This window comes from Cheilinus undulatus, linkage group 21, assembly GCF_018320785.1.
Source record: "Cheilinus undulatus linkage group 21, ASM1832078v1, whole genome shotgun sequence".
In the NCBI taxonomy this organism is placed as follows: Eukaryota; Metazoa; Chordata; class Actinopteri; order Labriformes; family Labridae; genus Cheilinus; species Cheilinus undulatus.
Genome location: NC_054885.1, coordinates 30,424,543 through 30,684,515, shown reverse-complemented (window position 1 = coordinate 30,684,515; position 259,973 = coordinate 30,424,543). Strand labels below are relative to the sequence as shown.

General features: G+C 39.3%; 9 protein-coding genes and 1 non-coding gene across 15 annotated transcripts; 9 read left to right on the top strand and 1 right to left on the bottom strand.

Moving 5' to 3' along the window:
• The first annotated feature begins 75,476 nt into the window (after positions 1 to 75,476).
• On the top strand, positions 75,477 to 87,489 carry notum1a (notum, palmitoleoyl-protein carboxylesterase a). The gene is made up of 11 exons (XM_041817022.1): positions 75,477 to 76,081; positions 78,670 to 78,722; positions 78,825 to 78,920; positions 79,264 to 79,324; positions 79,409 to 79,467; positions 79,558 to 79,660; positions 82,734 to 82,925; positions 83,007 to 83,104; positions 83,252 to 83,399; positions 83,491 to 83,538; positions 84,069 to 87,489. The coding sequence occupies exons 1-11, from the start codon at positions 75,753 to 75,755 to the stop codon at positions 84,370 to 84,372; spliced, it is 1,491 nt and encodes a 496-aa protein (XP_041672956.1). The 5' UTR covers positions 75,477 to 75,752; the 3' UTR covers positions 84,373 to 87,489.
• A 6,915-nt stretch (positions 87,490 to 94,404) lies between these two features.
• On the top strand, positions 94,405 to 96,787 carry LOC121503639 (myeloid-associated differentiation marker-like protein 2). The gene has a single exon (XM_041778144.1). It carries the CDS (start codon positions 95,115 to 95,117, stop codon positions 96,024 to 96,026), a length of 912 nt encoding a protein of 303 aa, XP_041634078.1. The 5' UTR covers positions 94,405 to 95,114; the 3' UTR covers positions 96,027 to 96,787.
• Positions 96,788 to 99,150: 2,363 nt separating this feature from the next.
• pycr1a (pyrroline-5-carboxylate reductase 1a) lies at positions 99,151 to 106,623 on the top strand. Of its 2 annotated transcripts, none has more exons than XM_041816970.1 (8): positions 99,151 to 99,271; positions 99,483 to 99,554; positions 99,684 to 99,754; positions 99,908 to 100,087; positions 101,819 to 102,040; positions 102,157 to 102,249; positions 104,690 to 104,853; positions 105,143 to 106,623. In XM_041816970.1, exons 2-8 carry the CDS (start codon positions 99,488 to 99,490, stop codon positions 105,309 to 105,311), a joined length of 966 nt encoding a protein of 321 aa, XP_041672904.1. In that variant the 5' UTR covers positions 99,151 to 99,271; positions 99,483 to 99,487; the 3' UTR covers positions 105,312 to 106,623. The 2 variants fall into 2 exon arrangements, with proteins under 2 accessions (XP_041672904.1, XP_041672905.1); XM_041816971.1 differs by having other exon boundaries at positions 99,167 to 99,263.
• Positions 106,624 to 106,840: 217 nt separating this feature from the next.
• Positions 106,841 to 138,378, top strand: LOC121503455 (transcription factor MafG). Of its 2 annotated transcripts, none has more exons than XM_041777876.1 (3): positions 106,841 to 106,979; positions 128,331 to 128,403; positions 131,428 to 138,378. In XM_041777876.1, the coding sequence occupies exons 2-3, from the start codon at positions 128,368 to 128,370 to the stop codon at positions 131,878 to 131,880; spliced, it is 489 nt and encodes a 162-aa protein (XP_041633810.1). In that variant the 5' UTR covers positions 106,841 to 106,979; positions 128,331 to 128,367; the 3' UTR covers positions 131,881 to 138,378. The 2 variants fall into 2 exon arrangements, with proteins under 2 accessions (XP_041633810.1, XP_041633811.1); XM_041777877.1 differs by lacking the exon at positions 106,841 to 106,979 and adding an exon at positions 128,043 to 128,117.
• Positions 127,249 to 127,322, top strand: trnat-agu. The gene has a single exon. It is a non-coding gene; the product is annotated as a tRNA-Thr (tRNA).
• Positions 138,379 to 142,996: 4,618 nt separating the features above from the next.
• On the top strand, positions 142,997 to 164,873 carry LOC121529153 (ethanolamine-phosphate cytidylyltransferase-like). 2 transcript variants are annotated; one of them, XM_041816878.1, is made up of 13 exons: positions 142,997 to 143,273; positions 152,857 to 152,945; positions 153,417 to 153,578; positions 154,028 to 154,094; positions 156,371 to 156,455; positions 158,280 to 158,321; positions 158,815 to 158,944; positions 159,102 to 159,184; positions 159,509 to 159,586; positions 159,954 to 160,019; positions 160,109 to 160,174; positions 163,228 to 163,316; positions 163,523 to 164,873. In XM_041816878.1, the coding sequence occupies exons 1-13, from the start codon at positions 143,137 to 143,139 to the stop codon at positions 163,665 to 163,667; spliced, it is 1,239 nt and encodes a 412-aa protein (XP_041672812.1). In that variant the 5' UTR covers positions 142,997 to 143,136; the 3' UTR covers positions 163,668 to 164,873. The 2 variants fall into 2 exon arrangements, with proteins under 2 accessions (XP_041672812.1, XP_041672811.1); XM_041816877.1 differs by having other exon boundaries at positions 158,812 to 158,944.
• Positions 164,874 to 166,363: 1,490 nt separating this feature from the next.
• Positions 166,364 to 181,085, top strand: LOC121529170 (guanine nucleotide-binding protein G(o) subunit alpha-like). Its single transcript, XM_041816903.1, has 10 exons — positions 166,364 to 166,524; positions 166,693 to 166,828; positions 166,908 to 166,999; positions 167,075 to 167,167; positions 169,545 to 169,705; positions 173,379 to 173,507; positions 179,354 to 179,483; positions 179,576 to 179,647; positions 179,898 to 179,985; positions 180,764 to 181,085. The coding sequence occupies exons 1-10, from the start codon at positions 166,486 to 166,488 to the stop codon at positions 180,952 to 180,954; spliced, it is 1,131 nt and encodes a 376-aa protein (XP_041672837.1). The 5' UTR covers positions 166,364 to 166,485; the 3' UTR covers positions 180,955 to 181,085.
• A 134-nt stretch (positions 181,086 to 181,219) lies between these two features.
• Positions 181,220 to 182,611, bottom strand: LOC121529171 (neuropeptide B-like). Its single transcript, XM_041816904.1, has 2 exons — positions 182,318 to 182,611; positions 181,220 to 181,723 (listed from the first exon to the last, which is right to left on the bottom strand). The coding sequence occupies exons 1-2, from the start codon at positions 182,579 to 182,581 to the stop codon at positions 181,598 to 181,600; spliced, it is 390 nt and encodes a 129-aa protein (XP_041672838.1). The 5' UTR covers positions 182,582 to 182,611; the 3' UTR covers positions 181,220 to 181,597.
• Positions 182,612 to 183,906: 1,295 nt separating this feature from the next.
• LOC121503646 (B-cell receptor CD22-like) lies at positions 183,907 to 189,034 on the top strand. Its single transcript, XM_041778152.1, has 7 exons — positions 183,907 to 184,094; positions 184,175 to 184,513; positions 185,809 to 186,066; positions 186,181 to 186,432; positions 186,527 to 186,614; positions 187,056 to 187,110; positions 187,794 to 189,034. The coding sequence occupies exons 1-7, from the start codon at positions 184,040 to 184,042 to the stop codon at positions 187,905 to 187,907; spliced, it is 1,161 nt and encodes a 386-aa protein (XP_041634086.1). The 5' UTR covers positions 183,907 to 184,039; the 3' UTR covers positions 187,908 to 189,034.
• A 4,317-nt stretch (positions 189,035 to 193,351) lies between these two features.
• Positions 193,352 to 241,935, top strand: rnf213a (ring finger protein 213a). 3 transcript variants are annotated; one of them, XM_041777698.1, is made up of 68 exons: positions 193,352 to 193,552; positions 195,749 to 195,857; positions 196,089 to 196,207; positions 197,449 to 197,603; positions 200,114 to 200,779; positions 200,922 to 201,094; positions 201,192 to 201,359; positions 201,955 to 202,160; positions 202,241 to 202,530; positions 202,628 to 202,887; positions 203,027 to 203,239; positions 203,345 to 203,537; positions 204,358 to 204,413; positions 205,562 to 205,736; positions 205,818 to 205,979; positions 206,066 to 206,164; positions 206,243 to 206,365; positions 206,532 to 206,715; positions 207,987 to 208,160; positions 208,271 to 208,423; positions 209,494 to 210,113; positions 210,288 to 210,447; positions 211,496 to 211,713; positions 213,325 to 213,462; positions 213,558 to 213,722; positions 213,896 to 215,180; positions 215,287 to 215,468; positions 215,585 to 215,728; positions 215,813 to 219,442; positions 219,544 to 219,668; positions 220,238 to 220,351; positions 220,434 to 220,558; positions 220,666 to 220,788; positions 220,956 to 221,032; positions 221,201 to 221,354; positions 221,427 to 221,568; positions 223,709 to 223,900; positions 223,993 to 224,123; positions 224,210 to 224,367; positions 224,451 to 224,657; positions 224,799 to 224,986; positions 225,090 to 225,210; positions 225,780 to 225,880; positions 225,981 to 226,163; positions 226,642 to 226,808; positions 227,552 to 227,654; positions 227,751 to 227,865; positions 228,041 to 228,248; positions 228,374 to 228,570; positions 228,676 to 228,798; positions 228,898 to 229,008; positions 230,449 to 230,691; positions 230,780 to 230,855; positions 230,965 to 230,999; positions 231,093 to 231,193; positions 231,297 to 231,453; positions 231,582 to 231,744; positions 233,312 to 233,406; positions 233,636 to 233,887; positions 236,575 to 236,707; positions 236,895 to 236,978; positions 237,067 to 237,247; positions 237,509 to 237,710; positions 237,798 to 237,875; positions 237,974 to 238,171; positions 238,404 to 238,493; positions 240,170 to 240,348; positions 241,154 to 241,935. In XM_041777698.1, exons 3-68 carry the CDS (start codon positions 196,108 to 196,110, stop codon positions 241,308 to 241,310), a joined length of 15,681 nt encoding a protein of 5,226 aa, XP_041633632.1. In that variant the 5' UTR covers positions 193,352 to 193,552; positions 195,749 to 195,857; positions 196,089 to 196,107; the 3' UTR covers positions 241,311 to 241,935. The 3 variants fall into 3 exon arrangements, with proteins under 3 accessions (XP_041633632.1, XP_041633631.1, XP_041633633.1); XM_041777697.1 differs by lacking the exon at positions 195,749 to 195,857; XM_041777699.1 differs by lacking the exons at positions 195,749 to 195,857; positions 196,089 to 196,207.
• Positions 241,936 to 259,973: the final 18,038 nt, after the last annotated feature.

Here is a 259,973-nt window from a genome sequence, read left to right as displayed (position 1 = left end):
CCCCTGCAGCTACAATGATGTAAGTGTATGTCTCCTTTTAATTTAAAAACAGCTCAAAATTCATCTGCACCTTATGATACCAAACATTTATCTTTTTTTCTGTCCTATTATTTCCTTTCCAATCCATAGCAAGCTCCCTTTTCCATGCTTAAGTTCATGTTATAAGCTTCAATCTACCCAGAAGTTTATTTTTTCCTTTAAAATAAAAGAAGGAATTTCATTACCCCAATTTAAGATGGTAAAAAAAAAAACTTAAATGGAACAAAAACAAGGACCTTGAGGAAAAAATGAGAGACAAATTCGGATTTATAAACGTAATCATTTTATGTGATTTCAGTCCTAATCTTTACACAAAAGTGCTTTAGAGTCAGATAAGGTTTTGTGGGTAAAGTTCCAGTATTTGCGGTTTAGATTGAGTCTAGTCTGTGATGGAGTCGTCTGACATTTTTTTGAGTGTATGTTAGGATTATGTCTGCTTTCAGCCCTCCTTTTTCACTTGTCTGTTTTTTTCTGTTACACAGATTCCTCCATCTCTCCAACTTTCTGTCATCTTAAAACTCCTTTCTTCTCGAGCCCAAACAAGGGTTCTGTCTAAGACGAGTGATGATAATATATCCATTTCCCTGTCTGCTGGGTTTTCTGAGATTACCATTGAAACGTCCCAGCAGAAAAAAACAGTGAATGCGCTCTACAAATTTATAGTTTTGTAGGTCACATAAAGCATACAGGTGCATCTAAAAAAAATCATACAAAGTGAAACTTTTAAAGCCTTTTTTATTTTAATCTTGATGGCTTACTGCTCATGAAAATCAAAAACACACTGTCTCAAAATATTAGAATATTGTGGAAAAGTCTGATTTGCAAAGATTTCCTGAGCCTTCATTCTCTCACTCTGGTTCAGTTCACACAGCCACAATCATGCGGAAGACTGCTGATGTGATAAATGTCCAGAAGTCCCCTAACCCTAATTGACATCCTTCACAAGGAGGGTAAGCCACAGGAGGTCACTGCTGAAAGGACAGGCTGTCCTCAGAGGCTGTATCAAAGCATTTTCATGGAAAGTTGACTGGAAGGGATGAAAAGGACCAGGATGAGATCAGCCTTCAGAGGATTGTCAAACAAAGCAGATTCAAGAACTTAGGGGAGCTTAGGAGTGGACTGAGGCTGGAGTCAAGGGGATCAAGAGACAACACACACAGACAGGTCCAGGAAATGGACAAGAGTCATGTTCCCAGTGTCAAGCCAATCCTGAACCACAAACAACATTACAAGTTTCTCACCCGGGCAAGGTAGAAAAAGAGCTGGACTGTTGTGCAGTGGTCCAAAGTCCTTTTTCAGATTAAAGTAAATTTTGCATTTCATTTGGAAATCAAGGTCTAAGAGAGGAAGATTAGAGAGGACCAGAATCCAATGTGCTTGAAGTCCATAGTTTTCAGTTTCCGCAGTCAGTGATGGTTTGAGGTGGACGTTGGTCCACTGTGCTTTATCAAGTCCAGAGTCAACGCTGTCAGCTGTCTACCTACCAGAAGATTTTAAAGCACCTCATGCTTCCATCTGATGAGAAGTTTTATGAAGATACTGGTTTCCCAGCAGGAATTAATGAAGCCAAAACCCCCAGAAACTCATCTACTGATCATGGTGTTACTGTTTTTAATTGGACAGCCATCTGATCTGACCTGAACCCTCTAGAGAATCTTTGGGAAAATGTCAAGAGGAAGATGAGGGACACCGGTCAACAGTACAGACAAGCTGATGGCTGCCATCAGGGCAACCAGGGCTACAACACTCCAGCAGTGCCACGGACTGATCGCCTCCATGCAATTTACATAGATGTAGTTTGTTTTAAAGAAGCTTCATCCAATTACTGAGTGCATAAAAGAGCAGAATTTTCCAGATGGTCAACATTTCTGTATTATAAATCTTTTCTTGGACTGATGTTTTATCATATTCTAATATTTTGAGATAGTAGATTTTTGATTTTAGTGAGCTGTAAGCCATAAACATCAAGATTAAAACAAATAAAAACACAGAATATTTCACTTTGCATTGATCAATCGTGATATCCTACTGTTTTTAAGATGCACCTGTACACTTTTTATCACCATAAAAGCATTTGTACTACAATATATAACATTTTTCACTGCCTGTGCTGCAGGTGTCTGCTCTAACTGACAGCATAGAAAGAAAATTTGGTTAAAGATAGGATCTGCAGTCATGCAGGCACTTTTATAATTCCTGCAAAGAAGAGACAGGAAATCTTAGTCCACAAAGAAGCCACAAGTGCCGTTTTCCATAAGTGTCATGTTTACCCCCATCGCTTCAATTACACATGTTAGTGAGTGCTTCCATAATAAATATGTGATGGCATGCTTCTCCCCTCAGATGTTTGTGAGCATGTATGTGCTTGCATGCATGGGCTTGATCTGGGGCTGCGATGCATTAGCGCTCAGGAGACAGGAGGCCCTTGTGGCCCCCTCATGGGCACGGAGCTGTCTAACCATAGAGGAATGCTGCAGGGTACGCAGAGCAAATGCATTCCTCTTAGATGCTCCACACGCAACTCACACACATGAAAAGTTACAAACATTTACAGCCCTGTCGAGAAAACACAAACAAAACGCCGTTGTGGGCATTTGGTGTCCATGCGTTTTGCAGAAAGCTTGCGTGAGTGAAGAGAATGCAAATACAGCGGCAGCATCCTTGTTGACTGTATACGCTGCTGTGACATGGAGGCCCCTTGCCTCCCAGAGGGGCCCTGGGGTCCTCAGGCTAAGCTTTGTTAAGGAGCCACGGGGCCCACGCCGGTGATGATTAGAACATACCTGGCAGTTTGAGCCACTTGGGCGCTCCGCTGGGATCACTCCTAACTGGTTGTGGCGCTTGGCTGTTAGTCCGAGGCTGAAGATGGTCTGCTGCTGTGCTCTGAGTATCGGCCGGGGCTTTGGTAGCCGCAGGGGGCGGAAAGGATTCTTCCGGAACCAGTGAGGTGGATGATAAGGTCAAAGACCTTGGCATGCAGCTGAAAAGGGAAAAGGGTGCAAGAGAGATGTACAATTAGGCCCACAGCTGGGTTATTTCTGGAGCTCTGTACTACTACCTTAACTGCATTACCCTCCTCTTCCACCCCAAGTCTGCTCCACTTTGCCTCCCCCTCCCTCCTCTGTGTGGTGGCCTACATGGTCAGGGAATAGGCAATAACAACACAGTAATCCCCTTACATAACACAGCAACGAAACAAGACCATTCAATTAATTTCTTGTCTAAAAATAAAGAGGCAGTTTGTTCCTGGTGACGTCAAAATGGACTGTGTGTGTGTGTGTGGGGGGGGGTAGCTTGTACACCTAAATGAGCTGCCGAGACCTGGAGGTCAGCAGCGCTCTATTTTTAGGTCAGATCAAAAGCAATGATATAAAAATACTCCAGCAACGACCCACACAAGATCTGTCAGTGAGGCTTAGAGAGGCTGTGAACCTGCAGGTCACGCACTCCAAATGATGAAAGGCCTGATGTTTGATTATGTTTAAAAAGGAGCAAGTAATGACCAAAATCTCTTTAGCTGGTGGCAGGTGGCACAGTGTGAGGTTGGCCTTTGTTAGACTTCATTGGCAGGCATGTGAAGCTCGCAGCGGCTGGCTAATATTCACTGCATGCAGATCGTGTGGATAAAAGCGACAAACCGGAAAACCTCTGACAAACTGAGGACATGATTAAGATCAGGCTCTGGATTGTCAGGCATCAGATTGACAATATTTGCAGATTTAAAATGAAAGCACTCAAGTGGAAGGAAGAAAATGTAAACAAGAGTTCAAGGTACGTTCACTTAAGTCTCTTCAAAGTCTCCTCCACGAGTCCAGAGGCCGGCGTGTTGACTGTCCTCACAGTGGTCGGGGGCACCGGAACTCTAAATTAGCCCTGGTGAGTAAACAGGACAGCTTTCATGTGGACAAGGGTTCATGTCAGATTGCAGGAGAGGTCAGGATGTGAGGCTCAGAGGTCAGGAGGCAGTGTTGGTCCTTGTCTTTAACTGCTTCCTGTCTGCTGTGTTGTGAGAACCTGAGCGGTAATCCCTTGTGATGATGGTTCAAAGCAGAAAGATTGCCTCACTCTGTGCTACAGGTATGGGACTCTTCACTCAGCTTGTACTCAGTCACATTGATCTATTGGTACTTAGTGGGAAATATTGACTTAACTGACCATTGGACCAATGCTTTGTGTGGCCTAACCTACAACTGAAGAAATTCAACTACTCATGGCTTATTTTGGCTTTGATAGATTATTGGCTGATAATGATATTTAAATGTAGTTCCAGATCTAAAACTTTAGTCCTTAAAACACACTTTTAAGTGTAAGAAATGATAAACAAACAAGACTTCAGCTGGCAAAGATCTATTGCTGCAGCCTGGAACTCACTTATTTGTTTGTACAGTCAATATTCACAGCTGATATAAGCAGGGTTTTTATTTAAGGCAAAATAACAGCCTTAAGTATTGAAATGTTCCTATCTGCACATTTCAATAATTCATTTTTTAGGCCAATATCTGCTGATGCAACATCATACTGACAATAGCAGCCCTCAAGTAAATTAAAAAAGAAAAAAAACGAGACAAGAAAGAAAAGCGTTACAGTACTCAACTCTACAAGTTAGAAAAGCATGAATTAATGTCTCTGCATTGGCTTGAGAGAAAAAGCTGTGTAATATCCCCACTATGTGGCTCAAAACTAAGGTCTGAATCAAATAAGATAATGCTTAGAGTTTGCTGACTAGTTTTTCTCTCTGGGCCTCTGTACCAATAGCTAAAATCTGAGATTTGTCCTATGCTGTAAGGAGTTATCTGCCATCCATGTTTTAATATCTAAAATACAGTTAAAAAGGTCATCAAGTGACCCTGTGTCATCAGGAGACAAAGCATTGTAGAGTTGAATGTAGAGACAGATATGGGATTACTGGGGCCGATGCCGATACCGATATTGGGGGCTATAAAAAGACAATATCCGATATATCGGCTGATATCCGATATATATGCTGATAACCGATATTTTGGCATATATGAAATAAAAACATTGATATACATAGGATATATACTGTACATGAACACAAATGTGGACATGTAAATAACCAGTTGCATTTATCTTTTTATTTCACAAAGATGCAAATTAGATGACATTAAAACGCTGTATAATAGTCTTATACTGTGGCTGTGGACCATATTAGACAGGAAAATGATAAATAGAGAGCCATATTTACATTATTGTGGCAAATATGCACAAAGAATATGTTTACAATATGTTTCTTTATAACCCTGAGGAAGGCCACAAGCTTAAATGTGCCTGTTTTATAAAGTTGTTCTCTAAAGATCTACTATTAGTGAAACTTTCTGTCTCCACACTGGTAGAATATGTCACAGGAAAGATAAACACTGTATGGATGCTTTTCTGGTTTGTGCTTTTCAAAGTTAAAGCCTGGTTTAGGCTGAATCAAGTCGTTTTAAGCACAGGGCTTTGAGAGCAGGGAGATGTGGCTAACATGCAGAAAACTCGCGTCCCATGTGAAAGCCGCACCAGCAGGAACCGGAGCTGACACGCGCGGCACACGCAAGCAGCAAAACACGATCCCAGTCTGAAATGAGCGTTAGTCCTCTACTCTGCTGCAGTCGAACTGCGCGAGGATGGGGCTGCCTGTGAGTGCTTAGGGATGGGGAGGGGCCCACGGCTGCACCTGCTGCTCCTTGAGAAGAGCAACAACGATATGTGCTTTCATGTCAGAGTCTCCAAAAGTCTCCAGTAACACCAGAAAAAGTTGCTAGATATATCGCTAGTCGCTTTTTTGAAAAAGAGTCACTAGAGGGGTCTGAAAACTCGCTAAACATAGCGACAAAGTTGCTAAGTTGGCAACACTGAGTGAGGGAGAGCTGCTGCTGCACGCTGCGGGTGAGGGGACAGGCACTTAGGCTGAGTTCAGCATGGAGACATAGCGACAGGAGCAGAGACATTCCCCTCGCAGCCAAAAGCTTAATATATTGGCTACATATTGGCAGATGTTGATTAATCGGTGAAACGCTATAATCCCGATAAATCGGTCAGGCTCTAGTTGAGTGTCATCCTCATTGAAGATTTGTCGTGTAAAGACTGGCTTTTGCAGTTTAGTTGACTTTTATTTGACACAATGTGACATTTACACTACATGGACACTAGTAAACATTTGGCTACACCTGTTAATTATTGAATTCAGGTGTTTCAGTCAGACCCGTTGTCAAAGTGTAAAAACACTTGTGATACAAAATGGGTTGTTTTGAGCAGCTCATTGACCTCAAGTGTACTGTGATGGATGCCACCTTGCAATTAGGTGGTTTTTGAAATTGCATCCCTGCTGGATATTCCACAGTCAGCTGTGAGTGATACTATAGAAAGTGGAAGCGTTCAGGAACAACAGCAACTCATCCATGAAGCGGAAGACCACATAAAATCCCAGAGCGGGGTCTACAACTGCTAAGGAGCATTAAAGTGGCCACCACTCTGATGATTCCATGACTGAAGGGTTCTGAACTTCCACTGATATTAATGTAAGCACAAAAACTGTGCAGCAGGAGCTGTGTGGAATGGTCAAGCAGCTGCATGCAAGCCTCACACCACCAAGTCAAAAAGCATCACTGGAGTGATGTAAAACATGCAGACACTGGACTCTGGAGTGACGAATCACGTTTCTCTGTCGGTCTGATGGGCAAATCTGGGGTTTTTCTGGAGGAGGGATAAAGGTATGGGGCTGTATTCAGAGTCTGGGCTAGGCCCCTTATCTCCAGTGAAGGCCTGTCTTAATGCTTCAGCATACCAGGACATTTTGGGCAATGCTATGCCTCCAACTTTGTTGCAGCAGTTTGGGGAAGGCCCTTTTCTTTTCCAGCATGACTGTGCCCCAGTGCACAAAGCAAGGACTATAAAGACATGGTGAGCTTGGCCTTCTCATCCAACATCAGTGCCTGACTTCATAAGTGCTCTACAGAAGGACTTCCCACAGAAACACTCCAAAATCTTTTGGAAAGCCTTCAAATAAGAGCAGAGGCTGTTATAGCTGCAAAAGGAGGCCAATTCCATATTAAAGTACATGTATTTGAATGCAATAGCATTACACTCCCTGCTGGTGTAATGGTCAGGTGGCTGAATACTTTTTTCCATACAGTGTATGTCACATTTCAAAATGAGTGCACCTGCTCTTGCACGTGAAACCCTTTAGAGGACAGATAAAACTAAAGGGATATAGGAGACACAGCAGGGTGCTCCACTGCAAGGTGTCTCCTTAAGCCTTTAACTGGGCGACCATGAGAGGTGATTTAAAATCCTGTCTGTCTGAGTATAAAGCTAGAATAAACCAGAGCAGCTGGGAACACACTGGAGAAGCAAAGAAGAGACGGAGTTGATGCACAAGTTTTCATCATGATCATGGACTAAGATGATATATCTAAGATGAAGTTGTCCGTGACGTGCAAATCATGAGTTCATTTTTACATTTTGTGAAATTGCCAGTAAGAATTTAAAGAAAAACGCTGCCGTGTCTAAGACGAGCATCAGCTCCTGCAAATGAATTTTTCCTCCTTTATATGACTGAGCCGCTTTTGTTTCCAGACATAAAAAAGTAAAGCCTCTCCAAAAACAGCAAAGGAGCGGATCCAATCAAAATGAGCTGTAATTTAGCTAAGCTTCTCCTGGAAAAACACCAATAAATTCAGAAAGAGCTTCAAAGGGGCTGCCGGTGCTCTTACTTTTCCGTGCATAAAACAAAGCACCGGTATTTTCTAGAAGCACTCAATCGCTCACATGGCATTGAAACATAGTGGGAGAGACGTAACAGGCAGAAAGAGGAGAGAACATTGTGCATACATTTTTGTAGTGCATGGCTTAACATGCTTAGCGTTAAAATAAATCCTTCTTCCACTTTTCTCCATGTAAAAGTTCCTTAAAATGGGGATTTCATCCAAAAAAAAGCTCTAAATCAGTCTTGTTAGTGCTTAAACCACCCAAGAGCTTAAGTGTTTCACTTGGTCTTAGCTCGTTTTTTGTCCTAAAGAGTATCAGAGTGACTCTCAGAATGGAGGCAGAGCCATGCATTGCATCCTGATATCCCATTGGTGCTGCTGGATGGTGCATTGATACACTACACGGGCCGAGGAGCTTCCTGACGCACATCAATGGTGGGGCAATATCCTGCATCCTGATTTTGTCAAGAGGCAAAGCAGGGACATGTCTGAGTGCTCAAAGAGAAAAGGCCAGGTGTCCCTCTGGTGCTCTTCCATTTCCTCCCATCCAGCACGGTTCCTGCTGACCAATAGCACCAGGGGAGCTCACACCCTGTGGAACTGGAGCCCAGATCACTGAGCTGTGGAGCTGCAGAGGGGTGGTTGATTTACAATTGTTGCCTGACAGGATGATACAAGAAATTTAATCCTGTATTTCAGTGTTAAAAACAGCTTGAAAGGTGTCCCAGGCAGATAAACATTACTTATTATGTCACATCTTCAACCATCTTACTACGGTACAGTGTAAAACATCTACAGTCTTCTACCATTTCATTAGCAAGCATTTGATAAAATCTGACTGAATATCAAAGCAGGAGTTGGAGGTCTCCAATTATTCCTGGTGTCTATTTTCTTGACACAGTGAAGAATTTCTATTAGAAACAAAGCCGTAGTTAAAAAGAAATATATTAAATGTAAAAACCGGGCAGACATGGATCAAAAGATTGGACATTATTCACTAATATCTTATTTTATCTGCATTTTTTTTTACAAAGAACATTTCTAACAGAAACCTAAATCAGATTCATGACATGCTCTTAAACAACAGGACTGTATTATGCACCTGTGCTCTTAAACTGATGAATGCTTCTTAAGCTGGGAGCTTGTGCTTTCTTTCTAATAAAAATGGGTAAAAGTGGCATGAAGGGCAAAAAACGACAAAATGGGTCAAAAGTGGGTTAAAAATGCAAAGAAGAGGTGAAAAATAGGCAAATAGCTGCAAAATGGGTTAAAAGTGGGTAAAAATGTGGCAAAATCAGACAAAATTTGATTTAAAGTAGAAAAAAATGGATATAAAATGAGAATTAGTGGCAAAAGGGGCAAAAAACATTAAATTGGGTTAAAAAGGGCAAATAAGTGGCAATAAAGAGGGAAATAGCTGCTAATGGGTTAAAAGGGGGTAAAAAAGAGGCAAAAATGGGTTATAAGAGGCAAAATTTGTTTAGAAATGGCAAAAAGTGGGTCAATGTGGCTAAAATTGGCATAAAGATTTGGCAAAAATGAGTCAAAAAAAATAAATGTGCCAATAAGTGGCATAAAATAGGATAATGGCTGCAAAATGAGTTAAAAGGGGGTACAAAAGGGACAAAAATTGGCAAGAAATGGCAAAATGTGTTTATAAAGTGGCAATAAATGACAAATGTGGCAAAAATTGGCATCAAGAAGTAAAAATGGGTTGAACGTCGTTAAAAGATATGGCAAAAAGCTGCAAAATGGGTCTAAAGTGGCAAAAAAAGGCAAGAAGTGGTAAAATTTTATTAAAAGAGGCAATTAATGGCTTTAATGTGGCAAAAAATGGCAACAAGAATTGGAAAAAAACGTTTAAATGGATCAAAGGCGGTAGAAGTGTGTTAAAAGTGCCAATAAGCGGCAAAAAAAAAAGAAAAAAAATGCTGCAAACTGGATAAAAAGTGGGTAAAACCTGGCAAAACTGGGTGATAAGTTGCAAAATTTGGCATCGAGAATTGTGAAAAGTAGCAAAAATGGGTTAAAATGCCCATAAGTGGCTGCAAAATGTGCTTTAAGTGGCAATGAATGGCTTAAATGTGGCCAAAATTGGCATCAAGTTGCAAAAATGAGTCAAAAGTAGCACAAAGAGGAGGCACAATGTGTGTAAAAAGAGCTGAAAGGGATTAAAAAGTAGCAGGAAAAAATCCTTTCAACATCAGACCCAATAATAGTTTGACACACTTTTCAGCTCCATAGTGAGGTAGCTGTTAGCCAGGATGCTTGCACCAATGCTACTGGTCCAACACACATGCACTGATAATATCAATACGTCTGGGCAGGGCCCATGCGCTGGGGTTTTTAGGTTCCCATCCAATTCAGTGGGCAGGTCTGAGCAAATGTAGTTCTGCTCAGAGTGAAACCAAAAAATGCCCAAAAAGTTTTATTGGATGACTAGAAAATGTGCTATTCAAGCTGAAGTCCTTCTACCGTTTAAATGGACAATAACAGCAGTGTGGCTTAACTGTATTTGAACTTGACGCTGAACGTCAAATGTATTTCCCCAACTGCTGGTGGATTTTCATTTGACTGAAGTCGTGGGAAAAGTTTACACTCAGGTTATTTCACTGAACTTCTGACTCTGCTGGAGAAAGCACCGAGAGGACAGGACATAACTGAACTCTGCCTCTGTGGTTGTGAACCCTTGTATTTGCTGACGGCCACTCTATCTCCTTCCTTCATCTTTCTTAGCTGTGGAAATATTGTCACAATGCAAAAAGGAAGGTCAGATGCTCAGTAACAACGTAAAAACAACCATGAGGGTGGAAGGGAAGCCGAGCTTGTTCATCCACAGCTGAGTAAACTACTTAAATCTAACTTCTATGACCACAGACATGATTTTAAAAAGGAGAAACCTCAAAATGTGGTAATGATAGAGATAGACAAACATAGCCATGTTCGATTGCCAGACTTCCTTTTGTTATTTCACTGAGTGTTTGAAGTCTTGAGAGTGAGTGAAGTCTGGGTGAACTGTCATCGATTTCTGGGCTTTCTCTTCAATCAGAAAGGGATGATAATATCTGCTGGACAGGATTCACAGAGGAATACGCCTTGACAGCACACTTTTCTGCTACCACATACAGCTCATGGAGCCAGTGCCTTGTCTTTCCCTGAAATCTCTCACTGTCCTCTCAGAGCAGCTGTGTTAAACCTGTCCACATTAAGATAAGCTGTGGGCCTGTTTCCTGTGCTGCCTGTAAATATGGCTTAATCACTATCCTGCTGGGACAGATGTTACAGTTGCATCCCTCCACCATGTTGAAGCTCATATTGATGGTTCACAGACTGTTTACATGGTTTTCATTCATCTGTGCTATGACCATTCCCCAATTGGATCCATTTGCCAACACCAGCCTGCTGGTTTACACAGCGGAGCCCCTCCGGCATGTGGAGCCCATGCTCTTTACCCTCTGCTTGTTTCGTGACTGCAGACAAGCAAATAAATAAAAAGTGAAGATGTATGTCCAAAAAGTAAGCCATGGCGGAGCACGCCCGGCGGGTACAGGATCTAAACAGACTCTGATGATTGTATATGTGGACTGAGTTAAACAAGTGACACAGACTGTTACGCTTTGATCTGCTAATTATAGTGGAAAACAACTTGGCAGCGAAATGGGCTGTGATCAGTCGGACTGCATTACCTGATTTTTCCACCTGGCAAACAGCAAAACTGACAGAAATGGGGAGGTCCAGCAGGTGAAGCTCTTTGTTCTAGATGATTTGTCAATTACAGCATTTATGGGAGCACAAACAAGTCTAAAATGATTCCTGAAAACATCCTCTTATGGCTGCAAGACATTTAAGCTACAAAGTGACTTTTTTTGGCCACTTGGGGGCAGCAGAAACAAGTTGGAAAAGCAGAGTTGAGATATCACTGGGCCTCATTCACCAATATCTCTTTAAGGTTTTTCTTCAATTGTTCTTAAGAAAGTTTCTATGAGAAACCTACGTGACATGTTCTTATATTGATGAATTCAAATTGCACAAGCTGGAAGCATGTACACATTATTCCTAATTAGCATAGAAAAACCCTCTTTTATGTCCATATAAGGGCATGAGACTACAGGGCAGTGTGCAAACACAGAGGGTACACAGGCATGAGAGGAGAATAAGTGAGATATCAGTAATATTCAAATTAAAATAAACTGTAAAAACAATCAATACTTTGATAGCCCTAAAGTGGATATATTGTTGCTCCAAATGACACTAAAAGGGGGTTGTTTTATTTTCAAATTAAGTATGATTTGAGTAAAATGACATTTATTCCAAAACCTGCCACTTTAAAATGATGAAACATAAATTAAACACATTTAACCTGCGGATGCACCCATACCTGTAAAGATGTTTATTTTTTTTTTTTAATTGTTTTAAATAAAAGTCTAATGATAAAAATCCTACAAAGGCAAGGCTGTGCATAAAGGTGAAAATTATTTAAAAAGTGGTAAAAATGGGTCATAACCTGTAAAACTGGGCTAAAAGTGGGAAAAATGTGACAACATGGGTGGGAAAATGTTGAAAAGTGGTTGAAAAAAATGGTTAAAAGTTGAAATAACGGGTTAAGATAGGTATAAAATGAGCAGAAATGGGTGGGAAAATGGTAAAAAAAAAAAAAAAGGCTTGAAATCGGTTTAAAGTGGTAAACAGACCCACAAAAAGTTGTATGAAGCGATTACAGAGAGGCAAAACAGGTTAAAAGTGGATAAAATTAGTGAAAATTTGAAAAATTAGATAAAAGCTGCAAAAATGGGTTAAGAGGGGTAAAAAAAATGGGAAAAAAACAATGGGAAATGTTGAAAGGGATTTAACAAGTGGCAAAAATGGGCTTAAAATGGCAGAAATGCATTAAGATATGCATAATGGATGGTAAATGGGGAAAAGCAGTTAAACAGTGGAAACATGGGGGAAAAATGGGAAAAATGGGTTATACGTGGAAAAAATATGACAAGTAGTAGTTAAATAGTTGCAAAACTGGGTAGAAAATGGTGAAAAGGTTGGAAATCAGTTAGAAGTGGTAAAGACTGACCCACAAAAAGTTGTATGAAGTGATTACAAAGAGGCATAAATTTGTTAAAAGAGGCCAAAACTAGTGAAAATGGGAAAATTTAGATAAAAATATGACAAAATTGGTGGTAGTATGGTGAAAAGGAGTTAAATAGTGGCAAAAATAGGCTTAAAACAGCAAAAATGGGTTAAGATAGCCATAAAAGTGGTAAAAAATGGATGGGAAATGGTGAAAAGTGGTTGAAAAGTGGAAAAATGGGTTTAAAGAGGCAAAAAAGGGGTTAGTTCAAATATGGCAGTAGGCAGAAATAGTGATAGAAGGGGGTTAAAAAGTGGCATGAATATGTCATTCGATCATCACAACCTGATAATAGCTTGACACAGAAGTACCTTAGCTAGCACCAATGCTACTGATCCAACACACATGCAACAATATCATCAATAAATCACGACTCAGGAGTGCATTTTCTGAGTTTTTCTGCGCCCGACCAATTCTGAGGGCAAGCCTGAAAACAGGTGCAAAGTGTATATTCATAATCTAACATTTTGTAGCTAAGATCAAACTGCATGTTTAAATCAATACTTGACACCTGCCTCTTGTGTCTTGAAAATATTACACTATCTTGTTACATTATTTCCCTTTTCAATCCAAACACAGTGCTTTTTCTGTGGTTAAGTTAATGTCAGATCTTACATCCATCCAAAGTTCTTTATTGTCCTTTCAAAATAAAAGCAGAAAACAGAATTAAAAGAAAAAATAAAACAAAAAGCGTTTCAAATGCAAAATATTGCAATTTCAGAATGCAACAAAAAGGAGCTCAATCAAGAATAATAACAGGAATTCAGAGATTTTACTCATTTGCCAGCCTTACTTTTACAAATTTTTTCCAGGTGCACATTAGCAACCCACTCTGGGTCCGACCCACGAGCTGAGAACCACTGGTGGAAAAAATATCATCCCAATTAGCTGCTTTAAATTTTCTTGATGAAAATGTGTCCATTAGTGTTGACCTTAAAAAGATTTCCGGGGTTTTAGGCATTTGTGAAAGTACCGTTAGGGTTCCCTAATGCTCCTCTATTCTAATTGCTCACCTTGCTCACTACCTGTTTAAGAGGGTAGGCATAATAAGCTGGAGCTTCAGCCTACACCTTTTTGATTAGTTCAATCCTTCATTGTTTTTATGTTTGTGTTAAAACTTCCAGGTTTGCCATTTGGAGTGTTTTCCTTTATTTGCTGATGGAAATAAACTGGCTGACTGACATTTTCCATATATGGGGGCCAAGTAGGATTGGGCAATATCCATTTACTAATACCATTTAATCTCCCAAAACCTTCCTATGGTATGCTGTATTATTGTCAGGTAAATTACATAAAGCATTATGGCAGCACAGCGGTGCAGGGGTTAGCGCTGTTGCCTCACAGCAAGAAGGTTGTTGGTTCGCTTCCTGGTCAGGGCCTTTCTGTGGGGAGTTTGCATGTTCTCCTCATGCACGTGTCGGTTCTCTCTGGGTACTCTGACTTCCTCTCACCACCAAAAACATGCTCTAAATTGCCCGTAGGTGTGAATGTGAGCGTGCCTGGTTGTCTGTCTCTATATGTCAGCCCTGTGATTGACTGGCTACCAGTATAGGGTGTACCCCGCCTCTCTCCTGATGAAAGTTGGGATAGGCTCCAGTCCCCCACCCCCCAGCCCCCACGACCCGGAACGGAATAAGCGGTTTAGAAAATGGATGGATGGATTATACTAGAAGCAGGTCAGACCAAGCACTTACTGGCAAAAAAGCACTTTGCTGCTGTGGAACTGGGCCTGATTGCACCGTGGTGTCGTGACATTGGTATGTCATCATTTGGGAACGCCTTGCACACGTTTAAGTAGCAACTGCTACACTAAACTTTGAAGAGTCGAGGCAGAGGTCAAGCGGGTAGCACAGCTGTAGTGAAAAAGCAAATATCTTACTGCACTGGGCTGCCATGCTGAGTCAAACTAAGTAAAGCCAAGACTCTCAGTGTGATGGAAAATTCCCAGTGGGATCTGCTATGTGCAGCATCTTCATGACAGTAATCACAGCATTACTGTGGCTATGTTTAAATACCCTGGATAGAGTATTACTGTATTGCAGGGAAGAATACGGTCACTTTTCAAACCTTTTCATCCTGATATTTTTGTGTATGAATAATTGGACATATTCACAGTATCAAGAGGTATGGAGGTGCTTTATTTTGTGCATGACACTCATGGTTGAATTAAATATTCTAATAGATTATTTCTGAATATTTTTTATGCATGCTCACACATGGACGCTTACTGAAAAGAAAAAGGTTGATTTTAGGAAGTTTTGTGCATGCATGAATAGGGCTAACAGTTACACTTACAAAGTTAAAACTGTCAAATTAAAACAGATGCTTTTGTTCAAAGTGACATGTATCTGAGGGTAACTACAGCAGTGCTGTTGTTGTACATCTGAATCCGGAGTAAAGGTTACATAGGCTGACACAGCCTATACAAAGTGTATCTTTCCTCTAATGGCAAAGAAAACTTTCAATTACTGGTTAACTGTCATTTCTTTCTTACAAAGCCTCTGTGTTCCTCAAAGGCATTAATACCTGCACCTTGGTGATGCCTTTAATTGCCATTTAGCATTAAGCTGGCTGAACAATAAAGCCCAGGCTGAGGGGATGTTGTCAGGTTTAATGAGGCCCTCAGTGAAAGAGGGCTGCTGTGTCGGCACCACCAAAGGCTGCTCCCTGAATTCACCTCCAGTGGACCAGAGTGCTCCTGTGGGGATTTGATGGGCTAAGGGAGCACAGATTGTCTCCCCCCTGCTGGGGGGGTGTGAGGTGCCGCAGTGGCATCAGCGGCCCATGCTGTGCTTGTCTAGGTGGGCGAAAAAGCACAGTGGAAGAGGTTATGGCAGTGCCAGAGAGTAAGGTGCAACAGAACAGAGTGGCATTGTGACAGAGGGACAGAAAGAAGACTTTCAGCAGCTGGTGGTCTTTCACAGCACCTGACTGCAAAGAGTAAAATATGGAGCTTAATGCCTCATTGGTGGCCTGAAAGAATGAGAACATACAGTGCCAACAAAGGCATGAACAAGCAAAGCCACAAATAGACATATGGAGACAATGACGTGGAGTACAAAGGCGAACAAAGCCCAAAAAGAAAAGCAATGACAACTGTGAACTCCTGGCCTGTGTTTAAGAGGGGTACATGGTTCAAAGTTTCACATGGTGTCCTCCGCCTCCAGAGCCCATTCCAGTTACTTTGATTCTTTATTCGCCCCCCACAAAATCCCCCTCCTTAACCCCCGCCGCCCCATCCTTAAATCCAGCTGATGGAGGCTCTTTTGTCCACAGGCACCCAGGCAACAACTTCAAAGGGCTGCTGGGTGTAAATGCAGAGTGGCTGACAAACAAAACTAAACTGAAAAATAAAGAAGTCCCAGAGGGGATGAGGGACATTCACAGCAGCACCCCGTAGAGGGAAGGAAAAAGAGCTACTATGTACAGGAGAGAAAGAAAGCAAGAATAGGTGAGGGCTGGCTCATTCTCACTTTAATGACATCAATAAACAGATGACAAAAATGACATTAGACCTTGTATGAGACCATTAGGACGCTCTCTTTGTGCCCAATCATCAAAGCCCATTAGGAGACAGTGAAAGGCTCCCATAGCTGTTCATGACCACTTCCTCATTCACTGACAGCTGAATTGGAGGCTTGATGGATTGTTGCGCAAGACAATGTAATGCCTTCGAACTGAATGCCTCGCTTTGATCTCGCTGGATGCCCTTGAAGCTCCAACAACGGCTGATATGTTAACAACCAGTCTGGTTATTCTAGGTCTATCCTCCACCTTCTGCCCTGCCAGTCAGAGCTCCGAACGGGGGAGGGGACAGTGGGGGTAAAAGGGGAGATAAAAGCCTTTCATCTCTGCACCCATATGGGAATCCTGTAGAGTCACGCTTGGCGTGGCGGCATGCCTTGTCTCGTACCCACAAAGTACCCGCCAGTGACACGCTGACTCCAGAGCCTGGCACCAGGTCTCCAGCCAGCGCCAGGCAAACCCTCTATTCAGCAAAATGAAGGAAACACAACTACATCGGGCCCGCAGCTTATAATTAAAAGTCCTCAGCCTCAAAGAGCAAAGCATCTCCATCTTAATAGTAGGCTTCCATGTGAAGCTGGTTGGTTTAATACTTACTCTGCGTCCCATCAGATAGTGATGTGGACAGAGGAGGAAGAGAGACATTAGGACTACAAAGAGCACATGTGTCCCAACCAGGATTAGAGGTTCACTCTTCCCTCAGTAGCTAAATTGCCGGATTGGCCAGATCAAAATCACTTCATTGAGATCAAGGCCACTGTCTTCCTTATGCTCACTTCTCGGTTGCACAATAACTCTACAAAAGCATCGACGACCCAGGGGGGAAACTCGGACGGGGGGGGTTTAAGGAGTTGTGGAGCGAAGATGAATGTAGTTCATGTTTAGAGAGCATGTTGTGTGATTAAGGGAAGCCCACATCAAACATTGTGGCTTAAGAAAACCACCAGTTGAAAAACAAGATGCTTCTTCTGTGCGGAGCGGCACAGACTGGAGATGCTGTTGTTCAGAGGCAGACCAGCCCAAACGAAGCCGCCTGGCTGTCTCTGGAGAAAACAGGGAAATGAGAGACATTACAGATTTGTGAAGGACTTGGAACGCATTCTGAGTGAGAGAGCAGGGAGAGCTGCAGACTCTAATTCAGAGCAGCAAAATACAAGTTTTAACACTAGAAAGACCATGGCAGACGTTTTGACTGTTTGCACTCTTTATTCAACTAAAAGTTAAAATGCTGATGGTCTCCTGTTTTTCCTAAAAGTCTCTTTTAGATGTTATTTTGACAAACTCCACAAAAGGCAAAAAAAACAAAACAAAACAAAACAAAAACAAATGATCCCCTCTTCCCAAAGCCATCCATGAATCCATGAGGGAGGAAAAAGAGGAGAGCTTTCTAGGGCCCAGCCAAATGGGGGGCTTATGGAGATCTGCAAAATCATAGCTCATTATAAAGGTAAGCTTTGATAACCATTTTTACCTGACTCATCACTCTTATCAAAGCAACAATAAATGAATTTGATTTATTTACGCTTTAGTTCAAATACAGGCTATTTCAGAATGTAAACCCCTTTTCTTAAAACAGAGTTACCTTTCTATTGGTGATGTAGCCAATGTGGACAGGCACATTGACTGAAACTATTTAGAAGGTAATGTCAGACTAAAAAGCTACGCACAAACATCAGGATGCCAGAAAATAAAGCAGTAAAACTGAGACAACTTCAGTGGAAAATAATTACATGATTTTGAAAAGAGGCAAAAAAAAAAGGTTAAAATGGCCAAAGAATTGGCAAAAATGGGCTAAAGTAGCAAAAATTGCTTAACACTGATAAAAAGATGTGGTAAACATGGGCAAAAAGTGGCAGAAATGAGTGAAAAGCAGCAAAAATGGGTAATAAGTGGTAAAAAAGCAGATGAAAATAGGCATATAGTGGCAAAACTGGGTTAAAAATGCATTAAGGAGGTAAAAAAGTGTGAAAAGTGGCAAAAATTGGTTAACACTGGCAAAAATATGTGGCAAATATGAAAGCTTTTCATAAAGGAAAAGGTGGTTTTGCTACATGATGTGGTTAAAATGTACATCTCATTTTCCTAAAGGGTATCCCAGCACAATCAGTGTACTTCTATTATTTATATTCACACATGCAGCTCATCCCCAAAATTTTACAGAATTACCACGAGTTTTGTGTACGTGCAAACCCCCCAAAAATCAGCTGTGAGACTGCACACCATCCAAACATGAAGCTTCCACTAAACTTGAGTAGTTTCTGCCTTTGAGATGTTTTTAAGTCATTTGCTTGGCTTAAAGCTTCTATAGATTTGGACAAGCTTTGAGGCTCTTGTGGGTTCTGTCATGTATCGTTGGAAAATGCTGAATGAAAGGGATGGATAGCACTCCCTTTTCCCACAGAGAGAGCTTTTCTGGACAGAAGAACAGCAATATTGTGGCCACATGTGTGAGCTTGTTTACTTATGCTTGCCTTTTAACTGAAGGAATCTCATGATTTAAACCACAACATAACAGACTAAATTATTAGCATGTTACCGCACTACACATTTTTTCCCTTTGATTGGAGCAGGAGAGAGTGTGCGTGTGTCGACTGACATCAGTGGGCATGGAGGTAGATTTACACGCAGAGACGTCTCTCTCCTGCTGACACACAGGAGTCTTTTAAGTAAAGAGGTGGAAGTTTATGTCTGAAACCCTAATCATGGAAATCTCCCCTTTAAACAATATACTTTCAGCTTTATTTCATCTCTCTCTTTGCCAGTGCCACATCAAACACATCCTGGGGTCAACAAGGGTCAGTGAAAGGATTTGGATAATGATGAGGCTCAAAGAAAAAGACTGAGGGTGCTGAAAGAGAGACGGTTAAAAGAAAGGGAGGGGAGCTGATGGGAATGGTGGAGAGAGAGAGAGAAGGTGCAAAGGGTAGGCCTTGTAACGACAGACCCCCTGATTACATTGTTGCACAAATAAACAGGACCTCTGCAGGCTCCCTGGAGCCCAGCTGCGGTGCAGGAGAGGAAAGCTTTCATTTCAAGGGGCTGAGGTTGAGAGAGGCAAGTGATGGGATGGGGCCTGGCTGTCTACCCGCATGGTTTCCTAACATCTCCATCAGCAAGTCAATGACCAGGGGAACAAGGGAGCGGGAGAACTTCTCATTTGAGAAGCTTGTTGATTACGGGCGATTTCCTGCACTTATAGGGTGCCTGGAAAGGCCGTCAGCATGTGGATTAATAACTGTCAATCTCCGAGAGCTACACACAGGGGCTGCTAAGGACAGAAAAAGGATACTGGATAGCTGTGGTTTTCAGAGATGATGATGAGGGGCCATCTGTACGGGGTCAGATAAGTGCTTGTGGAAAAAGACGCCGCACAGCCACATCTGTAATCGTCTTTCCTTCACCTCGGACTATTACAGAGCTCTGGTCCTCTCTTCTCCCTGTGTCCTGCAGCTATCAAGGCCCACATCAAGGCATGCCCCTTCCAAATGTATGCCCCCCATTAAGGGGCCATCATCAGATAAACAAGATAAACAAGTCTAATTCCTGGCAGGGCTGATCAAAGGGCTCAATGTGAACCCCACGGCCAATTTCAAGTAGGCAGAAAAATCAAACACAGATGAGGTCACATGGATAGAGGAGGCGATTCCACTGTCCCTTTATGGGCACAGAGAGTAAAGGGGGCAGTGGAGACTGGGGGAGACAGTCTAACAACAAGTAGGACCCTTATATCCAAGAATGCCTCAGAAACTAAAGCTGTATCCTCACACATTCCTGATGCTTTTTCCACATAGATGCACCTGTTTGTAATACATCAAGACAAACATGCAGGGGCGCCACAAGGATCTGTGGGCCCCAGGGAAGGAAATCACTTCATCAGAGCCCTATCTGACCCTGTGCAATTACTATAACTGTACCTCTACTATGCAAAAGTCATTTTAAACTCCCAATACTGTAGATTAGATAGAAGTTTAACTTCATCTCACTTAAAGTGAAATGTTCCAAAGCTTTTGTGTCTTATTTTTGAAGATTATAGCTCAACATTCATGAATAAAAAGTATCTCAAAATTTTCAAGTAGTGTGGAAAAGTTGAATTTGCAAAGGTTTTCTGAGCCCTCATTCTCTAACTCTGGATCAGTGCACACAACCACAACCAAGGGGAAGACTGCTTACTTGGCAAATGTCCAGAGAACGACTACTGACATCCTCCACAAGAAGGGTAAGCCATAGCAGGTCACAAAGGGCATGCTGTTCTCAGAGGTTGTTTCAAAGCATATTCATGGAAAGTTGACTGGAAATGTGTGCACAAGCGACAGGGCTGAGCTCAGCCTTCAGAGGATTCTCAAACAAAGCCAAGAGGATCTGGCTGCAGACTTCAAGCAGACCTCTATGGTGTGGCGTTCAGCAGCAGACCTCTATGCTGGGGTGATGATGTAGGCCATATTGCCCAAGCCGAAATTGCAAGCCTTGGTAGATTTTTGGTCTTTTTGTTTTTTTTTTTTTCTTCTTCATAAAACTGTGCTGCTGTGTAAAACAGCCACTTACCGGCTCTGTCCATAACCACTCACTCATTCCCTACTCCCTATCCATTATATAGTGAGCAGCATAAAGTGGACTCAACTGCAAAACACAAAAAATGATTTCGGACACTACTCACCACGGGAAATGACATCATCGCCGTCTCACAATTAAAACATTTAGCAACAACAGCTTGTAGATTTCTATGACAACAGCTGAGGATCGAAGTTGACAGTAGAGTTTCACTGAAAACTGATACTGAACGTAACGGATTTTCACAAAAAAATAAAAATACTGATGATAAAAGAGTTTTGTGTCTTTAGTGGTAAAATAGTATACATTTTTGTGTGTATTATCACTTATTTTTGCATAAAGATGATGGTCTCATGTTTTTTAATCCTCATAGGGGGAAAAATTACTCCGTTTTGAATCCTTATTGTTTTTTTACAGATTAAATACTTTGGTTAAAACCAAAGTGAAGCACAGAATCCAAGGTGCTTGAAGTACAGAGTTTTGAGTTTCCACAGTCAGTGATGGTTTGAGGTGGCATGTCATCTGCTGCAGTGCCACGGACTGATTGGCTTCATGCCACATCAAATTGATGCAGAAATTTTGGTGAAAGGAACCCTAACCATGTACTGATGGAGAACATTTCTAAATGAACATCATTCATAGACGGTTGATATTTCTGTATTGTAAATCTTGTTTATCTTTCAGGCACAAGTTACCGGAACAATCTGTTTCCTGACATACAGGCAACTTTTTGCAGTCCACAACACCAAGGCAGGTCCATGAAGTTGTTAAAAATATCTTTACTACTGAACTCGGGTGCAACAACTTGGCTGAAATGTACACTCGTGATGATTGATGGCGTCATCCAGACTGAACGCTTGCGTACTCTGGTATTTCATTATTCGTATTCCAAAGCTTCTGGTGCATCTTTGTTCAATAAATAACCTCTTTCAAGAATGCCCAAGCTCTCCCCAGACGCAGATATCAAACAAGATGAACAGTTCACTGACAAAATCTTGCCAAGAATGCATACATGGATACACTTTTGGATTTATTCTTCCACTCCCAGACATAAGCCTCCTCTAATAGTAGAACAGAATGGAGTAGAAACACCAAAGATTGAAACTTCTTCTTTTAAGAACTTAAAAACACATAAAACTGTCTTTGATGTCAAGGTGGGATGGCAAAGATGCCCACTTTTACTCACTGCCATGGGTCTGCTCTCTTTTTATTTATCTAACCTTTATATAACCAGAGGTATTCCCATTCAGATACAAGTGGTCATAGTAGTACAAGAAGTTCTGGCCAAGACAGCAGAACGAGAAGTTCCACACAACAAACAACAGAACAGAACAACAAAGATTACACCGATCAACAAATCCACAGCTAACAGCAGAAGAAGCATTGCATTTAGACGGATTTACCCACAGTGAGAAATATCATGGATTTTAAATGTCTGACAAAAACTAAATTACATTTTGTCAGTTTAGTCTTCAAAGATCTGTTTTTGGCTAGTCTTAGTCTGGCTGTGGCAAAAAAGGTAGTCAACGAACATTTTTAGACATAGTTTTAGTCGAAAAAATTAACCCTGTTGTACACTGAGTCCAGCATTTTCAGAGAAGATGATGAAGCATGCATGTAAAAAATATTAAAGAAAAAACATCGCTTGAATACATTTTTTTTCCTTGCATCAAAAGAATAACATCATTTGTTTTGGTAGAAGAAATCTAGAGGTGTAATATTTAGAATGAGGTTTCTCTGGACAACAACAAATACTGCTTGTAGTTTATAAGTTGCACTTCATAAGGAGGATAATAAAGTGTATATCACCATATCATCCATGTAAGTATGAAACATTGCATCAATAATTTTTTCTACTCCGGCTGTCAAGAGATCACTTTTTTAAAATTATGATTCACCCTAGAACTTCTGCAGTCAGTCACATCCTTTTTAACACATTTTAAAACTCACATGTTGCATTCAAAGCTGTTTTTGTGCCATTTCAGACATTTCTGATGTCTTAAACTAAGAGTAATCGACTCCCTGTTTAACTTAACCACAGAAAAAGGAACATTTTTTATACATGTAGCTCTTAAAGTAATAAATATGAACAGTAAAAAGGAAAATGCTTGATAACACATCATGGTGTTTAATGCAGACTGATGAGCAATTAGCATAGAGGAGCATAAGGGAACCTTAATGGTACTTTCACATGTGCCCTGAAAACTTCCCATAACTTTCAAGGTGAAAAAAAAGGAAAATTGTTATCCAGATTTTATCAGGATTTTTCCTACCTTTCCAGTTTTCCTTCTGAGTTTGTATGGCACTGGTTACAGCAAGAAAGTTTGCAGCAGGGTAGAGGCATGGATGAGGACGTGCTCAACTGGTGGGTCTGGACTCAAAAAGTGGGCCATTGAGCTGTTTTAGCTCATGAATGTGTGTCTGGGGGAAAAAAAGTGTTAATAGTAAGACTGTCAAATGATTCAAATTCTTAACTATGATGGTTCTGAGAATTTCTGCAGTTAATTATGGTTAAACTTAGCCTGACACGCCAGAAGGATTTGGTTCACAAATCCATCTGTTTGAGAAAGGGTGGAGCCTTTGAAAATAAACTCAGAGGATGATTGGATGAATTTTTACGGGCCAGTCAGTGCAACAAAACACATATCGTCGTAGGTGTGTGCCACCACCGTGGAGTAAACTCCAAAGAGAACTGCATAACGCAAAACAAGGCTACTGTAGACATGTCAGTACACAACTTTTGTTGTTATTGAAAAAAAAAAGAACTCAATGCTGTTCTTTGTTCTTTTAATGTAGAAATGTCAAGTTCTGATAAAACCATCCACGCTAATCTCTTCTGCCATAAACGCACCGTCCTCTTGTTGCTGCTTGCGAACGTCATGACTCCGCCATGCCCGAAAAACTGCCTCTTACTCCTGATTGGTTTTGTCACTTTCTTACAGGGCCCAATCTGTCCAGATGGGAGCTTTGCAAGATGGATTCGCCAGTGAGAAACACGCAAACGGGGGAATCCATCTGCTTTGCAAGGTTAGGTTAAACTCCCTTTATGTCGCAATCTGAATTTCCACTGTCTTGCATTTGAAACACCCTTTTTTGCTTCATTTTTGATTTACTAAACCACTACCAGTTTGTATGCAGACCTGCTTTCATTTTGAACTAAAACACAGAACTTCTGGGCTGATTGAAGATTATGACATGAAGTTAATCATGTAGAAAAGAACTTGTGGATTGAAAAGCAAATAAGGGAACAGATAATGCCCACCATTATCACAACACATGGTGCAGATCACTTCTGACTTATTCACTGAGCTGTCTGAGCGTTTGTTTTTTTTTTAAAGGAAAATGAGACATTAAGGAGCAGTGGTGGACTTATTTCATATGACTATGGCTGCAGAGAGACCTTGGCATGGATTAATCAAAGATAATTAAAAGGGACGATAATGTGATGGTGAAGAAAGGCGCTAATTCTGGATCTTATTCATTGCAATTCATGAAATTTATCTTGAAAGCTCTAATTTGCACTTAAATCATTTATATAAATTATAACTAGAATAGGTCCCAATATGGACCCTTGTGAGATCCCATTTAGAACATTTATAGATGTAGACAATAGGCCATCAACCAGTAAGTTTTGAGCCATATTGGCCCTCTTGGAGAAAACCGAACATCAGCAAGCTTCTATAAAAGTGGTCAAAAATACAAAAGTATCTTTTGACTGATAATGGATAGGCCCTTGCCTGAAACAGAGTTTAGAAACCAGTCTGTAGTTATCAGGCCATGAATCCTCTGGTTTTCAAGACTGAAGTGACATAAGCTGCTTTGACTATCTTCCTATGTAATAATTAGTTAGTTAGAGGCAATGTTACAAGCTCTGCAGCAACTTTAAAAAGTATAGGTCTAGACCAGCAGGACCAGGTGATTTCTTAGTATCTAACACTTTCAGAGCATCGTACGCTTCATTTACATCACTGGAAATCAGATTGAAATTTACGGGTTAAGGCAACCCTTCTCCAGCACCTGAAGAGGTTTTAGGGAGGTGCAGATGTATTCGGCTTTGAAAAAATAAGCCAAGGGTACAAAATGATTTATGACATGTAGCACTCTTTTAAAGGACCATATTGAATTGTAATCAAAAGATTATCCCAGAATAATCAAAAGGCCTCCCATGGGACCACCCACAAAGAGCAGAGGGAAACATGAGACTGGCCACATGCTCTGCTTTTAATGGCACGACCTTTACAGGAAGGAGAGCAGAAGCACAGAAGGTTTTGTGTCAACAGTTTTGAAAGATTCCTGTGAATGGTGTTATACTCTGAAAGCATCTAAAGAGTCTTATGATTGTAGGGTTAACCTCAGAGATTTTAAATCCAATGCTAAAGTCCGTTCATACTCCAGTAACCTGCTGTACGTCATTGTTTGGGTTCCTAGCGCATCACATGAAGGGAAAAACTAGCTTCAAGCTAACAACGGCCTTGCTCCCAAATGATCCTGATAATCACAGGCCTAGCTATATTTAGCTCTGGTCTCTGCCGTAAACAAAGCTGGCAGAGCTTAGACAAGCATGTGCGGCTGCACCGAGCTGCCTGAGATACCAACCATGGGATCCTGAGACAGCGAGGGTTGGAGGGTTACGTGAACGGCTGCACCACATGAAGTACGCAGACACTGCCACAGACTCTGGTTGAGGCTTGTGGTCCATCTCAGAGCTCTGACTGACAGAGAAGTCTGGTCAAAGATGAGGGGAGGATCTGTCACTTGACTGCTCGATGCTTTTGAGGACTGTTGGTCAATGGAGATATTTCTAAGGACTTGAAACACCAGCTTGTGTTCTGTGGTCAGATACGATCAAAATGTCCTTTTCTTCTTCCTCTAGGGTGTTGGGTGGAGGTGCTTGTGGTAGACAGTGGGTGCAGGGTAGAAAGACCCCACCCAATTTCTTCAATCCCTGCTAATTAAAGGACCATCCATAGAGATGTGATGTGTTCAAAGAGACCCTGGTGTCCTCTGCTGTAATTAAGAATACTGATTTCTGTTATTAATTATACATCTTAAGTGTCTTTGAAGAATGCTACAGACCATCCTTCTTTGGACGACATAATGTCTGGCGCACAAAGAAAACTTTAAAGGGAAGACACTTCAATTCATTGGCTCTGATGAATCAGAGCTTCCAGGAAAATCAGCAGGCCCTGTCTTATTGTAACATTATTTTTCTGCCTCGGCTTTTAAGCCAAACACCCGCATCTGACGTCAGTGTATCATTGTCATTTCAAGAGTAGTCTTGGAAGCAGAGCAGAGGTTGTGATTGAACTCTGAGAGCTGCCCCGGAGCTGTACTTTGAGGAAGAAACCACGGAACCACAGATAATGCTTTACAGTCCACTAGTCTCAACTACTGTCATCAGATTTTCACTTTGTAAGATGCTTGAAAAAGATTGTCATTCTGGTTTCCTTCAGAGCAAAGGCCACTGCACTGATGTCGAACTGGAGACGTTTGATGACCGTGAGACGTGTAAAAAGACGCAGATGATTAAATGGAAGAGACTGGGATTGATGACGCCTGTATGGGCGACTGGGAACTGGACAGTAAAGCAGATGAATGCATTTAAATAAACACCAGCAAGCTGACTTAGTTTCACAGAAGCCCTGGAAAGACTCATTTTCTCATTTCCTGATCACAAGGAGGCACTTAAGACCTTGACGGAAAATTTTGAGGTTTTGAAGGTTTTGTTGTCTTAGGAACTCAGTTATGATAAATAAAACCCCAATTCCAAAAATGCTGGGCCACTGTGTAAATGTAAATAAAACAGAAAGAAAGGATTTGTAAATCTCATAAACGAATATTTTATTCACAATAGAACAGAAACAACATATCAGATGGTGAAAATTAGACATTTTACCATTTCATTTTGAATTTGATAGCAGGAACATATCTCAGAAAAGTAGGGACAGGGCAAAAAGGCTGGAAAAGTAAGTGGTGCAAAGCAGCTTGAGAAGTATTTTGCAACAGGTCTGTAACATGATTGGGAGACGCAGAGTTTCTCAGAAGTAAAGATGGGTAGGGGTTCACCAATCTGTGAAAAGCTGTGCCTAAAAATTGTGGAAAAATTTCAGAAAAATGTTCCTCAATGTAAAAATGCAAAGGCTGGGGCCACAGGTGACCTGGTGGTTTGAGGTGCTCCCTAAAACACGGTCGGCCTGGTTCGAATCCGGCCTGTGGCACTTTCCCGCATGTCTTTCCCCAGCTCACTTGTCCCTGTTTCCGATTCTGCCACTGTCCTCCTCTGTTATTACAAGAATAAAAAGCCCCAAAATGAATCTTAAACAAAATTGCAAAGACGTTGAATATTCCATCATCTACAGTAGGTAATATCATCAAACAATGCAAAGAAATCTCTGTGCACAAGGGGTAATGTCAAAAGTCAATATTGGAGTCAAAATGGAAAATTGTGGTGGTCCGATGAATCAAAAATTGAAATTCTTTTTGGAAAACATGAGCGCCTTGTCCTGTGGACTAACCAGGAGAGGGACCAACCAGCTTGTTATCAGCACACGGATCAAAAACCTGCATCTTTGATGGTACAGGGTTGTATTAGTGCCCATGGCATGGGCAGCTTACACATCTAAGGGTCTATCAATGCCAAAGAGTATATACAGAATTTAGAGCAACAAATGCTCCCACCTAGACAACATCTCTTTCAGGGAAGGCATATTTCAGCAAGACAATGCTAAACCACATACTGCATCACGGCAGCATGACTTCACATTAGGAGAGTCAGGTGTTGGACTGGCTTACCTGTAGTCCAGACCTTTCACCAATAGAAAACATTTGGCGCATAATTAATGAAAGCCCAGGACTGCTGAGCAGCTAGAATCCCACATCAGACAAGAATGGGACAACATTCCTCTCCCAAAACTCCGGCATTGGTCCCCTCACTTCCCAGATGTTTACAGACTGTTGTTAACTAAAAGAGGGGATGCTACACAATGTTGAACATGGCCCTGTCCATATTTTTTTGAGATGTGTTGCTGCTATCATATTGAAAATGTGCTATTTTTCATGAAAAGGTAAAATGTCTCATATTCAATATCTGATATTTTGTTTGTGTTCTATTTAGAATAAAATATGGGTCTATGCAATTTGCAAATCATTGCATTCTGGTTTTATTTACATTTTAATGTGTCCCAACTTTTTTAGAATTGAGGTTGTATATTTTAATAACTTGCACCTGACACATCAAATAAACTACATACTGATTGTTTATGTTTCTAGTTATCTAATGTTTAATGTATTCTGAACTAAGTTGGACTTGCTCCAGAAGCTCAGCTTTCTTTAGCGGACCTTAAAGGGGCAACACACACTGATAATAAAACAACATGTACCAAGTGCCTTATACAACCCAACTACAAAAATTCTGGAAATATCCCTTTAAGGCAGATACAGCCTTGTAGCATTTCCTGCAGCTTCTACTGGGATCATCTAAAGTCATCTGGGTAGAGTTTAAGACAGAAAACAAAAGCATTATGGTGTCAAACAATAAAAATCAAACCACCTCTGTTGACTGGTCGAAGACAAGAAAGGCACGAGACTCAAGTTCAAAAACTTCAGAGTCTCTTCTTTGTCTACTTTCCACTGGAGTGAAGACTTTTCAGGAGACAGAGGAAGTCATCTTCCTTTCATCCTTCACCACAGACAACATAGACATATAAAAACATCCATGTTGAAAAGTGGCAATAGTCCTTTTAAATCCAGACAAAGCCAATGTGAAGAACTTAATTACAGAACAGCCCAGCCCTTTTGAAAATTACACTTACAGTAAGACCTTTGAAGCAAAAGCATCCTTTATCCCATTTTTTCTTTTGTTCAGTGCTGTGTCTCTTGTAAAGCATGCCATTGACTCCTGTGGTTTACAGCGGGTCTCTCTCTTTCCTCTGCTGTCTCCGTCTCTGTCACGCATTCACTCATCAAAGACTTATTTTTTGGACACATGAAAATAATGTGTTGGTTGACAGCAGAAATTTGCATAATCAATTTCCAAATCCAGATTCTGATAGAAAAACACGGAGAAAATGCCAAAGTCATAGCTGTACTTTGACAGTTGTGGCTCAGGAAGCTTTATTCCTTGGTTTGATCTACAAATCTTAATTTTAAAAAAGTTTGGACACTGTGTACAATATGAATAAAGACAGAATACAGTGATTTTTTACAATGTATATCCAACTGAATACAGCACAAGGATGAGATATCTATGTTCCAGTGGATAAACTGTTTTAGGAAATAAACACACATTCTGAATTTGATGCATGCAACATGTCCCAAAACAGTTGGGACACAGACTAAAAAAAGACTGGTATAGATGTGGATTCTCAAAATAGTCCTGCATGATTTGATAATAATGTGTGATTGCAATTATACTGGACAATATTGTAATTTGTGATTAGGATGGTATCATGAGTCTCATTGCTTGGTTATTAAGGAAAATGCAGAATTATGATAGATTTAAGTTGTGTATTTAAGTTTTTAGAGGACTGTTTTGTTTTTTACAATAACTTAATGCACAAATTGTGGCAATAGTGGCTGTATTATAAACTTAAAGGCCTTTCTGCATTTTTAAAAATTTTTTTATCTTGCAAGCTGTAAAAACAATTGTAGCCTTCTACAAGAGTCTGGCTGCAGACCGCTCATCTCTTATGGCCAAGCTCACAGAGGTCATCCAAGATGCTTTAAATCTCAGAAAGAAGGTGCTTTAATTTGCACATATGAGAAACCATAAGAAATAATTATTAAGAAATTATAATTTCAATTCAACTTTATTCATAAACAAAGTCTGGCTGCTGCATTCATGAGATATCCACATTACAAACATTACAGACTAAGCAACATTTTATAGATAAAATTGCAAAACAGATCAGAGCTCTAATTCAGGATTAAATTATGTTTCGGCCCGTTTAAGAAGTAGTAACATCAAGGGTGGCTGGCTGTAGCACTGCAAGCTAATATAGCGATGTAAGCTAGGTATTTACCATCACTAAATAAGCCAATGTAGCAAAGTTAGCTTTAACAACTTGAGCCTAAGCAGACGTAGCTAAAGCTAGCTTGACAACCTAGATACTTATCTTACAGCTGCTTTGTGAAATTAGCTTTAGGTTAGTTAACTTTAGCTAATGCTAACATAGTTATGCTAGCTATGTAATTAACATGACTACTACAGTAGCTAGGTTAGCTTTAGCAGAATGAACTCAGCAAACATAGCTAAAGCTAACTTTACTACATAGATACATAGCTGTTTTAAAATCTTATTTATTCTTTTTTTTAATACAAGGGACAGTGCACATTAATGAACATGGACATGTAAACGTGTCAGATTGTAGCCATGGGCTAATTCCCATCTGTAGTCACCGGCAGGTTGATGGTATATACAACAAAGAGTACATTAAAAATCTATACAAAAATCAGACAACACCAAGAGAGCAGACAACATAGACAGTACAATATAACACAAAGACCCAAATATAACGATACAGTAAGCGGCTGCATGACCTTTGCTTAAGACAGACCAGGAATAAAGTGACAATTGAAAGAAGAGATTGCACCTCACATTTTGTGAGCATGGCTTTAGATGCGTTAGCTATGTAGCTATGTTAGCTACGTAGCTTATGAAGCTAACAGAGCTATATTTACTGCGTTAGAATGTATTCATGGAGGACAAGCTTTTTTCCTGTAAGCACTCTGTTCACTTGGCTTTAAGTAACATTTTGTAAATATGTCTTGCAGGTCAAGTTTTTAACTTTTAACTTTTGGCATCATACCATTACCTTAACTCTAACCTAACCCTAAACGGAAGTTTGATCTGGTTTTAAAAAGTTTTAGCGTGTATTATGAAGGGTCTGTGAGAGTGGCTGTGAGAGATGTACATCTAAAGCCTCTCACCTTTTACATTGTATAATTGCACAGCCTGACATTGTGATTGAGATTAGATTAATTGTGCATCCCTAGCCCAAACCCACCTGAAACATTTCACAGGTGAGAAGGTGGATTGGTAACAGGTGATTATACCATGATTGGGTATTCAAAAAGCACCTAATGTGCCTGTTGTGTGGTAAATTAGAGTATGGCAGAATAGATAATCCATAGTCTGGGTAATTAATGGGAAACGCTGAGCTGCTTGTGTTGCACAGTCGACTCAGAGTTTTCCTCCATGGCGCCTCCTTGTAGCGCCATTTCTTTGGGGTGTGACACCTGGCTGCCCGTCATGTGAGTGACTACAAAACCAGTGGTGTGTTTTTTTTAACTAATGGTGCATTAGTAGAGAGAGAATTACAAGGGGAAAAAAGAAATAACAGACATGTCGGTTAGAGGCTCTAAATGTTGGTTTCAATTATTTTTCAATTTATCGCCCTAGGCCTGGGGCACATTTGCATACACATTACCAAAAGAATCTGGACAAGTGCGTCACTAACCCTACTGCCTCCTACTCTATTTACACCTGACAACAATGATTGGATCAGTTAGATCACAAATCAATACCATGTGCAAGCAGGGCCATTGCCTCACATATTTATGGCGACTTAATGAGGGCGATATATTAGGAGAAAAGCATTTGATGTGCATTAACAAATGATTGCCACCTGTTGACTTATCAGCAGGTTGTTTCAATGCCACGCCATACTCTGGTGCTGAGCATTAGCCAGGTGCACCTTTACTAACTGCCCAAAGTTTCCAACTGCCAGCACAAATAACAAAATCATCCATCAACTATTTAATCAACATGTGGGTAATAACCCCACCACTCAGGTAACACAACTTCAAAAGTGGATTGCAATCCTCTGACATAATTGTCAGAAATAAAAACCAGACGTTACTGACAAGAATCCTGTTAATTCCTTTCTGTTGAGTATAGATGTCTGACACAAGTTAAAGATTTCCTCTGCATTAGCTCATTAGTTCTTCCCTGTAAAGGTGAAGCTCTGTGGTGGAGGCCTGGAACCAACCTTCTACCTTAAGCCATTGTAGTAAAACCACAAGAAAGTGAAAGCCGTGTGTTACGGGCCGTGTTTCACTCTCATCTTTCTCTCATGTAGGCGTAGGTGATGCTCTGCCAGGTCTAGGCTTCGGTGTTGGGTTCAGCTGTAAATCAGCTTGGTCTCCGCTGATCAAACGCTCGTCGTAATTTCCCGCGCTTTCATGTAATCTCATAAAAGGCAGACCGCTCTGATGGACTGAGCCTGCCTGCCAAGACAGCCGGGCCTCCCATGCTGGCACCTCAGTGTGTGGGGCTGTGTTGGTCTGTTCCATAGTAAGAACGTGTAGGAAAACAAAACGAGGCTGAATCACAGCATGAGAGCATCCCTGTGAATGTACCTCAGAAGTTTAATACACAGGAAGGTTACTTTGTCTCATCACGGCTCACAGGTGGGACAGACAGGTGAAGGAAACATGATGAGGACATGCTAACATGCTGTACATCAGCCTTCTCCAAACTTAACTATGCCACAGCCCAATCTGATATCTCAGAATCTTCACAGGCCTGCAAAAAAACCCCTGTTATAAAATGACACTCCAAAGTGCAAACCCCAATTACAAAAAAAGTTGTGACACCTTAAAATGTAAAGTAAAACAGGAAACAGCAACTTGCAGATCTTTTTCGACCTAATTGAACACAGCAGGAACAACATATTTAATGTGACTTTTTAAATACACACAAGCTGAATTTGATGCATGCAACATGTTCCAAAAAAGTTGGGACAAATGGCAAGAAAAGACTGCAAAATATGTGGAATGCTCAAAAAACCCAGAACACTCCCCAGATAAGTTGGTTAATTGGTAACAGGTGATAGAGCTATGATTGGGTATTAAAGGAGCTCTCCTTGTGAAAGACTGCATGAGCTAATGGTCCAAAAGTTCAAGAACGGCGCTCCTCAACATGCAGTTGTAAGGAATTTAAACATTTAGCCATCTACAGTCCATAATGTCATCAACAGAGTCAGAGAATCTGGAGATATCCCTGCATGTAAGGGGCAACGCTGAAAGCCAGTATTGATTGCCTGTAACCTTTAATCCCTCAGGAAGCACTGCATTCAAAACCAGCATCATTCTGTGATGATATTAAAACACAAGCTCAGGTACTCTTCAGAAATAAACACCGCTCCGTTAACACGGTAGGTCGCTGCATCGCAAATCTAAGCTAAGACTCTACTATGTAAAGTGAAAGCTGTACATCAACAACATCAAAAAGCACTATCAATTTCTCTGGACCTGAGTGGAAAACTGTTCTGTGGTCCGACAAGTCCACATCGTAGCTTGTTTTTTGAAAATAATGATTGTTGAGTATTTAGGGTTGAAGAGGAAAAAGACCATCCAGATTGTTATCAATGCAAGTCCAAAAGGGAGTATCTGTGATGGTGTGGGGGTGTATTAGTGCCCATGGTATGGGTGTCTTGCACATCAGTAAAGGCACCATTAATACTGAGACATACATATAGGTTTTGGAGAAACAGATGTTTCCGTCGTTTTTTTGATCATCTAATTGTACTTTTACCACATTAAGTGCATTTTATATATCATAATGAATGCATATCTGTTCTAAATATCAGTTATTGGTCTCATTAGCCATGAATAATCGGTTATCAGTATTGGACCTGAAAGACCAGTATCCATGAAACCTGTTATTTGCCTCTTGGTGTCACACCCACAGGTGTTGTTGAAACGCAGATGAAAGCTTTGGGCTTGTCCATTTCTGTGCGCTGCTACCTTATGTCCTTAAATAATAAATGGTTAAGACTTTGCCACAAATGCCAATCTGTTTGGTTGTTTTTCACAACATCATGGCTTCACAGTAAAAGAGTGGTGATACCAGACTGGCCTGCATGCAGTCCAGATCTGTCTTCCATTGAAAATTTATGATACATTAGGAAGTATAAAATATGTCAACAAAAAGATATAAATTAACAGTAGAAAGGAATTCCATGTTCAGTACTTCAACAATGAAAGTCTTCAATTCTCACACGCTTACAGAGTGTTGTTAGAAGATAGGGTACAGTAACATGGTGGTAAACATGCCCTTGTCCCAACTTTTTTAAACATGTAGCTGGCATCAAACTCAGAATGTGCATATTGAAAAAAAACAATAAAGGTTATCAATTTAGACATTAAATATATTGTCTTTGCTTTGATTCAAAGAGAAGAGCTTGAAATTGATTTTCAAATCACTGTATTCTGTTTTTATTCGCATTTTACACATGTCCCAACTTTTTTTGAATTGTAAGTTGAATATATTTTAATGCCAAAATGTTACTAGGAAAGCTTTTGTGGCATAACAAAGTACAGTCACGAGCCACCAGTGTATTTAATTTTGATAGGGGATCTGCAAAGTCACCTACATTTTCTTATCTAAAATGTTCTCTTTTTTAGATGTAGTTTTGCACTTTTTATCCCTTTATTTTCCAAGAGAGAAGGACAGTGGATAGAGTCTGAAACAGGGATGAGAGAGTGGGGTAAAGGAGGCTGGCCTTGAACCGAGGCCGCCTTTGTACACGGGACACCACCTAACATCAGGGCCATGGGCACCCCAGTATCCATCCATTTCAACATACTTTGTTGCTCTACTCTCCAAAGGCACTGATAATCTTGTATCAGGAAGTGCGTAGCGCAGCAGAATGCTGTCACCAGTAAGTTCAGCTGCAGTTAAACAGTAACACCACTCCTGGTCTACCAGAAGGCCATGACCCACACCTGGGGAAGCACTGCTTTACATGACGTAGCTACATGAGGTATGCACTGTCAAGGACAATGGCTTAAAGAGGTTTGGTGCTTTAATTTGGTTTTTGCTGCATGCCAAACCTAAAAGAAGGCACTGCTACTTTGTGTCAGTCAAACATAAAATTTGTGAGCAAAAAATAGGTGGCAGGATGACGACGAGAAGCATCTTGGAAGACTTATAAAACGTCTGAAACCACCGCAACTTCAAACGAAAGAGACGAACATCAGAGTCATTAGACTGGCTGTTTGATCTCCCCCAAGTTTTTCCTCTCTTTTTGAACATAACTCTGGCCCGTTTACACGCTGGTCTTCATTATCCTCCCCTGCCCTTAAAAATCATTTAAAATCTATCAGGGTCTACCATGAGAGAGGAGAACGCTGCCTTCTAGAGTAAAAGAAGAGCTGTGGAGTGACCACGCTGATACACAACATTTACCAGCCAACATCAATTCATCTCAAACCAAATAACACATCTTATGTGGGATCTTTGTGTCCCTTTGATCGTGACGGTTGGTAGTTGTAATGGATGTTCTGTTCTCAACCCACTGAGGTTTATGGCTTTCTTTTGACAAATGGGCAAAAAAAAAGATAAAACACTTACATCCCTGCTCAAATAGAATAAATCAATAACTGTTAAAGGGCTGCTATTAAAGCTTTGGATAGCAACATATTTGGAATAAAAGTGGGATTTTGGCTGCTGTGTAAAGGATTCAAAGATGGTGCTGATTGAACTCTTCATGATGAATTGATGGTGGGTGTCGGTGTGGTTGGAATCTATCAAACATGTGCTGGTAGGCCAATAAAGAGCAAAAACACTGACAGCTGCAGGACAACTCATTTACAGCTTTCTTAGACCCCATTTAGACACTGCACAGTAATGTATGGGCTGTTGTTTTCAGCAAATAAGTCACTGAGGGTGTATTGTTAATGCATTATTGCACATACTGAAGTGCATCACTAATCTGCAGTAATGCATTGTCTAAGAAACCCCCTGAGATTGTGACAGTTGACAAGTCCACCAATGAAACAGCAAAGCTCTGAGTTCTCCACACAATTTGTCAGTAAATCTGCCTGTGGGATGACTGACCGAGCTGTATGTTTGTGTAATTTTGTTTTTTAACTTGTGTTGTGTCAGCACATGTGCGTGTGTATGGAGCCTCAAAGAGACAAGGCCACTTGTGCCCATGGCGTCTGGTACAGCTCGTGACTGCGCCTGTTTAACTCCACTAACAGAGCACCGTTCCACAAAGCCCATCACGCAACCCACAGATGTCCCACAGGACAGACAGGACCGCGCCGCAACCAACGAGAAGCAGTAATAACCCCCCCAGCCCACACACCCAAGAACACACAAACATGCACAAACATACACAAGCAGAGAGAGCACACATGCATGGACACACAGGGTCCAGAGCTCTGAGCTCAGTCTTGATCCAGACAACAAATGTGGCTCCAAACGTGGTCAAAAGACACATTCTTAATTTAGTCTAGAGATGTCAGTGTGGTGGTTTTCAAAACACTAAAAAACCCATATTGAATCGAAAACAGCACAAAGACATGGTGTTGTTGTGAAAGAATAGCCCAGAGAGGCTGAGCACTCCTGAGGTAAGGCATGGAAGGCCATCATCTATATTACACAATTTCTTATTTATATCTTACCAAATGTCCCAGCTTTTTTAGGAAAAAGGGTTGTACTAAAGTATACACAGAGATGATCCTGTGGGAGGGACACATAGGACACAGAGTCTGAATAGGGGACGGTCCAGGTTAAAACTGGATGTATGGTCACTTTAGCTTATACCCTATTTGGACGAAAGTATTTGGCAGCCTGACCATCACAGCAGCTGGGATTGTAATGACATTTAATTCAAATACATGTACTTCAATATGGAGTTGGTTCCCCTTTTGCAGCTAAAACAGCCTCCACTAAACTTGGAATGATTTCCACACAGTTTTGGAGTGTTTCTGCTGGAATTTGTGCCCATTCATTCTGTACAGCATTTATGAGGTCAGGCACTGGTGTCTGACGAGAAGGCCTGGCTCACAATCTCCGTTCCAGTTCATCCCAAAGGTGCTTGATGGGGTTGAGGTCAGGACTCTGTGACAGCCAGTCAAGTTCTTCCACACCAAACTCATCAACAGGGTTAAGTTTAAAAATTGTCTAAAATTCATAAAGTGCTTAAAGGCTGAGGATGAATCGGTGTCTTTACAATCTCAGTAAGGCCTCTCTCTAAAGTTGCCTGAGGCTGACATTCAACGTGTGTGCTCCGACTTCAAAGCTTCCAAAGAAAATATATAAATACAAAACCATTAGCCAGCTTGTTTTCTTTAGTTAACATTTCAAAAACTCTGCGGAGGGGATCGTGTTTTCTGTCTCCTCTCTGTAACTCAAGCGTTGATGTTGTTTTTCCAACGGTCCGGGGGCAAACTGCAGTGCCACAGCTGGAGAGTCCTCAGCTCCCTTCAAAGATGGCTGCAAAAACACACCCAAGTCAGGCAGAACATAACCTTCTTTGGCCTGCATGGACTCCTGTGCCAACTGCCCCACTAGGATACAATTTGCATTTGGCCCTCAGCGCAGTGGAGTCACAAACGTATAGGCTTCAACGTCAGCAATATACAAACTTGAAATGATGGTAGCATCAAGAAAGCCGGGACACCAGCGCAGGGCAAAGACACTAATAAGTTTTTACACAGCCCCACTTGACACAGTGAACCCAGGATTCAAGTGTGATCCTCTGTGTAGACAGATTACCACTTCATTAAACAAACCAAGGCCTCAAAGGGTAACAAGCCCATGGTCACACATACCAGAGAGAGAAGAAGAGAGAAACACGGATGCTTTAGCCACATGAGACACTGAGGCTGTCTGTCCCAGAGGTTCTAACGATTCCAAACATTTATTGGAAGGAAATCAAAAAATACGTGTCCCTTTTGTCTCCCCTTCAAACTCCTGCCCACAAAATTACATCGCAGCAATAAAAATGTTTATATGTTAGGTATATAAATTCTTGAGAATAGCACTTTGTGACTATTTTGAGCTGAAATAACATCATAAAAAGACACATGAATGAGTAAAAATAATGCCCAGAAGGAAAATAAAAAAGCCATTCTCTGTTTCAAGTAGCTATTATAAAGGCAAAGACAGCTGTCAGGAGAACAATTGGAAGTGTGTGACCGCCAGTATGACCGGAATAGGCAGTAAAGGCATAATGAAGCACTGGGCTCAGCAGCATGAAGGCATGCATGACACAGTCTGAAAAAGTGAGGAAAGATACGACTATTACACTCCAGTCAGCTCATTTTAAGAGGCTGTGTTATTGCCAATGTAAGAATCGATCTTTTACGGTTGTTCATTCACCAAAAACATCTTTTTACTTAACAGAAACATGGTGGCATAAAGTGGATTTTACTGAAGAAAAAAAGAACTGCTCTTGTTTGCTTTCTTGTCAACTGGAAAGTATTAAGACCCTTTTCAGTTACTTTTCAATTTTGTTATGCTGCAGCCTGATGCCACAGTAGAAAAAAATATTTTTTATTCTCATTAATCTACTCTCAGTACCCCATCATGACAAAGTGAAAACAGAATTTTAGAAATTTTTGCAAATCAATTAAAAATAAAAGACTGAAATATACTGAGTTAAGTATTCAGACCCTTTGCAAATCACTTAAAATTTAGCTCAGGTTCCTCCTATTTCTCTGGATTGTTGCTGAGATGTTTCTACACCTTGGTTGGAGCCCACCTGTGATAAATCAAATTGATTGGATATAATCTGGATAAGAAGGCCTCACAGCTGACAATGCATATCAGAGCAAAAACAAAGCCATGGGGTCAAAGGAACTGCCTGGCAGAGCTCAGGGACAAGATTGTTCCAAGGCACAGATCTGGGGAAGGTTACAAAAAATCTGCTGCACTGAAGGTCCCCAAGAGTACGGTGGCCTCCATCATTCTCACATGGAAGAAGTCAGGCACAGCTAGGACTCTTCGAAGAGCTGGTCGCCTGGCCAAACCTAAGCAACCAGGGGAGAAGGGCCAAGAGAGGTGGCCAAGAACCTGCTGGTCACTCTGGCTGAGATCCAGAGATCGTGTGTGGAGATGGGACAAAGTTCCAGAAGGACAGCTGTCACTGCAGCTCTTCACCGATCTAGGCTTTTTGGCAGAGTGGCAAATGGAAGTCTCTCCTCAGTGCAAAACACATGAAAGCCCGCTTGGAGTTTGTAGAAAGCCCCAGCGGGCTTGTTGTCTTGCTTAGCGACCCCACCGCCCCCATATGTGAGTCCAAGTCCTCAATGGCAGCATCCAAGGCACTCCCAAATGCCTGGATTTTTGTTTTGGCCCAGGAGACAAAGCTTCAGCCCTCTTAATCAGCAAGTTAAGAGCCCCCAGTGTCCAGAAATTCATGTGTGTCTTTTGCTGTAAATTACTGCCTTTTAGACAAGTTCTTAACCACTTGTCTAAAAAGGCCTACGGTAGACCACATCCTGGCACCAGTCCTCACTGTGCACTTCTAAGTTTCAACATAGGGTTGCTTGCAGCCTATATAGACTCCCAAAAGGCGTTCGACTTGGTGAGTAGAGATGCCCTCTGAAGGATTCTGGAGCTCTGTGGGATTGCAGGTTTGCTTGTCCAGCTGATGTCTGCCGTCTATTCTGGTACACAGAGTGCTGTTAAGTGTGGTGGCTCCACCTCTTTTCATTTGATTCAGGGGTGAGTCTTAGTCCTTGCGCTCTTCAGTACCTGTATGGACTGGATAATGGGGCAGGTAACAAAGGCAGCGAACTGTGTTGTGTTTGCCTGTGATATCCAGATAACTAATCAGGACTTTGTTGATGATGCTGTCATCCTTGTAAACTGTAGATGTCCTTGTGAGGGCTCCTAACTTGCTGTGTGAGGAGGCTGACCTGGTGGGACTGCATGCCTCCTGAGCAGATCCAAGCATTTGGGGAAGCTGTGGACGCTGCCACTGAATCTGTCTAAATGGTGTGAATGTGGGAGTTGTAGATTAGTTGTAGTTCAATCCATCAAACCACTGACTGGGATGCTGAGATCAACCACACACTTCCACTCGAACACTGGAGTGATGGGCTTGCTGGACAAGTCAGTGTGGCAGAAAACTCATAGTCTTTCTGTCCTCAGTCCTCCTGGTCTTACTATACTCTCATGAGGCCTAGATGCTGAGTGATGGCCAGAAGCGCTGGCTGGACTCCTTTGTGACAACTTCTCTTTGGTGCATTTTTGAGTATCGTTGGCAAGACCATGTGTCTAATGTTGATGTGCACTACAGGTACTTGGAGAGCCCGAGTCTGATCCAGCTCACTACATACTGGGTGCCCAAGACCCTTTGGGTAGGACCAGGCCTAGAGGGCAACCACATGTGTCTTAGATTGGTCAGATGGGAAGATACCTGTAGGGATGGGGCATGGGCTTGGCACAGGCCTGGACGATGGCTGTCAGGTAGCCGGAGCACCACAGGGCCAACGTTGATGCTGCACAGTGCTGAACCGACATATGCTCCCATACCTGACCTGGCTTGCCTGTTGATACTGTCCATCCATCTTCTTCCGATTATCCAGAGTCGGGTCGCGGTGGCAGCAGGCAAAGGCAGTCAACCTAGACGTCCCTCTCCTCTGCAACACTTTCCAGTTCCTCCTGAGGGAGTCCAAGTTGCTCCCAGGCCAGATGGGATACATAATCCCTCCAGCGAGCTCTGGATCTGCCTCGTGGTTTCCTCCAAGTACGATGAGCCCAGAGGACCTCCGCAGGAAGGCGCCCAGGAGGCATCCTGATCAGGTGCCTGAACCACCTCAACTGGCTCCTTTCAACGTGAAGGAGCATCGGTTCCACTTCAAGATCCTTCCGGATGCCCGAGGTCCTTACCCTATCTCTAAGGCTTAGAGAATCTGTTGGAATTGTGATTTTGTCCAATTAGATGCAGCATTGAAACAAAGACAAAAAATGCCACTACAGCAATGGACACTGATGCATCATCCACCATTTCTGCATTATCCTGTCTCCAGAGACCCCCCCCCCCCAATCCCTCCACCTTTGAAAAGAAGATTTCAGGGCCAGACAGTATTTCAGGAGTTACTGTGTGAAAAAGGCTTTGGTTATTCACCTTACAGCAATAACCATATTTCTCAATATGCTCCTCTTTGAACTGACAAGATTTAAATACTACACACATTGTTATTATCTTTATTATCAATTTTTTATATTGCAATAAAGGATGAGTTATAAAACAAACTGAGACACCTTTTAGTCTGACTTTCTTTAAATTTGAGAGTTGATGAAGCAGTTTAGTCACAGGCGTTTGGAAATTCAAAGAGGATTTCATCTGATCCAATGAGAGACAAGAAACAGATGAGCAGTGACACAGTGACACCGCAGCGGAGGAAAAACAGACCCGTTCTCACTTCAAAGAGTCAGGGGGATGCTTTTAAAAAATCACACCGGCAATAAACTACAGCAGAGGTTCATCGCTTTTCCACGACATGAAAGGGATTTTTCAAAGTTACGTCTCCTCGAGTAGTTCCCTCTCTGTGCCCTGGACTCTGACGCTAAACAAAGTTCATATCGGAGGAGGGCTGGTGCACAGCGCTGTGGTTGTTTACACGGGAGGTGTTACCATGGGAGCGGTCAAATTATTTACATTTCAAAGAGGGAGGAAAACATGCTGCTGTTTAATGTAAGGAAGGAAGAGAGAGGAGGCCTTCATCTTAAGAAGGACTCCTAAATCCCTTCAGCAACATCACACAGTTTCTTTGAATCTAGGGCGTCTTTTTTGGTGTCATTCACCTTGTTATGGCTTATTCTAAGCTACAAAATACTAAATGTATCCATATCTTATTTTACTCTGTTTCCCTCTTTATAAGGAGTTGAATTCAAAGGTGTTTTTTAAGATCTGTAAGTCATGATCACAGGAAATCAGCATTGCTATGCAGAGATTACAACACAAACGCATCAAGAGCTTAAGAAAGCAATTGCAATTTCCTCCCTTTCATGACAATAATGAGTAAAATGTGAGAATGCATGTTCCATAATGCAAAAAAGGGCCTTTGTTGTGCCACCTATGAAGTCATAACTCTTAAACAACTAAAAATTATACAAATTACCACAAAGACAAAGGGATTGGATGGTATTGTGTGCATAAAGGAGCACTAAAAGGAACATTCTGGGCTCTATCTAACTAGTTTAATATACGGCTTAAAGTAGAGTCACGAGTGTTTGCAGAGAAATAGGTGGTAACAGAAACAAAATCAGGTGGAGAAGGTGACAGGTGACACAGCCTGCAGTCGGCAGCTGTGACTAAAGTTGGAGCAGAATCCTGAGCTGTTGCAGCTCCCTCCTGAGGTTGCTGTTTGAAACAGCATAAACTGCTCTACACTTACAATGTTTTCTTCTTTATAGAAGCTTTGAAGGTCCAGAAACTACCATGCATTAGTAAGGGCTCCCACTCTGTCCCAGAGATTATTTTCAGTGACTGGCATGGGTTGTGCGCACACACCAAGATGAGAGATGTGCAGTCTTTGATGATGAAGGATGCCGAGTTGATGACAGAATGATGGAAATACACCTGCAGATGCATGGCAGGTAATTTCAAATTCATATGAGTACATTACAACAACGGTTTGGGTATTATTAACCTAATTTTTCCTTTAATTTTCTATGAAAAGTAAAAAATAAAAATTGTCCGAGTTACAAAAATAGAAAATGAAAGTATCATGCGTGTGCCTTACTCAAAATGAAGTGGCAAATGTTCATAAGGATGCCATTTTTAGGTTCAGAGCATGCTGGCTGTCCTTAATACTACTGTCCATAAACTACAATCATTACTTGATATGATCCTGAACATACTTTAGCCCTTTTAGATAAAAATCTACTTTGTTAAGTGACAAACATGCTCCTTAACATGTTTTAGGTGAATGAGATACAAGAATAGGATAGTATTCAAATAATTATCCAGGACAGAGCAAGATTTTCCAAGACACTTTGCTTTTTCTGTCGTTTTTCATGTATTTTCCAGGTTTTCCAGGATGGGTGGGGGCCCTGATTTTGGCCCAAAACTTGCACAAATGCTTAAAAAGATACTGTTGTCTCCTTCATGAAGTTTGTCCTAATGGGGTCAAACAAGATTTACATGAAAGCAGTGCGACAACATCTGTTGAAGACTACATACAGACAAGACTTAAGAGTTTTAAATCACTGTTTACAGTGAGTGAAGCAGTGAAAAGACATTAAGAATATGAAAAAAAACACTCAGATTTAAGTCTGAGGATCAATATTTAGAAAAAAAAACATCTGTAAGTTTTAGGCGTTATCTAGAAGCTGAGATATGTTAGAAAGAATGAAACCCTTGTGTGTCAAATCAGCCATCATTTTGAGTGCATATTGAGTTTGCATGGCAGATATTTCATGCCGTATCTTCATCTCACCTTCCTCTTGTATGTCTTTAACTGCAGGCTGAAAAAATAGTCCTCAAAATATATCAAAACAAAATACATTACAAACATTAAATTCATTAGACAAAATTATAGGTTGTTTCATGCTCATTTTATGTGTCGGTATTACCTCCCTCATAAATTTTATTGTACATTTGAGCGTCAGGTTAGATGGTTCCTGTCTTTCTATGCCTGTTAGTTCAGACAGTGAGCAATCTTACAGATGAGCCACTACTCATCCTTTCAAATCTCAACATTAGAAAGGACCATGGCTGTCAATTTGACAGTTCACATTTGTAATATGTTTAGCTTTGCTGAATTTAAAGCACACAACTTCCAAACACTTAAATTGATACTTTTTTTTTGCAGTGGCAGCTACATCTTGGTTTCTTTGCCACATTCATTGTTTCTCAGAGTAAGCTGCCTATTGTTCAGTAGTTTAAATAACCCAGGTTGAGGAGGTTGTAGGCTGTTATTAGTGTGGAAAATGTGCTGCTCTGTGGTGCTGATCAAGGGCTGTTTTGAACGACAGTTTCAGGCGTACCATACTAACCTCTCACCACTCACCTCTGTTATGGAGCGAGAGACACAAGAAAACAATGTTTTAGCTGTCATCAAAGCATTTCATCATGGTTTCATAAACCAAATTTACCTCATAATTTACAAATTAAAGCTCATTATTTTAGTACAGAGAAGTCAAACTAAACAAGCAAAATTAGCATAGACAAAAAACAACATCACTTTGATATAAAAACAAAAAATATAGAAATAATACTAATCTTGACAATAAAAATCCATTTTACAATATTTAATAGAAAGTATGCTTTGATGTAGCACACTTCATTTGTTTGAGTGAAAATATTGATAAAATTGAGTCAGTAGGTGGTAACAGCACTGCAGTATTTATCAGAAAAGTCACACCCAAACTTTCCAGTGTTCAGGACAATAATTCCAGCCCAAAGGTGTTTTATTTTTCTTTACATAGTTTGGAAATTAAACTTAAAGGGATCAAAACTGAATATGTCATTATAAACTTAGATTTGCCAGACTTTCATCAGGCATATCCATCTAGCAGAGCTCCGATCCATGACAGAAAAATTGTGCACAAACTTTCCAGTGATCAATCAGTGAACAATTCCACCCTAAAAATAAATATTCTACAAATAGTTTGTTTACGATACTTGGATTTTACTGTTTAACTATAAACGGGGATCAAAACTGAATGTTAAATCAATAAATCAGATGCCAATAGTTGTTATTTTCTTGTTCTGAGAGTTTAGATAAACATCTATTACAAATACAGCTGTTGTTTATGGAGGGATTACAGTTCCCTTTATGTGTCCACAGATCATGTTGAAAAATGTCTATATAAACTAGTTTAAATGTACATTTTTGTGTTATTTCATTTTATTTAAATGAAAATAGCCCACTAGAAGTTTAAAATTCTGGCCTTTCTAGTGTTGAGGTGCTGATTTTGATGCCTTTGTTCTAGCTAGGTTTTGCTAAATGTTCTTTGGCAGCAGCTTTATTGATTCCTTTAAATCATTCATTGAAATGTGATGTTAGTAGCGTATAATAGTAGTAGCTAGTACGTATACTTAGACTAGCATTTATTCATTTTTGAGTGTTCATGTAACTCCTATGCATTCCCCAGCTTCCTTCGACTCCCTCTCTCGTCGTATGTGGCGCCCACTCGCTGCTGAAAGAGAAATTAGAGGTAGAGATGACAAAAGCACTCTGCAAATTACAAGGCTTTGTGTTTACTATTCTGAGCCTGAACATGACATTCAGTCCAGCTTCTCTTTGGGCTTTTTCTGTTCTTCAGAGGAAAAAAACAGAAGAAGGGTATACCAAAACTGACTGGAAACACAGAGAGAAAAAAATAAGCCAGGCTGTAATTATAGCCGAGGATGAAGAGAGAGTGAGTCCCCATCAGGACCTCTCATCTGCTCATCTTCATTTGTCCCTCACATGAGAGCGCCGCCGTCTCTGGTCTGGTTTTGGAGAACATGTCAGCAGTCATTCCAGTAATGACTATATATGCCCATGTCTGAGTGTTGTTCTCTGATGACTAAACCCCCCTTCACCCACTATGACATGATTATAATAGCTTTGTAATCCTGCTTTTTAGTGAGTTAATCAGCTATGACAGCATATTTGGCTCATGATTTCTCACATTAACATTTTAATGCATGTGAAGATGGATATTATCCATGCCTTTCTGTGAGTGAGATTTTTAAGGCTGCCATCTGGACACAGATGAAAATGAACTTTCACTATAGATAGATGCTTGTTAAAAGATTAAAGAAAATCCAAAGCAAAGGAAAGCTATAAAAGAACAACAGAATGTCTTCTATCACTGATGTATAGCTTGAATGATAAGTGTTCTCTCCAGCTAAAAAAGCAGTAGTTCTGTCTCTATAGTTGTTTTTTAATCCTTCAGACTTGAATGACCTTGGGCTTTCGTGCAGTCCTCAATTGAGCAAAACCCTTGAAAGATTGGAAGCAGATAACACATTTTTTAAGACCCAAACAGATGCTGCTAATCTAAGATTTAAGGGAGAATTCATAACAAAGGCTTTGTTTGGTTCTCTACTGGCACACCGTCTTAACCTAGGAAGACCTATTTTTGTTTTCTAGTAGAGTGTGAGATACGAGTGTCAGTACCACTCTCATGGTTATGAGGCTGCTGCCAGAAGTCACATAGCACAGCTTTGATCACACTTACATTGAGACAAACAGCTGAATGCCAAATTGTTATCAATTTTTAGTTTCAACAAAGTCCCATGCTTGAACAACAGTTTTTGAAAATGACTGCCATGCATACAGATCCACAAGAATGACTAAAAATGCTATAGCCTGCACGGCGGGCTAATGGTTGGAGAATCTGTGATTAAATGTGTGCATGTGCAAACATCGCCAAAGCGATAGGTGTAAGCAAGGGACCCTAAACTACAAAGACAGTACACTTAAAGAACATGTCAATTGGGGAGAGCAGGACAACCACAACCTACAAGTCTGCCATTGTTGTTAGACTTCACCTACTCATGCATGGCCACTGACTTTAACTGAAAAGCACAACAAGATTATCATGAGAATCTTCAGACCTAATAATTCCCATCTGACTATAGTCAGTATAGGCCCGATCATCATATGACTGCAAAGATTATCTTGCCAGATTCTCCTGAGATGTCAGATGCATAAAAGAGTGGTCTTCCTCTCCGATCTGCTAAAAAGCAAATCAGAGCAACCACACTGGCAAGAATAAAAGTTCCCCTGAGTACAGGGAGGATGGGATAAGAAACCACACTGGCAAGAAAGTCTCCCCACTTGTGACTAGGATGGGATTTAAATCCATACCGGTAGGAATTAAGATTTCCTGAATACAACAAGGCTGGGATTTAGACCCACATAGGGAAGGGAAAAGCCTTCTAATGCGAAATGAGGGTGGGATTGGAACCAACCAACCGAGACTTGTTGCTCTGAGCGCAACGATGATGGGATTCAAACCCAAGCAGGTTAAAAAACAAGTCTCTGAGAGAAGAGAAGGTTGGATCGGAACCCACTTGTGCATGAATAAAAATATCCCTAAGATCAACAATGATAGGACTTAAACCCATGGGTGCAAAGAAAAAGTCTGCTAAGGTGTAATGAGGGTGAGAAAGGAGCCAACTCCAACAAGAATTGCCAATGGGTGCAAAAACGCAATCTCCTGAGTGCTGCAAGGGTGGGATTAGAACCCAAGTGGGCATGAAAATAGACTTTTAATGCAACAAGGATGGGATTCAAACCCATAGAGAAAGGAAAAAGTGTTACTATGTGCAATAAAATTGGAATTGGAACCCAGCATGAATGCCTCATCGCCCTGAGATTAGCATGGGTGGGATTAGAACCAAAGGTGACAAGAATAACGTCTCCCTAAATGTGAGAAATGTTGAGAGAAGTCTCAATTAATAAGACAAGGATGGGATTAGCACCCACACAAGCAAGAAAAAGGTGGTGAGATTGGAACTCACACTAGCAAGAAAAATGTCCCTCCGGGTGCAAGCGGGGGGATTAGAATCCAGCTGGGCAAGAAAACAAGACTCCCTGAGTGCAAACCCATGTGGGCAAGGAAAAAGTTTTTAAGTTTCCCCAGTATGGGATTGGAACCCACACTTGTAAGAATAGTCTCCCTTAGTCTAACAAGGATAGGAGTGCCACAAATATGGGATTAGAACCCAGGTGAGCGAGGAAAAAGTCTCAAAAAGTGCAATGAGGGTGAGATTGAAACCCACACAGGCAAGAATGTCTAATTGCTCTGAATGTAGCAAGGGTCGGGTTTGGATCCACTCTGGCGAGAGTAAAGTCTCCTTAAATGCGAGAAGGGTGGGAATGGAACCCACACATGCAGGAGAAAAGTCTCCCTAAGTGCAATAATGATATGATTGGAACCCACAGTCTCCCTGAGTGCTAAAAGGGTGGGATTTGAACCCATGCTAGCATGAAAAATGTCTCTTTAAATGTGACAAGGGTAGGATTAAAAATCATGCAAGCAAGAAAAAGTTCCTGAATGCAACAATGATGGGATCTGAACCCACACATGCAAGAAAAAAGTCTCGCTGACTGTGACGAAGATGGGATTAGAATCCATGGGTGCAAGGAAAAAGTCAGAGTGTAAGTGCAATGAGGGGAAGATTGGAAATACAAGGATAAGAATGCATCACTGCTCTGAGTTTGGCAAGGATGAGATTCGAACCCATGCTGGCAAGAATTATGTCTGCCTGAGGGTGGGATTAAAACCATCTATCAATCTATACCACTTATCTCGTTGGGGGTCACGGGGGCTGGTCCATATCCCAGCTATCATTGGGTTAGAGGCAGGGTACACGCTGTACTGGTCGCCTGCCAGCCAATCACAGGCTTGACATAAAGAGACAGCTAGCCAGGCATGCCCACACTCACACTTACGGCCAATTTAGAGTCACTGATTAACCTAACAAGCATGTCTTTGGTGGTGGGAGGAAGCTGGAGCGCCCGGAGAGAACCCACGCATGCACGGGAAGTACATGCAAACTCTGCTCAGAAAGACCCTAACCCGGTTTGATTAAAACCAATGCATGCCAAAATAATGTCTACCTGAGTGCAACAAAGATGGATTTAGAACCCATATGAGCAAGGAAAAAGTCTTCTCAAGTGCGACCAGGATGAGACTAAAACCAAGTCTGGAAAGAATTCCTTAATGCACAAGTTGAGCTTGACATTTTGATGTGCATTCTCTTTGATGTTGCTGGATCATTGTGTTTTTTTGTGAGTCATTTATTGGTCTTTTACTGTTTTGTCAAAGCCTTTAAAGCACTTTGGTCAACTAAGGTTGTTATTTAAATGTGCTATATAAATAAACTTTGACTTGCTGATCTGAGTGCAATGAGCTATGTCATTCACGTGACGCTGCCAACGATTAAGTCTTTCTGAGGGCGACAAGGAACAGGATTTGAACCCACATGGGCATGAATACTAACAAAGGTACCTTGAATTTGCTGCTGAGGTTTACCATGAACAGATAAGAAGTGGTATAGAGTATTTATTGCCTGACTTTTACAAACTGACTTTTAAAAAGCCAAGAAAACTCCTGCATTCTGTGGGAACTGCCCAGTTACATTGGCAACATTATGTATTTTTGAGTAAGTTAAAATGTTCTATGTTCAAAGGCTTATGGCACCATAAACGTGTAAAAAAATGTAGGAAAGATTTAAGTATTCAAAGTCAAAAATATCCATTTGATTTATATTTCTTTTATCACCACCACAACAGCTTGACACCAGAAGGAAGATTTAAGATAAAGATGTCATCAGCAGCCTCCCACAAATCTTCCGATTTGCTTCAGAGAGGTTCAAGTATCGTTGTGTCACTGCTTTGATCAGGACGTCGTACCCACGTTTCCTTGACCTCTGCCATATGGCGCACACACGGACATGCTAAGATGTCTGACCATCATTGTGTTTCCCTGCAGGCTCAGCCTCCCACTCTAAAGTGGATATCAAAGGCCTGCATTTACAGTTATCTCTGCTTGGCTGCGCCACGGAAGTAATCACAGCAGGTCAGGGGTCAGCGCTCTGGCTCAAGACTGAAACACAACTGACTGACATCGACTTCAAAGGAGAGAGATCCTCTGACAGACTGGTGCTTTTTTAGCCCTGGATATCATAATCAGGAGCGTGGAAAGGGACAGTAAGAAGAGAGAGCGATGGAGTGTGTTGTAGGGGTGGGGTTGGGGGGGGGTTTAAAGTAGAAAGGGAGAAAGACTACCTTTGAATAATTAGAGCCAGCAACATCAAAGAAGAGGCTCAAGTTTGGTCTGCTTAACCTCTGTAACACAGAAACAGAGCAACAACAAAAAAAGCGCCATTTTATTCTGTCCTGTTGTTATTCCTCTGCTAGGCGAAACCCAAAACCATGTCAAACATAATGGAAAATATTTGAGGTCTTCTTTTATTAACCAAAAGCAGCTTTGATGTTTGACGTCTTTATTTGTTTTAGAAGAAGAAAGGGAAGGGGCAATATGGCATGCGAGCGATCTTCTTTTGGAGCGAGCAAACACAAAAAGAAAGGGGGCTGGAATGAATGATATGAGACCAAACCGTGCTTGTTCATTCTACATAATCAATTAAACATCATTATCAGGCCTTTCAAGAGGGCCCAGATCAAAGAGCAGCAGGAAATGATCAAAGTGACAGCATTTTGTTTGAGCGCTAACCCCTTCCTGCTACTGTGTCCCACTCTCTGCTGCAAGTCCACTGATGTTGCTTCACTACAGATCTGATAAAAACGACTAAGCCCAGCAAGCTGCTTTGGTGCAGTTTAGATTTCAGTGATTGTATTGATGCAGCAGAAGAAGACAAACTGATCAAACTTCCTGCATGTAATCTGTGTTTTGTTATTTTTTGGCAAATGCCAAACAGCCTGGGGAATGTTGGGAATTGCAGATTCAAGAAATCTGGCAAACGGAGTCGACCGACTGTCTTCAATGTTAGCTGCTCCCGAGGGAAACATAAAACAGTTCTGTTATTGTAGCGTAGGAATTATCCACACCACTTTAATTTGATTCCATGCAGCTACAATACTCTATCTATCTGACAGAAGTGACAAAGTAATGATACACTGTGGAGAAGCTGCTTCTTTCTGCTCCTCAATTCCAGTTGGGAACAAACAAAAATGGACAAATATCAACAGATGGAGCATAAATAAAACATCAAGTTACTAACATGTCTTTAAATCTGGAAATTAAACTCAAGATGTTGGGACTGGATGTGGCACGGAAAGCAGCCTCTTCAGCTTGCTGGGTGTGAAAACAGGTGAGGAAGGGCGAGAGGGGAGTTTTCACAGCCCTCCTGTCAAGAAGGAAGAGCAACGGATGGAGTAGAATCAGAGAAAGCTTTACAAAAGTCAGCGTTTCAGGGTGGTCGGCCAAGAGGGAGCAGGAGGTCAGGCGAACCATGTTTGAAAGATACTGCAAAGGAAATGTTGATTTGATCATTACAATGCGTTTCCAATCTACTATGAGGGCACCAGTTGAGTTCACATATCAACTCCTGACATTTTAAAGATGATTTCAGTACATTCAGGAAGGAGTTTGCCTTTCAAACATGCAGCTGTGAGTCCATGGAACATAAATGAAACCTAGTGTTAGTTCATTCAGGACACAGTAGTCAAACGCCCAGCTGTGATTGCCAGCTGATCTCAATTATAGCCTCCCAACTCCCACAGCCAATCACAGCAGTGTATTTAAATATGACGTATTTCTCACTAATCCCTGCTTGAATTAATGCTGATGCACCACACTGCTGCTGGCAAAGCTTAACCTCCTCCACCCCAGCCTCCTCCTTTATAGCATAAAGCTTGTTGCACCCTCATTTTCTGGTTCATGCTACTGTTGATTAATTGCTTTTGTATTCATTTCATTGTATTCAATATGCATTATCATAAATGTATCTACCCATATGGGGGTTTCTAGACATGCACTCCCTGGAAAGTCAAAGCGTGCTGCTTGACTAACCCAGGGAGCATCTTCTGGGCAGAGCCTTCTCTGCCAACTAAAACAGCATATCCAGACTTCATTTACTTGGATCAATGTAAAATCATCTTGTTTCGGTAAACACCTTACAACCCCAATTCCAAAAAAGTTGGGGCACTGTGTAAAATGTAAATAGGAACAAAATTCAATGATTCGCAATTCTCATAATCCCATATTTAATTCACAATAGAACATAAACAACATATCAGATGTTGAAATTAAGACATTTTACCATTCCATGAGAAAATAAAAGCTGATTCTGAATTTGATGGCAGCAACGTATCTCCAAAAAGTAGGAATGGGGCAAAAAAGGCTGGAAAAGTAAGTGGTATTTATACAAAAACAGCTGGAGGAGCATATTGCAAATATTGAGGTTACTTGGCAACAGGTCAGTGACATGTGCAGGCATAAAAGGACCATTTTAAAGAGGCAGAGCCTCTCAGGATGAAATGAGCAGAGGTTCATGAATCTGCGACAGTATCCCACTATCTTCAGAACATAATATCATAAAAGATTCAGAGAATCTGGAGAAATCTTTGCAGCAAGGGACTAAACTGAAGGTCAATCTTGGATGCTCGATCTTCGGGCCTTAAGGCGGCACTGTATTAAAAACAGGCATGCTTCTGTACTGGAAATCACTGCATGGGTGGAACACTTCTAGAAATCATTGTCTGTCAACATAGTTCGCCATGTCATCCACAAGAAGAAACCATACGTGAACAGGATTCATAAACACCACTATCTTTTCTGGGTCAAAGCTCATTTAAAATAGACTGAGGTGAAATGGAAAACTGTTCTGTGGTCAGAGGATTCAAAATTGGAAACTCTTTTTGGCAGCAACAGAAGCTGTGTCCTTCGAACTGTGTTGTGATTCTCTGGCAGGGAAAACTGCACTTTCTAAGAGCTGAACTTGGAAAGTTGACAGATAAAGGTGCAGATTCAATCAAGACAGAACTATGAAGTATTAAGTATTAAGTATGAGTTAATCATGCATCATAATTACCATGATAGCTGACAGGTGGATTTCTGTTAAAAACTGATCAATTGCCACATCATTCCTGATAAAACGGTTGCAATATCAATTGTTTTTGGGACTGATTTTATTGCTATAGGGATTTTAACACAAAAGACACCTTTAAAACTACTTTTTTCACCTCAAATTTTCTGAATTTAATCTTTTGGGGTCCTGATGTGGCCCTCTCAGTAAAGCATGCTTTTAGTAGACTCTGGATATCAGCAGAGAAGCCGACAGTCGACAGATGCTAAAGCTTTCGTTCCAAGTATCAGAAGTCTGCAAAACATCTTCAATTATCACTGTTGTGACTTTGCAAATGGCAAATTTTGAAATCTTGACTTCTGATGAATCATTTTCTTAAAGTTAAAGCCAATAATATGACAATAAAGATTCCTTTTGGACTGTTTTAACAAAAGCGGTAAGTCAAGTAAGATTATTCACTCTAAAACCATGTTAATTTAACACTGGTTGTACAAGACTTTGGAGCTCCTTTAGTTAGCCGGTGCTTTAAAGGAAGAGGAAGACATTTGATCTAAAGCCCAAGCGGTGGTCTGTTTTGTCTGTAACAATTCACACACGTTGGGATAGTGCTGAATCATGCCAAAAAGGCTATTTGATCAGCATCAAACCCGGGAGAGGGTGACGTCCCATCCGACTGGATTCACACGCTCCCCGCTCTCCAGCACAAAAGGGCAGAACAACAATATCATGGTGTCCGCTGAGTGCCAACCCCCCAGTAAAAACATTTCTGTGAGAGTGGGCTTGACCTACCTCTTCTCTCGTATAAAAACACAAAGCCGAGTGTATTCCGACAGCTGCTGCCCGGGTGCCCTGTGGAGAACAGAAGGAGAGCTTTGAAGATCTTGACCTTCTGGAACAATAAAACGCAATCATCAAACACTCTCCTGAGACAGACTGCTGACCCACAGATCCAAGTGTCTGCTTGAGATAATTCATATTAAACTGTAGGGCTCACTGTGTCAGTTTCTCTGTGTCTCTCCATGTGTGTGTTTGATGCTTACAGGGGAGCAGATGATGTAGACCTGGAGCTCTCCGCTGCTCCGGGACTCTCAACATGTGGAGGAGAGTTTACCACTGCTATCTGAATGTGAATCATACCACCTGCACTTAAATGTAGACATGCTCCGTACTCAACATAATAACATCTCTGCGCTACATTTAGCTCTACTCTCCCCTTTGAATCACCCCGGATGTTTGAATCCCCTGTCATCAGAAGCAAAGTCTCAGAGTGACTCGAACAAACAAAAATAACCCAGAGAAGCATCATCACAACAGCATCAGCAGATACCATGTCGTATGGACGTCATTAAAAATAATTACAGCCTATTAGTCTCCATTTCTAATGTGAGCTTTGAATTTCATTATCATGAGTAAAAGGTGAGTAAATGCAAACATAAAGGAATAGCTTTGGATTTTATGAGGTATGATTGTTCACTTAGAGGATTAATACTACACTGTCGTGACTGATCTAGAGAGGCCAGATTTTAAAACCTACTAGAAAAACTGTGAGGTCATTTTGACTGCATTTGTTATAGTTACATTCATCCAACAGTCTCAAAACAAGAAAATAACAACTAGTTGTATCTGATTTGATGATAAAATTCAGTTTTGAGCTTCTTTTATGGTATAATAATAACACTTGAGTATCAGAAACAAACTATTTATGGAAAATATGTTTTGGGGTGAAATTTTTGTGTGATCACTGGAAAGTTTGTGCGTAACTTCTCCAATAAAAACTGCAGTGCTGTTACCACCTTCTGTCGTTAATCTAATATTTTCATTCTAACAGCATAGAGACATTTGCTCAGTTTTCAACCATGATAAAATATTTACACGACAGCCAAAGCAGTGTTTTCTGATATCGATAACAGCTGGATAGAGGTGATGTCTTAGTATCATCCCCCTGAAGTTGTCATTCAAACCAGCGCTTGATCAGCACCACAGAGCGCCACACTTATCCTGACTAAACAGCCTAAAACCTCTTCAGTCTGGTTTAATTAAACTGCTAAACATCTACAAGCAACCAAGATGCAGCTGACACTGCAGAAAAAATTACCGATCTAACTAAGTTGTTATAGTTTCTTTGCCTTTTTTCAATTTGTTAAAACAACATTTTAAAGGTCACCTTAAAAAAAAACTATGTGCCCCTGGCCTGTCCACAATCCCCCAGGGAATCAGAAAATCCCCCCACCCTCCTCCACCTTTCAGAAAATGTGTCCTGAAACAAGATTTTCCCCTCATGATGTCATGTGGGGAGTTAGCACCACCCCCAGCTTGGCCTCCCCCGCTTGGAAGAAAGTTCCACCCTGCTCTCCTCATCCTCCTCTCAACTGGGATCATGGGAGCCACATCCATTAAACCACATCCATTTCCTGAGAAGGGTGTAGTCGGGGCGGAGTTAGACAGCTCGTTCTGAGCACGGCTGAAACTGAGGTTTTTTTAGGCATGCAAAAATCCAATACAGGAGTGTTTTTTCAGAAACAGACCTCACAGGCATGTTTTGTGGACCTCTGAGACTAATATAAACTTGGCTTATAAGGGTGAAATGTGTGACCTTTAATTAAAACACGGGCATTTAGGAGAAGTCAGGGACCAGCAGCTTTGTAACTTTTAATTCAGTCAAGTTAAACATATTACAAATGTGAAAACAGTCAAAATCAGTGGTTCTCAGTGACGTCAAAGAAGTTTGCGATTTGCCAGGAGGAATTTCTCCCTCTTCTGCTGATATCCCCAGTGTGATGATTAATTTTCAGACTTGAACTGACTGTAGCGGTCTAACCTCAGCATTCACTGTGCGACTGAAACATTGATGACACACGACTAAAGCTTGAGATTTATGTGCTCATACAACGGTCCGCTAGTGGGACACTGCCTGTTTTCTCACACTGACGAGTGAAATCGGGACGGACCAGGTGATGCCAGGATTACAACTTTTTCTGGGCCTATTATTATCAAAAGTTAAACTTTCCCTCTTTTATAGAGAAATGAGTTCTAGACTTTTCTAAATTAAATGCTGAAGATGTTTAAAACATTAAGAACATGACAGCAACAGTCTTTCCTATCTAACCAGCCAAATTAATTTTATTCCTGGTGCTAGTAAGGCAGAAAGTTGTCATAGCCCAATTCAAAAATATGACACAATCCTTAAGGCCCATGAATCAATCATAAGAAGACTTCTTTAACTTCTGTTTAATGATAAACCAGCAGGGAAATCAAATCTGAGTCTCAGCAGGTGCAGTATAAGTGGCTATGGATGAGATCGATGAGGGCTCAGAACGCTGCGTCATCAGATCTAGGGGCACCCTCAAACGTGTAGCTTGGTGGAAAAGCAAACTCCCTGTCCGGCTGGGCTGCTGTACTGAGTTGAACCAAGTAGAGCCAAGCTGCTTAATGTGATTGAAAAGACCCATTTGTCTGTTTCTAGGCTGACTGAAAGATAACATTTCAGAAACCACTAGCTGACATCACTAAAATGATGGCCTTGTCTTTGCGATAAACTCCATCAAAACTGCTGCTGCCATTTTTCCTTGGTTACATTCTGGGACTTACACTTCTTAGTGAGGTTTTAACAGGTGGGGAGATATAAGAATTACAATTACACAAAAAAGAAAGCAGACTCTAAATCATGACAAAAAATTCTCCTAGTTGTGCAGTACTATCACCTGCAGAACCATGTCCATCACAGTGAATTAGAAAGACCTAGGCTAGGAGAGAGATCTGAGGGGTTAAAGGTTAAAGTGGCTCCAAGGTCAAGGCGAGACCGCCTTTCCTTTGATGGCAAAAAGAGAGAAGTGCTGCTTTTTACTGCAACAAAAAATACACCAGGGCTGCAGAGATAGCACAAAGTGACAGGAGCCGTATGCAAGTATCTCTACACAGTTTCAGAGAAGAATGCCTCTGTTTTTAAGGAACTTTTCCAGAGTTTAGTTAGAGTTTAAGTTCAAAGATAAAAGGCAGAGCAGAAACAAAACCACAATACCTCATCTCTAACTGCTGCATCTTACTGTAACTAAAAGCTAATGTTGCAGTTTCTGTTATAAAACAGTGGAGAAGGCTTTGATCTCATAAGCTCACATTAGCATATTGAGCTAAAGACATTGCAGGGCATAGATGCCAGCTGGGTCCTCTCGCTCGTTGCGCAGGGGTCTGCAGGCCTCCTGTCTCCGTCCACATGTTAATCTTTACAGGGCACATTAAAGGAAGTGGCGTTGACAGCTTAGATTTGAGGTCAGGAGGGGGCCAGGGGTCAAGCATTTCCTGCTGACATGAAAGCACATCCAAGCACACCTTGCTCTTGGTATCTGTCGTCCGCCCCCCTGACCATCTGTACCTACATAATCTGGGGCTCATCGGGCCCAAACAAAAGCCATGTGTTAATCACCTTTGAAGGTGTAATGACTTCAGGGCCACAGTCGATCTTCATCTGGTTTCAAAGCGAGGGCCGGAGAACAGGTTACGCTTCAGACACGTTACAGTTGTCCTCTCCCCTACCTGCCTGCCGTGCTTTTATTTTAGAAGGAAAACCAAGCCTCTTATGCTTACCCAAGACTCGAATGCTTCCCTGAGTCGAATCCAGAGGAACACAGCCTTATAACTCTCACTTTTGTGGACTCTTAAATAAGTAAATTAAGGGGAACGTTCTGACACGTGAGCATTAGAGCTACACCTGTCATCCAGATGTGACGCTGCTCACTTTGATAGAATTCTCATTTTATTTCCTTGATGTTTGCCTTAATTGTTTTTGTACTACTCACTAAGGCAGGGCAATATGGACAAAATAAACTCTCTATCTTTTTAGCTGCATGACAATAGTACAGTGTGAGCTCTCAGGTGGTGGACGTTCATCGGATCAGGCCTGAGTGCTCACACCGTACTAGTGAAGTCATATCAGTCATATCCTCTCTCTCTCGCCATCAAACATGTCAGAAATCCATCTGACCAGCTGGGAGCAGCTAGTTGGGTCATGTTTGGCCAGCGTGTCCTCTTGTACACCTCACAACATACGTTTAAAAGTCAGACTGAAAGTCAACGTGACTTGCTAGTGTGTTATGCAACTCAAAATTTGTGTCTAAATCGGATGAAATTTGCACAGTGTATGCCTGGCTTTAAGGAACTAACCTTCTCTTTAAGGAACTAAATGGTCCTTGTGGCCCACTGTTGTGTCCACTAGAGCCCAAGATCCTGGGAAGATTATGCAAATCAGGCATCCTGACACAGGCAGGTTTCAGTGAGACAAAGCAAAGCAATAGGATTATGTGATCAGATCATTTTGGGATAAAGATTTAGATGCCAATGATGCCAGATTATTATCATTATTTGTAGTAAAACTATATTTGTAGATTCTAGATTTTTTATTTGTATTGGCTAAAATTATTTAGTAAATATCATCATATCGGATATCGACAAAAATCCAGTATTGTGCAATATTGTGTTCTGTTATCCGTGACGTTATCAGAAGCTTGCTCCAAATCAGGCAACTGGACTTGGTTAGGATTCTTGAAGACATTTTGTTACTCCTCTGAAAGAGGGGGCCAGAAGAAATCTAGGCGATCGATCACCTGGATGGTCACCTGAGAGTCAATGGCAAAGTTGTTGACCTGATTACCAATCAGAAACACTCAGTACTGCAGTTCCCTGGCCTTTGGAAAGTACTACCTCCTGGGTGAGGTAGCAGGGGTGCATCTTCTACCCCAGAACTAGAGAGAGAACCTGGTTCCTGCAGTTGAAAAGCACTTAGAGAGTTCGGGTAAGCGTTAGCTGCAATTTTGAAAAAATTTAAAACAACAAATTAACCAGTATTAGGCATTTAGGACTTCTATTTTTGTTGCTGTAGTTTCAATTGAATCAGAGCATTTTTTTTTATATTAAATTAACTGCATGATTTATTGACAGCAGAGTCTCCCTGCAGCCACCACGATGTAAAACAACTCTACAGCTGCTCATTAATGTCTTACTACACTTTAAAAAAAACTCACAGACAGACAAGTAAAACACCACCTGCACCTTGTTTTATCAAACATTTACCATTTTACCGCTTCCTTATGTTTTTTCAATCCATGATAAGTTTCTTTTTCCTTGGCTAAAATCATGCCGTAGACTGTGATCTGCCAGAAGGCCTTTATTTTCTTTCACAGTAAAAGCATGCCTGTATCCAAACAGGAAGTTAATAAGCCTTAGTTTAAAATTATGGCTGAACAATTTGTGAAAATAATCTAATTGCAATTTTTTTCTCCTTAACATTACATATTTTTAGGTTCCTCATCTTATATGTTGCTCAACAAACATGCAATAAATCAGTCTATATTAAAAACAGCACAATATTAGATAAATTAAATGAGGGAAAAAAAATTTGAAAAATAATTTATAATTGCAATTTTGGCTCGTATAGCAAACTTGATATCAATTGCTATATTGAATCAGAGGATCATTTTTATGTTATTCTCACTTTTAAAGAAAAAAAAAAAAATTGGATTTTTGTAAAAAAAAAAAAAAGAATAAACACTTAAATGTTTGCATAATGTGTAGAGCATGAAATCTCTGCTGCAAAAAATTTATCAAACTGGCATTTTGACAAATTTCAGGTTAAAGAAATATTGCACTGTTGGTGATTTGAAACTTGCAGCATATCATATTGTGATTTAATCTAATTTGCGATTAATTGCCCGGCCCTATTTAAAATCCCAACTAAAATGGAAACAGATTTAAATTATAATTGTGGAACTTTAAAAGGGATAAAGGAAGGAGATAAATCGCGGTAAATTATAGTTCAAACTTTCAATAGTCTTGCAGCCCTACCAGTGCTCTTAAATAAATAAAATAATTATTCCCCGTTTACTCCAAATATATCAGATAGATCTAGATGTATCTTGTGGGCAATAAACATAAAGAATTAGAAGTCTCTGCTCTAAACAATCTTTTTACTGAGCATCAGGCTTGGGGACATAATGATCTAAATATTTTCTTACCTCATACAGTTTTGTGCAAAAGTTTTGGCATGTAAGTTACTAAGCATAGTAGCCATGTAGAGTCCTGCACCGGGTCAGGTGACCAGCAAAAATGTTCAGCTAAAGGTAGAAAATATAATCATGTTATTTTACAGGGATGGACATGGGTAAAAATAAGGAAAATGCAGGCAGGTGGTAGGTAGGGTTTTGCGTGAGCACACTTATATTTTTGCTTAACTGTGAACTGATCAGTTATATTTTCAGTTCATGAACAAAAGTGTGCACATAGTTCAGACTGAACACGCTTACTATCTGTTCATAAATGATGGATGCAGGAAGTTGATTGCACTGCAGTAAGGCCTCTTTGCACTGCGATGAGTTTATCCTGGCTGTCAATTCACTTCAGGCCAACATGACAGGTACAGGACACCTGCATTGAGTTTTTCAAAGTAAAAGCTCGATTCTGTTTACCTCTGCATCAGTGCTAAACTTACCTTTCATTTGTAGATGGTTCAAAAACATCAGATTATGATAAATAGGCCTATAAACTTATATACTCCGTCTCATTCTCTGCATCTCTCTCTACCATCTCTTTTCATGCAACAACAAGTTCTGCGCCTGTATGACAGTCAAGCACCAGTTTTAATGTAAAATGGATCTTATAAAAGCTGAACTTCCATAACCTGTATCACTGAGACCACTCTGTCCAGGTGAGACTAACAACCTGTAAAATGATTAAACAAAGAATATTACAGGTGTGTATTTACTATATTTTATTTAAGAACATAGCTCATATTCATGTAGCTTATGCACTGGGTTTAATCCCGGGTCTGGTCAGGTTGGGCTCTGTTTTTCACAGGTCCAGGTATAAATGGGGATAATCACGGGTAGTGGGCTGGGTTACAGTTCTGAAATCTGCAGGTGTGGGTGGATGTCACTTTGCAAAATTGTACCCATGCAGAACTCTGAGTCAGAGTCAAGCTCAACAGATGTTGACACACATGCGTGCCGCTTGGCAGCCAAGGTCAAGCTCGATGGCATCTCGTTTGTCCAAGCCTTTTCACCTCTGGTGATACGCCCAGAGACCACTGGTGGTCTGTGAGTCCTTGGGACATCCACAAGTACTCTAGGCCATGATTGCTCACCCTTACTCTGCCCTAGAGGTGTGGACTTGTAATTTTTCACTATGCCCCGGGTAATGTACAAAGACATCCAGAGCACGACCGGAGTTGTGTCAATCCTCCCTCCTGTCTGACAGAAATGCTCTCACTACATCTACGCCTTACTGCAGCCTCAATTTTTGTCCAACACATGTCTAAAAGTTTTACACAGTACTGTATGTCATATAACAGTATATCCATGCATGTCTTAAAAACTTAACATTTTACCCAGCCCTAGTCAATACTTTAGGAATTTGCCAAACAGCCCAAGCAGACTGTCTGTAACTTTATTTACATCCATTGTTTTCTCATTTCACAGACCTTCAGGGGAGAGAAAAATGTGGGATTACTCACATACTGACTAATAATCCATAAGCAGTTCACAATGACGCCTTCCCAGCATTTCAAGGTGTCCAAAAGGAATGACGGAGTCAAAAAATGTGAATTATAAACAGACCAAAACCAGATAGAAATCGCTAAAAGAAGGTGCTGCTCATTACTCATCAGAAAAACAAGATGATGTGTCACGATGACGCCTCTTCTTGTGCTCTTTGTGAGTAAAGCCTGAGTAACACTTTCTTCTTCCCACAAATGACTACCTTCTTCCTGCCACAGGAGAAAGGAAAGTGGCTCCCAAACCTTACATTGTTTGGAATAAACGTTCCCAGTGGCTTTGACCTCATGAGCAAAGATGAGATCTTTGCGGAAAGACACAAAATTACAAAAGCTTAGGCGGCTTTGAAAGCGGTAGTATTCAATCTTGGTCAAATTGACTTTGATTTATATACGTTGATGCTTTACATCAGATCATACAATCATAATTACACCTGCAGGTGTTTGCAGGAGGATCTGTGCTGTTTGCATCTGAACACATCAAAGAGCAGCGCGGTCTTGGCAGCTACATCAGTTATGTACTGTCTATCCCACTTCAGCCTCTTGAAGATATGCAGTCATCCTCTACATCCTCTCCGCTGAGAATGAACAAACACTCTCTGATCCTTTGAAACTTTTTTTTTTTAATCTTTTGAAAACCAGTCAGAGGATGGTCAGGGGGCCCCGCAGATGCGTCTCGATCCTCGGGGCATCTACAGGAGAGTCTGTGCACTGCTCCTGACCCACAGGTGAAGACAGACGGCGGTGTCATGGACCAGCCAGAGAAGATGTTATAAAAATTCACTTCACACTGCAGCTTCTAAGGAAAGTAAACACCTCAGGTTTTACCCTTGCAATTTATCACCACTCTCTTCTCTGTGGAGGGCAAAATAAGAGGCAGGAAATGTTGACATCAAAGATTAAGGTGAGCAGAGTTGGTTCTATTTACCAGGTTTCATGCTGCCTCTTTGACTCTTCTTCATCTCCAACCCCTCTGAAAATCTGAAAGCAAATACCTCCCTGTAGTGATACAAAGAGTGCTGTTACCTTTGAAAATGAGCAGGGGCATTGCCAGGATAACTGGGCCTTATAAGAAGACAATTCAAAGGGCTTTTCCCCACAGCACCCCTACAATATTGCTATAACCATGCCGGTATTACACAAATAACCCATAAAAGCTTAGATTAAGGCTGTCCTACTGAAATGGTTCAGTCATTTACATTTTGATGACTGACACAAAGTACTTTAGTCTCAAAGAAAGCACATCTATTTTGTTCAAAAAAGGTGCACAAGAAAAGGTTAAGTCCCTCATAAATTGCAGTCAAAGTCCTGCATAAGATCTAAATAGAACAAAAACATCAGGCCTTTTTTTGTGCAATTCAGACAGCATGCAAGAGTTTCCCTGTGATTTCTGCTATTTATTAATAGGTATCAGTGTAGGAAAAGCCACTCAGAAAATCTGAAAGCACTAACTTCTTTGTAAAGACACTGACATAACCGAGGTGTTCCCAGGATTTCTGGGCCTTAACCCAGGCTTACCCAGTGGACTCCTCCACCCAGCCACAGTCAACCCTACAATATTACTGTCAAATCCTTGCAACTTGCAAGTGACCCACTTCTGTTTCCTACCATGGTATCGGTACAGGTATCAGCATAGTTTGATTTTTACTAGTATTATATGAAAAATCAGATTTGTGGTGTTCTGACTTTTTTCAATATCGTTAACTTAGTGAAAGACCCCTATAAATGCAACAACAATTTAAAATAATATAAAAAATTAACTTCCATAAAATCCAGAACATAAGTTGTATCAGTGCTTGAGTCATAGTCAGTTTTTGGAGTTCCCAAAAACTCTTCCTTCATAGAGATTTAACGAGTCCACATCATGCTGCTGTGAGTTTTTACTATCAATAGTTGTGGAGCACAGACTCACACCTCACCAGTAATCCTGACTACCTCCCTTGGACCAGTGTCATCTTTGGGGACTCTTGTCACTCAAACCAGCACTCTACAAGGTTTATTCACTGAACAGTACCACCATTTCCTTTACTTTGCATTTTTCACAAGTATATTGGTTCGACTGGTAGGATGCAGCCATCTTTTTAGTAGAGGTGGGAGAAAAAAATCGATTCTTAGATGCATCGTGACGTGGAGGTGGAGGATTCTGAATCAACTTCTAGATGTCCAATAATCAATAATCAATAATAATTTATATGTATAATACTGTGGAATAGCAGGAACAAAAAGGCAGAACCCTGACACACAGTGCCTAAAAGCAAGATTTTGATTATCAGTTGTTCATCTGTGAAAAAGGACAGTTTTCTGTTTTTAATTTCAGATATGTTACAAGGAAAGGTTGCTGCTACCTTTGGTTCAGTGCAATTGTAAATTTCCAGTTTACACACAGCTTCTATTAGAGGACAGTGGAAATGTAATGTATCTCTTTTTTTCTGAACACAAATTTTTTTATCATGTTTGACAAAGTGAGAACAACAAAAATGTAAAAACTAACAACTGCATCAAAATGCATCAGTAATCGATTAAGAAACGAATTGAAGCCCTATGAATCGTAATGGAATCAGATTGTGAGGTGCCTACAAATTCCCACCTCTACTTTTTAGATGGACAAAATAAGTATTAAAGGGCCTCTTCAGCAACTGTTGGTAATTTGTGAATTACCCCCCAATGTCCATGTTTGGTGCAGCACGTTCACATAGGGATGGCAAAGTCTATAATATACTCAGATAACTGACATTACAGCCCTATATGACAGCAGCAATAAATAATGCACTGTGCTATCTTGTGCATAAATTACATACTAAAAGGCAAAGTAGTGCCCACTGTTGAAATTCACAACATGACGAGATTATTTAAGAGCACTGCTTGTGACAGTTGCAGCTGTTTGAACTGAGCCCCCACAGCTTGAAGATGTTGCCTGAAATTCAGGGCATCAAGATGCAGACATCTGGTTTAGGAGATAAATGTAACAAAGGATACGGAAGTCTCAATTTGAAAGGCTTTAAACACCAACAAGTTTTGTTCAAAGAATATTCTGTCAGATAAAATCTGCATTAAATTTGGAAAATAATCGCATCTTTTTTGTTTTTTTACTTTTCACACAGAAATTTCAGCCTGTAAACTATCTTGTCCACTCCATCAGCTGTACATGTAAGCAGGACAACAGTGCTATTTGAACTAATACATAAAGGAAATTTAAGGCTGCAGGGGCAAAATTTTTCCATGGAAAATTAATTATTGTGAGCAAATATCTTTGTTATAACATGCTGAGCTAGCACAGCATCCCTGTGTTTGTATGTGGTGTGAATTTTCACTGTCATTCTACAATGGTAATGACAATGAGTTAGTGAGCAGGAATCATAGAGCCTCATGTTGATAAAGCTGCAGGTAATATGCAATACTGTCCCTCTTGTATAGATAGATTTATTGTCTAGAAACTTCAGACACTGCTGGTTTTATTGCAAGAAGTTGTGAGAATTCATCTTGTTGGGAATCTTTAGGCAAGTATGAAGGCGTTCTGACCTTCTGTAGTCACGCAAACAGCATTTTAGGTCACTTTTTAAAAAAGAAACTGACTATTTGTAGAAACTCCGTTTACCCCATTTATATGTAGACAAGGAAACTGCAAATTTAGTCTGAAACATCACTCTGAGCGGCAGTTTCGCCTCTGTTTGACGTCACTGGTGTGTGCCATTACTTTTTTTGCCGTAGCAGCAGTAACGGCTGACACGGTCAAAGTTGTGCTACCTGGACTTACAACAGAACTTTGTCTACAAACACAGTTGCTCTCTCTTATAAACCTCAGTGTCAGATCAGACCCAGTTCAGGTTGATGGGACAACTTTGAAAAGAAAACAGGCATTACAGAGGAATGGCGAGATAATTTTCACATGTCAGGCATGTTATTTATGTCTGTGAGTAAACTTCACTTGGTCAGCAAATTGGCATGGTATGGTCTTTACAGCAGTGCATTTTTGCGCCTTTGTGTGGACATAGATGTTTCAAAATGCGGCACATGTGGACAGGATTATTTTGAATACAGATGAAGACCCCCAGTTTTAAAAATATCTGCCTGCATGTGGACAAGACCTTTGTCTCGTCTTCCTCATTTTTTTTGGTCATAGTTTGTTTTTAGACAAATTCAGTGCTCCAGAGAAACCTGTTCATGATAACTACATATTTATCTCAGGTCAAATAGCGACTCTGTCCTCCACTCAGGACCTGGGTTTTCACCCCCACTTTCCACCCTCGCCAACGCCCCTGAGTATAAACACTGAATCTGTGCCCCACAAGCTCTCAGATGTGTGCTCCTTTTATTTAGAGACTATGGGTGTAAAGGCAGAGAGGATGATTTTGGATTCCATGGAGAAAATTCCCAGGCCTGGAAGAGCCCGTGGAAAGTAATCAAGTAGCAGAGTGATGTCATCATGATGAAAGGCAGCCTGTCAGACGGTTGGCGACGTTGGGCGCTCTTTGGCATGGGCCACAGCGCCGCCATACACCAAAATATGACATCAAAGCAGGTACCCGGCCAGGCCAAGAGGCTGGCACTGATCATTGTCTTCTTTGATTACAGTAGCCTCATCTTCTCGCTGAGAGGATAAAAGAAAACGGCTGCCTGGTGTTAGGAGAGTGTCAGAAATAATGAGGCACATGCCATGTGCTAATGGTGTCCCAGTGGTTCAGTGGATGTGAGTGCATACCGTGTACTCACAACATCGCGGGACCACTTCCCGGAGAGGGCTTAACTCTAGGCCTCGACGATGGTGTGTTTAGCAGATATTTCCAGTAAATCTCATGTCTTAAAACTGGCACCAAGAGTTCTGACCTAACGTCAGACTCCCGTTGCATGTCAACAACTCATTTCCTTCAAATTTGTAAAGCCACAATAAAAGGAAAATCCTTTAAAAGTGATTGCAATTATCATCTCTTCCCTGGAGATCCCTGTCTCAAAAACAGCCATTACATAATTGAATAATGAGCATGCTTTACAACAGGGTGTGGACTTCCCCATAAAGACTACCAGGTTAAAGGACAGAAAATGAATAATGTGTCGAGGCTCTGCTATCATGACCTGTAATAAAGGCTTTTCCATGTCCTTTGGCATATATGGGGCATAAATAAACATTTCCAAGACAAAAGAGCGTTATTCGCTTCTGTCTCAGTGGAGATGAGCATAAGAACAGAGGAAGGAGAGGGCTGTCGCCTCTCTCATGGTAATAATAGCAGGTTTTAAATGGTAATTGGTCTCTGCTCCCTCCTCTGTCTACCTGGAAGAGGCCATTGCAGAGGGTGATTCAAGCACTAGGCATGAATGGAAAACTCCTGGAGGAAGACCGCACACTCACGCACTGATACCTCCAAGAAAAACGAGCCCACCTCACATGCAAGTACCCCAACACTAACATCCATCTTCCCTCGTCTGAATGACGTGACAGCTGTTTACATGCTTGTTCTGAGATCATCGTCCAGATTAAAGATCAACAACAAACAGCTGACCTGTAAGATGAACTATTTGATTACCCCTGGGTGCCAAAGAGACCCCAACACAAGCCGTCCTATCTTGAAAGAGTTCATTTTTATCAAACAGGGCATCATCTGTAACCAATAGACGGCAACTTCTTACGAAATGAGAGCCTGCTCGACAGATGTCTCATGCCTCTCTTACTCTCTCTTTCTCCCCGTTTACGTCCACGTCTTCGATGGCACTTCTTCGGCTCGAGTTGGGATCAAGGCTGTTTACCGATTCTCTGGGTAATATCAGGAACATGTGCTAAGGGGCACATGAAAGGGACTCAACTGTGTGTTAACACCCAAAAAAAAGCCCTCTGTACATGTTTGTTTGGGGGGGTTTAAACAATGGTTTCAATGTGAAATGAAGGGGTCGTGCTTCCGGAGCTTTGTCTCAAGGTGACACTGAACAGAAGCCTAAGGACAAATGTTTTTGGTGAGGTTTGGTGAGTTTTCTTACATTAATGTCAAGTCTAATTTCAATGAAAATGACATTAAAATAAAGCAGTAAGGCATGAAAAACACCTGACTCCTTAAGCTCGGTATACCAGCTCTACTCTTGCTGAGCTTCAACAGCAACCAAAACTTAAGTCTTCAGCATTGTTTTTCTTTTAAGTCTTTTTCTTTAAACTCAGCAGGAAATCCTGCAAACAGTTAAGATTTATGACGTATGCAAACCTTTAACAGTCTCAACACTTTTGCAATTTGCACTGTGATACCGTATGACAACACAGGACAAGATGATAGTAATGCAATATGAGATGGGATGATAGAAGACAATGCAATGCAATAAAATGTGAGATGAGACAAGAGGATGCGATATGATGCAATACGAAACAAGACGATGTGATGCGATGCTCTGTGTTGTTAATCAACACGTTATGAGGATATGATACAAAACAATACAATACGATGAGATGGCACAAGAGGATGCAACGCCATCCCATATGATAAAATATGAAACAAGACATAGGCTAGGATAAGAGTGGATACAATATGCAACATCATGATAAGACATGATACCAGATAAGACAACGTGATGCAACGCTTTACGAGATGACACGAGACGATTGATATCCTATTCAATTCGATAAGCTGGGATAAGTTAGGATACGAGGTGAGATGAGATGAGACAGGATGAGAGGATATGATGCAATGCCACATGATACAATACAAAACAAACCAAACAATATGATAGGACACTATTTGAGACGAAACCATATGAAATGAGACGCTACAACAAGATCAAACACAATACAAGTTGGGACAAGATGTTAGGCAAGTTAGGCAATGAGATGTGATGCCATATGATACACTATAAGAGGAGACAATGTGATGCAATAGGATAGGATAGGATAGGATTCGATGCCAGGACATGACAAGACATGAAACAAGACAAGATGATGTGGTGCAATGCGGTACGACATGAGATGAAAGAGTACGAGATGAAACAAGATGAGATGATGTAATGGGGTGACATAAAATATAATATGATATTAGACGAGAGGAGAGGATGCAATGTGATTCCATATGACAAAATATGGGATGTATTGACATGATACATTGCGATGCTATGTAATTTGATGGCATGTAATGTGATACGATGCAATATGATACAATACAGGGTGAGGCCAGGCAAGATGATGCAATACACTTCACTGTCCCCTCAGGGAAATTTATCTTGGGTCTGGTCGACACTTTGGTGTGCAATTTTTGAAAACTGGGGCATTTTTTGTGCATTTTTGTCTTTCATACCAAGCCTAAGCAAGAAATAGATTTTATAGTAAAACTGTGATTTTTTAAATTAGATTTTGAAGAATGACAAACTAAACTTTCTTTTGAACTTTACAGCAGTAAAACCTAAAATCAACGCTGCTGTCAAAAATTTTAATTTTGTGTTCAGACTGGTGACCACAATAACCAAAAAGATATGTATTTTATTAACACAATGTTCATGCATAACCAGTGTTCATAAGTTAAAAGTAAAACATCCTGCAGCTTTTTGGATATACGAATACAGAAATAATTAATATTCCTCTGATATTCTTGTTCTTCTGTGGGTAATAAAGAGGCATCAGCATAAATTTAAGTCTGTTACTTAAGCAGACAAAAACATTAAAACTCTGAGTTAATCTGAATAACTCTCCATCTTCTGAAACTACTTGGTGCACTTCAAAAGACAAATTTACTGTTTACACTTTAATGCCAAAGGAGAAATTTAGTTAACTTGTGCTGAACCTTTTGAAGCAGCTAGGAAAAGCAATTAAAATCTAAAACTGGGTTTAGTGTGAGAAAATCTGTGATTGTAGTTTGAACCATTTAATATACCCATGCAAACATAATTTTTGGTCACTAAAATGAAAACTTTTTTTATTTTCTATTTTTGAAACAACAGAATTCTGGGCCTGTAATGCCACTTCTTTATTTGATGTCACTGGTGTGACATTATTCCTTTCATTTACAGCAATGGCAGACACCAAACTTGTGAAAGTGTTAACTGCAGCTAGCTGGACTTTTCATATTCAGAGTTGTGGTAAAGTATTTTTCCCCTACCTGACTTCTTGTTCTTTTCTGGAGAGTTGAGTTTCACTAGCCACACCCAGACCTGATTACTGCCAGACTTGTTGAATCAAGAAATCCCTTAAATAGAACCTGTCTGGCAAAGAGAAGTAGGCTAAAAGATCTCAAAAAGCAACACATCATGGTGCCATAAAGAAATTCAAGAACAGATGAGAAACTAAGTCATTTCTAAGACATTTCTAAGGCTTTGGGGCTCCAGTGAGAGCCATTACCCACAAATGGAGAAGACTTTGAACACAGGTGAACATTCCCAGGATTGGCTGGCCTACCAGGAGCAGATCCATGACTCATCCAGGAGGTTATAAAATAACCCAGAAAAGCATTTTAAGCACTGCAGGCCTCACTTGACTCAGTTAGGGTCAGTGTTCATGATTTATGATTAGGAAAGAGACTGGGCAAAATGGCATTCAGAGGAGAGGTTCACGGTGAAAACCACTGCTGTCGAAAAAGAAGACAAAGGCTCGTCTCACATTTGCAAAAAAATATAGATTGGGTTATGCTGCAGGACAATGATCTGAAACATAACATTTAAAAAATGATGGTTTTGGAGTAGCCTTGTCAAAGTTGAGACATTAATCTGATTGAGATGCTATGGCATGACCTAAAATGTGCTGTTCATGCTTGAAAAACCCTCCAATGTGACAAGTTTGGCATTTATTTGGCTTAGAATATCCTGTATCCCTCTGTTCAGTTCATTTTCAGATCCCGAGCATGTCAAAGAGGGAAGGTTATCACGTCTGTTGACTTGTTTCGAGCTGCAAAGTTACAAATAATGAGTCATAAAGCTAGGTTGCACAAATAGAGAGTCAACCTTTCCCTGTCTAGACATGTAACAACAGTCATGTTACAATTTCCTTTTAAATGGCGTAGTCTTGCAATGGATTGAGCTACCTTTAAAAGTTACCCAACACTGCTAGATATCTGTGCCCTGGTTCAACAGATTTTCAGACTTAAAAACTTTGAGGCATAAACCCACAAAGTCTCGAGCTTCGCTGTTGTGACCTTCATGGGATTTAGCGCTGCATTGGAGTCCCACAACCTGATATCATATGTTTTAGGCTGGCACTTTTGTAGAGTAAGGGGTTTTTTTTGTTGTAAAAGAGGGTGGCATTTTAAAGGAACCCAAAAAAACTCTTCTATGAAATATAAAAGTTTTATAGATGGTGATCTCTCCTTTGTTCTTCCAATGAGGACCTCCACCTGTTTCTGATGATATGAGCCAGAGCCTGTCCCTTTCAAGAGGCTGATCCCTCCTGATCTCTTTGATGTAACCTGACCTAACAGTTCCAACTAGCAGGATTTGATGATCACGGATGGACTCTCGACAACAGCATGTGCAAAATCAAAACTAACAGGAACGGGGGAGACGGACGACGGGGATGTGTGAGCAGAACTGGCAGGCAGCGTAGACAGGGAGCGCTTCACACAGCTATGATGTGTCTCAACACCAGGCAGGCAACGGTCACATGATCAATGCTGCCAGCCCAGACTTAAGCAGTAAAACCTGTGGATCTGTGAGGGCACATGCAACTGATCGGAGATGAAAGACAGGCTTTGACTTTCACAGGAGGCCTGGAGTCGGGGTGGGGGTGATGGGGGCTACGGGGGCACTTCTGAGGGACTGCCATCAGAACAGCTGGGTCATTTTCAGATGACCTAAATCTCGGATTAATCCATTCGGACTTGCATGGTTAAATTTGTTTCTACGCTACGCAGTGGCAATGGGAGGTGAAGAAAAAAGGGACAGAAAGAATTACCAGTGAAAGCCAGAAAGGCTTAGCGTTTGGAGTTCAAACAAGGTGCACAGTAGAGAACAAACTACTGAGCACCAACGGAAGCAAAGCTCAGAAGAGTTTCTAACTCAGGCCCCGTGCTGTTCAACACAGAATCCACCACCACTCTCTGCGTCTTCACAGTAGATCCCCGCAGTTCACTTACTTTAGTCAGAGGATGTTTTTGACACACGGCCGGGGCATCTTTTCATGTGTCAGAGGCCAGCGTCCATCTGCGAGTGATTTGAGGGGTACATTTCTGGGGATGACGTGTGATAAAACAGGGAGGTATGGGTCAAAGTGACTAGACTCAATCTGTGACAGAGCCTCTCCTCCTGGGCCCTACCACATGTTTTAATCTATACAAGCATCTGTTTGAAGTTCCCAATGAATACCATCAGTCCTGCCGGTGACTTCATATCCATCTTACCTGGCTCAGGAAAGTTTAACATCCTGGAGGCACACGGATTAAACGAGAGGATGGTATTTATTTTTCTGACAGGGTGTGAAGCAGATTTAGTTTTTTAGGTTGTTGTGTCCAAATCACTGGGCTTTTTCAGATACTTTTAGAAGGGCCAATGTTAGAGAGACATAAGAAAGACATTAGCATATCCTTGATGGTTTAACTAAAGCTCCTGTTGAGAACTTTTTGGTCCTAAATTTTAGTGCCCCCTGTGGACAAAGTGGAACATCTTCTCTATTGCTAATCTTGTCTTGTACATAGAGGTGTTTTCTCAAAAAAATATCTTGCACCCTTGAAACAGCCAATTGAACCACTGTTGTAAACAAGGTAAAAAGGATTAAGTCTCAGAGAGCTGTTAATATTCGTATCAGACCCCTATATAGGGCTCTATGAAATCCATTTAATTTTTTGCCAAATTTCGTTTTTTTTAATTTAAATTTTTTGGAATTCCATTTTTTAACCTTTCCACTATTTTTTTCCATAAAAAAGAATGTCATGTTTATGTAAATTAATAAAATGTTCACTAATTAAATAGAAATAACCTTAAATTTATTGAATGAGGTGCAGTTTGGGTAACCCTGATAAAAATTACTGACAGGAGGAGGACGTGGAGCAGGAAAAACACCTGCAGCCAGTGGAGGAGGCAGTGACGGCATTGTGCAAGAGGGTGAAAGCGGGGCAAACAAGCCGGGCTGCAGGCTAGGCTAAGAGTGGCCCCACACAAACCTGTCATACTGAGCATCTTTCTCCCGGATGCCCGCTCCCTGGCCAGCAGGATGGATGATTTCTAACCACTGCTTGGACCACAGCGTTTGCTTCTACAGAGGATACTGCCAAACGTAATTTTATTGCATTTTTACAATGCAATGACAATAAATGTCTGTCTGTCTGTCTATCTATCTATTCTTCATTATTAGGCTACTTTTGTGTTGTGAAAGTAGTGAAATATCCAGGAATAAAACAAAAAAGTTTTTAAAAAGTTGCAGAAAAACAGTAGTAGTTAGGAAGTCTAAAGCCTGGAGAAGCCGCACATGAGTGGTACGTTTCCATAAAGTGGTCCAGCCTGATTCAGAATAAAGATTTGCCATGGTTTAGCAAACTAAACTCTGATCTCACCCATGTTCCAGATCCAGATTATGTGGCTCAGCTCAGCAGAGCCGGTAGTTCAGTGCCCAGACGTCTTTTTGTTTGGTAACAGTTTGGCTTTTTAAATGTGGATTAAATAACAACGAACGATGGAGGAAAGCAAACCGGTACTCAAAAGTAAGCTAGCTACAGTGGTTCAAATAAAAGAGCCGTTTTGTAGCACAGGCTCTTTTGTAAACGGCACTTCTTTACTTACCTGATGCTTACACCACAGGGTTCAATCACTTGATCATATATCATATATTTTATTCTATTAAAAGCATGTTTATGACTAAATGAGGATTTTTTAACATGTAAAGGAGCGTAGCTAGCCTCTTAGCTTAGTACAAGCCTTCAGGACTCTTGTTTCCCTTCATCTGGTTAGACGACGCTAGATACAGCACTGCAGCACTGAGTATTTGTGACAATTATCACCTCCATGCCTAGTAAATCAGTTAAACATCATTGTTTTGTATAGCATAGAAATTTGTAATCAATGTCTGTAGAAATTTTCTGATGATAATTCCAGTGCAAAGGTCCATTTAGAGCTGTAAAGTACTAACTTTCCTCCATTCCTATTCATTCCTTATGGCTGCCCCCTACTTCCTGAACCCCAGCGGATATTTAAGATCACATGATTGCCAAGAACCTATCCATAGCATCAAATACAGGCACTCAAAACTGCCACCCAGGAGTGGCCAGTCTTCTCATATTAACATGGAGGTCATAAAGAGGCATCTAACCTACATTGCCACCTAAAATAACTCATTTTTATTCTCAGAGGAGAGGCTTTTTATAAGCCTGAACGATGCTTTATTTAATTACTCTGTACCATACTCTTCTTATGTTTTTTATAATGTGAAAATAATCTAAACTATTCAGTCTGTTACATAACCAGCTATTCACAGGGGCTTTAAATATATTTGAATCAAGTTTCATTCTCCTATATTCCCTCTGCTTTCAAGGTCTTCTGAGGCAAAAACTTTAAAGACATAATTGTATTATACAACTAGGGATGAAAGGGTGACTGTTTTTAATGTTAACCGTGATAAAATTTCCTCACATTTATCATACTTATCAAATATAAATCATCATCAAACAATTTAAGATAACTGTACTTTAATTGGCCTGGCTCTGACTTGATTTTGGGGCTGTCTGGAGGTAAACAAAGTTTTCAGCTCTTTTTTGGTATCCTTACTTTTTTGAAGGTCCTGGCATGACAATATAATGTCAAAAATTAGTGGCCAACTTTAAAACACAAGGCTTGTACTGTTTTAAGGTGGTAAGGAGGGTGGGTTTACATTTTAAAACATTGTATGCTGTTACTGAAGCAACAGTTACTAAGTTTGGTAAATCATTTTACTCTGACAAATGGCAAATATTTACGTTTTTGAAACAGGTTATCACCTAAAAGTAGGAAAGACCATATTTTTCCTGACTGGGCCCCCGGAAACTCTCCCCTTTCCTCCCCCTTATGGGCAGCCTTGCACATAAGTATGTAGCACTCACGGCAGTATAGGCCAGTAGATCAGACGCCTAACTTAAATCCAGACAAAACCCTCATCCTTCTCTTTTTAAAATGTCTGATGTGCAACTAAGAAATATCACAGAGGTGTGCTGACTATCCTCTTGTCTTACACCAACCCAGCAATAAAGATGAAAACAATAGAAAATAATATTCATAAACAGTTAATCTTCTATAGTCTCATTCGCTTTGTGCATTTTATAGATCATTAATCAATACTTAGGCCTTACTACCACTGTTAATTTTCAATGCTTTTAATTTCAGTCTTAGTTTTAGTCCTCAAATGAAATGCATTTTAGTTTTCGTCACATTTTAGTCATTTCTATCCTTTTTAGTTTTAGTCTAGCTCTAGTCAACGAAAACTCAAAAACATTCAGTCTAGTTTTAGTCCATAAAAAGTCCTCACATTTTAGTCTTTACTTTCAGTCCAAGCATTTATTCTCTTGCCTAAATCTGGTACCAAATCCCGCTACTGTGTCTCTGCACCCTGCCAAACCTGGGATCCCTGCTTTCTACAGCTGAGAGGCAGAATAGCCACAGATGCATTGTTTTCTGACAGGTTTACCCACAGTGGAGAAATGTCACAGATTTTGAATGTCCAAAGAAAGCTACATTACATTTTAGTCGAGTTTTAGTCATCTTGACGAAAACTAAACTTACTTTTTGTCAGTTTTGGTCATCGCAAATCTATTTTTGTTAGTCTCAGTCTAGTTTTTGGCATGGAAAAAATGCTGTCGACGAACAGTTTTAGTCATAGCAAATTAACACTGCTTACAACCAATAAAAAACTCCTCACAAGAGCATTATGTTGCCTTAAAGTAAGAGGGTAAATTGCTTTTTATTGTGATTGTACACTAGCATCAAAGCAGCCAGCTAAAACTGCAGTATCGAAACCCCGAAAATGAAACTGGATTGGCTCAATCCAAGACAAAACCACCATGGAGTGGGGTGATAATTCACTTCAATGTGTCCTTAAACTGAGAGGTTGTTGGAGGGAAGCCTAACTTGACCGTAACAAGGCATCCCTGCTCTCAAAAGCCGGCATCCCATCAGGATGCTCTGCTCGACTTCAAATATACAGTAGAGCAGGAAAGTTTGGAAGGGATTGAAGTGGGAGGGAGGAGAGGAGAGAAGAGGACTGGGGAGGAAGAGTGATGGTAGCTTTGATCTTTGGAGGCAGACTGGATTAAAAAAACAAGAGGCCAGGTCTCCTTTTCTAAAGTGAAAGAAAACATGTCCACATAAAGCAGCCAGAGCAGAAAGGAGTGCTTTAAATAAGCTGCATGTCTTTTTATTATAAGGATGATATTCACTCACATGATGACTTTTCTCTTAATGGAAAATAAGCAAATTAAAACAATCAAAATAATACTAAGTAACTGTTCTTCAAACAGGTGAACTCTCTTGTGAATGCCTGCCCAAATATTTGTGCCTCTGCGCGAGTTTTGATCATGTTTTGTTGTTTCCCACTTGATTTTTAGGCAAGTGTGTAACAAGATGGTATTCTCACTTCATAAATTTGCGGCGGAATGGGAAATGGGCATTTCAAGGCCAATAAAAGCCACCACATCAAATAAAACTTCGCGGATCAAAAGAACCAACGCATGGACATTTTTTTTCCCCTCTATAAATTAAAAAGAAGGGGCAGTCTGCCACGCTTGATCATGCCCCAGCCCTGCCCCGCTGCTGTGATTGGCTGCACGGACTCACAAGGGGGGAAAGTTTGAATAAAATACAAGAGCATGGCACGAGTGTTTGTCGTTCAAGCTTGTGCTCTTGGTGCAGCAGCGCTTAAGTTGTACTGGGAAGGTTGGCACACCGGTTTTCTTGCGCATAACTGGGAAGTTTGAAGTATACCCAAGGGAGTTCAGATAACTTTTACTGATTTAAAAGGACTTCTTTTTTAGTTATAACTGCGTTTTTTCGTTCCTGGGAGCGGTGACAAGTGTCTTGGCGACTTTTTTGCCGTGCGTAATTGTTCTTCCAAGCTCCATCAGAAAGACTCCCAGACGAGACTTTGCGTTTAAAGGAAGGACACTGCAGACGAGGATACGATGACAGCAGTCAGAATGGTTCCATCAGTGCTGCTGCTGATGCTGATGCACTCCGGAGCTCTTTGCGCACGGCGGTTCCGGGGTGGCCGCAACCCGCAACCACGACGCGCAGCACCTCCTCCCACGTACCGGGCGGACCGGGTTGACACCACGGAGAGCTTCCCTCTGGATTTCACCGCCGTGGAGGAGAACATGGATAACTTCATGACACAAGTGAAGAACCTGGCGCAGTCCCTCTACCCGTGCTCCGCGCAGAAGCTCGACTACGACATGAAGCTAAACTTTTTGGGGAATACGTCAGTAACTTGCAATGACGGAAGCCCCGCTGGGTATGTAGAAACTGAGAATAATGCACGCGCAAAGTTTGAATAAATCAAAGTTTCTGTGTGGGAGGATGAGTGACAGGTCAGAGCAGGGTCAGCTGTGCACCCAGGAGCGATAGGAATTGTTATTTTGCTTCAGCAGGGCGCACCCCGGTCATCCTGCAACCCGAACTAACCCAAATGTATCTGGCCTGAGGACAACCACGCTTGTTCCAAAGAGGAATGCGCAAAGAGATACAGTCCTTATCATTCTAGCTGGTGTACCACAGACTTTCCAAACTGGTTAGTAAACCTCAAACATACGCGCGTAAAATTGATCCAAATGTATAAAAAGATCAAGAAAAGAGAACTGTTGGACATTTTTAAAAGGAAGCAAAGTCCTTCGTCCTGAATGAGGTTCACTTGGGATAAGATAGACAGCTGCTTTGCGTCAGCGAAGCGTGAAATTTGCGGATAGCCACATGGCCTATGCTTCATTTCCTTTGCCTCAAATTAGAATGCAGGATTTGCTCTGCAGAAAGTTTAGCTTTAAGTTTTGCAGACCCCCGCCCATCTCTTTCTCTGTCAGCCTTTTTTTTTCTCTGATGATTGCGCACAGTGCGTAAAATGTTGCATTTGCAGCATCTTAAAAGCATGTTTTCACTGTATGGCTACTGGAAAAAACGTGCAAAATGTTTCAAATAAATAGAAATTCTGTTCATTGAGATACACAATGCATCTCTACATTTGTTTGCAATCCATGCTGCACTGTTGTTAAGTAAGAATCCATTTGGAAAGCAAGCGTAAATTGTCCACTAAGGAGGGATAAGCCATGGTATTAAAAGCATACTAACATCAGACAGATCACTGCGTCTCATATGTATTTAATGCATGTATAATGTATGGACTCTAGGCGTTTAGATTTTATTTGGATGCACAAATTTAGGTGTGTGCACAAGGTCTCAAAACTATTTTTAAACTTGTATAGCTTCTTACAGAAATAAAGGTGATAATCAAGTTATTGCACCCTGCAAAAACTCAAAAAAGGAAGGACAATTTGTTCCACAATAAAAGGACATCTAACATTTTAATGGACACCCCTGATTCTAGTTTTGCAGCTTAAACATTGTTATATTTTTATCAATTTTATTCTTGCTCTTCAGGATAAGATTACGTCTTGCCATTGTGCATTTATCTTGTACTAGTTCAATAGCAGGCACACTTGAGTGAAATGCTTTTGCTGTACATCTCTTTATGGATTTAACCTACCGTCTAATTCCTGTTAAACCCCAAAGTAGCAGAGAGAGAGCTGACTGTGAGCCTGGTAAAGCTCTGAGCTCTTTAGAGAAGCAGCGCAGGGGGGACAGTTGCTGGCAGATGGCCGTTTCATTCACCACTGTGGCTGCTGTCAGATGCTAATCCATCAACTACAAAGAGTACTTTCCAGAGAGGTGTTGTTACAGTTACAGATAAACAAGGATGCAAACTGTGTGATTCATCTCCCGGTGTTGCACTTGTTGGAGTGAGTGGGGTTTGATGCAGTGCTTGTGGCTTGTGCCAAAACCGGCTCCAGTTTTGTTGTTTGGAAGTCTGAAGTAAAGTGCTCCATCCTGAGCCTACATCACTGACTGTGGTTTACAATAATAGCACAAGACACAAAGTGCAGCCAAAGTGTGATTCAGTGTCTGAGAAAACAGCTCGAGTCTCCGCCAAGTCTGTTTTCTTATAAGTCACTGAAATGTTTTTGGCATTCTCTGGAGTTTCATCATTGATAAAGTCGAAGGGATGCTGATTGATCATCACAGAAGCATCTTGTTTCTGCACTAAGAAGTACTTTACAAACCACATTTTTATGATTTCCTTCATCTGTCACTTATGCATCTAATGTAAAAGCAAACACCACAGGAGCAGAAAGCAATGCCCTCTTCTGGGCTGACAACATACAGCACGCTCTGCTTATATTTCAGTATGCATGAACTTCTCTTTAAAGTCCTGGTTATTGTGCACTAAAGCTTGCACATGTTTGGGTCCTGCTTTCAAAAACAGACTGCATGTTGACATCTACACAGGACAAACGCAGCATAATTTTAGCTTATCGTTTCATCATTTCCATCATGATTTTATCCCAGTTTCTGTTAGGACACCACTGAGGAATGATGAGCTCACAGTGGAGAGTTTATGATGGTACATCATATGACATTAAATACAAGGAAAACTGCCTACTGGCACCTAAAGTCCAAACACGATAGGGGATAAGTTGACGTTTATCTCCTGTTATGATCACTATATCGCTTTCCTACGTGCAAACTGCACACATAACCTTCTGCAGGTTTTACTTCTGCAGCTTCTGTCACCTTTTTACAGATAAAAAATCTGAACAGTAACAGCACATACTTGATCAGATTTAAATGTTTATGATGTATGTGTTTGTATTTTACGCTTAGATACCATCGCTGGTGGTAGAAACAATAAAGGTATCTGTGTTTATCTCATCTATATGAGGAATTCAAACCAATGAATGTGGTCACGTCTTCCTTTTTTTATGCTGGTCATAGGAAATCAACCTCATGTTTCTGCTATGATGTGCTGACTTTATAATCTTTGCTTTCTTGCAGGTACTACCTAAAGGAATCTCGAGGCAGCAGACGGTGGTTGATATTCTTAGAAGGTCAGTCTTGTGGATTAACTCAGGCAATTTCTTACATTTTTAAGCATAATTTTGCTTATTTTAAGTGGTGAGGATTGACTCATGTTGTGCATTCATGTCCAGGTGGCTGGTACTGCTTCAACAGAGAGAACTGTGACAGCCGGTATGAGACAATGCGGAGACTGATGAGCTCATCCAAATGGCCCCAAACTAAAACAGGTGAGTCTGCAGCTCACTTTAAGCACCACTGCTGCTCCACCTGTGGCGTGTATCCCCCTAGTAAGATGAAAAAAAAAGCACCCAGATCACACTGTAATGTCACAGTAATTAAAAGGATCGGATGTATCAGTGCTCATCTGCAGTGTTATTGCAACCAACACCCGGTCATAATGTAGCTGTGGTGTAGGGCTACCTGGCGCCCCTATGCTGTAAGAACAGAGACGCCTCCCTCTCTCATTGCGGCGTAATAACTGTAATCCATGTGGTAATGATGATGAGGAAGAAGGGGATGTGTCTGGGAGTGCCAGGATGCCTAATGATACATGTTGATGTGTCTCTGCAGGCACGGGGATCCTGTCTCCGCTGCCCGAGGAAAACCCTCACTGGTGGAATGCCAACATGGTGTAAGTTGACTCATGTTTGCGTGTTTGTCGCAGCTCGATTTTTTAATCACAGACAGCAGTTTTGACTTTGTTTTGTCTGTGCAGGTTCATCCCGTACTGCTCCAGTGATGTGTGGAGTGGAGCTACGGCCAAAACAGAGCAGAGTAAGACATTTCTCAATCATCTAAAATAAACATATCATCCTCCTTAAGGTTCAGGATGTCCTATATCTTTAATGTCTTTATGTTGTGTAGATGGTTATGCCTTCATGGGCTCACTGATTATCCAGGAGGTTGTGAAAGACCTGCTGAATAAAGGTCTGGACAACGCCAAAGTTCTGCTGTTAGCAGGAAGCAGGTAAGTTTGGGTTTAAAACTTTGCTTGCAATCTTTTACGTTTTATTCTGACATGGCCTGCATGATAAGAGACATAAATGACAGATATTACAGTCATGGTATAATATATGAAAAACAAAACTAAGAAATGTATATTATCTGTAATGCAGGTTATAAGTCTGTCTGTTGTTTGTGTTTGAAAACAAACACCAAAATAAATCCAAAAAGCATTTTTTTCACCACTAAATCAGCAGTAATTAACCCCATTAAGCCAAGTGAATCATATTTCTTCAACATTTTCTGAGATCCTTGCATTCTTAGTGAGATAATTTAACTCAGTGGTTCCTAACCTGGGGTCCCAGCCATCCTGGGGGATGCCAGTGATCTCTGAGGTTGTCACATTGTATTTGCATTAGGGCTGAACCATTTTGAGAAATAATGGAATTGCAATTTTTTTCTCCAAAATTGCAATTTGATATGCGATTATTTTACAGTTTCTTTTTAAAGAATTTTGTGGAATAAGTAGGCCCCTTCTGTTGGGATGATAATGAAAAGATTTTCAAATTTAAATCATAATAGAAATGTGTGGGCAATTTATCTTTGCTGGGTTTTTAGGGGTCCGGCTTTTGCTAAGTACATTAAGGGAGGACTCTAAGGAAAACAAGTGGGGAACCTCTTATTTAATTAATGAAAAACCAGATGACTAGAACAAGAAACATGCATAACAGAAACAACTCCTCATGGGAGAGAATGCGTGCCCCATACAACCTTTGGGTATCAGTAACCTTCACCAACATATAACTGCCCCATGCTTGTGGCTTATTTTGTAGAAAATGTTGAAAATCTGTGTATGGGGTTTGATGAAGCAGGTGTTAAAGATTTTGTCACATTTTATGTAGAGCTGCCATAAATTAAATCAAAACAGGAAGTCAATTATCCCAAGTTTAAGAAAGCATAAAAACAGTTTAAGTGGTGGAGCTTTCCACAGACATATGAAGTTGTCAGCCTGTGGGGAAAAATAGCTGCTAGAGTGGTCCAAACTAAAGCTTGCCCTCCCTGGTTTATTACATAAACTGAGGCACAATTAATAAGAGAGTCTCAAGGCCTCCCACAATAAATTTTAAACATCTAAATCGTAATCCCTGCAGTCTGTGGAGTATTAAGGCAACAGTTTATGTGGGAATACAATCAGTATAAAAGGAAACAGAAAGTTATTATCAAATTAACAAAAAACAGCTGTTTCATAGAAGAAGCTCACTAACTGAAAGACTTGGTGTTGTTTTCCTCACTCATCTTCACAATGACCATGCTATAATGTTAAAATGTCACTTAGTTATTTTAAAAAACAAGAGAATCCTCACTTTATATGCTTGAATTGATTAATACTTAAGTCACAAACGTGAAATAGCAGTCAAACATGAAATAAATAAAGTGATTTCACTACAGTAAGATTTGTTTATTACAGATGCAGTGGTAGTGAGACTTAGAGTCAGATGTTTAAAATGACAATGTTGCTGATGCTGATACCAGTACCAGTGTTTTTATTAATATTGCTTCTTTTAAGATTCCCGCAATGCTAAAAGTTACTTGTGTTTGACCATGAAAACAGATCAGAGTGTGTCCATCAGGTGACTTTCTCTGCCTCATTAAAACATATCCTCTTTAATTTAGTGGTTGACTGGTTATCTGCCTGGCTGATTATTGATGCAGATATTTAGCATTCGGCTGATTATCGGTATTGGCACTTTATTTTACAGATAATCTGTAAAATTATTTCAACATGAAGTGCACTGCTTTGGCTCCACTGCTGGGTGTGTCTTCCCCTCTGGCTTGATTTTCACTCTCCAAAATCTCCCCAAATGACCTGCTGTAACACAATCTGATTGGTTAGACATCATATGGGTATTACCTGCCAATCAACAGTTAATCCTGGGCACCACTGACACAGTGAGCATACGGCATCACTCTCTGTTTTCCCATTTCTGCTGTGCTACTCTGTGCTGTTTCTCATGCTGACAGAGCTTGGGCCAGATTGTTCATTTTTTCATTATTTATTTCGATCACGCAATTTTATTTTTCCACATGAAGTACATTTTATAAACCTGAAGAATAATAATGAATAATTTGTAGCGATATCAGCCCTGAAAAAATAAATCTGCAGTGGTGCATCCCTAATGTTTATGCCTCAAATAGACATTTTAATCTAAAATTACTTACTTGTAGCTAATAGTTATTTAAAAGAATCTAAAATGTACAAAAAGGCAAGATACAACTTGTTAGGAAAAAGTAGCTGGCTATAATTAAGCGACTAATCAGCTGTTTGGCTGGCACTTATGAAAAACCCTTGCATGGTTGGCATTGGGTTTATTATATGCAATGCATTAATGTTCATTTATATTGCACATAGTTTTCCTTTCCCAGTTATTTCAGCCAAAAAAAACTGATCAGTTTAGAAATGATTTATGCTGTTGTATTCTGGATACCAGCTAAGTACTAATTCATTTAAAAAAATCAATAAAGGCAAAGAAAAGAATATCAGGGGGAATAAAAATGTATTTCTTACAGTGGCAAAAATGTTACAGTTTTATCTTTTATAGACTATTTTGTAACAGGGTATGCAAAATTAACACCAGTTAGCCCTAAAGTATCAGTCATTCTACACAAAAACCTCATCCATATCATTGTGCAATTTCCTTCCAGCTTTTTTAAGAGTCTGTAACAACTGCAGATTCAAATAATTAGTATTTTCTGACTTTTATTTGTTGGTTTTGGCCCTACAGCATTAATCTGAATTCAGATAATAAATAGCTCGACCTTTAACTGATTGCATTAAAATAGTGTGAACAGCAGGAACACAGCAGTTTTTGGAGACTTCTACCCAGTAGCTAAACTGTATGTAGGCTGAGTGAGAAAGCTTCACGTTTGCATATATAATGCAGACAAGCAATATATTTTATTGATTGCAGTAAAATCAGACTTACTTGGTGTTTATTGTGTCTGCTCATACTGCAATAATGATGCTATTTACAGTGCAGTTATAATTCCTACATCTATTTACAGGTCCTAATAGGAAAGTGTGATATTTCTGCTTACAGTGCGGGTGGTACTGGCGTCCTCCTGAACGTGGACCGTGTTGCAGAGCTGCTGGAGGGACTCGGCCACACCGGGATCCAGGTTCGAGGACTGTCTGATTCAGGCTGGTTTTTGGACAACAAGCAGTACCACTGCACAGACTGTGTGGATGCCGTCAGCTGTTCCCCCACAGAGACTATAAAGAGAGGCATCAGGTATGAATGATCTCCCGTAATGCTAAGATACTGATGTTTCTAAGAAAGATGCTTATTCGTGCTTATGTCTGACTCCATCAGGTACTGGGGAGGAGTGGTGCCAGAGAGGTGTAGGCAAACCCATGAGGGAGAGGAGTGGAACTGTTTCTTTGGATACAGGGTGTTCCCATCAATCAGAAGTGAGTTATGAGTCTCATTTTGTTGTAAAAAGCATGATCTGTGGTGTGCTGTGCAAGTCTAAAACAGATGTACTGCAAATGTCTGAGCAGAGACAGACTACTCTATGGACATTTGTATTCTGATCACCTTTTGTTCAACCTGTACAGGCCCGGTGTTTGTGGTCCAATGGCTGTTCGATGAGGCGCAGCTGACAGTCGACAATATCCAGCTAACAGGCCAGCCTGTGCAGGAGGGGCAGTGGCGCTACATCCAAAACCTGGGCATTGAGCTGAGGAACACACTTAAAGATGTCCCGTAAGGCCACGAATCTGCATTTAAAGAAGAGGATTTGTGATGGATTGAGATTAATTTGCGTTGTTTAATTTATTTTTTATTCTTATTTCAGGGCTATGTTTGCTCCAGCGTGCCTATCGCATGAAGTTATCACAAGAAAGTGAGTATCATTCAAGGATTTAAGGAGACAGGCGCGTTAGTTTGTCATTCCTGTGAAAGTTACACATAAAAAGAATGAAATCAGGGTGTTTAAGTCACATAAAAACAAAGCAAATTGTAAATTTAGAGGGTAGAAAAGGCTTTCTTTTAGATTAAATAACATATTGCAAATACAAGTAGTATGCAAAACATGAAGAACTCCAAGCAGGCATTGCAACTGAGAGATAAAGCTTTTATGCACTCTGTTGTTGATCTGTTGCACTTTATATTTTTACTGCAACATCCCAGATTATTCTCACATCATGCAGGTCTACCTGTACACAATAAGTTAAAACTACAAAAATATACAGTATTATCATAGAATTGTTTAAATAAAGGTGTAAAAACCTGGTCACAGCATTAAAAAGTCTAAATTATCTTTAATAGCTGAAGTTGAAAACCTCTGTATTAAGTGGACTAAAAAAATCTGAGACACTGCATTTAAGACTTTCCACCTGTGAGCTAACAGCGCCCTCTTGTGTTGCCTTCCAGTTATTGGATTGATGTCCAAGTCAAAGGCACCTCCCTGCCCCGAGCGCTGCACTGCTGGGACCGCAGCCTCCACGACAACAGGAACAACAAAGCCCCGCCCAAAGGCTGCCCCGTACATTTGATCGACAGCTGCCCGTGGCCGCACTGCAACCCCACCTGCCCCACCATCCGAGACCAGTTCACAGGACAGGAGATGAACGTCATTCAGTTCCTTATGCACATGGGCTTCGACGTGCAGAAGATGGCCCAGCAGCAAGGCATGGACCCCAGCAAGCTACTGGGCATGCTCAGCAGCGGCAGCTAAAGGGACGCGTGCACACAGCACCTCCAAGCTAACGCCAAGCAGGGCTGGCTGTTCGGCCTCCTCCTGCCTGATACCTCCAACTAATACTCCATCTTCACAACCCATTCTACCTTTAGTCTAGTCCACTTTGACCTCCAGTCTACTCCAGTTTGAGCCTCAGTCAAACACGGGGGCTTAGATTTGTCCCATGATTCCTTTCCTCACTCCTGGTGACAGGGGCAACATGCCACAATGACAAGGCACAACTCTCGGCTACTCTCTGTTTAAATTATCTTTTGCTTTGTAAAAGAAAAAATACCACGAATGTAATCCAGTTTTAAGGATGCTCATTGATGTTTTTTAAATATTTTTTTCATCCTTCTATATAGATTATATATAGTAATTGTTTTAAAAAAGAATACGCCAAAATGACATAAGGATGCTGTTTTTTAAGTAGTCATTATAGAGTTTATAAGGGTTTATTTGTGTTTCATAGTTGGGCTCTAATAACACCACATCACTCTAAAGCATACATCAAAATAGAAACAGGGACATATGAAGAGAAAAACACAAATTTTGTATTTGGATTTCTAAAAACACATGATGAACATAAGGGAGACTAAACTGATACCAACTCTATGGAAGCCAAAAATGACCATGCTGCAATAAATTAACTAATACTGAATTTCAACATATTATGCAAATTGTTATATTCTCATAAGACTTAAAAAAATGATTATCAACCTCATATAAAAAAAAAATCAGGAAAAAAAACAGATCAGGAGTACAATGCCATCAGAAAAGTACCACAAGATCTAGCACAGACAAATGTGCATCCTGTCTCTCTGTCACAGAAAAAAGAGGATTGTCCCTTTAATTCAAAGATATTATACATAAATGCATCACCAAAGTCAATGCAAGCCCCTTTCACATATGCATTTCAGACCAGTGGTGCTTATCTGGTGTTGCCTCAGGATCCACCATCAACTCCTTAAAGAGTTATCACAACCCAAGTTTCTGTATTTGTTAATTTCCAATCAGATTCATTTAATTAAACACTGAGCTGGCTGGAGTTCAGACAGTAAAAAGGGGTCAGAAACTGAAGAAAATACTGTAAAGTTTCCAGGAAAAGTATCATAGAGGATTCCTAAAAGTTTCTGAGACATGTCCCATATAAAAGTTCCAATACTTTTCTTGGAAGGTTCCCAAAAATTCTGAACCAAACCTTCTGGAAAACACTACTGAAAGGTTCTGAGAAAAGTCCAAATATTTACTGGTGAATATTCCAAAAAGTTCCTAGTTATTTGTGAAATGTCTTTGGATTTACAGAGAATAATACCAAAAGTTTCTGGGAAAATTTGCCCACAGAAAACTTTAAATTACTTTAAGTTTCCTAGAAAAGTTCACAAGGAAATTCCTCAAAGATTTCAGATAAATTGACACAGAAAAATTGTGAATAATCCTGAAACGATTCTGTCAAGCTCTGTTTTGGTTTCCTTTCTGCTTTCAAAAACTTAAACTTACTGAAACAAACACGTTCAAAAGCGCTTCATAGCCTCTTTGACAATTTTTGCTCCAAGCACCCACTCCCACTTTTGGGTCCCAACTCAGCAGTTGAAAATCACTGCTCCAGGCAATTTCCTGCAAATTTCAGAACATTTCAAATGAACACTATGTCCAATGAGATGTATCTACAGTATCAGTAAATGAGTGGAAAAGGACATACTAACATGCAAAAAAGAGTATGAAGCAATCACACTATAATCACTAAGATTCCCCCCATTGTTAAATTCGTTGCGTGACATAAATTCCCACTCTGTAGTGGGAAATTTTCCAAGAAACTGGCAAGTAAAATTGCAGAACTAGTTAAGGTAAAAAACACATCTGTTTGTGTCCACACATGCAGCTCAACTGGAAGAAGTTGGGAAATATTCAGGGGAGAAATGTATATGTGAAAGGGGCTTGAGAAATCTTAACAGCTGGACATAGACTTGCTGTTTAACCTTGTGTTTCTATGAAAGTCCAGCTGAGTCATGAGCATAACTGTGCGTATGTACTTGACTTTACATGTGTTACTGGAGGGCATCCCTAGAGGGCACACAAGAGAGCTCAGGCACATAAAACTACCTAATTTGTGTAATGTTAACTACAAACAAAGCAACACTTGAGGATGCAATGTGAATTCAGAGATCAGTGTCATCAAATCAGCGCAGACCGATGACCGACAGCATTGTGTAAACTCTGTTTAAGTTACGATTTCCTCCACGCATGATTGTGCGAGTGACCGTGGTAACAGGTGCCATTTAGCCATATGCATGCACAGATCTGTCATTAAAAACTCTCAAATGATCTCTGTTATATTTACAGACAAAATAACTATTTTAGATGAAAATTTTGCCAGCCTAGCTGTTCTTGGCCTCCATACACCACTCAGCTTGTGCTGTAATGCCATGTTGGATTAATAGTCTTTATACATTTGGCTACTAAAAATGAAAGATTCAAACAGTCATATATATCAGAACTTTTACTCTGTTGAAACAGAACTACAGCATGTGCTAAGACAAAATGACAAAATATCAATGCATAAGTAACTAACTTCAAACACTGTTTAAATGTAAGTCTTATTTACAGATTTAACAGTAGCTTCGATGTCATTATCGCCCGGTTTTGACGTTCCCTGATGGTGCTAATGTGGACCTGGAAACTGTATAAGGGCCTATTAGTACCTTTTACATACACCACAGTGCCATTACATCTAGTCTATACCTCTTTTTCAATGGTCCGATCATTACAAGGCGACTGTTCAAGCCCGATCACAGGGTACACATTCATGTTCTATCACCTCAGTAGTTCAGCAATCCTCCGATCAATGCAATGAACATTTAAAGGGAGACAAATAACGTGTATTGTATATTTTTTTGAGTATTTGTATAGGTTCTTTCAAGTGTTCACTATTGTAACTCCCTTCTTATATTTCATAATAGAGATCACTTTTTAATATAATGATGATGTTGTATGTAATGATGTCTTTATAAATGATGTTTTTAAAGGACCTCTATTTCGCATCACTCCAGAGAAGGAAAAGGTATTACTAAATGTAATTTTATTCTGTAACATATTTTTTAACAGAAAAGAAAAACTCAAGCTACATTGGTAATTTACATATTTATTTTGTTATGTAAATCATATTTATAAGTGCTATTTTCACAGAGAAGTGATTCTTTGTAAATTGTAAATACATTGCTGTTTTTTTCTTTGTGTTGATTGCATGTCTTTGTATCAGACGTAAAAGAAAAGACACATTACATATTATAAAAGGTAAAAATACTGGTGTTGTTATTATTATTTTTTTATCATCATTATTATTTTGGATATTTGCACAGTCCTCTTTAGTGTTTTACACTTGCAGCATTAAAAGCAGAAGGTAAGGTCAACCGCTCCCTCAGGCTCCAAACGCTGTTTGTCACTATTTTGACACATCTGATAAAAGATATGAGGCTCAGAGCTCAGATGCTGACAGTCAAAAGGGTTATGTGACACTTTAAACATTAGAAATAAAAATACAAATATACATTTATATCCTTGAGGAAACAGATTTTAAAATTGCAAAATACATTTATTTTCTATTTATTTTTTTCTGTGTTCTATGGAAAATATTTAACAACAGGTGTCCAGAGCATCAAATATCTTGTTTTTACAAGGAAAGATGCCCATAACATATAAATAAACATGTAAACAAATAAAGGGGAGAGCTTTCTGGGACCCAGCTAAACTAGGACTGGCCCATGGACGTCAGCAAGATCATAGTCCATTGTAAAATTAAGCTGTGATAACCACATTTTTTTTCTAAGCTGAATAATAACCATTCTAATCTAAACAACAAAAAAATCAATTGCATTTACTTATGCTGTAGTACAATATGGCCTATTTCAAAATGTAAACCCTTTCTTAAAACAGAATTACCTGTTTTATGGAATAACAACAAAGAAGAATAAACAGAGACAACTTTAAGTGAAAATAAGTAAATACTATAGTATTGGAAAAAGTGGCGAAAAATAGGCAGAAGTTGCTAAAAATGGGTCTAAAGTGGCAGAAAAGTGGAAAAAATAGACAAAAGCTTAAAAAATTAAAGAAAGTGCCATAAATGGACAAAAAAGAAAAAGGAGTGGGGGCAAAAATGGATCTTATATGGTTTAAAGTGGCAGAGCCTGGCAAAATAGGTGAAAAGTGGCAAGAAAAGGGTGGAAAGTGGCATAAAGTGGCAAAAAAATGCATTGAAAGTGGCTAAAAGAAGTGCCAAAATGGGTTAAAAGTGGCCAGAAATGGAGGAAAAGTGGTGAAAGGAGGTTCCAAAAATGGTTTAAAAGTAGCAAAAAGGGTATAAAAAGTGTGTAAAAAGCACCAAAATGGATTACAAATGGCAAAAATTGATGACAAATGGCAAAAAAGTGGTGAAAATGGCAATCAGAAGTTGCAAAAGTTGATTAAAAGTGACAGAGAGGCAAAAAAAAGGCCAAAAAGCAGAAAAAAATTGTTAAATGAGGTTAAAAAAAAGGCAAAAAAAAAAAATGGTTGGAAAACATGCCTAAAAAGCAATATGTTCAAATATTTTCAACATGCAGAGCTCAATAATAGCATGACACTTTAGCTTCAAAATGAGGCAACTGTTAGCTAGGATGCACGCACCAATCCACACACAACTGGGGAGGGCCCTTTCTCTGGTCTTTTCCGGGGCCCATCCAACTCTGTGGGCAGACCTGTTCACAAGCAAAGTCCCTGTTTTGATATGAGTAATACTATCCATTAGGCCTGTATGACTCAGCAATGCTCACAGTTTCACTCTCTTACGTTGTCCCTAAATAATTCCCACTACCACTTTTTAACTCATATAGTCTCATATAAAGGCTGAGCAATTAATTGATTTTAATTTAAATTAGATTTAGATCGAATCATAATATGTCCAACTGCACATTTCTAATCGCAGACGGTGCAATATTTCTTTTCCTGACACATGTCAAAATACCAGTTTGATAGGATTTCTTTGCAGCAGAGATTTTATGTTCTAAACATCATGCCAACATTCAAGTGTTATTTTATTCAGAAGAGTTACAAAAAATCATACTTTCCTTGTTTTTGCACGTTTTCATTCATCAGAAATAAGAATCACCAAAAAATGGTCTTTCCTTTTAATACAATAATTCATATGGAATTTGCAATGGAAGTCAAAATAATCTCAATTAGATATTTTTTCAAATTTGTTGAGCCCTTATTCCATCTAACACAATGTAAAATGTGCCTGTGTAAACTGTTTGTGTTTTTTGAAAAAGACATGACTGGGAACTTGAAAAAATAATCACATTTTGATTGAATTCTTAATATCAAATTATACTATTATTTCAAAATCATTCAGCATCTATGCAAGGCACCAACCAGATTTCCAAAAGTGTGCTCCATTTCAGCATAGGCCTATAGTACCCAAGTGGCAACCTCTGAAGCCAATGCACAGGCATGAAAAAACTGCACTTCCAGAGTTTACACTTGAGGCTTGTGTCAGAGACACTTCAGTCACTTTCACCCATGTGAAAATGTTTAGTTTTACAGGCTTGGCTGAAGTCATGTTTACCAGATCTATCTCTGCTGGTCATGTTAAGTCTCTGTGGACACTAGCAGCAGTCATGGAGTCCCACAAGGCTCTGTGCTTGGATCAGTTCTTTTCACTGAAGCTTCCTCTAGGTATTAAACTGAGTAGCACTCTGTGAATTTTCACTGATATGCAGATGATGCTTGATCATACTTATCCATGCAGCAGATTTTTTAGAGCACTCTAGTGTATAAAAATGCTTTTTACTTTAAACTGACTGTTGGATGCCTTTTTTTTAATCAAACAGGACTTGATTCTCAAATATTTACTTTTTCTCTGCTTTTGAAAGGATGCATGAATTAATCTGCTTTTATTTCAGAATTAATCTCAAAAGCACATAATGTTATTAAAGGGGTAGAATAACATACCAACGCAGCAGTATATGGTCTTCTTCACTCCTGTGAGAAATTATCTAATCACTGGTGTCAGTATTTGATATTTTCACATTTCTCTGCTAGCATGACAACGAGTCAAAGTAAACTCCAGTACTATTCGGGTCTAAACAGGCAGTACACTGTAGCTGATTATTCAAGCAAAGTGACTGATGAGAAACTGAGGAAGACATTAACCATGTACAGACTCAATAATCACCGTCTGAACATGTAGACAGGTAGACACACACCTGGCTACCTAGAGAGGACAGACTGTGTCAGCTCTGTACTCAGAATTAGGTAGAAACAGAAACACACTTTCTGCTGCACTGCAGTACATATGAACACATCAGAAAATAATTCCTTGAACAAAACAAACAAAGGGTTCTTCACTTTGATTCACTACAGGATGAAGTTGAACTGACATACAGTTGAAACCAGAAGTTTACATACACTATATAAAAAGGCACATAAACTTTTTTTTCCTCACTGTCTAACATTAAATCAGATTAAACTTTTCCTGTTTTTGGTCAATTAGGATTACCAAAATTATTTGTATTTGCTAAATGCCAGAATAATGAGAGAGATCATTTTTAGACAATTTTTTATTATTTTCTTGAGGGTCAGAAGTTTACATACATTTCATTAGTATTTGGTAGCATTGCCTTTAAACTGTATGACTTGGGTCAAACGTTTTGGATATGCTTCCACAAGCTTCTCACAATAGTTTGCAGGAATTTTGGCCCATTCCTCCTGGCAGAACTGGTGTAACTGAGCCAGGTTTGTAGGCCGCCTTGCTTGCACATGCCTTTTCAGCTCTGCCCATAAATTTTCAGTGGGATTGAGGTCAGGGCTTTGTGATGGCCACTCCAAAACATTGACTTTGTTATCCTTAAGCCACTTTGTAACCAGCTTGGCAGTATGCTTAGGGTCATTGTCCATTTGGAAAACCCATTTGCGCCCAAGCTTTAACTTTCTGGCTGATGTCTTGAGATGTTGCTTCAGTATTTCCACATAATGTTCTTTCCTCATGATGCCATCTATTTTGGGAAGTGCACCAGTCCCTCCTGCAGCAAAACAACCCCACAACATGATGCTGCCACCCCCATGTTTCACAGTTGGGATGGTGTTCTCAGGCTTGCAAGCTTCCCCCTTTTTTCTCCAAATGTAACGATGGTCATTATGGCCAAAAAGTTCACTTTTAGTTTCGTCAGACCACAGAACATGTCTCCAAAAATTAAGGTCTTTGTCCCTGTGTGCATTTGCAAACTGTAATCTGGCTTTTTTATGTTTCTTTTGGAGTAATGGCTTCTTCCTGGGAGAGCGGCCTTTCAGCCCATGTCAGTACAGGACTCGTTTGACTGTTGATAATGACACACTCTTACCAGCTTCAGCCAGCATCTTCACAAGGTCTTTTGCTTTTTTTCTTGGGTTGAGATGCACTTTTCGGACCAAAGCACGTTCATCTCTGGGACACAGAACCCGTCTCCTTCCTGAGCGGTATGATGGCTGGACATTCCCATGGTGTTTATACTTGCGTATAATTGTTTGAACAGATGAACGTGGCACCTTCAGGCATCTGGAAATTGCACCCAAGGATGAACCAGACTTGTGCAACTCCACAATTCTCTTCCTGATATCTTGGCTGATTTCTTTTGATTTTCCCATGATGTTCAACAAAGAAGCAGTGTGTTTCAGGTGTGCCTTAAAATACATCCACAGGTGTGCCTCTAATTAACTCAAATGTTGTCAATAAACCTATCAGAGGCTTCCAAAGACATGACACCATCATCTGGGCTTTCCCAAATTGTTTAAAGGCATAGTAATCTTAGTGTATGTAAACTTCTGACTTTGAAGAAAGTAATAAAAATTGTCTAAAAAAAATCCTTTTCTCATTATTCTGGCATTTAGCAAATAGAAATAATTTTGGTAATCTTAATTGACCAAAAACAGAAAAAGTTTAATCTGATTTAATGTTAGACGGTGAGAAAAAAAAAGTTTATGTGCCTTCTTATATAGTGTATGTAAACTTCTGGTTTCAACTGTACATGTTAGGAGAACATGGAATCGTCTGTATGGACTCTGCTAAATACATTCGATCCCGCCATAGCCTGAGGGGACAACCATTCTGTCTCTTCCCAAACAACAAACTGAATTTTATTTATTTTCATTGACTATTGATGTTATCACTATACATATAATGCCACAAACATAAAAAGAATGAATGCACATAGACTTATTGTTTTAACCAAATAATCATATTTTTTCATTATACGTTAAATATTGATGAATTGTGGATTTATTTAATACATACATTTGTATTATGTGTAAGTATTTAATGCTTTTTTGTTACACTGCTTTGGCAGTAACTGATCTGGTCATGCCAGTAAAGCAAAAATTTGAAATTGGACTTAGAGTAACATAATGTAACATAACCTATCATTACAAAGTGACATAAAATAATGTGACATGACAAATGTAACACAACATAACATAAAATAAGGTAGCATAACGTAACTTAAAATAATGCAACAAAATATACTGTAACATAATACAATGCAACGCAATGTAACATTACGTAATATAGCATTACATAATATAACATATTGTAACATATGTATCATAACATAACATAAAGCAATGTAATGCAACATAACACAATGTAATATAACAATGTAATATAAAATAACTTTTCATAATATAATGCAAAATAATAATACAGCATAACACAGTATAACGCAACAAAATATAACGCAACGTTAGGTAACATGACATAGTATTACACAACATTACATGAAATTACATACACACTGTAACATAGCATAATGCAAGATAACATCATATAATGTAATGCAACCAGGGGCGTAGCTAAGGATTTTGGGGCCCCCAGAAAGAATGTTACACAGGGCCCCCCTTAACCAGCCATCCAGACAAAAAATTTGTATCATTTTTACAAATATCTGCATTTTAATGCATTTTTGTACCATAATTTCCCCATTTATGAGCAATATTTTTACCAGGGTTAAAACAAATTTACTTGCGTTATTTGCAGTGCTAGACTACACCATTTTTACATTTTTAAGGCAGGAGCACCCCCACCCCAATTCTATTTATTCTATTTGATAGAAACTTCATTTGATCAATTCATTGAGTCGCTTTTGATTCCATAATGACATGTATTACTAAGAGAAAAATAAGTAAAAACACACTTTAATTGCAGGCTTCTGAAGGGCCCTCCCCACTGTGGGCCCGGGTAATCAGTACCCTTTGTTCCCCCTGTGCTACGCCCTTGAATGTAATGTAACATGACATAACGTAACATAACGTAATCAAACATAACATAATGTAACATATCATAACATAACATAATGTAATACAGTGTATCAAAGTGTATATTAAATTGCATCATATTTGTATCATATCGCACTGCATCGTATCTAATTGTATTGTATCGTATATTCGATTGTATCGTTATTTACCTCATTTCTCCTTTACCGGAGATTCCCACCCTTATGTTGTAGTGTTGAAACATTTTTAAGGTCACATTTAAATACCACATCAGCTTAACAAGCGATTACAGTTAGGTTTTTCTCCCACAGAATCACCTTGTTCCATGTAAAGCAACAATCAAAGCATCATTGTATCACAGGTTAAAGTATTTTAAGTAACTACTAATCTGTTTCCACTTGCCACTATGCATCACTCAGATCTATCTTCGCTGGTGCATAATCATCCCTCTGGACCTGTATGTAATTTCTGCCTCTAATGGGAGTCTTAGCCTTGCTCTCCCTGTCATTATGCTGCACATAAATGCCAGTTTCTTACTGAGGGAGCTCTGACTCAGCCTCTCTGGGTGCTCCCTAGAAATACGACTCCCATACTGCCTGCCACATGTAGCCTCCCACCCCTCTGTGGAATATAGACCCCCTATTTTTAGAGCTGGCAGGGCCTGTAACCCTGGGCTCGGCTCAAACTTTCATTTAAACAGCCACCCCTTGCAATCCACCGAGTGAACTCTCACAGGACAGGCGGGAGAGGGTGTGTTTGTGTGAGTTGGGGAGAGTTGGAGACTAAATCCAAAAGGCAACTGAGACAACAAGACAAAGAGCAGGGGAAGGAGCTGGAAGGAGTTTGTGGGAAATTATTGAGCATAAAGCAAAGAATTTCAAGGATTTGCCACTGAGTTATGAAGCTTGATTGACAGGACAACAAACTAGTCCACCTGTTTTGCACTGGGGATTATTGTTGGAAGACTAATCTCTGGATATGACTTCAAATGGACCTTATTTCACTTTGAAATGACGCACTGGACAACTTGGTGATTGAAGACTGAAGAAAAGGAAAACCAGGACTTCTGAAGACATAAACTACAGCTTTGAGTAAGACCTGGGTCACATTTGTGATTCTATAAATTACAGAAAACATACTCTATATGCATGATAGAGACATTAGAGGAAATAAGCGGGAATCAAAAAGACATCTTATTTCAAGGTCTTCTTCTATTACAAGCTCCTTTACAAACGCCTGCTCAAAAGTGTATAAATGTAACCCCATGACACCACTGTAATTACAAGGCAAGCTTAAGGAAGAATTACAGACATTTGTAATTAAGGATCTTTTGAAAAAAAGCCACCAAGAAAAGGGTGAGGTCTATGTCCTAAAAGAGAGGCCCACCAGGACACCAACACTGCGAACGAGACGTCAAGAGCCTCGACAAGAGTAACAGCTGCCTTCATAAGACAACAAAAACCATGGATGCCCATGGAGGACACTACCTCAACAAAGACGCTGTGCTGTCACCTTTAGGGGCAGCTCGAATGTGCCAGCTGCTCCTTGGCTGCACAATAATGGCCCTTGTGTCCCACAGTGCAGGCTACAGCGCCAACTATGGAACCTTCTGCATGTTTGTGTGGTGCTTCTGCTTCGCTGTCACGCTGCTTGTGTTCACCTTGGATATTACCCGGCTCCACACATGCATGCCCATTTCTTGGGATAACTTCACTGTGGCTTTTGCCATGTTGGCAACACTCATGTACATCACAGCCTCTGTGGTCTACCCAGTTTATTTCCTCCAATCAGAGTGTCCAGATGAGGACTGTGAGGTCCAAATGTACCGCATTGCTGTCACCGTCTGCTCCAGCGTGTGCTGCTTCCCTTATGGTGCTGAGGTGTTCTTAACCCGAGCCAAACCAGGAGCTGTGGTTGGCTACATGGCTACAGTGTCTGGCCTACTCAAGGTGGTGCAGGCTTTTGTGGCCTGCATTATTTTTGGTGCTCTGGCCAATGACAGCGAGTACAACAACTACATCGCCACTCAGTACTGCGTGGTGGTGTACAGCCTGTGCTTCTCTGTCACAGTCATAGTGGTGGTACTGACTGTTTCTGGGAGGACTTCTGCCCTCCGGTTCCCCTTTGACCGGTTTGTGGTTGTCTACACCTTCTTTGCTATGATCCTCTACCTTAGCACTGCACTGATCTGGCCCATCTTCAGCTTCGACAGGAAGTATGGCAACACAACTCGACCTGAGGACTGCCCACGAGGGGAATGTCCCTGGGACAGCAAGCTAGTGATAGCAGTGTTCACCAACGTCAACTGGATCTTATATTTTGTTGATCTTGTTTACTCCCAGAGGATCCGCTTTGTTTCCAGCTCTGGTGCCTGAAAAAACCTTCAACCACTTAAGACTGATGAGCCTCACAGACAAATAAAGAAAGCTTGAGGCCTACATTAACTGCTTTCTCTGTGAAGGACTCAGATTCATAGTGTGGTATGCATGTGTGCCATCTTTTATTATCAGTATTTGTCATAAATTGAGTCTGTAGCCAGTAAAAGTGCAGTCTCACCCCTTACTTCAAAGTTAGAGGCCTTACTCCAGTTCTGCAATGACCTACCAGGGAGTCAGCCAGGTGCACTGATGATGAGCTGACCTCAGCAACTTTCTTCACAGAGCATCCTGGGAACATCCATCTCAGCACCAAACACATCTCTCTGCACCAAATTCTTCCAGTGGTCACACAGGACAGAGCTATAACTGGAAAATGGAATAATATAAGAATATCACAAGTTTTATGTCTGTCTGACACAGAGGCTTTATTTAAGAGATCATGTATTACGTATTTAAAGTGGAAGGAAATTATCTCATAGAGATCCATAGCTAATGCTAAGTCTGCAGTTTGCACTGAACATAGCTTCAGGGTTTAAATGTGTAGCCGTTTTTCTGCATTTTTACTTTCCATTTTGTATCATTCACCTGTGTGAGGCTTAAGTTCACATTTAAAGGCTTTTTCTGCCATTTACTGAATGTCAAGTGATGATTTTTAAGTACATTTTATGACAACAGTATTAAATTCATAACTTGGGTTGAGTAAATTAAAGTGCTGTAATCCTTTCCAACAATTTTGGTGAATCACATTTTAATAAAATAAGAAGGCATTTACATTTTTTTCATGTTTGTACCCTCAACTTGATGTAGAGTGAGTTTTTACAGTCAAAAATTTAATTTTATATTCAAAACTTGAACAGTTATGTTATGTTAGGTATAACCTAGATTGCTAGCTCGACATTAACACCTGCCTAACTGCCAAATGCAGGTGGATTTCAGCAGTGGCAGGTAATGTACAGTAGTACCTCCCATCACCACTTTGGCAGACTGCAATGGTGGCACATCCTTTGCTTTATTCTAACTGGACTCCACAGGGTTTGTGAACTCTGGTACAGTGGTTGGTAATCTTTGCAGTGAGGCTATTTTGCATGTAAAAGGGTCAACTTTCCCCAAAGATAAATGCAAAGTGCTAGATTTGTGCCGTCTTTATCTTAGACCACAAACTTTGTTGGCCAATATGTATTATTTTCCAGGGTGGATGAAAGGAAACGATTTAAAGTACAGTGTTCATTTCTGTTTTAACAGCTTGCAGATCTACTTCAAGTAAATTTTACGACGTCTTAGTTAGCCTTAATCATATGTTAATGTTATTTCAGCAAGAAAATTGTGGCTAGTGAAAAATAAAGGTGCCTAGTAACTTCAGACGACCACTAGCCACAATGGCAGGTGAGCAATAAAGTTAGTGTTAAGCCCTACTAATATGATATTATTGGGTTTTATCCATAGCCTAATTAATATAGCAATGCATTTCAGTGTTTTGTACTGCACTAGACCTAAAGTGGATAAATGTAAGTTTTACAATTCATATAGGCAATGGGGCTTTGTTCCATGTGCTAGCTGTGGCTCTACCAGGGTAAACTCGAGTCTTAAATAGGAAATAAGAGCATGCACCGACAATACAATTGGTCACAAAAGTACATTTTAAGTTTTTTATATGTGTTTAGTGTTCTCTGAGAACATACTGAACTGTTTTTAAAAAATTTTTTTATGTGAAATCATGCTGCCATGGCAGCTGAGTGAAATTTATGTCAAAAATAAAGCGTTCACATACCAACGGTTAAAATTTAAAAGCATAAGGCTTATAATAAAAGTTTGCCAAAAGTCAGGGACTTTTTAACAGTAAGCCTTCAAGCAGCATCATTGAACCCTTTTCTTAGTGAGGAATCAGTGGTAGGACTTATGTTTCTTAAATCTAAACTGTTACACAAGAGTGGAAAGTAACTAATTACATGTACTCAAGCTACTGTGATTGAGCAGCTTTTTGTGTAGGCTAATTGTATTTTTGCAGTGCTATTTAAAATCAGTTTTATTTTTACATTTAAGAGAAGTGTTGTACATCACTATAATTTAAAAAGCATCAAGTACAGAGAGAAAATTCAGCACTAAAAGCCCAAATAAGGAGGTCCAAGTTTTCTGCCACCAAGATGAAACTGGCCAGTAGTTTAGTTTTGATAACACATGACATCAGTAGCACAGGTAAGAGAATATTTCAGCATTTCATCCCAAAACAACTGTTGCACTTCACTATGCTAGGTTAAGTCACACCTTGTAAAAACCAACCTAGTTGGAGATGTTTTCTGATAAAGAAAGATTATATTTTACTGTTCAGCACCGTCAGGTAACAAAACTAACTACTCAGCACTCAGTACTTTGAGTAAACTTTGAGTACTTATACTTGAGTGGAGTTATCCACCTTTTTCCTGGGGGTGTACTGTAGTTACAAATGTGGGTGAAACTTTTGGTACAGAAATGATAATAGCAAAAACACGTTTCTTCCAATGATTTAAAGTGATTTAGGAACAGCGAGTGTTATGTGAAAGGAATACATTTTTAGTTTAGCAAGTACTGTTTGTCATTATGCAAAGTCCCATTAAAACAGAAAGGACTGGAAGTCGTATAAATATCATGGGGGCTAAGGAATAAGATAGAACACTACTTTTACATAGTAGATTTTAACCAAAGTTGCTGTAGGCCTACTCTTACTTGAGTATGATAGTCTTGTTCTTCTTCCTCTGCTGTTACACCTCACTGTAGTAATTTTCTTTACATGGGGGGGCTCCAAAATGCCAGCAGCCCAGGGGCCAAGGTGTGCAAAAAAGAGGCTTTTTAACTTACTTCCGGCTAGGCCCCCTCTGGGCCAAGGTAAGAGTGTCTCGTCCATCTTTAATTCCAGTAATTGCCTTATGCCATGCCTTTTAAGCTTTTCGCCAGCAGATAATAGTAAAGTTCAATTTAGTGTCCTGACAAACTTTCCTGTCCTGCGGCACAACCTGACGCAACTTGTTTTTCCGCTTTATAAAAACCCGCCCCAGAGTTATTGCTTCAGACGACTGTGATTGGTCAAACCTAATGCAAGTTGACTTGACAAACAAGGTGATTGGTGCTCTCCCACGTCAGTCAAATTTCTCTCACAGGTACAGTCGGGCTCGAGGCAGGTCAGCCACGTTGGCTGGTTGTGTTTTATAGGGTGTACCGTGGAACCGGAGCTGTCTCGGTTTTTCACCACAATACTCCTGGGTCTGTTCGTAAGTTTAAACAGTTATTGCGCAGTGGCATGGCTACTGTACTGTAATGTCTTGAATAAGGAAGTGATTTTGTTTACTCCAACTGCACAGGCAGTCAAAAAATTTGCCTCGAGATTACTATCAGATGTGATATTTGGAAATAATACGACTTTTTTTTCTTAATTAAACAGAATGAGTGCTGTAAAAGTAATGTTTTGAATTGTACACACAGGCAGAATGAGTGTGGGTTTCATAGGTGCGGGTCAGCTGGCCCACGCGCTTGTCAGGGGCTTCACTTCAGCTGGTGAGTTCTGAATCATAGGATTTTACCTTGTATGTTTACTGGCCTGTTTTTCAGATTTGACGTATGTTGCTGATGTTGATTGCAATCAGACACTGAAATGATTTCTTGAGGGTTTTTTTCCTCTTCAAGGTGTGATTGCCGCCCACAGAATCACAGCCAGTTCCCCGGACACAGACCTGCCCACAGTACAGGGGCTGCGGGTGGGTACACAATCAGGGATGGTTAGGTCTATCAACAATGATCCATTTTATTACAAATACTTCTAGTGTGTGTATTTGCAAGTATGAAACTTACATGTAATGTACTCCTACAGTTTTAATCCAGTTGAGGGCTTCTTTATGTACCTTATACAGAAATTGGGCATTAATTTCACCACCAGCAACAAAGAGACAGTCAGCAAAAGTGATGTCCTCTTCTTGGCTGTGAAGCCAAACATCATTCCTTTTGTACTGGATGAGATTGGACCAGACATAGAGGATCGTCACCTGATAGTTTCCTGCTCTGCAGGTGTCACCATCAGCTCCATAGAGAAGGCAAGTCATATCATAGTCATCACAAGGCTGTGACTTTTCATATGAATTATGATTATTCTGTTTTTATAAGACTGTTTGCTCTAGACAGTGTGCCACTGAAACCTAGGGATACATATAGATGATGTTATGGATACAATGATATTTTACTATGCACACAGGTAGTATGCGCATGCAGTTCAAAGGATGAAAGTAATTCATTTCTTGCTCTGTTCAGAGGTCATAAAAAAAGGATAAAGGCAGCTTTAATTTTATTGCTTAAAACTATTACAAGAAATTTCTTCCACTACCCTCTTTCATGAGAAGAACTAGACTAAGACAAGTTAAAATAAATCTTTGATGATAAAAAAAAAAAAAAAGAAAATTAAGTTGGAGGAGACTGTAACTCAACTAAAATAATAGTGCTGGACTTTGGGACATTAAAAATCCATGATATTTCTCCACGATGTAAACAAGGTATCTCTGCATTTTCATCCGTATATTTGAAAACAATTTAAGTTTTGATTGTGTATTTATATTAGTGTTTTACATTGATAGTAATTGTACAATTTGGCTTCTTAAATTAGTTCTAAGAATTAAAAACCTTAATGAAAAGTAAAGAAGAAATGCTAAGACTTTTAGCCACTAAAACTGGACTCAGTTGTTTTTGAGCTGTCGTCAACTAAACTTGACTGAAACTATAAAGGATACAAGTGACTAGAATTCAACTAAAATTAAAGAACATTTTAATCTAAAAATTAAGACTAAATTCAAAATAGCTGCCAAAATTTCTGGATAAGTGTTACCAAGTGAAAACTAAAGATGCAAAAGGTTAAAATATAGAAAATGAAAATTAAATATAAAACAAAATGTAATAATTAAGAGAATTAAAAATGCAAATTAAATATTAGTATTTGTCAAAAAAGACATTAAATACTGCAAAAAAATGATCATGAGTGATAAAACAGATGTACTTATTTAAATATAGTAATGCACACTATTGGATTTGCCCATGTTTGATAATCCAATATTTATAAACTAATTGTTGCTAATAGCAATAGTTAAATGTAGTTCAGATGTCAGACCTAGTTCAATACTAGTGCAGCACTTTAAGAGCGTGAATGGTGCATCCCACTGATGCAAAATATACCAGAATTCATGCAATATCTGCATCTTGCAATTATGTAATCATATATTAATTTTCTGCAAGAAATGGATTACTCCTTACAATTAGCTCAACTTATTATGCTTTTAAGAACAGGAAAATACACTGTTGATTTTATAAGTTGGCCTAAATATGTGTGCTATAGAACAAGATAATTAGTTGTTTCATGTGACATTATTTTACTCCTAATGCATTGTTTTTTCTATACCTCTGGGCTCTAGATGATGGTTGGTGCCTGTGAAATCCAGACTTATTGTCTTCCTTTTTAACATTAGAGTCTCGCTGTGTTTCTAAGCTCTAACCTCAGCATTCCCTTTGGCAGAGCTATTGCATGTTGTAACATGACATGAAAATCTAAGCTCAGTGATTTGAAACATCTGTGCATTTCCATTTGATCTAGATATGTTGCTTTCAACAAATCACTGCAATGGCAGATTATCCCAACACAACCCAACAATTCTGTCAACTTTCTAAACTTGGATTCATAAAAGTTTTTAAAACCAATCTATGGAAGCCAATGCTCTTTGAGGTCCACTTTTCATTCTTGTCTCTTAAGCAAACTTCACTCAGTACAATGTTATCCTCCACAGAAGCTGCAGCAGTATCGCCCTGATCCAAAGGTAATGCGTTGCATGACCAACACTCCAGTGGTGGTGCGTGAGGGGGCCACTGTGTACGCCACCGGCAGCTATGCGGAGGTGGAAGATGGGAAGCTACTGGAGCAGCTGATGGCCAGTGTGGGATACTGCACTGAGGTGGAAGAGGACCTGATTGATGCGGTTACAGGCCTCAGTGGCAGTGGCCCTGCTTATGTAGGTCATTTACATTTAGAGGGGTGTGTTTTTCAGTGTTGCCATACCAGTAGCAAAAATAATTTTCAACTTCCAAATATTTCATCATCCTAACCAATATTATTGTGGCCTTCTAGGCGTTTACAGCTGTGGATGCTCTTGCTGACGGAGGAGTAAAAATGGGCCTGCCCAGGAGATTAGCTGTACGCCTTGGAGCCCAGGCACTACTGGTATTACCTTTTCTTAAAAATATTTGTAAATTATGAGCTGTTTTTCTTTGTGTGTGTTATAGGGGTGGGAGAAATACAATGTTTCTCCTACCATAACGTGACCTCCCATCACTCAAAATGAAACGCACTATTTACTTTTCTGTATGTACATAATTTAGGCTACTTTTTTGGTTTCAGAAAGGTGTCTGTTATGTCTTAATCTGTCTTAAACATAGTCTCTGCTCTGCTCACATGTTCCAAGAATTAATTTTCATCTTACACACGATTATACTGGTTGACACATTCCCTCTGTAGTTCGTCCATGATGCAACAGCATCATAAATTGTTGCTGAGCCTCTACCTCAAGATGTTACCTCTGCTTCCTTTTCTTTTCTCAAGTTCTCTGAAATATTAATGATATTGAGACAACTGTTTAATCCTGACTTTTAATATTTTAATTGGCACACAGCTTACAATAACCAAAGGCTATGGATGCTATAGACCATTACAGTTTTGTTTCTGCTCAGAAAGTTTCCTCTTTTTGATGATCTTAATGAATTATTATCCACTTTTATTAATAACGGAGGGGGGATCGATCAGGGGTCGACAGGTGACTTTAAATGTGTAAATGTGTTTTCGGAAAATACATAAAATGAGGAACCTAACAAATAATCGCATATCAAATCGCAATATCGGGGGAGAAAAATCAAAATTAGATTATTTTCCCAGATCATTCAGCCCTACTCACAACAAAAACTGATTATCTTGCCTTTCAGTTGGGGTTTAATTGCAGTTAAATATGCATTTGATGACCTGACTGTAATGGAAACTCTTACCAGCCTCAAAATAAAAAAAGGAAACTTGTGAACCAGGCAGAACGCATGCCAGTATGTTAAAATCCTTTACATTTATTAAAACGACTATAACTTACTTTATGCTGCTTGTTGAAATTGAGTGGCTGATAAAATTAGTGAGTGACTAGTAGATTTTGAATCTAGAGGAGAACAGAAATCTCCAGCAACACTTGTAGTTTAAAGAACAACTTTAAGTTGCTCTCCTCATCCTCCATGCACCTTGGAAGTTGGTGAAGGTTTTCCAGATTTACCCACTTCAGATTTTTGAATCTAGAAAGCTGCTGTGGCAGGGTGGGTAGCCAAAAAAAGTTAATTTCCAACCCTGTATGGTAGGCTGTGATTTTTTTTATTTTATGAAGTGCATTTTTGGGATGCACAATATTTGATTTTTGAAGATACCTGATATGCTGATATTTCCAAACTCATTTTAGCCAATACAGATGCTGATGTACACACCTTTTTCGTTGTAAGAAACACACCAAGTGTCTCCTCTGCAAACAGGCTGAGTCAAGTGGAGCTAAGAGAGGAGTAGGGAGGTAGTAGTTGTTTTACATTTGAGGCTTCATTAAAAAATATTTGGGGCTCATGTTGGGCCCTAGGCAGCCACCTGTCCTTGATGGTACTCTTGTAGTTTTTACCAATATTCAAGGCCAATATATGATATATACAGCTGATATATCAGCTATAAATATCAGCAGAAATTTTCATATCCGCCAATACTGGTATTAAACTTCTAAGCTTATATCTGCCAATACTAATATCATGCTGATAATATTGTGCAGCCCATGTAAATTTACTTTTAAAACAAACAAGAAAAGGTTAATAAAGTTTGTTTGTTTTTTGTTAGGGTAAAACAACCCATAACCTCACCCTATCAACCAAAGTAGTTCCAGTTAACCCCCCTAACAGACAATTTAAAGGGAAATGCTGAAATACTAATAATTGTTATCTGAACTCATGATATTTATCAAATAGCTGATGCAAAATATCTGGTTTTTGAAAATTTGCTCGCAAGGCAGTTCTTTGCCAATATAACTCACGCTTTCACCATTTTAATAACTTCTCATGATGGTGATTATGACATGAATGGATGGAAACATGATCAAATGCAAATCTATTGCAGTGATTAATCCTGCATTTTACCTTTATATGTGTATTTTTTAATCTTCAGTTGAATAAATATAATCTATCATTATATGTTTAACTTGCATGAAATCATATATGACTGTATTGTGATATAATATTTATTGTAGGCCACATATTGTATTGTGTATCATATTGTGAGTCCCATCCTGTAACGTTTTATGATTTTACTGATGGTAGATGTGGTTTAAATAAGAGCTTTTCAAAGTTTTCCTGTGCACGCTTTTGTAAAAGTTTTGCCACTTTTATTCTCATTATAGCCATCCCATAGAGGAATCATTTTCAGAATGAGATAGTCGTCACTCACTCTGGAACATTTCATTCTTAAAACAAAGATTGAATGAGCGCTGTCCTTGTAAAAGAAGTATATCTATTCACAGTTATGCCACTTCACACCTTCAGTCTACAGAGTCTAGACACAGTCTGTGTTAGACTAATATAAATCATTATTTGTTTCTGTGAAGGGGGCTGCTCGAATGCTGTTAGACTCAGAGCAACACCCTGGGCAGCTCAAGGACAACGTGTGTTCACCAGGGGGCGCCACCATCCACGCCCTACACGTCATGGAGAGCGGCGGCTTCCGCAGCCTCCTGATCGATGCCGTGGAAGCGTCCTGTGTTAGGACGAGGTAGGTTGATAAGAAAAGTGTGTGACAAACAAACCAACAAATCATATTTCCTGTCACAAGTAAACACAGCAAATGCTTTTAACTAAATTGTCATATTCAAATGGCCACAGAGAGATATATTTCTTTTGAGGTGTATAATTCAGACAGTAGATGGAGCTAAATGCAAGAGAGTATTGTTCTCTGGTACTAATTACCTAATTACAAGAGTATTACCATGCAACCATATTGTGCTAAATATGTTTCAAGCAATGTTTTGAATTTATTGTTATTCCTTCCCTTGTTTCAAAAGAGAGCTTCAGTATGTGGCCAGCCAAGAGAAAATCTCTCCTGCCGCCATAAAGAAGACAACTCTGGACAAAGTGTTACAGCAGCCAGGAGTGACTGCAGAAACTGTTGGAGTGAGGTCTCATGGGATCAAAATGTTCAATTATAGTAACCCCAGGATCAACAAGAAGTGATTGTTTTTTATTCACATTTGATATAAACTTGTGTGGTGTTCTCTGTCAAATCAGCAGCATCATCAGATGCAGTATAAGCTATAAACAAAAACTTGCAAATTATTTTTGAAGGCCAACCTTGTTGGTTGCGCTCTTCAAATACATATTATGAATTGTTGATTTCGTTGACTAAAACATGATGTTAGTCGATTTTCTTTTTTCCATGTGGAAGACCAGACTAAGACTAGCTAAAAATAGATCTTAGATTACAAAAACTGTGATGTAAGTAGGTTTAGTTTTTGTCAAGGACACTTAAACAAGACAAAAATGTTAGTGCTGGACTGTTAGACAGTCAAAATTCATGGTATTTCTCCACTGTGCATAGAATTAGGAAAAACTAGTGGTGTGAGGCGATTAAAAAATTGATCTAACTAATTATAGGCTTTGTGATTAATCGGATATGTTGATCATTTGAAAAGGATTGCATAACTGGTGGATTTAGAGATAACTAACAAAACAATCAGAAAAGGCATGCATCTGAGTGGCATCAAAACTTTCTACTAGCTTTTGAAACAGAAAGAGTGGAGACCAAAGCAGATTGTCCACTCACTAGTTAATCTAGGATGGTGTAATCTGTGAATTTTATCCAAATTAAGAGCACAGAATTATTTTTCGAGTTCCAATCTAAGTTACAAAGCTACTTTAGCCAGTTGTGTGATGGCATCAGAGTGAGTTTGATCAGCACACATTTTTAATAGCATTTTACCCCCTGTGATTAATTAATAGACATTAATAGAAAATTTTGACAGCACTAGTAATAACACAGAGTACTTTCTTCAGTGTATTTTAAATGCAATACCGTATTGATAGTGCAGTAATATGATTAATTTTACAGTATGGTAAATTAGGTTAAATAGGCTGAAGAAATTGTTTTGACTCGAAGTAAAGACTAGACTACAAGGACTTTTTGTTGACTAAAAATGGACTTAACTTTCAAAATAAAATGAATGTGATTTGACACCACTTTCCAGTTCAGTTAGTGGGCAAAAACACTGGGTAATATTAATGGGTGACACTGAGTTTAAAAATCATGTTTAAATCAGTTATTTTGGATGGTGGCGGTGGAAAAAGTTGGGTTTTATAAATAACCGTGCGATTTACTGTAAGGGAGAGAAGCACGACCCATGATTTTCTGGAAGTGGTTTTATTAAATTTGTGCATGTGCTGTTCACTTTCTGTAACATTCATCTTAAGCTGTGTTTATACTGCAACAAAACTGAGGTTATTTTTCAAGCTCTTTGTTAAATAAACATTTTTTACTGTTCCAATTTTATTCGTATGAATGATGCACTTAATTTAATGAGCGCGCTTTATTTAGTTGTATGATGCTGTGAAATTAAGTCACACAACTTGTAAAAAAAACAAGCAGCAAATTTTTGGTTAAATGCGTTTTTTGTTATTATTGTGAGGAAAGAGGAGCCCTCATGAATGAAGGCACGTGACCAAACACGATGACGTCTGGCTTCGATACAAGAGAAAGGAATCAACAAGGAGAGCACGAGCTGGCGTTTGGAAGCGCTCTCGCTTCTGTCAGTGAAACCGAAAATTTACTGCCTCAGGTGTTTGCTCATCCCGGTGACTGTGTCAGAAGAGGAGCTTGACGGCGGTTACTTCATTTCCTTAAGTCAGGTGGGTCTGTAAACCAAGCGGAGTCGGTTGTGTTGTTATGCTGAGTGTGCATGCCTTCGCCTCGCCGCTGACAAGCTGCTTTCGGTTAGCTTCACGGGCTAGCATACCTAGCTTCTTACATCCAAGTTGGTCAAGTTGGCTGGATTTAGGTAACAGTTTGTTTTCAAAATAAGTGTATCCGCCTAATTCGGTTTCACGTATGACTGGAACTAGCATGTTGGGTGTTTATTTTGAAAGCGCCAACCGGAAATGCCAGTGTAGCTAACGGTTGCTGACAGCTGTCGGGTTTCTACTATGCTGAGATGGCAGCTAATCTTTTGTACACACTCATGAGCCGCGAATAAAACGTGTCATTACAATTTTGGTTTTGACAAAGCGCGGCTGTCAGCCGTTTCCCGCGCAAATATCGAGCTCCCACCTCGAGGAATGGCTGGTGGTGTTATAATGCCACGGTCATAGTAAGGCTGAGCAGTGAGCACGGGGATTTCCTCGCTTGCTTGTTTTGTAGGCGGGGGAGTTGTTTGCCACTTTCACAAGCGGCGCGTAGAAAGGTTGGAGCCCCGTGGAGTCGCGGAATGTCAGAAACTGTCTGAGGTTGCTTTCGTGATAATTACTTCACACAGGCATTGGGTGTCCTCTGTATCCAAGCGCTTCTTCTTTCTGGTTTGTCAACTCATGTGCTTCTTGCTGTTCAAACCTGCTGCTTCATCACCTCGTTGTGGAGAGGAGCAAGCGCGAGCCTAGACAGCGGTTTAGCGAGATCAGGTTGGATTTCAGTGTTTTCTTATGACATTTCTGTCAAATGTGAATGTGATTGTTTGTAAACCGGAGCATCGTGCTGATCTTTTCATTTGGCTTTGAATGCATGCATTGATTTAACCTTTTAGGAAACGCTTCTTAATGACGGTTTCGTGTTGAATTGGTTCACCTGAAGTGACAATTCATTTAACCACTGTAACAATGGCAGTGCCAAACCAAAGCTGCGGACCAAGGCTGCAACATCCCAGCCAGACCCTTAACCATTGTATTTTTTTTATTATCAAAGCAAACAAACAAGCAGCAGCGGTATTTTTATCGTGCTGAATCATCACAATGATGTATTTAGACGTTCTCAGAATCCACCCCGAAATATGGCACCACCGGACAAAGGTCTGCTCGCTGGATAAGGGTCGATGTTTATCAGCAAGCCGCCGTTATTATTATTAAAGGGATGGATCGAAATGGTGCTGATCTGTCGTGCAAGTCAGTCATCAAGCCGTGAGCATCAAGTGATGACCATCATGCATTTATCAATAGCCTCATCTACATTCAGCTGAGAATGTGCATTTTATTGCAGTGCTGTCATGATGTACATCAACAAACGGGCTGTGAGTACATTTAGACTAAGTGCTTAAGTGTCAACTGCGATGTCAAATCCATTTTAAAAATGCATGATAAGCAATATATTATGCCTGTGTTATAATGGACTCATGCGATGAGTGGTTGTTTAAATTGGGTCATGTGTAATTATGGGATGAATGGAAGTTGAAAACAACATCATATTTAGAAGCTATATGGTGTGGGATAAATGGAGTAAGCGTGCTGCACACACCTTTATTTCTGTGACTGGATAGTATCCCTGGTACTATAAGCAACAGGCTTGCTTGTGACATTATTCACCCACTATAATGTGTAATTTCTTTTATTTTGTGCTGGCAGATGCTCTTGTTCCCTGTGTGTGACATGATGAAATTTGCTGCCTATTAGAGTGCACGCTTATGGAGGGCAGGTAATGAATTATCCATGGAGAATCTCTGTGCAATTTGAAAAGTCACCTTGGAAACTGTTGAGCATATATTGGCGGGGCTAAACAGATAGAAGTTGCCCATTCTTGCTCAGATATCCAACTTATTTCATCATCTCTGTTCATGCGAGCAGGGCATTGAAGTGTGTTTAGCAGACAGGCCAGCCCCACATCAGAAGCTCGGCTTTGCAATAAAGCGTAATGCCCATCTCTGCCTTTCTCTGCAGGTAACCAGAACAGATGAGGGCCCATATAAGAGCCCGATGGGGCTGGCAGTGGTGTGTGGATGGAGACAGGGAGTGGTGGGGCTCAGCTCTGAGATTTATCGCCTCCTGCATTGAGGTAGCGATGATAAAATAAGGCCGGATACCATAGAGGTGAACCGAGTGCACAACTCATACCCAGTGGCGTTGCTCAGAATGGGCAGGCGGTGGAGGGTAGAAGAGGATATATGAGGTTGATGAAACACGAGGCAAGACTTTACACAGCATAGACTACAGTCTGGCCACCAACACCTCTGCATGGCCAACACAGCTGTGCCTTGGGAGTAGTTACGCCTATTCAGGACAATTAATAGCCTCAAGAAATGAACACAAATGTGGGATTTGTCCACAAAAGTGCTGCTTAAGCTGCACAGGGAAATGGGAATGCCTGCAAGGAAGGGAGAAAAAGATCAATATAGTTTTTTTCTCCCCTTTTTGCAATGGGGAGGGAATGTTGGTGATGAAACCTCTTGCAAGTGTAGTGCGGATTATGATTGCTTAGCATTGCGATATGCCCGCTCCACTTCTCAAAGTAATACTTTCATCCAGCAGACAGGGTAGCAAGTGTGTTTGATGAATTTCTGTTAGGAACTCGAGCTACACTTGGCATGTTCATTACTGCTCTCTGTGTGTTCATAATTTAGATTAGCCAATATCCGAGCGAACATGGAGAGCATAAGCGGAGAGCCGTGCACTTGCTGCTGTTTTTCATGTAACCTACTTTTATCTTGGCTGATTAATGTTTGAGACACATCAGGGGTAAACTGACATTAAAAAACAAGCGTTTAACTGTGTACATGTTTGTGTAAGAAGCCAAAGTTTAAAAAAGAATGAAGGCAGTGAATGGCGGAGGGGAGAATTTGTTAGTTTCGGTTCATTTTTGAGAGATTAGAAGACAAAAATAGGCAGTTCTTTTTGTGTTGTGATCTTTTCTGGGTTGGACATGTACATATTTTCTGAGGAGGTTACAGATTGTAAGATGAGATGATCCGTGTAACACACATATTAAGAAAAGAAGCTCAGGCAGATCATTAAACTGGCGTCAATATTTCCTATAAAAGTTCTCAGCAACTTTGATTCTTATATTCACACTTTTCAGGGAATTCATGCAGCACTTCCTGCAGAATCCAGCAGTCACAATTCTAACAAAGTAAAGTTAGTACTGGCACGATGTGTAATCTAATCCTAAGAAAGCAAAGTTTTGATTTGTGCAAAAAATACTCCTGAAAGTGACTTAAATAAATAAATAAAACCATCCCAATCACCTTGGCTGAATAAAATCTGGGTTATTCATTAGCTGAAGCTGCTGTGGTACATCAAGTGAGCAGTTAGGGGTTCATTTTCTTGGAAGTTTAATTTCTGCTTGTCAGTGGGTGAACACACCGGGTGTTACTGGGATAACAATTGTTCTATTACTCTTAAAAATAATCATTAGAAGTCATGAAACTTCAAGTAATTTTACATTTTAATTCAGGACAAAAAGATGCAATGTATGATGAAGACAGTGTGGTACAGAGGTATAAGAATATGCGTGTTTGGGCTTAAATGCATGGTTATGAATTGAGACTGTGTTACTGAGTGGCATAAATATGATATTAATATAATATTTAGGGACAGTGAGTGTGAAGCTCCATTAAATATCCTGTAGGCAGACATCATCAATCACTCGCCATAATTTGAGCTGAGCGGTGGCAGTGTTATTAATAGAAATTAGCATCTTTGTTACTCTCAGGTAATAAGTCTTGACTGCTAACTGCCTGCATTTGAATCAAAGCAATCCACAGGAGAAACAAGATGATGAATTTGTTTTCTTTCTTGTCTTTATTCAGTGAAGCTGCTCAGCTCTGTTTGTTTGATGGCCTCATCACAGAGTTGTGTTTCAATTGAAGAGAATCCACCTCGAATCAGAACAGCGCAGGGGCACAATCAAAGATGTAATTAATTCGGAGTTGTTTTACTTTAAATAGCATTAAAATGTGTTGAACAGCTCAAGTTTAGCCATTTGTGCTGCAGAGGCTGTGTCTAAGTTCTTAGGTCAATGCAATGTGCATTTTATATGTATGCAAGCGCTGTAGTAAAGCTCCTGGATATTTTGCCAGTGTGTGGGTTGCCTGCAACCCTTACTTCCTCTGCCAGTGCAAGGCCGAAGTATCAAGAGCTATTCTCTTCCTGTTTAATCAAGTCCTCCAGGCAGATACTGTGGAAGGCCAATGAAGTCTCTTCTCCTGTCCTACTGCTTATACCAACAGAGCATCTCTGAGTGTAAACAGCAGCTAGTGAGCTCGGAAAATGATTCTGTATGTATCGAAACGCTGGTTAATGCAAACCAGTCTAACCCAAGTCCCTTTAAATAAGCCTCACATTATCAGTGACTTCAGAAATGCAAAATCCCTTGAGGGCGGTGATTCATGTTTTCACTTTAAACCACATGAACTGGATGCAAATTCTAGACATAAATGTGCCACATGCTCTTCTGCAATCATATAACCGACAAGGTTCCATATGGGGCTATTTCAGAGCCAGTATTTTTCATAGAGCATTATGTTATGCTGTCTATTTTCTACTCTGTAGGTAAAATTATGAAGATCACATTTATTTTTTTAAACGTGGAGTACTAAGCAAAAGGAACAACATAAAAGTAATGCACAGATTTCTCTCTGTTTCATCACCTGCTCAAATAGTTCGTGTCAAATTACATCTAGCAAATTCTAAAAGTGATGATATATTTTATTAATTATTTTGAGTTGTGCACTTTTATCATCCTGAGCTACTTGCAAAGCATTCTGGATCACTCAAAGCTTGAATCAGAAAGAACTTCAGCTCATTTTTGTCCCTGTTACATCAAATTTATCCACAAAACAAAAAAAGTTTACTAGTAAAAACACTTCATGGAGTGCAGTTTTTATTGAACAGAGTTCTCAATTAAGGAGGAGATGTAAGCCACAGGGGGAGGCAGAGCAGAGTGTTCTGCTCCTACTCAACTTGGAAATGTCTAGTTGGACCACACCGTAGGGGTGGGCAATATCTCGAGATTTTAATCTATATTGATATATTTCTATAAGAGATATGAAACAGGACAATATCGTTATATCAATATAATTAGTTTTACATTAAAATACTTAGACGCGAGTCGCCATTTCGCCTACTTCTCTTGACTCTGTGTTGCTCTTTGTCCTTCCTTGCCTCCTTTGCCCTCCAAAACTTCACGAAACTCAAAAGCCCACGGCTCCCTCCCCCTCCGAGACCTCACGAAAACTCAGAATCCTTGAGGTGTTGAGCCGCTGGGCCTGGCCTGCCTACGTTTTTTTTCTCACATATTTCCTGTTTTGTGAGCTTAACACAGAGAGCAATATTTGTTACATTGCCCATGTCAGTTTACTTTGTTTATTAAAACAAAATATTTGAATGTTCAGGACTCAGGGGCTGTTCACAAGAGAAAACACTTTTAATAGAAAGAACTACCAATCTCAGAGAAAAGCTACTTTGTCAGATGTAGTAAATGTTATCTCTTTTTACATTTTGCTTATTTGCTCTGCTATATGTATTTTTTTTTGCAGAGAAGAAATTTACTTTATATATCTACTTATTACTTTACTTACTTTACTTATAACTTTAATAATTTACTTTATTTTTGATTTGATTTATTTAATACTTTATTAATTTATATACAGGTAGTTTCTTTTCATGTAATAAATGCACATGTCAACCTATACAACTGGTTCAATAAAAGACAGCATTCAGTTCATGTGGATTTGACTCAAAACTGAATCTGTTTTTATTCCTTCTTCACGGACTAATCTATTGAGATATAGCTGAAATATATTGAGATATACATTTTGGTCCATATCACCCAGCCCTACCGCACGGTTGAGGAAATCAGGTGTTTATGCTGGGAGGATGGAGGGGGAGCTTGGACAAGAGAATGTTGCAGCTGAGGGCAGAGAGTAAATGGGGTGCATCCCAAGGAAAAAGCAAAAAACATGAATGGGGTACAGCAACAGAACGGCAGATTTTAATTATCTACAGATGTTTATGTATAATTATTATTATATAATTATGCTGTCAAAGTCTCTAACACTGTCTAAATAGCTTGAGTATCTAAATAGCAATTTCTGTAGCACTTCTCAGATAGCGGCAGTCTTTGTATATTGTCCAGTGTTTACATGGCATGGATAAACATTTCATTGAAGAGATAGTGGTTTTGTCATAGCAGTTGTCATGACAAGGCACATCACTGTGAGACTACAAAATCTGAAGACTTCCCTGGTTTTGAAAACTGATGGAAATATTTTGATATAAGTTTAGAATTTGATAGTTAGATTGGAAACATGTTAGACTGCTTTAGGGACTGGCTCAGGTTCAGAAGTCGATGCATAAGCTGCAGTCATGTAAGTTCTAGCTTTATTATGTTGCATGTAAACTATTTGTATTCACTATGATGTAAAATTAATTACAAACAGTATAAACTGATTTGAAAAAGTCAACAGTTGTGCATTTAGTAGTGGCTGAAAAGTCTTAAACAGAAGGTAACTGCACGTATAAACTTGTTGTAAATTCTTAACAAATTGAGCTGCCACCAACCAGGCCTCTTTGTTAACAGCAGATAAAAAACTAGCTTTAGAATCATTTAAAATAAAAACAAAAAGTTGATTTTTTTAAAGATTTATTTTTGGGCCTTTATTATATAGAGGAGGACAATGGATAGATTTGGAAACAGGGAAGAGAGCGGGGAGAGATGTGCGGGAAGTGGTGCCACAGGCCAGACTTGAGCCCGGGCCACCCGCGTACGTGGTGGGCGCCTTAACCACTCGACTACCAGCGTGCCCCAAAAGTTTATATTTTTAAAGTTATTTTGGTACCATTCCATAGTTTAAGAAAAAAGTCATAACATTTTATAGTGTAGAAATTTAGATCAGTCTTGCTGATAATGCATATGGCTTTTTTGCTGTAAAACTATTGAAATTACAGTCATTCTAGATGTAGGTTCCTAATGAAAGATATGTAAGTAACAATCAAGCTCAAATGTTTACACCAAGGCTGTATAGTTAAATACATGTCTAGATTATACACACAGTATGTAAATCTGACTGCCAGGGAGTTTTCAATCAAAACAGTAACAGAAGATGACGAGCTGCTTTGCTCTTTATCGACCACCATGGATTACCTCTGTCGCTGTAATTTGATGGTTTTAAAGTTGCTGGTATTCAGTCCTTGTTTAAATGCACAGTATGCAAATTCCACCAATGAGGGCTCTGCATCAAAACATTAAAATAAAGATTGTGGTTGTGTAAATTGTATTGTAAACAGTTACCCCCCCCGCATTTTACTGGTATCCTTTTTTTTTTTTTTTTTTTTTTAGAGACAAGCTATGCACCCACTCATTCAATAAGATTTTTTTTTTACATGTCAGCACAAAATGGAGAAAATTTCTGCAAAACTCGGTCATATTGGACCCATTGATCATAGTTTTATGTTTAAAAATATTGGGAAAAATTCAGGCACAAACGGGTTTAAAAAAATGAACACTTCTCCCACATCCACTGCTATATCTTGTTTAATTGGGGATTCTATTCAATGAAACTGAACTCTTTAAGGTGTACTTATTGAACAGTTAACCACTGTTTTCGTTTCATGAATGAATTTCAAATATAAGGGAGAAAGGCTGTTAAAAAGTGGCCATCCTAGTTCGTGCTGCAAGCAGATCTTAAAAACATTGTAGGACTGCTGGAATGATGAAGGCTACATATTATACCTCAAACATCCCCTTTATGTTCCTTTTGATTTCCAAAACCATGAACCATTCAGATTTTTAAAAAAATAAACAGTTTGTTGGGAAATGAACTCAGAAGGAAGAGCTGCTAAATCATTGAGTAAAATTCAAATGTAACTCTCCTGCATGTCCCTGCTAATGTACAAATTGCATGTTTAATTGAATTTTTAAAAATGTTCAGTAACATGGGATGACCCTAACAATTTATTTTAATCACCAATTCGTTTGTTGACTGTTTTCTCAAAGCATCACTCAATTTTAGGGTCTGTTAAATGTTGGAAAATGGGGGTAAGGGGGGTAATTCCATGCTTCTAAAATCCCAGAAGAGTGTTGTCGAATTTTAACAAGGACACATTGAACAAGCTGGAATCAGAGGGTTTAAACTGTAAATAAAATTAATTAGAAAATAATTATTTGGCAGTGAATTTATTAGTGGAAATGTAATTGATAAAATGTGCTGCTCCTGTCTTAATCTTGATGGCCTCATTTTTGCTGGTGAAAACAATCTTAGAGCGATGTAGAGTCTGCTGACAACAGTTTTAACAAGTCAATTACAGTCCAGGTCAGTCCTTCCATAAGATTTTGGATAAACGCTATTTTGCCCTGAGCCTCCTCTGGTCAAAAGTATTGGCTCAGTATTTCCCCTCTACTACAAGCGTATCACATTTCCCTCTGAAAGCTGCTGAATGATTCCCCCTCTCCCTCTTTTTGTCACTCTTATTTCACGCTCTGAATACTTAGTAGTTAATAGCTTCCCTCCCCTCTTCCCATCATACCTTCCTCTCCTCTCACACTGACACACTTGCGCGTTTTTTTTTTTTCCATACACAAGTTTACACCAGTCATCCAGTAACTCCTCCAGAGCTATCACAGGAGTCTGATTTTTAATTTGCAGTTAAATGGCGCCCAGCACATGCAGCTCGCCTGATAATTGACTTCACTCAGCTGAAGGGAGGAATGATTAGATCTGAATATCTAGGCGATCTTTTCAACTCCAAACTAGAAGGGAGGGAGTAAAAGTAGTGCCTCTGATCAAGCTTGAAGTGTTGGGAATTGCTATTTATGGCGTACAGGGTGACGGGGTTGGCTGGTTGCATTAAGTATCTCAACCCAGCGAGAGCAAGTGGACAAGAGGACAAATAAGCCCAAAGTATGAATTAATGAGCCAAAGCATGATGAGAAATCAGTGACATTTCTTTTGTTTTTCACTCTCATCACGTGCCTTTCAATGTCTCTGTGGTTATCTCCTTCTTGTGGAAAGTCCATGATAATGGAGAGGGAGGCTACAAGTCTGTTACATTATTGATCAGGGAAACTGAATAGGTGATCATACTGGCTTAACATCCAGCTCTCTTCTTTTGTGTCGTGTTAATCATCTTAAATGGGCAGCTTTGTGTGTAGACAGTGGTTTGAAAACACCGCTAAACCACTCTGATCATAGGCGCTGGTTCTTGAAATGTTCAGTAACGTACAGATAAATAGAATTGTCACAATATTATCATGATACATGTTGACACAATACTTGTTAAAACCTGATATTGACACCAGAGCAACAACAATAAAAGTCCTATAGACCAGCGGTTCTCAACTGGTCAGGCATCAGGACCTACCACCTCCTCCTTGATAGAAATCAAGACCCAGATTTTAAAAATATTTGTTTATTTCAGTGTTAACGCTGTCATTTCACAGCAACACAGTTTCAGGTTCAAATCCCAGTCTGATAGGCCCTTTCTGTGAGGCATTTGCATTTTCTCCCCCGTGCTTGAGTGGGGTGTCTCCAGGTACTCCGACTTCCTCCCACGGTCAAGAAACATGCTCATAGGCAAATTGGTGACACTAAATTGCCCGTAGGTGTGAGTGTGATAGCTGGTTTGTCTCTATATGTCAGCTCTGTGATTGACTTGCACACAGTCCAGGGTGTACCCCACTTCTCACCCAATGACAGCTGGGATTGGCTCCAGCCTCCCATGAACCCAAATGGGACAAGTGGTGTGGTTAATGGATGGATGGATATATAGAATGAGAGAAAGGACACTCATGACGCTAAAGGCACTCAATCCTTCAATAAAACATCAACCCACGTTTCCCCTTGTTTGGATACCACAGCAATTCAAACAAAAGTCCCTGGCCCCGTATTTAAGGTAATTTCCTGTTTTTGATTACAAAAAAGCCACAGATGTTTAGTGTATAATTACCAATTATGCAGTCAAAGTCCTTAACACTGTCTTAATAGCTTGAGTATGTTGGGAACCTTTCTTTGGTACAGAAACATTGCCAACATATGTGAACAATCTAGACAGCGCTCTGGCTCTGTCTTTCTCATCACAGCTTTGGGTTTAAAGTATCACTGGAGCCCAGTTTTTCACGTTTGTATACTTTTTAATATGGGTCATCAGATTGTCAGCCAAATACCCAACATCCAGGCTAATACGCTACACTTCTGTCTGTGTTTAGTTTTACTGTTAACTGATAAAATTTATGAATTTAAGAAGTGCACTACCCTTGCTTCTCCTCTGGCTCTGTTTCCACTCTCCTCAGTCGTAATCTTAATCAGTCTAAATGTATTTGTTTTTTAATTCATTTATTTTTTTCTATATAATTATTGCAGGAATCATATCTGATGGATATTTTTCTTATTTGCTTTTAAAAGTATTCCTTAGAAGCTCAAGGAGTTCTGTTCCCCATTAAGGTATTCAAAATTTTTAGTGTATTTTGATTTTTTTTTTTTTTAACTTCTTCAAGACCCCAATATTAGAATTATACAATCTCTGCTGTTTTAATGATTGATAATGTTGAAAAGTACCAGAACCTAGAAAAAACAATTCTATTTCATAAGACTGGTGAATAGGGGAGGAATGAATCAATCAAAAACTGCAGGCACTTTTTGGTATTTTAAGACAGATTTTTCTGGTATTGGCTGCCAAAGACTATATTTGATGTTGTGGTATTGAAAGGGGTGTTAATACTAATTGATTTGTAATATTAAAAATTATTTATAAAGTTCAAAACTGTGGTTTGGCGGCAACCCTATTACCCACATTTGAGAAACCTACCAAAGCTCCTTTTGTCTTCCCATGGCTGCACAAATCTTGCAGATCTGGACTGGTCATAGCAGAGGGATGAAATTTAAGCTATGAGCCACATGGTGTGTTATTCTTTTGGACTGAAATGCATTGTTTGCTGTGAGATGATATTCAGATGTTAGTTTCACAGACCAGTGTTGCCATTGTTGGATGCTGCCTGTGCTTTCATCAGCATGCACCTCCACTGTCTACTTTTATTCACTTCATTAGCAAGCTGCCAGTGCCAAGCGCTCGGACACTTCTTTTCAGGAATTGATCATGACAAGTTAAATTTCTGTGTGCTTGTGCGGTTTTGGTAATCTGTCTCCGCGTGAATACATGTGCATGTGATTATCTGTGTGATATAAAATATAGTGTCATGTCTCAGTAAAGCCTGCGCCCTGTTAGTCCTCCCCAGCCGTGTTTAGTATTCAGAGAGCAGGCGCTGTCGTAATCTGGATTCTGAGGCAGGTTGCTGGGGTTTTTGTTTGCTCTTATGGCCCTGATAATCTTGTTACACTGCTGTCAAGTGGAGCTGGCTCTCCCTGCAGCCCTGAACCACCATGCGTGCCACCTCGAGTACCAGAAATCCACCCCCGTCCTCCCCCCACTCACAGCCCCCCACCAGCATATACCGCCATTTTGAGACAGCCGTTGATGGAAGAGCCTTGGATGTATCCTTGAAGAATCACCTCCTGAGCATCTTTATTCAGCCTCCCGCCCCCGCCCCTGTCTCCCACCCCCACCTTAGGCAGTGAACGACAGTGATAAATATTCATCAGGGGACACAGTGCATGGATGCCGGAGCCTCAGTTCCCCCTCAACAAAGGGTCCCCCGGCTAATGGTGTCCATCCTTGGCAGCCCCCCTGGAGAGATCCTGTGGAGGGGATGAGATCATTAAAGCATGACACGGGCTCAAGGCCGGACCTATCATGTCACATCAGCATTTATCCCACCACAGTTTTTTTTTTTCCCCCTTGAGTCTCAACCTAAGCCGACCCCACCTTCGCGAGCTGCCCTCTATAGATTTAGACGAACACAGACAGCTTTTGAAGGTTGGCCGGGTTGCTCGCGTCGTGTTAGTTCAACTTCACAACTTCCTAATTGGCACCTTGGTTTTGGTCCTTGCTGAGATCAGTATATTTTTTTTCCCTCAACCTGTTCTTCTCAGGCTCCTCTAAATGTGTCGAGCATGCATTTTTCACAAGGCTGTTTGCTCTCTCTTTCTTTCTCTCTCTCTGTCTCTATCTGTCTCTCTCACCATCCCCTCCTTCTCTTTCTCTGGGTGACCACACTCAGCGATTTCTCTTTCCTGTGGGTGTGATGTCTCTCCTACACAAGCAATCAGCTCTGATTTGTCAGCGTTCTTTCAGGCGATTCATAAAAATTCAGCAAGCACCTACAAAAGACTTGTGTGTCCCCGTGCTCGCTCCCTACCTCTGCTGCCCCGGTGCTCCAAGCTTAGCAGCTTTCTCCTCCTGCTCAGTTTGCTAGGCACACAAATCAAACCTGAAATTATTATTAGACATAAAATGTGTGCCAATAGCTATGGCTGGGAAATAAAGCCAGATATTAAGATATATCTACACATTATTAAAGATATGATGGGTAAGACAGTATTGTTTATACCAATACAGTTTATGTTAGGTGAACATAACATCTGTGTCCTCTGGCTTTATCTGGCTATTGGAGAATTCAGTGTAGTGACGAAACTGTTACTGGTTATAAAAATAGCTGTAATAAAATGCCCCCGTGGTTATCGTATGTATTGTGATAATTGGCTTGACTATTTGAGGTGAATTTTAAAAAGCACACAAGTCAACTCAAAATAAAAGAAAATGGTGACACAAGATATCACTGCATCTCTCCTGAAAAACTAAAAAAAAAAAAAAGAAAAAAAAAAGAACTCAGACTCTGGGAGTAGCATGCACTCACTAGCTTTAACTGCTCTTCATCTGCTCAGATCATTCATGAAAGCGTTCTCAAACTATAGTATGTCCTCTTAGTTAAAGATACTAATCTAGTGCTGATATTCACGTTGAAATAGTCAGAATGAACGTTAATTAGCTCACTTAAGGAGCTGAAAGACAGTTTTATTGTGATGTGTTCAGCGTCAGCTTGGACAACTGACAACTACAGTGTAAATATACTGTCATGGTGTGATCAAATATAACGTCAAAAGAACAAAAACTCAGGTTTTGATAAGAAAGTTGAATAAACTCATTTATGTGGATAGAATTTTAATTGCATTTTCAAAAATATGAAATAGAAAAACCTGAATTATTCATCACCTTTTAAGTTTTTAACTTGAGCTCTACTCAGATTATACCACATCTGATAAAAATGGACTGGTTTTATCTTTACACCAATGATAGAAAAAAACCCACTAGTGTTGATAAGACGAAGTTTGATTGGAAGCTTTGGGTTGAAAATTCGACTTGTGTATCTGTGTATTGGTACTTCTCTATCCTTTCAAATGTAAAATAAGCAGATACTGTGTAGTTTAAAGAACATGGTATTAAAAGTACCTTATTACCAAAGTACCTTTGTTAGTGTACATTTGGTGAACTTTTCACGTTTACTTTTAACAGGTCAATATTTTAATGTTTTTACAAATAAAAAGGGTTTATTGCCATCTGCTGCTAATTTGATTTGTACTGCACTTTCTGTTATGAAACCTTATGAAATTATTGCATGTGACGCATCAGGAGTAGTGGTAACCATGATATTTTCAGTCACGGTAATCATGATGTAGATTTTAATATCATTACATCTATAATGCAGTTTTGAATTCATTTTTTTAAAAACATGCCAGTCTTGGTCCTCAGTAAAACGTTTATTGTTAGCACATCACAAGAAAACCCATTTGAAATACAGTTTTAGTGGAGATTTATAATTGTATTTATTTGATTTGATTTAAAGAGCTTTTTTTTTTTTTAATAAGAAATCAAATAATGTTGATACTTGTTTGATACAACACAAAAATAGAAGTTTTAACCAAACAGTGTTAGGTAATTAATAGATTTTAATCATCACAAATTGCAGGCAAAATTGGTGGAACCTGCAAGGAGCTTAGGAAGCCAATCATTGATTAAATAGATATTTTTTACTTATAGTATTAAGTAGGGCTGCAATTAACAGTCAATTGTTTTAGTCAATGAATTCGATTTTTTACAAAGCATTTTTAAAATGTATTTTCCTTTTGTTAAAAACAGAACACAGACATTCCAAAGTTGTAGAAAAATATGTTATACTTGGGGAAAAAAAGGAAATTTTTGACAACCTTTGCAGCATCAGAAAGCTTTTAGACTGTGAAGTAACACAAAAATACCAAAATAGTCCTAACAACATCTGTTAAAGATTATTTTTGCCTTAGCTCACAGCTCACTCACGTGCACGCACACTTCACACTGTAGTTTGAATGAAGGGCTTTTATTATGGCGGGATTCTATCGCAGTGTACTAAGAGAACTCTTGCCACTGAATACCTGGCAAACATTTTATCACAGAAGAGTGACATTTATCCAAACAGCATCTTTATAAAGCATGCTTCATCTTTATAAACAATGCCTTAGCTTTCATAAGATACTGATATGAAGATCTTAATCACTCACTGTTTAGCCAAACTATTGACATTAAAGCTTGTTAGCTGACGGTTAGTCATCGGTTGTTTTTACTGGATTAATACATAAATGCTGACACAGAGACTCAGACAAACTTATCTGGCTCTGCACATGCAGCACAGCACAAACATCTTTTGTCTCTCTTGCTGGTATTTTGGACTTAGAAGGTTGCTTTTACATTAAGGTCCCAGACCTGGGTGCAAGAACACTTGAGCCCAAAGTCAAGTTCTGTTTGGTCAGTGTGACTGCAAACATACCTTGTTCAAGCACAAAGCCTGAGTCCACTTGGAGAGGTGATCTTAGATGCTATTTATGTGGCACAGTAGAGATGTGAATGCAGCTGTGGCCCAATACTGGAAAGTGAGTTTGTCCACTTCTTTTTAAATGCACTGTGGGAGTCATTACAATCTAGTCTGTTATGATTGACCTTACTGATGACCACAGTTACAGCCAGCAAATAGAGTCGCAAAGGAAAGAGAGAGAGAGCAAGTGAGGAAGAAAAGAGACAAATTTTCACTTGAGCCTCTTCCCTGATGTAAATCAGTTTACCTGTGAAGTGTGAAGATAATGCTGCCTGCCCCTGTGAATCACTTCCAGAACCCCTGTAATAAATATCATCTTTTTTATTAGACTCAGAGCATTTTGTACAAGGATTGAATAAAATGCCCATAAATGTGCACAGTAAGACTAGTAATTTTCATTAACCAACAAATGCTATCGTAGTTGTAAATGAAACTAAAATCTAAAGCTGACCAAATGCTCTACTGCCCACCACTCAACCATGACCTGCACAGGGGCCGATGGGTTTGCTGAGCAAGGCAGTGAGGCATTCTCAGTATCTGTGCATGCAGATGAAAGTCAGTCTTTCCCTTGGTCCTCCCTGTCTTACTATACTCTTGTGAGGCCTGGACATTGACTGATGACCCGAGGTGCCGACTGGACTCCTCTGTGACATCTTCTCTTTGGTGCAATTTTTGGTACGGTTAGCAAGTCTAATGCTGACAGGCTCAGGAGAGCAGGGATGGGAAGGGTCAGCACTTGAGATGGGAATGGCAGCTGTGCTTTTACAGGCAACTGGCATGCTTCCCCAGGCCTGATCAAGCTCACTGCGTACTGGGTGCCCTGGGCCCGGTGGGCTGGTCAAGACGTGGGGGTGTGGCCACATGCATTGTGGAGTGGTCAGCTGGGAGGATACCTGAAGAGATGGGGCATGGACCTGACGAAGGCCATCATAAAGCCAGAGCAATACAGGATCAAGGTTGACACATGCTCCCATACCTGACCTCACCTGACTCCTCCATCTGCCTGTGATGTACACAAACTAGCTTGAAGACAAGTGACACAGTCAGGCGATGGTCAAATTGGCTGCCAATACACTTAATTATTGATTTTAGTTGTTTTGATTGTTCTTTAAAACATAGTATTTATACTTGATACCATGTGTTGTCATACTTTAAATGGTATAGTATCACAGAAAAAAATCAGAAAACTTCAGAATAAAAATAACGCTATCTTAGATGTCTAGGACTTCTGTTGTTGCTGTAGTATCAAACTGGTTTCTGTGTGTTTTTTTATTGATCATATCAATTTTGTATTATTGTGACAACCTTTTGTTTTTGCTTTACAGGAAAACTATTGCAGTATATCACCCTAAATTCAAAAAAATACTCTGGTCCATATCTCTCATAACATGCAGCTGTCTTCTTTTTAGGCTGTAAAGATGATGAATTGTCAAACATGAGGGCATTTTGTTGCAGTTAACTAGAAAAACTAATCTTAAATTTCCCTGTCACGGTTTGGTTTAAAAATATTCCAGGTGTGTTTTTCCCCTCCCTTCCTCTCTGTGTGTTTTTGTGTGAGCGATGCCTCTTTGTCTCCAGGAGGTATGACATGCCTGGTAGTGGAAGGGAGCAGCTGTGCATTGGACCTTGTCTGTGTTGTGCTGCCATGCCCTGTCATTGGTAGCCGTCTGTTGGCAGCAGCCTGTGCTGGAGGGTTGCAGCCTGGGCGCAATCCTTCCACAGTGTCATATGGTGAGCTCTCAGCGTGCCAAGCCTTGCCTACTGTGTTACCCTGCACAGCTGTGTGACAGAAAACGCCTCCTCAGTCTGGACAATGTGCTGCCTTTCTATGTTTTCAAGATTTCAACCAGTTTTTGAACAATGTTGGGTCTAGGCGGCTGAGGGGAAAATGATAGGCTTATATGAAATTTGGAAGAAGCAGCCGTTTTTTTTTTTCTCTCCTCTCATCCCAGTAGCTATTAGTGGAGTACTTTCCTGTCTATTTGTCCATTATCTGTGCATCATCAGGCAGCCCATTATCCCATTATGTTTTGCATCTGTGGTCCAAATGCTTACTGGAAATGAGTCACCACAAAGGCCGGTGAAAGGTAGGTGTTACTATCAGTCAGCTATTCATAGCCGGTCCAACAGGGATGAAAGTATCACATTTTAAAAGTCCTCCACAGCATGTGAAAGGCTTTTTATATTGGCATCTGCAGCACAGAGAAACGTTGCCATTTTATGATGAGCCAGAGGACGTTTTGAAGTGAAAGCATCAAGAATGCAAGTCACAGTCTGACCCCATGTTATGTCCCCAGCCTGTGTGATAGTGTCGTATTCAGGTCATTTTTAACAAGCGCCTGTCTCTCCCTGTTTGGCTCAGGTGACCGGTCCACCTGTAGCACCCCTTTGTTGCCATGGAAATATCCTGGCCATCTTAGAGCACTTCTGAGCTACGACTCATCTCCCCCCCTTTTTTTTTTCTTTCCTCTTGAGCTTCTCTGCTCACATCATACATATACATGATGACGAGCTGTAAGCTATAAACACGTGTTCACGCTGACACTAAGACTTCTGAGGATTCTCTTTTTTTGTTTTCTGTTTTTGATGCTGAAAAGTCGTAAAAGCCCACATGCATTTGTTTATGTGCTCAGCACAATCACACACTGCTGGGCTGTGTAAATCAGCTTACAGAGGCAATGTGCTGGCTGGGCTGACTGTGGTTGGTGCCCGTGTCGCTGACACAGCATTTACCGTGTGTAGTGTAAAGCACCCAGGGCCACAACTGTGTATGTGTGTCTGTGCGTGCGTACTTCTCCTGTGACAGAGCTCACACGGTGAGAGGCACCCAACCTTCTGCCTGTCTTAACACCAGTGGGTTAGATTTCTGGCCGGCGCAGCTTCTTTTGGTGTTCCCTCAGTCCTGACATGAATTAACTGCAGTGCTGCCCGTTTATTCTGGATGAGGCCCTGCAGTAGTTACAGCATATCCTCTTTTTCATTGATTTATGGGATTATAGGCACGCATCAGCAAATCTGAGCAGGTTTTACTGTCTAGACTGGAGAGCTGGTACAGTAAATGAAAGCTTCCCTCTGTCCTTTTTAGTTCCAGTTATTTTAGCTTGGATGCAGGGGACAGTAAGGCTGAACTAGACTCGGAAAAACTGAAATTATGGTGACTTTTCTCATTAAAAATGTTGCTGGTAATTGATTGAAAAATATTAAGTTAATCACATAAATATGCTGTGATTAATCATGATTAATCACATTTAAAATAATATAATTTACTTGCATTTTGGTTTTAGATTTAAGAAGTACAAGTATAGTGAAATCTAAAACTATTTTTTAAACTTTAACATCTCAGCTTAGTTGTAAGGCTTTGTAAATATGATATCTTTGTTCTCTTAGTAATAATATCTATAAACTACAACTTCATCAGGAGACAAACACATCAAGTACAAATTAACTCCTGCTGCAAAAATGAATATAAACTGCTTGCTTTGAATCTCCTCGTCTTTAATGATGCTGATGAGTCTGCAGTCTTTGGCGACCCATTTAGCGATTACGTAAGTGAGCTAAGTTTTAGTCACTTTATTGACAAATCCAGGTCTGCTGCATGACGCCAGTGTAGCTTTACAATCATGGCTTGATCCTGCATTGATGTTGATGTCTTTGCTAACACACAACTTTGGTTTAACTGAACTTCCACTCTGCAATTTTTCAATTGAACTTTACTGTTAAGCAGACCTGGGTCTGTCTCCTCTCTCTTCCCTTTCACCTCTTCATCCCCAGACACGTGGACGTCTACAGGAAGAAGTTGTGGTCGAATTTGGTCATATGCTTAGTTTCCATTACTGTTTTTTTTAAGTTGAGTTTTCCAGATTAATCATGAGTGTTAATGTGTCAACAGCCCTACATAAAAATTAATGAATATGATAAATCAATGATAAAAGATAAAAGATAAAATGATAAAAGATTAATCAGATTTTAAGAATGATTAAATGCCTATGAGAATGGACCTGTTAAGACAAGAGGGTCATAATGAGAGAAAAAGAAATCCTAAAAACCATATACACTACTACTGTAACAGTAAAAGTCCTAGAAGTTATTCAGAAAGTTGTAGTGAGTTAATAAATGCCTAACTAGGGGCGATTAACACTTTAATTCTATAATTCTAATTGAATTACTTTTATGCTGGGGGCTGTCGAGATCAATTGCAATTAATTAAGGCTCAATACTGGTGCATTCATTAAAAAGAAATCAGGATTAATTCTGTGCTTCATTGTTCCTACAGCACAAATTGTGTCGTCTTCTAACAACTACTGTGATTTGTTTGCTCCTTAATTTCTCATTTCACTTTTAAAAACTCAAGAGTTCAGTGGAAAAGTCAGAAGTCATTTACACCTAATTTTATCAATAATTTATATCCTGTTATTTCCTTTTCAATCTATAACAAGTTCTTCTTCCTCTTTTCAAGTTCATGTCATGATCTTCGATCTGCCTATTAAAGCAGGTCTGTATCCAAGCAGGAAGTCAGTTACCCTTAGTTTAAGACAGTAGAAAACTCCACAACAAAAAGAGTTTTTAATGTAAAATAGTGGGATTTTAAATTGCTGTTAAAGGAAGTAATTAGTCAGGATTGACTACTGAGATTAATGCAATTAAAATCTTTTGACCATAGATATATAGAGAGATACAGATAGATATAGGCACAATAAACTGTTAGGTTATGAATAAATAAATAAAAATGTTCTTAAAAATAATACAATTGCAATTTCCTATTTAGACTACACATTTCAAGTATTATCTTGTGGTCAATAACTATAATACTGTGTGTCTTTTCCCTTTTTAAAGATTTTTTAAATTTTTTTTTATGCCTTTATTTTGAGAGGAGGACAGTGGATAGAACCAGAAACAAGGATGAGAGAGTGAGGGAGAGATGGATACATGGGACTCAACCTAAGTACTAGACCATCTGCTCCCCAGTAAACAATCTTTTTTACTCAGCCTTAAGCCTGATGTCTTTTTGTTTTTTAAATCAAAATCAAAATACATCAAGATTCTAACGATGGAGCTCAAATACCCAGTATTTCTCCAGCTCTGATATGAATTATAATCATTTATTTAAACCTGCTTTGACTCAGACTATAGATGTTTGCAACATGTTTGTCCTGAATCCAAAATAAGGCAACAGTTAATCTGAGTGTAGCAGCGGGTTAAGATTCATCTGACCGCATCAAAATGGTACGAGAGGAAGGCTGAAATAGTTAAGCCTCTGTTCAACAGGTAAAGGTACTTCATGTGACTGAAAAACAATTATTCCTTTATCCATTGTGGTCAAGTCAGACTCTTGTGATGTTAATATCACTTGCTCATGGTCTGAACTCTCCGGTTTGACAAGTTCTCAAGTGCTCATTTCAGTCAACAGGCTTATCTATGTATTAAAAGCAGGATAAATAACGCACCTTGGTTGGGCAGTATCCATCCGGCGCTGTGGCTTAGTTGGTTAAAGCGCCTGTCTAGTAAACAGGAGATCCTGGGTTCGAATCCCAGCAGTGCCTTTTTTTTTTGTTGCTGTTAATTCCTGAAACTAAGTGAGTGTTTATATCTATCCTAAAATTAATTTAAACTTTTATTGCCAATCACAGCCCTTTTTTGCACTGTGATTCAGTTGCCAAAGTTGCAGGATCTTACCAAAAAAGTGATATACACTTCAAGGGTCTACCAGTATTGGTTTATCAGGGCTGCTGCTGTTTTAGTAAGTTATGAGACTCATAACTGTTGTCAGAGACTGATAGGCCTTTGCAGGGAAAATTGGCTAATAGTAATCAGTAATTTAAGTTTTAGGGACACAGCATTTGATAGAACTTAGTCTGTCAGTAGATAGAGCTATTCATCACTAATAACTATAGAAGATTGTGTACAACACCAACGACAGTAACTTTCTATCTGTAGAAAACTGTTCATCTTTAAGTTCATGTACGTATTAAATGGTAACACAACTGCTCAGATTTTTCACTTTAGTAAAAGTACCACAATAAATGCTCTGGTGTATTTTAAGTCTGCATCAGAAATCTTACTTAAATTGCATTTCAGGAAGGCAAATTGTGCTCCTTGTTTTAATGATAAAATTGTTGAAAGTTTTGTTTCATACCGTGTCCTCTTTCTGCTCTAAGAGGCCAAATTTATCCAGGGTTTTGTTTTCAAAGAAATCATTTTGAACTGCTGCCAGCATAACTGAATGTGATCTTCCTCATGACTCAACATATTGCTGTTTGGATGACGTATGTTCGAGAGGGGGACGCATACCACGGATGCTGTCTTTGTTCATATCGACAGGGGAAGAAATAGTCCAGGTATATTTCTATGAGCAGACTTGGCATCACTTACATTACAGCGTCAAGTCCTTGACCCACTTCTCCGCCTTGTGTACTTGAAGGACCTGTATATTTGAGTCATGCTGTAGCTTCTTCAGAGAAACTACACTGTTGTGTTCTTTACAGACATGTTCTTGGACTAAACTTTCTCAGGCTGTCTCTGTGCTGACGGTTATTTTTTCTCATCAACAGACCAAGCAGAAGTACAGGTGGACGCGGCTCTTGTGGCATGACTACCACAAACAAGGGAAACAAGGCCTTGAAGGTAATCACCCCAAACCATTGCATTATGTTTAATACAGCTCAGTAGAATAACTGTGAGACCTCTGCAAAAAAATGTTTTTACTTTGACCCTACTATTTTTAGGTTTGTGTTCAAAGAAAATATAACTTAAAAATGCACTAAAAATAAGTTCCTGCTCATTTTAGAACTACAGAACACACAATTTTGTAACCTAAGAAGACTTCAGAAATCAATATTTGGTGTAATATATCTGACTTTTTATTCACAACCATCATGTGTCTTTCACATGACTATTAAATTATGCCTCTCGTGGTGAAAAAACTGAAGTAGCTCAGCTTGTTCGACGACATGTCAGATGATAACTAAATCAATACATCATTAAGCAGAATGTGGTGTATCTGAGTTAAAATTCAACAGACACTGTGGCTCACCCCTTGCCCCCATCACATAGCCCTACCCCTATGTTTTGCATGTTGGCATAGGGTGGTAGGGTGTCCTAATTCTAGTTGTAGAGGTGATATAAAGTGCTAGGGCTACCTGGCTCTTTAAACTGAGGTTTTCCAGAGGCACACTCTAAATCAAGTGTTATTGGAAATCTCCCAGAATGCCTTGTGAATCATAGACAGGATGACTGCTCAAGTTCCTGAAGAAGTGAGCAAATGTGTGCAACTATCTCTTTGTTTAAAAATAGTTAAAAACTTGTAGGTATGCACAATATTATCAGCATGATGTCCATATTGGCAGATATCTTAAAACTGTAATTATCGACTTGTATCGGCTGTAAATGTCAGCTATGTGCACCAACAAGTTTGAGGAGTTTTTGGGGACAACAGACCTACTGTGCATCAGAAACTATTTAGCCCCCCTTTGCTTTTTTCAGTTTTGTTATGCTTGGTCTTCATGTGTGTCAGTCTAGCCTGCCATGAAGCCCAGATCAGTGGAAGGCTGGTTGTCCTGCTGGAACTTTGTCCCATCTCCACACAGGATCTCTGGAGCTCAGCCACAGTGAGCAGAATTTTTTTGTAGCCTTTCCCAGATCTGTGCTCTGCAGCAATCCTGTCTCTGAGCTCCGCAGGCAGTTCCTTTGACCTCATGGCTTGGCTGCATTGTCAGCTGTGAGGCCTTCTATAGAGAGGGGTGAGCCTTTCTAAATCATGTCCAATCAGTTTAATTTACCACAGGTAGACACCAATCAAGGTGTAGAAACATCTCCGCAAAGATCCAGAGAAATGGGAGGAACCTGAGCTACATTTTAGATGTTTTTGCAAAGGGTCTGAAAATTCAATGTGACGTTTTAGTTTTTTATTTTTAATAATTTAGCAAAAATGTCTAAAATTTTGTTTTCACCTTGTCATAATGGGGTACTGACTGAGTGTAGATTAATGCGGGGAATTTAATCGACTGTAGAATCAGGCTGAAACATTACAAAATTTAAAAAAGTGAAAAGGGGTCTGAATACTTTCTGAAAGCTACGTATTACAGTTGAAGTCTTTTTTTTTTTCAGCGTGGACTGAAGTTTTAGATCTAAGCGACACTTTAATACCAGTATCTGCTAAATTTGGAAATATTGGCTTATCAGATATCAGCAAAAATTTCACATCATGCAGCCCTAAAAATATTGAAAAAACATTCATGTTTTTACAGTGAATGTTCTGAATTCAAACCCTACTCTCTGCAGCTGTCCTCTAAAGTAGAGGCAGAAAGCCCCAAAGATAATCTTTAACAAAATGAATAAGAGCTCAGAAGAAGACAAGACCTATATGAGAATACTTTAGCTGAAAGGCATGATGTACTGTGTATAATGCACAAAAAGTTAATTTATATAAACACAAATCTTTACATTGTAGAAAAACATTTTTTTCTGTGGTCTAATCTTTTGGTCTCTTTTCCAGAGCTGTATGATATTTCTAGGGATGAATGATACGGATACATGATTTTTTCTGATATCACGATTTTAAGGATGTACAGATTGACAAATTTCAGTCGTTAAAACACACTTTAAAATATAAGGGCTGATGATGAACAAAGAAAGAGACTTCAGCTGATGTAAATCTGTTGGTCCAGCCTAAAACTTAAACAAACGTATTGTTTTTATGGCCACTATGTACAGCTGATATAGGCTAATGTTTACAGATGATGTATTTGTAGCACATATCAGCAGATATGTTCATATCGGTCAATACTGATTATTATTATATTATATTATATTATATTATATTAAATTATTATTAACTTTTTTTTGTATGCAAATATCATGCCAGTAATATTGTGCATCCCTTATGAATTCTTCAGTAGCACCTTCTTTTAGGCACTAAATTACCTAGTAATTTTATTGTTATATGTCATAAATATCTAGTAATTTATCAAGACTAAGGTGGTAATCACCAAGTAATAAATTGGCATTTTATTGAGTAATAAGTTGGTAATATTAAGGAAGTGTTTACCTAGAAATAATGTAGTAATTATCCATTAGTTCCTTTTAATATTGTGATGATTCTCTGGTAATTAGGTGGCATTTTACCAAGTTGTTTCTTACAATTAAGTTATTTTTTTTAATATAATTTGTTTGATAATTCCCAGGTAATTTCTTTTTTTGGCCCACTATATTAAAGTGAGTCCTTCCTGAAATATTTCAAGTGATTTTTAGGGTTATTGTTAGGGTTAGGGGGTTGGGGTTATGGTAAAATGCCTCCTAATTACCAGAGAATTGCCACAATATTAAAAGGAATTACTTGATGACTAAATAATAATAATATCTTGAATTTATATAGCGCCTTTCAAGAAACCCAAGGACGCTTTACAGGAACACATAGACATGGACAAACTATGTGAGGGGTAGGATGAGTGTAACATTATTACTAGGTAAATAATTCCATTATATGACCTTATTCCCGAGTTATTACTTGGTAAATGATCATCTCATTACTAGGTAATTACCATGTTATTCTTGAAAAAAGTCTAGATAATTACACTAATTACTATTAAAATACTAGGTAATTAGGGCCCACCTAAATAAAAACCAACACTTCTTAATCCTCATCCCCAGGTGAAGCGGGAGCCAGGAGAAAATGGCACCTGCCTTACAGATGATGAGCTGGTGACTATGTCGGTGCGGGAGCTGAACCAGCATCTACGGGGCCTGACAAAGGAGGAAATCCTCCAGCTGAAGCAGCGGCGACGTACCTTGAAAAACCGGGGCTACGCCGCCAGCTGCCGAGTGAAGCGTGTCACCCAGAAAGAGGAGCTGGAGAAGCAGAAGGCCCAGCTGCAGCAGGAGGTGGACAAGCTGGCCACGGAGAACGCCAGCATGAAGGTGGAGCTGGACGCTCTGCGTTCAAAGTACGAGGCCCTACAAAGCTTCGCCAGGACTGTGGCGCGTAACCCTGTCACCTCAGCCAGGGGACCTATGGCCTCTGTCATAGGGCCCCTCATCCCTGGTAAAGTAGCTGCCACCAGCGTCATCACCATCGTCAAATCCAAAACGGAGGCTAGGTCGTAGTAGCTGAAAAAAAGGAAGGTTCTCAAGACGAAACTGGTCAGTGCATGGTAACACGGCGATGGATTGTCTCTCTTCAAGTTCTCAGTTTTAACCCTCGTCACTAACACTAACAATACTCTTCTCAAATCACCCTAAAAGTCTGATTCTGCAGTCTGCGCCTGTCAGCAGACTTATCGCACTTATGGGTGTCATAATCAATCTCAGCTGGTAGTTCAGGAACAGCAAATTGTGGCAATACTGATGCATCAAAAAGGCAATATCTCCTGGTAAATGTACAGCATGTATTTCTGTTTATTTAAGCTAGAGCTTGTGCATTTTTATCCGTCCTAAGAGTCAGCAAACTCCTAAATCAAAGATGCTATTCCTCCTCTGTTTGATAAAATACACTGAAGAAACAGCCAGCACTTCCATCCCTCTGAACCCTTTCCTTGTTATCATGCACTGACACAAACTGGGATGCATAACAAACTTGGTGTGGATGATACAGATGTCTTCAAAACAGCCTGACTAACCCAAAACCAGTTAATCAGCCCAATTTGCGATTTTTTTCGTTGGTCGTCTGTCAAGTTATAAGCTTGAAATAATGCTCCCAAATCTAGCATTCATTTCTGTTTATGCGTCTGTGACAGGCTTTAATGAACTTGTCATTATCAATATGACTGGTAGATGCAATAATATATGTATGCACTGAAAATACAAAGAGGTCTTGCATATTTATGGTGAAGTGGAAACATTAAAAGAAGATCAGCAGTTCTTAATGATATTGTTCCAGAGCTGAGTGCCATTCCAGTATGACAAGATACTTCTACAATATCTGAAAACCTGAATGTTATAACAGTAATATCCTCGTGTTTTGTGGGGACGGTGAAATCCACAAACATTTTGAGACATAATTTTTGCTCATAGAGAAAATATGTTCGAGTTGTTTTGTTTAAAAGATATATATTGCATTTTTTGTAATTACTTGTTGACAGGGCCGTCAGATATTTCCAAAAGAAAATCTTTACACAAGCTTTACTGTTTGAATTGTTAAGGTGTAGAAAACTTTGTCTAATGTTGAGTTCTCGGTTTTTATTACTAGGTAGAATAACTTCCATTGTTTATATAAATACACAAAAGAAAAACTTAAAAAAAATCCTGTGACATCTTTTTTGCAATTGTACCGACAGTGGCTTACTATTGAAGTCTGATAGCTTTTTTCTAGTGACTAGGCGCGTACTGTGGGGTAGCGCGTGCTGTGATGTGTAAGTGACAAGTTGGCAGTGTCGTTCACTGTATAGATGTCAATGCTGTGCTATTTAAAACAAATCTGTAGAGCTAAACTAGGTGGTGTAAACAAGGTCAATTGTCTTTGTGCGTATTGGCATCTGTGATATCCTCCGCTTCCTTGGTGTTAGTTAAAAGAAATCATACTGTCATTAAAAGTTTACCACATAGAACCATGTAAAAGACAGAATCGGATGAAGACATCAGAGAAAATTAGCCCAAATGACTTTTACCTAAAGCTTAAAGAGACACGATCACTGCAGAATCTGAATAATAGATGCACCAGGTGCTGGATGCCCTCTACATAAACCCTCTGTGACCTGAGAGTAAATTACTTCATAGAGAGGTCAGCCCTCCCAACCCCTTTCAGTGGACCACCATGGGACTTTCTAGTGAAAATCTAACAATATTTATTTCTGTTCAGTATCACAGCCACAAAAATTAAAGTCCTCTTGATTTTAGTACTTTTATTGTTTGTAAGGGCTAAAATCACAGGTAAACTGCTGCAGAAAAAAATCTGAAGAAATTAAAAACAATACAAAGCTATTTAAAATGGAAGAAATGGTGACAAAGGGATAGTAAAAAGATCAAACTGGGGATATATAAACAAGCGGAAAGCTCCAAAAATTTGTGTCATCCTTACAAAGGGGCCATGCTAACTTATTTTCAGTCGCAGCAGTTTTTCATTAAAAACATGACTGCCGGTTGATTTCTTTTTCTCATCTCTGGTACTTTTTTTAATTCTTTAAAATAAATAAGGATTTACAATTTTGTTTTTTTTTTCTGATGTGCCAATATTTACAAATTAAGTGTAGCCAATTTTGATACCAATATTTAAATATAGTTAAGTCCTGAAACTTCAGTCCTTGAAACATACAATTTTTAGTTTGAGGATGAATAAGTTAACAAACTTTAGTCCCTAAAACACACATTAGAGTGGCAGAAATGATGATAAATTGAGAACTGGTCAAGCCTAAAACTCCGTTAACTTATTTTTTCATACAGTGACTCCAACCGTCCAGTTTTAGCTGTGTACCCGTCATGGTTTGTTTTCTTGTAGCAACTGGTTAAGTGGTTGGTCAGTCTACTTAGCTTTGTAGTATAACTGGAACTCCTACGGGGGGCAGTGTAACCTGCTAAAAAGAGCACAGAAGTCATCCTTTATTTAGTCAACAACATAGTTTTACTGACTTTGTTCAACAGACTAGTACAACAACCTCCAGAGGGGCAGTGGCATTATTTTATATTGCTATTAAAAAACATAACTAATGTATGCAAAGTGCATGCAGGTGCAGGATAAGAAAATTACCGGCAGAAATAAATGGATAAAGGTCACAGTGTTTCTAAACAACAAGCTAAAGTTACCCTTGGGGGCTTAACAGTGTGCAGACCTTATTCCTTGTTTTTTTGCGTATTAATAAGAAAACAAACTAATATAAGTTCTTAGGGATGCACAGATACATCACGTTTAACATCAGTCAACACACACAGATGTCAGCACATTTAACAAACATTGGTCATCTACAAACCAGCACAGTTTTAGATATGTTCAAAACTGTTCTTTCTTGGCGCCCGGCATTAATGTAAGGATGAAATTACATGATGTATGAATCAATGTAAATAACATAATTTTACCTCACTCACAGTTGTAAATTGACTGATTTGTCAAACTTGCAGTCTTGTAAGTGGCCATTATGACATGACAAAGCAAATCAACCCAAAAGTCACTTACAAATAGGGCTGAAAAAATATTAAAAAGTTGTCTGCACTTATTGTGACTCATATTGCAAATTTGGTTGAATTATTGTAGGGACCATGATTTTATCGGCCTGATATCTGTATCAGCAGATATCAAAATTTCAGCTGATATTTACATCCGATATTTTGGCCATCAGTATTACCACAAATTGACTGGAAAATTTGGCCATATTTACTAATAAATTAATGGAGTTTTAGGCCGGACCAACAGATCTATGTAAGTTGAGATTTTTGGCTTTATTCATCCTCATTCTTTAAACTTTAAAGTGTTTTAAAAAAAACACTTCAAAGAAGATGTTTCTTTTTTCATCCTCAAACCTTAAATTGTGTTCAAAGGACTGAATCGGAATTATGCAAAACATACTTAAATATCGGTATCTGTAAAAATCCAATATCATGCATCCCTAAATTATTGTAATGAAGGGAAATGTCATTTTTAATTTTTTTTCGTATTGATCAAGAAAATACATTTAAACAAGCAAAGTAGGATTTTTTTGGAAACTATTCTATTCACTATTGACATAGCATAACATCTCTGCTGCACAAAACAATGCATATCTTTAACAGATATATTGACTCACATTTAAGGTTGAAATAATATTGCACCTTCTGCAATTTTAAGTATTGTCCAAGGCCATATTGTAATTTAAACTAAATCAAGATTAAATGCTCAGCGTTATTAGTTTAATGCAGATATTTAGCCCACCTCAACACTGCAGTACCTTCAGTATCAGCCCTAATTTTTCCAAATGGTGCTTCACTAGTATTTCTTCAAGTTTCTCACCAAAACCTATTTTAAAGTTTGAACACATCATTATGATATTTTATTTACCTGCACCTAATTGTCACCATAGTGACTTGGCCTTGAAAGCATCATAATGCAATGTTATGCCACCTTTTATGTTCAGCCAACTAGGTCTTACTCTGCTGCTTCCAACGTGGATTTCAAATTGGATCAATATTATAAGGACTTACAAAAAAGTTTTGGGGATTTTACCACGACTGATTCAAGCGGATAAGGATAACTGACATGCAGCAGCAGACAGTGAGTTAACAGGTTTTTACAAGACAACCATCAGAGGTGTTGCAGTTTATTGTCACAATGCTGATGTGCGAACTACTTAATGGCTGGCAGCTCAGTGTGACTATATAGTTGCACTACACAACACGCAGCACTTCTCTTAGAATATTAACCACATATGATCAGATCAGTGACTATAATCCACAGATCCTGTAATTTAAATGGCAGGTGGCCAATAATGATTGGATCCAGATTAATTAGGGTGTCTTGACTTGAGAGGTGCTTTAAAAATAAACAGTTTACATTTTTTAAACTTAATTTTTTGTACAAATTGTGACTTTTTAGTGATTGTGTTCTTCATGGTACATTTCAAACAAGATAAAATCTTAAACTTGTCAGTAGCTCTTAACCTGTTTGTTTATAGTTTTCCTAAATAATGTCTCATGGGGTCCACCTTAAGAGGAAGGACTGTGCCTCTATAGAGATTCTTAATCTTTCCAATCTCTGTATTGGTCTGAGTGATCACAGGGGTGAGAATAAACTAGAATTTTTGAGTTAACCTGTGTACTGTTTCCCCCCTAGATAATGCTGATAAACTTAGCAGTTTTCAGAAAACTTGAAGGGCAACAGCCAAATGGTACAGCATCACTTTTGTAAGTTTACCCACTTTTTCCAGATTTCAGAAAAAGCGGTAGGGTTCGGCTGAGGGTTTGTATGCACTTAACTCCTGTTTGACAAAACAGGTCACTCTAGAAAATGAAAAAAAAAAAGAAGATGAGAAGAAGGGAGGCAGGGATGGCAGCTCTTCATATTTTTCCCTTGTTTTAATATTAAGCATGTCATAAAGGGCTTCAATCCACACTCAGAAAGAGACACAGCACGAGCATGTAGAATTACAATCAACAACAGCTGCCAACAGCGCTCCTTCTGTGCCAAGAGTCACATCGCTCTCCTGGTCCTCTAAGAAGGATTTTAGCAAAAGAGCTGAACATCTCAAGGTGACAGAAAGTTTTATTGACATTAACAGAATGCACTTCATCCAGATCTCACTCTCCTCCTGGTCAGAATGTCTTTCAGTGTCGGCGAGGTGTTAATCTGCAAAACTTCATGCCAGAGGTCTGTGTGCGCGAGTTTCTCTCCTCACTTTGTCAACATGCTTTAGCTATCTACAATGACTGGTTAACTGTGGGAAAAATATATATCCGACTCTTGACATAGCCCAGTATTGATGTTGGCGTCTTTATTGCTGTGGCAGTCTTGTGGAGTGAATCTTTTTTGGTGTCAAGTGTCTTTAACGGTGTTTTGAGTGGCACCGACCAATCTCAATTTCAGCTAGGGATGGCGAGTCTCTCTCTTTCTCTCGCTCGTTCGCGCTCTCTCACACAGGTGTATAATATGTAGCTACAGTAGGTATTAATGACCATTGTGAAAAAGTGACCCTTAATATGCAACTCAGTGGAAACGGTGTGAAAGAGTAGATGTACGAGTAATCAATATTGTCAAAGTGACTATGGTCTGTTATTTAACAGTTCTTGCTGTTTTGTAGTTATTTTTTGTAAGATGTGTTTTTATTTTGCCCTCACATGTTGAATTCCTTTGTGGCAAAGCAATTGGCCCTTGCTTATAGTAGCTAAAACTGATGGGGAGGGTTGCACTTAGCCTTACTCTAAATAATCAGATCAATAAATCGGAAAAGGACTTAAAGATGTGCTTATGATTAAGTGTTTATGCACTGAGCGAACATTAGATTTTATCCCAAGGGCCACTTGCAATATTTTATTTTATTTCTTTGGTATGTGTGTTTGTGCGTGCGTTTTTTTGTACGTTGGAGGTTCCTCTGCTGCTACACCAGTCATTAATGCTCGTTGTTCGCTGTAGCATCATCCACGGCGTTTCTGTTCTCATCACGTGTCAACCGTGTATTTAAAAATTGATCTTAACACTGTAATTTGTTCTGCAGATTTTAATCGGTTCTGTTTCTTTTTTTTGTTTCATTTCGAAGCATTGTGTAAGACAGGATATTTAAGAGCACTTGTGTGAGTTTATTAGCTCTTACATTGGCTTTTTTCATGAGAATATGCTTTGTAAACAGTTGACTGTGCAGGTTTTTTTCCTCTTACTCCATGGAGTGTGTTTCAAAAGGTATAAAAATCTGACTAAAGCGAGTAATACAAAGTTAATAATCTGTTTTGTTATTTTTCTGTATGGGTTGTAATAAAATATTGCAGTACTTTGTATGAAAACAGACAATAGTTAATTGTAACTATTTATAAATTAAATTATTGTACTTTTTGCAATCTGTAGATAAGTACTATGTATTCATGTATACAGTAACAACTGTGGATTTAAACGTGATTCTCTGAGGTGTCTAAGTTATTGATGTATATATTGTATGTTTGTTGATACAGCTTACTTTATTTTCTATAAGACCAATAAAATGTTTTGAAAAAGGATCCTGCTCTGTCTTTGGAGGCTTTTAAACCCAGTTTAAATTGTCATATTCTGTGGCGTCATTGACCCAGTTTGATACTTTTAAAAATAAACTGGCGGGGAAGGCTTTTCGCCGTCCAGGGTGGGTTTGAGAAGACAGCGATCATTTAGATGGCACGATTTCTTTTTCTATGATCCAAAAAAAGCCGTTGGGCGACCCACTTTGGCTAACCTCAGTGGACATATTTTTGGCCCGACACGAGTAAAACATTAGAGTCATGAAGGATGTCTAGGTGTGCTTGTCCTAGATTAGGAGGAGTAGTGAGTTAGTCATCTGTGCTCCCTGTGGGCCTCCTAAACCCCCTCTGTCTCCGCGCACCTCATCAAACATCACCCTCCTCAGCAGCGTTTCAACCCCAGCACACTCGACGCACATCTCCTGAGAGCACATGCAGAGACACAGAGACAGATGGCTGAAGACAAGCTGCGTCTTACCACTCCATCCTGCAGGGCAAGTCTGCACCCCAGTGCCTCTGCACCATTGCAGCCTGGTATTGTTCTCATAAATGGAGAAAGCTCCTACAGGTTTTAGTGACCTGTGCCTCAAAACGGGCTCCTCTCTCCCTCCTCGGATGCCTGCCCCAGACAGCCCGATGGCCTCTGAAGGGTTGATTAATTTGGCAGGTTGGGTTAAGGTGAGCTGGTGGCCAATCTAGGACAGCATTCTTCATCTTCACCCACTTCTGCAGCAGGTGCTTGCCCCAGTTCTCCCAGCACAGCCCCGCTGTACAATTAATGTTGTCTTCCTCAATACTGAGGACCTTCATTTAGCATGTCAGTGCTGCCAAAGCTTGGCGTGGGGCTCCTCTCTGCAAATGTCCCCATGACTGAGGACATGCCTGTTTATCAGAGATATAACAGATTTAGAGATTTAAGACTGTTTTTCAAATCAGAAATTAAACAAATATAATACAATGATGATGCACAGGTGCATGCCAAGGTGCATTCCTGCTACATGAAGGTTTCAAGGCCACAGTAGAGAAAAATACTATAGATACCAGGATGTAAAATATTACTGCCTTTGTGAGGAGTTCACCTTGCCCCAGCTCTGCAATTATGTGGGTCTGGGTTTCCCTCTGCTGGCTCGTCAGTGTAAAGACTTTATGAGATTTACCGGGGTTTTTCCACAAGATGACGCCACAGTCTCTTCACTGAAGGGTTTCCCCTTCACTGCACATCTTAACTCTTCAGAGGACACGTCATTTTCCTCCAAATAAATCTGTTTTATCAAAGTCAAATGTAAACCCCTTTATATTTTGGATGTATTTCTCATTTAGAGAACATTTGACAAGTTACAACATCATTTAAAGGCTGGATACCCATCATGTGGATGCAGGCCATCTTTATTATACTGTCTCTCCAGACTTTTAAAAGCTGATGGGAGATCCAAGATTATGGTATGAAATCAACCATGAAAAAAGAAACTTGTTATGGATTGAAAAGGAGGAAAGGTAAATGTTTGATAACATAAGGTGCAGATGATGTTTGGCTTGTCCACTGAGCTGTCCAAACATTTTTAAGCGAAATGAGACACTAAGGAGCAGTGGTAAACTAACATTGCATCACTTTGGCTGCAGAGAGACACTGCAGTAGCTTCACCAAAGTGGGCTGAAAGGGACAATTTAGCATGTGGTTAATGGGGTTTTCAAAAAAAATAATGCAACAACAATGGACCTTAATCACTTTCCAATTAATGCATTAACCATGACAGCTCTAATATAAGGCATAAATACCCAAAACATTCAGTTTCTTCTGGTCTACTTTTATCCTCTCTGAATGCTGCAATTTTTTTTTTGGCTTTGGCTGTTATATTAATGTATTAAAAGAAGGATTTTGTGCAAATAGGGTTAAATATTTTGTCTTGTACTGTGCATATTGATGTTTATTAATTTAAAGATAATTTCTTTAAAGTTGTGTTTAAACATTGCCACTCTAAACATGTTTGACCACCCATAAGGGGTACAACGCTTTCAGGGGCCCAGCTGCAAAAGAGGACCCATTAGGCCTTGCTGTAACCCAGTTAATCCCAAACATATAGACAGTATATATATTTAGGATTAAATATATATTTGGGGTGATGTTTGCCTGTAGTTGCCAGCAGTGTGAATTATGTTGACTGAAAGTTTTACCTAAATTTTCATCGACTACCTTTGTCCATAAGGAAGGTGAGGCTAAGACCGATAAATTATCTATGATCATAAAAACTCTAAGAAAAAGTAAGTTTAGTTTTTGATGATGATGATCCTTCTCCATTGTGTATAATCTGTCAAAACAAAAGCAGAGATTAGGTGAGAGCATTCATACATGTATATCAATGTTACAATTCAGCTCATCAAGTTAGTTTAAAGAGAATCAATGTGTTGGCTAAAATGTAAGGATTATTTATGACTACACAAACTAGACAAAAATGTTTTTGAGTTTTGGTCAATTAAGACTAGACTAAAGAAGATAAAAATTACTAAAATGTGACAGAAACTAATAAGCATTTTAATCTAAAAACTAGATTTAGAATACCTCTCAAAATTAACAATGGACATCAGCTACAGTAACTGGGGAACCTGCACCACCAAATGTGCAAAATCAGAGCACATTAGTCCAAAATATAAATAATGCAAATGTGAATATTTAACACTAATGCTGACAAAAACATACAACAAATTTCTGTACTCCAGTTATTCATGCTTAAGTTAATTTCACCATCAAATCCCTGTCTTTGAACTTGATAAGTCTTTTTTTTAAGTATAAGAATTGTATTTTGGACTTGCCACACATCAGCTTATAAATAACAGTTAATGTAAGTAAGCAAGTAAAACTTTATTCATACAGCACTTTTAAAACACTCGGTTACAAAGTGCTGCACAAAAAAAGTAAACAGAAAATCAGCAAAAGGAGAAAATTATAAATAATATTGTATTTCACATAATCAAACAATACATAACAAGAATACACACTTTTGAGGAAAAGCAAGTTGTAATGTTTAATGTGTGTATGATTGCATATTTATTATTAACCAGATATGAATGTGTTCATGAAGGAACGATGCATTAAAATGAATAAATCTGACTTAGGGCGGGGCTGTTTAATTGATTGTGAGGGGGAGCTTGTTGTTTCTGTGGGCAGCCCGGATGTTACACTTTAAAAAGAGAATTGTTAGATAAACTTAAAGTGGTAACAATAGAATTCAGATTTTCAACTAAAATTTAAAAGTTGTTTTACACAGTCAAGGCTATCAATTATTTACTTTACCTTACACTGTATAAGCAAGCAAGCTGAAAATACTCAAAATTCCTGTTTAAAATGATTACATCCCTGATTTCCCCTTACTGCTATCATATACTTACATAGACAGTAACTTAAAGGTGCAAAATAAAGTATACCACCCAGTGTATGTTGTGGTTGTTCCCGACAGGTGACTGAGACAGAAACTTCACTCATGGTGCACAGGAGTGTCTAATGCCCAAATGCATTCTGGGCAAACTCTGCAGAGTAGGGGATGATTGTCACATAAGTTGAGTGCAATTATAGCCAAGTTTTTAAATGCAGACTAGGAGTTGTGTTTGATTTCAACTATGCATTTCTACCAAGTTACTCTCATTACAGCGTTCAAGTCAATCCCACAGGTGAAACTTTCCTGAGTCAATAACCTCACTCATGGTGTGAATGTGTTTAATGCCCAAAGGCAAACACAAGCAAACACAAGCAACCCTGCCCCCTTCATTACAGATTTTCATATCCATGATCAAATTTATTCAATTATTTCATTCAACCTGCCACATGTATACTTTATTTTGATAAACATAAACTGCAGGAAAGAGAGAAAAGTATTTAGACTTAAAAAAAAAAACTATAAACAGGAAATTACAGAAACTTTAAAAAAATTTAAGACACTAACATGAAGATTACAGGCAGTACTAGCTAGTTTATTAAAATCTCATAAAAGCTACAACTTTTATAAGGTGTGTGTTTTATAATTATGTTACAGTATTCTCTAACGTGCTACTTTTAAATGATTATTTTAAAACATCTATTATAATTACAGAAACTTTCAAGGATAAGAATGGAGTAAACCCTTCTTAGAAAGTCATTATTTTTTCAGTATTTCTTTATTATATGAAATATTTGACACATGAAATGAAACAGGATGTTATTCTGATTTTAGTTGTTATTATAAAGTGATACATAGTAGAAAATTAAAGTACTGTTAATGGCCTGGCTGTTAATCAAAGGCAGCTTTGGCAGAAAGCCTGCTATTTCTGTGGGAATCCAGATATTGTCACATGACCGAGGAAAAACGCTGTTATTATGTAACAACATGTCGGCCGCGTGCACCGGCACTTCATCGTACGATTTAACCTGCATCAAGTCCGCCCTATTTAACACATTTGTTCCGGTTGCAGTTCTCCAAAATAAAATTATTGAAGGTGAAAATGTGTTATAAGGAGCTTTGTAAATGGTTGCTCTTTCTTCCGTTTGGTATCTGCTGTCTTCCGGTGAATTGACGTAGCCGGGCGTCGTGCGTAGCTGCGTCGCCGGTCGAGGAGGCGTTGGCGCATCGCATTGCTGCTGCTGCTGCTGCTGATACTGACACAGAAACCGGCTGTTCTGTCCTGAAAGGGGACACATAACCGACACGGTCCGCTTACCAGCTCATTTGCAGGGACTCATTCCGTAGCTGTAGTTGCACTTTTTCTAAAGAACACACCACCAGCTTTAAAAAAAAAATGATAAAGAACGGGCATCACCACCCCCAACTGAACGCAGCAGCAGCAGCCGGAAAAGACGCAGGGACGACCCCCAGTGCTGCAGCGTGCAGTCCCGAGAAGAGGAGGCGAAGGATCCGGGTGTGGTGCGACGGCTGGTGAGTAACTTACAGGATAATGGGTCGTGAGATGGAGACGTCACAACCTTATTCCTTATCGGTTTCTTGCACGTTTGAATGAATTTGTCAGCCTGTCATCTACCACCTGGACAGGCTTGCTGCAGATCTCTTAGGTGTGCTGCTCCATCCTCCAGAGATTTAACTTTTCATGTACTAACCAATCTTGTCGTTACCCGGATGCAAGCTTTTACTGCCAGTTATACTCTCTGCAAGTCAGAACTTAAAACAGCACATTGGTTTACTTGGCATCATTACTAGTACATCCTATTCTCCTTTTTCCATCTCAGTAGGCACACAATTACATAAGAACATCAGGATAGATTTAACCTGAACTCTGTTGCTACAGTTCACGTTATTGTGAAGAGTATGAAGTTACTAGTATACTCGGCCCCTTTAAGTGCCATTTGATACCTTTACAACCTTAAAATATAGCTATTAAGCAGAAAAACTAGCTACTTAAGTTTTACATAGAATCTGAATGAAATTATTGTAAATTGCCACTAACTGTTATGAAGTTGATTCTCTGTGTTTTTTGCATGTTGGAAAACATTAAAAGCACCATGAATGAGTTAGAAATGAACAATCCTTAACACTGTAAGACACAACCAAGTAATATCATTACAGTCTGAAGTGTGACAATAGATTAAAAACAACAAATATTGGAAATTACTAAAAACCTTTCTTGCTACCTCAGGTGTTAAAAAACAAAGCCAATACAGAAGCAAGGCAAACTGAACTAGGGATGGGAATTTAGGCTCTTTTTAGTGATCCAGGTCATTTGGCTCAACTCACCAGGAAGAGCTGGCTCTTTTGGCTCTCAAACGGCTCTTCCTTTGACTTCATTTGACCTGCCAAATTAAGCAATGCCAAGACATATGGTTCATAATTGTGCTGGTGTTTTACTCCACTTATGCTAAATTCAAATTAATGAAAATACCATGGAATAATTTCTCGAAATATACTGTCTCCCAGAAATATATGGTGGATCAGATCAAATCTGATCGTATAAAAAGAAGAATAAGAAAATAAAACAATTCTCAAAGAGGATCCAGATCTTACTGTTAATACAAAGAGCCAGCTCTTTGAACCGACTTGTTCTTGAACGTCACATCTCTAAACTGCAGTACCTTAAGTTTCCACTTGAGGCTCGCTGCAGAAACCCTAAAAGTCACATACACACCCATTCAAAAATGCTTTTCTTAAACTGCATAAATAAACAGGTTTTAAACCTGGTTCAGAAAATAAATTTGTTTGCAATGCCTCATGGTGAATAAGACTAGAGATGCTCCTAGGCAGATTAGCTCACATTGGGCTACATGCACATTATTCAGTCAACTAACGAGGAGTTACGAAAAAACTCAGTAAATAGTCCAAACTGAGCACCATTAGTTTAAAACAGCATCACAGCAACAGTTGGTAAAAGGTGTTAAGTTGGCTTACAGAATGTGGCTAACATTAGCAGTGCTACCACCTCCCGTCTTCAGTCCTCTTTGCACGTTAACATCAACATTCCTGTGCTGAATGCTGTCACTCAGTGCTTCTGTAAGATGCAATTATAAGCTGATTGAGCCTACCCCCATTTTGTAGAACAAAATTAAGATACTAACAAGATACTAACAGTGCTATCAGTTCATTAACGCTTGAGTATGTAACATTCACTAAGAACCGTGCAGAATCAACTCTACTCCCCCTCCCATCCTGTTCTTCGCCCTGTTTGAGCTCTGTAGCTCCACCCCCTTCTCACATACCTCCTCACGAATGTGCATGTCTGCTGAATTGAATACTGACGGTGGCAAAGCTCCCATGGAGTGATTTTGCTCCGCTTTTCCACTGAAACAGTGGCCAAATCACAGGCAAGAAAACACTTCGTCTCAGCATGAACAAATTCTACATAGGACTGAACACTACTGGTAACTCCGCCATTGCATCAACTTCTCACTGAGCTGAGATGTGCAAGCGCACCTACTACAGGGGCCAATAGGAACTCTCCCTCTGTCCTGAGCCTCTATTGGCTGCTCCCTCATTGGCTGGAGCATCGTCCCTTGCTGGTTTTCCTCAAGTGAGAGTGCAGCGCGAGGAGGTGTTGTAGAAGTGTGTTGGCTTCAATAACAAGACCCTGATGAGTTGTGTTGTTTTTTTGGGCATGCAACACTAAAGATAATCGCTTACTCCAGCTTTAAGTGGACGAGCATTGTGGAAACATGGCAGCATTTTTAATTTTAAATGTTAGTTGATTACCTTTTGTCCATTAGAAAGACCAGACTAAGACTAGCTAAAATAGATCTTTGATGACAGAAACTCTGACAAAAAGTAAGTTTAGTTTTCATCAAGGAGACTAAAAGGTAAATTAGTTTTTGTAGGATATCAAATCCACGATATTTTTTCCACTGTGTATAAATTTGTCGAACTAAGTCCAACTAGCCATTAATTGAACTGCAATGGCTAATAGTTGTGGGCCTCCATTGAACACTGCATTACAGTTTATGCAGAGCATAATAGGGCTGGGACATTTGGCCTGAGCTTATTTAAAATATCAATAATTACTTTAAGCAACTTGTAATTCTGGTGCTGACTTATGACAAATTTGAAGTGTGATGTTCCTAAGAGTAGAATTTTCCAAAACCCAAAATGTTATTGTGACTAGACTAAAGTCAAATAATTACATTCTGTAAAACAACTTCACACTACAACCTTAAACAAATTCACACCTTAATAGTGTGAAGTTGGTTTGCAGAATGTGGCTAAAGTTAGTAGTACTAGCACCGCCAGCCTTCAGTCCTCTTTGCAGGGTAGTGTCCACATTCCTGAGATAAATATTGTATCACAATTCTTTGGTTTTATGTAAGTATAACCTTACAGCCTCAGGACAAGTTTATTCCCATTTTCTAGACTAAAATAGTGCGAAGCCATTCCCGTATAAACAATGATGTCAGTGCTAAAGCAGTTAGCAGTTGTTTATATTGAACTGAAAAGCATAGAGGCAGTAGTTATTCAAACCAACCATAGTGGTTTCTAGCAGTGTGCAGCTGTGTTACAGTTAAGACAGGGTGTTCGACTGGGATTATGGGCCTAAACTGATTTAAAAAATGTTAATAATTACTTTAACTGATTTGTATTAATAGTGCCAACTACAACGAGATCCAAATTTAATTAAACAATTTTAATTGTTTCTGTCTGTGCCCATGTGTTTTATCTGTTTTTATGTACAAGCTGCTCAGAACCAACTGCCCCTAGAGGGATTAATAAAGTTTAATCGAATCATGTCTGTAGATTCAAATTTAACTGTTTTGTCTGCCAATCCTGCACATCCATAAGCTTTAGATCTTTGCCTGGTTTTAGGCTGACTCAACATTAGGTTGTTTAAACTGCATTTCCAATACGGCGACTGTCATGGAAAGACTTTCTCAAATCCAGCCCCACTGAGACCTTCAGCATGTATTTGAGGGGCCACATATTGCTGTCACTGCCACACCTGATGATAAAAAGCCATTGTTAGTGTGATTAGCAACACCTGTGCTTCCTCTGCTATGCCTGTCAAGTGTCTACTATAATAACACTACCACATTATAATGCAGAGGGACACTCTGGTCACTTCTCTGCTCAACTTCACCTGTCTAGGGATAACTTTCATGACACCATCACAAACAAGGTGTTTGTAAAGGTGTCATGAAAGGGAACGTAGGATGAATATATTAGGGACTTTGGGCCAACCTATGACTAGACAAACAGTTGAGGTTGGCCTTAAGCTTTTTGGTGAACAACAGCGATACATTCACAACACTCGTAATCACACATTTGTAAGGATCATGCATTTGTGGGATGAGCAGCTTAGCTGAGACCCATGGAAAATTTGCCAGATTTTCTTCTGCCAGTGCCAAACAGCTTATTCTGCTGTTGTTATTGACTCTTGTTGTGAGCATCCATGTGCTGACAATCAGGCACCTGAATGTCATCTTTGGAGGCAATCTCAACAATCTCATCATCTCATCTCATCACAATCTCATCACATATTCAGCTCTGCTGCTCATCCCACAAATGCATGTTCCTTACAAATGTGGCACCATTTAAAAGGAAAGATGCCAAGATGCATTGTTACAACAAAAGAAATTATCTACCTAACACAAATTTCCTTATGTTTTGGGCTAATTATAATAATGAGAATCATTAATTGCATCCCTAGAATGGGACTTTTAAGATGACTGATGAGAAACACCAAGCCTGATTGGACAGAGTCTGGCTCTCCATTGGGTATCAGCAAAATACAATGTATTGACATTGCATGTACGAAGGCCAGGATTACAGTGGCTTTCTCTTGTAGAATTCCTGACATTTAGGTGTGGCTTGCTGTCCGTGGTTTGGTGGAATGTTGCAGAATATTTGGGATGCCAGAATATTAACCGGTGGGCTGAGCATGCAAAGAAGAGCCAATGTCAACAGAGCTCATGACATTAACCCCTCTAACCCCTCCTGCCCACACCTGCTCCAGCGGCCACTGCAGCTCACGCAGCCATCACTGAGCACATTGTCCCCCCCCGAAGCTCTACTGGACATCATCATCATCACTGACATCCAGCCCCGTCAGCAGCGTGAGAGGAAAATTCCAAGGAAAGAGCTCAGTCACGACGCAGCGTGAAGGCTCTCTCCTTTCTTGTTTGTCGCTGTGCGACGAGATGAAGAGGGTTAAAGATCAGCTGTAAGGAAATCATCACCAGGGAAGGGTGTAAGGTCCACTTCCACTGTGTAACTGCTGAGACAGTGTATCCATACAAGACTATAAACTCAGCTATTTAAAGGCTCAATGATGTAACAGAGTGTTTCCCATTCAGCTCAGGCTTATCTGAGACTATTGGTACCCTGGGAAGTAGCCACGAGGTGTTCAATAAATAAAAGAAAAACTTCAATTAGCATCACGTCTTAAGGTATTTGGAAAAATCCAGACAAACAGCACCAAATTGAGCCTGGACAAATATAACATCGTGCTTTTTGTTCTCCTTATTGCCTTGTCATATTGTATTCTGTTGTTGCTCCTGTGAAGCTTAGGTGCTGCTAGGGTGTCTGCTAACAGGCTACGCTAATCAATATTTCATGATCAAACACTGATACTGTCATGACCCATCCCTGCTAAAAAATACAGCAGGAATACGGTAACACACGTCGGGCAAACAGCTAGTATAACACCCCAGGAACAGCCTCCTCCTGATATTATGTAACTTCGTCTGGGTCTCAGAGTTTTCTTCTCTATTCAATGACCTCCAAATGCCCCCCCCCCCCCCCCCGCTAGTGGATTCTTCTGGCCCCGCTCTATCACCTCGGAGTCTGCACATGTGGATCGCATTTCAACGGACTGGCTGCACATGACACAAAATATCTCCTTTGTCTGTACGATGACCAAAATCCATGACTTTTTTGCACATTTTGTTCCAGGAGTGCATATCTGAGAAAAGAAAAAAGGGCCTGCAGTGTAGTAACAGTTTTATTTGTATATCAATACCCTCAGGTGCAGTAAGGCCTGTTTTGTAGTGACACTGCAAGCGGCCAGGCACAGATGTTGTCTTTGATTACCATAGCCTGGCTCTGAAAACACCATGGGATTGTGTTACTATTGCGGCGGTGTACATACTGTACTTCTGGTGAGGCTCATCTGTTTTCTTATTGATTTTTGAGGACACTATTTATAGAGCTGTTTTACACCTGACTCCTTTAATATAGCAGACTGAAAAGGACACTGATGCCTTTTTTTTTTTCTCATTTCATGTGGTATCTTCGAGCAATGGCTAACACAAACTCAAAGTAAAACCTGGCTCTCTGGCATGGGGAGAGTGGATCTTATAACCTTGCAAAGTCGATGGATTGGTTGGATTTCATGACTGTCATCAGGCAGATAAATCTCACAGAGCTTAAATATGAAATGATTGTGCCAAGTCTAAGAGTGGATGGACCAATCTGTGTCATTTGAAAAGATAAAGGTAGTAACTATGGGTGGGGTACAGTTGTACTGCAAGCTGGTACACAAAGGTGACCAATGGAGCGATTAGCTCAGATGTAGCCATAGCAGCAGTTTTTATCAGAACTGGGCCATATGTCTTTATTACAACAAGAGTGAAGAATCAGCATTTCTATCTGACATGCAAGACTGCTTCACGTATCCAGATATGGCTAACATTCATCGGGGCAACCCCTTATTGTAAAATTGTTTGGGAAGGGCAGGACTTAAAAAAAAAAAAAAAATTGGAGAGGGATTTGACCAACGTTCTGCCTGTCTTGTTCGGTTGCTGTTTGGTTGAATTTCCCTTGGGATTATCTATCTGTCTGTCCATCCATCCTCCCATCCATTCATCCATCTATCAAGGTAATCACTAAACCAGTCACCATTGCTACTGTTTTAACCATCTCTACCTGCTTGCAGTACAACTAAACCTGGCCCATAGCTACTGCCTTGTTTTCAAATGGCACTGATTGGTCAGTTCTCAGACCAGGCACAAGTGTTTCAGACTGTAGCTTTGCAAGATGGATCTGCCTGATGATCGAAGTTGAATCTGGCCTGGAATCAGCGTTGCAAGATTTGGCTACAGTGGCAGTTTGATCAGAACCAGACCACATTTTTTTATTACAAAAAGTGCAAAGAGTTGCACTGGAAAAGATGGTTTGCTCGTCCCAACTAGCTTCACCATGGCTTTGTAACACCAACTGCTTCTACTGATATTTCAGCCAATGCCATTGAGCTCATGTTAGTAATTAACTCCCTGGGCCTGTAACAAATGTTGGGAATGTTGGGAATGTTGGCATTCCCTAATGCCAACCTGTCCTACCTTCCCTGCCCATCAATTTACATATCACTTGGTGCCAAAAATGCTGTTTCTTCCAGTAGGACTAGACTGTAAAGTGGGCCGAGGCATCAGTGGGGCATGGATGGGAATAAGCAAAGCTATGGTGAGATTCAGAGGTGGTATGGCAGCTAATCCTGGTTGCAACCTGCCTCTTAAGTCAATAGAATTAGAAGTGTAAAGTTTGATTTTGTGCTGGCAAAGTAAATGACACAAAAGTATGGGATCTTTTTTAGGACAAATGAGATTAGGGTGAGATATGAAGCCGCTGAGTAGACAATCAGTGATTTGTACCATCTCAAGTCCAAAATGCATCATTCTGTGTTATATAAATATGAGTTTTTGACTCTAATTTGGGTCATGATTTGTCATCACAATTATGGAGGTGGCTCCTGCTCTTAATAATTGTACTAACAATATGAAACTTAATCCTTATGTAGTTTTATAGCTTTATAAGGCAGTTACTCTCTAATCACACCCTTAAACACTCATCAGTGATACTTGTAGTCATTTTATTGTTTTGTCTCTTTTTGTGCATATAAAACATCAACGAAATGCTGAAAGTAGAGCCAAATAGAAGACTGATGTCAGCTGTTGGCAGCAGTGCTAGTGATAGAAAGCTAACACACATCTGTTCACTATCACTACGCTAGATAGATTACCGTGATACAATCTCAATCTGCAATCTGTGCTAATCTAATTATCTACAGATGGTATCATAGGCGATGTGGAGTGAAGAGGGAGGGAAAAACACTGAGTGCTGTTAACATCTTTATGCTGGGACTTTGATCAGATATTTAACAGATCATGTTAGCTGTGTGGATTATAGTGATAGCAACTATAAATACCAGAATGATCACATATGTTGTTTTATATGCAGAGACTGTTTTACTTTTAGGCAAAAGTAAGCAAATGCCTGGGGCCTTGTGCTCTAAGGAGCCTTAGAAAATAGTCATTAGAGGTAGGAATGCCCCAGTGCATCAATTTCACATTGCTATTGCTCAGTATTGGCCCTGGTGACAAACATCTGCAATCTGCAAGTAATGATGCCTGAATGGATGCCAGGAGCAAGTGTTTATCTGTTGTGTCCAATCAATTTAATGCTGACATCTAGCACACCTCACTGTTGAATCAAAGGAGATTTTCTTTTACCGGGCAGAAGAAGTCACCTGCAAACTCTAAATTGTTACCACTGTCAAACTTAAGATAAAACACTCAGGCCCCACCACAGATTTCCCTGGGCCCCTGACAAAGACAGAGTATGGGTCCATCCCAGTTGTGATTAATTGATGGTATCAATGTAAGTGGGTTTGATCAGTAGCAGTGGTGCCAGTCTTGGTGCCATTTTTCATCAATTTTGCACACTTTTTCTGCCCATTTTTGCCACTTCTGACATTTTTGCCACTTCCTGCCATATTTTTTTTGCCTCTGTTAATCCATTTGTGCCACTTCAAACACATTTTTGGAACAATTAACTAATTCTCCCAATTTATTTCTGATTTCACAACTTTTTTGTGCATTATTGCCACTGGAAAAACATTTTTTGTTACTTTCCACCACCTTTTCTGCCAGTTTTTGCCACTTTGAAAACATTTTTTGTCACTCTGCCTATTGTTGCCTCTGTTATGCCAATTTTTGGGTAATTTTGACTGAATTTCATTATTTGTAATGCTCACTTTTGCCACTTATAACCCATTTTCAGAAATTTCTCTGTCTGTTTTTTTTCCCATTTAAACCAATTTGTTCCAATTTTTGCCTCTGTTTATTCATTTTAGCCTCTTTTGACCATTTTTGCCACTTTTTAATTCCATTCCACTAACTTTTCTGCTGAATTTTTGCCACTTTTAACCCATTTAATTTTGTTTTAAGAAAGGGGGTTTACATTTTGAAGAAGGGCATAGAGAAATTTTTAAAATAGTGTTGCTTCCAGTGGTTATTATTCATACAAAAAAAGGTTTTTCACAGCTTAATTCTCAATGGATCATGATTTTGCTGACTTCCATGGGCTCCCAGTTTGAGTGGGCCCCAGAAAGCCCCCCCCCCATGATAGATTATTTTACGATGCTGAAATCACTGCTTTGACTGTTTTAAAGTTGCTGTAAGATTATGAGAACACCTCATGATGCTCTCAAGAAAACTCGGACATAAAAGGGGCAAAAATGGGATGAAGTATCTAAAAGGGGCAAAAAATTAGTGGCAAATATTGCCTAAAAGCAGTAAAAATTGATAAAAAGTGGCAAAAAAAATGGAAAATGGACAAGAAACTGCAAATAGGGGCAATGAGAATATACAGACAAAAAAAAATAAGGTTGACAATTAAGCTTGACAGTTAAAGCCCACTGTATAAGTTCTGATTAATGTGACTTGCAATGAATAATTTCTGAGGTCAAAGTTTCCCTTTTTTAAGGTTTCTGTGGGAATCATTTTTCAAATTAAGACAAAAAAGAGCCACAAATCACCACAAAAGAGCCTCAGGTTGAGTATCACTGGGATGTAGTAACAAACGAGGGATAGGGAGAGAGAGTGGGGAATAACGAGGGGATTGGGCCACGGGCTGGACTTGAACCTGGGCCAGTCACTCCAGGAACAGCAGCCTCTGCACACAGAGTCACAGGCAAAACAATCAAACTACTGGTGTCCCCTATTTTTTTGTGTTTTAATGCCAATTCTCTTCACTTTGGCAACCATACCAGCAGCTTCTTTAAAATAACCACATTGCTTCACCTTTTTCTTTCTAGCTACGACATGGTCCATTACGGACACTCAAACCAGCTGCGGCAGGCCAAAGCCATGGGAGATTACCTCATTGTCGGAGTCCACACAGACAGTAAGAACCGTTGATTGTCATCACATCTTTGTTCTAGTTTATTTTCATTGTTTGGCACCAAAACACCAAGTCAAATTCCTTACATGTATAAATACAGAAAATCTCTTGTTTCCTGTTTGATGTACAGTAAGTTGAGTGAATGTACTTAGTGATAAACCTGACTCTGATTCAAGCCTTCTACATTTAGTTTCATACCCTCTTCCCTCTTTGGAGAGATTGTTGTGGTTGTAGTGCAGTGATTGTGCCTCACCCTCGTATGTCACGCTGTGATTCAGATAACCCAGGATAACTCCAATGTCACGGTTTAAGACTATCTGATAGTGAAACACGTCAGGGATAAAGGCAATGCCCTCTTCACAGTCACTAAATAGCATCTATCTGAATATTTATCCCTGTCCTAATACTCTCTCCTCATGTTGTGTGTGTGTTTACAGTATCTTTGGAGCATTCTTATCTTGTTGTCTTTTCAAGGTGAGATAGCGAAGCACAAGGGTCCGCCGGTTTTCACTCAGGCAGAAAGATACAAGATGGTGCGGGCCATAAAGTGGGTGGATGAGGTCGTGGAGGGAGCACCTTACGTCACCACCCTCGGGACCCTCGACAAGTACAACTGTGACTTCTGTGTGCATGGAGGTACAGTATTTCACTCTTATGTTCTTCAGGGATTATCGTTTTTTGTGGTGGAAAAGGAAAGAGGAGTGTGGTATAGTTGTTTTTATTCAGTTACAGACTACTTTTATGGAAAAGTAACTACTAACAGATAACTTGAATTGCAGAACGTGTTACATTACAAATAACAAAAAAGTTATAGTCTTGGCTCTGTTATGGCATGAATGGGTATGCAAGCATCTGGTCCTTTTTTACTGCTGCTGTGTTTTTTATTTCTGCACCTATTATACATGGACAGGAAAATTAGAAATGAAATAACACTTCAAATATCCAGGATAGTTTGAAGAGGTACAATTATATGTCCAAATAGACATTATAAAATAGAAAGGATTCAAAAGGGCTTTATTTATTTTACTTTCTGTGCCTTTATTATTTATGAATATGTCATAAACCAATGGTCACTGTTGTTTCAGATGATATCACACTTACAGTGGATGGGAAAGACACATACGAAGAGGTGAAGAAGTCAGGGCGGTACAGGTGAGTTCTTTTAAAAGTGTTACATGCAGCCCCAAAGCCAGCAGACAAAAATAATCCATGCTTAAGCAGACTTTATACATCACATTAAGCCACATCGATCTTCTCTCTTCTGTTTACAACTGCACACTGTGTGTGTTATATCCTTTAGAAAATTTCACTATTATCTATTCACCAGTGTACCTGCACATCTGCACAGTTTCTCCTTTTTGCACCTGTGCACAGTTGTGTTCAAAATAATAGCAGTGTGTTTAAAAAGTAACACTCAAAATTCTTATAAAAACTTCTATTTCTATACAAATGCACAGGGAACATTGCACGTTCTGGTCCAAATTAAAACACAAGAAAAATTAATCAAATTTGTTTTTGCTTTACAGAAAGTGAAGAAAATTTCTTGTAATTTCTTGGTTTTGCCCCAGAAACAGCAATTTTGATGTCACCCCACAAGTTTTCTATTGGATTAGGTCCAGGTATTGGGCTGGCCACTCCATAATGTTAATCTTGTCTGGAACCAAGATACTTCTCATTTACTGGTGTGTTTAGGTTGTTGTTTTGTTGACACACCCATTTCAAGGGCATTTCCTCTTCTACAAGAGCCAACATGACCTCTTTGAGTATTTTGATGTATTCAAACTTATCCATCATCACACCCAGGGGCGGAAAGGACTAATTACATTGACTCAAGTTTTGTAATTGAGTACTTTTTTGTGTACTTATCAAAATCACTACTTTTACTTTTACATAAGTACATTTAGAGGGAAGTATTGTGCTTGACTACATTTTAAAAAGTGTTCAGTACTGAGTAAAGGAATTAACACTAAAAGCCAAAACAAGGAGTTTCTAGCTTTCTGCCAACAAGAAAACAGCCAAAAGTTTGATTTTCACAGCACATGAGGGTCAGTGGCACGAGAATGATTCCACAGTTCATCCTAAGACAGCTGCTATATTTGACTTCAGGTTAAATCTCACCTTACAAAAACAACCTGGTTATAGATTCATATTCTCATGTAGTTTTTTCACATTAAGAAAATATCAATACTGTGTAACCTCCTCAGGTATCAAAACTAACTACTCAGTACTTGAGGTAAATTTTAAATGACTTACTTTTTACTTTTACTTGAGTAGATTCATAGATGATTACTTTTACTTCTACCTGAGTAAATTTTATCCAAAGTAACTTTTCCATTACTTGAGTAATAGTCTAGTACTTAGTTCTTCTCTGTTGACACTATAGTCTGAGAAACATTCCCATAATACAATGCTTGCGCCACCGTGCTTCACTGTCTTCAGTTTACTGTGGCTTGAATTCGGAGTTTGGGAGTTGTCTGCGACCACTAGACCCAAACAGAGCAGCCCACAAAATGTTGCTCTGTTTCTTTTCAGGCCAGTCAATGTGTTCTTTGGAAAAACTGTAACCTCTTCAACACAAATCATTTTTTCAACAATGGGACTTTGTGGGAGCTTCTTGCCGGTGGCTTGGCTTCACATAGGTATCTTCTAATTGTTACAGTGCTCACAGGTAACTTAGACCTTCTTTTGGCTATTCTTCCATCCATTGGAATGGTAGTTTTCTGTTTTCTTCCACATCATTCTGGTTTTGGTAACCATTTTAAAGCATTAGAGACCTTTTTAGCAGAGAAACCCATCATTTTCTGCACTTCTTCATATGTTTCCCCCTCTCCCATCAATCAAAGTATGCCATTCGTCTGAACAATGCCTGGAACGACCCATTATACTCTGGTTTTCAGAGAAAAATCCACTATAACCAGCGTGTTCAACATTTGCTGCCTCAGTCCTTAAATAAAGGCCACCTGTTTGCACCTGTACTGTCACAGAATGAATCACCTCATTAACTAGACTGCACACTGCTTTTATTTTGAACAATTTCAACTAATGATTCAGTTACACAAAATCAGCTGCATGCATGTCATGCCTGCTGGTGTGTTAGTTTTCTATTACTTTACTTCTCCTACTAGTGAATTATTTGCCATGTAGAAATATTATTTCTAACATAAACAGTGATTGATCTGGTTAGTGATGTTGGACTGCTATTATTATGAACACAACTTTACATGCTTTTGTGATGTTTAAATTGTATTTTAGATATTTATTTTATATTAATTTTGCTACTATATTTTTCTATAACAATCTATTTAAGTTTCTAGCCTCTCAATTTTTTTATGCTGTTATTTGTTTTTCACCAAGCCATATTCCCTGTAAATTCACCTGGTAATAAATCCTAATCCTGATTCTGATTCTGGTGTATTATGGCTTTATAGGGAGTGTAAGAGAACACAGGGGGTGTCCACCACAGATCTGGTTGGCAGGATGCTTCTGATGACCAAAGCACACCACAGCAACATTGTGAGTACAGCACCATGTCCCCTTCTAGTCTCTTTACACACAGTCCAAGCCCAAGAAACTGACATTCAAAGATGAATGGCTTGAGTGTAAGCCAAAGTACTTCAGTCATGTGACACTGGTGATGTCATCTGGAGATGGGATTTGCTCTGCTTCTCCTTCAGTTTCCCAAATGCACATTTAACTGACAGACAAAACTGAGAATATCCCTCAAGTCTGCTTTTTTATGTTTGTTTGAAGCAGATATTGATCGTTAGGAAAGTTCGAGCCACGCCACTTTAGAGCTTTGTACATTTCTAGGAGGCTCTCAGTCAGAACAATGACAAAATGTGACATGTGGAGATGCACAGCCCACCTCTGCTGCTTACTTCCTGTTTTGATTGGAGGACCCTGTTCAATGAAAAATGTACTACATAGGTGAACTTACTACAAAGCTGTTTGTTTCATGGATGAATTTCAAATAGTGAGGTAGAGAATGCTTTGTGAGCTTAAGGGATGGGCACCAAAAACTGATACTGATATGGAACTAGTGCCAACACATCCCAGTTCCTACCAAACCAAATAACTCTGAGTTACGTTTGTTATGTAGGTACCAATCACTAAATTTCTGGACCAAAGATGCCAAACCATCTCTTCCCTCTCTGCCAAGAAAACTGTCCATTATTTCTCTTTAGCTTTCAGATCTATACATTTCATACAGAATCTGTTTTATTTTTAGTACAAATAAGATGAATGCTATACTTCTAACTTGTGAGGATATCTTAAGGCACTAGACAACAACACCACTACACACTTTGACACAAGTCAAACTTCGGCATGGAGTCCGTGGAGTTGTTTTTCCCTTTTAAGAGTATATAATCAGGCATTGTTTTGGCACCAACACTTGTTTAAGAGTATTAATTTAGCACCAACATCAGAAAAAACCCAAATGTTTACCTTCGCAGGCGCACAGCTACGTTCTTTTGCTCTTTTTGTGGCCAGAAGGGAAGGGAAAGTGGGATTTTTCTTTCAGTTATGGATTACATTAATAAAAATGTAACCAATAACAGATTATTTGAATTGAACGTGTTCAATACCCCTTACAACCAAAAAGCAATCAGAGCTCTTTAACAGATTACTTTGCCACATGTTACCCCAATCACTGACTTCAATCCATGACAAGTCCCTTTTTCCATGGTTAAGCTCATGCCATGATCTTTGATCTATCCAAAATTCTTTATTCTCTTTCAAAATAAAAGCAGGTCTTTATCCAAACAGGAAGTCAATTATCCTGAGTATAAGGCAGCACAAAAATCCAAAATGGAGCAAAAGGTTTCAAATCCAAAATAGGAATTTCAACTTGCAACCGTAGTAATCATATTTAACAATAAAAGTCCAAAGGTTATTAACGTTAAAATATTTAATCATTTTACAGCCCAATATAAAGGAATTTAGAGACGTACCTGTATACCAGCACAAGCACAGACACATGCACATCTATTCACACGAATACATACAGACTAAAACATTATCACTGATGTGTTGTCATATTTTGATGAGTATATTTTCATCACTTTAACTCCAATTCTATGTAATAAAATGTTCACATAAACAGAGTGTTACAATCTATTACAAATGACTTTATGTATACTTTAATGTAGGCTATTATTATAACATTATATGGTAAAAAACACAGTGACTGAAGGGGTGAGTACAATTTTATAATAATAGTACAGTACTTATTACCTCCAATACATCATGTTTTATTGACATCTGTTAACATGGAGGAGTGATCTACTGCAGTCGGCCACTAGTGAGAGATTAAAATGTCTTCTCTTCTCTCTTTAGGATAGTTCAGACTATCAGCAGCACACAGACAACTTTGGAAAGGTACGTACCCAATATTTCTGCCACCCTATTAATTTAAAATCCCTTTTCCACCACTCACGCTTAACGTCTTCAGTAAATGCAGCTTCCTCTTTCTTCATTGTTTTGTCATAAAGTAGTCAGAGTTGTTAAGTGGGTCAGATGTCAACTACTATAAGACAAAAGTCTACATTTAGAGCCACTTTATAATCAAGCTGCAGGCCCTGCCAGTAAACACTGAAAGCCAGTTCTGTTCTCTGGATGGGGAAAGTAACTCAGAATCAACATGGAGCTGTTTTAAATAGTCTGAAAGCGGCAGAGGTCTCCTCACAATCGCAACAGTTAAGACTGGAACGCTGTGAATTTGGCGAGTGTTGAATAGCTGTGCCGGGGATTTGTGGGACGATTGAAAAGTACCCTTACTATTCACACCACTAGGTGGCAGTGATGTAACATCCAAAGGCATTCTCTCTGTTTGTACAGTTTGTTCTTATTTTGCCTGTTTTTGGATCAGAAGGGTCACAGTCCATGGACGGGGGTGTCTCAGTTCCTGCAGACGTCACAGAAGATTATCCAGTTTGCCTCAGGGCAGGAACCTCAACCTGGAGACACCATAATCTATGTGGCAGGAGCCTTTGATCTCTTCCGTATCCTTTTAACTGCTTTATTTATGTTTACAGTCACATCAACATCAGCACAGAAGCCTTAAGGGTGTTTATAAAAGTAGTTGTGTCAGAAAGATGTGAGTTATCTCTTGCTGATATAAAGCTTTGTCACAAACATCCTTGACTGGTCTGCTGTCAGATATCGGTCATGTGGACTTCCTTGAAGCAGTACATAAGCTAGCAGAAAAGCCATACATTATAGTGGGGTTGCACTTTGATCAGGTGAATCTTCTTTTGCTTTCTATCATCAGACACTTTTGGCCTCTGTGGGTGGGATGCTTGCAAATAATTTTCAAAAGATTTCTCATTTTTCCTTAGAACCTTTACACATTGGCATCAATGTAAAAACTGTAAAATCTACCTACATAATTACTGTATTCACTACTGAACTGTTGTCTTATTTAGGATTATATATTTTAGCCAAATATTTTTTGAGAGGTATACATAGAAAGCAAAGTCAACTGTAGCCATATTTGTTGTGCATTCATAGCTGGCCAATAAAGTCCATTCTGATTCTGATTCTTCTTTATTTTTTAATTATTTCAGGAAGTGAATCGCTACAAAGGAAAAAACTACCCTATAATGAACATTCATGAGAGAACGCTGAGCGTCCTGGCTTGTCGAGTAGGTCAAACTTATTATTTTACTAATTTTTTTGAAGAACATTGAGGAGGAAAGGTGCTTCAGGTGATTCTATTTATTCGGTAGCAATCGGTGGCTATTTAGATTGGAAATAAACTATTATTTATCTTTTTATCCATTTGACTAGGTTTCAAATAAACAGGGGGTAATTGTTTGTTTAATAGGTGCAATTAAATTTGAAGATTTGTTGAAATAAAATGAGCTAAAAGAGGAAAAGTGACAACTTCTCTCCTATTTTGGTTTTTGTTTCAAACTAAAATCCTTAAGTCACTGAAAAAAACCCATCTTATTATTATACTGTTGATTTTTTGGATCGACTTCTGAATTCGTTCTGCACTTTCTTTCCCAGTATGTTTCAGAAGTGGTGATTGGTGCACCGTTTGCAGTCACCAAAGACTTGCTGGAGCATTTCAAGGTAAAGACTACACTATTATTTCCCATAAATACAATGAATAAATTCTGTGAATTAAAAATTAATGAAATGGCACATACTCTCATCCACAGGTGGATCTTGTATGCCATGGAAAGACAGAAATATATCCTGACAAAGATGGATCGGACCCTTATGCTGTAAGAGTTCTACCTCTTTCGTAATGAGCACTGGGCCTCATTCACCGACATCTTTCTTTTTCTTAATGTCACAGCACATAACTTCCACCACCAGAGGGCTCTCAATAAAAACAAGAGCACAGTATAAAGAGTAGCGACCAGGGCCCCGTTCCTCGTACCTGGCTAACTCAGTTAGCTGGATAACTTCAGGATAACCTGACGTCATGTCAGGCTTGTTCTGTGCCTCGAAGCAGGTTAAGCTAAATCACTATAGCAACAGATCAGTAAACTTAAACCTGCTCCAGGGCAGGTTTATTTCAAGAAGCCAGATCTTAAGACACACCCCCCAAAAGAAAAAAAGAGGAATCTCCATTCCTGAGAGACCAAGTCGATAGGAGCAATAATAATCCGTGCCGCATTTCATAGGGAAAGACTGATCCGAGATCACAAAGATCCTTTATCATTTTCTGGTGATTTTTTGTATGAGCATTACTGTTTCAGTCCCCAAGGCATTATTTATTTGCAACAGCTGATAGGGCCATACATCGCCAATACTACCTGGCACAACCGTGTACTTACTGTCACTGTGTTTTTTTGCAAGTGGCACATACAAGGAACATTTCTAATTCAACACCATGGAGCAAATGATATTCCCTTACCATACTGGATAATGTTCTTTTGTTTTATTTTAACTTGTTCCCAAGTTTGCTTGACATTTGGGTTTGTTTTATATGAAGCAGTAAGAGGAGAAAAAGTGCACAATATATAAATATAAAAACAGATAGCTGGGCCTATAGGCTAAATAAAACATATTGTCTCAAATAAGTATGCTTTCTAGTACCTTTAGAAAATACACAAGGTTCATTAATGATAGAAAGTAATTAATCTAGGTCATTAGGCTACGAGGTGTCATGTTTGTATAGTGGGTTCTTCATTAATATGCCAGGTTTACTTGAAGAGAAATACTTTAATAATGGTAACTTCATTCATTCACATCTTACAGGTACGGTTGTCTGTAAGCTTACAGCTCATCAGGCTCATAAACACTGCGCATGCTTCAACAACTACGGCAACTCTTAAGGGAGGCAAAACATCTGTTGCTCATATTACACGAGGTTACAGCAAACACCTTTAAATTAATAGCCTAGGCTATAGCCTTATACAGCAATGCATAACTGTAGGCCTACATATTCCTTACTTGCCCATTGAACTTGTCCATAATCCTTTGCCAAACTGCATGTCTCGCCTTCGCTGCAGCCGAGGTGTTGGATTTCACAGTTACAATGTTTTTGTAATTTTCAAACTTCTCCATGATTGTTTGCTGCTCTGTGTGAAAAATGTCGCTCTTTCCTTGTTATTCCCCATGAATTATGACAGACAATCGTGATTTCTGTGATCTACACTGCTCCCTTTTTATGTAGAACGGGCACGCGCAAGTATCCTGATCACTCATGTCTGGTTCCAATTAACGTCACTGATTTAGCGTGTGGAGGAACAGACTTAGCCAGCCTTCAATCATCACATTAATTGAATCAGGCTAAAAGGACATTAGCTCTGATTATTTGAACCACGTACGAGGAATGGGGCCCAGCTCCACTGGTCTTGTTTGATGTTGTTCAATAAATAAAGCACTCAGGCTATTAAGTATACAACTCATTAAAAAGTAAACTTCAGTTTTAATGTCATGGATGACTTTCAAAAGCTCTAAATAGTGCATTTTTACATGCTGCTAGCAACTCACAAAGCGTTCTGGGATCACTTGCAGCACAAACCAGGAAGTGCAGTTTTAAACCTGTGATGGAGCCCTTTCAGTAGTCAGACAGCTAGAAAAGCACTGAAAGCTCAAGACCATTTAACAATTGCAGTTAAGATCATAAAAGCTGACTACATTTAAATTATGTATTTATTTATGACAACTAAAAATGTATATGTGCTAAATATCGGTGCCAGTATTCTGGTGGTTACGCCGCCTTCTGTCTCATATGGAGGCAGTTATTTTTAAGTGTGTGGCCCAGGCAGGATTCAAGTTCCTCTTTGGTTAAATTGAAATGCATGACTATTAGGTCTAAGCAGTTCTACTTTTAAGTTTCTACTGCAGAGTAAAACTTGTAAATAGGTACTTATTGATTGTGGTATGATTACTTTTAGACCATAAAATCAGACCCCCATGGCCTCTCCATTCAATACTTGACTGTGGCTTTTAACACTGTTCACTGTCCTATCATATTAAAGGTAGAAGAGGCAAAAATAAATTGTTTAAAAGATGCTGAATGAAGCAAAACACATCAGTGTCAGCTCTTAAAAGTGTGAACAGTGTTCTGGAGTATTCTGAAATTACATTCTTTGGTTAGAACGCTTTCCAGATCAGGAAACTTTGCCGAATGTCAAGTCTTCTTGAAACTGCACAAGAGGTTTTTATGTCTTGCTGAAGCCCACTGAAGATGTTGCAAGCCATTCAGCTCAGCGAGTCTCAGACAGTTGAAGGACGTTGCAAGCAGATAAATGTGAATTGGGAATCTCATTTTAAAAGGCTGTGAATGCCAACAACTATTAGTTTAAGGTACATCTGTCTGATTTTTCATTTTTTAAATGGAAACTTCAGCCAACACACTGTCTCCTCTGTCAGCTGAACACTTAAACAGAAAGGGCAAGACTATATGAGCTAATACATGATAAATTAGAGGCTGTAGGAGCTCTCTCATGCACCCGTATGTGATATAAATGTTGCACATTAACATTTTGACAAAAATGTGAAAAAAAAACAATGAATGTGCAGTACTGCCCCTGTTATAGGGACAGGTTTATTGTGCAGTAACTTCAGAAATAATTCACTTTAAATTAAGTGACTTGGAGGGTCGTTGTATGGAAACGATGCATTGTCTCCCTTGTTGCAGCGGTAGGAACTGGTTAGCTTGATGAATGACAGAGTGGCCCATCACCTGCAGTTGCAAGTTTTAATCAGTCTAATTGTGACTCTTTGGTCTAAATTGGGCATAAAAAGTTAGTGAATGAGGCCTGTTATTGAGCAGAAATGGTGAATCACATAACTCTGCTTTCTTTTCTTTTTCATCAAGGAGCCGAGGAGGAAGGGAATCCTACGTACCGTTGATTCTGGGAACAGCCTCACTACAGACGCCATTGTGCAGAGGATAATTAAAAACAGGTAAGACAGCACACCTTGTGGATAATTCCACTCAAGCTCTGGTGCAGAAATAGCAAGCCAAAGTATTTATTAGAAAAGCTAAACAGTTATTACTAAGTTGATAATAATTGGATGTAGTTTGCTTACTGCTACAGAAACTTGTATAAAAGCTTCGTCCAAGGTCTTGAACCATTGACAACTTTTCACCTTTCCCTTGTTTGATTCAGGTTGCTATTTGAAGCAAGGAACCAGAAGAAAGAGGCCAAAGAGATCGCCGTGATCCAGGCCATGAAGCGCAAAGAGGAGGAAAAGACTAAAGAGAGACCCCAGGCTGTGCTGCAGAAAGGCCCCAAAACAAGCACCGTTAACTAACACAACTAAAAATTAAGCTCTCGTGCAGTAAAATCAACTCTTTTATAATGGTGACAGTCCTGGCTAATGACAGCAGCCCTCACAGCAGTCCATTTATAGCCAGGGCAGCATTTGCCTGCTGTGGGTATCAGGTATACAGTGTGTGTGGGTGTGTGTGAGGATTAAACATGCATTCATATACCCTACATATGCAAATAAATGTTCATATAAGCCAACAATCACACATAGAGACAGCTAACTATGGACTTATGGACAGAATAGTAGACAAAATAGGAGCAAAGAAGATATCAGATGTCTATTTTATGTCTTCAAGTATTTTTTTAATCCTTAAGAATTTTATTTTCTGCCTTCAAACTAAATTTTTAAGTGTTATCTCATGGGATTTGGACATATGAAGTGGAAGTGTTGGGACCTAGATGTTGGCAAAGCACTGATTTTTAAAACAATGTAGTTTGATTTGTCATTTCTGTGGGGGTTTTGCTGCTTTCTGTACAGCACCTGGTGTTACCCCCTAACTAAACTACCTTTGTATATACTGTATGTACTGTATGTATGTATTATATAGTGTCTGCAAGATGCTAAAACCACTGCAGAATCAAGGACAGATAATTCCCTTGATTCTCTGCATCTATCTCCGGTTGTCTGAGGTGTTGGACTCTCACTGGACCTCGTGTACATATCAGACCTCGCTCTTACCAGACTGCACTGAAATCATCAGATTTTTTCTGTTTATATTGTTGAGCAGATTTTTTTAAACTCACATGGAAGAGACCTGCACGCCCGGCCTTTTCAAGTGCAAATGCATAGTTTATAAGCTACACTCCATAGATTTATGCTAACATAGAAAACATTGTAGAGTTTTAACAGACTGCTTTTAACCTTTAGTTTTAAGTATGAAGAGAATAAGCTCAATGTCATTGACATGATCATGAAAAAGACCTCTTACTCATGAAATAGACCTCTTACTGTCATCAAGCCCTGTACAATTAACCTCTATATCAAATGGGATTAAATAATATATTTTTTGTAGATGTATATTTTACTCACCTCCTCTGCATTAACTACTGTATAGATGATTTCATATGGTTAAAAGCATAATAAGAATAATATGTCTGTATGTAAAGTTGGAATGTATTCATTGTAGGCTATAATCAATGTTGTTGACAACTCTCAGTTGTAGAAAATGACTGGACTACGGCACACTATTGCTGATAATTATAACATTTATTTGAAAAGCCACTTTGTCAGCTGTTTTTTTTCCCTGGTAAAATGGAAACATCTGGGTGTTTGTGGATTCTAATGTGTGATTTATTTCCTTTTAAAATGAGCAGGCTGTGCATGAGTCACACTGTAAAAGGTTAAGGTCATGATTTGGACAGAAATGACCTTTGATCTAAAAAAAAAAAAGAATTTTGCAGCATAATATGACTCAAAAAGGGTTTGTTAAATGTAAGATCATTAAGAGCAGATTATTTTAGCTGCAGATGCCATCCAAGCAGAGCAGAAAAGTTCAGATGTATTTTGGACCATATTAAAAGTATTGAACCAGAAAAAACAAAGTTGTACTACTTCACATGAGCATTGCAAGGTTACAAGCTTTTTGGCAACTTATACCTGTCAAAAGTATTTACCCCCTTTAAAGTGACTGACCTCATTCAACAGAGGTCCAGCCGACTGGTGCTAGTAGTCTCACAATTAGTGAAATGGAGATCACCTGAGTGCAGTAAATGTGCCTCAAGTGATTGCAGTATAAAGACCATTACATAATGAAGACAAAAGAACATTAAAAGAAACTCAGAGAAAAGGTTATTGAAAAGTACAAGTCAGGGGATGGTTACAAAAAGAAAATCAAGGCACTGACATCCTCAGAAGTTCAGATAATCCCATCATTGAGAAATGGAAGGAATATGGCACATGTATATCAGGCCAAGATCAGGCCCACATGCCCTGTATATATATATATATATATATATATATATATATATATATATATATATATATATATATACTAATCTAGATATGCAATGATAAGTAATCTATTAAAAATATTAGTTCAATAAGGTTAGAATCAAAACTTAGAAAAACATTAAATTCAGATTTAAGATACTTCAGATGAGTGAAAAAAGTGAAACTTATGCATTTCATTACTGCTGGAAACCATATGTAACTGAACACTTAATCATAAAATGAGGATCAAATGCAGTTTATTTTTTCTTAGTTGACCAAAATCTTGATAGGATTGGCAAAAAAAAGTCAGATTTTAGAAAAAATTATGAATTAAGAGTCTGTCTCCACATACAACTACTAACTGAGACCTCAGCCTACACAAATCAAGACTTCAAATAGTAATAAAATAAAGGTACAAGTTTGGGACATATTTCGTCAATGTTCTCAAGAATCGCTGATATGTTGCATGTTCTTTTTTTGCACAAGTAGATGATGGAAGATACCCCAAAAAAACCTTAAATACGTATTATATTTCCAAGACAAAAGAGCATATTTGCACTAATGAGCAGTTGAACATGCTCTGTTGTGTGTTAGCCTACATGTGAAGTTTAATTTAAAAGAGTCACAGGAGTAGCTGTAAGGTTTGTATTAGTGCACATAAAGAGGGTAAATTAAGGATTGCCATTCTTGTGTTTGAGCACCCCAGTCAACAAGTCTGGACCATGGTCTGGACACCCCCCTGGTACCTCGATCGCGCAAATTAAGCCTGTGACTAGCTGCCCGCACGTGCTCCTAATGAAGGTAATTAGCAGTTAGCTAACTGTCAGCACTCATTTGTTTTCAACGACAAAGCCACGCAGAGCAGGCAGAGATGTTTTGCTGCTTAAATAAACTACCAGCCCCACTGCAGGTATCAACATTATTCAACCCATTAAAATAGAAAAAGTTTGTTCTTATAACACTTTATCAATGTTAACCATTTAATGATTCTTATGGTTATATCTGTAGTGATATAGGAATAAATAGCCACGTTTTTCCCTCAGTAAATGCTGTCAAACTTTGGCTGCTTCTTCCTCAGATCTGCATGGGAATGTGCCTTCACCAGGATATCACAGAGGAGGGGAAAAAGGCCAAACTGCAGAGCTCTAAGATAGAGCAAGACCTTTGTGAGCATGCCAGGACTGAGATGAATGTAGTGAAAATCCTCCTGCTGGGTAAAGTTGAACTACTGCACCTTTATTTATTATGTCTTAATACAGTATAGTGAAATCACTTGTCTGGTTTGTGTGTCAGGAGCTGCAGAGAGCGGGAAGAGCACCCTGATCAAACAGATGAAGATCATCTACAGTCATGGCTTTTCCAAACAGGAGCTCAGTAGTTTCAAGGTATGGGGTAGCTTCAATGCTTACTGTATTTTTATCTCACCGTGATCCAAAATGTCAGCTGTCTTCCCTCCACAGCCTGCAGTGCTGGATAACCTTCTGACCTCGATGAAGTTTGTCCTGCGAGGAATGGGGATGCTGAGGATTAACCTGGCCAGCAAGAAAAACAAGGTGAGAGATTAGAAGGGGCTTATTCCAAAATTACTGTTCAGAAGTAAAAGTATCTCATCAGCAATTCAAATTTAAGAAAAAAAGAACAAACAAACTGGAATGCAAAGAAAAAGTGGCAAATTTAACCAAGGGGTGACTCCAAATTGTCAAATATAAGGCTGTTTGTGGTTCAAGCAAGAGCATTAAAAATACATTTTTGATTGTACAACAGTGGCAAATGCATTACATGTATCTGTGTATTTACTTGCAGATTTTGTGCAATAAATTTGATGAGAAAGCCTCGCACTGTACAGTCATAAGCAGGTCCAACCGACTTACATGTATGCAATGTTGTACAAAACAGATCTTGTGAATTTATTTGGGGCCTCGTTAATGCTTCTGTACAGGTAACGGCTGACTTACTGATCAAAAGAAGACATTTATACTCAAGACTATGATTTTAAATGTTAATTTAACTTTTACTAAATGCAGGGTTAACTAAACTGCTCTTCTCTCTGTACAGTTTAACCAAAAGGCAACACAAAAAGAGGAGTTTCTCATCAAGTTTTTAGATTTTACAGTAAGCTTGAGAAATTATGTCATGCAGGGGAAGTTGGTTTATTTTTACCTTGATTAGTGCATCGTATAATTCTTAAAATTACTAAAGAGGCTTAATTTTAAAAGTAGCAGCAGTGAGAAAATAATGATAAAGGTAGATTTAGTTTCAGAAAAGATGCTTTTCATTGCAGTCCCTCTTTATACCACAAGCTGTCAGTCTGCATCTTTGAATGAGAAACTACTTAGGTTGAGATGACAGCTTCACACCTTACAGGAAGCAAAAAGAGCAACAACAATGGCCAAAAAATAGTGCAGCAATGTGATGTGCAATCCTAACTGCGCAACATTCCCATCAACTTTATTTTCCCCTTAAGAAAATTTCCTTTCCATCCAGGTAAAAACAAGAAAAATGAGAAAACAATCATAAAAACTCAGACACTGAAATTCATGAACACAAAAATACATAAAAAGACAACTGAAGGCAGGATCATCGTTAAAAGACATCTCTAGACATTTGTAGTGAAAACAAAGTGTTTTTTATTTATTCATTTTAAAATTTAGCTGTGTAATGGCTCGAGCTATGAATACATTTTTTACCCTGTTAGATTTAGCCTCCAGCTATCTGGATTTCCTGCCAGAGGGTAGGAGCTAAAATTTAGCATGAAGAGGATGATCAGGACACAGAATGATGGCAGGCACTGAAAGTGTTCATGTGCAGTAGTGAAACTCCTGATAGCTGTTTTATCTGGCCATGGAACATGCTGATATTAATACAGATAGGGATGCACATAGAGCAGGGCAATTAATCGAAAAATAATCAAAACTGATATTAAGAGCCCTTTAACTGACATAAACCTGCTGTGCCAATTATTTCAATTTTTTTCCCCTTGTAGTTCTCTTTCTGCTAATGCACCACCTCCTTAAAAACAAACTACCGGCTGTGTAGTCACTTGATAGGTAGCCAGGTGTTGCAAGGAATGTAGCCTTCTGTGAAACCCAAGAGAAGAAGGACTTTGAGTCTGTTTCCTTCACAACTTTAACCTCTTTTACAGATGTAACTTCTCTACCCCGTCCTCATATCATACATAATGCCAGTAATTTGAAGTTTTCTTGAATGTCCAAGTTCAAATTTTTAAAAAAAAGTTATACAATTAATGAACTATAAACAGATAAAACAAACAAACTCAGGTCTGGATAGATAATTTACAAGACAAGATCAGTAAAGACCTAGAGATGTTCCACCTAAAGCACCAATCCAAAAGTCTCAACAGCAACTTAAATTCGGAGAACTGACAGGAAAATTATACTTAGTGGTGGTTATAAGTGCCACGAACAGAGCAACAGGTACCAGAACTGTTTAAAAAATAACTTACAACTTTTCAGCCAACAGTGACATTTAGCTGGATGCTTGATTTAAAAAAAAAAAACGAAGCAGAACTTATTAAACCTAGGATTTATTCCTGTTCAAAACAATCAATTTGCATCAAATCTTATAGTGAGACATAGGGAGAACCGCTTTTTTTTCAAATATTGCCTTTATGCCAATAGAAGTTCCACCCACAATCATATCAACCCCCAGAATTAAAGTGGGTAATCTTATTTATTTTTTCAAAGTCTACTTTTATATTCTACAAGCTGATTGCAGAGCCAGAACTTAAAAACTCCCTGGTACCTGTCTTGTTCTCTTCCTTGGTATCATCTTGTTTGTACATTTAGGCAGCACAGCATAAATCATGATACCTGAAGTTTTGAGAAGTCCCATTTATTCTCAATTTATTGAAAATAAATGTAGAAAAGTGTTCTGATCTGGTGATTTTTTTTCCCCCTCTGTACTCTTTAGACACACGCACGCTCCATCCTGTCCTGCAGCCACTGTTTGGGTGACAACCAGGAGCTGCTCCCCTTTGTGGCTCACGCTTTGTGTGCACTTTGGTCCGACCAAGGAGTGCGAGTGGCTGCAGCCAGAGGTTACGAGTTTGAGCTGAACGACTCGGCGCTCTAGTGAGTATAATGACCTTAAGTGATGCATGACGCCCAATTATGAAAGTGCCAATGTCAAGGGGAGATTGCCCCATTAGAAGTCTTGTCATCAGTTCTTGTTGACACTGAGTCAGAGTAAAATAAGTGGTGGCAATAACTGATGTGCAGGAAATGATTCCTGTGACATTTTTCAACTGGGAACCTTAATTAGGATCACATTAAAAGTAGTGTTTGCAGATACCCAGGAGGGTGAGGATGAGGGTGGAGCTGATGAAACGGGCAAGATTAAAGAGGTGGACTCTTGTTTTAAGAGTGTAATATGTCAGACGTCATCATGTTTGTAGTGCTGCGAGTTCTTTTTTCAGTCTCTACTAAACTGTTAAATATTACAAAGGTGAACGTTCTAGGGTACATCTACTGATCCCTCTCCTCAGTTTTGTGTGAGATGTTTTTATCTTTAAGTGGGCAAATTTTTTTTTCGAAATACTGTCCTTTATTGGCTGTGGCTTTTCAAATGAGGCTTGTTAAGTGTGATGAAACCCTAAACCACTCCTCCACATGGATCATTGTCTGAGTGCGTGTTGAATCATCAGCTGAAGTGTAGATCATTAATTCAAATGTGGAGTACATTTTGCTAAATAGCAATAATGTGGTGCACTCATTCTTTAATGCCAATGCGAAATGGTTATTTATTTCAAAAAGCATGTACTGTTGAAAATGTTTCTTTGAGGTATTTTATTTCTAGTACAGAATAAAATGTTAACAATGAGTTCCACTTGCTAAAAAGCTTAATATCACAGCTTTGTAGCTGACGGATAATGGCAGTGGATTTGCAGAAGTTACAGCATAGGATCCAGACTGACTGTAACACACTGCTCAGAAAGTTCAATAATTCGCAGCTAAATGTGTGCAATATGAGACTTGAATTATTCTCTTTACATATATTTATGTACAGGTACTCAAAAAAATAGAATTGCATGTTAAAATTCATTTTATTTTCTATAATTACCTTAAAAAGTAAAACTTTATAAATTCTAGATTACTCTCACACAAAGTGAAATATTCCAAGACTTTGTTTTTTAATCATGATGATTACTGCTTACAGCTCACAAAAATCTAAAATTCTCTTTCTAAAAAACATTGGAAAATTTTGGAAAAGTCAAATTTGCAAATGTTTCCTGGGGCTTCATTCTCTTACTCTGGTTCAGTACATACAACCACAATCATAGGGAAGACTGCTGACTTGATGAATATCCAGAGAACAATCACTGACACCCGCCACCATGAGGGTAATGTTGAAAGGGCAGGCTGTTCTCAGAGGCTGTTTCAAAGCATAGAAAGTTGACCGGAAGAGAAAAGTGTTGTAAGTAAAGGTGGATGGGCAAAATAGATGAGCTCAGCCTTCTGAGGATTAACAAACAATGCAGATTCAAGAACTTCAAGGAGCTTCACAAGGAGTGGACTGAGGCTGGAGTCAGTGGATCAAGGGCCACCACACAGATGGGTCCAGGACATGGGCTACAAATGTTGTGTTCTTAGTGCAAAGTCAAGCCTGACCCACAGACAACATTATAAGCTTCTCACCTGGGCTAAGGAGATAAAGAACTGGACCGTTGCTCAGAGGTCCAAAGTCCTGTTTTTGGATGGAAGTTAATTTTGCAATTCATTGGAAAATCAAGGTCCCAGAGTCTGGACAAAGGTCAGGGAGGCACAGAATCCAAGGTGCCTGGAGTTTAGTGTTTTCAGTTTCCACAGTCAGTGATGGTTTGGGGTGCCATGTCATCTGCTGCTGTTGGTCCACTGTGCTTTATCAAGTCCAGAGTCAACACTGTCAGATGTCTACCAGGAGATTTTAGAGCACTTTATGCTTCCATCTGCTGTGAAGCTTCATGGAGATACTGATTTCCTTTTCCAGCAGGACTTGGCACCAGACCACAGGCAAGCCAAAAATACCAGAAAATGGTTTGCTGATCATTACTGATCACTGTGTTTGATTGGCCAGCCCTCTGGTCTGACCTGAACCCCATAGAGAATCTCTGAGGAAATGTGAAGAGGAAGATGAGAGACTCAACAACACAGATGAGCTAAAGGCTGCTATCAGAGCAACCTGGGCTTTATAACACCCCAGCAGTGCCCCAGACTGATTGGCTCCATGCCACATCACATAGATGACATCATTTATGCAAACGGAGCTCCAACCAAGTACTGAGTGCATAAATGAACATGGTTTTCAAGAAGATCACCCTTTTTGTATTATAAATCCTTTAAATCCTATAAATTTCCTAGATAAATCTGTTCTAGACTCAGACTTTGTTGTGCAAACAGACATTGAGATTCGTTCACTCTTAAACCAGTTTGTAAAGCGTTTACAGTATAATGACCAGTGTTGCTTTTAGCATATGCATTTAAAAACAAGGGACTCATGGAGAAAGTTTTATCTTTTAGAAGATCAAAAGTCCTGACCTCATAGGTAACAGGGACAAGCACAGGTGTGCCAAGGTTGAACACATGCCAGACTAAGGTTGATGAAGATGTGAAAACCCAATTTTCAGAGCTCAGCTGAAGCTGGAGGATGATATAAAACTCTGTTAGCTCTCTTTCAGCACTCTTTCTCACTCCGCTGGATCCCACATTGATTTCTCCCTCCAGAAATATTGCATCAGGATGAGCTGTGACACATTTTAACTTGCCAGGACCTGAAGGCACTTGATCTTGTAAAATGACTTCTCAGACGTTAGCTTTGGCATGAATTGAGCTCTTACTGTCACTAAAAGTACTTCACACGTGCAGCAGGTGAACCATTGATGTAGATGGTGCGCTCCAGACACTGTTCAAATCATCTCTGTCTGTATGTACTTTTCTTTAATGCTTTGAGCAGGAACGAGCTGGTAGACTTGCCTAAACGTTAGTATTATGAGCCATTCTGTGTAAAAAAACATTATTAATGCTGGATAAACATTGTTCTAGACCTGATAGATGCAGCACATGTATGTGCTGAGGACCAAATCACAGGACAGACATTTTTTACTTGTTTTTCTGTCTTTGTATGTTATGTGAGTTCAGAAGCTGATATATTTTCCAATAACAAAAATGCATAACAGATCTACTATAAAACTAGGGTAAAAGTTTTCAAAGCTCAGCTGTACATGAGGTGAACAGCAGCTCAGATAAACGTGCATTTCAATCTTTTCTGAGCAGATTAGATTATACGGGCAGTGTAGCATTGTCTTACTATGGGAGTCAGGAAAAATCAAATTTGTGAGGTAGTGTTATCATTTCTCTTCCTGTCAGGCTAGCCTTCCTGAATTATTTCCCTCCTTTTGAAAATTTTCCTGCATAATGCACGGCATCCTCCATGTTTGTTTTTCTTCTGAGGTCATGTTTGATCACGCAAGTTTCTCAGATCCCTTGTGTGAGGTATCATTCAGACTACCAGCAGGTGTGTGGTCTTACTGTCTTGAATCATCTAGTGTCTGCGTTCGGAAGGTTATAATGTTAAAAATCTGTTAATATCATCCTCATGTCTGCCGCCTCTCACGTTTTTTCCCTGTGTGTCACCAGCCTTGGGCACTTTGTTCTGATATGACCTGGAACTGACAGCAGCCAAAACTGAGGCTGAATCAGCTCCCAGATACCTTTTTTTTAAATTAAGTTTCATTTGTCAGAAATAATGTTCTTTGTCTTCCCTCTACAGTTTCTTTGAGAACATGAATCGAATCATCGCTCCCAAATACGTCCCCACTGAGACGGATGTTCTGAGAGTGAGGGTGAGGACCTGTGGAATCGTGGAGACGCAGTTTCAACAAAATGAGATGATCTTTCGGTAAGACTTGTTAAAGCGGCTCTTCATCTTCAGCAGTAGCTGCAACATGATGCAACCAAATACCAGTTAAACGCTTTAAGTTTGGTCCAAAAAGGTAAAGGGTTTAATGATGACACACAAAAACCTCAGCGAAAAACAAGCATCATATTGTGACTTTATTGTTAGAGACACAAATGAATTACAGAATACGCACAGTTCTTATTAAAACCATTTCTCACCTTTAAATTTCAGTGGAACAACTAAACTGTTTGCATCTTATAACATCAGCAACCCAGATTTTTATGTTTTGGCACAGTGAAAGTTAGTCATATCATCACTAAGCACATGAGCACATCAACAAGTTCCTGTCTTTAAACATGGAATGTGTCCAGAGAGACCAACTACATACAGACTGAAACTGGCTTATTATAATTTAAGAAACACACATGTAAGAGGCATGTTTAAGTGTGGTTTTGGCCTCAGCCATGGCATCGATTACTTTCCTTGCTAACAGAGATCAGATAAAATAGTTTACCATTGGCTTTTTTTGTTTCTTTGTGGCCTCCTCTCTCTGACTGGCTGCAGTTCATAATGCTGCTCAAGCTAAGGTTTACACATGTGGGTAAAAGATGGGTCATCTTTGTGTTAATTAACTCGCTCTTTTGGATAAGCTCAGTTTACAAGACAGTGCTTCAGTCAACTTGAACATTACTGGTCCTAAAGGAATTGTTTTGTTTTTATTTTGCTGCAAATTAAAACCTTGAAATGTATAAACAATAGGTGCCAAAACACATGAATGCATCATGTCATGACAGGGCGCACGGGGTGTAAAAAGATAAAAATGACAAATCTGCCTTGGAGGATTTAAACCTGTGCTACCACTACAATAGCATACACAAAGATAAAATACATTGGAACATAATAAAGAGAAATATTTCTTTAATAGTCTTTGATTACAAGTAGCTGTATTTTCAAACCTTGCAAAGCAGATGGATTCGCCCATTTCCATGTTTCTCAATGGCCAATCAGTCTTGCAAAGCTCCCATCTGGACAGATTGGGCCCTGTAAGAAAGTGTCAGGATCAATCAGTAGTAAGAGGCTGTAGCGGAGTCATGATGTAAGCAGGCATGAGGGAAGAGAGTAGCATGGATGTCGCTATAGCATCAGTTTTATCAGAACTTGACGACATTTCTTCATTAAAAGAACAAAGAACAGCACTGAGTTCTTTTCTTTGTGGACACAATTTTTTTTGCCCTTCTCTCGACCGGACTTGGCAAGAGTCTCATCATCACCTGTTTTGTTTCTCTGATTGGCACGTAAAGATGTTAGTGTTTATCCAATCACCCTCCAAGTTTTTTTCAAAGGCTCTGCCCTTTCCCAAACTCTGTCCATGGGAGGTTTTCCAGATGGATGTCATCTTATATATTTTCTGTTTTCTGCAAGAAAAGATTTAGAGGTTGTACTTGTCTCTGTAAAACTCTTAAAAGCATTACCAAATGCATGTGAGAGAAAAGTAGTTATGTTGGAACTACTAGGGATGACCAATATCTTTTGCTTTCTTTAAAAGCTCATTCACTTTGAGTGCATTCAGAAAGTATTCAGATCCTCTTCTCTTTAAAAAAAAAAAAAAATATATATATATATATATATTTGTATATATATGTGTTAAAGTGAAGATCAGAGGGAGCTCCCGCAAGTACGCTGGTTAGATTGAACCTAGAGGGCTAGAGACGATGACCGACAGACAGCTGATGGCACCCAGGCAACCTCTGAACCTGCAACAATGCAAAATAACTTGCAGTTAGGTGGCTGTGGCTGCCCTTCAAGGCAACCCACCACCCAGGCGTGGTAATGTGGGAGCATTAACCTCCCACATTAACACCCAGGCGTGGTAATGTGGGAGGTTAACGCTCTAAGTTAGCTAAATATACATATTTACATTATTTAAAGCCATTTCTTCATTTTGTCCACCCCTTCATGGATAGTAGAAAACAGAGGAATAATCAAACTATCCTGTCTGAGGTGTAACAGACAGATTTCTATCTGGTTACAACCAAACACATAAGTTTTTTTTTTATTCAGTGACAGAAGGCATGGGAAGTCACAACTACAAATCACGTAGGCATCATGGGAAATAAGGTGGATAGGTCCTTTAGGTATTCTTTACCAAACAGTTTAAAGTTGCTGTTCATGAAGCTGCTGTTGTAATTACTTATGCTGCTGTCCTGGAAAATGCCTAGTTGAGAATCACCACCAACACTTGAAGGTTCTCTAATAAAAGCTGAGGTCTTGTGAGCTGAGGGGGGGTGTCACCAGGGCATGACTCAGTCATGAAATATTGATGATTTCACTGTGCAAAGTTATTCCAGGAATAACATGTATGTGGAGGAAGAAGTAGCATTCAAACTCCAGCCTCCCGTCCTTCAGCATTTCTCTCGGTGTTAGTGAACACTCACGATGCTCCCCATGGCCTTTCCCTGTGCTTTGACAGCATTCATCATCATTATAAGAAACAGAATCCATACACGCTGGTAAAGTATGAATACTGCATGTATTGTCAAGTCTTCAGATAGAATAGCATAAGGATTCCTTGTTTCATTAAATAATGATAAATCTGATAAATTTCTAACATTATAATAGATATTTTTCACCAGGTAATGTTGGCTTATGCTAGAGGAAACACACTGAGTTTTTATGTTTCATAAAAACGGTTGTTTTCCAGATGCTCCGATGGAATTTGGCAAATAACTCTTTGACTTGTATGAGATTAAACTGTATTAAAGTATTTTATGCATAATGTGGCAAGACGCACACTTAAACTATGGTCGCCTTTTGAGTTAATCTAAACTTGGCAGAAAAAGTAAGGAAATTTGTGTTTGGTAGATTATTTCTTTGTTGTAACAAGGCTTCTTGGCAATAAATCTTATACTGTTAACTAGCCTGTTTATTTCCCTTTTAAAATGTGCCATATTTGCAAGGAACATGCATTTGTGGGATGAGCAGCAGAGCTGAGTATGTGGGTTGCATCCATGAAAAGCATATTTTGTTGTTGCTATTGCCTCTTGTTTTGAGCTTCAGTACCTCCAGGTGTGGACAAGCAGGTGCCTGATTAGCATGTCATGCCAGTCGTTCAGCAGTGAGTCCAAATTGTTCCTACAGCAGTTGCATTGTAGCGTCAGAGTGTGGAGAAGTCGCTGAGAATGCTACGCTGATTGCGGCATCGATAAGTAATGTCTTTTGGTGGAGGCAGTGTGACAGTGTGGGGCGGTATCTCCCTCACTGTAAAAACAGCGTCTTGTCATCATTGGAAGCAATCTCAATGCAGGGAGTTATTGAGATGAGATTCTGCAACCAGTGGCAATCCCAAATCTGCACGGTCCAAGACTCCAAGGTACTAATGCCCGCCCTCACAGAGCAGGGTTTATCAGAGACCACTTCCAGAATTTGGGAGTGGAACGGATGGAATGACCAGGCTGGTGACCAGCATGAGGAGGAGGTGCCAGGCTGTTGTGGCTGTGTATGGTTCTTCCACACGCTACTGAGGCTCCTGTTTGTTAGATTAATTAACAGTTATATTGCTGATATGTCTTATTTCTTCAGACTCAGATCATCCAATCCATCAATGCCAAACAGAATAAGCTGCTTGAAATTGGCAGAGAAGATTTGGCAAATTTCAGGGGAGCGCACCCACATACTCAGCTCTGCTGCTCATCCCACAAATGCATGATTCTTACTAATGTGGCACCATTTAAAAAGGAAATAAACTAGCTTTCCAAGGGTAAAAGATTTAAAAGATTTAAAGATTTATTTCCAAGATGCACTTACCTTACTTTATGTGCTAAGTTTTTTTATATGGCTTATAGATGTTTCAAGATGATTAGGAGAGATTTACACTAGACAACAAACAACACAAAGACAAACCATTTAGACTTAACCAGGACAATTGGCCTTTCTAACTTGATTCTTCTCTTCTTCTGACTTATACATCTACAGTTGCCCTAGTCTGCCAGAGGCAGTCAGACTCATCTCTGCTGATTCCAGCAAAAGGCTACATTTAAACAAAAGAATTCCTCAGAGGTTTCTTCACTTTACAGGTCAAACTTTGCTCTTTCTTTAAATTTGAAAAATCAGACATGTCATCTAGCTGTCATGAGAACTGAATCTCTTCTGCAGAACAGGAGCTTCTCCTGTCAAGCTCCCCCGGTTAATGCTTATTGTCCCCCATCTTGTTGCAACTGCCTCCTGACCCAGGAGAGAAACGCTTCATTGCCTTTGACATGAGGACCGCAATCATACACCTGCAGACTGTCTGGCCCCAATTGGAACTCATTACCTGTGTCATCCAGACCCTCGGCGACACTTGGGACCAGCTTGTATTTTGGGAGAAGATTGCCTCTATATTGAAATGAGTTTGAGTTTTTCCATTTGAATAACCATTTCTTGATATCAAGTGTGTTTTCAAAATTGTTTGCAATTAAGACAAGTCGTCAGAAGGAATCATTAATTGATTTTTAGTTTAATAATGTCAAGTCACTTTATATTTCCAGTATAATAGAACAGAATGAGTTAATCGAAAATCATTGAAAGCTCTTACTCCAGTTACCAAAGTACGCTTTGTATGCCATTATCATGTAAAATTAGCATTTTTGTGTTACTGCAAACAACATTTCTCCCATCTTTTTCACCTCTACAACTCCATTTCCAAAAAACTTTGGTCACTGTGTGAAATGTAAAAAACAAAAAACAATAATTTGCAAATCTCATAAGGCCATAACTCACAGTGGAACACAAACAGAAATTTTACCATTTCATGAAAAATATTTGCTCATTTTGAATTTGATGGAAGTAACACTTAGGGGCAGACCCATGTTACCATTGTGTAGCATCCCCTATCCTTTTAACAACCGTCAGGAAATGTCTGGGAAGTGAGGAGACCAGTTGTTGGAGTTTTGAGAGAGGAATGTTGTCCCATTCTTGTCTGATATAGGATTTTGGATGCCCAGCATTCCTAGGTTTACTTTGTCTGATTTTTTTGTTTAATGATGCACCAAATATTTTCTCTGGGTAAAAGGTCTGGACTGCATCAGTTCAGCACCCGGACTCTTCTGTTGTGAAGCCATGCTGTTGTGATGGATGTGGTATGTAGCTTAGTATTGTTGTGCTGAAATATACAGGGCCTTCCCTGAAAGAGACATTGTCTAGTTGGGAGCATACTTTAAAACTCACACACTTAGACTTTACAACTATATGTTCATTTCAGCATCCATTATGCCTTTCTAGATGTGTAAGCTGCCCGTGCCATAGGCACTGATGCAACCCCATACCTTCAGAGATGCATGCTTTTGAACTGTATGCTGATAACAAGCTGGATGGTCCCTTTCCTCTTTGGTTAGCAGGAAATGGCAGAACAAAAAAAATCAAATTTTGATTCGTCTAACAACAGAACAGTTTTCCAATAGTTTGGATAAAAATAATTTTCAAACGGTTAGTATTGCACCCTAAATAAGATCATATTCACTTAAAAGAGTACTGGTGTTTTAACTTTGGAAGAATAATGCACCTGTATCATCTCCTTTGATCCTACTTTTCAAGCCCAACACAGTTGTGGCAGATGACTTCAATATGAGTCTGGTTCTGCTCCAGGTTTTTGCCTGGTAAAAGCTAGTTTTTCAACACCATTGGGACTTTGCTAAATGATGCTTACAGCTGTGCTGTGATTTGTAAATAATACAGTACTGTCTAAACTTACTTGAAGTGTCTTGAAATTACAGATGTCATGATTCGTGGCTGTACAAATAGAAATGGACCAGATGTAAACTACATATTGAATAAATGAAGCATTGCTGGATTTTTGTTTGTTTTATCAGGTTGTATGATGTTGGGGGTCAGCGCAGTGAGAGGAGGAAGTGGCTCAGCTGCTTCGACTGCATTCAGGCTGTGTTGTTTGTTGTGGCCCTCAGCAGCTATGATATGACACTGCAGGAGAACCGTTCAAGAGTATGTAATCAAAGACTGATTATTTTGTTATTGCATTAATCAGTTGGAGCCTTTTTTTGGTTTTATTTCACTTTTCTGTTTTTCCTCATAAGAGTCGGCTGCAGGAGAGTCTTGAACTGTTTCAGTCTATCTGCACCAGCGCAGTCTTTAGAAGTGTATCACTGGTGAGTTAAAGTACATTTATTTCAGAGAGCTTTATTGAAGATGCATCTATGATAATCACATCAGTTTTTGTTTTCATGGGCTCTGTGCATGTTTGACATGGACATTTGTTAAGCCTTATTCTATGTATAAGTTTGTTATAATAAACACGTGACAATGGTATGAAATTATTAAAGTTAATGTCAGATTTTCTGCGTAACCACTGACTTTTAAATTCATCCTTATGTTGCCATTGCTTGCTCTCTCTTACAGATTCTGCTGATGAACAAAACAGACCTTTTCCGTGAGAAGATCTTACACTCTGGAAGACACATGAGGTTTTATGTTTCAGCTTATAAAGGTACATTTCTATTCTGTTTCCTAGTGATAAATACTTTGTAAATGTGATTAGGATATTTTTAGTTTTGGACACTGATTCTTCTAAGGTGAATAAATGGAGACAAATGGTTAATTTTATTAAAGCCAGGGCTGCAGATGGCCTAGTGGTTAGATTGTGCCCCATGTAGGCGGGCGGCCCAGGTTCAAGTCTGGCCTGTGGCTCTTTACAGCATGCCATTTCCCACTCTCTTACCCCTGTTGCTAGCTCAATTCACTATCCTATTACTCTGCTAGAGGCAACAATCCTTAAAATGGATAAAACAAATAGATAAAATAATTAAAGCCCAGCTACATGTCTGCTGGTCACCTATTTTTGCTCAAACACTCCCAATGGTTCATTCAGATTCCAGTTTTTGTAGCGACTTGAGAGCTGACAACATGGAATTTTAGTTTTCAGGGGTTTTTTTTTTTTTTTTTTTGCAGTCTTGTATTACCTGAGGAATTGTTTGCTTGTGTAGGTCCCTATTGTTAGGGGGGTCATTGCATTTTTTTCTGTCTACTGGGTAATCAAAATTCCTTTTGGTCCGAGATCGTAACATACAGCCCTTTGTGTGTGAGAAAGCGACTGAGGTATCATGTTTTATTCGTGTGTTAAGAAGAGAAACGCGGCACAGATTCCCATGGGAAGTCTGTCCTTATCAATCTAAGGCTGACTTGGTGTTCTTTTGACTGTTGCTCACTCAACTTCTCACAGTATGTTGGAAGTTGCTGCAGTATTTTCCTCCTCTTTCCTTATCCAGGAGCAGAAGAGGACGTGGACGCTGCAGCACACCACATCACGACCATGTTCTCATCGAGTATCAGCGGCCCTGACAAACCTGTGTACTACCACTACACCACCGCCACAGACACAGACAACATACGGGTGGTGTTCCACATAATGACAGAGCAGATCATCAAGGAGAGCCTAGAAGCTGTGGAGCTGCTGTGAAAGCCTCATAAAAGCCCTTATGACTGTTTTAAACATTGTGCACAGAATTTGATAGGATTACAGTCAGGGCTTATCTGTTTTTAAACAGTTATTTATTTTAAAAGATTTTAATAAAATATTTATTTATGGTTTGCCTGGGCCTCTTTATCCTTTTTACTATCACTTTGAAGAAGTCTGGTGGGACTAAAACTTGCACAGTGATGTATAATGTTGATATGTGTTAGGGAAAATCTAACATATGAAAGCTGACTTCAACCTAAATGTCCCATAAGTAAATGTCTTCTTTGATTAAATCTGATATCAGTTTACCAAAGACATTGCACAAGTTGTTTTCCTTTCAAGTAACTTCACTGATGTAGATGAGACAAATGAATCGAGACTTTCATATATTAATTCCAACAAAAGGCTGCAATATGACAAATTTATTCATGTAAAATTAGAACTTAAAAATGTACATCAACATAACAGTTTAAAGTTTTAAGACAAGTAAATCACAGAACCAATAAACACTTTTAAAATGGTAAAATCAAATTTTAATTAAAGCTTATGTATCACAGTATTTAACTAGATTTTAACGAATACTTTTCAATGCACCGTTTTTAAATAAACATTTCATAGAAGGGCTCTTGGTCTGCTTCTCTACTCAGTTTTCTGCACAGTCTGAGGAGTCCAGAGAGAGGAAGACTTCTGCTTGGCACCTAAATGACCCTTTGAGTTCCTGGAGTTCACAGCTCTGCAGGTCGGGTTTAATGTCCTTGAAACAAACAGACTGTGGAGAGAAGCAGACGTATTTGGTCAGTACAGTACGGAATTTATAGTACCCAAGAAGAACTCAGAAGAAACCCACCTCGGTGTTGAATTATATGTACTACAATTCATACGAAAAAAAAATCCTTTTTTGAATAAACCTTTTTAAGTTAAACTTTGCAGAGAGAAATGGCAAATATTCAAAAACATGTAATGAAATAAAATGGGATGGATGATTACAGCATCAGCTGTATATTCTCTGCAAATCAAGACATTTATTCTTGTGGCAGCTTGAGCAAAGTATAACCCCCCTTCACAATATCAAGAAATACAATGCTTTTAACACTAACTTTCCTTCCTGACCAAAGAAACCATCAATCCTCGAGAAAATGTATTTGGTTTCTAAAGAATAAAACGACATCTTGATTAATCAGTGGGAAAAACGTGTTTCTATGCTACGTAGAGGAGGGTCTGTGTAAAATAAAGCAGGAAAACATCTTAAATCCTCACTGATGCAACTTTTAAGCCGTGCGCAAAACTACAGGTCGCCGTGCGTAATGCGTAATGGCAAGGCCATCCACCCCATTAAGCCCTGATGAAACTAATAATTACTGACCATGGTCTTTAGGAGGAAATTCTCCGGTGTTAAGCCATCTAGCACGCTATTGCTCACTGCCTCCCTGCTGTCTGGTGGTTCCACTGTCCGCTCCGCCCTCCTGGTGTACGGTGACCTCCGGATACCGGACAACAAGCCGGACGCTCTGCCCACCGAGTAGTAGGTCGGACCGGCCACCTGCTTGTACCATGCGTCAACCGGACTGTGAGCGTGCAGCAGGGAGATGATCACGATGGGGAACACGAGTTTAGCACACACCTCCATGTCGAACACTGCAGCTTGATCCTGGCTGGTCCTCCTCACTGTCAGCGCACTGCCTGGACCCTCGTGTTCACAGTACTTATAGGGACCCCGTGATCATCTCAGCTTATGTCGTTTATGTGTGTGCAGTTCACACACACACACAGACACACCTCAGAGAAATTCACTCATCCTGATGAGACCTTTATCAAGTTACTGTTGGGTATTAAAATTAGGGCATCAGTGTTTAACTCTAATGCATTCAATTCCATTATAAAATCCACTTTTATTCAATAATATACAGTTATGACCATTCTATTTCATTAGGCAGAATAGAATAAATCCAAATACCTGAAACCCTCATAAAGACAATTTCACTTCATTCAGGAACACTCTTGTCAGATATTTAACAATTTTATTGCAAAATGGAGCAATGGTTTAACGTGGAGAGATACATCACTGATGTGGAGATACATTTATGACAATGCATAATGAACTAAAAAAACAACAACAACAAAAAAAGTGTTCAAAAGCAACTCATCCATAGTAGCATGGATCTGAATTAGGATGCAACAAGCTTTATGCTATAAAGGAGCAGGCTGGGGTGGAGGAGGTTAAGCTTTGCCTGCAGCAGCAGCAGCATGGTGCATCAGCATTCATACCAGCAGGGATTAATGAGAAGTATGTCAAATTTAAACACACTGCTGTGTTGAGGGAAAGCTGGGATTGGCTTTGGGAGCTTTTGGAAGGCGATAAATGAGGTCAGCTGACTGACAGCTTATCACAGCTGGGCGTTTAAGTCCCTTGAACTAGCACTGAGCTTCATAAAAATAGTATGGCACACTACCAACCTGCATTTTGCAATAGTAGTTGGATGAGTGACAAAAGTGACATAAAAAAAACTCTTTTAAACCCATCCATCCATCTTCCTCCTTCACCATATTCTTATTTTTACAGATGCCTTTGTACCCAACCGACCTGAAGCAAATCCAAACATGCACTCATGTAACAGTGTCAGTAATTATTCAAATAGGAAACAGTGACATTTTCATTTTAACAGAATCAACTAGCGAAAAACAAACCTACATAAACTTTCATGCTTTCACACGACATTCAACAGTTACAGTCTGAACTCTCGCTGTGCTCAGACCACAACAAAGCTCTCTCATTTGCACAGGAAATTTTTTTTTTTTTTTTTTTTTTTTGCTTGGGCTATTTCCCATAAACCACGTTTAAATTAAAAAAAAAGCTGAAGCAGTGTACGATTGTGGTAAAAATGATGTGGCAGTGTAAGTGACCTGTTTCACATTGTGGAAGCTACATAATTTTACTTGGTTCGTTAAAAACAGGAAGCGTATGCAGATGAGGCTGTGAAAGAAGGAAAATAACAATGCACTTTTTCCCTTTGTATTCAAAGTAGAAATCTGAAGTGATGATGTGCAGAACTTTGTAAAAACCTTAATGTTTTGACGTTCAAGAAAGATGCACCTCAAACCCAGAAACCTGACATGTATACTAAAGCTGCTGTTTTTGACTGGTGAGTACAAATCTTCCATCTTATTCATGCTTAAATAAAGTGATATTCTCTTAAAATGTTTATGGTTTGGTCTCTTTCAGGTGTTCTTTGCAATACATGGAAAGTGGAATATCAACAGCAGCATATCTGTGCGATTAAAGGCTCTTCTGTGGTTTTTCTTTGTTCATTTTTCTCTCCGGGCATGAAGACAGTGAGGACCGTCAAGTGGGGTCATGCAACATCTCAGCGTTTAGTTTCTGACAGTAATTCGGTACAAGTCAGCTCAAGGTTTCAGTATATTGGTGACAGACGGCACAACTGTTCTTTGAAAATACACCAAGTGGAGAAAAGGGATGCTGGAAAATACAATGTCAGACTTCTTATGGCCAAAGGCAAAGGTTTCTTGACACGAAACAAAAGCCTGTCATTAAGGGTTGTGGGTAAGTATTCCTCTTGTTGTAGTCAAATCTAACTTTTGCCAAGAACCACAAAAGAACAACACAAGATATCCCAAATGACCTTAAACTTGTACTAAAAAATGCTAAAGTAAAAAACAAAAAGCTAACACAACAGCTAGGAATAAATCAAAGACTGGGAGAACAAGAATACAAGCATTTAGTGATATGGATCAATGGGAAACTGGCATTCAACTCTGAATCTCGTAGGATGACTGAGGAAATTGCATTTATTTCTATGATTATTAAATAATTTCAGTATTTTTTTGAACATGGGTAATAGAAGCAGTGTTTCTAAGTCCTGGACTGTGGTGGTGTTATCAACAGGGTTATACTCTCATGACCATCGAGCATCTTATTCTATATTTCCCTCTGTGATAAAGGGAACACATCATACCTCTTTTCCACCTTTTGACACATTTCCCTGTGGCCCCCCGACCACCAACATATACACTTAACATTACTCATATAAAATTACCTTGAGATAAAAAATATATATATATGCTACTTTGACAAAAAAAATCTCTGCAATTAAGTAATTAATTACACATAAAAGTTGACAAGTCTTTCTCAAGGATAACATACCAAAAAATTGCTTACTCATTTTTTTGTCTCACTCCCATTTCTTCTATTTGCATTTTGAAGCTGTACTTAGAACCTTCTTAAGATCCAACGGAGCAAAATGTAAATTCTTGCAATTTTTCAAGTGGTCTTAAAATCTTGATCAGGAGTGTATTCTCCTTAAAGCCAACCCACTTTTAATTTTTGTACTACTTCAATTTTAATCCTCCTCTATCTGGGGTGTTTTTACAATTGTATTTGATTTCATTCACATTTAATTGGTAGTCTCAGTTTTAGCACAACCCCAGTTTTTTTAAAAAAGTTGGGACGCTGTACACAATTTCATAAAAATAGAATACAATGATGTGCAAATCTCATAAACCCATATTTTATCCACAATAGAACAAGCAGCACATCAGATGTTGAAACAGACTTTTTACCATTTCATGTAAAGTATTAGCTCATTTTGAATTTGATGGCAGCAGCATCTCAAAAAAGCTGGGATGTAGAAACAAAAGGCTGGAAAGTAAGTGGTACTAATGAAAAACAGTTGTAGAGGGTAATTAGCAACAGGTAAGAAACATGACTGGGTATAAAAGGAGCATCTTAGAGAGGCAGAGTCTCTCAGAAGTTTAGCTGGGGTTGTTCAGTTAGTGTTTTTTCTTCCATTTGTCAAAAAGGTTGATTGATAGATTGATCCGTGTACTTTTCTCCTCTAGCTTTGAGTGTTTTTGGGACAAAACTCAACACGAGCAGATCAACAAAGGAGGGCGACCCTTTGAATCTGACCTGTGTCAACAGCTGTGATGGCGCCAACTCTTCCTCTGCTTTCACCTGGTTTAAAAACGGTGAAGTCCTACATGAAGGACCTGTGCTTTATTTAAGCCACACATCCATCTCTGACTCTGGAAACTACTCTTGTTCTCTGAAGACACAACCAGCAGCAACCTCAGCAGCCGTGCATGTTGATGTTGAGTGTGAGTACAGGACACAAGATCAGCACCTTACAAAGAAATTCAGGACACGTTTGAAAAATACAATGCGTTATATCATAAGAGATGCATGAAGTTCAGCTCTTTTTTTTCTTGTAGATGGCCCTAAGAACACATTAGTGTCTGTCACACCATCCGTGGAGGTTTACACTGGCAGCAACTTCACCCTGATCTGCAGCAGCAATGCAAACCCCCCAGTGGAGAATTACACCTGGTTCAAAAAAGATAATGATGATGAAGTCGTGGGCCACCAGTCTTTGCTGTTCTCTAGTCAAACCGGCCGGTATTTCTGCAGTGCCGCCAACAAACATGGACGCCAGAACTCCTCTGATGTGACTATAAAGACTAAATGTGAGCATTTTATTCCAACTACAGTGATTTATTAGTCTTTAATTAAAAACATGGACATGTTGATAAATACTAACAAACTGATTCTGCTGTACAGCAACCTGGATGACTTTTACCAGAGATGTGCTCTGTGGTGCTACAGCTGTTGTGCTTCAGATTACAATCACTCTCTGCGTCATCACAAGGTAAGCTGTGCTGATCGTTCTCTACAGACGTGTGCGTTCATTTTTAGGTTTCTGTTATATTTCGCATTTCATAATCCGCAGTACATTCCCATTAGGGGACAGGTCGGACTCCAGGTGCCATCTAAATGAAAGCACATCCTGTATTTACATTATAAATGTGCAATTAACCCATGCCATGGGTACTAATACACCACCACAGATGCTGGCTTTTGCCTTGATGACAGTCTGAATGGTCATTTCTCATCTGGGCTGTTAAAAAAATGGAAAAAAATCCTGTTATGGTTGAGTTTAAGTACATGGCTGATTAATACATACAGCACATATTTGCATACCACAGACGACATCTAAGATTCTGTCTCTCTGCTTTCTCTAGGGTTTACTAAGTATTACATGGTTGCGAGTTTTGTAATGGTTGCATGGGTTCCTTTTTATCTGTTCCAGATGTCATAAAAGAAGGACATGGATGCCAACAGTGGACTGTGAGGAAGATGTACAGGTGGGTCTATTGTTTATTTTTTTCTTCTATTTAGTTTATTTTTTCTTTATTTTATTCTATTATAATGCATTCTGTGCAACTCCATAAACTCTTTCTTGGTAACATCAATGCAGCATGGCAGAATGTTTGAGGGCCACCAGTTAATTTGGCGCCAGATAATCCATGACACCCACTCTGTACATCAGACAACGTAAATGCTGAAAAGTTGATGTATAAGTTAAATCTGTTGGCTGTGTGTTGTTAATTCATGGACTTTGAAAAATAATTTTCACATGCAATTAAGTATTTCACTGTTGTTTAAATCTTGAATTTATAAAATTATAAGAGGTAAACTGCCTCACGGGCCTACACTTTTGGCAGCACTGCTGTAGTTTATTTCCAGCAAAATGACCAGAAAACCTCAACGTTTTATTTTATTTTGATTTTAATTAATTTTAATTTTAATTTTAATTTTAATTTTAATCAATTAGTTCTGCTTGTCAAAACAACAACTCTCACAATGTTGGCTGTTTTTTTTTTTCAAATGTAATAAACACTTTTTCATCAAATGCATTATATTAATGTGTAATATTAGCAATTCAACACAGTTTTCTCCTGTGTCCTACAGATTTAAAAACATACAGAGTCTCATAACTAAAAAAGATGCTGCCCTCCATTTATTGTATTCATTTTGTGTCACGCAGGATACGGACTATGTCAACTGGCTTACCTGTGACATTAACCAATCACAAGAAGACCATCAGCGGGAAGAAGGTCCAGAACTCATCTATGCAACTATTGACTTCAGCAGCACATAATCAAACATGTAACATGCTTTCACAATATTTATTTATTCCATGTGTTAGAAGTATGGTAACTAATGGACTGTAGCACCTGCAGCCAGAAGGAGATGGACTCCCTTAATGGTGACAAAAGACAGGTGAGATGTGAAGAATGTGTCTTTTTGTTTCTTATGCACCAACAGTAGAACCTCTTATATATTGGGCCTTCTTGATTTGTCATCAAATGCATACCGAGAACAAGGAAACGGGTGTTAGTGACAATATGAGACTTTACCGCCGTGTAATAGAAGTTACAAAGTTGATCTAAAGGCACCATTGATTTCATCACGTACAATGATGCTGCAGTCAGTTATTTAAGCACTGTATAAATTTGGCAAATATGCATGATAAGGAGCATGACTGACAGGTGGTGATCATATCAGTCCTATCAGACAGCCTATAGCTGCTTGAAGGCCTAAGATACACTTGCTATTTAACCTTTTTTATCAGATGCATCTGGCTGTGTCATGACCATTCTTGTAAATATACAGGTGCATCTACAGAAATAGAAAATCCTGTAAAAGTATTTTTCTCCCACATATTCTAGATACAAAGAGGAATATTTCAAGACTTTATTTTGTTTTAATGTTGATGGATGTGGCTTACAGTTCACAAAAATTAAAAACCCACTATCTCAAAATGTAAGAATGTCACAAAACACCAATCAAAAAAAGGATTTAAAATACAAAAATGTTGACATTCTGTAAAATCATGCTCATGTTCTCTCAGTACGGCTCAAGCTTAGAGATAGATGCTGCTTCTTTAAATCAAAAGGAGCAAGTTGAGATGGTTCAGGCATCTGAATAGGATGCGTCCTGGGTGCCTCCCTTTGGAGGTCCGGCTGGGAGGAGACCTCAGGGGAGACCTAATTTAGAATGTGCTGAGGGATTGTGTATCCTGTCTGGTCTGGGAACATCTCAGTATTCTCCCTAAAGGGATGTCACTGGAGAGGGAGATGTCTGGGTTTACTTGCTCAGCCCACTACCATGGATGGATTGATGGATGGACAGTTATTGACTTATCTTAAATTAGAGTACAAATCAACAAACATTTAGAAGAAATTAAGTAAGAAATGATGGTGAAATAAATGTTTGAAGCATGTGGAATAAAGTGTGCACTCAGTTCTGTGTTGTGTTTGCTTTATTTGAAGAGTTAAAACAACTCTTGGCTTCAAAACCTAATCAAAGAGGAAATAAAGTGCCTGTAGGGGAATCATGGCGCATTATTTCCACACGTCTGCAATAACTCTCTTGTTGCATGTGAGAATTACGAAAACAACTTTAATGTGCAATGTGTCATTAATATTTCCATCTTAGGCCTGATCCAAAACAAAGGAATGAATGAGACTGAGGCCCTGCTGACACATTTTCACATGATGTTCTTCACGTCTCTGCTTCTCTCATTGTTTCAGGATGTGAAGCTTTCCCCTGAGTTACCATGTGTGTTTGTGTGTGTGTGTATTTAAGTAGCTTTTGTACTGTCAACCTCTGACAAATCACATACTTCCCGTTTTGTGTTTGTGGCACAATGAAAGTTGATTTGCTTTATGCAGTCTTAGATTACCAAGCTTTTAAAGATCTGTTATAAACGATGTTCCCAGGTGTGAACTTTACACCTGCTGCTGATTATTGCTATATATTTGTAATAAGAGCAAGAATTAAAACACAGACATTTGGGAGAAACTAGTGACAAATGCAAGAAAGACAGAAATGTTGAGTGAAGCAGGAAAAAAGCTCATTCTTGCGCCTTCACTGCTGCAGCCGTTAAACTGAGAGGGGTCTGACTGCAGATCCACAGTGTCAGGCCCCTTCACCATTGTCAGGCCTTCTTTATATTTGGACCCTCTCTAGTAGACGGGTATTGCTGCAGCCTGGAGATCTCCCAAACCCTTTTATGTCACGCTCTCTCAGTGCATTGTCTGTGCATTTACAACTCACCCTAATCCTATTTACCCTAGCCCTGACAGGGTAATTTGTGATTAATATTAGATGCAACAAAGCTGCATGGATTCACCGAGCATGACAGTGTGGAGTTCCTGGCTTCTGAACATGTGGATGAAGGTCAGAGTCTTTCAGACCTTGGCCTTCCTGGTCTCACTGTGAGGCCTGGATGTTGACTGATGGTCAGAGGCGGCACCTAAACTTCTCTGTGACAACTTTTCTTCGGTGCATCTTTGGGTGTCGTTGGCAAGACTGTGTGTCTGATGCTGACGTGCTCAGGAGAGCAGGGATGGGAATGGTCAGCTGCCTGATACAGGTCACTGCATTCTGGGTGCCCATGACTCGGTGGGCTGCTTCAGACGCTGGGGTGACCGCATGCATCATGGAGGGAGCCGCTGGGAGGATACATGTCGAGATGGGGCACGGTCTAGTGCAAGCCTGAAGGATGGCCACCAGGAGGCCAGAGCAGAACAGGAGCAAGGCTGATGAAATGCCAACTGGCAGATGCCAACATACCTGACCTGGCCTGACTTTGTAAAACTGATTGAAATAAGTGTTTTGCTAACTTTGTAAAGCAGATGGATTTGCCCATTTCCTTGTTTCTCACTGGCAAATCCATCTTACAAAGCCCCCATCTGAACCGTTTGGGCCCGGTTAGAAAGTGACAGGACCGATCAGCATGGAGGGGCAGTATCTCTAGGTGCGGCAGAGTTGTGACGTACACAAGAAACGAGAAGAGGCCGGTACAATTATGGTGGAAGACATTAGCGTGGATGCTGCTAAAGCCCCAGTTTTATCAGAACTTGATGACATTTCTTTGTTAAAAGAAGAACAAAGAACAGCAGTGAGTTGTTTTCTTTTCAAAAACGACAAAAGTCATATACTGACATGTCTACAGTCGCCATGGTTTGCATTATGCAGCTCTCTACAGAGTTTAGCCTACTCGTCAGTTGGGGTGCACCTCAGTTTGGGGCTATGCCGTAACGTGTGGTCTGACTGGGCCATAAAGATGTGACAGAACATTCATCCAATCACCCTCTTTCAAAGACTCTGCCCTTTCTCAAACACTTTCTATAGAAGGTTTCCCAGATGGATGTGTTAGACAAATCATGCCAGGTTAGTGTTTTGCAGGATTTTTAGTTATGCATGATTCTTTGAGGTTGCTTTATTTTATCATTTCTTGCTGTAAAAGCTGCATGATGAAGGTTTTAAGACCTCTGGATTAGATGGACTGGATCTAGAACATAGTGATGCTGCAGCTCAAAATGAAAGCTTACAGCTGTCTAAAGTTCTGCTGAAGCACTAACCTTGGAACAAAATGTATGACTTTTTCTCATGATGAGCACTGGGTCCATTTGTTTGCAGCAGCAGAGGTCTGGTTTAAGGATGAAGCCTCACGGAGCCTAAGTTGTTTCCTAAATGATGTCTTATTCTGCCCTCTACTGGTAATTTAAGAGCACTACTGTTGAACGTGCTGAATCGATGTGCAGGTGACATCATGTGAGCGCAGGGAGGCACAACTCAAGACAAAAATCATGCACCAGGCAACTCAGGATTCTGCCTTCTTTTATCTAAAAACAGGTTTACCCAGCTGTACCTTTTTCTACTGGGGGAATGTGTGATTTAAGAGGGACGGCTCTTTGTTTCATTTCTTATCAATACTTTTAACAGTAAGAGTAACACTTTCTGAACTCATGCTTTGAAAACAGAAACACTTCCATGATTTTCCATGCTGACGTCCACATTCAGTAAACATTAAAAGCACTACCTAACTGGAGAGGACATATTTTCCCACATATCCTTAACACTCTTTTACTTCAGTTTCAGTTTTTTGTTGATTGTTTTACTTTCTATTTACCAGAGGCAAACAGGATGGAGCAGAATTTTCAGCAGTATGCTCACTGCAGCTTCTTATCAGCTGCCAGCAGCGTTCATGCTCACTTCAGTCAAAGATGCAGTAAAACACAGCTATGAGAGCGTAAATGATTAATGTAATTTCTGCTGTAATGACTGGTGAGCATGTTGGTCAGACATTATCTTAAAATCCACATTAAGGAAACAGCAATGTGAGTCTCGCCTTGCAAAAAGACAATAGAAATAATTTTCTCTGATTAAAAAGATGCTGAGCAGATTTGGAAACATAATGAGCCAGAAGGTTTTGTAAACATGGCAGCATGCCACAACATGGCGCTTTGATTCTGTCCAAAAATGGCATTTGAAAATGTAAAAAAGGGCAAAGTTTCAAGACTGTGCACATGTTTCTTTACTAGAGGGTTGCCTCCCTATAGGTGCATTGATGTTGGAAAAATCAACCTCAGCAAAAGTGAACAGAATTTGCCAAATTTCCCTCTTTGGTGACCTCTAAGCAGAAAAAGGTTAACAAACTGCCTCTTAAATGCCCTCTAAGTGGACAAAAATTTGACCATGCCCCTTCTTAAGTGCCCTCTAAATAGACAAAACTTAACAAAGTGCATCTTAAATGAACTTTAGGTGGACAAAATTTTCCCTCTTTTCTTAGTAAGTGAACAGAATTGACTATTTGCCCTCTTTGGTGCCCTCTTAGAGACTCAAATTTGACAAATTTCCCTTTTTGGTGCCCTCTAAGCAGATTAAATTTGACAATTTTCCTTCTTTGGTGCTCTCTAAGCAGGCGAAGTTTGACAAATTGCCTTTGAAGTGCCCTCTTAGCAGACCAAAATTAGGCAAAGTGCCCTCTTTAAAGACTACATTTAACAAAATGCCTCACATATGAACTCATATTGGGCAAATTTGCCCTTTTTTTCTGTTTAAAGTGGAGAAATTTTGATAAACTGCCCTTTTTGGTGCCCTCTAAGCTGACAAAATTAGAAAAATCTCCCTTTGGTGCACATGAAGCAAACAAAAGTTCCCTCTTAAGTGCCTTTTGAACATAAAATTTGAGAAATTGCAATGAAGTGCTATAAGCTCCTTAGTGCCCCCTTCTGTAGTTTAATTTTATTGGCCCTCTCTCTGTGTATCTTTGTTAAATCAGTGGTTAAATGGTTCGTAGTATCTTTTTTTACAGAGTTGTTGTAGGTAACCATATTAAATATGTTTAATCTCATCCAGGATTTCTAACTATTTCACTGTAAATTTTTGACATTTTTTTTTTCAACATTGGTGCCATAATGCACACAGTGGGGCCCTTCTTATCATTTTTGCCCCCACCCCTCAAACATCCTGAGTCCGCCACTGAGGAATATAAGATAAAACCAAACACAAAAATGCAACTTCTTTACAGTGTAGGTTGCTGTGAATTGTTTTTTAACATATTAGATAAATAAGCCTAAATATAAATTTATTTGGGCTTCAGTTTAAAGATAAGGTTTCTTTTCTAAGAGTGGTCATTAGAGGGAGTGCTTGGTTACAGTCCCGAGTATCCTAATTAGTTACAGTCTGCACCTGTGCAAGGAGAGGAAACCCCGCTGTCAGCACCCAAAGCCAAGAAATATTCGGATATGAGTCATAAAGAAACTGAGCTCCATTCGTTTCAAGTTTACGCCCATTTCTGACAAAACGAAACTTTACAAGACATGCGGAAATGAAAAGTCAGCAGGTCCTCGGCAGTGACTCACTGCTGGCACATCACAGACCCACCGGAGATAACTTCAGCTCTTTACCCAATGCTGAGCAGAAGAAAGGGTCGCGAGACACTCCTCTCAGGTGAGTACCGGTGTGCTACAAGGTGTAAGGTGTATTTCAAGGCTGGGGGTGAAAACGTCAGACGCAGAGGTAGAATAATAATTTGCTTAACCATTTTATTAGCCGGGGTAACTTTGCTAACAAACATCGTAGTCACTTTTAGAGAAAGTATGCTTCCAGTACAGTGTAGTGTTGTTGACATCTGTAGGCTGTGTTTACATGCATATTTCATGACGTTTTTTTTCTTGAGAGGGATCTAGGACAGACTGACCCAGTACATGCTAGCTAAGGAAACACGCAGCTCGGTGCACTGCTGTTAGTAAGCTAGTTAGCTTGTTAGGATGCTGCTAATTTGGTGCCATGACACTTCTTTAGAGTGACAAAGCGGTGTTACCGTCTTTAATAAATATACCGTACTCTAAATTTTAGCTTTGATACAGGCAGAAAGACCTTGTTTTTACAGTAAGTGTTTTGGAAGCGAAGCAGGAAGTGACGTATTACATAATTTTGCCAGGCGAACATGTGATTGGCTGAATTGCACGGGCAAAGATCTTCTCGTAATGAGAGGAATCACTCTGTACGGAAAAAAAATAATGATGATAATAATAATAATAATAAAAATAATAAAAATAGGGATGTCGTTCTTTGGTCTATCTGTAAACACGGATATTCCGTTTTTTGTTTTGCAACCATTTACTAACAATAAAATCATCAAAATTATTTATAAAAAAATACATTTATCACGTGCATTTGGTTATTTTGTTTCTCTTATAATGGGTACAGGACCGTTGGAAATGCAATAAAGGCAATCCTAAAATGTAGTTCAACACAGAGCATGAAGATTTCTCAGCATTTAAGCTGCTTTCCATGGTTATGACTTGCAAACATGAATATCTTCTATACATTATCACCAGAAAAATCATCACTAGAAATAATATGTGTAACTTAAGCTCTGTAGTTAAAAATTAAAGCGAGCTTTTGAGCAGTGGTTCTCAACTGGTGGGTCGGGTCCCAAAAGTGGGTTGCAAGCTGAGGTGGAAAGAGTGCAGTTACCCTGTTTATTATTTACTTAGAATAAAAGTACAGGCCTTTAAATCTCCTCAAGTATTTTAAAAAGTGTTAAAATTAAAGTTTACTGTAAGTACTAAGTCCTAAGTAGATACTAAGGCAGGGTAATCAAATCAACAAAGTTAGATTAAACTGCAACATGGCCTTCTGCAGTTTTCAAACTGCAGAAAGTGCAATATTTCTATGAAATGTGTATAAATGCATTAGTGCATTTTTTGTGAAAGTTATGCTCTAAACACTGCACAGGCTTTCAAGTGTCAGTTTTTTGAACACTTGGCAGAAAAATCCCTCTTTCTTGTTTTTGTATAAGTTTTTTTCTTATTTGAGAAATAATAAGATAATAATATTAGAGAATTTTAGAGACATAAAGTCATCATTCCCTTCAAAACAACTCCTATAACATTTGCAAAATGTAAAAATAATAGCAATTAGATATCTTTTCAAAAATGTTCAGCCATAGTTTATTCTACCAAATATGTCTTTAGTTATAATATAGAATAATGAATTGCTTGTTTGCTGAGAAATTACAATAAAATAAGGAACTTAAAAAATAGTTGCATATTAAATTGCAACCCCAAAAAGGGGATACATACTGTGCAGAACTTTTAGGTATGTTTGGGCCATAAATTCAGGCTGCAGTAAGGTTGTGATGGGACGAGTAAACCACCTGAGGGCGTCATCAGGCAGGAAGGAGGATTGACACAATCCCAGTTGTGCTCTGAATGTCTTTGCAAAATACCAGGGGCATAGGTAAAATAATCTGTTGAGAGAATAACAGAGCCCACACCTCTAGGATGGAGTACAGGGTAGATGTGGAGAGTAACCACAACCCAGGGTATCATCTTGTCAGTAAGCCGGGTTGTCACGAGCCACTGGTCATTTGTGAATGTCCCAAGGGCCCGAAAATCTGCCAGTGGTCTCCATGCACATCACTGGGGTTGAAAAGGCCCAGAAAAAAAAGATGCGGTCGAGCATGATCTTGGCCGCTGAGCAACACCTGTGTCACCATGTGTTGAGCTTGACTCTGAGCTTGACTCACATAGTAACTAGAAGGGATGAAATAAAAAAATGTTGCATAAACCATAATTGTTACTAAAATTTGCAATACCATTATTCCTTATTTATCTATTTTTCTTCCCTGAATCTCAGGAGTTCTAGTGCGTAGTGAGTCCTCCTGATTTTTTCTAGTCTTTGGCTGAACTGAATTGGTCTTAGCTGGACTTACGGTGGGCATGCAGGTCACTGCTTCTGTTGCAAGGTAAAACCCATGTCTGTCTCTAAGGGAATTGTTTATTTGTCATCCTGTTGGGTAACACTGCTCAAAGTCCAAGGGAAAGCTCCAGTTTTCCTCTGGGCGGCTGTTTTGCATTGCTGAGTTGTTGTCTCAGGAGGCCTTGATAGGCAGAATTGAAAGTGAAAGGATTCAGTCTGCAGCATGTAGGGTCGGACCTTGGGGTACTTTTTACTCACACTTTTGTGTCATTTACAGAGATTGCTGAAGTCTGAAGATGAAGTGCCCATCTTGTGGTCATAATATATTAGAGGAGACAGCCAACTTCTGTAGCAAATGTGGCACAAGGCTGTCTTCTCATCCAGAAAACACACAAGGTAAGATCAGCCATCTTTCAGCTTATTTTCTTTACTCATGAAAACTTTGATCCTAGTTTTGGTTATGCTGTAAAAGCTATCAAAGTAAAATTAGTTGTGACTTTTGCCCAAGATGATCAAAATATCATTTTGTGTGGAAATTAAGCATGAAAGCTTAAAAACTTGTTGAACTTCTCATAACCTCTTTTTATGTATATGGTCATGACACAAATTAGACTATGCAACAGCGAAACTGCCAAGGCCCTGTCATAAAAATTGTTTGCCTTGTCTTTTATGGTTATTCCATAAATAAAATTTGGCAGCATTGCTGCACTATGTACTCACACTTTGGCAGACAAAAGGTCGGGTCAGGGATAAAACAAGCAAACTTGACACAGTGAATATGATAATATTTCAAATATAAGTCTATATTATGAGTTATTGTGAACAAACAAAACACTGTCACTGGATAAAACAGAGACTTTAGCCGATAATTATACAGAGGAAAAAAAAAACACAATCCCTGTCGGAGAGCAGAAATGGCACATAGAAGTGGCGTAAAAGAGTATAAAATTTATGGCAGCCCTAGAGGACATACATCCAAATTTAACTTTGTTTTGCCATGATAATATTGGTTGCTCTCTCAAGATCTTGGCTTTTTTATGTCTTTATCTTGGGATAAGAAAGCTAACTCTCCCATTAATTTCTGTTTACTTCTCAGGATCTCTACAAAATAACCAGAATCTACATGAAATCACAGGAAACTGAGTGAAAAATCTATGCATGCACGTTCTCCTAGGACTTCTGTAATGATGAACTTTATAAACATGCGTGGTGATAGATTTGGGTTTCTCATTATGGAGGTGGTGATGAGTCCCAAAACAAGTCCACTGAGAACCAGTGCATTATAATTGCATACAATGTCAGTGGTTTTCATACATGTTTTAAGATGCAGTCTGGTTGCAGTTATTATATTTTCCCTCAGCAGTAGTTAAGCTGAGTTTTGAACAAAAATATCATGTATGCATTAAAATTTCAGATTTAAAATTTGATAAGAGTTTAGTGCGTCCTTGTCTTCAACAATTTTCTGCAACCTTGGTCCCACCTACTCGCTTACTCACAGGTGTAGACAGTGTTATAATAGACCCTGGGGGACAGGGATGAGTAAAATAAGTAAGAAAAGGTGAACAGACGTTTTGGGGAAAAATTTAGGATTTTGTAGAAGGTCTGACATTTTTTGCCTCACCTCTTGTATAATCCAGATAAAAACGATCAGCCCAGATCCTTGGTGGCAGACTCTGAAGTTAAAGCTGAGAAATCAGCACCACAGAGAGCACACTCAACTGAGGATGGGAGAAGAGCTAATAGATCGCCCAAACGACCAAATGATGAAACTGCTGGAAACCCAAAGAAAAAGGTGAGTGTCAGCACCACTTTTATGTGTCACATTAGAAACAAGTCTCTGGTCTACAGTGTGACTTTAAGGTGGATGGTTCTCAAGCACAGTTTGGATGTTTTATTATTTGAAGTATCTTGTTTTATTTTTTACTTTTTATTCATACAAGGTTCTTTTTTTATTATAATTGGTAGATATGGCAAAGCATGATACTTGCAGGCTAAGTCACTTTATTTGATGTTTGACTTGCAGTATTATGCAAAGCATATGATCAGTGCTTTGATTATAAGTAAAATGTAGAATAAAAGCAGCATTAACTAATAGGGGAGTAACAGGTCACAGAGGTCACGGTTCATACCTTGGTTTTGGGGTCCAGCTCAATACAGGTTTAATCCATTGATAAAATAGGCACATAAAGTCCCAGATTTATAATTCTAGATTTGCCTCTCTCATTATTATTACCATTACTTTTAACTAACAAGTCTTATATTTTGAAAAAAATAAGCAGTCGAAAATAAATGCTTTTTATATGTGAAATTAAAAAGCAAAACAGAAATTAACAGTCTAATATCTCCTGATTTGAAAGAATAAAAATAAACAGAACGTAAAATGCAATTTAAAATATATGCATTTAATATCAGTGCATCATGTTTTTGATTTTTAAAGTGTTCTGTAACAATGTTGTTGGTTAAAACAAAAAAAACAAGCTGCCTCAGTGGTTACTGGTGCACAAGCCTGGCTCATGTATGTCAGTGAAAGACTACAGCTGATTTCCACCGGATGAAAGGCTGCAACAGAGTCTGAGCAGAGTGCTTGAATACACGCTTGTAGTCAGTGTTCTCTACTTCTACATGTCCATGGATAGTCTTTTAAATGTATTAGCATCGGTAGAGCTGGGCAATTAATCAAAAACTAATCTAAACTGGCAGTTCGAGCCTCTAACCGACATCAACCTGCCATGGCAATTATTTCAATTATTTCCCTTTTTCTTGGAAAAATTTGACTTTTTAAGAAAAACATTTTCACTTCAGCTGATGTGGGTTTTGATATCAAATGTTTCAATAAATAACCCTAAATTGTTTATCCACCCCTGTTCATTTCAATTGTTTGTTTTAAAATTCTACCTATACTTACAGAACAAACAGAGTTGGAGGTTGGGGGTGGAATAATTGTACATTAATCCTAATCGAGGTAAAAAGTTCAATTAATTGTGATTTTGATTTTTGTCAAAATCACCCAGCCCTAAGCATCGGTAATGTCTTTGACCCTCTCTACTTGTGAATCCAGAGGCTTTATTAATTCAGCACATAGATGAGGAGAGGGAGAAGAAGTCGGAAGGCCCTGCTTCTCGGAAATAACTTTACTTCTTCATTTGTTTTGTTTTTTGTTTTTTTTTCTGGCTTATTCCTCTTCTCTGCGCTGGCTGTTTAATAGTGGTTAGTAAACATTTATGAACATTACTGCCACTCAGACTGGCAGCCCTATTACTGTATATAATATTGTTTGCAGAAGTAAACAGCATACTGTATATACCATTTATTTGAAGTAGAATACATTTGTTAAAATACTATTAATGCCATCTTTTTAACCTTTTTAAAAGGAAATTTTCAAAATAAATCAATTAATTGACCCTAAAAAATGTACCTCCCTGATCATTGATTGTTAATTAAGTTGATTTCATTAACACCTTTGCTAAGGCTAATTTCCTAAATGAATAGACTTGTTGTTTTTTTAAATCTTTTTTGGTAAATTTGTGAATTAAAGTCTTTGAGTTTTGCACTGTTTTTTTGGCAAAAGAGAAAGTTGAGACATCACCTTTAGCTGTGGGAAATTGAAAATGCCCTTTTTAACGGCTTTTTAACATTTGATACACAGATGGATTAGAGGTAAACTTATTGAAATCGATACTAATTGGAAGCAGGGACGCAATATTTGATTCAATGATCGTTTTTGGGAAAAAAATCTAATTGTGATTATTTTTTCCCAACGTTGTGATTGCTTCATATGTGATTATTTTTAAGTTCCTCGTTATTGTATGTATTTGTCAGCAAACACAAGCAATAAATCAGGGAGAAATCATTTTATGTAATTGTCATTTTGAAAAAGAAGAACATAAACAAATCTAAGGAAAGCAGGATTTTTAAAAACTATTTAGAAAACGACACTTGAATGATTGCATGATTTGTAGAGCATAACATCTCTGCTGCAATAAAAAGTGTAAACTGATATTTTTACACATTTCAGATTGAAGAAATATGGAGCCCTCTGCGATTTTAAAATTGCAGCATGCTGTTCTATGATTTAGTCTAAATTTGGATTAATTGCCCTGCCTCAATATTTAATGCAAACTTTTAAAAGTCCAGCAGTTTTGATACCGTACAGTTATGATACGCATTTTCATTTCTCGTAACTTGAGATAGATTTTTGTAGAAAAACATTGTATCTTTAAAATGTCTAGAGGTAAATATGTTAATAATGGCTAAATATGTTAATTATATTTTTGATTTTAAACTGTCATCTCTTCTTCATAGAAGAAAAAGAGGAAGAGGAACAAAAAGAAAAAAGATGGCACCTTGTCATCAGACCAAGAACACAGCCACTCGGACTTCTCCCATGTCCCTGAGGGAGAAAACCAGGGAGGGAAGAAGAAGGGTGGAGGAGATTCTTCAGACAGTGAAAGCTCAGATAACGCAATGGATGAAACACCAGACTCGCTCCAAGATGAGGGGTCCTCAATGGAGAGTCAGCCCAGCTCCTCAGCTCCTAACACCGCAGCTGCACCACCTGAAAACAAACAGGTCAATGAAAGCCAACCGACTGCTGAAATAGTAGAAACAGGAGCTGTGACACAAGCTGAGGACACAAAAATAATGCAGGATCAGATTCTCAACACAGACACTCCAACCCAGCGACCCTCCTTAACGGATAGAAAGACCGAAACCTCCCAGCCAGGTACGGGCAAAGGAACAAAAACCACTGACCCCAGAGATCAAAAGACTGACAAGAGAAACACTAAGAACAAAAAGGAAACAACAGCTGCTAAACAACCTACGCTGGACCAGAATGCCAATGAAGAGACAAGCCCAAAACAGACAGAACAAACTAAACAGAAGGGAAAAAACAAGCCGGAGCAGAATCAGAAGCTGACTGCAGCAGGTGGACAGAAAATGGTCTTCGGCCCTCAGTCTTCAGTGAAGGTATGCTGCCTCTGATTTCAGTTCAGGAAACTTTTAATATATGCAGAAGCCTAATTCTGTATTTTATGTGGGAAAAGCACAATGTGTTTTCATTACCTTTAAGGTGGGTTTTAATCATGCTTGTATGATGATACTTTGCCAGGCTGACAGTGCAGGCTCGAGTGTGGACCCAGAGGAGAACAACATGGTTGTTCAGCAGTCAGAGAGTGGGAAGAACTCAACCTCAGCACAGTCCTCTGATGCAGACAAAGAAAGTAAAAAAGGCAAAAAGGATAACACAGAATCCAGCACCCCGACTGGCACTCCACCCAAAAGGTGAGGATATTATCCCACATTGGCCTAAGAACTATCTGCCAGTTTATGTTGTATGTTGTATTTGCTCTTTACATGTGTTTATTTATTTATTTTTTAGGTTAACTAGGAGCAACACCATCGCTGCTTCTGACAGGCTCACCATCTACTTCCATGCAGTCCTCTCAAAGGACTTTAAATTTGATCCTGATGAAGATCGTGTCTTTATCAGAGCTGGGTCCCTCCTTGGGACATGGGAGAAAAATGCAGCTGAGCTGTCTGTGACCAGGTACTTCCTCCTCCTTGAGTAGTCGGTCAGGCTAACCAGGATAAACCTGGAGCTTTGATGCTACCACACTCTGCTGTGCTACAGGCTACATGCTCAAACCTCCACAAATCACATTCAAGCGACTTGGATTCATCTGCCATTAATGAAAAACTTCACCAGCTTACTTAAGTAAATTGCATTTTAAGAGACAAGTCTTGCATCATTGGGTCCATACTTTTCTTTACCCGCCGCTACCATGGTTGAACGTTTGAGCGATCAGCATCGTTAGTGCTGGCTTGTGTGCTCAGCAGTCAACCCAGATATTTAAACCAGTAATGACACTTGCAAAAATCCGTGTAGTGCCAAAATATGATTCCCTTGATATTATTAACACCAATTTATCAACATCCTCTCATATGAAACAACAAAAACCCTTCAGCATAGGGGATTCTTGTTTTTGTCTAGAGTAGACACACTTGTCAATGGATGGCTGAGTGATCTTCGTTTATATTCCTCACATTTCCTCTTGCTGTTCTTCACTACTGTGCTAATCTGGAGCCCAAGTTGCCTCGAGAAACATCAACACAGCTGTAATTTACATTTCCTTTCCACACAGTGATCTTGGAGAACATGGATTCCTGGTCCAGGGCAGTCTGACAACGACAAAAAAAGATGTTGTGTCTGAGTCGATACCCTACAAGTATGTGGTCTACAGAACTAAAAAGGAGAAGTATGAGTATGAGTTCATTTACAAACTGGATTCTTCTCAGCAAACTGTCAACAGATGTTTGTTTGTGAAACCCCAGATGCTCACTGAGGAAGGTAAACAAACTTTACCGTATATTTTAGTGCTAGGTAACAGCATGCACATGCATTATTCTGATAATAATCTTTTGTTGTAGGGGACTGGCATCAATATGATGACATCATCTGTGTCGAGCCATCAAAGAATATGCTCAAACGTATTAAGGACACAATCTGGCCTCAGCAAAAGAAGGATCTGATTCAGGGGAAGGATATTGCAGGGACCATCATGATAGAGAACATATTTGATCTTCTCAGGACCTGGTCTGTGGCAAATCTGAAAAGTTTTGTGATCCAGCTGAGTCAGTTCTTTCAGGTTTACAGCGACCCTTTTGTATTTGAAGAAAAAGAGAAGAGATGGTACGCCTTAGACTATGGAAAAGACAATGTAAGTTGGTAACTTTAGTGCATTCATAGTATAATTTGTGTATATCATGTGTGTAAGTATGCTGGTAATGTTTTCTTCATTTATTTTAATCTACCAGGTGAAGAACATACTGAAGGACTTCATGCTGCGAAACATGATTCCTCAGGTGTCAAAGGATGGAGATAAGAAGGCGCTCTACATTCAGGATCCCCTGAGGGCAGCAGTGGTCATGCTGTGTGTGTGTAAAAAGTATGTTATTGTACTGAATGATGCAGAACAGAATCGGCTCTGCACTGCACTGTGCCTGCCAAACATGAACAAAGCAGATTTTCTGCAATACTGGGCAGAATTTTCCCAGGATGTCCCCATTCTCAAAAGGTAGGTACCCAATTTCTTCAGCTATCAGAGATGATAATAGTCTAGATCCAGTTATGAGAGGGTAATAACACAGTTGAAATCTCTTCTAGTAGTGTTTTGGTTCTCTGCTCTCCTGCTGATTAAACTATCTTTGTTGTAGTGTGGCAGAATACTTGGTGTCACTGATTAATTCAGTGAAAGGAAGAGGAATGCCCCGGTGGATTATTGTTTTACCACTCCTTCATCTCCTAAGAGGCACAACGAAGCCATTTGAAGCACTGTCTCCTGGAAACTACAAAAATGCCTTATCCTGGGCGGGCTTACAAGGCCTCGAAATGGGTACCTCACCCTACATGAACAGCCAAGATAGGAAGTAAGAGTCCCCTACTTTACTGAAGTAAATCTGACAGAAATATCTGCCAGTACTCTATTTGGAGATGGCTAAGTTACTCGTATTTCTTTATTTTTTTGTTTTCAGGGCCATCATCAATGCCCTGAAGAACCACAGTCACCTGATGGAGGTGGATGCACTTTTAGTGCGAGCCTGTCTGTACTTGATGCCTTTTGATGACTTGAAGGAATGTCTGACACACATCAATGCTGAGCTTCTGGATGTGCTTTATGTTGTCTTCAACAAATCTCCTCAGGATATTTCCTACATCAACAACCAGGTAAAATGAAAAACTAGTGTTGATAAAAAGCAAAGTATTGTATCAAAAAAACTGCTGTCTATTGATTATTTTTTTTAAAAATTGCAGCTAATTGCTGAATTTTATTGTTTACTGCATGTAATCACATGTTTGAAATTCAGTTATATTCTGCATTTCAAAATATGATTTAAGTCCATATTATATGCAAAGCAATTATGGTACTGGTAGTACATTAAGAAATATGCAGGATTGCATGTACAAAATGACTCACTAAAGTCTAGTAATTAATGTCCTGATTAATGCAACAGTTTTTTGTTTTTAACATGAGTTCCAGTTTTGTTGCTTTCTCTGTGTAAACAACTCAGTTAAGATAAATGATAAAGTTAAAACCCGAACAAGCTGTGGTTTGTCATGCATTTACTTTGTTTTTTTTTTTTTGTTTTTTTTTTTTTTACTGTCTGAAGGGTACAGTATTTCCTTGAAAAATATAAGATATAGAGTAGATTGAAAGTTCACATGAAGTTCACAACTTATCACAGATGGGAAACTAAATGAAAACAGCTAAAGTAAAGAGATAAAAGTGGTATTTGATGTCAAAAGTTACAGCTAAGTTATGTCTTATTTTAAAGTGAAATTAACTATTCAAAGGCATGTTGGGTTTAGTCTTTCCCATTTCTCTGGAAGTGAGAAAATGCTAAAGTGACTTTAACTACGATGCGCTTGCAGGAAATATGCCAATAGTGTTTTTAAAAGGATTTACTGCATCAATTTGAGGCCTTTCACGATCAACATGTAAATGCTGACAGCCCATCATATGTTTTTAAATCTCCTTTTTTCACAGAGCGTGTCAGACATTCTCTCTTATGTCCAAGGACAACTCCTTCAAGAGAAATACAGGTGACTTTCTTCTTAATATTTGCTAATTTCTGAATTATCACTGTAAGTATGGTGTCATAGGTGCTGACTTATAACATCTGCTTGTTGATGAAGTTATTTTTGTAAAATCATGAGCCCTATTGTGTTTGTGAAGCAAATATTCTTAGTGCACAGTGCAGGTGTGTCACCTAATTTCCACCTGACACAGTTATTGTTTTAATGCCAAATGCTCAGGTTATATAAATAGCAAATAATCATGTGCTCCCAATAGCTCCCGTATGTGTATTTGTCTTAAAACAAAGAGTGGTCCAGCATATTCATATCTTAAGGATGCATACCATAGCTGCACCATATGTCTCCCAAAGCCAGTTCTAAAGTGTGAGGTGAAGTACAGACTTCACCACAGACTTTAGAACTGTGGTGAAGTCTGTGGTGAAACATACTTCACCACACACTTGAGAACTGGCTTTGTTGAAGTATGTTTCTTATATTTAGAGGATGCATTAAAAAGATGGACATGTGCAACTTTCCTTGAATTTGTTCCACAAACACAGGTTGCACAACAGGGCACTTTCTCCATGGTTTAATATAAGTATATTTGCTGATACAGTCAAATATGTTCTTGATGACAGAGGGCTGAGAGATGGAAAGCTTTTGTTTTTGTGCTCTGTTGGCTCCCAAACTTTCTTCTGTGTGCACCCACTCCAGTGTGCATTCCATCAAATTCAAATGAAAATGTATGCCAAAGCACTCACATACATGCTCCCAGGTAACAGAGCTGGATTTATAATACATCTTGTACATAATTGGAGTTAATAATAATTGAGAGTTAATTCAGGCAGACAACTTGAGCTATGATGTTTTCTCATTTGGCATGCATCATAATGCAATCAGCATTCAGTGTGTTTTTTATGTTCCACAGGACAATGAAGGGAGCAAAGTTTAGTTTGCCAGTTTTGGGTTAAGCAGGAATAAAACAATGCAAATCTGTAGGCTCATCTGGCTCTTAAAGGGAAAAAGAGGTGACACCCTGGTCAAATTTGTTTTACTCTCAAAAATGCTTTTGTATAATCAAGCCACATAACTAAGCCCTGTGGCTGATTTATGAATAAATATCTTGTTTAACATAGTTTTGCTTGAATCTTCTGTTTTCAATTTTTTTTTTCCAGCTGTTTTACCATGGCGTACGGGAGAATGTGCCTTGAAACAGCAGTGAAACTGTTGGAGAAAATCTGCAAAGGAGTCAGACTGGCATCCTATAACCAGAGCTGGATAAACATTCCAGTGGCTTGTATGCACCTGGTTGCTTCAGTGTCTGACTTTGTTAACTGCAACAAGCAACAGGTATGTGAAATTAATCAAAGAAAAGCTGTGTGAATTTCTGACTGGATTGAGTAATTCTTTATTAAAACAAATCCCATGTAGGAGACAGAAGCAGGGGAGAAAGAGCAGCGACATGTGAAAGACTTGGTAATCTCTCAGGCCATGGTCATTATGCGAAACTGGATGAGTTGGTCCTTCAGGCACCATTTGCTCAACAGAGGCATGACATCCCTTTTCCAGATTGGAGCCACAGTGGAGATTGAAGTAAGCAGTTTTGTCATATATCTTCTTATTAAAACAAAAAAGGCACAAACAGATAATCACTAATCATATTTTTTTATGGTTCGTAGATATGGAACAACATAATCTCCCTCAGCTTCAAAGATGACGATTGCACACGAGAATGGAGACAGATGTTCACAAAGGACTTTGAGGGAAAATACAAACAGGTATGTGATGGATCTTTTTGCAGTGTTGGTTATTTTTTGCTTCAGATTGAAATTATTTGACACTTTTTCTGCTTTTAGGAATCTGCTGTGGATCAAATCGAATTCTACTGTACAAATATAGAGGAGCTCGGTAAATCCCATCCACTGACTGCTGCCAGCGTTGAGAAGTGTGCTCTTGAGGCTGTGACGTCCCTGTGCCAGGTTTGAAGAGATAATTAAAGAACTAAAGTTAATAACAGCCATAATAAAAATGTTCCATGGGCTAACCTTTGTGAATTACAAATTCCATTTTCTAACAAAAATTTGTTATATAGCATCACTTTCAAAAGCATGAAATAATGTGTATTGTCTGTTTGACTACACACAGACCAAGTCTGAAGGGAAACTACTGGAGAGGATCAAGATAAACTGGAAGTTTGGGAAACTCATCTCCACAATCATTGAGAAATCATGGCCAAAGGACCGTCAAGGACATGATCAGGAAGATGAAGAAGTGGTCCTTCAACACCTTCTTTCCTGGACTGCTGCCAAAAACATTTTCCAGCTCCATGGTATGTTTGCAGAACAATCATCACTTTAATAATAATAATAATTTTATTTATATAAGACTCATCAAAACGGGGTTTCTAAGTGCTTTAAAAAAATGCACAGAATAAAACAAGATTAAAACAAGGACAGATTTAAAAAGATTGAAAGAAAATTAAATAAAAAGCAACAGCACAAATAAATAGAATGAAATACGGCAAAGATTACAGGCATAGTGGTGAATACAGATACAATAGATCACAAAATTAACACGGATTTTCAATTAAAAACACCTTCCTATAAAAACAAGTTTTAAGCTTTTAAATAATAGGATTTAATAAGAACCAAGCATAATACTGAGGTTTATACCAGTAGATTTTTTGTTGGGTGCTAGTGGACCAAGGAACAACTGTACTTTACTAGTCAGGTGATCAGGGCTAAAGAATATCGCCTCTGTCTTTCCTATGTTCAGCTGCAAAAAACTACAGTTCATCCATTTTACTGTAGTTGTGAGGCAATCAATTAATGTTCTCTCATGGCTGATGTTATCATTTTTAAATGCCATGTATATTTGCGTGTCATCAGCATAACAGTGGGTATTCATTTATAAGATTCTTTTGACAGCAAGGGCAGTGGTGTAGTGGTGCATTCAGAAGTGTGCACACTTAAAATGTATTTGCTCTTTATTTGGTTTACTGTTTATTTAGAAGTGAAAAAAAAATTGCAAACTAAAAAATAAGAGGGTATACTCCATATACACACTTACTACCCTGCGCTACACCATTGCCCATGGGGCTTTCACAGTAAAATATGATCTTTCCTTTATATGGAATAACAACAAGAGAATATAAATCTCTGACCAGGATGTTTATTATAAGGTGTAACTTCACCTAAAGTAGAATCCAGCAGCTGCTTTGGGATGAAAAGCTGAGTCATTCTCCCACTGTGTGCACTGAGTCTCATGTGTTGTCAAAGTCGTCCAGTTTCTCGTTGTTGGCAGAAAGTTTGGGCCTTCTTGTTTTGCTTATACGGTTTCTGTTTTTTACTCAGCATTTTATGCTTTTTTTTTAATGTAATAAGAACATTTCCCTCAAAATATACTTCAGCAAAAGTAGTGATTTTAAAAAGTGCTCAAAAAAGTATTAGTATACATAAAAGCTGTTCAGTTACAGTAATTTGGGTAAATCTGATAAGTTACTTTCCATCCCTGCATAAATCATATCTGGCAGTATACTCTTTAGTCACAGATGTGATGATGTAATAAATGTAATGAAGATGTAATACTTTGTCATTGAAGGCGCAGATGAAAACGTGATTGAGAAGCTCTCTGAAAATGCCAGGGGCAGAATAGCGATTGCCATATCGTCATTCACTGCCATGAACAATAAACTGGTCACTGGAGACATCAAGATCAGCTTGCTCAACATCATTCTTGAGAAGAGCAAGGCCTACTTGGATCTTCTGAAAATCGGTAATAATTTCCGTCTTCAAATATTGCCACAGAAGTTTGTTGAATTTAAAGTAGTTGGTTGTCCTGAGTGATAAATTAACTCAAGCAAACCTATGTTTTTCTGTTCACAGATTGCCTCTGTGACAAAGAAGAGTACAAGGATAATGCCAAAATGAGGAGACTCTTGCAGTGCAGGCAGGATGAAGTGAAGGATGTGTACCATGAGAAGGAGCTGATTGATGCCCTCCTTACAATGAGCCACAAACTGGAGGAACACATAACAGGTACGGCTGTAATACCTGGACATTTATGTAAGCCAGTTTAGCTTTGATTGATAAAGCAAACAGGTGACAGCGGCTCAGTCCGGAAGGACCAGAGGGTCGCCAGTGTAAGTACTAATTGGACCAAGTCTTGAAATTGGTTTGCTGGATAGCTGGCAGTTCTCTTCTTGAGTACCCCCAAGGTGTCCACCAGCAAGGCACTGAACCCCCAACAAGGTTATAATGGTTTGGATCTGTATTTTGTTCTCACTTTTTGCTTTCAACTTAAATTTTCTTTAAGATAGCTTACACTGTTAGTTTAGTTTTTACTTTGTGAAAATCCTTAGTTTTAGTTTTATTTGTGTTATTTTTTTTAAGCAATGTGGAATACTTGTCGAGGGTGAAACCCAAAAGAATTAGAAAAGTTAAAAATGCAATTTTAGAAGTATAATTAATTAGTCTGTTCTTCACTCATCATTTTGTTTTATTTATTATTTTGAGGTTTAAGTAGCTATGATTATTGGAGATGTGCCATAATTGTGTATGTGCGCTATTCATTCTTCTGTGCACACAAACTTAATGCCATTTCTGCACCAGTCAGTTAGTCAGTGTTCCAGGTGCACCAAAGTTTAAAAAAAAAAAAAAAGTAAGAGAAGGTTGTTTAAGAGAAAAAAACTGTTTCTAACTTTTGCAATAAATAAGCTTATCAAAAATATAAATATCCTTTCCTGAGACAAATAACAAGGGTTGTGTCAGTCAATATGCTGCTGTCAAAGACTAAAACTCAGGATATTTTGTCTCCAGTTTTATTTTATTTTAGTTAGTTTTTTAAGCACATAATGACTTTTTAGGTAGTTCTTGTTTTCCTAAAATCTTTGATCTATTTTAATGTCAGTTAACTTTAATGATTTTTACATTTTAGTTTTAGTTGACTATAATGACCTTGACTCCAAACTTTATGGGCATTAATCCTCACTCTGACATCTCTACTCAAGTGTATCTCCACTTCCTGATCCTGTTTGTGCAAAGAAGGGGTGATTAATAATGTATATCTGAGAAATTCTAACAGATTTTATATTTTTTTCTCACAACAGTTGATGTTGCCGACATGGAGGAAAGACAGCAGATCAGCATTGAGGTCATGCCCTTAAACCATTTCATGGAGGTCCATCAAATCGACCAGATGCCCTCTACCATGACTGGTGTTGTCACTTTCTTCAGTCTAGATGAAGACATCAGGGAAATGGCTGAGGTCCTGCACACCTTCAGAGAAAGTTTTATTTTCAATGTGTGCTGGGAGAAACAAGCCAAAGTGTTGGCTTCTGAAGAAATGGGGGACGACAATCCCAATGAACATGAAGTTGCTGACATAATGGCAACACCAGAAATGATACACGATGAAATTTTCAGTCCTTGCTTCGCCAATTACAAAGACATCTACACGTGCCTAAAGAATGGCAGAATAAGGCTTGGGGAGGTAAACCAGCTCTTCAGTGCTTACAAGGACAAGTATGAGGAGCTTGCAAAGGACCTGGACATCATGTGTAGAGTTGATAATTCTATCGACAAACAGTGGATCCACAGCAGGGTTCAACAGATCGAACAGTATCATGAGCTTCATCTAGCCGTGGCTTCAGCTGAGATCATCATGAAGGTCAAAGACACGCTTCATCTTCAAGGGGACTTCAGGGTTCTGGAAACACTCAATGAAGCTGTAAGTGTTCATGTTTTTGAACTAAGGATGTGTTTCATCACATCACAGTTTTATGTTTTTGTAAATATGTGGTAGTCGCTGTATGTATAGATATAAATAAAGAATGCACAACAGTGATACAAATAAGTCAGAGGAACAAAACTAAAATTGTCTTTGGACTCTCTCGCCCCTCAGAGTCGTGCAGACTTTCAGAACGAGCAGCTCAATCGGATTGACAATGACTTGATGCAGGCTAAGAAGGTTCTGGTGGACATCACTGAACCCCGCAGACTGTGCCTGCAGGAGCTTGGACTCAGAGGACATTTTGTAAAGTGGGTCAAGGATGCACTTGAAGGTAAGTGTTGAATCAGGATTAGGTTGCATACTCTTTTTTATCAAGAATGTATGTTGGCTTTGGTACAATGATCTAGTATAAGTTTTATCGCTTCATACAGTCCAGTTAATCAGTAAATGCATCTATGTACAGTGCTTAACAAATTTATTAGACCACCTGTCATATTTGTCTCAAAGACCATCCAGCATCATGAAGTGCTTTAATGCGGACTCTTTCATTTTCAGTGAGCTCTCTACGTTCTACCATTTTGAACAGGAATGAGGAATTTCAAAGTGAATTCACCCAAATTTGAACCGGCTCACTGGGCTTCTCTGAGAAGTCAGAAATTAATCAAGCATAACATTCAACCACTAAAACTCATTTTTCTGTTTGGGAATGCAAGTAAATAACTATAATTTGACATATTAATCAAGAAATATTAATGTGCTTTACTATTTTTTCAGTTTTTTTGTAAATCAGTAAATTTGAAAATTCATGGATAAGAATAATAATTATATTTTAGCATTAAAAATATCATTTGGGTTAAAGAGCTTCTACATATTGTTGTATTAACAATTGCAGAAACATAAAAAATAATTTTGGTAATTACCAATGCTGTTAATTTAGGGCAGCTGTGACATAAACCTTACTTTGGTTAGGGTTAGGGTGGTCTAATAAATTTGTTAAACACTGTATTTCCTTCAGCCTGCTTTATCAGTTAGTTGCCAGTCCAGGTGCTAAGCTGTCCAGGAGGACCCCATAATGCTTTTACATTTATCCATTAACACTGTATAGGAGGCACATTTACATGTTGTTTGCCTTGTTTTCCTCAGTAAAGTCAAATTTTAATCTGCTTCCTCTGCTGTAAACCTGGATATATTCCTGATCAGAAACTCAGCTGCTCAGTTCTACTTTTTCCCCATCTGCCCAGTATATAAAACTTATCTGAACCAGACAAAAATGGAACCTGACATATTTTCCTTGCACATGAAACTTATTATCTGCTGCAGTTTTAACAGTTTCTCGAGGCTTTGTCTTAAACACCTTTAAAAATGCTGTGTCTTTTCAGATATTAATGAGTTAAAGGTCTTTGTTGACTTGGCTTCCATCTCTGCTGGAGAGAATGACATGGACGTGGATCGGGTCGCTTGCTTTCATGATGCTGTCCTTGGCTACTCTTCAATGCTGTATGAGCTCAAACCAGACTCTGGTTTCCAAGTCTTCAAAGATGTCCTCAACAAGCTCTGGAGAGCTTTGGAGAATGACAGCAACCTGCCAAAAAAACTTGTAAGAGGATCCTTTCTTATAAACTACTAAAGATGTGCTTCATGCTGAAGTACAAACTGAAGTTGGGTTTTTTACTCTCAATGACTTTGTGGAAATCAGATGTTTCACATAATGGACAACAAAAGCAGGAACTAGACAGGCATTTCAAGTAAACATAAAGCTCATATAAAGTGATTTGAGATTTTAGTGTAGTGCTAAACAAATAAAAAAAAAAGGTGCAACAAGGTGTTGGGGTCTACTTAACCTTTATCTTTTATTAGAGCCCTGCACATGACTCTTCTTAATCCTGCTTCTGCAGCATGTGCTGTCCACTCGCAGCCGCTGGTGTCTCAAGTCCCACCTGCATCTTGCACAGATTCTGACCATCCAGGTTAAATATTCAGAAAAACAGACAAAGCGTTCAATTAAAGGCAGTATTGATATGTTTACTTAAGTACCACCCTGATTAAGTTTCCTCTATGGATCAAGGAAACCCTAAGAAAACAACCACATCTGAATTATGTCCTAATCATGGTTAAAAAAGCTGGCAGTCTCATACTCCCATAATTCCTAGTTATGGCTTAGTAATATATAAAAGCAATGTCAAAGTATTATTTTCTGATCTTATTTATACATCATTTATGGTAAAGTCATACAGAGGAGAAATTGTTTCCTGATCTGGAAAAGTTTGTGCGGCATAAAAACTGCAATGCACTTCCATCAGCTCTCTCAGACAGTAGGCTAATCTTAACTATTTGTGCTATGCTATTACTGTCCTCATTATGAGATGCTTAATGCAATACAGTCAGTTTGCATTGAAACAGGTGTTTTTTTCCAAGATAACAGCATTTGAGCTCGGCATCTCTGTGCACTGGTGCATATTGCAGTAAAAGGCCAACAACACAATAAAGGGCGCATGAAGGCTGTACCTTGAGACTTATTTACAGTGTTAGCACTGAACTTTTTTGTGGAGCTTTAACGAGGTATCACACAGCCCATCTCCTGATGCTGGCTGCATGGAGACAGACTTATATTCAAACATTTTATGCAGCACCTGCAACTACAGCAGGCAAAACAGTGTGAATTTGTGATTTCTCAGTGAATGATTCTTACATCAATGTTTCACACATCTCCTATATTATCTTGTTTAATATGAACAGGAGAAGTGGTTTTAAGAGAGCTTACTTTGATCGTGGATCCTGGAGTAGGTTTATCATCTCATCCAGATATGTTTCCTTGTGGGCGTGTTTCAACAAAGTCCAGTTGTTTTCCAGCTCTGTCACTTAGATAGATGGAAGCCTTTATTGTCATTGCATAAATACAATTAAATTGTTTAAGTAGCAAATGGAACGCATTCAACTTAGGTGTGATACCATTCCCAGCTAAGACATTTGAGGTGAATGGAAAGCAGTAAAAGTGATGACATTTGGGGATTTTATAGAAAATCTCTACATATTTATGAATTTTGATGGCATCAGTTTCAGACCAGTACAGTCAAGAGGTTTTCTGAGAGGTATCAAGGACAATTGGAGCAATGGTGTGGTGTGCAAATCAAGACAGACAGACAGACATGCCACAAAATATAGTAGTAAGATGTAACAACATCAATAACAATGTTATCTTCATTGGTAGCGGGACAGTGCACGGCATTTGGAATGGCTGAAAACTGTGAAGGACAGTCACGGGTCAGTGGAGCTGTCATCGCTGTCTCTGGCATCAACGATCAACAATAAGGGAATCTACCTTATAAGTGCACAAAATGTAAAAAAGGTAAATGGCAAGATCAAAAATGATGGTGTGTCTTCGTCCTTGAAGCAGAAAAGCTACAGAATAATGCATGGGTGTATTTCTGCTTTAAAACGTAGTTGAGTCTTGACACGGCCCTGAAGCTGCAGATTCCTGAAGAGCATGATGATGGCCAACAGATGCGCTACTATTCCCTGGAGGACCTTCGGGAACTGCAGAACAAACTCATGCTCATGTCTGGAAAAGGGGATCAAGGACAGAATGAAGTTGATCACTTTGCAGAGGTATTTTGGAATTTTGCTCTGTAGTTAAATAAAGTCATTCAGCCTAGAAGCTGGAATGCTGCTGCTACCAATGTCAGTTCTTCTGCAACTTTGCTCGAGGAACTTGCATGCCTCATAAGTCTGCATTCAACATAAGATGAAATATCTTGTCACTTTGTTTTTTTGCTTTTCAGGTTTTTGCAAGTGTTCAAAGACTAGCTGAGGCATTCATTGCCCTCTACACTGCTGGAAATCCTCTGTTCAGACACTGGGAAGCCCAGATCAACTGTTCCCTAAGCAACAAACAGCCCAGCATCATGATGGACTTCAACCTTGGTAGTATTGTCAGTGTTGTCATTGTGGAGGGCAGCATAGAGGAGCAGCTTCCTGAACTATGCAGGAAGATGGAGAAATGCCTGGACTATTGGAGGGACTTTGTGGACAAACAGAGATCCAAGCATTACTATCTGAACTACTTCACAGCTGAACAGATTGTTTACCTCTGCAGCAAGCTGAGTCAACAAAATGTCCCCAATGTTGAGGAAGAGGTTCTCATGATGCTATCCTTTGTCAAGCCAAATTGCTCTGCCTCAGACTTGCGGCAGGTCTGGCATACACTCCAGTATGAAATCCTCACCAAACCAGAAGAACAAAACGAGGACATTGAGCTCCAGACTTTTGTTGTGGTTCCACAAACTGAACTGGTAGGTCCAGATTTCACCAGTGAATTAGATTTTTTGCCAAGTCTTGTGGAAGAAGCGAAAGGTTCCCAGAAATTTGACCTCATTTGGAATGCTTACATGAAGGACATGAAGAACTTTCTCCCTCAGATTCTTGATATAAATAATCTGGGGAGGCTGTTGGAAATATTGGCCATCAAAGAAGATGAAAGTGAAGAGGATGATGAAAATGATATTTCCGATTTCAGCACTTCAGGTCTCATCATGAGACAGCTACCTAAAGGCCTTGCAACAGGAAATCCAAACCTCATTGTCTGCCCACATGATGATGTCTTGACATCTTGTATCTCAATCTACATGAGCACTGAAGCCGAGGCCCTTCCGACCTACGACGAGGTTCTTCTGTGCAACCCTTCAACGCCATATGAGCAGGTTGAACTGTTCCTCAGACGCTGTCTCAGCACTGGCTACAGGGGAAAGAAGATATACACTCTCCTGTTTGGAGATCTACTCACTTACGATGTGAGCTCTAAAGTTGAGAACTTTTTCCAGCACATGAAAATGCAGAGCCGGAGGGACTACAGACTCGTGATCATATGTAGTTCAGAGAAAGAACATGCCTACCTGCCGTCAGCGTTCAGCCAATACAGATTGCACATGGTTCCTCAGGAACCTTTGGCAAGAATCCAGGATTACCTCCACAAACACTTTGTTGTTCCAGCAGATCAAGGCAGTGCTGCAGCTGCTTTCAAAGACAGACTTTGTGTTGGCATCATCTCATCCAGAAGGGCCGGTGTTGGTATGTATTATACTGATATTACTTAGCAGTTTAAAATTGATGAATTCATTGATGGTCCGTATTTCACTTCTGTGCTTATTCTCATCTGCTATGTTTACTTTTGCAGGTAAATCCCTGTACATCAAAAGGCTGTATGAAAAGCTGAAGCACTCCACCAAGAAGCCATCAACAATGAGCTGCATTCGCTTGATTGAACCTTGTGTTGATGAGAATGTCATCCTTCAGTCTCTGTTGAACACTTCCAAGAGAAAGGAACTCACCGTGTTTCATTTCGATGTCACATCATCGGTAATAAAAAGTCTCAGAGTTAATGCCTTCCAAAGGGTGAAAGAATCCTATTAACATTCATGGTAACACATGGTTGACACACAGAGTGAATTCACTGTCTTTTTTGTTGCTTAAAGGTCCAGAAAGGTCTGCATGAGTTTCTCTTTAAGTTGCTGATTCTGCGCTATTTGATGGACTCCGAGGGAAAGATGTGGAAGTGCAGTGATAAGCAGCTGTATCTCATAGAGATACTAGAACAGGCTAAAAATGCTACACAACAGGTAAGAGGTTTTACAAGTTCTTCTAATTCAGTTGTTTAGTAGTTTCTATTTTTAAAATGCTGTTTTCATCTGTCTTCTTTCTAGGCTCAGAAAAGAACCAGCGCATTCACAGATGTCTTTCCAAATATTTTCTGCCGTCCACCCAAAAAAGTTTTAATGCTGGAGATGAGAAAGCGAGAAGACCCCACCCTTGCAACCATGGAGGACCCACTAATGGATGATCAAGAATTCCGCAGTGCAGCCTTTCAGCGACCATACCAGTATCTCACACGGTTTCATAACGGCATTAACCTTGATGGGTTCACATATCAGGGTGTTGAAGGGTCACATGTGGAGTGTCTCCAGATGCTTCTCATGCACTGTGGAATGATGGACCCATCCTGGGCAGAACTGAGAAATTTTGCATGGTTTCTTAACCTTCAGCTGCAAGACTGTGAGACATCAGTTTTTTGTGACGCTACATTCACTGGTGACACGCTGACTGGATTTAAGACCTTTGTGGTTGACTTTATGATTCTGATGGCAAAGGACTTTGCCACTCCATCACTCAGCATCTCTGACCAGAGCCCTGGCAGGCTGCAGGTGGATGACTTGAATGGGGTTCGAGATGAAGACTTGGCTCCTTTTTTGATCAGGAAGAGATGGGAAACAGAACCACATCCATACATCTTCTTTAATGATGACCATGTGTCCATGACCTTCATTGGCTTCCATCTTCAGCCCAATGAACAGAACTCTGTTGATGCAATTGAGCCCACAACTGGCGAAGTGATAAAAAGGAACGTCATGACAAGGGAATTGTATGAAGGTCTTAGGCTGCAGAGGGTGCCATTCAACATCAACTTTGACAGTCTTCCAAGAGGAGAGAAAATAGAGAGGATCTGCAGCGTTCTCGGTATCCAGTGGCCTCTTGACCCAGATGAAACATATGAGCTAACGACCGATAACATACTGAAGATGCTGGCGATCCATATGCGGTTCAGGTGTGGCATTCCTGTCATTATCATGGGAGAGACAGGCTGTGGCAAGACAAGGCTCATCAAATTCCTTTGTGAGTTGCGGAGGAGTGGAGTGGCCACAGAGAACATGAAGCTGGTCAAGGTGCATGGAGGGACAACGTCAGAGATGATTTACACCAAAGTCAGAGAAGCTGAAGATATTGCTTCTATTAACAAGGAAGACTATGGATTTGACTCGGTTCTCTTCTTCGATGAGGCTAACACAACAGAGGCAATCAGTAGTATCAAGGAGGTCCTCTGTGACAAGACAGTCAAAGGAGAGGGTTTGAAAAGAGACAGTGGGCTGCAGATTATTGCAGCATGCAACCCATACCGAAAACACACAGATGACATGATCAAGAGGTTAGAATCTGCAGGTCTTGGGTACAGAGTTCGTGCTGAAGAGACGGATGAAAAGCTTGGGTCTATACCTCTGCGCCAGTTGGTCTATCGAGTTCAAGCATTGCCACCAAGCATGATTCCTCTAGTCTGGGACTTTGGACAGTTAAATGATCACACAGAGAAAATTTACATCCAGCAGATTGTGCAAAGGGTGATTGAAAACAAAGAAATCAGTCAAACAAACCTGAAGTGGATCACTGATGTCCTTTCAGCTTCCCAGAAGTACATGCGAACAAGAAACGATGAATGCAGCTTTGTCAGCCTGAGAGATGTTGAACGCTGCATGCAGTCTTTTGTTTGGTTCTATGACAACCACGCCATGTTGTTTGCAGAACTTGAAAAATTTGAGAGTCATCTGAACGCAGAGAGCAACGATAGGAATCAGAGACAGCTTGAGGCTAGAGACCCAGTGATCTGGTCTTTAGTTATGGCAATAGGAGTGTGCTACCACGCCTGTCTGGAAAAAAAGGATAAATACAGAGAGAAAGTCAGCAAAAGTCTTCCATCAGGATACACCCCAGTGAAGGTAATGCAGGAGATCTCCCTCATGCAGGATGTGCTTTTGAGCGGTGTTCCAATGGGGGATACTATTGCAAGAAACAGTGCTCTCAAAGAGAATGTCTTCATGATGGTTCTCTGCATTGAGCTAAGAATCCCTCTCTTTTTAGTTGGAAAACCCGGAAGCTCAAAGTCTCTGTCTAAAACTCTGGTGGCAGATGCAATGCAGGGCCAAGCTGCTCATTCTGACCTCTACAAAATGTTTAAACAGATTCATTTGGTGTCCTTCCAGTGTAGCCCACACTCAACACCAGAAGGCATCATCAACACTTTCAAGCAATGTGGACGCTTTCAGGAAGGAAAGAATCTGGATGAGTACATCTCAGTTGTGGTGCTGGATGAGATTGGGCTGGCTGAAGATTCTCCAAAGATGCCACTGAAGACCCTTCATCCTCTGCTGGAGGAAGGATGCATTGATGATGAACCACTTCCGCACAAAAAGGTTGGATTCATTGGAATCTCCAACTGGGCTTTGGACCCTGCTAAGATGAACAGAGGCATATTTGTCTCCCGTGGTGACCCTGACGAGAAGGAGCTCATCGAGAGTGCCAAAGGCATATGTAGATCTGATGCAATGGTTTTGGAGAAGGTCAGGGATTTCTTCCAACCCTTTGCTAGGTCTTACTTGAACATCTGCCACAAACAGACAAAGCAAGGCAAAGGATTTTTTGGCCTGCGTGACTACTACAGCTTGATTAAGATGATTTTTGCTTTGTCAAAGATTTCTCATCGAAAACCCACTGCAGAGGAAACCATGAAGGCAGTGCTGAGAAACTTCAGTGGCAGGGATGATGTGGATGCAGTAGATGTCTTTACAAAGAGGCTGAAGATTGCACCCAACTTGGAGAACATCAGTGCTATTGAGTTTGTGAGGGAAAACATTCAAGCAGTTGGACAAGAGGAAGACTGTCGATACCTGCTGGTGCTCACCAAAAACTACGCAGCCCTCCAGATCCTTCAGCAAACTTTCTTCTCAGAAAGTGCTCGGCCAGAAATCATCTTCGGCTCCAGTTTCCCAAAAGATCAAGAGTATACCCAAATCTGTCGCAACATCAACAGAGTGAAGATCTGCATGGAGACAGGTCAAACAGTTGTGCTTCTGAACTTGCAGAACCTCTATGAAAGTCTCTATGATGCTCTTAATCAATACTACGTCTGCTTGGGAGGACAGAAGTATGTTGACCTTGGACTGGGAACTCACCGTGTGAAGTGCAGAGTGCACAAAGACTTCAGACTGATTGTTATCGAGGAAAGAGAGGTGGTCTACAAACAGTTCCCCATACCCCTAATCAACAGGCTGGAGAAACACTACCTGGACATCCAAACTGTACTGAAAACTGAGCAGAAGAGGATTGTGGAGGAACTGGAGGGATGGGTGAAACGTTTCGTCTCTCTTGGCAGTCAACACGGAGCATCAGCTCAGACTTACAAGTACAAAGCACCAGACGTGTTCATTGGCTACCACTCGGACACATGTGCATCCGTCGTACTTCAAGTAATCGAGAAGCAGAGGGACAGTTTGGATGGTTTTGATATCTCGGACCCTGAGAGGAGAATTCTAGATGAAGCCAAACTAATCCTGCTCAGATGTGCTACTCCAGACTCAGTTGTGCGACTGGACTGCACTGGCCTTCCCAAAGTGGAGAGTGAAAATCTGTCCAAGGTCTACTTTGAAGAGCTGAGTAACAGCTGTTTGGCTGACTTCATTCTTGCTCACACTACCCAGGAAGTCCATTGCCAGTCTTCATTCACAGAGGTAACCTTTAAGTTTGTAAATGATACCGCATTTCAAAGATTTCTTGGCTTTTAACTCCTTAGAGGCTTTTATAAATGTATACATGTGTTTTCAAATCCTAGGTGACGACATTCTCCAGACTTCTGACGGCATCTGACTTGGAACCACTGGAGAAAATGTTGCATGGTGTTGAGCTCCTCTCACTCCAGCAGTTTGACACAGAGCAGTCCTTCCTAAAGAAAATCAGGTTTGTTCATTTGTTTGGGAACACTTTTGATTTACTTGATAATGATAATGATTCTTGGCCCTTGAATTTCTTGTTAATCTCACATAAGGTAACAATAATACAATACAATACAATGACACTGTTAAGTGAAGAGAACTACATGAAACATGCAAATTAAGACTTGAGGTCTTTGTATACTTAGTAGAATTTCTGTTTTGGCTGTTTTCAAAGGAGTATTGACCCCTCTGAATGTTTTCAAGGGTGTCTCTGCTCTGGTAGGAGGCAATATGAGCCCTTTCAGCTAGTCAGAAAAATTAGAAAGCAACAGTTGTAAAGACGGGCAAAGTTTACTGCTCTGTAAATTTGAACTGTGCTTCACTTTTCTAATGAATGCAACAAACATTATCCCACTAGCTTATGGTGATACCTGAAGGCAGAGGACAATGCAACTTCTGCTATCTTTAGCATTTATGCATTTCACTTCCAACTTGTAAAGATGCTGATGGAAAATTTATTTATAAAAATGCATGTAATTACTGTCATCCTGATACCTAATGTCATTCTAAAGTCAAGATTCTGTTTTCTTTTAGGAACTTCCTCACAGCAGATAATGGAAACCAAAACACGGGACCCTGCAACAAAATCCTCATCATTCAGTGTGATTTTGAAGCATCTCAGAGTGCCAATCTCATTGCATCTGCAAAGTATGTCCATCTTTCCTTTTTTCTATCAGCATTCTGCACTGTTTGAGAATTCTTCCATATTAGGTTCTGCTTTTGTTTCTAGGTATTCGTCCATAAATGAAATCAACAAGATAACTCAGGAGAGCATGGGATGCAAGCTGTTCGTCTACTTCATCACTAGATTGCCAAGAATGGAAGGAGGGAGTTCCTACATTGGCTTTCATGGAGGTGGGAAACAATAACCTGTGAATTAAATCAAGCTTGCTTTATGATTACAGTTATTATTTGTATGCTTGATTATGAGAGAACTATTCCAGACATTTTTATATCCACAGGCCCTTGGAGATCAGCTCACATCGATGACCTCAGACAGTCCAAAGAGATTGTGTCAGACATCAAGGCTTTGCAAAAAATGACAATCAGTGAGATGTTTGAAACAAAGACAAGTCCTCCTGAAGGTAACTGACTCATGAATGAATTAAATCTCATAATAATTTACTCTCCCTCTTTCTCACTCACTATTTTCTTGGGTACATATGCCATTAAATCATAAAAGAATATTTTTATAAAGCCTTAAGAGACATTGGAGGGATTGAATTAAACTGAGTGTATTTATTTTCTACAGCCATGGAGGTTGACGACATGTACACTGAGAATGAGCCAGAAGATGCAGTGCAAGAAAGTATGCAGTTAGATGAAAAGGTAAAGTAATTCAAATGTTTTGTCTTGTTGGAAACCACAAACAAACATTTTATATTTTTGCTTCGACTTAAACATCAAATATGTGAATTTTCTTGCCTCCACACTGCCATTGTTTGGTATTAAAAACATGTCATTGTCATGCCATCCTGGTTTGCTTTGCGTCACCAGGATGGGAACAGCGCCGTTGACACTACAGCACTGCTGAGGAGCTGTGTGCAGAGTGCAGTCAGCATGCTGAGGGACCAGGTGGACAGTGGCATCCGCAGCACCAACAGAGTTGAGATCCTGCTGACACTCCTCAGTGACAATGACAAAATGAAAGGTACTTACAATTCTTCAGTGGTTTTGTCATGTTACAACAGGAGCTTTGTTCCAACAGTTTATATCTTTTTAGGTGAATTTCTACAAATTGTGAAGAGGCATCTCCACTCATTGCTGTCATGTCATGATGGCAACACTTTTTCATCCATCAAAAGCAACTGGGTGATTAAGGAGGCCTCAAACATCGATGCACTGCAAGAAGGAGGCACCTTTAGGTGAGGACTTCAGTCACTTGATAAAAAAAAATTCTATGGCTGTATTTTAAACTGCCTACTACTTACTTCTAGTGGAGGGCAGTAAATGGTACAACACATAAAATTTCTGCCACAGAATAGATTATGTAACTCTGTCATCACTTGGTTTAGATTTCGGCCTATGCACAATGAGCAGCAGGTAACAAGTCAAACATCCCCTGTTTCTGTTTGTAATTAACATGCAGCACAGGAACCAGGTCAAACTTTCGTTCCTTTCTCTCCAAATTTGATAATGGCAAGACACAGCGAGTGTGCTCACTTTGCACAGTGTCTGTGTCAGCATGTCTGGGGTTTTATCAAAAACTGGGAGATGCAATGGATCAGCTTGCATCATCTCGAACCCAGTGCTGCAGTGTTTTGTATATAATGGCTTAAACAGCTGTTTAAAAGTGTTTTTAGTCTTTGCTCGTTTGTGATAAGCCCATGATTCAAAGAAGCGTGCTGTGGTATTAAACGAGTACAGAGTAGCAGCTGTGATCATGGTTGCTCTGTAAATTAACTGACATCTCTGTTACGTCCCTGATTAATGCGCTGATTCAGTTCTGGATATTTTATTTTGTGTTATTCACAAGAAGAGTCTAGAGTTGTTATTTTGCCTGAGTGCTTGTGTTTTGAACTCCCATGTCAGGAAATGCAGTATTGTTAGGGTGTTGGAGGGTCTTAAATTGTTAAAGTTAAAGTGTTAAAAATTGATTGATCAATTTAGCTAAAGTTGAGGCTTTTAAAAAGTATTAAAAAGTCTTAAATGCAAGAATATGAGGTCTTCTTTTTTTGTTTAAAATTTTTATTTTAAAGAGGTTACAGAACATATAGTCATATGGAAATAAAATATAAATGTTAAAACAACTCTATTAAACTGAGCTATGGCTGATCAGCTGCAACAAAAGTGATCAATGATGCTTTAAAATCAGAAAATGAAAAATTAGTATTATAAGTATCCTGCAGTGGGCATTTATAGCTTGTGTTTTTCCTTTTAAAATCTTAATGTAAACTGCTCTACTTTTTAGCTTTAACTGTATTGCAAAACTTGTAAATAAGTGCTTGAAGACTGTGGTATGATTACTTTTATACCTGATATTCAGATTCCTAATGGCATCATGTTTTTTTCATTGTTTAATCTCAAAATGCTCCAAGAAAGCCTAAATTGCATACTACAGTAAGAATACCTGTGGTATTTTCTTTGTTGTCATGTTTTTGCCTTATTAACAGCACTGTTGAGTGACTGTTTAGAAAGTGAAGATGCAATAGAGTCTTAAAATGTATGAAGGGGGTCTTGATAAAAGTGTTTAAAAGTCATTAAGTTTAATGTAGAATTTCAGTAGAAACCCCTGTGGCAACTTGACACGCCTCAGCAGGAGGGAAATGAAACTTAAAACTACGAGTGCAGTTAGAGAAAAGTTAACACAGAGACTTGGAGATTTTAACACCTGGATATGCACTTAAATATGTTTTCTGTCTTTCTTTCTTTTTTTGTTGATGTTTTTAATACCATGATAAATTAAGTTTTAGCCGTATTGCCTAGCCCCACTTACTGCTGTCAGACAAGGAATAAAATACTGCTGCACACAACAGTCTGCATTAAAAATTAAAAACACATTAAAAATAGCCCAGCTAATAGCTAATTCTCCCAGAGTGTGGCATCCACTTATGGTCCAGAAAGAGTTGAAGCGATTCATTTGGATACTGAAGATTTTCACAAAGATTTAATTTACATTGAAATGTGTAATGGCCATGTTACAACTCAGAGTGAATTAGCTGGCATTTGATTCAGATTACTACACTGTAAATGTAACAAAGTTGAAGCTAATACTAAAAATGTTGATGCTGTAGCCATAGATTCACGCTATTGCTGTCAGGCGTCTTGTCATTTGATCAGCTGTTGCTTTGCATTGTGCCATGGTAGACTGGTCCAATTCTTACATTAGAATTTTTCTGAAACAGTATGACATCTTGTATTTTTTGCATAATGATGATCTTGCATTTGTTTGTGATATTTCATACTACATAATACATTTTGGCTAATTTACTGCCTGTGTAGTAGGTACTGTCAAATACTGCTGAAGGTCAAGTGTGCAGAGCTAACATCTGATGGTTTTTACAGGAACACTCTATGGAAGCGTGTTCAGGCTGTGGTGGTTCCCTTCTTGGCCCAGTTGCTTTCAGTCATCGACAGGGACCGAAACTTGGACCTCCTGCTTGATAGCAAATGTGATGAATCTGTCAAAAAGTTGTGGTTGGATATCTTTAGCGACGAAAAACTGCTGGAAATCCCACATCTAACGCTGGACCATAAGTAAGTGGTGGTAACAATGCTCTCACCCATTAAACAGAATTTTACATTTGCACATAAAGTGTATAAATGGTTTGCAATTTTTCTGTTCAAAGCAATGAGACCAAAACAATCGTCGTACAAAACAACATCGCGCAGGATCAGATCATGAGCTGCAGCATGCCCTTCAGCTGGAGGATCAGGAACTACCTAGAGGAACTCTGGGTCCATGCACTTCAGCATGAGGGTAATGGTTTGTAATCCCTTCACATATTTGCCGTGCCAACCACTATAATGTTGTTTTATTTTAACATTGAATATGAATGTATTTAGGCCAAACTCAGTTGGAGTTTGATGAGTTCTATTGGAAGACACCCCTTGGACGCTACATCGAAAAAGCAGACCAAGAAATGCAGAAGGAGTTTTTTCACCGTTACCTTCAGGATTTCATCTTTATGACAATGAACGTGACTTGTCAGGAAGATCTGCAGGTAATTAAAGCACTTATTAAAACTACAGTACGTCTGTGGAATGGTGTGTGCATTTTTTATGCAAATTATTCTTGACTTCCCAGATCCTGTGTGGTGCTTTGAACTGTTGTGTCAATGAGCTGCGGTTACAACTTAACGCCACAGACACAGTGACTTCTCTCCCATGGGTCCATGCTGCTTATCATGAGTTCAAAAACCGGCTGCAGAACCTGTCAAGAATGATCTGCATAGAGCCTCAGGTGTCGGAGCACCTTTTGCAGATACCGGATGCAAGAAATAGGGATGAACTGGTGAGAGTCTGAAGCTTTTTTTATGTTAAAACAACACCCTCTAAAGTCTACTTTGGATATTTCGGGCATGCAGTTATCTCATTGTGGTTATTATTTACATTGTCCTTCTGGTTCAGTGATGCTATTCCCTCTGTGTCAAAGGTGTTCGATGTGTACGCTGCTTTTGCATGTGTGGAGTACCTGGAGCCTACAGTCCTGAACACAGATGCCCAAAGACAAGCTTGGCTCAGAAGGGTTAAAAAGCTGCAAGTTCCCATTGAGCTGATCTGCTCAGAGGACAGTGTGAGACGCTACGGAGAGCGTAGCAAGATGATTGTCTGTAGAGTCCAGTGAGTTATTCTTGATATAAAATACTTAGTTGATCACAGCTTGTTCTAAGGTGGTCTTTAGATGACATGTTGGGTCATTCATATATTGTTCCTTTGTTCGTAGATCTGGATGGAACCGGATCTTCTCTCTCTCGCTGTTTGTGGAGCACATGTTGTTGGGAATTGAAGATCTTGACAGAAAGCTTATACCTCTGGTTTTGAAACACACAAGAGGGCTTTGCCAGGTTGGTTTGTCTTTTTCTATTTACTTAAATTCTCAGATTTATTGGTAGACTAACACTGGCCGCACTCAGAATGATTTTCAAATCTCCAACAATTTTAAAAATAGAGAAACCACTGACACAAGCACAGTTTCATCATATAATTCTGAGCGCACGTTAGACGGCCTAGTCAGACCGTGAGACCACACACCTGCCAACCTGTCAATTAACTCAGCATCATTCCCTACTCACAAGATTTTGCAGAATCTCGTGTGATGAAGCGGGCCTTCAGAAGAAAAAAAAACATGGAAGTCTTGTCCTGGCACACGTTACGGTTGCAGCAAAAATCATAAAACGATTTATGTCTGAGGCATTATGAACTGGCTCTAGTGTGATTTGGAACAGTAAAATTAATGTGTAAACAATACTTGAGCATTATTTAGACAAATAAGATGAGCCTCCACTCAGGGCACCCCTGGCTAAAAATCTTGCCTAAAGTCATCTCGTGTGGCCATTTCTACCATAAGACTGCATGCAAGGATGACAGAAATCAATCACTAATAAAAATATTCAATTTCTGCTCTCTAATCAAGATACTGGAGAAGAATTCAGATCCTAAGATGAAGCAGACATTTGAGGCAGTCATTACTCTGCTGAAAACCTGTAAAGACGAAGCAGTCAACAGCTTCTTCAGGTAGAAATCCAGTTTTGGATCTTTTGAATCACATGAAAATCATCAGGGCGTCACTTTGTCCTCACAAAGACTCTTCTCATGTTCTAAATGTTTTATCCAGGTTTGGTCTTACGCTGTGTCCAGTGTGTATGGGAGACCCGCAAAATCCACTCTGCCTGCCATGTGACCACATGTACTGCTTAGCGTGCATCAAACAGTGGTTGGCTCCTGGTCAGATGTACTGTCCACTGTGCATGCAGCCAGTGAAGGATGACTTTCCCTTGGTTCCTTCAGAGGAAATGAGGTTAGCAGCTGGATTTGGATTTGGAATGACAGACTATTAGGGCAGCATGAAGAAAAAAGAGACAAGAGATTCAATTCCTAAATTATAAGAATGAAGATAATACGATTTGAGAAAAGAGCTGCAGAAACAAGTGAATAAAGGCGAATTCTCCATTTTCCTTATTAAGCAACAGCAGTTGGCTGTTGGTCATGCCTTTTATAGACTGCCATTTAGGGTAACTATAGTCCAAATTTGCTAGAAAACTATCAGTTATTTTGAATTGAATTAAAACCTTATTCTCATCATGTTATCAGTAAATTTATTCTAATACAAAACAACTCTCTTTTTCTCAAAATCCCTGATTTTTTTGTCTTTACCATGGCCCTAATACTTAATTAAAGGATAAGTAATCCAGAAATGCATTTTATTTATTTTCCTTTGTCGTGTAGACATGACATTTAGAAAATAAACTTCTAAACATTTGTCTCTTTTTGTGCAGGACTCTTATCAACCATCATGCTCAGTTCAGGAAGCATTGCAATGCTTTCTTCATTGACCTGGTCTCCACTGTGTGCTTCAAGGACAACTCTCCCCCCTGTTCAGATGTCATTCTCCATCTGTTGTCCCTTCTCATGGTGGAGGCCAGCCCTGTTCCCATCCTCAGGGGTAGGACACTGTGACAACTTTGATCACTACTGTGTGTGTCTGTTTATTCTGTCAGCCCTGAATTAGGAATGGACAGTAAGACAGTAATGCTGTATCCTGGGGTATTTAAAAATAGCCTCAATTTAATGATTGCCATGAAGACAGTGCTGTCTGGTGCGCTCATGTTTACGATAGATTCCCTAAAAATATGTGTCGCTATCCACCAGCAGCACCACTGCCAGAGTGAAGAGGCTTTAGGCATGATAAATATAATCCTGCCAATAATTTTAGACCAGTTTGGCACATGATGAATGTCCTGGTCCTGTCTTAAATCAGAATGTTAAACATGCACAGCTGATTTCTAAGTGGAGATCAGTGATATGAGATGAAGAAGTTTAGGCCATTAATAATCACAGGTGCTTCATGCTGCAGCAGCAAAGTCAAACACAGTTACTAGGATTGTTCTGATTCGGATACCAGTTTCAGAAATATGTCTGATGCTGCTTAAAATGCAAGTACTGGTATCGGCGAGTACACAAGTTTATGCACCGATCCAATTCTGTTTGGTTTAGCTATATATTTTGCTTCGTTTAGCCATGCTAAATGCTAGCTGTATAAACCGGAAGTCAATTCTTCTTTGCTGCCGGACAACACTTTCACGGCTTGCAGTGTATGCCCCAGAAAAATTAGGGAAGGTTTGACAGTGTCAAAAATTGTACACTGCCCAATCCCACTTTGATTCTCCTTTTTTCCTTTTGTTTTAGCCACTCCTCAAATTTTAACGAAGGTGCTCTCCCCATTTGATGACGCAGTGGATAAAAACCCAGTGGTTCGGTCAGTGGTGCTCAAACTCCTGCTGAAGTACAGGTAAGGTGTTATGGTTTTAAAATGCACAAGAATAATTTGAAAAAGGTGTAACCACTTCTAGTGTGATATCTAATTTCTCTTAATTTGTTTCCAAAGCTTCGATGAGGTTAAAACTTACCTGCAGCAGCACCTGGTGTCAGTTGAGCAGAGCAACATCTTGGAGGAGTCGGATAAAACTGAACTGTACTTGTTGTACATTAACTGCCTTGAGGTGTGCAATCCAGACATTTAATTTTTTAAGAATAAAATTTTTCCTTGTTATAGAATGCAATATTATCATAGTAGATTGTGCTACTAGTAATGTACATTTAACACAACAGATGTTTTAATTTAATGCTTTTGGAAATCATGTTTTATTTTCATGATTTATCTTTTTATCTCTGCAGGATTCAATGTTTGAAAGGTTGCAGTTCAGGTCCATGGCAGACCAGGAGGTGTGTCTGTGGGAAGAAAGTGCCTTCCTGACTGACTATCTGCAGACGCAGGGCCAGTCTGCTGAAACAGCCACTGTGGAGTTTCTGCAGCAGGTGGCCAGAGTGCGTATGGACCTGGATTTGGCTGCCAGCCTCATTATTGAGAAGCTAAGAGCCGCAGGTAGTGTAATTTGGAGGATTTTCACTCAAAAAACCCACACACTTTTCAGTCACTGGGAAATTAGATGCTTGTGAATCACGTTCATGTTGCAATAACGCCTTTCTGCTTTATCTCAATGAAACCAGAAGCTCAAGAGAGCAGTCAAAATGGAACCACATTTTTCCTGACCAGTGTGGTGAACTTGTGCAGACGCAGTGGGAACAACTGGTTTCGTGTCTATTTGATCCGTAAGATCTGCAGCCAGCATGGAGTGGAGTTTGTCATGAAACTCCTACAAGTGAATGAAATGCACTGGCTCTTCCCTGAGGAAGTTCGAGAAAAGGTTCAGTGTGATTTTGTGGCCTAATCGTTGAAATTAAGGCAGTCTTTTATTCTAAATTCCTAAAATTACATACCTGAAGTGACTTTAAATTTTCTTTACTCCCAGAGTGAAGAAGCCACCCCAATAGACCAGTATCTTGTTTGTGGGGAAGACTACAAGGCGATTAGAAATGCTGTTGCAAAGGTAGTAATGGAAGGCAGAGTGGACGGACTGAATGAGACCTGTGAGGTAAAGTTGCATCGTTTTCTTTTTGGTGATTTCAGGTCTGGACTCTACTTTGTATCTGTGTGTATACATGACCATCTTGCTGATCTTTTGTCTTTATAGGGATGCCGATGCTCACCACAGTGGGTAACGGTTTATCTTCTGCTGGCGTTGTACAGAGAAGTCACCACTCTTTACAGAGACACCAACGACAGCTTCCATCCTAAGCCTGAGGTAAAGATTGAATTTAGACTATAATCTTTATAAATGAGGCACATAGCCTCAGTGATATTGGCAGTAGTCACTGAGGCTATTGTGCTTGTTCCTGAACCAGGAGAACCAGGAGGGACCATACTCTGATGAGAGGGTGTTAGGCAACCCTAATCAGCAGGTGCTGACTTGAGGAGAGCTAGATTAAGAGTTAACCAACCAAATGTAATTATGTTTGTGTAAAAATGTTCATAAAGAATTAATATTTCTTATATAAAACTCTATAAACTCTGTATCCCTTTCAACCAAAATTCAACAGATCTCAGCACAAAGACAAGATATTTAACATACAAACTGATAAATATTGATATTTTTTTAAATACACATGCTGAATTTGAGGTTGAAACATGTTCCAATAAAGTTCAAATGGAGGCAAGGAGAGAATTGTGAAGCTGTGGAATGCAAAAAACACCTGAATAATTCCACAGGTGAGCATGTTAATTAGTAACAGGTGATAGTACCATAATGGGGTGTAAAAAGGGAATTTAAAGGTTTCCACATCTGGTCAAAAATGTCAAATAGCCAGAAGTAAAGAGGAAAAGTGTCAGAACAGTCCATATTTCAGTTTGCTTTAATTGCAATAATGGCCATCAGTTCCTCTCAGCAAAAGAAAAAAAAAAGCCAATCTAGATTTTTAACAGCTCAAAGTCCACAGTCCAGCAACTGTAATGTATCAGGGTGTATTGGTGCCCATGACATGGGTAACTTACACATCTGTGAAGACCCCATTAATACTGAGAGGCTTTGGAGCAACACGTGCTTCCATTCAGACATCTTTTTCAGAGGTGCCACTGCTTATCTCGACAAGACAATGCATATATTCTGTGGTTATTACAACAGCATGGCTTCACAGTAGAAGAGTGCAGGTACTAAACTGACTTGCATGCAGTCCAGCCTGTCCCCCATTAAAGTTAACAGCTCATAATGAAGCATAAAATAAGACAAAAGAAACTCCACAGTCTAGTAACTTAAGATGTACATAGAGCAAGGATGGGAAATAATTCCACTTTCAATACTTCCAACAATTCGTGTCTTCAGTCCTGAGACGGTTATAGATTATTGATAAAAGACTAAGTTATTCAACCCATGCTCCTGTACCAACTTTTTTTGGAACATGTTGCAGACATCAAATTCAGAATGTGCGTATCTTCCAAAAAACAAAACAGTATTGAACATTAAATTTTGGCTTGTGCTCTTTAAATATTGATGTAGGTTAAAAAGGATTTGGAAATTACTGATTTCTATTTTTATTCACGTTTAACACAACGTTCCAAAAATTTTTGAGAATTGGGCTTTTGCTCACACTCTATCAAACATGAATGAGCATTGTTCTTGTCTCAGTTTTTTCTTCTGTCAGTACTGTACATACTCGTATATCTAAATAAATGTTTCCTCTTCCTACAGCAGTTGGGGGCCCTCATGGCTTACATCCAGACTTCAAAGTTCCTCCCCAGCCCAGAGATGAAAAAGTTTGCTGAAGTTATGGTGACCAATCAGCTCAAGTCATTGGTTCTTCCTCCTGGGACGTCTGGTGCTAGGTGTGTGCTGGTGGACTTGACTATTCACCTGGCAGCTGTCTTGCTCTGTGGGAACCAGGGACTCCTAACACCTCTGCAGCAGCTGGCAATGGCACCGGCCAACATGCAGGTATTTAAATTTAAAATCAGTTTTTCTTTAAGGAAAATGTTCCCTATTCTTAAAAGAAATACTTATACTTTTTTATCATTTTGTACAGGTGGCCTTCTTGCCTACCATGCCTGAGGACATGTTAGTAGTAGCTCAACAAGCCATGGGGCCGCTGCACTGGTACCGTAAGTAACTTTAAGAAAAAAATATTCTCACATTTTAAATACTGTGCATTAGTTTACAACGTTGTTTGGACTCTTGTTATACTTTAAAAGCTTTTTGTTCCTGCCATAGATTGTCCAAATGGTCACCCCTGCACGATTGGAGAGGTATGCGCTTTTTGATCAGTGTCATTAATTTATAATGAAGCTCTTTTTTAAAATGTTTAAATATTTATAGCTTTTTTCATGCCCTTCTCATAGTGTGGTCAGCCAATGGAACAAAGTCGCTGTTTGGACTGTGGTGTTGTGATTGGAGGACAGAATCACGTTCCTGTGCAGGGATTTCACAATGTTGGGCTGCAGTAAGTGCTCAGTAATCTTGAACAGGAAGATTGTGAAAGAGAAAAACATTTAATTCTTAAAGATTGTATTTAATCTGTCATTACCTGTTTTGTCCTCTTGTAGGGCTGACCGCACTCAGACAGGCCACATCCTGGGACACCCCACTCGCAGGGACAATCCAGACATGTTGGACACAAAGAGTCTCTCTCCTGTCCCCTTTACCATTGTTCGCATGCTCACTCACATGGCCATGCTGCTTGGTACCTGCTGCCAGCCACAGGTAGCTAATGAAGACAGTGTCCGCCCTGAAATACACTCATGAAAGTTTTCAAGCTGTAGCTGAAAGAGAAACCTCAAACAGTGCAATGGCCGTGTTGTCATTTATTCATCTGCTTTTTGTGTTTTTAGGCTATTCATGCCATCATCAAGCCTCCAGTGCCTGACCCAAGGGATTTTCTTCTTGCTCACATTCAAAAGGACATGGAGCATCTTATCAAGTCCCTTGGGAAGGGGACAGATGACACAGTCAGCGCAATTCACCTGCTCATCAGCAGCTTCCTGCAACAAGCATGTAAGAAAAAACTGGACAAAAACATCTCAAAAGAAAACAAAGTATCGTTCGCAACAAGGCTCCACTCGGGATACACCCCCATGATTGTTAGGGAAGGAAAATCTGGCCTTAATTGGGCTTAAAAACCTGTAGTGTGTGGCCGGCCTTATGAGGGATTCATGACATGTTCTTTAACTGCTGAATCGTTTGCACCTGTGTTTTAAAGTTGATCAATGTCATGTGCTTAGGCTGCAAGCATGTGCACATTTCTTCTAATTAGCATAGAAAACACCACTTTTGTACCCATATAAGGGCATGAGACTGCAGGACAGTGTGCAGACACAGAAGGCACATAAGAGTGAGAGGGGAAGAAGCAAGATATCACTAATACCTTAATAAACCGTTAAAACAATTGCAATATTTTGAATACTTTGATAGTTCTAAAGTGGACATACCAAAATAGAAAGATTTAATTTTATTCTTAGCATCAGTAGTGGATATTAAATATGCTACAAACACATTAATTGGGTGAAATCCATGGTTCAGTCAGTGCTTTCTTCAGAAATTACATGCATTATGCTTGGAATAAGAAAAGGGTGGACTCCAGATGTCGCATTCAAAAAAAAAAAAAAAAAAAAAAAAAAAAAAAGTTAAGCCAGTTATGGAGTAGGGGGCATTTTTTTCAAGAAATATGTTTGGTTAAAACATGCATTTATTCTAAAACCTGATGCTGAAAATGAACATCATTCAAACATATTTTTACCACTGCTGATGCACAAATATCTGTGTGTGAAGATAGGTTTCTTTAATGATAAAGCTCCTAAACATGTACTTGATTTATATGCATGACTTAATATTTTGCAGCTCAGATTAAACACTTCATATTCAAATTATATTTGATCCTATTTAAGTCTCATGTTCTTGCATGTAATACTGTATAACTGTATAAAAGTGTTACATTGATAAAAAAATCCGTAAAATCAAATAAAAAAAATAGATTTTATTGTTTCATTACTAATCTTGCATGTTGGATTGCTGATGAGTGCAAAATCAAACATTTCATCCTTTTGTATTAACACTCAGTTGTTCAAAAGAGTGCGTTGGAGTGATCTTAGTTGTTGTTCTGAGCTAAGAACAAGTCAGAAGTGAGAAAACTGTTTAATGTAATGTATCCTCTGGACAGGAATGTTTTAAGAACAAATCTCCTTTAAAGAATGGTTGGTTAATGAGAGCCTGTAAATTTTCAAAAACTGGGAGTGGAAGTGAAATACTGCCCTCTGGTGGTCAGGAATTGTGTAATGTCGATTTGTTTTTATTGGGTACTGATACGGGTTTAAAAGACAGGCCTTAAAAAAACCTGTTGTTAAAATCACAATGTTTCTTAAGAACTTTCATGTCATGTTTTCTAGTTTTCAGAATAGTTCCCTGTTGTTATTGTAATGATAATACAATCATGACTTTTTTGTTTCATTTATATGATTTAATGCTCAGTTTGAGGTTATATAGGCCGTCTTTTGGCCCTCTCAATGGATAAATCACCTTAGCTTGACAATGCTCCACTATTTAAACTGTTTTTCTTTGTTTCCAGGGCCTGTTCCTAACAACAACCTGCTTAGAACCAAAGAAGCCAGAAATGCATGGGAGATGGAAATGAGTAACACCATCATCACACCACAGCTGAAGGTAGCTCTTATACCTTTATTGACATACAATAATGGAGTGGTAAATGAACAAACTCTGTACAAGGAGCCCACACATATAACAAATAGGCTCCTGATGCCTGGTGGCACAACTTCTTGGCTTTTTGTTCAAAGAAGGAGATAACTGAAAAAAAAAAGAAAAATACATGATTTAGGCACATACGTTTACTTGTTTTGATGATATATGAATAACACAGTTCTATCCTCCACAGCACTTGGACCGACAGCTAAAGGAAGTCAACGCATTCATCAGAACTGACTCCAGAATCTCGGCCAACCCAATCATGAAGCTCATATTTGGGGACCCTTGCCTCTTCTTGTCCTCACTTCCTCAAAATTCTCTGATCCATCGTTCAGCTGTGTGGAGCTGCAGGGAGAAAGTGTCTCTGCTGAGCCTCACCCACATTGTGGAGCAGAATGGTGGCAAAGACACTCTGCCTGTGCTGTGGAGATTCCTGCACAAGGTAAAGAAACTGTTACAGAATATTAAGACCAACTTTAAAGGACATGGAGGTTTCTATGTCCTCTTTACAGCTGTTCTTTGGGGAAAGCTCCTCCTTAACTTGAACGTTATAAAATTACATAACCTTTCAAATCCAGCCATTGTGAGAGTTAACCACAAATTTGTAAGATATGAAAAATGTAACCTTTTTCTGTTGGATTCAGTAAAAGAGCGCTAAGAGCACCATCCTTGCTTAATGTCAAACCAAAATCCTATTGGAAGAAGGTCTAAGTGATCAAAGTTTTTCACATTTGAAATGTTCATCTCAGCCCCTATAAACCTACAGCAGTTACACAATTAATAAGAGCAGTCCAGCTTCACTCTCCGCTCTACAGAGTGACCATGCCACTCTCTGGGTGAAAACAAGCCCTGAAGTAGTATTTGCACAGGTCTGATGGACCTGCGGACCTCTGATAATCTGTGAATTATCCCTGACATCAGTGTTTGGTGTGGTGCATTTGCATGGAATGACTGAAGTCTGCAATGTACTCAAGTTTACAAACATGTATGAAGGTGCTACATGCAATGAAAATACACAGTGAATTTTTATTTCTAAAATTCTTACAATCAATCATCATGGCGGTAGATCAGAATACAGTTGGAGTTTTGTGATGATTGCTATTGCAATGTTTTATGTGCTTCAAGAGATTTTAAGGCCATTATTTACAAAATATTTCTCAGTCTCAAATGACAAAGTTGTTTAAAAGAAGAGCTCTGTAGTTTTAGGATAAAATTATAGAGAAAAGTGGTCAAATGTGGGACTGGGGATGTGACTAATGACTTTAAGCCAGTGATCATTTTGAGAGAGCAGGAGTTGTTGTCTGTCTGTGTGTGTCTGTGTTTCTTCACATTCATTTAAGTACTAAGGATGTTTTAAAAAGTTAAGATCCAGCTCATTTAACAAAGTTATAATACACACATAAGGTACAGTCTTTGATGGTGTTTGACATCTATGGCCACAAGATGGTGCTGTTTCTCTAGTCTGACTGTCTGAACAGACACTCCTGTACACCTATAACTTTATTTTTTTTAATGTAAAACTGCTAATCCCTGTTCAGAAGAGTCATAACTTTTAGATTTAACTCAGTGACCACTGGATTTGAGCTCCTGATAATGGTTAAACTTCTAAGTTTTTATTAGTTTAATAGCTAAAGACTGGATCTTTCCTAATTATCGTCATTCACTTGATAAAATGTTTTTACATAGAAAGGGGCAAAGTGTGGATGTGGAATGCTTAGCTGATTATTTTTATTAGTAGAAGTCCTAAAAGAACACCAGAATGATCATCAGTCCAAGACAGTTAAAATAAAAAATTGTAATCTCATGTTAAACGTGGCAACAGGATTAACATTTTCATGAAAAGTTATCTGAAAGAGTTATGATTGGGTTAATGCTGTAGAACAGGGCTATTCAATTACATATTCAACTGGGCCAAATTTTAAAATCAAGAAATGTCACTGGGCCGGACATTTTCGGCGCACAGTAAGCAGCTGGTAATTTAGAATTTGGAACCAATACAGATCAATGTGATGAAAAATATGCACCTTTTATTCATAGTCTCCTTTTTAAATTTAGCAATATGACAAAAGCACATCAAAAAGTGCATAAAAACACAACAGCGGAGCTGCATTTGAACATAACCTAAGGTATTAAAAATGTATTTTTTTAATTGAATAAAAATAGAATAAATAGAATGAAAATAATGAAATTATATTCCGTAAATAATAATTTTGGTCACATCTTACCCAGGAATATCTTAAAGTGCATAAAAACTAAATTTGCACAGTTGTAGCCACAGTTGAAAAAGACATGTTTTATACTCTGTTTTTTGGGGCTACTTCTGTCAGCATCGCTAGCCAGGCTTCAAAACAATGCAGTGCATTGTAGGTAGACTGTTAGGCTACCTGGAGTGTTGCATTTATGGTCTGAAATACTGTGGGAATTTATGAAAACTTGCAAAAAAGGTTGCCCTCTGCATCTCTGGCATGACCACAGGCTGAGCCACATGGGGGTTGGTTCTGGGCCGCATGTGGCCCCTGGCCTCTAATTGAATAGGCCTGCTGTAGAAGGGAACAAACACAGCTGCTCAGTTATGCCAAAAATCATAATTATGATTATTCAGATTGATGTTGAGAATTTATTAAACGTTGGTTATAAATATCTGCATCACATGTATTTGCCCAACCTAAATAATCTCAACACTTTGAACAAGTCATAAATGAATATAAATAAGGGAAGTAAACACAATAATCGTCATGAATAAACTAAAAGAACTACTTTCATTGTAATATGTCTCAAAAAACACTGAAATATTCAACGTTTGATGAAATCTTTGAACAGAGTAAGTGTAACAAGACATGTAGGACAGTGAGTTATTGATTACAATTATCTTGTATCATGGTCATGTGGAGCCAAAATTGTGATTTAAATTGAAACCAGATCAAATGCACATTTGAAACAGTATTAATATAAATGTAGAAAAATAAATAAAACTCCTACAAAAATAAATCAACTCAAAAATATCATGGGGGAGCTCAGGAATACACTGAACATGTCTATGATGCCTTATGATTTTTAGTGAAGTATGTCTGGGGCTAAAGATGAAGCCAGTCTAAACTGGGATTGCCGCTGATGCATGTTGATTTTTAGGAGGCAGAGCTCCGACTTGTGAAGCACCTTCCTGACATCCTCGTCCTGCAGAGAGATCTGGTCAAGAAGTTTCAAAACGTCACTGAGCTGACCTGCAGCACCATTGCTGAGTTCCTCCACAGTCAGAAAGCAGGTATGAAAACTGACTGTTTACATCAGAAGTTCTGTGAGAGTCTTTCACACAAATGCCAATCAGTATCTAATCAACTTTTTATAAATATGGTTCTAAAAATGCTACCAACTCTGAGAATAAAACTATTGTACAACTGCAATAATGTGTGTAAACCTTCATTTAATTTTGTTTTTCTTCATTTGTGTAGTTTCTCTTAAAGCCTGGTACGAGAAACACATCAAAATCTTCCTCACAACCTGGAATCAGCTCAGAGTCTCTTTGGCAACTAACGGTAAATATTCCTGTACAGCTGTCTCATTTTGTTTTACTCACACTGATCTGTTCAAATGTAAGATTTGACATGAACTACCACCCCTCAGGTGAGATCAAGATCCCAGCTGATCTCTGCGAGTTGGACTTGAACCTCAAAAGTGATTTTAAAGTGCTGTTACCACGACGACAGGGCCCAGGCCTGTGCTCCACAGCTCTCGTCAGCTACCTCATCGCTCTGCACAATGACCTAATCTACTGTGTGGATAAACACACAGGGGAGGAGACCAGGTGGGGGCACTCTTGTCCTATTTTTTTACCTTTGCTCATGTTTGGCTGCAGAAGCACTCTATGCAAAACTATTCATCAGATGCATTCAGCTGTTTATTGGTGTATTTTTTAAGTTACGGTTTGTTGGGTTAGAAATAATTAAAAAAGAGGATGGTTTTGCTGCAAAGTTAGATAAATATTCAAAGTAACTTTCTAGAAATACTACCATAAAACAGGGACAATATCTGTCAATACTGATGGGTCTTTTTCTCCCTTCTTCAGCTACAAAGTGAGCCCTGCAGATCTGACTGACCTGCATGTTATCCGGTATGAGCTGGACAGGGATCTGATGCCCCTGGTTCTGTCTAACACCCAGTACAGCATCGAGAGAGGCCAGGAGACTCTTCATGAGTACGACTTGCCCAAAATCCAGCAGCAGATATTCTCTCGCTTCCTACTGGGCAAACCTCTCATCACTCTCAATGTAAGCAATTAAAAAAGCATAAAAATAAGCCCTGCTTACTTTGGAAAATAGTTAAGATAACTCGTTTTTGTCCTTTTTATCCTGCAGGGTATTCCAACACTAGTGAACAGACATGACCGGAACTATGAGATTATCCTGAAGGATGTCAAAGCAAAAGTCAAGCAAGTAAGTTATGATAAATACCTGCAGAATAGCATCATTATTTTATGCAAGTGTTTTTCTCACTTAATGACATTGTTCCTCTTGTGTTTGTTTGTCATCAGGAGCAACTCCAGACTCTCACCCTGTTTGCCATGGCGGGGGAGCTGCACTCCTACAGTGAGGTGTGTGAGGCCTTGTCCACACTGGAAGTGGCCCTCGGTTTCCTCGCCATGACCGGGGGAGATCCTCACATGCAGCTGTCGTCTTACCTGGAGGAGGTGCTGCAGATGGAGAACCAGATGGCCCCGCACATCTTCAAGGTCAGCCCATCAGAAACGAGATATTAAAACTTGTTGCATGTTCTCCAGCTGCGACTGAACAAAACTTTAGTTACTTTGTAAAGAATTAACCAAATGTGCCCTGATTACAGCTTTTAAGGCTACTTTTAGCTATACTTTACTACAGTTTAATAACATAATAGTGGATTTAAATAAACAAGGTTGCATTGGTGTGTATTTTATATGCATTGATGTTTTTCTGTTTTGCCCTCAGGCTATGAGCATGTGTCGTCTGAAGCATTGTGTGGCTCTGTGGCAGCTCCTGATCTCACTGAAATCTGAAAATATGCTGCGACTCAAGAGGGTAAGTCATCACAGAAGTCTACCAGCATACATGTAGAGATTTGGAAGTGGCATTTGTAATCAGTTTGATAACGTGAGTAATAATTTGTGACATAAACATGACTTTTATGCCATCATAGTGAGAGGCACCTGGCTGCAGACATCCTTAAGTGCAAGCGTAGCTGGCTTCTGTTGGCACATGCACCAGCAGAATCTCTTTCTACTGCTTCTGCCATGGCAGGAACTTTAGCAAGAGATAAGGAGAAATATATGAAAGAAAGGGGCTGATGTTAATGGAGAGCAAGAAGTAGGCCTTGGTAGCTGTAAGATACAAAATATTAATTTGCACCTTAAAAAAAGTAAGAAGAAGAATTGGCCAAAATGCAACTTAAAATGAGACAAGCATATGCGACCTATAAGCCTGTCAAAGCCACAAAATTATAAGTTTAAAATGTCCTAATAGATTATGAATATTACATAATAGCAAGAATAGCATTAGTTATTTTATAACCCAAACAAAAACTGGAAAAAAATAAAAGCATTGTCACACACGGCTTAAGTAGGGTCCGTTTCCACAAAACGGTCTGGTTTGGCTCATTTCATTAGACCCGGTTGTTTGGCTACCAAACAGCTCTTTATTGGGTAACAGTTCGGCTTTTTTAAAGCGCATTAGATATGACAAAGGATAAAGGAAAGGAAACTGGTACTCAAACAGGAGCTGGCTACAGTGGCTCACATTAAAGAGCTGTTCGTAGTACAGGCTTGCTCTTGAACGGCACATCATTATTTGGTTGCTCACCCCACAAGGTTTATTTGGTTCATGGTACATCATAGTTTCAATAAAAAGCCCAGATTTGATAAAATGAGGATTTTTACCTCCACCAAGGAGGTTAAGTTATCGGTGGGGTTTGTTAGTTTGTTTGTTTGTTAGCAACATAACTCAAAAACTTCTGGACGGATTTTGATGAAATTTTCAGAAACTGTCTAAATGGCATAAGGAAGAACTGATTAGATTTTGGGAGTGATCCGGATCACCGTCTGGATCCAGGAATTTTTCAAAGGATTCTTTTCTATTGGGAGATAGGGCTAATAGCGGAGGTCTGCGCTCTCCGAGTGCTTTTCTAGTTTTATATGTTGAAGGGGCTCAGCTAGCCTCTTAGCTCAGAACAAGACTCGTCTGGACTCTTGTCTCCCTTCATCTGTCTAGACAATGCTAGATGCTAGGAGGCCTGCAGGGCTGAGTAATTTGGGATATTTATCAACTTCATGCCAGGTGAATTGATTCATGTAGAAGTTTTCTGATGGTAATTGCAGTGTAGAGATCCATTTAGAGGTTTAGAGTCTCACTTTCCCCTTCATTCCCAACAGGTGTGCCCTACTCCCTGCCACCACCCAGCCATTAGGGATCACATGATTGCAAACTTATAACTGCAATTTGTTGGATTTTAATATCCAAGTTGATCACAAACGTTGCAGTCCATACTTTTAAATCTGATTTACTCTCAATACTTGTGAAAATGACACTAAGGAGAGCAGCTTTCACTAGGGTGTCTTCTTGTGTTACTGATCAACAGTAGAGACCTAAATGCATGTGTTAAAAGACGCCTGCTAACATCCAAGTTCACATGCGTTTATGGACGTTTATAAATGTTTTGTTGTTACTTTTTGACTGTTGCATTCATTTCTTATGTTCTTTAGGATCCATTTGTAGGCATCTCTGAGAAGTACAAACAAGCCCTGGGTGAGGACGAGCACCGGCTGCTGACAGGCTTCTTTTCTAAGACCAGTGCAGACACTTTCTTGCTGGAGATGCACGAGTTCCTGGTTCTCGTTCTCAAGAAGTCCAATGCACTTGACACTTTCAGGCCTGACTGGAGGTAAAGTATAATTAGATAATGCTCTAAATTCTTTAAATTCTGTTTCCAACTCTACAGCACTCAAAACAATACATCCATGACTTGACACAAAAATTTTATTTGTATTCAGGTGGCACTGGGATTTCACTGCTCCACTCTCTGTCATAGCCTCTACCCCCTCTGCCTCTATATCTGTGTTATTAAGCCACAAGATCATCTCATTAAAAATCTCACATATGTTACAGATCAATAGAGAGTAGAGGAGAGAGACAGCAAGGTCTCCTGGTACCTAAAAGTTTTTTTTTTTTACATCCCGACCTGCAGACTTATTTTCAGTTCACCTCAGTAAATATACATTGCATGCTGTCTGGATGGAAATTTTTACAAAGATAGCTGACTGGAAGTGGGTCCTCTCAGTAGTAACCATTTCAAACTGGACAAAAACAACTTTGTGAGTTGAAGTTTGTTTGGAAACTTTTATAGTTATCGTGCTGTTATCATGGAAAACAAATGAATGTAGGCAGGTTCATGCTGATCATCTGAGACAGTTGTTATTTCAATGTTTATAATGATGTTTATATTAATTTGTTAGGCTGCATTAAGAATGTTATGTTCATTTTAAGTTCATTTATACTACCTGGGGTTGCAATGAGGACACTGTTTCTAGTCGGGTTGATCTATTGGCAACATGCAGTCGATTGGTTGTTGCATAGGTGTAATAATAGGCAACCAAGTTTTCTTTCATTAACTACAGCCCTAATTTTGTTCTTGTTGGTTTCCATTCTCAGTATCTAATAACATTAATAATTGTTTTCTCCCCTAAAAGCCTAAAAGACACGCTGTTTTCCTACATGGAGCGCAAAGACATGGACATCCCCCCTGATGTGGAGGAGCTGTTTCCAGGAGAGATCTGCCTTTGTCACTATGTGGAAGCCTGGAAGTTCATCATGGCCTTCAAGCAGGAGCGCGGACAGAGACAATGAGAGGGTTGGATTATTTTGTCTTCTTTATTTGACGTACTCAAATACCTCAGATGAAGTTTACATCCATGATAAATCAACAGTATTGAAGCAGAGTTGAGTGGTATAATCAATAATTTACACATATTTATGCAGAAGGAATGTGCCTTTTTAAAAAGCACTGTTATGAAGATTCATAGTGCCACAAAGCAAGTGTTCTCATCTACAGCTGACCTGTATGAAAATAGAAACGTTTGTCTTGTCTTGCTTTGTGTTCTCTTGTTTTCTCAAGCATCAAAATGTTCAGACATCTTGTGCCGTTCTTCTGACACTTTACTTGAAATGTGAATTTGTCTTTGTTAGAGAGGCAAAAATAAAAAAAAATTTGAACTCTACTCAGGTAAAACTAATAATCAATCTGAATCAAGTACAATGTATCATTTCCTTCTCTTTATCTGTCATTGTTGATGTATCATGAATATGTAAAAGTTGCACTATCCTTCTTTTCACTCTTTTAATATAGAAAAAAAATGTTTATATTCTTTAAATGCTACATTGTTTACATTCCAGTTTTCACTTTCATTTTGTTTCGTTTGCTGTTTTCTATGTTGACTCTGTAAGAAATAGCTCCTTCAATTAAACCAGAACTTTCAAATATGCAGTGTGATTGTGTTTGATTAGAAAAATACACTGAAAGTCACTTAAAAAATGGATAGTTTGACAGTTGTCTCTCAGCTAACCAAGTACCACAAATTGAACATATAACATTAGTTCATGCAGGCCACCGAGTTGAACGTCACCATATTATTGAGATTAGCTCATCTTACACAAGTCATCATCAGCTGATGACCAGCTGATTTTGCTCTAAGCTCATTATCGGCTAATTACACTCAAGCTGCAGTATTTTAACTGCTCTAGCCTGGCTATGCTTCGCTTCTCCCTCTGTAAGCTGTTTTTGCAGCCCTCCACCCCAGCTCCTCCTCTATGCTGGGTCTGTCATAACCAATGTCATTCTGTTGTCACTGATGCCTGTTCTGCTCAGGGTTTATTGCTGCTTCTCTCCCTGCTTTGGCCCTGCTTGTACTCACAGGAAGAGCAGGAACGTGTGCTGTTCCTGCTTGATGCTTTCCACATAGGCTTGTTGAAGAACAGCCACAGCGCCAAATATAAGTAACAGCAGTAAGAGCAAATTAACGACTGCTAATGAAGAGGGAATTTTATGGCCACAAAGTGGTCCTGACTGAACCAGAATTAGTCGTCTTGACAAAATGGGGCATTTGTTTAATTTTATTTTGATTTATTATATATAGTACGCTCTCGACCTGCCCTCTTTGTAAAGTGTCTCGAAATAACTTTGGTTCTAAATTTCTGTTAAACAAGTAAAGATAGAGATTGAGATCTGCCAGGGTGAAATCATACCAGACTGTTTAGTAATCCTAAATCTCATTTAATGCCACTTAAGCTTTTTGCTCAAATGAATAAGAGCAACCCATTCAGGTACTTTTGCTCAAACAAAGCATCAAATAAGTATCAGTAATTGGGAAAGACGTTGTCTTTCTGAAAAAAGATTGGCATCATTAAAAAAATAAGGTTTAAGATTTATGTCATCAAACTCTCCATCAAACGGGACTAACACCCTCATCTTGTGGCCAAAGATGTCATAACTAGACATCACATACTTTGAGGATGTATTTTAACCATCTTAAATTAACTTAGATTGGCCAGATTTCATGTCTGTCATCAGGCAGATCCAACTTGCAAAGCTGAAGTCTGAAATGATTTTACCAGGTCCTGAAACAGACCTGACCAATCAGCATCATTGGAGAACGAGGCAGTAGCTATAATCAGGACTCAGTTGCACTGAAAGCAGCTATGGCTGCTGGAGGAGTGATTTGCCCCATTTCTATTACAAAACAAGGAAAGAACTGCACAGAAAGCTTTTCTTGGTGGAAAAGATACCTTTGCTCTTCTCCTGACCTGCTTCAGCAAAGTTTGCAATAGTTATGGTTGGGATTTAGTTATTGCTAGCAAGTAGCAATGACTGCTGCTGGTGTAGCAATTAGCTCAAATGTAGCTATAGAATAGATGCAGTTTTGTCAGATTTGGTAAGCATTTCTTTATTGAAAGAGAGGAGTAAAGAACCACATGGAAAGCGCTTCTTGGCAGAGATGTTTTTGCACTTCACCAGCCTTCACAACCCACACCAAACTCCACCATTTATAAACTATGACAGTGCCGAGCTGCTCATGTTGATTCCTGGAGTTGCAAGAAGTGATGTTGGATCAGTTGCAATACAATCTACAAGTCATATTTTCTTGGTATAACTGCCTCTAATGACAATGAGGTTTTAATTTGCCATACCCTGGCATACTGCTCTGTTACATGTCTGTTGCACTTCAAAGTCACATAAAATGAAATGTGTCTTCAAGGGGAATTTAAATAATCTACAGGTGGCAGCATGGGGTACTTTAAGTTTCTCTTAATATCTTCTATTTCCCTAAGCAGTTGTACAGTGGTTGTTGTACTGGAGTTTCTCGACCATTTACTACTGTACTCCTACTCAATAAATGTCCGTTTACTAACGAGTGACATTACTCTAAAACCTACAAGAGGCTAGCCGTGATGGAGTGCTCAGGAAACGGCTGCATGCCGAAGGTTACGTGACTTTCTGACCCTCTGTTGGTGGGAGCTCAATGTGTTTCTGATCAGGCCGATGGAGATGATAAGGACAAGACGGACTGAAGACTGCTGCTGGACGGCTCCCTAATTCAATTTCCTCTATACCAAAGCAGTGTTTAGCATAACAATGACAAATGGAAGCATTTGGCCTGTGAAAGTAAACTATGGAAGTGACCACCCTCTGGGAGTCTGCCGCCAAATGATTGAGACCACGAGAGTCAAGGCTGAAAAGTGTTCAGATTTCACTCTTGTAAACTGCTTTAAATTTTATCTCAGTGGAAAGGCAGGATTCTGAATTAAGCTGGAAAATGCCTGTTTTTCCGAATTCACAAGATAGTGTTTTGTTTTTTTTTCAAAATTTTAAGATTTAATTTTTGTCAGTGGAAAGTCTGAACATGCACTTCAAATCAAGATGGGCACATGCTGAGTCAGGGGGGTTGAAGCAAACAGAAAGTGCCTTTTACACTGCAAAGTCTAAAATATTTATTGCAGTATTTCAGGCACTGCTTTTCATCAAACTAAAGTGAAAAGTGTGTGGTGCCTTACAATATACAAGTAAGATAGTCATATGAACAGTCACATGACCAGACACATTAATAAGCAAGCAAACAAGCTACATCAGCAAATTTAAACAAACAATATATAGATATGTATATATAATCCTGTGACAATAATCAGTACAAATATACACTTACAAATGTTCAAGATATTGCATTTAATTGTTAGTAGCATTAGTGCTAAGTGCACACATTTCATACATATGCATTATGTGTTCAAAGATTGTTCTTGAATGAAACCTCTTATAGCAAAACTTAATGAACCTAACCCCCCCTCCCACACACACACACACACACACACACACATATATATATATATATATATGAATAAAAGCCTTTTATAACCTTTTTTCTAGACTTACAAGCTTTGGCCGGCTCCACAGATTGAGATATTGCCACATCAAATTACACTGTTATTGTCAGATATAGCATAAAGAAGGAGCTGGGGTGGAGGAGGGTTGCAAAAACAGCTTGCAGAGGGAGCAGCAAAGCATGGCCAGGCTAGATCAGTCAAAATATGGCAGCATGAGTGCAAATTATATAACTGAAGTATGGTTATTTATAAACATATAAAGGTAAAAAATGACATGGAAAAGTATGACTGATCCCATTTGAGTCCATGGTAATGCTCAACTTGAGCCTAAAGCTAGGCGTACACTGTGATTTTCACACATCCAGACAAAAATTTTTAGGCACATGACTCCCTTGGATGTCTTGCTATCCATCAGTTGTTTGTTGTGCAGTATACAGGGGGGACATGACAGCCAACCAGAGCCCGACTACCTGTTCCTGACTGGTCAGATAGAGTTCTGGAAGCCGAGGTCAAGCTCGACAGCATTTTTTTTGTCCAGGTCTTTTCACCCCTGCTGATATGCTTGGACACCACCAGTGGTTTTCAGGCTGCTGGACATCCACAGCACAACCAGGGGCTCATGGCAACCCATGGTAAGCCATGCTTACTCGGCACATCCACCCCTTACTCCGCCCTAAACAGATTATTTTCCCATGCCCCTGTTGATGCAAGGACATCCAGAGCACGACTGGAGTTGTGTCAATCCTTGTGTGCACTCAAGTGGATTACTCGCCATATCTATGCCTTACTTCAGCCTCAGTTTTTGGCCCAAACATGCCTAAAAGTTCTGCAAAATATTGTACGCCCCAGATGAAGGTTGCAGCCATTTTTCCTTGGTTGCTTTTGACTCTTACTCTAACTGAGCATGTGAATATCAATGCAACTTAAGCCAAGCATTACTCTACTACTGTAGCTAACTTCTCAGGTTTTTGTACTTTTTCAGTAACATGCTGGAAAAACAGTAAATAAGAAAATAAAAATCTGATTAATAAATCTTGATAGAGACATTGGTCTTGGAGTCTTTACTCAGATTTTTGATTGATGGACTTAATCTAGAGCTGCCACTCATTTCCCCATAGGCCAACAAGTGCTATAGCCATGCTTCTCTTTCTCATCAACAAACCTAAATGTGGAAGTAGTGTTCTTGCTACTTAATAATCACACTCAAATGGGTCATGAGGCGTGATTTGTGCAACTCAGTCCTGCAGAACAAGCCTCAGTGAGCAAGTTTAATCACTTTAACTTCCACTTCTGTAGGCTTCAAAGCCGCCATGCCAGCGAGGAAACAAAGGGAGCGAATTCTTTCCCCTGCTCTCTGCTCGTTTCTTGTCTTTGTCTCTTGATGAGGAGGAATTAGGGACAGATTACTGTGCATCGTGGCTCACATTTAATGATATTCATGCTTCATGGACAGTCGGGATCAGGTCACAAGCATGTGGGTAAATTATGATTAACAAAGGTGGATAATGATGTGCAGAAATGACCTCTTTTTGTTTGCAGCCGCAGTGTGATGAAGGACTTGATTTGCATGGCTGTACTTTGTCAGAGCTTTTGTTGAGTAATTTAGAGGCACAGTATACTCAGCAAGTTTCTTGGAAGCATTAGTTTGGAGGGTAGTCACAGATTACACTATAAATCCAACTCCTAAAAGGACCAGAGCCAGATGGATGATTTCTGGAAAGTGGTGGTTAAACATGGGATTGGAATAATTTAACCAATCCAATCTAATCTACTTTACTTACATAGCACATTTGAAGAAATGTGAAGTTTAGCAAATGACTGCACAGTGAATGAAAGAGGACACAAAAAAAGGAGATATGAAATTCAGAGTAACATTAGAGCACATTAGACTAAGAATAAATATAAACATATAACAAAAAGGCAGGTTTATTTTAAGTGCACCCTTTTCAAAATAAGCTTACATCATTAAGAGCATTTAAGGCACAACTTTGAGGAGGGAAAAGACAAAATATAAATTAGGTTAAAATATTCGCTCAAAAAGAGAGTATGACATTAAGCAGAAATAAATAAATATACATTAAAATAGCTCTTATTTTCAACACTTGCTCATGTTATAGTGCTCTGCAGTCTTTAACTAAAGTCTTTTCATAGTCATCTTCTAGTTAAAGTGAATAAAAATTCTGCAAGTCTCTGCAAGTATTTCCATGGCTTCCATACCAGTCCCAGATCGTCACACACTTGAGCCCAAAGTCCAATTCGCTTTGGTCAGTGTGAATGCAAACAAGCCACGCCAGAGCACTGGGCCCAGGCCAACTGGGGGAGGTGGTCTCAGGTGCAATTCAAGTGGACTCTGGCACGGTTCTCATGAGGTGTGAATGCAGCCGTGCCCGGATAAGGGATAGTGACGTATCTGCTATATGATGTCGTCGCAAAACAAAACTTCCTTCCATGGTGCTATAGTTTGTTCACATTTTTCCTCAATAAAAGGCAAAAATCATCAGAATCAAGCCAAAAAACGGTCTGTTAGGACTGACCTTTCGGATGAGCACAAGTTGGAGTCAGTGAGATGAGATGCAAAGGCAATACAAATTTTCTGTCACCTCAAAAACCACTGTTTCCATGCAGCTTAGGTCCACTTAATCCACTGAGCTACACCTAGATGTGTAGATATGAATGTTGCTGGAATCTTAAAAAGTGATTTTAAAAAATCCATGATGGCAGGATGGACTTTTTTGCCGGGTTAAAACAAAATCAATCTTTACTCAGGCCATGACCTGAGTGGTTGCCATGGTAGCTTATTCTTCTTTCTCCCCCTTGGTAGGTTTACAAACCAGCTACATGCATACCACCACCTGCTGTTTCAGACTGAGTGGACCAGGGCACGGATTGATGTTGCTAGTGTAAAAGCACGCTGTGGTGTGGTTCGAAACAACTGGGCCAGTGTGACAGCACCCTTAGGCTCATGGCCAAATTTTCTACATAAAGATAAATGAAGAACTGTTAACTGGTTTGTAATGTTTTGCTTAATTTGTTAGCTCCTTTTGCTGTTAGGATTGGAGAATCGGTACACTTGTTTCGAGGTTTTTTTCTCAGGTGTTTTCTACATTGAAGAGGAAATGCTGCCCTCTTGTGGACGCATGGACTAACTGCAGCCAGTCAAGGTAACGTCAATAGTTATAATTCTAACACTTCATTTATCAGACTTATTTAGACTACAGACACTGTTTTAGCAGGCCAAATTTTCTACATAAAGATAAATGAAAAATTGTTAACTCTTTTGTAGTATTTTGTTTAATTTGTTAGCTCCTTTTGCTGATGGGAGTTGAGAATCGGTAAGCTTGTTTGGATATTTTTCCTCAGGTGTATTCTACACTGAAGGGAAAATCCTGCTATCTTGCGGACGCATGGACTAACTGCAGCCAGTCAAGGTAACGTCAATTGTTATGATTCTAACACTTCATTTATCAGACTCATTTAGACAACAGACACTGCTTTAGCAGGCCAAATTTTCTGGATAAGGGTGCAGGGCTTGACATTTACACTGACCAACTAGCCAAATGCTAGGTGGATTTAAGCTGTGGCAGGTACCAGATTGACTTCAACTAGCCACATCGGCCAGTGGAATTTATCAGTGTCACAACCTCAGCATTTTCTGATGGATATTTGTCCGAGTGAGATTTAGATGAAACCAGCTGCATTTCTGATTTTTCTGAATAACATAAATCAATGTCAGTGTTTTAATATTAGTATAAACTTAGTATCCATGAAAGAAGGAAATGGAGCATGTGTTTCATCTCATACCAGACATACCCAATTTGCAATGTGACACATAGTTTCCAATCAACACAATTGTGGCCAGTGGAAATGCTCAGTGGCTAGTAACTTTTCATAAACAGGTAGACACGTCGGCCAGTGAGCAACAAAGTTAATGTCAAGCCTGGTTACATGATATATTCATCATGTTTAAAAATTGAGCACAGTTGGAGTAAAATACCTGCCCAGATATTAATCATGTGTAATACTATTGCTAGAATTCGCAGGTCAAACAAAGCCAGACTGCTACCTGAATTTAGAGCTGTTTGGGAGCTGAAAGAGCCGACTCTTTCTGCTGAGCCTAGCAAAATGAGCAGGATCACTGAAAAGAGCTTAAGTTCCCGCAGCTGTAAGGTGTAGGCTTTCGTTATCACCTAACCAAAAACACTTGGCCATATTACACTTTTGGTGCTGTTTAATGATTAAAGGCACTTGGCAGAAGTTATTTGTAGTTGTTAGCCTGTTCATAGAGGATTAGAGACAAGACAGCTCTGTATCTAACACTTCATTAAGAAACGATTTTCTGTCTTTGGTTAAATAAAGAGAGAATGTCATATCCTTACAATATTTTGTAGGTCCTGAGCTCTACTAACAGTAGTGATAGTTTCAGCATAGGTTTCAATCTTACATCATAGCTGGTGTTAGGTTTTATAAACTTGATTCAGGAACAAAGACCACGCCTCTACATCTGCCTAATGTTTATATAGACGCCTCACTTATCCACATGCCTCTGACTTTGCTTTCACATCCCTCTCACTGAAAACTGCAACCAAACAATGAATGGACAAAACTTACTCATGGCTGGTACAGCTCTTTGCAGGATATCAACCAGGTGTTTGGATCAGTGTCCCAAAACTATTTCTGATGTTTTGATCTCGTATTTTGAATAAACATTAGCTGCTGATCACAACTCAGCTAGATTATCTGGTAATATAACAGTTAAATTAAGCGAACTGTACTCTTTCATTCTCCTCTTCCTTCAGTGTTCTTGTAAAGTACTGTAGAGCCCGTCACAACATAATGTCTAAAAAGTCCATGCAGGTAAATCCAGGTCAGCAGACCTCATCGGTCCTTCTTGTCTTAAGTTACTCCTATGTATCTTTTAACCCCTTGGAGATGCCCTATGAACTCCTCAATCCACTGAAAACAATATAAAGTTCAGCTTCAAATCGTCACTGTGCCTTGATCTGTGCTGGAGCTTCATACTAAACCCTTTGCAAAACAGCCAGATATTCATCACGTTTACACCTTGGGGGATCCAATATCATTCACAGGCGCCGTCGCCAGTCAGGCGCGCTGGGCCAAAAGGGAGCTAAGATTTTAATGATTGTGGTATGAAATCAGTACCCTGAAACACCCCGGAGACCTGCGAGAGCACACCAACAGGCTACTGTATTTTCTATGGGGCATTACATATGCTTTACTGGCGGTCTGGGAAAATGTTTTCTTTAAATTAGCCCTTCAGGGTGCTGCTGTTATTGCATTATTATCAAATTAGTGTATTTTAATTACTACGTCATTTGAAATGTATGTGCCAGTAGGTCACAGTGGGGTGAGAGCAGAGAGCGTGTCCAAACTCTGCGACGCTATGACGAAAAAGAAAACCTCAGTGAGCACATCTGTGAATTATATTAGCTAATTGTGTGCACTTCTCTTTGCACTCAACACTTGGGTTGTCCTCCAAGCACAAGGAAGAAATTAACCGCACTGCTGCCATGTTGTTCTATTAAATACGTGAAGAGAAAATACAATTACTGGTTAAGTGGGAACATACCACAAGGGATTATGGGAGGCACAGCATTTCAGGATTTGAGAGTGAGTTAATTTTTTTGCTATGCATGAGAGCAGGTTTCAAAGCAACATCCCTGGAAGAAGTACATGCAAATAACCAACTGAGAACAGATAATAGCATTGCAATGAGCAGCAATGCATTCAAACTAAACTGAAAGTGTGCTGTTAAAGATCACTTTAAAGATAAATTCCTTCTGTTTTTGCATCCTAGGTGGAGCCAGTGCTGCAAAACTCACCTCAGGAGAAGAAGTCTCGACTTTACCTGATTCAGTACAAAAGCTTGAATCCCGATACCCCACTGTCTGCTACGGACAGACGGCTCAGCCGTTGCATTCCACAACAATAAAAGCACATATTGAATCAGATTGTTATGGTAAGATGAGATTGTGTTTGAGCCGTCCAGAAATATGTCTCGCATTTACCAAATAAAAGGAAGAGGCTGAAGCAGAGACGGGGTTATGTGTCAGACACTGAGCTGAATTTACATTGTTAGAAGCTCCTGCTGTTCTCACAGACTTGTTTTAAGGGGTATGAAAAGCACTGCAAAAAGAAAAAAAAGGACTGGGAAAGAGCCAGAATTACTTGACTGTATATATTTTATAGACACAGTTTTGGATGCCGTCTCCAGGCTTGGAGACAAACAGTGATTACCAGCTTCTTGTTCCTCCAGGAGGTTAAATCGGGTAAATTCAGTTTACTTCAATCACTTTGTCACAAATAGCAATTTTTAAATCCCCTCTTGGAGATGTTTACGGCTACAGATATGTTGTTTTTTGACAGATTTACCCATAATGAAGAAAAAAAAAACATGATTTTGAATGTCTGACTAAAGCTAAATTATATTCTAGTCTTGTTTGAGTTTGTTTCAAGCTACTCTTAGTCTCTTCTTTATCCTCATAAAAGGTCCTAGATGAGCATTTTTAGTCATGATTTTAGTTATGAAATTAACACAGATATGCTACAATATACAGTATAATGCTATATAAATGATACCATATTATACCTTACACTGATATACAAGTGATAGCTTACTAATACAATGCAACAGTAATGACATTATGATACATCAGGATAAACTATAATGAGATATGATAGTCAGTATGACACAGTACCATATGATAGAGTTCAACACAAGTTATACCTAGCCATACCAAACAATTGTAATGGTTACATATAATAAGTATAATACAAAACAAAACAATACAACAGGACATGACATGTGATACAATATAGACATTCTGCATCATACAACAATATGATACAATATAATACATTTGATATGAGTGTTACCTTACAAATGATACATTATGATAGGATGCAACAAATTATGATATTATGTTATATAATATGGTATGTGTTACAGTCAGTATGACATGATAACATAATGATATTGCATGGTACAAATTATACCTTACCATCCAAAAAAATCTAATACAATCAATATTATGAGATAAGATTACTTATTCTATAATGTGACATTACAGAATAATGATATGATGTAAGGTACACTACCATTAGATACAATATTATACAAAAAATGAATGATGCCATACAAACAATATAGTATATTACCACATAAAACTAAAACAAAACTTTTATACCCAACAAATGATATCATTCCATACAATCAAAATGATACAATGTAATACGAAACAATATGATAAAATACAAATGAATGAAAAAAAGAATTATAACATACCATTCCACACAAAGAATATGACAGCATACAGTCAATGTAACACAATACAGTGCAATACAATACCACATGATATAAAATGCTATGATATAACATGATATTTTACCATACAACATACAATAATACAACATGATAAGATATGATATGATACCATACAATACAAAACAACACGATATGATATGACGGGACAATAAAGTCCCTTAAAAATGATAACTTTACAAACGATGCAATACGATTTAATATAAAACTTATAAGAACCTATACCATACAAATGATATGATTCCATACAAAAAAGCAAAACAGTGCGATACCACACAATATGATATGATACATTACTATATGATGCAATGCATTACGATACCATATCAGAGATGTTTTAAAAATGGTACAGTATGATACAAATTATAACACACCATTCCACACAAAGAATATGACAGAGTACAGTCAATCTATATGAAATGACACGACATGCTACCATAGAGTAAGATACGACATGATACAATACAATACAATGTGAAATGGTATGTTATGATACAACAAAAAGACATGATACAATATGATATATGGTATAATATAATACAATATAACATACAATAGGATGCAATATGATACCATACATTACAAAACAATACAATGTGATTTGTTGGTACAATACAGTCCCATAAAACGATACTTTACAAATGATTAAATATGATATAATATAAAACTTAAAAAACTATAAGAACCTATACCACACAAATGATATGATTCCATAAAGCAAAGCAAAACAGTAACCTGACACGCCATATGGATTTGTTTCACACATCCATCTGGTAAACCTCTCATACAGAGCCTTTGAAAAAAACTCAGAACGTTCTGTCTGTCGCATCTTTACGGGCCAATCAGAGCAACAGAACACGTAACGTAGCCGCTGCTGAGGTGCGCCCTTACCGAAGGAGTAAAGTCCATACAGAACTGCATAACACGAACTATGGTGACTGTAGAAATGTCAGTACATGACTTTTGTTGTTTTTGAAAAGAAAACAGCTCACTGCTGTTCTTTGTTCTTCTTTAAACTAAGAAATGTCGTCAAGTTCTGATAAAATGCTTTAGCAGCATCCACGCTCTTCCGCCATTATTGCACCGGCCTCTTGTTGCTGCTTGCTCACAACTGTGCTGCGCCCAAAAGTACTGCCCCATGTCGCTGATTAGTCCTGTCACTTTCTAACCGGGCCCAAACAGTTCAGACGGGAGTTTTGCAAGATGGATTCGCCAGTAAGAGACAAGGAAATGGTGAATCCATCTGCTTTGCTAGGTTAGCAAAACAGTACATACCACACAATATATGCTACAATACTGTGTAATGTAATGCAGTATGATACCATTTGACAGTAATAAAGCCTTAAAAATGGTACAAAATGATGTTTATTATAACATACCATTCCACACAAAGGATATGATACATATAGTTAATGTAGTACACAATGATAAGAGCCTAGACAACACTATAAAACACAATACAATACTATACAATATGAAACAATATAGGATGGAAGTTACTTCAAGATAGAAAGGGAAAGAATTTCACTTTTAATATTTCAAAATAAGTGTACTAATTCCCCAGACGCCTACAGTGTCGTTAGAAGAAAAGGCAACCTAACACTGTGGTAAACACACTCCTGTCCCAACTTCTTTGGAACGAATTACAGATATCAAATTCAGAATGTGGATATTTCAAGACACAATAAAGTTTACATGTTTAAACATTAACCACCTTGTGTTTGTGCTAGGTTAGCAAATTACAGTATTCGTTTTTTTTTATTTTTACATTTTGTACAATGTCCCATCTTTTTTGGAATTGGGGTTTCTACATACTAATATACTTGTTTTTATCCTGCTCCAAACAGTCCTATTCACCATTAAAAAACACAAAAAACTTTAACTTTCATGAAGGTCCATGCTGTCACACACCACCACATAAAGCTGTCTGCTGAGCTGGCACACAGATGCTAATAATTATGCAACACTTGAGCAGACTGTCTGTTTTCTGCCTTGCATGAAAAATGTCCTTTTTTTCACCTAATGGGTGGTGAAAAGAGCCACCTACTTGTCTGGCCTTCGGCGAACTCGGCAGCTGTGTCAAGTTCCCACCCAAGTTTCACCTCTCTATAGTAAGTTGTATGTATTGGTCTCAGAAATGCCACTTACTCTCTACCTAATGAGAGAGGTGTCTTTAAAAACACTGAAGCATATTTATACCTCAATGTTTTACTCATAAATGTCCCTAAATTGTTATTATGTAACATTTCCCAGAGTTTTCATTCTTAGAGGGCTTTGGCTCTCGTAACAAAAATCAAACAACACAAGTATCGGTTTACGTTGAGGCTGAGAGATGCCTGGAGCTCTTACAACAGAAAACTCTCCTTTGAAAGAGAGAAAACAGTCGCTGCCTGGCACACAGCAAAGCGTGTTATATAATACAATTAAATACTGTTCCCTCCATTCTCTTTCTTCCTGTTTGCTTTTTCTCACACTCTTCTTTCTCTCTCTCTTCAGCCTCTTTGCATCTCCCTACATTCATTCTCTTCTCTCCGATGTGCTTTGTTATCTGACGGCCTTTGGCTGTGAATAGATAATGGCTGTGCAAGAGGTTTTGTTTACCATGGATACCAAAGGATTAGAGTGATTACTGCTGGTGCCAGTGTTGTAACAAGCTGCAGGAAGCTCTTCACTGTGTATGGAGGTGCTGACAGTTTTCCTGTACAAGATTAGAGAACTTGTATCATAGGATGTTTTTTTCCACCTGGTGATGAGAGACTTGGAGACAAGGCTGGACGTCACAGAGCCAAGACCCTTAGGAGCAGAGCTATCATGGGTGAAAGTGCTTCACAGCCTCCTTATTTTGCTTCTTCATTCCTCAGACTTATGTTAGCCATAGTCTGTAATATTCAGGCTTAGTTGTGGGAAATGACGCCACTCTCCACCTTGACCTTTCACTTTTGTATTCCCTAATGCCCCCGGCGGTCCACAGAGGAAGATGGTTCTTCTACCTCCAACTAAGCTCTCCTGTGGTCAGGGCTCAAGATGGTGTTCAGTTTCACTGAGCCTCTCTTCTTGGCCCCAGCACAAATACACAACACCCTCTCCAATTGCACTTGATAATATTTATCCTCAATTATAATTCCACAGATATGGATTCTTGAGTGGAGTACAGTGGCAGCAGACAGAGCAGATCGGCCTTGAGCCTCCCACCCCGACCGGCCTTAGCTGAGGTGGGTTCCTGCATTAACCCCGGACAATTCATGTTCTCTACAGCAGAGGGGCAAAATAAGCAATGTGGCCATTAAGAGCTCCAATATAATGGGGAAACACTTGGCTGTATATTTGTCCTTGAGGTGAGTGCATGCACTGGGATGGTGAAATGTGAAACCAGCTAAAACACAAAGTTAGTGTTGCATGTGAGAGTTGATCAAAGTCTAAATAAATGAATCTGGCTTCTTTTAATCTGCAGCTTTATCTGCATTATCACCAGAAACTAGGAAATGTTAAAGATAAGTGTGTCAATAACACTGGGCGAGTAGTAGCCGATAAAACATTAAAACTGAACTCCTCTAATATAAGAACTCCTGGAGATCTCTTTATAGTTTGTTGGCAATCACACAATTCCAGTGACGTCAGAAGGGGGGCAGGAAGTGACAAAGCCCCAACATAGATGGAGTGCAATCCCTACACTTACAAAACAGTAATTTTTTCCAAGTTTAACTGACATACCTGGTGATGATGTGCTGTCACAACTGAGCCTGTTCTACAAGAAAGCTTTTTAACATGAGCCACTGTAGCTAGCTCCTGTTTGAGTGCCAGTTTCCTTTCCTCTAGTTTTTATCACTATCTAATCCATATTCAAAAGGCTAAAATGTTACAAAATGAAGTGTCGTTTGGGAGCCGAACAACCAGCTCTACAGAGCTCAGCCAAACAATCCACATCTCCTAAAAGAGATGGATTTACCATTACAATGAGTGAGACTTGACAGATATCAGCTGAAGTAACACCGGCAAGAGTTTACTGTGCTAAACCATGGCAAAACTGTGCTGAAACCTGGGGCCATTTCCCTGTGAGACCTTTTTATTGTTTTAAAAACATTATATAGATAAACTTGACTGTGCACAGCAAACCTTGCAAAGCCAGTGGATTGGCCAAAAAATTGTACTGGAAGCTGATAACAATGGCTGCTCCCAGTGTAGCAATTAGCTGGGCTCTAGCTACAGTATAGCAGCAGTTTTATCAGAACTGGACCACATTTACTCATTAATAAAGAGCACAGAACCACACTGAAAGTTTTAATAACAGAAAAGATGTTGTCGCTCTTTTCCCAACTTTGGCCAAAGGAACACTGTAACTTTGTCATGAGTTTGAGATAGTTGTGAGTGGAATAAAGTTGTACTGTAAGCCAGTGTAAACACTATATGGACAAAAGTATTAGGCCCCACATTTTCCATTAATTGAATTCAGATATTTCAATCAGATCTATTGGCACAGGTGTATAAAATCAGGCACCTAGCCATGCAGTTTCTATTTGCAAACATTTGTGATACAAAATGCATTGTTCTGAAGAGCTCAGTAACTTTAAGCATGGTTCTGTAATAGGATACCAACTCTGCAGTAAGATGATTTGTGAAATTTTATCCCTGCTAGATATTCCACAGTCAGCTGTAAGTGATAATATTAGAAAGTGTAAGTATTTAGGAAGAACAGTAACTCAGCCACAATGTGGAAGAACCAGTAAAATCCCAACTGGTGCATAAAAGTCGCAAACACTCTGTTGAATCCAGAGCTGAGGACTTCAGAACTTTCACTGGCACTAATGTAAGCACAAAAACTGCACTTGGAGCTTCATGGAATGAGTTTGCAGGGCTGAGCAGCTGCATGCAAGACTCACATCACCAAGCATGTGGAGTAATAAATCCCGCTTCTGCCTGACTGCATTGTGCCAGCTGTAAAGTTTGGTGGAGGAGGGATAATGGTGTTGGGTTGTTTTTAAGGGTTTGGGCTAGGCCCCTTTAATCCAGTGAAGGCCAATCTCAGTGGTTCAACATACCAAGAAACTTCGGACGATGCTATGCTTCCAACAGTTTGGGCAGGGCCCCTCACTAATCCAACATAACTGTAACCTTGCAAAGCAGATGGATTCATCTGTTTCTGTGTTTCTCTCTGGCGAATCCATCTTGCAAAGCTCTCATCTGAACCGTTTAGGCCCGGTTAGAAAGTGACAGGACCAATCAGCGATGAGGGGCTGTACTTTTGGGCATGGGAGAGTCGGGACGTAAGCAAGCAGCGACAAGATGCCAGTGCAATTATGGTGGAAGACATTACCATGGATGCTGCTATAGCATACGTTTTAGCAAAACTTGACGACATTTCGTTGTTTAAGATGAACAAAGAACGCAATGAGTTTTTCTCTTTTCAAAAACGACAGAAGTCTTGTACTGACATGTCTACAGTCGCCATGGTTCACATTGTGTAGTTCTCTATAGAGATATTCTGCGGTAGGGGCTAAGACGTCACGTGTTTTGTTGCTCTGATTGGCCCGTAAAGATGTGACAAACAACCCAATCACCCTCCGAGTTTTTCTGTCTATGGGAGGTTTACCAGATTGATGTGTGAAACACATCCATCTGGCATGTGAGGTTAACATGACTGTGCCCCAGAGCACAAAACAAGGACTAAAAATGCATGCATGAAGTGATCACAACTCACATTCGCCATCTTTTTTAGTGCACATTTGGTTTTCATTTCTCTGCCGGGGGTTTGCCATTCATCACTTTTTTGCACTATTAACTGAATTTAGTTTAAGGTTAGCAATTATTTGATGTTCAGCATGTATTATTATGTATTGATTAATCTGTCAGTTGAGGAAAATTGCAAATGTCCTACTTGAACTCGGTGACCAAAGTCGTCACTTTAGCTAGCAGTTCTTTACTGTATGACATCAGAGTAATACATATATGTAAGTAAAACAGACTCATAATAATACCTGTATTTTAGGCAACATTCTAATTTCTGTTGTGCATGGAGAGTAATATTTAACTTGGCCAATCAGGGAGCTTATAGATCCTATTACCTATGGGCTTTATTGCCTGAAAGTGTGGCACCTCGTATGTCTTGAGATCACCCGTCTCATTTCTGGTCGGCCATCGTCCACCATGAGCTGGAGCTTTTATTAAGGATCAGCCTGTGATTTGTTGATTGTCTTGGCTATTAGAGATGGCATCAGAAGATTGAGGATTTTCTAGCAGGGGAAGTAGATGGAAATAATGAGGGGAAGAAATGGCTGCCAGCGTCTGCTTTCTTAACCTGCACACACATAGAAAAATCTGTGTGTAATATTGTTGTTACTGGCAGGGCCTATTTTGGGCAAGTCAGCACTACTCTGTGATGCCCAGGAACGACATGCATGTAATTTCCTGCCAGGGGCCCTCATTTGGTTCTGACTGCTGCTCACTGGCAGGCTGTTCTTGTTCTGTCGCTGATTTCTAAAAATGAAACATGTATATTTTTCTTTTGTCGACAGCAGCGATGTTTCCAAGCAAATCAAGATTACAGGTTGAGAAGGTTTGAAGTCTTAGAAAAATTCACTTTAAAATGAGATGTATGAAACGTCTGAATCGGACCATTTATAAATATAGTGCAGAAGTGCTCTTGGCTTTGAAAAATAGCCTGTTTACTCTACCTGGTAATGCACCATAGGATGGATTTCCAAACTGTATACATGAAGCTTGCACAAACAATACAGACTAATTACGGTGAGGCTTGAATTACATGATATTTACCTGGTGATAACAGGAAGGTCACATGCAGTTAAATGTTATTAATGGGCGTACTGATTAGAATGAATGCAGTTTCTTTCTAAAATTTGATTTGAAGTCACATGATGAGGCCACTGCCTACTTAGATTACATTCAACCAGTACAGGAGGAGAAATATGTTTAATATAATGTCCTGGGCAACTTTTCTGTGAGTTAAATTCTTAGTTTATACCACAAGTATAGGTAAGTTTAGTCCAACATTTTGCTTTTAATGCAGTGAATAGTTTTTATCTGGTTATTCAAAAGTCTGAAACTGCTTTGGATACCTTTCCATGGGCTACAAAGGCAAATATCAAGATCAGTATGAAGATCCACTTTTCTATACAGGCCTTTTGCAGACACTACAGTGGATGGTGGAAGTACCCCTGTAACACTTCATTGAAATATCAAGATATGATCATCAGACTGCACAAAGAAAAAAAATTTTTTTTTTCTTTTTGGCCACAAAAAGAAAAAGAAAACCGAAGCACCTGCACTGTTTCTGTTTCTCTCCTAATTACATGTCGGCTAGTGCTGAAATATAATGTGGAATTTTCGCCATTATGCAGATTTTTTTGGATAAAGGGAACAAGAACAGATCTGTGGTGAAATTTAAATTCAACAGCATTCTGCTAGTGTTGTACTCAAGACCACACTATCCGAGACCAAGACTTGCCCGAGATCAGAGTGCAACGAGACCGTGACAAAACCTAGACTTTTGGGGGGTCGAGACCAAGTTAATACTGAGACCGAAACAAGATCATGACCACAAAAATCAATTTTAAAATAACATGATAAAGTTGAAAAGTTAAAGAGCATCCTCTCTGTAATTTTTAGTTTTCTTTTAAATCACTTTGACAGATAAAAACAAGTTTGTCTGCAACTCTTCAAAGCACAACATGCAAAAATCTTAAATCTTAACAAATTTGATCAACTAACTTGTAAAAAAATAAATCCTTGTATGTATTTAAAAGCCACTGACCAGGCAAGAATTATTTAAAATATCCCAAAATGAG

What these genes read in the sequence shown, in the direction of transcription:
- LOC121529170 (XM_041816903.1), top strand. Translation starts at nt 166,486, where the DNA reads ATGTTTTGCTGCTTAAATAAACTACCAGCCCCACTGCAG. An exon ending in TGGCCAGCAAGAAAAACAAG is followed by an intron (nt 167,168 to 169,544) that starts GTGAGAGATTAG and finishes TGTACTCTTTAG; the next exon opens with ACACACGCACGCTCCATCCT. An exon ending in TGCAGGAGAACCGTTCAAGA is followed by an intron (nt 179,484 to 179,575) that starts GTATGTAATCAA and finishes TTTCCTCATAAG; the next exon opens with AGTCGGCTGCAGGAGAGTCT.
- LOC121503639 (XM_041778144.1), top strand. Translation starts at nt 95,115, where the DNA reads ATGGATGCCCATGGAGGACACTACCTCAACAAAGACGCTGTGCTGTCA.
- LOC121503646 (XM_041778152.1), top strand. Translation starts at nt 184,040, where the DNA reads ATGCACCTCAAACCCAGAAACCTGACATGTATACTAAAGCTGCTGTTT. An exon ending in TGTGACTATAAAGACTAAAT is followed by an intron (nt 186,433 to 186,526) that starts GTGAGCATTTTA and finishes TCTGCTGTACAG; the next exon opens with CAACCTGGATGACTTTTACC. An exon ending in ACTGTGAGGAAGATGTACAG is followed by an intron (nt 187,111 to 187,793) that starts GTGGGTCTATTG and finishes TGTGTCACGCAG; the next exon opens with GATACGGACTATGTCAACTG.
- LOC121529153 (XM_041816877.1), top strand. Translation starts at nt 143,137, where the DNA reads ATGATAAAGAACGGGCATCACCACCCCCAACTGAACGCAGCAGCAGCA. An exon ending in AAGAAGTCAGGGCGGTACAG is followed by an intron (nt 154,095 to 156,370) that starts GTGAGTTCTTTT and finishes ATGGCTTTATAG; the next exon opens with GGAGTGTAAGAGAACACAGG. An exon ending in AGGAGCCTTTGATCTCTTCC is followed by an intron (nt 158,945 to 159,101) that starts GTATCCTTTTAA and finishes GTCTGCTGTCAG; the next exon opens with ATATCGGTCATGTGGACTTC.
- pycr1a (XM_041816970.1), top strand. Translation starts at nt 99,488, where the DNA reads ATGAGTGTGGGTTTCATAGGTGCGGGTCAGCTGGCCCACGCGCTTGTC. An exon ending in TTGGAGCCCAGGCACTACTG is followed by an intron (nt 102,250 to 104,689) that starts GTATTACCTTTT and finishes GTTTCTGTGAAG; the next exon opens with GGGGCTGCTCGAATGCTGTT. An exon ending in GCGTCCTGTGTTAGGACGAG is followed by an intron (nt 104,854 to 105,142) that starts GTAGGTTGATAA and finishes TTGTTTCAAAAG; the next exon opens with AGAGCTTCAGTATGTGGCCA.
- LOC121503455 (XM_041777876.1), top strand. Translation starts at nt 128,368, where the DNA reads ATGACTACCACAAACAAGGGAAACAAGGCCTTGAAG. An exon ending in AGGGAAACAAGGCCTTGAAG is followed by an intron (nt 128,404 to 131,427) that starts GTAATCACCCCA and finishes CCTCATCCCCAG; the next exon opens with GTGAAGCGGGAGCCAGGAGA.
- notum1a (XM_041817022.1), top strand. Translation starts at nt 75,753, where the DNA reads ATGACAGCAGTCAGAATGGTTCCATCAGTGCTGCTGCTGATGCTGATG. An exon ending in CTGCTGTTAGCAGGAAGCAG is followed by an intron (nt 79,661 to 82,733) that starts GTAAGTTTGGGT and finishes TTCTGCTTACAG; the next exon opens with TGCGGGTGGTACTGGCGTCC. An exon ending in AACACACTTAAAGATGTCCC is followed by an intron (nt 83,400 to 83,490) that starts GTAAGGCCACGA and finishes TTCTTATTTCAG; the next exon opens with GGCTATGTTTGCTCCAGCGT.
- LOC121529171 (XM_041816904.1), bottom strand. Translation starts at nt 182,581, where the DNA reads ATGGAGGTGTGTGCTAAACTCGTGTTCCCCATCGTGATCATCTCCCTG. An exon ending in ATTTCCTCCTAAAGACCATG is followed by an intron (nt 181,724 to 182,317) that starts GTCAGTAATTAT and finishes TTCTCTCCACAG; the next exon opens with TCTGTTTGTTTCAAGGACAT.
- rnf213a (XM_041777697.1), top strand. Translation starts at nt 196,108, where the DNA reads ATGAAGTGCCCATCTTGTGGTCATAATATATTAGAGGAGACAGCCAAC. An exon ending in AAAGACAAGTCCTCCTGAAG is followed by an intron (nt 220,789 to 220,955) that starts GTAACTGACTCA and finishes TATTTTCTACAG; the next exon opens with CCATGGAGGTTGACGACATG. An exon ending in CTTGTCAGGAAGATCTGCAG is followed by an intron (nt 224,368 to 224,450) that starts GTAATTAAAGCA and finishes TTGACTTCCCAG; the next exon opens with ATCCTGTGTGGTGCTTTGAA.